This window comes from Musca domestica, unplaced genomic scaffold, assembly GCF_030504385.1.
Source record: "Musca domestica strain aabys unplaced genomic scaffold, Musca_domestica.polishedcontigs.V.1.1 20, whole genome shotgun sequence".
Classification (NCBI taxonomy): Eukaryota; Metazoa; Arthropoda; class Insecta; order Diptera; family Muscidae; genus Musca; species Musca domestica.
This window is the reverse complement of record NW_026712250.1, coordinates 13218116-13506473: the sequence shown is the minus strand read 5'-3', so window position 1 is coordinate 13506473 and position 288358 is coordinate 13218116. Positions and strand designations below refer to the sequence as shown.

The window sequence follows — 288358 nt, the reverse complement described above, 5'->3', positions numbered from 1 at the left end:
GGATTTGTGGGAAAGGATACTGTATTTTTTAAGAACAAATTCTGAATAATTTTTTTTTTTAATTTTTTCAAGGACCAAAAATGATTTTTGAGTTTTTTTTTTTTAAATTTTTGTTTCAATTTTTTAGGAATTATTTAGGCCGGGATTTTTTGAAGATGTTTTTTAGAATTTTTTTAAAGGACCAAACAAGGATTTGTGAGAAAGGATCCTGTATTTTTTAAGAACAAATTCTGAAGATTTTTTTTTTTTTTTTTGAATTTTTTTTCAAGGACCAATTTGTTTTCATTGCAAGGAGTTTTTAAGAAATTTTCCAAGGACCAGAAGTTAATTTTGAGAATTATTTTAAGAACCAAACAAGGACTTTGAGGATTTTTTTGTAGAATTTTTATTCTATTTTTTTTAGGATTTTTTTGTAGAATTTTTATTCTATTTTTTTTTCTAGAATTTTTTTGTAGAATTTTTCTTTTTTTCTTGGACTTATTAGGCCGGGATTTTCTGAAGATTTTTGTTAGAATTTTTTTTTTTTTAGAAATTAAACTTCAAAACCCCCTCTTCTCTATTTTGAATAAATTCAAAATTGTGCTCACATTCACACCTTTCTAAATAATTAATTTGTAAGAAAGTATCCTGCATTTTTGAAGAACAAATTTTGAAGATATTTTTAGAATTTCTCCAAGGACCAACCAAGGATTTTTAAGAAAAGATCCTGCATTTTTTCAGAACAAATATTCTCCATATTTATTTTTCTTTTGTTAACTCTTTTCCATTCATCCTTTTGGCATAGAATTAATTTTCCTGTCCGCAGCAGATTGTGTGGAAAACAGAACTTCATATTTTTCAGGAAATGCAGAGCAGTTTCTGTACATGAAGAGTTTGGATTTTTTATTTTCAGGCTTCTGTGTGGAGGACAGGCTTCCTATTGTTAGTTCTAACAAAATTGCTGCAAAACTTTGTCATCCTCAGTGGCTCATGCAGGTTTGCCTCTTCCTTGAAACAATTAAAAAAACTTCCAGAAAAAAAAAAAAAATAGAAATGTAGAAGGACAACAAATCCTGCTGCAAGTGTAAAGAAAAATAAGCCGAGTTGAAAGTAGGACATTGCCTTTGCAACTCCTTGACAAGGACATCAAATGCTATCTTTGGGAAAATTTAATTTTTTACCCAAAAAAAAAATCTGGAAAATTTGTATTCAAAATTATTTAAATTAAATTTCCAATACCCCTCTTCTCTATTTTGAATAAATTTAAAATTGTGCTCACATTCACACCTTTCTAAATAATTAATTTACGATTTCTTAAAATACCATAAATCGAAATTAAAAACAATTTTCTTTGGAAAATCTTCATTCCCATTTCGTTTTTTTGTTTTTTCTTTGGTTCTGGTGGAAATATATGTGTGTGAATGAACTTCTGCGGGAAAAAAACACACAGCCTGCGAGAATTTTTTAAAAGACGTCATATGACAAATACGAAAAAATCACATTTTTTGGTGGAAATGTTTTTCTCCTGTCTCATAGCCAAGTTTTTTTTTTTTTCAAGAAAATAATGTGACAAGCATTTGTTTTCAATTTGTTGGAATGTTTTCTAAAAATAAATAAGCAACAAGAACAATAAAATATGTTGAAAAGTGAAGAACAACTGGGTGGGAATATTGAAAAATTTCGAGGAAGAAAGGATAGGTGGTTAAAGTCATCACAGGGGCTGGATTTTTATTTTTGGCTCGAAAACTGCAGAAAATTTTTCACAATCGGGGTTCTACAGGACCTTTGCCCTGTTTTCCTCTTTATACTCACCAAGAAATATGAATTATTTCAGAAGTTATGGCCTTAGGAAATGTTTACGGAAAAATTAGAAAAAAAATTAAAAAGTTGTGTAACTTATAATTTTTACGATATCTCGTGTGTTTGGTCAGTTATATGCAACTAATGGGTATATATTTGAAAGATCTGATGTTCCTCTTTCCATATCACGTAATATCAGCAAAATACTTCAATTATTTCCAAAGATATGCCCCCTAGAATCCTATGACGGAAAAAATAACAATTAATGGAAATTTGTAATACGTGCATATTCTGGCCCATATCTCGGGAATTTGACAAGATACATTCTCCGGACTAACTACAATTTTTAATGACAGGCAACGCTCTTTCCGAATTCTTTTATTTCATAAAAATCTAATAACTCTGACAAAAGTTATGACTTCCCGAATACGCTAACAAAATAAATGGCAATATCGATAAAATTTCCGTAAGTGCGGTAACTTTCCGATATCTCCCGTGTTTGCTCATCTATAGGAATATAAATAAATACGACATAATGGACCATTTCCTTTCAAAATCATTTTATTTCATTAAAATTCAATTGCAAACAAAAAAGTTATGGACTCTAGAAGATGGCTGCAAAATAAATTGCAAAACTTTTAATGCTACAGTATATGTGCGAATTTCCCGATATCTCTGGAAGTTGCTAAGCTATATGGGCATTATAAAACACGATTTTTATTATCAGATGATAGTCTTTCAAAATCTTTTTACTTGATTGAAATTTAATAATTATTATAAAAGTTATGGCCCATGAACTGAGAACACAAAATAAACGTAAATATATGTGAACGATAAGTAACTGCGTAAAATTTCCCGATATCTCCAAAAGTTGGGAAGTTACATGAACATAACTAGATACGAATTTGAGCAGTATATACCTCTCATTCAAAATCTTTTTATTTGGATGAAATCTGATAGTTAATTCCAAGGATATGTCCTCCGAAACACGAACAAAAAATAAATCTCAAAAAATATATAAATTCAGTTACTACGTAAATGTTCCGATATCTCTGAAAGTTGGACAGTTACCTGGTCATCACTAACTATGGTTTTTAATATCAGTTGATGCTCTTTCAAAATCATTTTATTTGACGAAAATCCAATAACATAAACGGAAGTTATGACCCCCGTACTACAAATGCAAAATAAATTAGAAAATACATAAAAAATAAGTAACAGGGTAAATATTCCCATATCTCTTGAATTTGATAAGTTACAGGCATATGATCAATTACGAATTTCCAAACTAGATGAAGCTCTTTCAGAATCATTTAATTTGATAAAAATCAAATGATTAGTACAAAAGTTATGATCTCCAAAATATGAATACAAAATTAATAAGAAAATACATGAAAATTGAGTAACTTCATAAATATTCCCATATCTCTTGAATTTCGCCAGTTACACGCATATGAAAAACTAAAATTTTGAATAACAGATGATACTCTTTGAAATTATTTTTACTTGACGAAAATCCAATAACACATACGAAAGTAATGACCCCCGTACTACAAATGCAAAATAAATGTCAAAATATAAGAAAGTTAAGTAACTTCACTAAAATTCCCATATCTCTTGAATTTGGTCAGTGGCACGCATATGACCAAATACGATTTTCTCTTTCAGTTATTCTCTTTCAGAATCATTTTATTTGATTTAAATCAAATAATTAATACATAAGTTATGATCTCCGAAATACGAATACCAAATATATATAAAAATATATATAGAAAAAGTAACTTCATAAATATTCCCATATCTCGGATATTTGAGTAGCTACATTCCCATTTTTTCGTAGTTTTCAAGAGGAGCCTACAATCTTTGAAATACAGTATACGTAACTTCAATAAAGCTATCGAGACAAAATTTATGGCCCGGAGAAAATGAATGCGGAAAATTTCGAAGAAAACTAAAAAAGTGGGGATATGCACTACATTTCCCATAACTTAAGTATTTTATTACATATTTTCAAATATTTCATGTCGTGATAAAGAGGAGGCTGTCCTCTTTTAAAATTTATTTGTATAAAAGTGATACTGCTAACAGTTCAGAAGTTATGGCCTTGGGAATGTCAATGCCGAAAATTTCTCACATAACACATACTGTTGGGATCTATGACAATTTTCCGATATCTCTGTCATTTGATTAGTTATTTTTAAATATTTTATACCATTTGAAAGAGGAGATCATTATTTTCAAAATACAGTTTCAAAATAGCCTTATATAGTTATTAGTGTAAAAGTTATGGCCTCGGAAACATCATGGAGAAAAAATTTTTACAAAACTAATAAAGTTAGGGTCTGCACTACATTTCCGATAACTCTAGGATTCTATTAGATATTTTCAAATATTCCATGTCGTGATAAAGAGATTTCATCCTCTCTCAACATCAGTTCAAATGGAAGTAATATTGCTGACAGTTTAGAAGCTATGGCCTTGGGAATGAGAACGCCAAAAAAAAAATCTCACATAACACATAAAGTTGGGAGTTATAGCAATTTTCCGATATCTCTGGTATTTGATAAGTTATATTTAAATGTCTTATGTCATTTTAAAAAGGAGGTAATATTCTTTCACATTTCCATTAAAACAATTTTGATATGACTAACATTTCAGAAGTTATGACCCTGGGAATGTGAATGCAGAAAAATTCTCACAAAACTAGTGAAGTTGGGCGCCATGGCAATTTTCCTATATCTCTGGTGTTTGATTAGCTGTTTTCAAATATTTTACACCGTCTTGAAGAGGATAAGATTTCCTTTAAAATTCAAGTAATAAAACAGTGTTGACACTATTTGGGCAAAAGTTATGGCCTCGGGAACATCAATGCGGAAAAATTCACACAAAACTTTTAAAGTTGGGAACCATGGTGATTTCCTATATCTCTGGTATTTGATTAGATGCTTTCAAATATTTTATACCGCATTGAAGAGGATAAGATTTCCTTTAAAATACAAGTAATAAAACTGTATTGACACTTTCTGGCCAAAAGTTATGGCCTCGGGAACCTCAATGCGGAAAAATTCACACAAAACTAATAAATTTGAGAACCATGGCAATTTGCCTATATCTCTGGTATTTGATTAGCTGCCTTCAAGTATTTTACACCGTCTTGAAGAGGATAATGTTTCCTTTAAAATTCATGTAATAAAACTGTATTGACACTATCTGGGCAAAAGTTATGGCCTCGGAAACATCAATGCGGATAAATTCTCACAAAACTAAAAATCTAAGGTGCTGTAATAAATTCCGCATAACTTTGGTATTTGATTAGCTATTTTCAAATATTTTACGTCATTTTAAAGAGGATACAATCTTCTTTCACCTTCACTTTATTTAGTTAAGATATGACAGTAAACCTCGAAGTTATGGCCTTGGGAATATGAATTCAAAAATAATTTTAGAAAACTTAAATTTAGGGATCTGCGTTAAGTTTCCGATATCTCTGGTGTTTGATTAGCTATAGCAAAATAATTTATACCAACTTGGAGAATATTTTATCCTCTTCCAATGTATAGTTATTTGCATAAAATTTGGATCATTAATTCCGAAGATAGGGCCTTCGGTAAGGATAACGCAAAAATAACTTTGAAAACTTCCGAAATAAGTATCCGTCTTAACTTCTCCATATTTTTGACATTTGATTGGCTATATCGCTCCACCACCTACCAAATTAAAGATGATGCAATTTCCTTACAAAATCCCATCATTTCACCAAGCCACTTCAACTAGGTCAAAAAATATGCCAACTAGAAAATCATTGCAGAACCCCAAAACGAAACGAAATTTAATTTTCAAAATTTCAATTAACATAAAATCTATTTCCGTACATTTTCAAAATAAAAATTGTAAACAATACAAAATTCAATTACTGTAGATTGAAAGGTTACTGACGTCAATATATATTTTTTTGGTTTGGTTCGAACAAGACAAATGGCAATCGGGCCGGTGGTTGTCATAATTTTCACAATGAAATCCCAAAAGTAAACCAAAACTGATAAGACTTTTTTTATGGCCAGTCAAGAATACAAAGTCGGGAGATTCGAAAACGACAATAACAACAACAACGACAAATATACGTGTGGAAATAAAGAATTGAAGACATAAGACTTGATGCCTTAATGGTGTGGATTATGATGATGAGGGCGATGTCTTATCAGAAATATAGAAGACCTCCAGAATCAGCGTCATCAAACAACAACGTTTCGGAGATAACCCTACCACCTTCCTCCTATTTGCCATTATCGTAAGCATGGTTTGTAAATAATTTCCTCTACAAAAAAAAATTATGTTTAAATATTTGCCTCCAAGGGAATTGCAGTGATTTGCAGAAACAGAAAAACATCGCAACAAGAAATCAAGAAAATCAAAAAAAAAAAAAAGATTTCTCATAAAAATAAGCCCAAAAAATCCCCCCAAAATCACACCACAATTTTGTGGTCATTATGTTCGAAGTCCATATTTTTATTTGTCATAAATTTATGACAGCCAGGTGTTTTATGGACACTCAACGGTCATTAGATTTATTAAGATAATGGATGATTTCCAATCATTCTTATTTTAATGCGGCAATGAGAAGCAGACGTCGATTTCACTAAAAATGTGATATCATAGAAAATATTATCGAACAGAAAGTAGCACTAGGCTACAATTATATTCAAAAGTTTCGAAATTATGCGGATTTTACTTTATGGACTCTTGAGTTAGGGGGTAAAAGATACAAGACTCAAAAGTTTATTTTTCTACTTGGCATTGTTTTCGTAATAAATTCCCAGGGGTCATAACTTCTAAAATACTTGGAATATTTTCACAAAATAATTTGATTTGGAAAGCAGAAGATCGATAGCAAAATCAAAAAATAAAATTTGTGTATATTTATAACAAAATCCCAAAGATATCGCCAAAAATATGCATGCGCAAAAAACGACCAATTTTTCATGCATTTTGCGTAACAGCAATCAAGAGACCATAACTTCTAAATTAATAGAGCAATTTCAGTAAAATCACTTGATTTCGAAAGAAGAAGGAGTTACAATGATACTCTAGAGTCGAAACTATGCTGATTTTACTTTATGGACTTTTGAGTTAAAGGGTAAAAGATCCAAGACTCGAAAGTTTATTTTTTCTCTTGGCATTGTTTTCGTAATAAATTCCCAGGGGTCATAACTTCTAAAATACTTGGAATATTTTCACAAAATAACTTGATTTGGAAAGCAGAAGACTGAGGGCGAAATCAAAAAATAAATTTTGAGTATATTTATAACAAAATCCCAAAGATATCGCCAAAAATATGCATGTGCAAAAAACGAGCAATTTTTCATGCTTTTTGCGTAACCGCATTCAAGAGACCATAACTTCTAAATTAATAGGGCAATTTCAGTAAAATTACTTAATTTAGAAAGAAAAAGGAGTAACAATGATACTCTAGAGTCGAAACTATGCTGATTTTACTTTATGGACTTTTGAGTTAAGGGGTAAAAGATACAAGACTCGAAAGTTTATTTTTTCTCTTGGCATTGTTTCCGTCAAAAACTTCCAGGGGCCATAACTTCTAAAATACTCGGAATATTTTTACAAGATAACTTGATTTGGATAGCGGAAGACCAAGAGCAAAATTAAAAATAAATTTTGAGCATACTTATAACAAAATCCCAAAGATATCGCCAAAAATATGCATGCACAAAAAACGACCAATTTTCTATGATTTTTGCGTAACGGCATTCAAAGGACCATAACTTCTAAATTAATAGGGCAATTTCAGTAAAATAACTTGATTTCGGAAGAAGAAGCTATAATGACATTCAAAAAGTCTCAAAATTATGCTGATTTAACTTTATGGACTTTTGAGATATGGGTTAGAGGAAACAAGACTCAAAAGTTTATTTTTCTACTTGGCATTTTTTCCGTAATAAATTCCCAGGAACCATAACTTGAAAAGTATTTGGAATATTTTCACAAAATAACTTGATTTGGAAAGCAGAAGACCGAGGGCGAAATTAAAAAATTAATTTTGTGAATATGTATAACAAAATCCCAAAGATATCGTCAAAAATATACATGCGCAAAAAACGAGCAATTTTTCATGCTTTTTGCGCAACCTCATTCTAGGGACCATAACTTCTAAATTAATAGGGCAATTTCAGTAAAATAACTTGTTTTCGAAAGAAGAAGCTAAAAAGACACTCAAAAGTTTCAAAATTATGCCGATTTAATTTTATGGGCTTTTGAGATTTGGGGTAGAGGAACGAAAACTCGAAAATTTATTTTTCCACTTGGCATTGCTTCCGTCACAAACTCCCAGGGGCCACAACTTCTAAACTACTTGGAATATTTTCACAAAATAACTTTATTTGGAAAGCAGAAGATCGAGGGCGAAATCAAAAAAAAATTAGGAATATTTATAACAAAATCCCAAAGATATTGCCAAAAATAGGTGTGCGCAAAAAACGACCAATTTTTCATGCTTTTTGCGCAACCTCATTAAAAGGACCATAACTTCTAAATTAATGGGGCAATTTCAGTAAAATAAATTGATTTCAAAAGGAGAAGCTAACAGGGACACTAAAAAGTTTCAGAATTATGTTGATTTAACTTTAAGGGCTCTTGAGATATGGGGTAGAGAAAAGGAGATTCAAAAGTTTATTTTTCTTTTTAACATTGCTTTTGTAATAAATTCCCAGCAGCCATAACTTCAAAAGTACTTGGAATATTTTCACAAAATAACTTGATTGGTATTGCGGAAGACCGAGAGTAAAATCAAAAAATAATTTTTGAGTATATTTATAACAAAATCCCAAAGATATCGCCAAAACTATGCATGCGCAAAAAACGAGCAATTTTTCATGCTTTTTGCGTAGCCGCAGTCAAGAGACCATAACTTCAAAATTAATAGCGCAATTTCAGTAAAATAATTTGATTACGAAAGAAGAAGTTATAATGACATTCAAAAGTTTCGAAATTATGGTGATTTAAGTCAGCGGAATTTTGGGATATGAGGTAGAGGAAACAAGACTCAACAGTTTATTTTTCTTCTTGGAATTGATTCCGTAATAAAGTCCCAGGAGCCATAACTTCAAAAGTACTTGGAATATTTTCACAATTTTTTTTGGATAGCAGAATGCCCAGAGCGAAAACAAAAAATAAATTTTGAGTATATATTCAACCAAATCTCAAAGATATCGCCAAAAATATGCATGCGCAAAAAACGACCAATTTTTCATGCTTTTTGCGCAATCGCATTCAAGAGGCCATAACTTCTAAATTAACAGGGCAATTTCAGTAATATAAATTGATTCTGAAAGAAAAATATCTCGTCTTTAAGGCCGTCATAAATAATTTTGAGGTCGCTTCACAAATGCCAAAGATATTGGAAAAATTACCCAAATACTCAAAATTGAAAATTTGTTAATTTTTTTTCAACGTTGTTTTCAACACACTCTAACTTACATACTTATGGTGGTATATTATTGATCCTTTACGATTATGCAATTGGGCTTTGCTAACTCCTAGTCCATGTACATTATGTAGAGCTAGCACAATAAATTTTGAAGATATCTACAAATTTGACCAACCACCCAATAATTTTCAAATTTCTCGAATTTTTGCGAAATCCTGTTTTTGATACCATAACTTCTAAACTCGTCATGCTTTATTAATCAAACTTCAAACTTCGAAAGTAGATTATCTTATCTCACTTATGTGAAATTTTTATTGAGCTATCTCCATAAATAACTGAGATATCGCCAAAATTACACACGTGAGCTAAATTTTCTACATTTAAGATTTTTATACGCAATCAAATTCCAGCCCCCATAACTACTGATGATATCGCTTTACGTCAATAAAACACCATAATTTAGAAAGAAGATTAGCTGACATCGAAATAAAAAAATGTTTTACGGAGATAGATCAAAAAATACATGAGATATCGGCAAACTACCACCGTTACTCAAAATGACCATATTTCGAGAAATCACGATGTGGACGTCATAACTTCTCAAATCGTCGAGATATTTTATTCAACTTGTCAAATTTTGTAATTAAATAGGTTTCTTTTCAAATCTTATGAATTATATATAGAGACAACTCAACAAATATCTGAGATATCGTGAAATTAGCGCGTGAGTTAAATCATTTCAAATCATTTTTCCGTACGAATTATTTAGCCGGCATAACTTCGAAAAAAAGGACTATGTTAATATAATGAACTGATTTTGAAAAAGGAGTGTCTGCACTTTGGAAGCTATATAGAATATTTTGAGGTCCCCGACCAAATACCAGATATATGGAAAAAATTATGAAAAGACCCAATTTTTTACATTCATGCGAAAATGTGGGTAACAGTTTTCCAGAAGCCATAACTTTTGAAATAATGAAGATATCTTCACAAAGCTTATTTATTCTGAACGAAGAACACAATGGCCTCGAAATTATTATAAATTGTGCATAGGTCGCTTAACAAATTTTAGAAAAATTGTAAAAATTAATTATTTGCCCAAATTAGTAATTTTTTAGGTATATTTGCTGTAATTATTTCTCGAGGCCATAACTTCTGAAAAAAATTATGAATCTCCATGAAATAAATTGATTTTTAAAGAATAGACTCTAGGCTTTAGAAACATTATGATATGTACCAATATTCCAGACAAATACCAGAGATATCGCAAAAATTATCAAAATACCCAAAAAAGGTCCAAATTTGCAAAAATTTTCGGTAATGAATTCCAGAGGCCATAACTTCTGAAATAATTGTATTATTTGGATATAATAAATGTATTAAAAAACTAGAGCCTCTTGTCTTTATAAACAAGATAAATAATGTAAAGGTACCCGACCAAAAACCGAAGATATGGTAAAAATGATCAAAACGCACAAAATGTCCAAAAATTGTGAAAATGTTGGTAATGAAATTCAGAGATCATAACTTTAGCAATAATCAATATGTGTCCAGAATGTTAAATTATCTTGGTAGAAACGCATCTTATCTTCAGATTATGCCTAAAATTTCTCAATATGGTAGAACAAATGCGAGAAATATTTCAAAAATATCCCAAATACTCAAAATTGTAAATTTTTGGGCAATTTTTTGTAATCAACTCAAGAGATCACATCTTCTGTAATAATGAATGTATCTTCATAGAATAAACGGATTATGAAAGAAGGGTACCTAATCTTCAAAACTTATAAGAAGTATGATAAAGTACCTACCAAAATACCAGATTTATCACCAATGCTCTACAAATACCCAAAAATCCCAAATTTTTACTTCTCATCCGCACTCAAATTCCTGGGGCTATAACACTAGTATAATTCAATATATTTTCAGAAAATTAATTTATTTTGAAAGAAGAGCATCTTATCATCAAAATTAGTATAAAATTTACTAATATGGCGGAACAAACGTCATAGATATTGCAAAATATCCCAAATACCCAAAAATGTAAATATTTGGGCAATTTTTTTGTAATAAACTCAAGAGGTCATAACTTCTGAAATAATGAATGTATCTTCATAGAATAAACTGATTATGAAAGAAGAGTACCTAATCTTCAAAACTTATGAGAAATATGATAAAGTACCTACCAAAATATCAGAGATATCATCAATGCTCTATAAATACCCAAAAATCGCAAATTTTTACTTCTCTTCCGCAATCAAATTCCTGGGGTCATAACACTAGTATTATTCAGTATATCTCCAGAACATTAACTGATTTTCAAATAGGAGCAACTTTGCTTCAAAATAAGTATAAATTTGTACATATTGTAGATCAAATGTCATGGATATTGCAAAAATACCCCAAATACCCGAAAATGTAAATATTTGGGCAATTTTTTTGTAATCACCTCCATGGGTCATAACGTCAGAAATAATGGATATATCTTCATAAAACAAATTGATTATAAAAGAGGAGTATCTAATTTTCGAAACTTATATGAAACATGTTAAAGTAGCTACTAAAATACCAGAGATATGACCAATGATTCACAAATACCAAAAAATACCAAATTTTTACTTCTCTTCCACACTCAAATTCCTGGGGCCATAACTCCAGTATTATTCAATATATTTTCAGAAAGTTGATTTATATTGAAAGAAGAGCATCTCATCTTAAAAAAAGTACAAAACTTACCAATATGGCGGAACAAACGTCAGAGATATTGCCACAATACCCCAAATACCCAACAATGTAAATATTTGGGCAATTTTTTTGTAAACACCTCCAAGGGTCATAACTTCTGTAATAATGAATAAATCTTCATAAAATAAACGGATTATGAAAGAAGAGTAGCTTATCTTCAAAACTTTTAAGAAATATGATAAAGTGCCTACCAAAATACCAGAGATATCGCCAATGCTCAACAAATACCCAAAAATACCAATTGTTTACTTCTCTTTAGTAATAAAATTCTTGACCTCATAAATTTGGTAATAATCAATATATCTACACAACTTTTACTAATTCTGAAAGAAGATCATCTTATCTTTAATATAACTATAAAATTCATCAATATAGCGGAACAAGTGCCAAATATATTGCAAAAATATCCCAAATACTCAAAATTGTAAATTTTTGGGCAATTTTTTGTAATCACCTCCACGGATCATAACTTCAGTAATAATGGACATATCTTCATAGAATAAACTGATTATGAAAGAGGAGTGCCTAGCCTTCAAAACTTATAAGAAATATGATAAAGTGCCTACCAAAATACCAGAGATATCGCCAATGCTCAACAAATACCCAAAAATACCAATTGTTTACTTCTCTTTAGTAATAAAATTCTTGACCTCATAAATTTGGTAATAATCAATATATCTACACAACTTTTACTAATTCTGAAAGAAGATCATCTTATCTTTAATATAACTATAAAATTCATCAATATAGCGGAACAAGTGCCAAATATATTGCAAAAATATCCCAAATACTCAAAATTGTAAATTTTTGGGCAATTTTTTGTAATCACCTCCACGGATCATAACTTCAGTAATAATGGACATATCTTCATAGAATAAACTGATTATGAAAGAGGAGTGCCTAGCCTTCAAAACTCATAAGAAATATCATAAAGTACCTTCCAAAATATCAAAGTTATCACCAATGATCTACAAATACCCAAAAATCCATATTTTTTATTTCTCTTCAGTAATCAAATTTTTGAGCTCATAACTTTGGTACTAATCAATATATCTACACAACTTTTATTAATTCTGAAAGAAGATCATCTTATCTTCAATGTAAGTATAAAATTCAACAATATAGCGGAACGAATGTCATAGATATTGCAAAAATATCCCAAATACCCAAAAATGTAAATATTTGGGCAATTTTTTTGTAATCACCTCCAAGGCTCATAACTTCAGAAATAATAGATGTAACTGCACAAACTAAATTGATCATGAAAGAGGGAGTAACTTTTCTTCAAAATTAGTGCAAAACATAGTACAGTATCTTTACAACTATAAGGGATATCACCAATTTTCTACAAATACCCAAAAAATTCTCATTGTGTACTTCCCTTTCACAATTAAATTTCTGAGGTCACAGCTGCTAAAGAAGTGGCTATATCTCAAAAATAACACGGAGTCACTTTCTATGACTCATTGGCTTCCAATCTGGTAGAATAGTGTGAGCATAGAACTTATCTCCAGCCAGTGAACAGGTGTTCCCTCATAAGAACAATAAACAAAATCATGTCATTAGAATTTTTTTTTGGAGATAGTTTTGCCGACCATAGATTTTGTTGTTGTTTCCAATTACTCATAGGCTTTGCAGACTGTCATAATTCCAAAAAAAGATATCTTAAAATTTTATAACTTTTGGCTGTTACATAAAAAACGAACACCTGCATGGGATTTCTTGCCAGACTTGCGTAGGAAATTTTGAGCAAAAAAAATATCACTTTTTGTGGGAATTTGTCAAGTGTTTGGGCAAAAACAAATTGTCACAGGCCAAGTTGCGACGTAATCTGTCAATGTCAGTTGAACGCCCCCCGTTAATAGATTTTTTGAAAAAAATAACAATAATAAAACAAAATACTACTCAATTGTTAATTTATTGAGATAAAGTTGGGAATTATCAATAAATGGGTGGCATTATAGTTTACTACAACAACAACCACAACTCGACAACGACAACAAACACTGGCCAGATTTCCAAAATAATACTCGTGACTATTGCCGTTCCAAAACAAATAAATACTATATTTCATATCGTCTGGTTTACGTAAATGTTTCGATTTGTCTGGTGGAAAGAAATTACAGTCACCGGCCAAGGTATTGGCACAATAAAAAAATATATATATTATTATTAAAAAAAAATTAAAACAAAATACCTCCCGGTTTTGAAGTTTTAAAATATTAAATTTCAAAAAAAAAAAATAAAAATAATTTTAAATTTTCCTCGAGCTTACCTTGAAAATCTGTGCTTGACATCTTCAGTTAATGGCCGTGGCGAATAGGAAGATAATCTGCAAGAGGAATGAAAGATATTGCATTAGAATCTCAGTGATCCTTAGATTTTAGCTATTGTCTTTTGTCAGCAATATTATTAAGCAGACTATGGCGAAACTTTTTCTAGAACATATTAACACTCTAACATCCCTCTGCGGGGGTCTTTTTGGTCAATTTATTTTACAATTTTCCACTATTTTCGAAAATTCCGTAATGAAAAAAATTAAATTTCCCTGATATCCTTAAACTTTAGGTTCAAGGTATGTTCAGAGGTATTTTTCGCATTCCTGAGGGGAATATTTTCGTAGAATATCTTAACCCTCTAGGTTCAAAAATTGGGGGGTCTTTTCGGTCTTCTTCCAAAATATGTCAAATTTTTTTTCGAATGTAAAAAAATCGATCAGGGATATATGGAGATCCTTAAGTTTTAGGCTATCAGAGGTAAAAGCAAATTTACTAATAACCACGCGATGAATATTTTTGTAGACTATCTTAACCCTCTAGGGTTAACTTGTACTGGTAGAACAACGGTCTCAAATTGAGTATAAAATAAATACATATTTTTGGTCGTAATTTGTTACATTTTTGAAAATGGCCCGATTTTTGGGGGAAATTGTAATTTTAGCAACTTTTTTCTAAATAACGATTTATTTTTCACAATATTTCACTATAAGTTTCCAAACAAAAGATATCGATTGGGTTGATAAATATCGGTGAAATAATGGTCACAAATTGGGTCTATAGTAAGTAAATGTTTTTGGTCGTAATTTGTTACATTTTTGAAAATGACCCAATTTTTGTCAGATATTCTCATTTTAGGGACTTGCTGTCATTCTCCACAAAATTTCATTGTTAGTCTCCTAAAAGAAAAAAACAATACAAATTACCGATATCGGTGTAATAACGGTATTAAATTGGGTATATATATTTTTGGGTTATAATTTAGTACATTTTCTAAATTATTGGTCGAAATATTTATTTTTGGGACATAGTATCAAAGAAATATGTATTCTCCATCGGATTTCACTACGTGTCTCCTGCAAGAAGAATTAGCTAGAGATAACAAAAATCAATATAATAGGGGTCTCAAAATGGGTATAGCAGCACTCAAAAAATATTTGGGTGTATTTTGGTATGTTTTCTAAAATGGGTCATTTTTTTATCGGAAATACTGACTTTAGAGATTAGGTTTCAAAGAAAAAAATGTTTTTCATCAAATTTCACTAAAGACCTCTTTACACAAAAATTCTGTAGAAATAATAAATCCCACTTAAACAGAGAGAGAAAGAGTTTCTCACTTTAGGGAGAATTTTTGTGTTTACAATTTGGTACATTTTCAAAATGAGCAAATTATTGGTCGAAATTTTAGTTCTAGAGACAAACTGTCAAAGAAAACAATATTCTTCACAAAATTTCATGGCACGTTTCCTGCAAGAAAAATAAGGTAGAGATAACAAAAATCAATATAATACTGATCTTAAAATGGGTATATCAACCTACAAATTTTTGGGGGTATTTTGGTATGTTTTCTAAAATGGGTAAATTTTTATCAGAAATATTCACATTAGAGATTATGTATTAAAGAAAAAAACATTCTTCATCAAATTTCACAAGAGGTCTCTTAATACAAGAAGTTAGTAGAAATAATAAGTAGCGGTTAAACTGCCGATTTTTTCAGAGATTCTCATTTTATGAAAAAAGATTTGGGTGTATTTTGATATGTTTTCTAAAATGGGTCAATTTTTATTAGAAATATTCGCTTTAGAGATTTTGTATTGAAGAATAAAATATTCTCCATCAAATTTCACTAGGGGTCTCTTAATACCAGAAACCAGAATAATCTCGGTAGAAACAATAAGTAGCGGATAGGCAGCCGATTTTTTCAGAGATTCTCATTTTATGAAACATTTTTGTGTGTATTTTGGTATTTTTTCTAAAATGAGTCAATTTTCGAAAAAAATATTCTTCATCAAATTTCACTATAAGTATCCTAACACAAGAAGTCAGTACAAATAATAAATAGTGCTTAAGCAGCCGATTTTTTCAGAGATTTTCATTTTAGGGAGAATTTTTGGTTGTTATTATTTGGTACCTTTTGAAAACGACCAAATTACTGGTCGAAATCTTTGTTTTACGGACATACTTTCAAAGAAAAAAATATTCTTCACAAAATTTCACTATAAGTCTCTCTCAAGAAAAAATAGGTGAGGGTAACATAAAGTGGTATAAAGTAGGTCTCAATTCGGGTTTATATGCATTAACATATTTTTGGGCGTAATTTGGTAGGTTCTCCAAAATGACCCAATTTTTGATCAAAATCATCGTTTTAGGAGTTTTTTCTCAAAGAAGATAATATTGTCCGCCAAATTTTACTAGGATTTCCCAAACAAATTAAAATGGTAGCTTTAATACCTATGGAGTTATTGGAACAAAAACAATTTGGTTTTATAAGCATTAACATATTTTTGTGGCGTAATTTGGTATGTTCTCCAAAATGACCCAATTTTTGGACTTTGTGGTACTTTTAGGTACTTTTTCTTAAAGAAAACAATATTCTCCATTAAAATTCACTAGGGGTCCCCAAACAAATTAAAATGGTATCTCTAATACCTTTGGAGTTATTGGAACAAAAACAATTTGGGTTTATAAGCATTTACATATTTTTTGGGCGTGATTTGGTATGTTCTCCAAAATGACCCAATTTTTGATCAAAATCATCGTTTTAGGATTATTTTCTTAAAGAAGATAATATTCTCCATCAAATTTCACTAGGGGTTCCCAAACAAATTAAAATGATATCTCTAATACCTATTGAGTTATTGTAACAAAAACATTTCCCCCCTTTGTTATAATTTGCTTAATAGTGCCCTTATGATAAGTTTTTTTTTTCAGAATCTTCTTAATTATTTTACTTTATTGTTTAATGCGAACGTGTGTCACCTGGGAAACCGACAGATGCACACACACACACACGCTCACAACAACAAACATGAATTGCTGAAAATTTCAAATATGATACTAAATTCCAAGAATAAAATAATTACCCTACAAAGTGTGCTCAACTAACTGGCTGGAAATAAAGTACAACAAAAGCAAACGGTTGGTCATGTGACCTTAACCCTTGAGTCACCGGCCATGGCATGACAGGGTCATCAAGTATTTGAAATGTTATCTATGACATACATTGAACTCTACAGAGATTCTGAATACGTTATTAAAAAAATATCTATTTGAACATTTTTAGAATTTTTTCAAGAGGTTTAAAGTCTCAATTTCTCCCCCTGATTTAATGGGTTAATTGTCATAAACAAATCCTCTATTTTAATCCAATTAAAATTTATTTAACACTTCATATTGTTTCAAAGCAGAAAAGTGAAAGCTTCTTCATGTATAAAATAATTAACTGTTCAAGGACATGCCTTTGAAAGGATGGTCGCGAGGAGATAGGGAGAGAGGGCCAGAGGGAGGGGATGTTTTTTTTTTAATATCTCTAAAAGCAATGAAGCTGAAGCATGAATGCCTGGCTGGCTGGCATTGATATTATAAAGCAACACTTGAGGCCAGTCAAGTGAAGCTGAAAGCCAAAACGTGCCGCAGTTGCTCCTCTTTGTATTATGGATGGGATGGATGCCTTGGTATGGCTTAGCTGTCTGTTTGGATAAGTGAAGCCTAAAAGTATGCAGCATCTGCAGTGTCTATTGGGGCCTCAGGGCAAATGGGTATAATGGCCTATGAATATTTTATTCTCTACATTATGTCAAGGGTCAGAGCTAAAGTTATGGGTGACAAAAGAGAGAAGAAGTAAAGAGAGTCATTTTTGGGGAGAAAGAGAAAATAGGGAAAGAGAGCATTAAAATATTTCCTGACTCAGAGAGTTTTAGCTTTCCAATAGGAAAATAAATCAGTATTACAAAGTGGCTAATGGGTATTCAATTATTGAGAACCGGGTTTGCGGATTTTTCACAAACCGTTTATGTGAACCGGGTTTGAAATGTTTAATATCAGTTTTCATTCAATAGGGAAAGCGTTATAACTTTTTGCTTAATTTTGAGACATTATAAACCGCTTGTCGAATACAACGAACCGGGTTTATAACCGGTTTTGAATTTTTTTTCATTAAAATATTGATCCGTTTTAATAAATGGCAAAAAATGTATTCAAATAATATGAACTAAAGAGCTAAAGTTATGGGTGACATGAGGGAGAAGAGGAAAGAGAGTAATTTTAGAGAGAGAGAGAGAAACAGGAAAGAGTGCATTAAATGTTTGCTGAGAGCTTTAGTTTCTCTATTGGAATACAAATCAATATTACAAAGTAATTACTCAATATTTGACTACCGAGAACCGGGTTTGCGGATATTTCAGGAACCATTTATGTGAACCGGGTTTAAGCAGTTTAATATCCGTTTTCAATCAATAAGAAAGAAAGGGTAACCACGTTTTGCTCAATTTTGAAACATTGTAAACCGCATGTCGAATATATCGAACCGGGTCTCAACCCGGTTTTTATTTTTATTTTTTCATTAAAATATTGATCCGTTTAATAAATGTCGAGAAATGTATTCAAATATTATAAATATATTGAAGGGATGATTTTTTATAACAATCATGTATTCGAATATTTGGAACCGGTTATAAAATCTTCATATTCATATTCCAAAAATTTGAATGATTTCCGAAAATTAAGAAACTGTTATTGTATATTTGAGCCATTGTTATAAATTTATAATTCGAATTTGAATCTTTGTAACCGGTTTTCAGACACTGTGAATCCGGTTTTCTCATTAATTTGGATATTTATGATTCGAATTCTTAAAATTCTCATGCGATTATCGAAAATTTGCATTACTTTTGAATATTATGAAAATTTTTGAATGGATGTTGACCACATATTCGGATATTTTGAACCGGGTATAAAATATTTAAACCCGGTTTTTCTCAATTTGAATGGTTATAGAATATTTAAGCGGATTTTAGAAAGTTTTGAACTGCATTCGACACTTTGTAACCGGATTTCAGGTAATTTTGAACCGGGTTTTAATTTTTTTCAACCGTTTTTAAAATATCTGATCCGGTTTTTAAATATTTTGAAATACTTTCTAATGGTCTAAGTTCCTTTTTTAATATAATAGCTTCGAAATCGAATACTATGAACCGGTTATTCATATATTTATACGGTTTCTGAAGAATTCTAATCCGGTTTTGCACAATTTGAATGATTTTTAAGCGGGTTTTGAAAGTTTTGTGCCGAATTCGACATTTTGTAACCGGGTTTCATAAAATGTTGATCCGGGTTTGAATTTTTTCCAACCAAATTACAAACATCTGATACGGTTTTTGGACATTTTGAATTATTTTCTAATGGACTAAGTTTCTTTTTTGATATAAAAACTTCTTAGTCGAATATTATGAACCGGTTATCCACAATTTTTAACCCATTTTCTGAAGAATTCTAATCCGGTTTTCGAATAATTGCAAAAATTTGAACGATTTTAAGCGGGTTTCGAAAGTTTTGAGCCGCACTTTGTAACCGGGTTTCAGGTAATACTGATCCGGGTTTATATTTTTCCAATGTTTGATGTTTGAAATTCAAACATCTGATATGGATTTTGGACATTTTGAATTATTTTCTAATGGACTAAGGTTTCTTTTAAATATAAAAACTTCTTAGTCAAATATGAACCGGTTATTCACATTTTTTATCCGGTTTCTAAAGAATTCTAAATCGGGTTTCGAATATTTACAAAATGTGAATGATTTTAAGTGGTTTTTGAAAGTTTTGAACCCCATTCGACACCGGGTTTCACAAAATTTTGATCCGCGTTAAAATTTTTTCTAACCAAAATTTCAAACATCTGAAACGGTTTTTGGACATTTTGAGCTATTTTCTAATGGACTAAGCTTCTTTTTAAATATAATAGCTTCGTAATCGAATACTATGAACCGGTTATTCATATTTTTATCCGGTTACTGAAGAATTCTAATCCAAGTTACGAATATTTGCAAAAGGTGAATGATTTTAAGCGGATATTAAAAGTTTTGAGCCGCAGTCGACACTTTGTAACCGGGTTTCAGATAATTTTGATCCGGGTTAAATTTTTTCCAACCAAAATTTCAAACATCTTATCCGGTTTTTGGACATTTTGAGGTATTTTTGAATAGACTAAGTTTCTTTTTTAATATAATAGCTTCTTAATCGAATATTATGAACCGGTTATTCATATTTTTATTCGGTTTCTGAAGAATCTAAATCTAGTTTTCAAATATTTGCAAAATTTAAACGGTTTTTGAAAGTTTTGAGCCGTTAAAATACGGCGGGTTTCACAAAATTTTGATCCGGGTTTTATTTTTTTTTTTTTTTTCAACCGTTTTTCGAACATCTGATACGATTTTTGAATATTTTGAGCTATTTTCTAATGGACTAAGTTTCTTTTTTAATATAATAGCTTCGTAGTCGAATATTATGAACCGGTTATTCATATTTTTATACGGTTTCTGAAGAATTCTAGTCCGGTTTTGCACAATTTGAATGATTTTAAGCGAGGTTTGAAAGTTTTGAGCCACATTCGGCATTTTGTAACCGGGTTTCAGATAATTTCGATTCGGATTTAAATTTCTTCAATGCGAATTCCAAACATCTGATCCGGTTTTTGGACATTCCGAGCTATTTTCTTATGGGCTAAGTTTCCTTTTAATATAATAGCTTCGTAGTCGAATATTATAAACCGGTTACTCATATTCGGTTTTCGAATACTGGCAAAATGTGAATGATTTTAAGCGGGTTTTAAAATTTTAAAGTTTTGAACCCCATTCAACTATTTGTAACCGGATTTCAAAAAAATTTTATCCGGGTTTGATTTTTTCCAACCGAACTTCAAACATTTGATACGGTTTTTGGACATTTTGAGATATTTTCTAATGAACTAAGTTTCTTTTTAAATATAATAGTCGAATATTATGAACCGGTTATTCATATTTTTATCCGGTTTCTGAAGAATTCTAATGCGGTTTTCGAGTATTTGCACAATTTGAATGATTTCAGAAATTAATAAAATAGTTTTTAAACGGATTGTGAAAGTTTTGAACCCAGTTAGATACTTTGCAACCGGGTTTCAGGTCATTTTGATCCGGATTTTAATTTTTTCCAATCGAATGTCAAACATCTGATACGGTTTTTGAACATTTTTTGCTATTTTCTAATGAACAAAGTTTCTTTTTTAATAAAATAACTTCGTAATCGAATACTATGAACCGGTTATTCATATCCTTAATCCGATTTCTGAAGAATTCTAATCCGGTTTTTTAATTATTTGCACAATTCGAATGATTTTAGAGAATAATAAAACAGTTTATAATCGGGTTTTGAAAGATTTGAACTCCATTCGACGCATTAAAACCGGGTTTCAGGTAATATTGATCCGGGTTTAATTTTTTTCCAACCGAATTTGAAACGTCTGATCCGGTTTCTAGGCATTTTGAATTGTTTTCGAATATACTGAGATATTTTTAGGTATAACAGCCTTGTATTCGAATATTATGAACCGGTTATAAACTTTTTTGATCCGGCTTTTTTTTTGTTTCTTGGAATTTTTTATTACTGAAAATATATCACATGTACTACGTTTATTATGACCGCATATTCGAAAATTTCGAACCGGTTATCATGATTTTTAACCCGGGTTTTCAATATTGGGAAATGTTATTGTAATTATTCAATAAAAATTTAAAGACTTTAAGGAAAATTTGTGCTCTTGTAAAATTTTTTTTATTCGTATTCGAAACTTTGTAACCGATTTTGAGAAAATATTTAACCGGTTTTTTGATCTTTATGATTCAAATTTTTGTTAACAGCCGGGTTTTTTGAACATTTTTAATTATTATTAATTTAATTAAATATTTTAAATTTTTTGTTTAAATATTATGACTCGTATTCGAATATTATGAACCGGTTATAAATTTTTTTGATCCGGTTATTCGATATATTGACCAATTTTCGAATATTGTGAATAAATTAAAAAAACTTTTTGAATATTATGCCACGGTAATCGAATATTTTGAACCGGTTATTATCATTTTGGATCCGGTTTTTCAGTATTATGATATATTTTTGAATGACTTTTGAATCTTATTAAATATTAATGAATATCTAAGCAGATTTTTCCCCCATTCCAATCACTGTGACCGGGTTTCGGAAAATTTTGATTCGGGGTTTCAAACCGGGTTTGATTTTTCAAATTCAAATTTTAAACTCTTCGATTCAAATTTTGAAGATTTTAATTTTTTCTCAAATATGGATAAACTGATAGTTCCTATTTTGTTAACCATGGCTCCGTATTCGAATATTATGAACCGGTAAACTGCAGTTTTTAACCGGGTTTTCAAAATTTTTAAATAGTTTCTTATGCTGTAAATAAATTGAAAGACTTTTTGAATATCATGACGTGGTATTCGAATATTTTGAACCGGTTATTAAGATTTTTAATGCGGGTTTTGAATACCAAGAAAAAGTTTTTGAATATTTTGTGCAAGTTCAGGATAATTTGATTGATTTTATAACAGATTTAACCGGTTTTTGGTTAATATGAACCGGATTTCTTAAATTACTAACCGGGTTTGAAATATTTTACTACGGATTTGTATAAAACAAAGCCTATGTCATGTATTCCAAACGATTTGAAGAAAATTTAAACCGAATATCATCCTTTCCAAACCGGTTACCGACCATCAGTAACCGGGTTTCCACCTTTTTTTTTGCCAAAATTGAGATATAAATGTATATTTGAAATAAATCATTACAAAACTTTTTTGACGTCAAACATTTAATGCCTCCTTTTTACAGACAATGTAATTGTATCATAACTTTTTTTAACTTTTCTATAATTTTTTGTTCCATTTTTCCCATCATTTTCCCCATTTCAAAACCCCAACAAGTCATAAATATTTTTTGCAAAATTTCCATAATAGAGAACCATTTTGTGGCATGTAAAACGCAAAACATTTTCGAACACACAAACTTTTCTTTGTCCAGGCAGTACCAAGACCCGGTCGATGATGAAGAGAAGAGTCCCCGTGTGGTGTCAGGGTGATGATGAAATGTAAATACTATACTATGACGGTGATGATGATGTGTACAGTTAAACAGACCAGTTTGTGGTTTTTTTTTAGATAATGACAACAGAAACTTAATTTTAGAACAGATGGTGGGTGACGCTTTGGTGTTATTGGAAAGGGTGGCCAAGGTTGATGTCAGCGAAAATAACAAACACTTTTTAGGAAAATATATGAAACATGAAAAATTAAAAAAAACAAAAACCGACCAATTTTTTTTTTGGTCGAAATATACCAATTCGTTTTTCCTGTGATTATGGAAATAAATGATAAATTTAATCATAAAACAACAAAAAAAAATAAATGTTACATCTTTTGTGTTATTCAATACTCAAATCGACCCACTTTTGGTCAGAAGCCCCAAAAAAGGAGACTTCCATTTCATCTATAAAAAATGAAATGGATGCTTAAAACATTAGAAGCGGCTTCACGTTGAACGACTAAGAAGGATTTTTGGTATTTTTATTTATTTTTTTTTTTTTTTGGTCGAAGAGTACCAAAAAGTCCAACCTGATTTAGCTAATCCGATAACACGAAAAACAAGAAATCAAGAATAATATACCCAAATTAAACCCGAAAAAGAAAATTTTCACTAAAAAAATTGCACAAAATTTTTTGGTCGGAATATACCAAAATGTTATCTTTGTTTAATGAACGAAATTTCACACATAATCATAAGACTACAATCATAAAACCACCAGTAAATCAATTGAAACCTAAATTAAGACTACAAAATTGCCCAATTTTTTAGTCATTTTAATTTTTGGTCGAAAATTTTCAAAGCGAGTTTTGGTATTAAAATTTCAATTTCCAATATTATATGCAATAAGAAATTGACTTAGACCAAATTTACCATATTTTGCATTATTTATTTCAATTTTTTTTTTGGTCGGAAAATACCAAAATTTTAACTTTGATTGCAATATAAAAATGCAGAAAATTCCCAACAATACAACCACGGGAAAAACACCAGTAACTCAATTGAGATCATAACTAATAATAATAATCCCAAATTTAATTTTTTTATTTTTGGTCGGAAAATACCAAAAATTTGTTTCTTCATAAGTAATTAAATGGCAAGCCAAACTACTATTATGCAACATTAAAATCAATATAAAATCTAATAAAATCTTTTCTATGGCCAGATTGCTTAATTTTGTTTTTTGGTCGAAAAATACCAAGATGGTATCCTCGCTTAAGAAGTCGAATTAACTTAGAAAACGAGGAAATATTATCAACCGAACCAACATTAAATATAATGGCACCTTAAATTTGGTCAAATGGACCATTTTTTGTTTTTTGGTCGAAAAATACCAAAGTGATAACCTCGCTTAAGAAATCAAATGAATGAAAAAACGAGGAAACTTCAACAAGAAAATCAACATTAAATGTAATAATAGCTAAAATTAGTCCATGTTGACCATTTTTTAGCATTTACTTTTTTTGGTCGAAAAATCCCAAACGAAAAACTTGGGCTTAAAAATTAAATATCAAACAAAACCATATAACACCAATAACAAAATCAAGATAAAAACGACTTGGATCCCAAATTGGGAAAAAATTACCACATTTTAGTAATAACTTTTTTTTGGTCGAAAAATCCCAAAAGAAAACCTGGGGCGTGGAAATTAATTTGCAGACAAAACCATGTTTCACAGGCAATAAAACAAATATTAGGCATAAAGAGATCTTAAATTTGACCAAAATTGTGCACTTTCGTATCAATATTTTTTTTTGGTCGGAAATTCGATTTTTTTCCTCGAAAAGAATTATAGGATTAGCTGAGGTACAAAAATTTAATCAAAATTCAATGAGACTTCGTCCTTTACTAAATTTATCTTCTATTAATTTATACATTTTTATAACTTTTTTTTTTTTTTTTGGTCGGAATATCCCAATTTGACATTTCCTAATTTGGCAATAAAACAATAAAAATCATTCACAATTTAATCTAGTAAGGACTTTAGTAAGAAAAAATTTACTACTTTTTGGGATTTAATTTTTTTTTTTGGTCGAATAATACCAAAATGGTAACTCTGCTCAGAAGATAAAAGTGCATACAAAAATCACAATAAAACTACAATAAATCCAACATAAAATCAAAATAGAAGCCAAACCGACCAATTTATTTTTTTGGTCGGAAAATACCAATTCGCACAACTCTGCCTAGGGAATTAAATGACAAATGCAACTAAAAACCCACAACAAATGAGAGCTTCTTCCCATATTACGGCCCACTAATTGCTGCTGGCGAATTGGATACCCCTTCCGGGAAACCACAGAGTGACAAACATGTTTTTTTTTGCCAGAGGGGGCGTATTTTGGCGCTATGGATGATTCACCTTTTATTCCGTTATCTAAGTGGGTGTACAAAACGGAAAAAGGAGTGTGTAGGTGTGTTTACGTACAGTTATCACCAACATTGATGTCACCCATGGGAGACACACAGACGCCGGCCAGTCCAAGCATCCACCCACCCAACCATTGTTCGGTGTTGAAATCCATGAATGAATATTTAATGTGTGTTAAATGATTCTTTCCGTTTCCGGTTTTTGAGCAGCATTGCTTGGCTGATTGCTTGCTCATTAATGAGCTGAGTTTGTGGTACAAGGTCGATGGATTAAAATCTTCGGAAGACAAAACAAATATGGAGATCTTGTAACGAATATAATCCTCAATAAGGGCCATTGAACGGATGGCAATCATGTGTGGAAGAGATGTGGAGGCTTTACAGATTCCAAGAAATCTTAATGAGTCAAGAGTTGGAAAAATGCAGTTTTCTGTATGCAAGATGGCAACTCTGTTCCAGCCCCAGTCCCAAACAGTTATTTTGGGATCCATGGAAATAAAATGGGATCGTATAACCAAGTTTTAGACAATTTAGAATGGAATTTCGAAAATTCAAAATTTTTCTTTAAACCGAATAACCGGGTTTGACATTTTTTTTATTCAAAAAATGTTTTGCGCAATTTCAATTAAATTTTCAATTTTTTAACTGTTTTTCTTCTTTTTTGATTTTTCTAAACCGGTTTTTCGGTTTTTCTAAACCGGTTATTCGATTCTAAAATCGGTTTTTGGGGACTTTTCAATGCGAGTTTTTATAAAACGTTGCAGAAAGCCTGCAATACAAGTTTAAATTTAATTTCCCTTCCCATGATGAACCGGTTTTCAAGGTCTTGAACCGGTTTTTGGGGAGTTCGGAATCAATTTTTTTAAATTTGGAAGACATTTCTAATTTTGAATTTTTTAACCGTTTTTCTTATTATTTTATTTTTTTTTTTTTTTTGATTTTCTAAATTGGTTATTCGGTTCTAACAACCTGTTTTTGGGGATTTTTCAATGTTAATTTTTTATAAAATGTTGCAGATTTTGTGTAAAAGCCTGTAATACAATTTTAAATTTAATTTTCCCTCCCATGATGAACCGGTTTTCAAGGTCTTGAACCAGTTTTTGGGGAGTTCGGAATCAATTTTTTTAAATTTGGAAGACATTTTTAATTTTGAATTTTTTAACCGTTTTTCTTTTTTTTTATTTTCCTCAACCGGTTTTTCGGTTTTTCTAAACCGATTATTCGGTTCTAACAATCGTTTTTTGGGGGCTTTTCAATGTAAATTTTTTATAAAACGTTGCGGAAAGCCTGCAATACAAGTTTAAATTTAATTTTCCCTCCCATGATGAACCGGTTTTCAAGGTTATGAACCGGTTTTTGGGGAGTTCGGAATCATTTTTTTTTTAAATTGGAAGAAATTTTTAATTTTTAACCGTTTTTGTTTATTTATTTATTTTTTTTTTTTTTTTTTTGATTTTCCTAAACCGGTTTTGTTAAACCGAATCGGTTCTAACAATCGGTTTTTGGGGACTTTTCAATGTGAATTTTTATAAAACGTTGCAAAAAAGCCTGCAATACATGTTTAAATTTAATTTTCCCTCCCCGATGAACCGGTTTTCAAGGTCTTGAACCGGTTTTTGGGGAGTTCGGAATCAATTTTTTAAATTGCGAAGAAATTTTTAATTTTAAATTTTTTAAGCGTTTTTCTTAATTTTTTTTTTGATATTCCTAAACCGGTTTTTCGGTTTTTCTAAACCGGTTATTCGATTCTAACAATCGGTTTTTGGGGACTTTTCAATGTGAATTTTTATAAAACGTTGCGGAAAGCCTGCAATACAAGTTTAAATTTGATTTTCCCTCCCATGATGAACCGGTTTTCAGGTTCTTGAACCGGTTTTTGGGGAGTTCGGAATCAAATTTTTTAATTTAGAAGAAATTTTTAATTGATGCCCAATAAATATAGATTCTACATAATATTTTCCGCCTGTGACGAACCGGTTTTTGGGGGTTTTGAAAGAGGTTTTTAGAATTTGGAAACAATTTTTAAAATTATACCCAATAAATTGCGATTTTACATAATAATTTACACATTTTAGGGCTTCCAGGAATCGGTTTTGCGGTTGCCTTTTGTTTGGTATTTCAATATTTGAACCGGTTTTAAAAATTTTGAATGCGATTTTAAATAAATATATGTAAGTGTGTGCATATAAAACCTCAACAAGACATGATTTCTTATTTAATTCAGATATTTTGGCTAATCTATGAACCGGTTTTGAGGTTATCTAAAACCGGTTACTTGGTTATGTGAAACAACTTTGGATTTTTTACTTGAATTTAATAAGTATGTGTAAAATTTAGAATATATAAGAGTTTTCCCCAAAAAACCGTTGAAAAACTTGAAACCGGTTTATATAACCCAAAAACCGGTTCCGAGAAACCCAGAAACGAGTTTATTAAATCCTTAAAATAAATTATTTTATCACATAAAAAGCAACTGACATTATATCATGAGAAAAAAATTAATTTAGCTTCATAGAATCCTAAAACCGGTTCCTATTTTCAAAAAAACTCGGTTTCTTATAACCACAAAATTCAATCGAACATTATTGCTATTGTGTTTTTTGAACCCAAATGGGATAAGTTACCGTAGTTTTTCCCAAAAACACCGTTGGAAAACTAAAAACCGTTGCACAAAACCGAATAACCGGTTCTGAGAAAACTAAAAATGGCTTTATAAAAATGCAAAAACCAATTTTACTTCATTAAAAGTGATTCGATGCAATATCACCAGAAAATAGTTTTAATTTAGCTTCATAAAATCCAAAAACCGGTTCATATTTCCAAAAATTCGGTTTCTTGTAACCGCAAAAATGTATTGAACATTGTTGCTATTGTGTTTTTGAACAAAAATGATTAAATCATCGTAGTTTTTCCTAAAAACCGCTATTAGAAATCACGGAACCCGTGCACGTAACCGAATAACCGGTTTCCAGAAATCTGAAAATGGGTTTTAAAATATGTAAAACATAGTTTTTACTTCATTAAAGGTCATTGGGTGCAACATCATCAGAAAATAATTTTAAGTTAGCTTCATAAAATTCAAAAACCGGTTCAAAATCCCAAAAACACGGTTTGTTATATCCAAAAATTCAATCGGACATTGTTGTTATTATGGATTTGATCGAAAAATGTAGAATATATATTGGTTTCTGTCAAAAACTCTATTGGAAAACTCAAAACCGATGCACAAAACCGTATAACCGGTTCTGAGAATACTAAAAATGGCTTTATAAAAATACAAAAAAAATTTTACTTCATCAAAAGTCATTGGGTGCAATATTATAAAAAATTAATATCAATTTAGCTTCATAAAATCCAAAAACCGGTTCATATTTCAAAAAACTCGGTTCCTTGCAATTGCAAAAATGAATCGAACATTGTTGTTATTGCGTTTTTGTACCAAAAATGTAAAATTGATCTTAGATTTGACGAATAACCGCTATAGAAAACACGAAACCGGTGCACATAACCGAATAACCGGTTCTCAGAAATATAAAAATTATATAAAAATCAATTTTAATCGTTAATCTTTCATTTGGCTTCACATATAAACAAAAGAAATAAGATTTGCTTTGCAATACTAAAAAACCGGTTTAGAAACCCGATTAAAACCCTAGTTCGGCTTTTAGCCAAAATTCATTGAAATATGTCAAGTTGAGTGTTTATAGACAACATACACCATATTGAAAAGTTGACAACATCAGTTTACATAACCGAAAAACCGGTTCAAGAAAAGCGCAAATCTGGTTCCGAATCGTCAAAATTTCAAAATTTTTTCAATAGCACATCTAGTACATTTTTGATGCGTCCTTTACAAAAAAAAATAGATCTTTTTCACAGTTTTTCCCAAAAACCCCATTGAGAACGGTAAAACCGGATCTTCTAAGCTAATAACCAGTTCTAAAAAAACTAAATACGAGATAGTAAAAAATGTAAAAAAAAATATTTTATTACAAGAAATATCGCTAGTCATTATATCAAGAAAATAATTTGGATTTTGCTCCATTGAATTCTAAAACCGGTTCATATTTTCAAAAAAATCGGTTTCAAAATCCCTAGCGAACATGTTCAGTTGAATTTTTATTGACAAGAGATATATTTTTTTAAATGAATGTTAAAAAAAATCACAAAATTAGTTTACATAACCGAGTAACCGGTTCAAAAAAAACCGAAAACCCGGTTCCCTAGAATATACATTTAAATTTCGTAAGTATAAATATCTAACACTTAGTTTCAAAAATAGTTACCAAATACACCAAAACCCGTTTGACAACCTGAAAACCGGTTCGTCATTGGCAAATAACCGGTTTTGAAACACCTTAATACCAGATTATAAAAAATGTAAAATAAATATTTTATTACATAAAATGTCACTAGGCATTATATCGAGAAAATAATTTTAATCTAGCTTCATAGAATCCTAAAACCGGTTCATATTTCCAGAAAATCGGTTTCAAAATCCATTGCAAAAATGTTTTCTTGAATTTTGATTGACAAGAGAAAAATTGTCTCTTGAATGTTAAATGAATGTCAAAAAATGTTCCTAAAATTAGTTCTCATAACCGAGTAACCGGTTCAAAAAACCCACAAAACCCGTTCCGTAGAATTTAAATTACGTTAGTATAAATATCTAACACTTAGTTCAAAAGCAGTTTCCAAATACACCAAACACCGTTTGGCAACCGGAAACCCGGTTCGTCATTGGCAAATAACCGGTTCTGAAACACCTAAATACACGACTGTAAAAAATGTAAAAACATTATTTTATTACACGAAATGTCAATAGGCGTTATATCATGAGAAAATAATTTTAATTTAGCTCTATAGAATCCTAAAACCGGTTCATATTTCCAGAAAATCGGTTTCAAAATCCCATGCAAAAATGTTTACTTGAATTTTTATTGACAACATATATAAAATTGTTAAAAATAATATTAAAAAGTTCCAGAATCCGTTCACATAACCGAGTAACCGGTTCAAAAAAAAATCGCAAAACCGGTTCGGTAGAATTTAAATTTCGTTAGTATAAATATCTAACACTTAGTTTCAAAAACAGTAACCAAATACACCAAACCCCGTTTGACAACCTGAAAACCGGTTCTTCATTGGCAAATAACCGGTTCTGAAACACCAACAAATACGAGATTATAAAAAATGTAAAACATTTTATTACACGAAATGTCACTAGGCATCGTGAGAAAATTATTTTAATCTAGCTTCATAGAATCTTAAAACCGGTTCATATTTTCAAGAAAATCGGTTTCAAAATTTATCGCAAATATGTTTAGTTGAATTTTTATTGACAAGAGAAAATTTATCTCTTGAATGTTAAATGAATGTTAAAAAATGTTCCCAAAATTAGTTCACATAACCGAGTAACCGGTTCAAAAAAACCGCAAACCCGGTTCCGTAGAATTAAAATTTATTGTGTATAAGAAGCATAAGCACTAAGTTTCAAAAACAGGTTTCCTATACACCAAAACCCGTTTGACAACCTGAAAACCGGTTCGTCATTGGCAAATAACCGGTTCTGAAACACCTAAATACGAGATTAAAAAAAATTAAAAAAAAATATTTTTTTATATAAAATACCGCTAGGCGTTATATAATGAGAAAATAATTTTAATTTAGCTTCATAGAATCCTAAAACCGGTTCATATTTTCAAGAAAATCGGTTTCAAAATTGATCGCAAATATGTTTAGTTGAATTTTTATTGACAAGAGATATATTTTTTTAAATGAATGTTAAATTATTTTCACAAAAGTGGTTCACATAACCGAGTAACCGGTTCAAAAAAAACCGCAAAACCGGTTCCATGAAATATAAAATTTTTGCGTATAGTAAACATAAACGCGTAGTTTCAAAAATAGTTAACAAATACACCAAAACCCGTTTGACAACCTGAAAACCGGTTCCTCATTGGCAAATAACTGGTTCTGGAAAACCTAAATACGAGATTATAAAAAGTTTAAAAAAATAGTTTATTATACGAAATGTCACTAGGTGTTATATCATGAGAAAATAATTTTAATTTAGCTCCATAGAATCCCAAAACCGGTTCATATTTTCAAAAATAAATCGGTTTCAAAATCCATTGCAAAAATGGTTAGTTGAATTTTTATTGACAAGATATTTATACTTTTTAAAAATAATATTAAAAAGTTCCAGATCCCGTTCACATAACCGTGTAACCGGTTCAAAAAAAAAAACGCAAAACCGGTTCCATGAAATATAAAATTTTGCGTATAGTAAACATAAACGCGTAGTTTCAAAAACAGTTCCCAAATACACCAAAACACGGTTGACAACCTGAAAACCGGTTTGTCATTGGCAACTAACCGGTTCTAGAAAAACCTATACGTGAGATTATAAAAAATATAAAATAAATATTTTATTACACGAAATGTCACTAGGCATTATATCAAGAAAATAATTTTGATTTAGCTCCATAGAATCCTAAAACCGGTTCATATTTTCAAAAATCAGTTTCAAAATCCATTGCAAACCTGTTTACTTGAATTTTTATTGACAGCATATATATAATTGTTAAAAAATAATATTAAAAAGTTCCAGAATACGTTCACATAACCGAGTAACCGGTTCAAAAAACCGCAAAACCGGTTCCGTAGAATTTAAATTAAAATAAAAATTTAAATAACTTTCGTTAGTATAAATATCTAACACTTAGCTTCAAAAACAGTTCCCAAATACACAAAAACCCCGTTTGACAACCTGAAAACCGGTTCGTCATTGGCAAATAACCGGTTTTGGAAAACCTAAATACGAGTTTATAATTTTTTTATAAATTATTTTATTATATAAAATGTCATTTTATATCATGAGAAAATAATTTTAATCTAGCTTCATAGAATCCTAAAACCGGTTCATATTTTCAAAAAGTCGGTTTCAAAATCCCTTGCAAAAATGTTTACTTGAATTTTTATTGACAGGAGATACATTGTTTTAAATGAATGTTAAAACGTTCACAAAATTAGTTCACATAACCGAGTAACCGGTTCAACAATTTGCAAAACCGGTTCCGTAGAATTAAGATTTAAATAAAAAATTCTTTAGTATAAATTTCTGACACCTAGTTTTAAAAATAGTTACCGAATACACCAAAACCCGTTTGACAACCTGAAAACCGGTTCGCAGGGTGTCGAACGGTTTTTGGAAAAATTATAAATGTTAATGGGATTTATCAATTTTTTCTAAAAAACGAATGTTAAAAAAAAATTCACAAAATTAGTTCACATAATCGGGTAACCGGTTCAAAAAAACCGCAAAACCGGTTCCGTAGAATTTAAATTTAAATGAAAATTTAAATAAATTTCGTTAGCATAAATATCTGACAGTTAGCTTCAAAAACAGTTCCCAAATACACCAAAACCCGTTTGACAACCTGAAACCCGGTTCGCAAGAAGTCGAACGGGTTTTGGAAAAATATTAAATGTCAATGAATTTTATCAATTTTTTCCAAAAAATTAAAAAAAAAACTTCAGCATTTCCCAAAAATTTGACTATTAATGCTACCTTTCTCTCTTTTTATGTTTAAGAGAGTGTTCTCTTTTATATCCATTTTTTTTCAGATTGTTGTTTTCAATTTAACGGTAATCACCATTCCCCAAATATAACATAAATTAAGAGAGACAAATCCCCTTCCAGAAAATCAAAACAAAAACCAAGAAAAAGAGAGTGAGAGAGAATAAAATGGTTTCATTCAAATGCCGAGTTGAGGATAACGGATAGCTTACCTTTAAAAAAGAGCTGCAAATGTCGTAGAAGAAATGCAAATAGCAGTGGGTCGTGGAAGTTAATTAGGTGAGTATGAGATAAAATATGAGAGAGTACGTGGTTGTAATCAAACGCAGATAAATACACGAGAAACTAGAAATTTTCTCCTCGAAGTATGCAACGGTAAATTGTTGTGAGTAAAGGTGAGTACAAATACAAGCATGGGTGTGTGTGTGAGTGTGAGTGTTGCCACTATGCAGACAATTATGTGTATTTATTTTAGAGTAGAAGGATGTATCCTGTATTTTGCACAAAAACAATTGTTATTGTTATTGTTGTATTTTTCTCGACTTTATAAAAATCGTCAGATTACTATGATGCCACTGAGAAGAAGAGGAGGAATGTTAATTTCTTTCTTGTTTTTCTTCTTCGAGTTTTGTTTTGCTATTTCTGAGTGAGGTTACATAATTTGCGTTTTAAAAATTAATTGAAGTTAGAACTCTTTTTCCAATCGATTCAAAAATTTTCATTCAACAATTTCTTGAGCACTTCTGAAGAAAACCAATTTCGGAGAAAATTTCAAAACTCAATTTTTTTCTTTTGATTTTTACAACTTCTAGGTAGGAAGGAAGACCTTTGGGGGGAATCTTTTTTTTTGAATAAAAAAAAAAATTATTTCCACTTTTTTCGAATTATTTTTTGTGATGTTTTTTTTTTTTGTTTATTTTGGAATTTCGTTTGTTGTTGTTTTGTGATATTTTGAATAGTTTGTTTGTTTTGTCGTGCCACTTATTTTTTCTATGATGTGTTCTACACTGAAAATGTACCGAAACTGACAACCGATTATGACACTGGCATATTGCTGGTGCAAAAATATTTCCCAGAAGCAGCAGCAACAGCAGCAAAACAGTTGGAACTGTCAGCCATTGCAAATACATACAGACAGACAGACAGACATCTGTATAACAAAAACAACAAGGTTGGTTCTCTTCTTGCATGGACATTCTCCGATGGTTGAATTGCGAATATATCCGAACATTTGTACGCCCCCCCATTTTGGAAAGCCTAATGGCACAACAGTTCATGATGACTTAGGGTTGTTTACAATTACAACAACAATAACATGTGAACTTGTTAAGCCATGATACCGGGAGTTGAGTGCCAGCTGTAATACAGTGGGTTGGAGAAGATAGTTCAACACGGACATTTTTAAAAGAAGAACTGGTCGTTTTTGACAATTGAAAAAATTAAACTTTTTTTAGAATTTTAGAGGAGAAAATATTTTTTTCCAAAATGTTCAACATGGACCACTTTTGGGGAAAACCTACTAATTTTTTTTTAAAAATAATAAAAAAGTAAAAAGAAATATTGAATTCTAAAGAATTTTTTTTTATGAAAATTAAATATTTTTTTTTTCATAAAATTCGACCAAACATAATTTTTAAAAAATTGACCAAAAAATTATTTTTTGATTATTATTTTAAATATTTTTAAATATTTAAATATTTTTTCATAAAATTCAAACAAACATGATTTTTAAAAAAATCGACCAAAAAATATTTTTTTTTAATCTACCAAAATTTTAAGAAATGTAAATATTTTTTATAAACAATTTTCTTACCAAAATTGGACCACTTATGATGTTCTTCTCAAAATTGAAACAAAAAAAAAAAAAAAAAAACAAAAAATTAAACTTTTTTTTAGATTTTTACAGGGGAAAAACCGACCAATTTTTTTTTAAAAATAAAAAAGTAATAAATAGTACAGAATTCTAAAGGAAAAAAATGTTTTTTTTTCAAAGTGAAAATTAAAAAAAAAATTTTTATAATATTCGACCAAACATGATTTTTAAAAAAATCGACCAAAAAATATTTTTTTAAATCTACCAAAATTTTAAGAAATGCAAGAAAAGAAATTTAAATATTTTTTATAAACAATTTTTTTTATCGAAATTCGACCACTTAAAAATACGACCAATAATTCTGGAAAAAAATCAAAAAATGCGACAGAAGAATTCTAATAAAAAATATATTGTTTTCCACAATAAAAATTAAATAATACTTAAACTGTTTCGATTAGAAATTTACGAAATGCAAAAAAATATAGAAACTCAAAAATATAATTTTTTTAAATATTCGACCAATGTAAGATGCGACCAAACATTCTTGGGAAAAACCAACCAAATAAATTACGAAATGCCAAAAAGCAATATAATTTTGCAAACAAAAAATACGGCCAAAATCTATTATTTTTTTATAAAATTCGGTCAAACATCGTTCTTAAAAAAAGAACCAAAAAAATTAGTTTTGGACAAAAATCTACCAAAATTTTAAGAAATGCAAAAAGAAGTTAGTAGTCTATATCAAGTATATAATCTGAGAAATAAAAACAATTATCTTTCAAAAATTTAAGCCACCAATTTAAAATACAAACAAAAATTCTTGAAAAAAATCGACCAAAATTTTTCGAAATATCTAAAAGAAATATAATTTCGGAAATTTTAATAGTTTTTTTTTTCCTCTAAAAATTTTAACAACAAAAAAACATGAACAAAAATGTTTTTTCTTAAAAAAGCGACCAAAAAAATTACGAAATCCCAAAAAATGTTATAGAAAAAAATATTTTTCCCAAATAAAAATTACTAATTCGACCAAAAATTTAATAAACACGATTCTTAAAAAACTCGACCAAATTTTTTTCTTCAAAAACTTGACGAAAAATTAACGAAATGGTAATACAATATATATAAACTCAAAACAATAAATATTTTTCCTCTCAAAATTCGACCAATGTAAAATGTGACCAAAAATTCTTGAGAAAAAATCGACCAAATTTATTACGAAATGCCAAAAAGAAATATAATTTTGCAAAATTTTAATGGACTTCTTCTCGAAATTCCATCAACAAAAAAATACGACCAAAATCTAATATTTTTTTAAAAAAATTCGACCAAACATGATTCTTAAAAAAGGACCAACAAAAACAAGTTATCAAGTATATAATCTCAGAAAAATGAACAAATTCCTTCCCAAAATTGGACCAATTTAAAATACGACCAAAAATTATTAAAAAAATCAAATCGACAAATAATTACAAAATGCTAAAAATTATATAATTTCATAAATTTTAATATGTTTTTTTCTCACGAAATTCGACCAACAAAAAAGCAACCAAAAATGTTTATCTAAGAATTATCGACCAAAAATGTACGAAATCAAAAAAAAAACAGAAAAAAAGTATTTTTTATTCCAAAATAAAAATTGAATATTTAGAAATTCGACCAAACGTGATTATTAAAAAACCAACCAAACATGATTCTTAAAAAATTCGACCAAATTTTTTTTTTGAAAAAAAAAACTTGACCGGAAATTTAGGAAAAACTAAAAAAGAATATGATCTCAGAAATTTAATTTTTTTCCTTCATAAAAATAGACCAATTAAAAATCTTCTTCTCCAAAAAAATAGACAAAAAATTAAAACAAAAACGACCAAAAAATATTTTTTTCAAAAAGAAAAATTATAATTTTTTATAAAATTTGACAAAAAACATATTTTTTTAAAAAGTTCCAACATTTTTTCTTGAAAAAAATCCAGCAGCTAAAATAGAATATGATCTCAGAAAAAAATCTAACTTCAGATATTTTTCCCACTCAAAATTCGACCAATAAAATATACGACCAAAAAAGTTTTTCTTGAAAAAATTTGACCAAAAAGGTTATCATAGTCCTCAAAATGATGATCTCCAATTCAACTCTTAAAAAAGGCCAACATTTTTTTCAATAATCGACCAAAAAATGTATATAATACCAAAAATATTATGGTTTCCTTAAATCAATACTTTCCATCCTAAAGTGAAACCAAAGATATACGTTACACAAAAATATAATCTTCGAAATTTACTTATTTATTTTCGTAAAATTGACCAAATTTTATAAAAACAAAAATGCGACCAAAAATAATTTTCTTAAAAAAAATTGACCAAAAGATTTACATAATGCTAATATAATCACAAAAATTACAATACATTTCTTCATTACATTCGTCTAAAAGAGACTTCTAAAAAAGGGCCAAAAATAGGAGCAATTTTTTTCTTTTGAAAAATCGACTAAAAATTATAGTCCCAACCATTTTCTCCTAAAACAATCGACCAGAATTGCAAAAAATTACTGTCTTTAAAATGTAAATATTTTTTTATAAAATTCGACCCTTCGTGACTCTTAAAAAAGAAGAGGAAAACGACCAATTTTAAATCGCCCAAAATTTATTTTTAATTCCAAAAATATATAATTTCCGAAATTTAAATATTTATTTTTTGTTAATATCGTTGAGAAAAATTCAAAATTAGAATATTTTTCTTTATAAAATTCGACAAAAACATGACCCTTAAAAGGAAAAAATTTCAAAGAATTTTTTCCTGTAAATATCAATTTTTTTTAAAAATGTATGAAATCCAAAAAATTTTATTTTACAAAATTCTACAGAAATTCGACTAAAAATGATCCTCAAAACTAATCACGTTGAGTCGAATTAATAAATGTTCAATTTTAATTTTGAAAAAATATCTTTTTCCTGTAGATTTTTTTGATTCCGTAATTTTTTTGGTCGATTTTTTTAAGAAAAAAAATTTTTGGTCGATTTTTTGTGTTGGTCGAAATTCGTGAAAAAACATTAAAATTTTATAATATTTAGCATTTCGTAAATATTTGTCGATTTATTTTTTTTAACAATTTTTGGTCGTATCATCATAATTTTCCCTATTTAATTTTTTAATTATTATTTTATATATTTGTTTCTGTTTTTATAGCCTTTTTCCACAAAAATTAAACTAAAAGTGTCCCTCAAAAATGGGAGCAATTTGTTCTCCAAAAAATTATAGCCTTTAAAATTAAAATAATTTTCATTATTTTTCCTATTTCATTTTTTATTTATTTTTTTTAGAATTGTTTCTGTTTTTATAGCCTTTGAAAAAAAATTCTCTCCTAAAATAATTTTATTTCATTGCTTAAATATCACCTTCCCCTGGACACCACTGTGTTTACCTTTATTTTTGCAAATCATACAGTGAAAATATATATTTACATGCGAACAATCTGCACAAAATCACCCCATTTCATCCAGAGCAACAAATAAACATCTGGGGGGGAAAAGAAGACCAACAACAAAAACAACAACATCGAACTCACTGCATTTGGCCAAACACATGGCTAAATTCACAAGAAATGGTTCTCATCTTTATTCTGATGGCTGAGGCAATTGCTCTGACCTCTTTAATAAAAAGCTCTGTCTCTCCGTCATTTATAAACAAAACAAACATTTCATTTACTCTCCCATTACAGGCCTTTCTGTCAGTGACATAATTCTCCGAGCCAAACACACCGGTCTCATTTTTAAACAAATAAAACAAATGGCCCCTTGTTTGTTGAATGAGAACATAATCACATGACTCTCTCTCTCCCTCTCGTTCACATGCATTTGGTGGAAGGGAGCATTCAATAGGGGGCCATGCGGTTTTGTTTTGTTTTCCATTTGTTTTGAGAACTGTTAGAAAGGGGTGTTTTTTTCTCAGAGCGCAAGTCATTTGAATGAGAAGTAATGTTGGGTGGTATGGGTGAATGCAGGCAGGCAGGCAGGCAGGCAAGCAAATACCTTTTGACTGCAGGCACGACAATGCTGAAAGGCAACAATGAAATGATTTTGTTTATACTCGCCTGTGTTGGTGTGAGATGTTTGTCAAGGAATAACACTGCCATTTTTCTTTGAGTGTAAAGGTGGTGTTTTTTGGGTGATAAAGGTTTAAATGCAGAGTTGCCACATTAATTTCCTATCAAAAATCACAAATCAAAAAAAAATCGCTAAAAGGAAATATTTTAAATGAAATTAAAAAAAGGATTTTGTGAAATTTTAAAATGATTTAACCCTCGAAGCACCGATTATTTTTATTTTTTCAAATTTTATTCTAAGAAGAAAAAAACTTAAAAATAAAATCCGACCAAAATAAAAGCTGCCAAAATATTACCAAAACCGACCAAACTATTCAAATAGTGGCCGGTTTATGAATTCTTTTATGAGGGGGTCTCATCTTTCTTTGTTTTTTTTTTTCTTCTTCCCGACTCCCACCCTTTAATACAAAGTTTTGGTTGTGCAACCTTTTCATGACTTGACAAGATTTTTGTGCGTGTTTTTGTAATTTCCATTCTTTGGAATTTTTGCCAGTCGTATTTTCTTTACATAAGCCTTCCGGCCTGCATTCTTTGCCAAGCTGACCTGGCTAAATTTGCGTGTTGTGCCTTTGACATAATTTATTTGGCATTTAATTCAATTTGGAAAATTTGATTAATTGTTAAGTAATTAATTGGACATCACTTGGATGTTGTTGTTGTAGCTTTTTCTACTTTTAAGAACCTCGAATAATGACACTTTGAATGAGACTTGAAGGGAGAGGGTTTTTTTTTTTTTTTTTTTTTTTTGACACAAAACTAATGGGATTTCTTAGGCGGCTTTAAGGCTATCAAAAGCCTTGAAATCGATATGTAAGTAGTTAATAAGATAAAGAAGACCAAGAGAAGGGAAAAAAAAGGTTAGGAGGAGACATGACATATCATTCACAGTAAAATGAGAAACACTATTGCATTGATACCTCTTCGAGAAAAGGCAAAAATGAGCCATAAAACGGCAAAATAGAGGGATGAGGTAAAGGAAAAAAATATTCTACATCGGATTTTGATTATGAGTCACCAAACACAATAAATCCGTAGCTCAAAGCTATATCCGAGAAATATTAGTCCCAAATTTGATATAAAATTTTTTTCAGACAAATTTTAATGTTTTCAAATTGCTTGAAATCTTCAAAAAATCTTCATTTTAGAATGTTGGTCTTAATGAAAAAAATATTCCGTACTAAATTTCACTATAAGTTACGGAACACAACAAATCTTTAGCTCATATATTAATCTGAGAACAATAAGCCCAAACTTTGGTAAAAAAAATATTTTGAGTCTTGTTTTAATGTTTTCAAAATTGGTCGAAATCTACCAAAAATCGTCATTTTAGAAGGTTGGTGTTAATGAAAAAAATATTCTACATCGAATTTCACTATAAGTTTCCACACATGAGAAATCTGTAACTCAAACACACAACCGCGATACATAAGCATTAACTTTGGTATAAAAAATATATTTAGGGCTAATTTTAGTGTTTTCAAAATTGATCGAAATCTACCATAAATCGTCATTTTAGGAGGTTAGTGTCAATGAGAAAAATAATCAATATCAAATTTCACTATAAGTCACCGAACACAACAAATCTGTAGCTCATATATAAATCTGCGAAATAAAAGCCCAAACTTTGGTAAAAAAAAATATTTTGTGTCTTGTTTTAATGTTGTGAAAAATGGTCGAAATCAACCAAAAATCGTAATTTTAGAAGGTTAGTGTTAATGAAAAAAATAATCTATATCATATTTCACTATAAGTCGCCGAACACAACAAATCTGTAGCTTATACATAAATCTGAAAAATATAAGCCCAAAATTTGGTAAAAAAAATATTTTGAGTCATGTTGTAATGTTTTCAAAATTGATCGAAATCTACCAAAAATCGTAATTTTATAAGGTTGATGTTAATGAAAAAATATTCTACATCAAATTTCACTATAAGTCACCGAACACAACAAATTTTTAGCTTATACATAAATCTGAAAAATATAAGCCCAAACTTTGGTAAAAAAATACTTTGAGTCTTGTTTTCAAAATTGGTCGAAATCTAGCAAAAATCGTAATTTTAGAAGGTTGGTGTTAATGAAAAAAATATTCTACATCGAATTTCACTATCAATTTCGGAAGCATGAAATCTGTAGCTCAAAGATACAACCGTGAAATATAAGCCCAAACTTTGGTGGTCCAAATTTCCCACAAATCTTCATTTTAGAAGGTTGGTGTTAATGAAAAAAATATTGTGCATCGAATTTAACTATAAGTTCCCACACACGAGAAATCTGTAACTCAAACACACAACCGCGATACATAAGCATTAACTTTGGTATAAAAAATATTTTTGAGTCTAATTTTAATGTTTTCAAAATTGGTCAAAATCCACCAAAAATCGTAATTTTAAAAGGTTAGTGTTAATGAAAAAAATATTTTGTATCAAATTTCACTATCAATTTCGGAAGCATGAAATCTGTAGCTCAAAGATAAATCCATGAAATATAAGCCCTAACTTCGGTCTCTCAAATATTTTTGCGTCTAATTTGAATGTTTTCAAAATTGGTCGAAATTTCCCAAAAATCTTCATTTTAGAAGGTTAGTGTCAATGAGAAAAATAATCTATATCAGATTTCACTATAAGTCACCGAACACAACAAATCTGTAGCTCATATGTAAATCTGAGAAATATAAGCCCAAACTTTGGTATCAAAAATATTTTTAGGACTAATTTTAGTGTTTTCAAAATTGGTCAAAATCTACCAAAAATCATAGTTTTAGAAGGTTACTGTCGATGAAAAAAATAATCTATATCAAATTTTACTATAAGTCACCGAATACATGAAATTTGTAAGTATGATAATTAACTCAAGAATATCGTTTACATTGTGCATACATTAAAACGAGATGATTAAGTGGAGTCTTTAGGGGTTAATATCAAAAAAGGGTTAAATCTCCCCTAAAATAACATTTTATGGGCAGACTGTCAAAGGAAAATATATTTTACATCGAATTTCACCAACAGTCTCTGAAGGAGAGAAATTCCTAGCTTTAAGATATCTCCATGAAATGTGAGCTTTAATTTTGTCATAAAAATATTTTTTTTTTTGGAATTAATTTTCAACATTTCAAAGTTGGCCAAAATATCCCAAAATTCCTCACCTAGAGTATTAATGTTAATGAAAATAATATTCATCCTCAAATTTTATTATGGGTCTCCAAACACGAAAAGTCCCCAAACATTATACTTTGTTAGAAAAAATCGTTTACATTGTGAATATATAAAATAATTTTTTTTTTAATGGAGTTTTTGGAATTTATGTCCCAAAAAGGCAAAAATCTTCCACAAAATGAAATTTTTGGGACAGAGTGTCAATGAAAGAAATACACTTTATCGAATTTCACTATTAGTTTCTGAAGAAAAGAAAATCCTAGCTCAAACATATCTCCATAAAAAATGAGTTTTAATTTTTTGTCATAAAAATATATTTTTGGGAGTAATTTTTAGCATTTCAAAATTGGTCAAAATTTCCCAAAATTCCTCATTTTAGAGGATTAGTGTCAATGAATACTATATTCATCCTCGAATTTTATTATAGGTCTCCAAACACAGAAAGTCTCTAAATATTATATTTAGTTAAGAAATATCGTTTACATTGTGAATATATGAATTTAAATGGAGTTTTTGGAATTTATGTCCAAATGGGGGAAAAAATCTTCCACAAAATGAAGTTTTTGGGACAGAGTGTCAATGAACAAAATATTTTTCATCGAATAACAATATTAGTTTCTGAAGAAAAGATATTCCTAGCTCAAAGATATCTCCATAAAAATGGGCTTTAATGTTGACATAAAAAGATATTTTTGGGATTAATTTTGAACATTTCATTATTGGTCGAATTCTCCCAAAATTCCTCATTTTAGAGGATTGGTGTCAATGAAAATTATATTCATCCTCGAATTTGATTATAGGTCTCCAAACACAAAAAGTCTCCAAATATTATACGTAGTTAAAAAATATCGTTTACATTGTGAATATATAAAATACAATTTTTTAAATGGAGTTTTTGGGATTTATGTCCAAAAAAGGCAAAAATCTTCCACAAAATGACATTTTTGAGACAAAGTGCCAATGAAAGAAATATTCTTTATCGAATTTCACTAAAAGTCTCTGAAAAAGAGAAATTCCTAGCTTTAAGATATCTCCATAAAATGTGAGCTTTAATTTTTTTCATAAAAAATATTTTTGGGAGTAATTTTAAGCATTTCAAAATGTTTGAAATCTCCCAAAATTCATCATTTTAGAGGATTTATGTCAATGAAAATAATATTCATTCTCGAATTTTATTATAGGTCTCCAAACATAAAAAGTCTCCAAATATTATACATTGTTAGAAAATATCGTTTATATTGTGGAGACATCAAAATGAGATAATAAAATGCCTTTTTGGGTTTTATATCCCCGATGGGTCAAAATCTCCAACAAAACAAGATTTTATGGGCAGACTGTCAATGGAGAAAATATTCGTTATAAAATTTCACTATGGTTCGTCAAAGATACGAAGTCTTTAAATATAATATTTACACTGAATATATATTATTTATATTGTGGATACATCAAAACGAAATTCCCATGAATGAGTTTTTGGTGTTACTTCCACAATGGGTCAAAATCTCCCACAAAACAAGATTTTATGGGCAGACTGTCAATGGAAGATATATTTTGTATCAAATTTTAGCATAAGTCTCCAAACAAAATAAATTCCGAGTCCCAAGGCATCTCCGTAAAAACAACCATTAATTTTGGACATAAAAATATATCATTGTTTTTTTTTTGAGATTTTTCAAAATTGGCCAAAATCTCTCAAAATTTTTCATTTTAGGTACTTGGTGTCAATGGAAAGGACACTCCTTATAAAATTTTACTATGGGTTGTCAAAGACAAGAAGTCCCCAAATATAATATTTACTTAGAAAATATCGTTTACATTGTTGATATGTCAGAATAAAATAATAAAATGGCTTTTTGCGATTAATATCAACAAAGGGTCAAATTCTCCCACAAAACAAGATTTTATGGGCAGACTGTCAATGGGACATATATTCTGCATCAAATTTTAGCATAAGTCTCCAAACAAAATAAATTCCTAGTCCAAAGTAATCTCCGTAAAAAATAACAATTAATTTTGGACATAAAAAGATATCTATGTTTTTTCGGTAATTTTCAAAATTGGCCAAAATCTCTTAAAAATTTTCAGTTTAGGTACTTGGTGTCAATGGAAAAAATATTTTATTTTATTCTATCATGGGTCTTCAAGCACAAAACATATGTAGGTGTGGTATATAACTAGAAAATATCAGACACATTTGAGGTATTAAAAATAGAATTTTAAAAGTGCGTTTTTGGTGGTCTATTTCCCAAAAAATGTTAAAATCTTGCACAAAGCCACATTTTGGGAAGATTCTACATAGAGATTAAATATTCCTTATAAAATTTCAATACAGGTCTCCGAACAAGAGAAATCGGTAAATCGAACATATATCAATGAACACATATATTTTATTAAGAAAATATTTTTGTAAAATTTATAGAGGTCTTAAAATCAGCCAAAATTTTGCTGAAAACCAAATTTTATGGGGTCGACTCCAATGGAAAAAACAATCCTTATCAAATTCCATTATGGGTCTCCGAATACAAGAAATCTGTAGATGCCATATATAACCAGATAATATCATATTAAGTAAGGTAATGGAAACTTACATTTTAAAAAGTTTTTTTTTTTTGGAGTTATATTCAAAAAGGCTGAAAATCTCCCAAAAAGCCACATTTTAGAAAAATTCTATAAATGCATAAAGTATTTCTTATAAAATTTCACTATAGGTCTCCGAACAAGAGGTATACGCAACTTGAACAAATATCAATAAAATGTCCACTTAAATTTTACAAATAAAATATTTTTGTAAAATTGATAGAGGTCTTAAAATCAACCAAAATTAGCTGAAAACGAAATTTTATAGGGTTTACTCCAATAGATGATATATTCCTTATCAAATTCTACAATGGGTCTCCAAACACAAGAAACCTGTAAATGCTATATAAAACTAGATAATATCATATTAAGAAGGGCAATAAAAACTTACATTTAAAAAAGAGCTTTGTTTTGGAGTAATATTCAAAAAGGCTTAAAATCTCCCATAAAATCTCATTTTAGAGGGATAAAATATTCCTTATAAAATTTGACTATAGGTCTCCGAACAAGAGGTATCCGTAACTCGAACATATATCAATAAAATTACCACACGAATTTTATCAAAAAGAAGAAATTTTTGTAAAACTTGCAGAGGTTTTAAAATAAGCGGAAATCGAGCTGAAAATGTAATTTTAGAGAATTAGTGCCAATGGGAAAAACATTTCTTATCAAATTCCACTGTGGATCACTGAACACAAGAAATCGGTAAATGCAGTATCTAACTAAAAAATTTCAGATTAAATACGCTTATGAAAATTAACATTTTAAAAGTGCGTTTTTTGTGCATTAATGTCCAAAACGACTTAAAAAGTCCAAGGAAATCACATTTTATGTGGATTTTATAAAAGGATAAAATAATCCTTATAAAATTTCACTGAAGGTCTCCGAACAAGAAAAATCCGTAACTCGAACATATATCAATAAAAATGCCACACGAATTTTAGTAAAAAGAAGATATTTTTGTAAAATTTACAGAGGTTTTAAAATAAGCGGAAATCGAACTGAATATGTAATTTTAGAGAGTTAGTGTCAATGGAAAAAACAATTCTTATCAAATTCCACTATGGGTCTCCGAACACAAGAAATCTGTAGGTGCAATATATAACGAAAAATTGTCAGATTAAATACGCTTATGAAAACTAATATTTTAAAAGCGCCAATTTCGGGAGTAATATCCAAAATGGCTTGAAATGTCCAACAAAATGGCATTTTAGGGGGATTCTGTAAAAGGATAAAATAATCCTTACTAAATTTCACTATAGGTCTCCGAACAGAAGATATCCGTAATCTGAACATATATCAATAAAATTGTCAGTTAAATTTTAGAAAAGAATATTTTTATAAAATTTATAAAGGTCTTAAAATCACCCAAATTCTTGCTGAAAACGAAATGTTATGATGTTGACTCCAATGAAAGAAATATTCCTTATCAAAATCCATTATGGGTCATCGAACACAAGAAATCGGTAAATGCAGTATCTAACTAAAAATTTTCAGATTAAATACGCTTATGAAAACTAATATTTTAAAAGTGCGATTTTTGGGAGTAATATCCAAAACGGCATAAAATGTCCAACAAAATGGCATTTTAGGGGGATTCTGTGAAAGTATAAAATAATCCTGACTAAATTTCACTATAGGTCTCCGAACAAGCGAAAACTTTATGTCGAAAATATATCAATAAAAAAGAATCATGATTTTTAGCAATTTTTTTCGAAAATTTGGAGAGTTTTTAAAATATGGCGAAATTTAGCTGAAAACGTAATTTTGGAGGGTTGACGCCAATGGAAAAAATATTCCCTATCAAATTTCACTAGGGGTCATTGAACATAAGAAATCTATAGGGTTATTAATTATCCATAAAAATATTGGTTAAAAATTGAATTTTTGATTTTCTACCTCACTAAGGGTATTATATAATAAGGGTATTAATTAATAATAATATTTTTTAAATTATTTATTTATTTTATTCAATTATTATTAATAACTCTACATTTCGAAAAAAATAAAAATAATTGATTTTAAAAGTATTGCATACCTTAAGGCACATTTAAAATATTGCCTGGCATTTTTTCTTTTTCGAGTTTTATGGTGCGTATGATTAATTTAATTATTTTTTCTATTAATATTAATCACACGCCCTAGTATTTTTGAGGGTAAATTTTAAAATATTGAACTTTTTTCAACAAAAAAATATTTTTTTATTTAAAAAATATTTAATTTTTACCAATTATCGCCCCATTGCGAAACTTAATTTTCATTTATCGCCCCCACATAATTTGCTAATATTATCGGAATTATTGTTTTTGTTCTTTTCTTGACAATTGAAAATATTTCCGTAATTCTTCTTCGGTGTTTCCAATGAGCACAAGTTCAAACAACCGCCAGATAAACAACTAAACCGACAAGCGATTAGGGACGCCCCCAAAAACCCTTTGAAATAGAAAACAAGAAAAAAACAAACAACAAAAAAATGACAAAGAAAAAATGTGCCCTAAGAGGATTTGTTTTTTAGACGTCATAAAATATTTGCTTTTTTTGTTAGATAAATATTTTGATTATGCCATAAACGCGCCGCAGACATGCAATAGCTAACCTTGAAATGTAGTTTTCTTCCCCATACATTTAACCCCCTCTTTACGCACCAACCCCCCTTCTAGACTTACCTTTCCACGCTGAGAGTACGAAAACCCATCGATGCTGATGTAACTTTTAACGTTTGCTTTAACAGCGAACCAATACCCCGGCGTCCACTTCCGCCACCACCACTACTGGGTACATCACTATTGGCCTCATAATCATCTCTGCCTTCGTAATCGTCGTTGTTCCCATTATTTGCACCCTCATCATCGGTGGGAAACTTCAGAATTGGTACCTGATATTTTATCGGTTTTTTGTTATTCTTCAAATCCGAGTCGGTGTAACAACGTCCGCGTTGTATTTCATTCACTTTGATTTTACGATGTAATTTCTTGCGATTACGCATGCCAAAGCAGAGATTTTCTATGGAACGTGGTCGTTTCTTAGACAGCGAGGGGCTGGAATCGGTGGAACTGCTTTGATCGGCTTGATCGAGGGCTGAAACGGGACGAAAAAAGGTGATTTTAATTGAATTTGTAAATTGTCGATTTTTTGCTCATGGTGTTGGCATCACTCTTTGTAAGGAAATGAACGTCATTTGGAGTAAGGTTTTTCTATGCAATGGGAAAAATTATGTCATTGATAAAATATATTGTGGCTTTAATCGAATTAAAATTTTGGCGATTTTTTCTTTAGTGACATTTGCAACACTGTTCATGAAATCAATTACCTTTAAGTATTCAGATTTCATGAATTGGAGAGTAAAAATACGATTTTGATAAAATAATAAATTGGCGATTTTTTCTTAAAGGTATTGCCAACACTATTTGTAAGGAAATCAACTTTATATTGGACTAAGGATTTTTAATGTAATGGGAAAAATTATGCCATTGATGAAATAAATTATGGTTTTAATCGACTTAAAATTTTGGCGATTTTTTTCTCTAGTGACGTTTGCAACACTGTTCATGAAATCAATAACCTTTGAGTATTCAGATTTCATGAGGGTATTTCATGGAGGGTAAAATTACGATTTTGATAAAATAATAAATTGGCGATATTTTATTTAAAATATTGTCAACACTGTTTGTAAGGAAATTAACTTCATTTGGATTAAGGATTTTTAATGTAATTGGGGAAAATAATGTACTTGGTGAAGTATATTATGTTGTTTATTGAATTACAATTTTGGCGTTTTTTCTTTAGAGACGTTAGCAACACTGTTCGTGAAATCAGTCATATTTTGAGTTAAGAAATTTCATGAAATTTAGCAAAAGATTGCGTTTTTAATAAAATAATAAATTGGCGATTTTTTCTTAAAGGTGTTGGCAACACTCTATGTAGAAAATCAACATATAAATCAGTAAGAGATTCAATTCAATGTGAAAATAATACTAAGGAAGACATATATTTCGGTTTTAATTGAAAATAGAAACTGGCGTTTTTTCCAAAAAGTAATGGCAACACTGTTTTTCGCAAGAAAATATTTTAGAGTAAATATTTTCAATACAATAGGAGAAATAATGTCATTGGTGAAATATATTATGATTTTAATCAAATTAAAATTGTGGCGATTTTTTCCCTAGTGACGTTAGCAACACTGATCATGAAATCAATAATATTTTGGTTACGAGATCTCATGAAATTTAGCGAAAGAATGCGTTTTTAATAAAAAAAAAATTGACGATTTTTTCTAAAAGTGTTAGCAACACTGTTTTGCCATGGAAGATATAAAATTTTAAATGAAAAAAACAAACTCGATTTTTCTATTAAATTTAGCGTTTTTTCTGAATGATGTGTTAGCATCACTGAAATCAATGTTTTTCGGGGTTATTGCATAGGTTGTGTTTTTTAAAGTCAATTAGCGAAAAAAAAATTAATTTTTTGTGAAATTTTCCAAATACGCGATTTTTTTGTTAAAAATTATAGCAGCACTGTTCTGCTCTACTTTTGCTATGGAAATGGAAAATAAGGAGATTTTTAATCATTCCAAGGTAAAAATTCAGTTTTTAGAAAATTTGACAAATTAGCGATTTTATTGTTGGCAACACTGTTTCAATTTTTTTGGAAAAACAGATTTTACTAAACATACTTTTGTTATAAAAATTAAAGAGAGTTAGTTTTCCATTGAAAGAAAAATATAATAATTAATTATAGTTGACATAACGAATTGGCGATTTTTTCTTGAGCTGTTGGCAACTCTCTGAAACATGAAATTTTAATTATTTTTATTTCTTTAAGTTATTGATTGGTATAACACATAATCTGAAGGTATTAAATAATTTAGCGATTTTTTTCGCCTCAAGTGTTGGCAACACTGTTTTTGTGAAATCAATACAATTTTAGGTAAATCAATTACACGATATGACCTTTCGTTGTGAGCATTTATGTAAAAGATCTCAATAAAGGGCATATTGAATTGGGTATATTTTGGCGTTTTTTTCATGCCTGGAGGGTGGGCTGCACTGTTTATAAAAACGATCCTCATTTTTGAGTTATATATTGAAAGAAAAATGTAATTTTTCATTATTTCTGTGATTTAGCGATTTTTTATTTTAAGCGTTGACAACAAAAATTTTGGCTAAATAAATTCCAAAACATCAACTTGTATTATGAAAATACAATATGAGTATTAAAAAAAGAAAAGCGTTAAATTTGGCGTTTTTTCTCCAAGAAGTGTTAACCACACTGTTCACATAATTATTAACCTTTTGAGTAGCATGTCCCAAAGATGTCTTCTTTTGTTATGAAACCTAACTTTATCTATTCAAATTCTTATTTTCGCATTGCTCAGAGAGAAAGAGAAGAGAGAATCCCATCTCATTTGAAAAAAAATCTTTTAAAACTCCTAATTTCCCCTTTTCGATAGGGAGTTTAAGCAATATGCCAAAAATATCCGTGACTCTCTTTCATAAATCTATTTCTCCAATGATGATGATAATGAAAGAGAGCCAATTATCCAGTTTCTTCTTCTACTTCATACTTACACATTTCACTAACGGAACTCAGGTCGGGTGTTGATGCCATCGAAGCCATCGACGATGATTCGTATGACATGGCCATGGGAGAGGCTGAACGTTCTTTGTGTTTGTGACGATTCGGTGAGAGCTTGGACGATGATGCCTTGTAATAGAAATCCTCATCGTTTACCGTTAAGTAATGCATGTTTTGGGCACTCATCGTGGAAATGAACACAGCAGTAATTGGATTCAGAGAGAGAGATGAGAGTTTTTTTAGACACGTTAAGTTTTGTTGTTTTTTCTTTATTATTTTTTTGTTTTGATTGTTACACTGAATTCAAATGTAGTTTGATTTCAATTTTTTTTATTTTTTCTAGCACTTGGGTGACTTTTTTGGAATAAGTTTTCACTTTTATTGTTTTTCACACCATTATTTTCACTTAGTTTTTTTTTCGATGGTGCTTGCTTTTTCCTATATTTTTCTTATATTTCTTGAGAGACAGTTACTAAATTATAATATATTTATATTTTTTTAAAAAAAATTACGAAAAAGATAATTATTTTCAAAATAAAAAATTTAATATATTTAAAATATTTCACAAAATCTAAAATAACCGATTTTTTTCAAATTTTCATAAATTAACAAAAATATACAAAATGTTGTAAAAAAAAATATAAAAAAAATCCGAAATATTCAATGCATATATTTCGCATTTTTTATATTTAAATATAGATATTAAAAATATTAGTAAAAAAAGTAAATAAAAAATAAATTTATGCAATAAAAAATAATTTTGTATTTAAATTAATCGAAAATAAGACTAAAATAGGATTTTTCTGTGTACTTTAAAAGGGTTTCCGAAATTGGTCGAAATCTCCCAAAAATCTTCATTTTAGCGATTCGGTGTCAATGAGAAAAATATTCTGTATTAAATTTCACTATGAGTCACCGAAGACACAATATCTGTAAAAATTATATAAATCTAGAAAATATCGGATATAAAATGGAAATCTCAAAAGGGGTGTTTAAAAAATTATTATTTTTTTGAGGTTATTTCAAGAAAGAATAAAAATCTGCCTCAACGTCTCATTTTAGAGCTGGACTATCAAAGAAGGAAATATTCTACATCGAATTTCATTACAAGTCTCCGAACAACAGAAATCTGTAACTCTAATATATACTTCGAAAATGTCGGTAGCAATGAGGGTGTATCGAAAAGAAGTTGCAAAATGTATTTTTTAGAGTTAGGATGCATAATAAGTTAAAATCACCCACAAAATCTCATTTTAGAGACGGGTCATAAAGGAAACAAATGTTCTACATTGAATTTCACTATAAGTCTCAGAATAAAAGAAATCTGTAGAGATTATATATATCGGGATAATAATGGCATAAAAATGGTCATATTAAAAAGATATTGTAAAATTATTTTTGTTTGGGTTAATATCCGAAATAGGTCAAAATCTCGTTTTAGAGACGAGTCATAAAGGAAACAAATATTCTACACCGAATTTCACTATGGGTCTCAAAACAACAGAAATCTGTAGATGTGATATATATCAGGAAAATAACGGTATAAAATGGTTATATTAAAAAGAAATTGTAAAATTACTTTTGTTAAGGTTGGTATTCAAAATAGGTTAAAATCTCCCACAAAATCTCGTTTTCGACGCGAGTTATAAAGGAAGCAAATATTCTGCACCAAATTTCATTATAAGTCTCTGAACAACAGAAATCTGTAACTCTAACATATACCTCCAAAATGTCGGTAACAATGACGGTGTACCGAAAAGGAGTTGCAAAATGTATTTTTTAGAGATAGGATTCATAATGGGTTTAAATCACCCACAAAATCTCGTTTTAGAGACGGGTCATAAAGGAGATAAATATTCTACATTAAATTTTACTATAGGTCTCAGAATAAGGTAAATCTGTATACAGTACATATATCAGGAAAATAAAGGTATAAAAATAGTTATATTAGAAAGAAATTGTAAAATTACTTTTGTTAAGGTTGGTATTCAAAATAGGTTCGAATCTCCCACAAAATTTCATTGTAAAGACGAGTTATAAAGGAAACAAATATTCTAGACCGAATTTCATTATAAGTCTCTGAACAATAGAAATCTGTAACTCCAATATATATACTAAAAATATCAATGAGGTTGTATTGGAAAGAAGCTGCGAAATGACATTATTTATTGTTTAGACAAATAATGAGTTTAAATCACCCACAAAATCTCATTTTAGAGACAGCTCATAAAGGTGATAAATATTCTACATTAAATTTCACTATAGGTCTTAGAATAAAGAAAATCTGTATATTATATATATATCAGGAAAATAACGGTATAAAAATGGTTACATTAGAAAGAAATTGTAAAATTATTTTTGTTTGGGTTAATATCCGAAATAGGTTAAAATCTGTCATAAAACCTCGTTTTAGAGACAGTTCATAAAAGAAACAAATATTCTACACCGAATTTCACTATAAGTCTCTGAACAATAAAAATCTGTAACTCTAATAAATACCCTAAAATTATCGGTAACTATGAGGGTATAATGGAAAGAAGCTGCAAAATTACATTATTTATTGTTTAGACAAATAATGAGTTTAAATCACCCACAAAATCTCGTTTTAGAGGCAGGTCATAAAGGCAACAAATATTCTACATTGAATTTCACTATGGGTCTCAGAATAAAAGAAACCTGTAGATGTACTATATCTCAGGGAAATAACGGTATAAAAATGGTTATATTAAAAAGAAATTGTAAAATTATTTTTGTTGGGGTTAATATGCAAAATATGTTAAAATCTCCCACAAAATCTCATTTTAGAGACGGGTCATAAGGGAAACAAATATTCTACTCCGAATTTCACAATAAGTCCCCAAACAACAAAAATCGGTATTTGTTACGTATCTTCAGAAATTATGGGTAACAATGTGGGTGTGTTGAAAAGAAACTGCAAAATAACTTTATTAAGGATTTAGATGCATAATGGCGCAAAATCACCGACAAATCCGCACTTTAGAGACAGATCATCAAGAGAACAAATATTCTTTATCGAATTTCACTATGGTCCTCAGAACAAAAAAAAATTATAACTCAAACATAAACTAAGAAAAAATAACATCAATTTTGGTAAAAAATATAGTTTTTTTCAGTTGGCTGGATTTAAGAATTGGTCGAAAACTCCCAAAAATATTTATTTTAGGGAGTTAATACTAAAGAATATTATCTTCTATATAAAATTTCATAGGTCTCAGAACAAGAGAAACCTGCAGATGTCGTATATAGCAGGAAAATAACGGTATCAAAATTGTAGTTTCAAAAATAAATAATAAAATTACGTTTTTTAGGGTTAATATCCGAAATGGGTTAAAATCTTCCACAAAATCTCATTTTTGAGGATGGTCGACAAAGGAATAAACATTCTATAGCGAATTTCGTTATAAGTCTCAGAACAAAAAAAAAATCGGTAGCTCAAAAAGAAACCATAAAAATGAGCAATAATTTTGGTAAAAAAATATTTCCGTTTCTTTTGTTTATGTTTAAGAATTGGTCGAAAACTCCTAAAAATATTTATTTTAGTGAGTTAATACCAAAGAAAACTATGTTCTATGTCAAATTTCATTATAGGTCTCAGAACAATAGAAACCTGTAGATGTAGTTTATATCAAGTAAATAACGGTATCAAAATGGGTGGCTTTAAAAAGAATTGGTTAAATTACTTCTGTTAGAGGTAGTACTCAAAATGGCTGAAAATCGCCCTCAAATTCCCATTTTTAAGTCTAATCGACAAAGAAACAAATGTTCTATAGCGAATTTCGTTATAAGTCTCAGAACAAAAAAAAAATCAGTAGCTCAAAAAGAAACCATAAAAAATGAGCATTAATTTTGGTAAAAAAAATATTTTTGAAAATTTGCCATGATTTACGAATTGTTAAATATGGATTTAAATCTCTTAGAAAATCTCATTTTAGAGGCAGATGATAAAGGAAACAAACATTCTACACCGAATTTCACTATGGGTCTTAAAACAATAGAAGTGAGTAGATGTAATATAAGTCCTGAAAATATCAGTTGCAAATTGGGTATATCGAAAAGAAAGAATTTTATTGGTGTTTATAACCACAAAGGGCTGAAATCCCCCACAAGATCTAATTTTAACGGCATACTAGTAAAGAAAGAAATATTCTGAGTCGAATTTCATTAAAGGTCTTCATCTACGAAAAATCTATAAGTCTTATATATATCATTAAAATATCGGTTGCAAATTAGCTATGCCCAAAATAAATGCAGAAATTACTTTTTATTGGTTATTTTCCACAGAGGGTTAATATTTCCTATAAATCCGCATTTTAGAGGCATACCTATAAAGAAACAAATATTCTGAATTGAATTCCACTATAAGTCTTCTCACAAAATAAATGGGAATTTTAAATATTTATTATTAAAATAAGGACCTTAAAATTAGAAAAAAATAATAAATGAAAAATTCGTATTTGATTTTTATGTGTTCACAAAGGGCTGAAATTTCCTATAAAATCTCATTTAAGTGGCAGACTATCAAAGAAACAAATATTCTACATTGAATTTCAATAGGGGTCTTCAACAAGGAAAATTCTGTTAGTGTCATATATATCGTTAAACTACAAGTTGCTAATTGGCTATGCCGAAAAATGACGAAATTACTTTTTATTGGTTAGTTTTCACAAAGGTCTAAAATTTCATATAAAAACTTATTTTAGAGGCATACTTATAAGGGAACAAATATTCTGCATCGAATTTCACTATATGTCTTCTCACATAAGAAATGGGAGTTTTAAATATTTATTATTAAAAAATGGCTTTAAATTAAAAAAAATGAATAAAAAAATTTTATTTATTTTTATTTTAAGTTTTCACAAAGGGCAAAAATTTCTTATAAAAAAGCATTTTAGTGGCAGACTACCAAAGAAAGAAATATTCTACACCTAATTTCATTATGAGTCTTCAACAACGAAAATTCTGTAAATCTCACATATATCATTAAAATATCAGTTTGCCCAAAAATTTACGAAATTACTTTTTCTTGGTTAATCTCCACAAAGGATTAAAATTTCCTATAAACCTGCATTTTAGACGCATGCTTATAAAGAAGCAAATATTCTGCATCGAATTTCACTGTAAGTCTTCTCACAAAAGAATTCGATATTTTCAATATTTATTAATAAAATGCGGTCATTAAAGTAAGAGAACAAAAATAATGAAATAAAATTTTTTTGTATTTTTTTATAATTATTTTTATTGTTATTTCTATTTATTTATTTTTTGTTGTGATTAATTTAATATTTTATTTAAATTTATTTTTCTATTTTTTTCTTTGTTTTCATTTACCACTTTCACCGTTTTTTTTTTTTCTCAATTACTTCACTATCTTCAATGTTAGCGCCTTGGAGTATGCCACAATTTTCATGGAGAGCTCTTATGTTTGGTTTTTAATTTTTTTATTGTTTATTTGTTACTTTTTCTTATAAATTTCTTGGGTTTTTTTGATTTTTCTATCAAATTCACTTTAAATATTTTTTGTTTATATTTTTTTCTTTAAGTTTTTAAATTCGCTTCGGTTTTTTTCTGGTTATATGGCCGGAAAACACGAAAATCAGCCGCTTTAAACAATTTCTTGCCACCCGTACGTTTCAGACCACATAAAAAGACCACCTTAACGAATGGCAGAAAAAAAACACAACCTCAGTAGAGAGCCATTTAACGTTGACACAGTAGCCTCTATTCTTGGTCCGATCTCTTGTTGGATTGCTTGGTCTACAGCGGGTGCGAATGAGTGTTTTCGAACTTATTTTGCAACATTATACGCCAGCTAGCTATGCCGAGGCAGCATTGAATGAATTGGATAACCGCAAAACATTGTAAAAATTTAAAGAAAAAAAAATAAAAACAAAACGGCGGTCATGGGTTTTTGTTGATTTTTTTTTTTTTTTTTTGCTTGGCTTTTGTTTTGTTTTTGTTCATGTCAGAATCTCTTTTGGTAAACACTCCCACTTGTAAAATGAAAATGTTACAAAATAGTAGTAAAATGAAAAAAGAAAAAAAAAATCGAAAAAATAACAACAAAACAGAACCAAAAAAATACTGCAGTGGCAAAAAACAACCAACCTTTTAAATTCTTTTTAATGCCAATATAGACCAAGCCCTCCAAAAGTCTTCCAAACAACTGAACCCTCAGCCAAAGGAGCTTGGTTTCCTGCAAACTTTCCAAACACCAAAGAAACATTAACATTTTCTTTTTGGAGTTGCGGACACCCATTCAAATAACCAATCATTAAATTAATGTGAAAGGTTAATGTTAAACAAATAAACAAATAATAATAATTGATGGATGATTGACAAAAATAACAAAAGTCGTTGGTTTATTTTGGCCGGGAACAATAAAAATAACAACAATTACAATCAACTCTACTTTATTCTAATCAATCAATCAAGGAATCAATTGCAGCAACAAATTACCACCTTTTGGCCACACAAAGTATTTTCTCTTTTTACTTTTTTATTTATTTCAATTTAAGTATTTCCCCATCCTTTATAAAAAAAAGCAACAACAACAATACTATTTTCGATTTTATTGCCAAATTTTGTTATTTACTTTCTTAGAATTGGCCCATTTTGCCCTCCTTTTCCATTGTCCCCCATCAATAAAATTGTAAATTGAAGGCATTTTACTATGGGCGCCTAAAAGCATGCTTCACTTTTTCGATCTATAAATACATCATTACTATCGAGTAGTAGGGATTGCCAAACATAAGGAATGACATGTGGGTTGGCAGTGAATAACAAGGAGAGAGTGGAAAAAGGCGAGACATAAGTAAACATTGTAGCCACATTGGCGCTTTTTTAACAAATTGACGATTTTGAACAAAATAACGGATTTTAAAGAAAAGTGGATATAGAGGACAGAAAGAGAGGAAAAAAAGACACATAAGTAAGTAGTGTTGTCATAATGGCGTTTTTTCCAACAAATTGACGATTTCTACTTAGTGGTAGGGATTGCCAAAGAAGAAAGGGCAATCTGCGTGTTGGCAGTACAAATGGTTGAAACGAGACCTAAGTAATCAGTGTTGCCATAATGGCGATTTTTTAACAAATTTACGATGTTCAACAAAATGACGGATTGTAAAACCAAACGTGATTATAGACGGCACATAAGTAAGTAGTGTTGTCATAATGGCGTTTTTTAACAAATTGACGATTTTTACATAGTGGTAGGGATTGCGAAACAAGAAAGCGCGATGTGTGGGTTGGCTGTGAAAATGGAAGAAACGAGACCTAAGTAATCAGTGTTGCCATAAGGGCGCTTTTTTAAAAAAATTAGCGATTTTCTACAAAATCAATGGTTTTAAAACAGTGGATATAGACAGCAGAAAGAGTGGAAAAAGAGATAAGAAAGTGATCAGTGTTGTCATAATGGCGTTTTTTCAACAAATTGACGATTTCTACTTAGTGGTAGGGATTGCCAAAGAAGAAAGGGCAATCTGCGTGTTGGCAGTAAAAATTGATGAAACGAGACCTAAGTAATCAGTGTTGCCATAATGGCGATTTTTTAACAAATTTACGATTTTCAACAAAATGACGGATTGTAAAACAAAACGTGATTATAGACGGCACATAAGTAAGTAGTGTTGTCATAATGGCGTTTTTTTAACAAATTGACGATTTTTACATAGTGGTAGGGATTGCGAAACAAGAAAGCGCAATGTGTGGGTGGGCAGTGAAGATAGATGAGAAAGTGAAAAAACAGAGATCTTAGTAATCAGTGTTGCCATAATGGCGTTTTTTTAAATTAGCGATTTTCAACAAAATGACGGAATGTAAAACAAAACGTGAATATAAACAACAGAAAGAGTGGAAAGGAGACTCATTAGAAGGTAGTGTTGCCATAATGGCGTTTTTTTTAATAAATTGACGATAACAAGTGAGTGGTAAAAAATGCTGAACAAGAAGGCTCGATGTGTGGGTTGGCAGTGAAAATGGAAGAAACGAGACCTAAGTAATCAGTGTTGCCATAATGGCGTTTTTTTTTAAATTAGCGATTTTCAACATAATGACGGAATGTAAAACAAAACGTGAATATAAACGACAGAAGGAGAGGAAAAAAGACACACATAAGGAAGTATTGTTGCCATAATGGCGATTTTTTTTAACAAATTGACGATTTCTATATTGTGGTAGGGATTGCCTAACAAGAAAGCGCAATGTGTGGGTAGGCAGTGAAAATGGAAGAAACGAGACCTAAGTAATCAGTGTTGCCATAATGGCGTTTTTTTTAACAAGAGTGGAAAGGAGACTAATAAGTAAATAGTGTTACCATAATTACATTTTTTTTAATAAATTTTTAAATTTAATAAATCTGGCATTCAAAATCACGTTTATGTTGTTAACAATTTTAATGTAATTTTGAAAACAATTTATTTAAAAAAAAGAGAATTTAACCGACTTTTTGGAATTGGCGTTATTTATTTTTTATTTTGAAACTAAAATTTGAAACCACGTATACGGGGTTAAAATGTGATTTTACAAACTAATTCATTTAAAAAACAATGTATTTTAATAATTTTTCCAAACTTTTCAATTTGACGATTTTTTTATTTTATGGTTTATTTTAAATCTAGCATTTGAAATCACGTTTATGCGATTATAATACGCTTTTCGAGCCATTTTTATTAAAAAAAAATAATGTAAAAGATATTAGCGACTTTTTCGATTTGGCGCTTTTTTCCTAATTTGACGATTTATTTTGAAACTAGCATTCGAAATCAGATCTATGGCGTTATAATGTGAATTTCAAGTCAAATTGTGTTCAATAAAACATGATTTTAATTTAAATACTCGCGACTTTTTGGATTTAGCGATTTTTTAATTTTACGATTTATTTTGAAACTAGTATTTGAAATCACTTTTATGGGTCATAATACGATTTTCAAGCTGATTAACGTTCAATAAGAAATCAATTAAAAATGTGTTGCCATCTTGCGTTTTTTTTTTTTTTTTTGAAAGTTGGCGATTTTGAAAACCAAACATTGAAAATCGCATTTTTCTACTGATATAGTAAACGTGTTATTAAAACAGTTGTATTCAAGTAGTATTGAGATCTTGACGACTTTTTCAATTTGGCGATTTTTTATAAATGACGATTTAGTTTAAAATTAGCATTTGGAATTACGTCTACAAGGATTTCATTCGACGTTCAAGCTGATTTATGTTCAAAAAAGAATGAATTTGAAAAAGTGTTGCCATCTTGTGATTTTTTTTAGATTTGGCGATTTTTTAATTGGTCATTTTAAATCCGTTTTCTTCTCAAATCGTTGTAAAATAATAATGAAATGGCGGTAAAAAAGAAAAAACAATAATGTCACTACAGGCTGTAAACAGTAATGCCACTACAGTGATTTGTAATGTTTTGACGATTTTTAAAACCTTTAACGGTGCACCAAACTGAGCTGTTATATTGGCGATTTTTTAAGTTTTTTTAATTTAAAATTACATTTCCTTGCTGGCACAATCAAGTCTACTCGCTTGATTATGATTTTATTTCGATTCGTAATTTTAGCGATTTTTAATTTTAGCGATCTTTGTAAAACAATGCTGTATCGCAATGGTCTTTTTTATTTTGACGATTTTTGAAAAACAATGATTTTCTCCGTTTAACAAAGAAAAGAGTACCCCAAAGAGGGTTTTGTAAAATAATGGCTTAAATCTCTTAACAAAGAAAATAATACCGCAACGGTTAGTTTTTTTAAAGAATAGTGCTTACAACAGTGTTATCATTATGGCGATTTTTTATTTTGACGATTTTTGAAAAATGTTTTTTGTCTCCGTTTAACAAAGAAAATAATATCCCAAAGAGGATTTTGTAAAAGAATGGTATTTCAAAAAGTGTTATCATTACGGCGATTTTTTTATTTTGGCGATTTTTTTAATCTAATATTTTTGATGTAGGAGGAAAAGTTTGACCTTAAAAGAATGGTTTAAAATCTCTTAACAAAAAAAATAATACCGCAACGGTCATTTTTTAAAGAATACTGCTTCAAATAGTGTTGTCATTATGCCGTTTTTTTATTTTGACGATTTAAAAAATAAAAACAAATTTTTTCCCTTCGTTTAAAAGAGAAAATAATACCTCAAATAGCATTTTATGAAAGAATGGTGTTTCAAAAAGTGTTATCATTACGGCGATTTTTTTATTTTGGCGATTTTTCTTAATCTAATATTTTTGATGTAGGAGGAAAAATTTGACGTTAAAAGAATGGTTAAAAATCTCTTAACAAAAAAAATAATACCGCAACGGTCATTTTTTTAAAGAATACGGCTTCAAATAGTGTTGTCATTATGGCGGTTTTTTATTTTGAGGATTTTTGAAAAACAAATTTTTTCCCTTCGTTTAACAGAGAAAATAATACCTCAAATAGGATTTTATGAAAGAATGGTGTTTCAAAAAGTGTTATCATTGCAGCGTTTTTTTTTATTTTGGCGTTTTTTTTAATCTAATATTTTTGATGTAGGAGAAAAAGTTTGACCTTAAAAGAATGGTTTAAAAACTCTTAACAAAGAAAATAATACCGCAACTGTAATTTTTTTAAAGAATAGTGCTTCAAATAGTGTTGTCATTATGGCGTTTTTTTTATTTTGACGATTTAAAAAAAAAAAAATTTCCCTTCGTTTAACAGAGGAAATAATACCTCAAATAGCATTTTATGAAAGAATGGTGTTTCAAAAAGTGTTATCATTGCAGTGATTTTTTATTTTGGCGTTTTTTTTTAATCTAATATTTTTGATGTGGGAGAAAAAGTTTGACCTTAAAAGAATGGTTTAAAATCTTTTAACAAAAAAAAATAATACCGCAACGGTCATTTTTTAAAGAATACTGCTTCAAATAGTGTTGTCATTATGCCGTTTTTTTATTTTGACGATTTAAAAAAAAAAAACAAATTTTTTCCCTTCGTTTAAAAGAGAAAATAATACCTCAAATAGCATTTTATGAAAGAATGGTATTTCAAAAAGTGTTATCATTACGGCGATTTTTTTTATTTTTGGCGATTTTTTTTAATCTAATATTTTTTGATGTAGGAGGAAAAGTTTGACCTTAAAAGAATGGTTTAAAATCTCTTAACAAAAAAATAATACCGCAACGGTCATTTTTTTAAAGAATACGGCTTCAAATAGTGTTGTCATTATGGCGGTTTTTTATTTTGAGGATTTTTGAAAAACAAATTTTTTCCCTTCGTTTAACAGAGAAAATAATACCTCAAATAGGATTTTATGAAAGAATGGTGTTTCAAAAAGTGTTATCATTGCAGCGTTTTTTTTATTTTGGCGTTTTTTTTTTTAATCTAATATTTTTGATGTAGGAGAAAAAGTTTGATCTTAAAAGAATGGTTTAAAATCTCTTAACAAAGAAAATAATACCGCAACGGTCATTTTTTAAAGAATAATGCCTCAAATAGTGTTGTCATTATAGCGATTTTTTATTTTGACGATTTTAGAAAAACATTTTTTCTCTGTTTAACACAGACAATAATGGGAAAATAATAAGAATGATGTTTCAAAAAGTGTTATCATTGCAGCGTTTTTTTTATTTTGGCGTTTTTTTAATCTAATATTTTTGATGTAGGAGGAAAAATTTGACGTTAAAAGAATGGTTAAAAATCTCTTAACAAAAAAAATAATACCGCAACGGTCATTTTTTTAAAGAATACGGCTTCAAATAGTGTTGTCATTATGGCGATTTTTTATTTTGATGATTTTTGAAAAACGATTTTTTCCTTCGTTTAGCATAGAAAATAATACCTCAAATACCATTTTATGAAAGAATGGTGTTTCAAAAAGTGTTATCATTGCAGTGATTTTTTATTTTGGCGATTTTTTTTAATCTAATATTTTTGATGTAGGCGGGAAAGTTTGACCTTAAAAGAATGGTTTAAAATCTCGAAACAAAGAAAATAATGCCGCAACGGTCATTTCTTTGAAAGAATAGTGCTTCAAACAATGTTGTCATTATGGCGATTTTTTATTTTAACGATTTTTGAAAAACAAATTTTTTCCCTTCGTTTAACAGAGGAAATAATACCTCAAATAGGATTTTATGAAAGAATGGAGTTTCAAAAAGTGTTATCATCGTAGTGATTTTTTATTTTGGCGATTTTTTTTAATTTAATATTATTGATGTAGGAGAAAAAGTTTGACCTTAAAAAAGGGATTCTAAAAAGTCTTATCCTTAATTGGACTCCTTAATGAGTTATTAAAATCTTTCCAGCCAAAATCCATTAAATTTGTCTTTTAACCTTTTTTTGTTTTTTTATTCTTTTTTTTTGAGGCGAAAACTTCCTTGCGTTGTCATAACCAAATATGTACTTAATTTAATTATCTATTGACAATGAAGCCATTTGACCTTGAACTAGTGAAATGTATCGGCCATAAAATGTTCGAGTCTTACCACAAGGCGGCAATGACATTGACATCGAAAACAGTGGTGCACAACAATTTGTGTCACTGACCCCCGCCACAGCTATTATTGTTGTTGGTCAGATGGCTCCATGTAAATATATGATTTATTTTATGGCAATTATTTAGACAAAATTTTGTTAAGTACATAAAAATACAGAGGTTAGAGAAATGAATTCAAAAAATCGAATTTTTATAAAAAAAAATATCAAAAATTAAAAAAAAATAATATTTTTTGAAAAATATTTTTTTTTTAATTTTAAGAAATGTTAATAAAGGAAACATATAAATATCTAAATTTCACTAGATAAAAGTTTCTAAAAATTCAATTTTTTTTTCCTTTTCATTTCATAAATAATTTTTACAAATTTGAATAATTTTATTTTTAACATTTTATTTATTTTTTTTTTCTTAACATTTATAATTCCAAATAGAATACATTTAGAGATACAGAAACAAGATTCATGACGAATGAAAACATATCTTAACATTTAGATTCTTGTATAACAAAAACAAGCTTCAGAGAAATGGAAAAATTTAAGCGAAACGAAATAAAATTACGCTAAATTTTATAAAGACAAAATTATAAGAAAAGTTACAAAGCAAAAATCTCTTTTGAATATGGAAGCAGGATTGTCGTTTTAGATTTCATGGAAAAAGACAAGGAGTTATTTTAAAAAGGTACCAGAAAGGGCTAGAGTAAGGAGGATTTGTGGAGAATCTTTGAATTTTTTACAAATTGCATTGTTTACAAAACGTTTTTAATTTTAATTCCCTTTTCAAAAAAATATATATATTTCAATATAAAAAAAATAAATTTTTAAAAATTTGTAGATTCAGGAAAAAGTATGAAAACGACAATCACTGCTGAGGAGTATATGTTTTTTACCTAGAAAGTGGGAGTATGACAGACAATATAGTTGAACACTGGTATTTGTTTTAGTTTTGTTTGATTTCATTGTGCTAGGAAGACATTCAATATTCTTTGAAGGCAAAAGTCAAACGATTCTTATAAGGCAAATCCGTTTTGAGAAATTTGGCTTAGTTTATTTCATTCCATCTTTCATGTATAATTTGTTATTCGAAAAATAAGACACTGGAAATCTCATAAAAAATATGGGGAATTTTAATAAAAAGAACCGAAAAATTGTCTGGGGGAAACAATCCAATCAAGAATATTCTTTAGAGTGTTGTGAACAATATTGGCGAACTTATACTGGAGCAAAGATCGTAGAATTCCCAAGATATTCTAGAGCGAATTATTGTAAAATTGTTCAAAATGTCTTAAATTTAAATTTAAAACGGGCTCAGATGAACCCTTTAGAAAGGCGCTGGAGGATTAACATGTTCAGCAAAAATGATCCTCAAAATGTTCCTAACAATGTCGCCTAACACCATCTCGACCTCAAATAAAAGTATCATAAGATACCAGAAGGATCAAAAGTCATCCTACAAAAATATGTGTAATATTGTTTAAATATGCACTTTTTGCAAATGGCCTAAAATGACCCCTTTAGGTAGGCGCTGGAGAGTTAACATGTTCTACAAAAATGTTCCTCAGAGTGTTCCCAGCAATGTTGCTATACACTATCTGGACCTCAAATAAACGTATTATAAGATACCATAAGGATCAAAAGTTACCCTGACAAAATTTTTTTTTAATATTCTTCAAAAACTGCAAATATTACAAATGGCCTAAAATGACCCCTTTAGAAATGCGCTGGAGGGTTAACATGTTCTACAAAAATGTTCCTCAGATTGTTCCTTACAATGTTGCTATACACCATGTGGACCTCAAATAAAATTATCATAAGATACCAGAAGGATCAAAAGTCATCCTGGCAAAATAAGTGTAATATTGTTTAAAGATACACCTTCTACAAATGGCCTAAAATGACCCCTTTAGAAAGGCGCTGAAGGGTCAACATGTTCCACCAAAACGTACCCCAGAGTGTTCCTAACAATGTTGCTATACACCATGTGGACCTCAAATAAAAGTATCATAAGAAACCATACGGATCAAAAGTTAACCTCGAAAAATAATTGTAACATTGTTTAAAAACTATAAATATTACAAATGACCCCTTTGGAAAGGCGCCAGAGGGTTAACATGTTCTACAAAAATGTTCCTTAGAGCGTTCTTAGCAATGTTTCCAAACACCATCTTTAACCAAAATCAGAGAATCGCAAGGTGTCCTATGGTTAACCATTGTAAAAAAATTCAAAAAAAAAAAAAAAAAAAAAAAGATAATTGAAATTGTCTAAAGTGACCCCTTCAGAAAAGAGCTAGAGGTTCAAGATGTTCTACCAAAAGGTTCGTAAGAGGGCTGTTATAAATAAAGTCGAACACGGTCTGGATCTAAACACAAGAGATCCCAATATATCATGGCAAAATTGGTGTAAATAAGTTCAAAAAATGTAAACAATTTAAAAGGACTAAAAAGACCCATTTAGAACGGAGCCAGAGGGTTAACATGTTCTACAAAATTGTACCTTAGAGTATTGTTAGCATTGTTGCCAAACACTATCTGGACCTTAAATTGAAGGATCGTAAGATACCCCATGCCAACTCATTGTAAAATTTTCTAAAATGTGTTAATATTACAAAGGCTCTCAAATTAATCGAATGGAGCTGGAGGGTTAACATATTGAACAAGAATGTTCGTAAGAGGGCTGTTATCGATAATGTCGAACACTGTCTGGACCTAAACTCAACAGATTCCAAGATATCATGGCTAAATTGGTGTAAATTAGTACAAAAAATGTAAACAATTTAAAAGGACTAAAAAGACCCATTTAGAACGGAGCTAGAGGGTTAACTTGTTCTACAAAAATTTTCCTTAGAGTATTCTTAGCAATGTTGCTAAACACTATCTGGACCTAAAATCGAAGGCTCGTGAGATACCCCATGCTAACTTATTGTAACATTTTTTGAAATGTGTTAATATTACAATGACTTTCAAATGACCCCTTCAGAAAAGAGCTAGAAGGTGAATATGTTCTACAAAAATGTTAGTTAGAGGGCAGATTGCAATATTTTCGAATATTATCTCGACCTAAAATCCAAGGATCATAAGATATAAAGGCTGATTCATTGTAAAATAGTTCAAAAGTTTGCATAAAATTCAAAAGGACTAAAAAGACCCATTTAGAACGGAGCTAGAGGGTTAACATGTTCAGCAAAAATGTTCCTTAGGGTGTTCCTAGCAATGTTGCTAAACACTATTTGAACCTTAAAACGAAGGATCAAGAGATACCCTATGCCAACTGATTCTACAATTTTTTGAAATGTGTAAATATTACAAAGAATATCAAATGACTCCTTTCGTGTGGAGCTAGAGGGTTAACATATTCAACAAAAATGGTCGCAAGAGGGCTGATAGCAATAATTCTAAATATTATCAGAATTTAAAATTCAAGGATCATAAGATATAAAGGCTGATTCATTGCAAAATAGTTCAAAAGTTGCATAAAATTCAAATGGTCTAAAAAGACCCATTTAGAACGGAGCTAGAGGGTTAACATGTTTAGCAAAAATGTTCCTTAGGGTGTTCCTAGCAATGTTGCTAAACACTATTTGCACCTCAAATTTAAGGATCACCGGCAATCCCATACTAACAAATTTTAAATTCGTCAAAAAGTGCAAAAAATATAAAGGGTCTCAAGAGATCCCTTTCGAATGGAGCTTGAGGGTTAACATGATCTACAAAAATGTTGGTTAGAGGGCAGATTGCAATAATTTTGAAAATTATGAGAACCTATAATACAAGGATCATAAGATATAAAGGCTGATTCATTATTAAATAGTTCAAAAGTCCGCATAAAATTCAAAAGGACTAAAAATACCCCTTTAGAAAAAAGCTAGAGGGTTAACATATTCAGCAAAAATGTTCCTTAGAATGTTCCTAGCAATGTTGCTAAACACTATTTGGATCTTAAATCAAAGGATCACCAGTTATCCCATACTAACAAAATTTAATTTATTTCAAAAAGTGCAAAAAAAACGTAAAGGGTCTCAAGTGACCCCTTTCGAATGGAGCTAGAGGGTTAACATGTTCTACAAAAATGTTGGTTAGAGGTCAGATTGCAATAATTTTGAAAATTATGAGAACCTAAAATCCAAGTATCATAAGATATAAAGGCTGATTCATTATAAAATAGTTCAAAAGTCTGCATAAAATTCAAAAGGACTAAAAAGACCCATTTAGAAAGGAGCTAGAGGGTTAACATGTTCAGCAAAAATGTTCCTTAAAGTGTTCTTAGACATTTTGCTAAAACCTATATGGACCTCAAATCAAAGGATCACCGGTAATCTCATACTAACAAATTTTAACTTCGTCAAAAAGTGCAAAAAAACATAAAGGGTCTCAAATGACCCCTTTCGAATGGAGCTATAGGGTTAACATGTTCTACAAAAATGCTCCTTAGGGAGTTCTTGGAAATGTTGCCTTACACAGTCTAGAGCTCAAATCAAGCGATTACAAATTATCATAGGTCAACTAATTTCAATTTTTTTCAAACCCTATACATATTTGAAAAAAAAAATCTAAAAAGGCGCTCCGTTCAGATCATTTTTTTACAAAAATATTTCCTATTCTGATCTTTGCAATATTGTCCAACACAATTTGATCCCAAACTCAAAGGATTTCTAGGATGATCGTGAGATTTGTTTTTCGAAAACTTATTTTTTACATTTAAGAAATTTCCTGTGTCTTAGCTTTTTTGTTGAGGATATTGATTTAAATCCTCAAATGCTTTAATGCCAAGTTTCCCAAAACGAAATAGCAAATATTCTATTGTGAACAAATTCTTGAGATTTCCATTCCAGCACTTCAACAGTATCATCTCTGCTTTTAACTTTCTGTTTCTTAAAGAAAAATAGTTAGGTTTTTAACATTTATCTAAGCAGCTCCCGACTCAAAGTCAAAGCCCAAAAACAACGAACACCATTTGCGATGTTTCGAACCCAGCAGACTTTCCGACTTCTTCAAGGCCCTGAGGAACTCATATGAATTATAATCGAATTTTCGTAAATGCGTATTGAATTGTTGTTGCTGCACCGGAGTGGCGGGCGGTGAATAGATACCCATTAGATCTCCGCTCAGTAAACGGACACATTGTTCAACAATAAATTTCAGTGATGCCCGCCGATGCAATTCAAATGATTCTCTTTCGCCATACATATTCTTCTGGTCATCACACAAACGCATATCGTGGGCAGCCAAATTGCAACAATACAAAAACGATTTGAGACGGGCCTCTCCAATGGCCGCCTGATCTACACCGGGCAACATTATGTTCAATATCTGGGCCGGACACTGTACCTCGGCAATTAGATAGTAATTGATAAGTTGCTTCAGATCATGCAACTGATGCAGTTGATCCGTTTCATAGAATGACATTTGATAGGCAAAGGTTATCAGAATCTGGCGATAATGATAGCTGCTATAATCGCTAATGTGTTTGCGCATGAATTTTTCGGAACGCATTATTTCGGCCCGTATCAACATGGGGGCATTATGCAACACCCATTGGCGATGGGACCAGGCATGATAGTTGCTCGAACTGCGATCGGCACAGCGTTCACAAATGCCAATTTCATGATGCCAATCGATGGCGTCATTACCTGGAGAAGAGAAACAAAGGAAATTAATAACGAATTTAAAATAAAAAAAAATAGCCACTCACTCTGAAAGGAGTACAACCATCGGCGATAGGCAAAGGCCTCATTCGATTTGGGTTTCTTGCTGAGCACCAATGTGGAGAATTTCAATTCCCTATTCATTTTTAGGCGATTCTTTTGCACCAACTGCCGTCGTATGTGCCAAAAGGCCGTCACATCGGGATTTATGAGCAGTGCCACATTCAGGTACTTTAACAACTGTTCACTTTGTTGAACATAACGTTGTACTGTTTGTTTCTTATAGCCCATTAGCATGCGATGAGCATGATCATAGACATGTTTGGCACACCATGATTCCAAGCCGAGATTATGTTCCACATGAATGACGGGCGATTTGTTGCGATTCAAAACGGTTGGTATTATTTCAAATGAGGATCTGCCAGGAAAGAGAGAAGATAAAATAAGAAGAGATTAGGAATCATTATAAAGAAGGTAGCTACGGAGCCTTTAAGGAAAATGGCAGAATCATATTTTAAAATGGGTTGAACTTAGAATAGGGTACCCAAAAGTCCCCTAAAACGAGTAGCTAGAGATTTAATGCTGTCTACAAAAATGTTCGTTAGAGTGTTTTTAGCAATTCTGCAACAAACATCCTAAGGCTAAAATATAAGGGAAAGGGCCGAGCGGTTAAATTAATAAAAAAAATAAAAAAGAAGAAATGTCATGAAAAGGTACCAAAAAGACTCCTCTCCTTCAGGAGCTAGGAGGTTAAGTCTGTCCACAAAAATATTTCTACAGAAGGCTAAAAGGAAAACTACAGGTTCTTCTTAAAAAAAAAAAAAAAAAAAAAAAAAAAAACAAGGAAATATCCCAAAAATTTAACAATAGGCACCTTTCCTGAGGAGTTAGAGGGTTAACATATTGCACAAAAATGTACAAAATAGTGTTCCTAACAAAATTTCCGAACACCTCTAGGACATAAAATCAAAGAATAACAAGGAATTTTCCATTGACCATTGACCCACAATAAAATTCCCAAAATGAGGAAATATAAAAACAAAGCCCCCAAAAGACCCGTAAATTGAAAAGCTAGAGTTATAGGCCTGTCTACAAAAATGTTCCTTATAATGTCCCTAACAAAACCTCAGAGCAGATCTAGGACATAAAATCCAAAGATAAAAGGGAATTTGCCATTGACCCACAATAAAATTCCCAAAATCAGGAAATATAAAAACAAAGCCCAAAAAAGACCCATAAATTGAGCAGCTAGAGGTATAAGCCTGTCTACAAAAATGTTCCTTATAATGTCCCTAACAAAACCTCAGAGCACCTCTAGGACATAAAATCAAAGGATAACAAGGAATTTGCCATTGACCCACAATAAAATTCCTGAAATAAGGAAATACGAAAAAGAAGCCCCCAAAAGACGCATAAATTGAGCAGCTAGAGGTATAAGCCTGTCTACAAAAATGTTCCTCATAATGTCCCTAAAAAAACCTCAAAGCCCTTCTAGGACATAAAACACAGGGATAACAGGGAATTTGCCATTGACCCACAATAAAATTCCCAAAATCAGGAAATATAAAAACAAAGCCCCAAAAAGACCCATAAATGGAACAGCTAGGGGTATAGGCCTGTCTACAAAAATTCTCCTTATAATGTCCCTAACAAAATTTCGGAGCACCTCTAGGACACAAAACCAAAGAATAACAAGGAATTTGCCATTGACCCACAATGAAATCTCCAAAATTTGAAAATATAAAAACAAAGTCCCCCAAAGACCCATAAATTGAACAGTTAGGGGTATAGGTCTGTCTACAAAAATGTTCCTTAGGGTGTTGTTAACAACTCCACCAAACACTTCTTCAACCAAAAATTCAAGGAGGACAAGAAAACTGCCCCTGACTCATAGAAAGACCTGAAAAATATTGATATATGATTAATAGGTACCAGAAAGACCCCTAAATTGAAAAGCTAGAGGGTTGACATGGTCCACAAAAATTTACCCAATAGTGTGCTTAACAAAGTTGCAGAACACATTTTGGACATAAACTGAGAGTAGGGCACAAAATCCGCCCTCCAATGATAAAATATTCAAACCAAAGGGAAATATGAGAATAAGTCCCCCAAAAGACCCCGAATTTGAGGAGCTAGATGATTAACACTTTCTATAAAATTGTTCCCTGTAGTTTTGTTATTAAGATTTCTTAAGAAAAACTAATCCTAAAATGTACAGAAAGCAAAGAATCTGGCATTGAGTCCGGAAAAAAACATGCAAAAAACACGAAAACTCATAAAAAGGTACCCAAAGGACCCCTAAATTGCGGATCTATACGGTTAACATAATCCGCAAAAATGTTTCCAGTAGTATTTCTAACAAAAGTGCAGAATATACTCGGGATCTAAAATCAAAGGACGACAAGGAATCTGCTCTTGAATCAGAAAATATTAACAAAACGATCAATTTTGAGAACTGAGACCAAAAGGACCCCTAATTTGAGGAGGTAGAAGTTTAAGGCCGTCTACAAAAATGTTCCTTATAGTGTTTTTAACAATATTGCCAAACATATCCTGTGTCCCAAATTTTAAGCTTCGTCGAGAATTGGAGGTCGATCCACATTGAAAATGTGTAAATTGAGAGAATATCAGAAAAAAGTACCCAAATGTCCCATTTTTCGCGTAGCTAGAGGGTTATAATGTTCTACAAACTTGGTCCTAGAAATGTTGTTAACAATATTGCCAAATATATCCTGTGTCCAAATTGTAAGCTTCATCGAGAATTCGAGGTCGATCCACATTGAAAATGTGCAAAAAGAGAGAATATCAGAAAATCGTACCCAAAAGTCCCCTTCATCGAGGAGCTAGAGGGTTAAGACTGTCTACAAAAATGCTCATTATACTGTTCTGAACAACATTCCCACACATGCTTTAGGTCCCAAAATGTAGCTTCACCGAGAATCCCAGGTAAATCCATATCAAAAATGTGCAAAAAGGTAGAATATCAGAAAAGATTACCCAAACAGACCCCTTCATCGAGGACCTAGAAGGTTAAGACTGTCTACAAAAATGTTCCTTACACTATTGTTAACAACATTCCCACACATGCTGTAGGTCCCAAAATGTAGCTTCACCGAGAATCCCTGGTTAATCCATACTGAAAATGGGCAAAATAAGAGAATATCAGAATAGAATACACAATACTATAGGTTTAAGGCTGCCTACGAAAATGTTCCTTATAGTGTTTTTAACAATGTTGCCAAACATATCCTTCGTCCGAAAAGTAAGGTTCACCGAGAATCCTAGGTAAATCCATATCAAAAATGTGCAAAATGAGATAATTTCAGAAAAGAATACACAAAAAGACCCCTTCATCAAGGATCTAGAAGGTTAAGACCGTCTACAAAAATGTTGCTTATACTATTCCGAACAACATTCCCTCACATGTTTTGGGTCCCAAAATGTATCTTCACCACGAATCCCAGATGAATTTATATTGAAAATGTTCAAAAAGGGAGAATATCAGAGAAGATTACTCAAAATGACCCTTTATCGAGGAGCTAGAAAGTTAGGGATTTCTACGAAAATATTCCTTATACTATTCTGAACAACATTCCCACACATGCTTTGTGTCCCAAAATTTAGCTTCACTGAGAATACCAGGTCAATCCATACTGAAATGTGCAAAGAGATCAGATATCAGAGAAGAATACCCAAAAATACCCCTTCATCGCAGAGCTAGAGGGTTATAATATTCTACAAAAATGTTCCTCGTAGTGTTGTTAACTATGTTGCCACACATGCCCTGTGTCCAACACTTAAGCTTCACCGAAAATCCCGGGTCAATCCAACTTGAAATGTGCAAAATGTGAGCATATTAGAAAAAGAGTACCCAAAAAGACCCCTTCATAATATGTTCTACAAAACGGTTGCTGATAGTGTTGTTAAAAATATTGCCGAAGACAGCGTGAGTCTAAAGTCAGAGGATCATGACGAATCTTAGCCGATATATTTGAATAGGGATCTAAAAGAATGATTTTTTTTAAAAGGCTTCAAAGAGCCCCCCTCATAAAAGAGACATAGGGTTAAGATATTTTATAAAAATATTCTGCGCTGTGTTCTTAACGAAATTCTCAAATATATCCTTTACCTCAAACATTCATTTCATAAAGAAATCTTCCAAATTGGCAAAATGTAAAAACATAAAAATACCAGCTCGAGTATCAAAATGGTCTGAAAAAATGATTTCTCTACAGCATATTTGTGTTCTCCTGTGTAATAAAGCTCAGTACTTAAGCTCGAACATGTAAAGTGACATTGAAACGCCAGTAGACGCAGCTGGAGCAGAATAACAAAACAGAACACAAGGCAACAGCAGAAGCAGCAGCAGATAAAAATATCATACATAAATATTTAACTATGTGTGTATATTGGCGCGTGTGTGCCGTGGAAAACTTGGCGGGAAGGTCTGTCCGCAACAGTAATGTTGAATAATGGAAAATGTCATGGGGAAATGTAAAACAAAGGTAGGAGCAGCCATACAGGTTTTTTTTTGTAATTAAACGATATTCCGCAAAGCTACAGATGATAGATGGATAATGAGATTGTGCTGCGGTCTCTGGAGAATTTTTTTAAGGGGAATGTGACAATTTTTTAATGTGTATAATCTGGGTTGAATTTAATTAATATGTATTACTGAGAGACATAATAGCTTTGCAATATTTGCCGGTAGCTACTAATATCATGATTTCATCCCGCCAAAGGAAAATGGTCACTTGTCTCTTTCAGCTTTTTGCTATGACTTTTTTGATGGAAATCTAGCTCTTTAATTACGGAGTATTCTGAAATAAATAAATTTCTTAACTAAAAAACATCCAAAATATATATGTGCACCACACAAATCTCCAATAAAATGTGTCGAATGCCGTATTGTTTTTTTTTTCGTCTTCTGTTTAAATGTGCTAATAATTTATGGTGTCACAGAAACGGCGCAGTAACAATTGTGTTTTGATGCGATGCTGTCCGGTGGGGTGGCGTCAGTCTCCATCTGCTCCAACAATGTTATGTTCAAATATGAAACCTATTAAATGTTTCGTTTTGTTGTTGTCATTGTAGCTGTGATCTTGATTTGTATAAATTGTAACAAGAAATCCTAATAACTTGTGCATGCATACAAAAAAAAACTTAAGTGAGCTTAATAAATTAAATCGTAAAGTAACGGCTGTGAATTTGATTGTTAGGGTGTACCCAAGTCCACTTGAGAAAATTCTTCCGGAAAACCAAAGCTACAGATACACTATATAGGCCAAGGAAAGCTCAAGCAATTTCATTTGAAAACAAAAAGCAGATATGGGTTCTTTTTCAAGAAAAATCTGCTTGAATATACCTCTTCAAAAACGTCACGTTATGGAATTCATTTTCCTCCCGCAAATATCCAAAAATCCTGTTGTATACTATAAAGAAAAATAATTTTTAATAACCCTAGAAATTAGTTATTAGAATATTCACGTTTCCTTCCTCTTGAAACACTATTTGAACATACACTCTATTGCCTAGAGGTTCCCTTTGGAAAAATTCTTCATAAGTAATATTTCCAAATAATTCACAGGGGTTCCCCTTGAGAAAGCTCTAAAATGCTTTTTATCTTAAATTTGTTTAAGGTCCAAACTCAGTTTTGGCAACTACTAAAAAAAATTCATTTTAAAAGATTTATCTGGGATTTTTTTTTTCAGTTGTTGTAGGCAAATAAATACCCTTTAATGCCCCGTCTTGGCTCTTACAGCCTCCAGTCTAAAACTCTTCATTTACACATCTAAGGATTCTAATTTTCTACAAAAAACAATCAAATTTGAATACCAAATACTTTCTTAATTCATTACATACCAATGTAAATTGCTTGCTTTTGTTTGCAACACAACTAGCCATGGATTGCAACTGTCGCAGCAGCAATCAGCGGTATCGTGGCGCGCGTTAATTGAAATTTATTTACGCTTCTCATGTCCAATTTACGTTCAATGAGGATATAACCCGTTTTAACCTTGACCTCTGTCCATCAATTTAAGGTAAATTTATATGATTTTTTATATATATTTCGTTTTTTCTCCCTTTCAAAAACCAGAATAAAATAATTTATTGACATTTCAAAGTGAAAGGCGGGAAAAAAGGTTATGAGACAGAGAGAGAGAGAGAAGAGAAGAGAACTCTTCCGTTTGAAAGGTAAAGGAAATAAATAACGGTTGCAATCAAAATGTCTGGCAAATAAATGCAATGAGAGACGGAGAGAGAGAGAACAAGCAAGGGAAGAGAGCACCCCAATAAAGGTTATCGATAATAGGTAATGAAACAAAAGGTGTGTCTGGTTACCCTAAAGCAGGGGTGCTCAAAACCGTGTTCTAGAACATGAAGAGAAAAAAGAGATAATTTAAGAGAAAATTAAAATTCTGTTTTTCTTTATATTTTACTGTTCTATTTAATTGTTTTTAAACACGAATGTTTGCCAAAATAGTTTATAAAGCAAATGGATAAAAAATATTTGTATAAATAATGACTTAACACTGTTTTGTTCTTGATTTAAATAAGCAAAGAGAAATTTGACTGAAAACAGATATTTCTTCTTGAGCACCCCTGCCCTAAAGTTTGTAACAATTGTTACAAATTGTTACTGGAAGTCGTCTGTTAACCCAAAAGTTCTGCAAAAGAGAGCGGTTGGAGAGAGAAATTTTGACAGTTCTTTCAGTGAGAGTTTGCAAATTCTTGCTGGAAAAATTTCTTCTTGCAATCACTTGCAACTCTTCTTCTTCTCATTTATCGACATTCAATCAGATGTTTTCTATTGTTTGTTTATTTATTTTTGTGCTTTTAATTTGAAAATATTTTTTTTGAAACTTGAAAGACTAATTGTTTTTGGAGAAAAACTTTAAAAAATGTGGAAAACGTAAATATTAATATGTAATAAGGAAATAAAAGACTATTTCCAACATTTTTATTTAAAAAAATTGTAAAATTAGTATTGCTTCCTTTGTTTTAATTCTCCTTATGGGGGACAAATTGGTTTGTTTTGACAAATCAGCTGATTAGTTGCAATCTTCTGCAGGAATACCGTCTGTTTACTTTTCGAATTTTCCTTGCAAAAGAGAATAAAACTACCTTACTCTCTCAGAAAGAAGTTACTGGACAATTTCTGCAGGAAAAGTAACCAGACACACCTAAAAATTATGCCATTAACAAGCCGCTAACGTCGCAATGTTTTGAAAAAAGAAACAAATAACGTACTCTCAACATGAGGGTGAGCAGGGGAAATGGTTGGAAAGGAAGAAAACAGGTTGCTTACTATTGATTTACTTACAATTCTGTGTCCTTGAGGAAAACCGTATGCATGTCATTGATGATTTTTTCGCACAAGACCGTATGCTCGTTGTCCGAATCTGAATCCATGTTTGGGCTGGTTTATTACTTTCTGTTACTTTTTTTGTGAATTATCAAAACTTTATTTTATGACTGCATAAACTGCTATATTATTTCTTCTTATCTTTTCGTTATTTTTTTCTGCAAAATTAACATAATATTTAATACACGTTTTTGAAGCAGCGAAAAAATCACACTTGTTTTTGTTGTTCTTTCTTTTTCCCGAAAAAAAAAATGAAAAAAGAAAATTCTGCCATAAGCCAAAAAATGGCCACTTCAGCTAAAAAACGTATGGTTTATGCTTTATTTGTTGTTGTTGTTTTTATTTTATTTTTTATATATTCGAAAAAATGTATTTTTAACAAACAATAAACGTATCCCCCACGAAAACAACCCAAATAAAAAAAAAACAAAACTTATCACATCTCACCAACCAACACTTGCTGCTCGCTCGCATTCACAACACACAAATAACAACAGACGACAGTGCGAGCAAGTCATTCGGCATAGTCAAGATGACAACAAATATTAATTCAATAAAATTTTAATTTAAATAAATTGTTATTCTTGATACGCCCCAACAACAGCAATAAACATAACAACACTTCAAGTGACTCTTCTCCATACACAAACACATGCTGGAGAGTAACAAATCCAAAATACACGAAGAGAGAGAGACATAGAGTGCCCCTTCAATGAGCCAGCCAGCATGGATTTATTCTCAACATATTGTGGTTATTTAATGTAACATTATAATTTATAACTATTATACTTTTTTTAAGTTTTAATGTTTCTAAAATTGCAAAATATTGTTTTTATTTTAACTATCCTAGCTGCTTCTATTAGAAAAATACTTTTTTGACAACAATTATCGTTCTTCTTCTTGCCAAACGTAATCTACTTTGAAATGATAGCCTTGTGGAAAACATATGTTAAGGTTGCCATGTAGGAAATTCAAATTCCAATACGAAGAATAAGCTAGAAAATATAATTTTGTTTGAAAAAATAATATTTAATGATTATAAAACTGTTTTTAGGAGAAAAAAGCATAGAAAAACGTAAAATTCTCAAACACAAACCTTCTACTGCTCATCCACTCATTATAACCCAGCCAAAAAAGGTGTATTAGGTGGACCCATCAATACAGCTGACGGTAGCATATGTTACAGCAAATTTTTGTAATTTAAAGCAAAAATAAAAATTATGAATGAAAAATTGCATATACATATCTTATTTTGTAAAAATGACTTTTAAAAAATTTTTATGGACCGAATTATATTGGAAAAGTGGTTTAAAACTTATATTTTAAGAAGTTATGTGGAATAATTCCAACGTGTAATTGATCCGGTTTTATAATGGGGCTGCCTATGATACAATCATTACAAGATAGGTCAGATTTATTACAATAAAAACTCAACTCTGAATCTAGGGTCTTGTAACTTAAGATTTTCTAATAACATATATTTTTTGTTTATTTTGCACTTTTCTCACGATATTTCAAGTTGGTATAAAATCTCGAAAATGAATGCGAAGCCACGTAATTTTCACAATATCCAGTAAAGGCCTGCACAAGACGAATTGTATGAATTATGCTTTTTTTGACACACTGACTTTGTCTATTCAATCATGTGCTATGTATTTGATAGGCAATGACAACCAACAACATCCCCAATTTTGATTCATGTGTGCCATTGTCTAAGGTTCGATCGTGGCATGGCTGACTCGAATATTTGCATGGTGTTCTCCATAAATGCAGGGTGTCAACGATGACATCGAACCGTGTCATCGTCAAATTGTGTGCCATTTGTGTACGTGTGCTTAAATTGAGAGAGTGTGTGTGTGTTACTTTCGACGGTGAGGATGTATTTTTGTGTGCGCTGTAATTTTGAAGTAACAAACACCGCGTAAATATAAAATTGAGTTCAATAACAAAATGTGCATAGACATCAACAAATGAATAGAAAAAATGAAATATTTACTGAACAATCCCAATTTATTGGTGATTATCATAAAATGTTGGTCATAAAAAAGAGGTAAATATTGTTTGCCTATTTTCTATCTACATAAAGTGTTCTTTTAAAATTAAAGTTTGTGGGCAGAGATTTGACTCTCATTCAATAACAGAATATGCACAGAATTGAAAAATGGAGGTATATAGTGTTGTTACGTGAATTACAGTAGCACTCATTCTCATTTACACATCACTACCGGAGGCAAACATTTACGAAATTATTATCAAAATAAGAAATTTTTTCAGGAGATTATTGTTTTTTATAAGGATTAACATTTTAGATTGTTTCGTCGATAACCACGAAATGTGAAAATTTTGTGTGGACCAATTAGAAGTGCCTTTAATATTTTAGTATTCGCCAAGAAATTATTACAAAAAAATTATTCTTTCACATATCGGAAAAGCAGGTAGCGATTGCGCTTTGCCTTCATCACGCGTGTGTCTTTTTCGTTGGCAGTTGTTTCATAATTGTTGTTGTTTTTTTGATAGAACATTTTTGTATGACACACTATTCAACATTCCCTTTTATTGGTCATTACATGTTATGACGATGGGTTTGAGTGTGACCGACATGACGAAACATCGAGCATTTGGTTGGATGTCACGTACTGTTATGCGTTTGATCAAACAGGGCACAACATGACGAGCGTTTTCTCTCCATGACATAAATAGAGAAAATTGTCGCATTTGCAGCCCTTTAATATCCAGTCCCAAATATGATTTCATTTTTTCACTCCAACTACTCTGGAAATTATTGTACCATTGATTTGCCTTGATAACCCCAACATATGTTCCTCTCTCATGTAATCATCCCTAGATGACTTATGTACACTGAAAAAGAAGAAGAATGTTGTCAAGAAATCGATTCTTCGATCTCTATCCTAGACAGACAGAAAAACAACAACAATAACAGAAAACAGAGTGAAAAATAACGAAAAATAGAATCTCCTTCAAAAGAAAGGAAAACAAAACTAAATTTTTAAGTAGATATATTTTGGAAAAATGGCCACAAAAGTAGTTGCAACAGCCACAGTAAGAGCACTGAAGGGCCGCAAACTTTTGCCCACTCGAGCCGCTTTGACTCTGGTAAGAAGAAATTGTAAACATTCTCGTTTCATAACAGTCGACGAGGAGAGAAAGAAGAACGTAAATAATAAGAATTGTTGCTTTTCTTTGGTAGACTCCATCAGCGGTACAGCGTATCAAGGATTTGCTTAAAGGACAACCGGAATATGTAAGATTTTGCCTTATTTTTCTTATGTGGAGATTATGAAATTGATTGTTTTACTTGTTTTCAGACTGGCCTCAAAGTTGGTGTACGACAGCGTGGTTGCAATGGTCTTTCCTATACTCTAAATTATGCCAAAGAAAAGGGTGGGTATTTCTATGAAATATTAGGTATTCGGATGTCAATTGTCAATTTCTTTCTAGATAAGCTGGATGAGGAAGTGGTCCAAGACGGCGTGCGAGTTTACATAGACAAAAAAGCCCAACTGTCATTATTAGGTGAGTGAATATTGAACCATTCCCTTGTCATCTACGTCTCGATTGTCCGAAAACATTGCTGAATTTTGTGAAATGTTTTGGTAAACAAATGACGTATAAATCTATTCTAGTCTTTATTTTTGTGTTACGTTGCATTTATCACGTGTTACAAACAAGGGATGGGAGATCTACTAGATGATAAGCAGCATAATTGAAATTGCTACAGCATACTTCCCACTGACCTCAATTAGTCTGGAAATATTTGTTGATATAAAATAATAAAAATAACTTATCTCTTCCAGGCACTGAAATGGACTATGTTGAATCAAAACTTGCCAGTGAGTTTGTCTTTAACAATCCCAATATTAAAGGTACATGCGGCTGCGGCGAATCGTTTAGCATATAAATTAGTAAATTTTTAAAGCTTATCATGTGTGATGATCCTATAGTTTGTTATTTTGAAAAGAAATATCAAAAAGAAAAAAAAAAACAAAGTAAAATAAAAATCTAAATGTAAGGACACTAGAGATTTCCATCTCTCCCAATTACTCACAATTGTTGCCTAGATAATAGAGCTTTTGCATAAGTTTTTTTGTTTTGTTTTGTTGTCTAATTAACTAAATAGCCTATGTAGTTCAATATTGCTTAAAATTTCGTAAATCATTTAAATGAAAATACGAAAATTATAAACAATGCAAAATAAAAGAATAATTGCACCAAAAATTGCTTTCCTTTTAAATTCATTTTTATTATCTTCCATTGCTTGCGGTGTAACCATTTTCTTCATACTCATCTCGGGTGAAGAGGGTTTCTCGAAAACCATCACTGCTGGCCATCTCCTTGCCACCGTACCAACCATAGGTTATGGGATCATCGGGAAAGATCAATGATACCTCTAAATCGTCAGGGGCCAGGGAGCGTATTTCACTTTTCAGTCTGGGCACAAATCCCGGAAACAACGAAGAGCCACCAATTACCAAGATGTTACGCAGCAGTTCGTGATGGGCATATGGTGGGCAATCCTTTAAAGCATCTATCACAGCTTCGGGTATGCCCACCTGTTGAATACCCACATCAGAGGGATTGAACAGCAGTTCGGGTACCGTAAAACGTTCATTACACAAACGCATAGATTGTTGATCACAATCTTCCTCCTCCTCTCCCCCACCAGTTTTAGATGGACTTTTTCGTATATATCCTCTTTTAACTGTGGTAAAATCTGGCAACATATATTCCACCGCAATTTCGGAACGTTTCTTAGCATCTGTATGCACTCGCATATCATCGGCGAAATTTTGTGACACAAAGCAAACATCTTCCTTGATTTGATTTACCACATACGATTCGTCCATCAGATTGATATGGCGATAGGAAATTATTTCCTTCATATGGTTGGTCAAAGCCTTGCCACCAACCTCAATGCGCCGTATGCCCTTCAAAACTCGTTTACCCCGTACAAAGGGCACTACATGCGTGAAGCTGTAACCCACATCTACCACGATACAATTCAGCGCCTGCATAGAAGTTTCCTCGCCACTGTCAGCACAATAGTTATAGGCAGCCAATTCAGCCGTGGTAGTTTTGTGGATGCCACTACAGTGATATTCTTCGAATAGAATCTCCACCATTGTCTCTTGGATGCTGGTGAAATTTAACTGGGGTTCTGTCACCAAAATATTACGATCTTCCAAGGATATACCGGATCCCTCATTGCTGAAGAAATAATCCCAGACAGTCTTTTGTATGTCCCAGTTTAGTAGATATCCCTTTTGGAAACATAAAATGTAAAATAAACCTGCAATGGAAGGAAACATAATTAATACACAATCCACTACAAACCATGTTGGGGACAAACCTGAAGCATCCCTACATTCATCGATTTGATTGCCAATAAATGCCCGGCGTCTCTCAGCTTTGGCTTTCATAATGCAATTCAACGATACTTGGGGATCATCCTGGGAAGCCAAACCCAATTTGGCCGTGTATGCTCCATTGTCCAGGACCACAGTCACGCCATTGTCGTCCATGTTACTGGCTTGGTATTAATATGGAATGGAAACAAGGTAGATCTACCTTGGAAATGGAAATAAATGCGGCTTGGCTCTCTCTCTCACAGGCTCTCCCATGAAAACAACATTCTCTTCTTCTTTATTATACTAAATCACTGTGGAATGGTGACACATTTGCTAGATTGTCTAGATTGTTATAAAGGGAAATGTCCAGATAACTCACCTGATTTTTTTAAACCATAATTTCACCAAATTCTCCTGTTTGGATTATATTATGGTGTCGCATGGTAAACAGTTCATCTACTAATGTTGGTATTTAGCTCTTTCGCAGCATCTCAAATATAAACTGTTGTTTTCTTCTTCTTGGTATTTGTAATCCACTATGAAATGTTTACATATGCCATATTTTATCCACATTTAAAATTTATTGGTGTAAATAAAGTATATGTGTCCATTAGAACCCCGTAATAATATATCCCAGTAGTATTTATCTCCCAACATCAGAAAAAACACAAACTTTGCTTTCTACGATTTGAACAGACATATATTCTTCCTCTTTCTATACACAAACATTCACTGCGGCTTGTCAACTCAGAAGGTGTCAAAACAGACTTTGCTAAATTGACAGTAGACCATTTTTTTATGTAATAAGTTTTATTTCGCTGTTGTTCCAAGTTGATTGCACATAGAAAATGTCCTTGCTGAGGCAAATTGTCCAGGCCACCAAGCACACTCAACAATGGTAGGTTTTCGCACGTATTAGCTAATGCAATATTGATTACTGAGTTTTCATTTTGACATCAAAGGTCTCCTGTGTTGAGCCGCGGCATGGCCTCAATGCGCGACACTCCAGTCATCGATGTGGACACCGCTTTGGCCAAACCTGAAGATATTGAGCAAAAAAATAAATTGCAAGGTACCATTACTGTACCGGTCAAAGTGGACATCAGCCCCATTACTGGTGTGCCCGAGGAACATGTTAAGACACGTCGTGTACGCATCTATATGCCACCCAAAAATGCCATGCAAAGTGGTACCAACAACTTGAGCACCTGGCAAATTGATTTCGATAATCGCGAACGTTGGGAAAATCCCCTGATGGGTTGGACCTCTACGTAAGTGGGAAAATGTATTGTTTTGGCTATAAATTATTGTTTCTTTTCTCTTTTAGTGGCGATCCATTGTCCAACATGCATGTTAATTTCTCTTCACAAGAAGAGGCCATTACATTCTGCGAAAGAAACGGCTGGCGTTGGTTCGTTGAACGTCCCGACAAACCCAAAACTGAACGTGTCAAGAATTATGGCATTAACTTTGCCTGGAACAAGCGTACTCGTGTCTCAACTAAGTGAATATTGTTAACGTTGAATTAGATTAATGCAAAAGGGGGCGAAAATCCTGTCATAAAAATGTGAAATAGTGAATTTTGAGATGAATGGAATGGAATAAAACTGAAAATTTTCAATTTCCATGAATACCCGTCTAGCCCATGATGTATGTTAACAAAAGAAGTATGGTGTTGAGAGGACTTGATCTTTTTGATTTTGTATTTTATTATCTTCTTTCTTTGTATCTCATATCTTTGGAATAATGTTTCGCCGTATCCGGACTCTTACTTCTACGATGACAGTAGTCATTCGCCTCTCTACGATGATGTGGACTTCTACTTCTATTTCGTGAATGTTGCTCCTTACGGTGTCCATATGATCTAGCATTGTCACGGCTTCTACTACGTCTGTGACGTTCAGCTCTGCTAGAACTCCTGTGCTCCTCATTATGGGAATATCGTCCACGTCTTTGGTCAGGATCCTTAGGAACTTTTTCATTTGTGTCAATGTCTTTGTTGTTGTGTGGACTTCTTTGCCTATAAAAATCATTTTCTCTTAGCCGATGACTATCTTTGGCATTACTTCCAAAATTATCTTTCTTTGGTTCATATCTATGGCAACTTCGGTTTTCCTCTCCATGGCTGTACTTGCTATCATTTCTTTTTTCATAATCCCTACTGAAATGATTATCTTCCACCCTTTTTATGACGTCCCTTTCGTCCCTTCTACCATGACCAGTGCCACCATCTCTGGATTTATTATAGGAAGATTTGTGTTCATTTTTTCGCGTTCGGTCTTTGGATTCTTCAGAACAGAGAGTTTGCTTCGACTGTCGTGATAAGCCCTGATTACGTTCCCTCCTTTCAAATTGCGTGCGTTTTGCTTGCCCTTCAATTTCAAATGATTCTTTCGCTTTATCTCCTTCAAGGCTTTGCTTGTTTCCGCAATACTGTTCCAAAGCCTGCATCTGCAGGAGGACCAAGGCCCTCATTTCCTCTATGAGCGTGGGTTTGGTTTTGCGAAATTTGCGTTTTTTACGTTTGGCCTCTCTTTTCTTCTCGGCCACAATATCCGCCAAGGATGATGCTCCCTCAGGCCTAAAAGAAGAAGACTCCCAAATTAATTGATATTCTGAAATTCCATAATCGAAATACTTACCCATCCTCAATAACATTATTGTTGATTTTTCTCGTATTTTCTATGGTGAACTCATATATGGCCAATTTTTCATCTCTACTGAAATCCCTCTGTAGTTCAATGAAATTTTGTGGCGCTTCAACATTGGGATTTTTCAAAAGATTTTGTAATTTTGGTGTTGCTGGAAAGATAACGTCTTTGAGTCATGGAACGACAATTGTAGAAAGGAATATGTACTTAGTATTATGGAGTTGGCTGTAATAAGGCTATCCGGATAGGTGGCTTTCTTGGGAGAAACAAAAGGATTAGAACTTTGATCTTTGGTCACTTTTGGCTTGGCTGCTGGAGAATTTGTGTTGAAACTCTGTAAGTAAAAAGGGAATGCTTAATGTAGCACAAATGAGTTCAAAGTGTTCACAGGCCAGCCTGGGATGTGTAAAAACCTCACCACATTCATGATTTAACAATTAAATGAGCTCCGATCTAGGAAGAATTCACATCCTCTTTCCTGTAAATCCAACCTATTTCCTTTTGGCGCCAGTTTATTTCGTTGCATACCTTTAACACACCTTCCTCGGTCCAATTTAAACGTGCAAACAGTTTTGCAAGCCTAGCTTTGCAGTCGGCAGTAAATCTCGAAATATTTTCATTGTTTTCGCCATGTATTTCCATTTTTCCTTACGATATTCACGATTTTCCCTTAATAAAGTAAAGTAAAGTAAAGTAAAGTAAACTTTATTAGAGTCTTCTTCTTTTTCTTTGGTAAATGTACGTACAAATCGAATGGTTAACATGTTTAACTTAGAACTATAGTCGTCTTGTTCTATTATACAGTGAAGTCGTAAAGATATGCTACTTAGCGTAATATGAGAATGTATTATTTTTCGTGCAAGGTGAAAAGAGAAAATGAGGCTTGCTCCCGGCCTCCGCTGATACGAGCAGCGCTTTGACGTCTGCAGTAATAATAAATAAGGAATCAAAACAAACTAAAAAACTAAATAACAAAGTGGTCTGTTAAAACAGTGTCGAACAGAGGGTATAAAAGTGATAGTTTTTAAATATAATTGTATGCTTAATGTATAGTTTATCACAGTTAATCGAGTGCTCAAAGAGCTTTTTTTTATGTGTAGTAAAATAACATTATCACAGATAAATGTATCATATAATAATAATCGAGTGCTCAGTGAGCTTATATGTAAAAACAATTATATGGAACCTTATGTGGTATATTAAGTTGCTATATAGTATACAATGTAAATAAGAATAAACTTATTTATCTATCCTCTGTGACAGCCAGACGCGATTTTTTGGTAGAATTGTGGCAAGTTGTGGTCAAGAAGGCTTTCAGGCGTTTCGTTCAAAATTCCTACAGATGATAGGTAGGAGGATTGTGACCAGGAAATTTCTTTTTCAATTTCATAAATTTCATTCATCAGATAGTTTTCATGCGTGGCAAGTTTTTCGACGAATGTTAATTGTTGGCGTTGGGCATATTCACAAAGAGGAACAACATTTGACGCAGTATAAATGTGGGTGTTTGAGTATCGTTTATGTTCATTGATGAAGTTTTTGTTGATACATTTCCTTATAATTTTTCTTTCCAGGACTTCTAATTCTTTGGCCACTGTTGGGGAAATAGAGAACCAGATCGGAAATCCATAGAGCAAAATCGGACGGATTGCTACCTTGTAGAGGAGGAGTTTTGTTTTTTGAGGTAGGTGTTTATTGTTTAACACATATGCAAATCTTGCTAAAACACCTTTTCCTTTTTTCATGATTGAGCGGGCATGGAAATTAAATTTCATTAAGTTGTTGAATTGGATGCCGAGATATTTGAAAGAGGTTCTGAATGGTATGTTTACGCCATCCAAGGACAGTTGTAGTGATTTGCTCTCTGGGACAACGTACCATGGACATTTTCCGGAGGCGTTACGTATGCAGATTGCAACAGACTTCGCGGCGTTTATTTGTATACCCCACTTTTTGTAGTAGCTGTTGATGTTCTGAAGGTGATTTTTTGCGTTATTTAATGCAATTGATGGTGATGTGTGATGCGCATAAATGAGGCAATCATCGGCGTATAAAATTGCTTTTGAGTTTTGACTAATGTGAGGGAAGTCGTGAAGGAATAGATTGAAGAGAAATGGTGCCAAAATACTGCCTTGTGGAACTCCGCTATTTACTTCTCCTGGAGGTGATGACCTTAATAAACAGAAACTCTTTAAATTTTACACACAGCAAACATCAAGCATCACCTTTCTCTCTGTGCTGTCTTTCTTTTCAGTGTTGCCATATTGTAGGGTAAACAATTATTTATCGCATTTAAATAATATAAATAAAATATATAAATATCTAGGAACAAATAACAAATTGAACAAGTGTGTATATGTGTGATTTGAGATTGTGCGTGAAACAATAAAAAACTTAAAAAACAATAAAACAAATCCGACCGCCAACGCACGTGAAAAGCAATTCTATTTATTTATTTATTTAGTTGTTGCTGGAATAGCTATTATTAAATCCTGCCAAACAATTTAACGAAATAAATTAACTTTTATTAATTGTATTAATTGTATAAATATTATTAAATATTCAAAGAAAAACCCCAAGACAAGATATGTCAGCACAATAAAAACAATGCCGGTAATATATATATTTTCCGCATATTTCGAATTGAGGCCCAAATTCTCCAGTAAAACTTCACTTTAGGGCTTTGGAGTCAATGAAAAAATGATTCTACATCTCATTCCACTTTAGGTTACCGAACAAAAAAACTGTAGGTATAATATATATTGAGAAAATATCACAAACAAATTAGGTTATGACAAAAAGAAAAAAATATTTTTGATTGTTTTTGAGGTTAGTTTCGCATTTTGAAAGATTTTTCCTCAGTGCTTCATTTTAGGTTGATGATGTCAAGGAAAAAGTTGTTCTCCGTCACATTTCACTATAAGTCGCCGAACAAATGAAATTTGTAGGTATGATATATATCGAGAAAACATCACAAACGAATTTGCTTGAAACAAAAAGAAAATATTTTTTGCTTGTTTTTGAGGTTAGTATCACTTTTTGATTTTTTTCCTCAATGCTTTATTTTAGGTTGATGATGTCAAGAGAAAATTATTCTCCGTCAAATTTTGCTATAAGTCACCGAACAAATGAAATTTGTAGGAATTATACACATCCAAAAAATATTACAAACAAATTGAAGTAAATATTTTTTTTTTGTAAGTTTTTGAGGTTAGTTTCGCATTTTAATTTTTTTCCTCAGTGTTTAATTTTAGGATGATGATGTCAAGGAAAAAGTTGTTCTCCGTCAAAATTCACTATAAGTCACCGAACAAATTAAATTTGTAGGTATGATACATATCGAAAAAATATTACAAACAAATTGAAGTAAATATTTTATTTGTAAGTTTTTGAGGTTAGTTTCGCATTTTGAAAGATTTTTTCTGAGTGCTTTATTTTAGGTTAATGATGTCAAGGAAAAGTTGTTCTCCGTCACATTTCACTTTAAGTCGCCGAACAAATGAAATCTGTAGGTATGATATATATCGAGAAAACATCACAAACGAATTTGCTTGAAACAAAAAGAAAATATTTTTTGCTTGTTTTTGAGGTTAGTTTCGCATTTTAATTTTTTTTCCTCAGTGCTTTATTTTAGGATGATGATGTCAAGGAAAAAGTTGTTCTCCGTCAAATTTTGCTATAAGTCACGGAACAAAAGAAATTTGTAGGTATGATACATATCGAAAAAATATTACAAACAAATTGAAGTAAATATTTTTTGTAAGTTTTTTAAGGTTAGTTTCGCATTTCGAAAGATTTTTCCTCAGTGCTTTATTTTAGATTGATGATGTCAGGGAAAAAATTATTCTCCGTCAAATTTCACTATAAGTCACCGGACAAATGAAATTGGTAGGTATGATACATATCGCAAAAAATATTACAAACAAATTGAAGGAAATAATTTTTTGTAAGTTTTTGAGGTTAGTTTCGCATTTTGAAAGATTTTTCCATTTTAGCGTTGTGATGTCAAGGGGAAAATTATTCCCCGTCAAATTCCATTATAGGTACCACAATATGGTTTGGTTGTGACAAGTTTGACATTTAGAAACAACTCAGCTCTCTATGTCAAACAAACAGCTGATTACTCTTAATATATTTCCTTCATAATAAACAAAAAACACAAAAAAAACTAAAAAATATAATTATAAATAAGTTTTAAATAACAATAAATCTAACGGCCACTTCGAATATGTTAAGAAATTAATTGAAAACAAGTGCAAATATCAATGCTAGTGGGTGTGTGTGCTGCCTTTTGGGTTTCTCTGCTGAAATTCTTTGTGAACCTTATCTCGAGCTACTCTTAAATCCTCCCCTGAAAACGAAAAGAAAAACGATAAGATTTCTGCGCTTCTTTTGTTGGCATAGCTTCTTATGTTTACCATCATGGATAACCACCGGAAACGGGCACGCCTTGAATTGGTGCAAGCCTCATCCTCACAAAATGATTGTTTACAGGGAGTGGCCACAGCAACGGGTACAACATTGTCCATTGGTGGACAAAGGTAAAATTGAAATATTAGCTTTTAACTATGCCATTTACATTCCTTTTGTTTTCCATTGCAGTTTCATATTAAGCAATTCGGCCGCAACACTTCCCGCCAACATTTTACTTTCGATATGTGATGATAATTCAGATGAATCGGAAGAATACATTATAGATAGCTCAGTATTGCAACAAATCAAACAGGAGAGCAATGTGGCCGCCACGCCAGCAATAGCAACAACACAGCCAGCCACAACCACTCAGTTGTTGACCACAGTGCCACAGTATCGTATTATAAATCAATCAGGGAAACCCATAATTAATCACAACAACAGCAACAACAATAGCAGCAATTTTACCACAACACCCACCACCAACAACAACAACAACAATACACCGGCACTGGTGAATACAAATTTGGCCGCTGCTAACACAACTCTAATCCCAACTAGCATGCAACTATCCAGTGGCTGTGAGATTTATGTTATCAAAGAAATCCAACAACAACCTCCTAAACAACTACTCTCCGAGAATATAACAACAGCAGCAACAACAAGAAATAAGTTACCCAACAATACGACAATTAAATTGGAACCTATGTCACCAACTTCCACTTCATCCACATCATCCGGAGGTGGTGGGGGTACAATGCAAATTTTGCGTACCACCAACGTGGGCGCATCAACAGCCAACAATCAAAAACAGCAACAGCAACCACCACAAACTATTATCTCGAATCTTGGCCAACAATCTATTGTGGTAAATAATGCCAACACCAACACCATTGCTGTCGGTGGTCAGCGCGAGCAAGAGGATTCCAGCAAACAGCGTAGCCTCATTTTGGAAGCCTACAAGAAACGTGATGATAAACGTCGAGCAACCCACAATGAGGTGGAACGTCGTCGTCGTGATAAAATAAATAGTTGGATATTTAAATTGAAAGAAATGCTACCATCGGATATGAATAGTGTTGTCACCAACGGTTCGGCTGGGGTGACCCTTATCAAGGAGTCTGTTAATAGCACCCCGCCAAGACTTCTGTTGCAACCGCAGCAAGGCTCAACTCGTGCACCGCCAAGTGATTCAAAATCTCAAATATTGATAAAAGCATGCGAATATATTAAATCGATGCAGGACGAAATACAAAGGTAAGGTGGGGTGGGTGAAGATGAACGAATTTCGTGGTGGTGGTGGTGGTGGTTAGTGGGGATCAGCTACGCACTTGTAGCCAATGTTGGGGTATCTACTGATTTGTAGAGGCCGATTTTGGCCATCTACAGATTTGTAGATGCGTGTTTTGGTCATATACGGATTTACAGATGTCACTTTCGGTCATCTACGGCTTCGTCGATGACTGTATTCTGTCTTGTGGATGTCTCCACTAGTCATTTACTCCTTTTTTAGGCATCCATTGGTCATCTACTGACTTAGAAATGTCCCTGATGGTCATCTAATGATTTTTAGATATCTGTTATAGACATCTACTGACCTGTAGATGTCGCTGTTGGAAATCGACTGACTTGTAGATGTCTCTGTTAGACATCGACCGACTTGTAGATGTCCCTGTTGAACATCTATTGACTTGTATATGTCTTTGTTTTCCATCTACTGAGTTGTAGATGTATCCGTTTTACATCTACTGACTTGTAGATGTCACTGGTTTTCATCTACTCAGTTGTAGATGCCTTCGTTTTACATCTACTGACTTGTAGATGTCCCTGTTGGATATCTACGGACTTGTAGATGCCATTGTTTTATACCTACTGAGTTGTAGATGTCGCTTTTGGACATCTACTGACTTGTAGATATCTTTGTCTTACATCTACTGACATGTAGATGTCTTTTTCTTCCATCTACTGATTTGTATATGTCCCTGTTGGACATCTACTGACTTGTAGATGTCCCTGTTGGATATCTACTGAGTTGAAGATGTCCCTTTTGGACATCTACTGACATGTAGATGTCTTTGTTTTGCATCTACTGATTTGAAGATGCCTTTGTTGGACATCTACTGACTTGTAGATGTCCCTTTTGGATATCTACTGAGTTGTAGATGTCCCTTTTGGACATCTACTGACTTGTAGATGTATTTGACTTTCATCTACTACCCTGCAGATATTTTTGGCTTACATCTACTGACTTGTAGATGTCTCTTTTGGATATCTACTGACTTGTAGATGTCATTGTGTTAGATCTACTGAGTTGAAGATGTCCCTGTTGGACATCTACTTACTTGTAGATGTCTTTGTCTTCAATCTACTGACTTGTAGATGTCTTTGTTGGACATCTACTGACCTGTAGATGTCTCCGTTGGACATCTATTGACTTGTAGATGTAAATGCTTTACATCTACTGACCCTTAGATTTTCTCGATGGACATCTACAGACTTGTAGCTATAGTTTTTGGTCATCTACTGACTTTTTTCTTTTTTTTTAATTTTTGTCTTTTTTCCGTTCTTTGATTTTCATTTACCGGAGTTTTTCTTTTTTATCTCCCATTTCAGCCTCCGCGAGTGCCTTACGGAAAATGAAAATTTACGTTTGAGCAATCAACGCCTGCAGAATGAAATCAATGAGCTGCGCAACAAACAACACCAAGCAGAAGAAGGAGAAGAAGATGCCGAACAACAACAAGATGCTGAACAAATCCTCATAAATCATCACAACAACAACAACAACAATCACTCGAACAATAATCACTCGGATAGCAGTGCCCTTTTACTTAGTCCCAGCGATGATGATGAATGTGAATTAACTTTAAATTCTCTGAATACAACCTATGCCAATGTGCAACTGTTCTCACCAAATGCCAGGACGATTATTGGTCCGGCGGTCACAACAACAGCCACCACGTCGGGCGGTACGTTGGTTAACACAAATACGGGTATAATCTATGCTAAACGTGAGCTAATCATAAGGGATTATGTGGATTAAAGGGGGTGGTTAGGGGGTGGAGGTGAAGAAGAAAAGGAGTTACTTAAACGCAAAGCTGAGAAATTTAAAAGAAAAATTTTTAAACGATTTTATTTTTAGTAATTTAAATGTGTTATTGTGATATGTATGAAATTATCACAGAATTTATATTTTTTTAAATATTTATTCAATTTTTTTGATTTGTAAAACTTTGAAATTTTATTTAATTTTTATGTGTGTGATTTTTTTTTAAAATTAATATTTTTTAAATTTATTTTATATTTTAAATTATTTTTAGCCATAGTAACCAACAAGATTTTATTGTATACCTCATTGTTTGTAGTGTGTTTTTGTAGGTGTTTTTTATTATTATTTTATATTTTTTATAATTATTTAAAATTTATATTTATATTATATTTATATTTATTATTAAGGGCCATGTTTGAAATATGACCTCTTAAGATGGGAATACATAAAGCGCTTATCTGACTGCCTTAAGTCATTGGAAATGAACAAAAGGAGCCTAGGGCAAAAATCGATCTATGTCAACCTAAAACTCCTTTTTTCATCTACGAAGAAGCCAGCCAAATATGCGCTTTACGTATTTCCACCCTTAGTTGTAGAAAGCTTTAATTGATTTTTTAAATGTGTGTTATTTTTTAAATATTTATGGTCTTATGGTTTCTGTTATTTATTTATTTTAGTTTCCTGGAAACACAGAAAGATATAGTGCAATAAAAAAATAAAGAAAACATGTTAACATTGTTATGCCTAAGAAATTAAAACATAATACAAATATAATAAAATATACTACACAAAACTGTTACATTTTTTTGTAAAAAAAGAATATCTTTTTTTCTCATAGATAAATATATTAAAAATCATTATAAACTTAAAGAATACCAAACACTGTTACAATTTCAAAAATAATAAAAATAAACATCTAATGTAGTGCTTCCTAATTCAAATTTCTTTCTAGAAAAACTAAAACCACAAATCCCATATTTAAGCTCCTAGCGTTTCCTGTTCCTATTATCATTTTTTTTTCAAAATCTAAACGGTTTCTTTGTTGGAAAATATTGTTCCCATGTTTCTACCAAAACCCAAACTTCATACCTAGCTTTTTTCCAAATATCCTCTTAAAAATAATAATACAAAAAAATACTAATTTTTTATTATTTAGAAATGAAAAAACAAAAATAAATGAAATTGAAAACAATAAACAATGCAATATTACACAAAATATTTAAAAAATATAGTATATATTATTAAATTATAAAACAAAAAAAAAAAGAAAATAAAAACAACACATGTTAACAATTGACACATAGGAAAAACCAACATACACACAAATATTTAAAGCCAAAAAGTAATGAAAAAAAGAAGTTGTAAGAATTTTTTTCACATTGTTATAAAACTATATATATATATACAAACAATATATACATAAATGTATTAAAAAACAAATCTAGTTATTATATATATATCATTGTTATAAAGATTTACATAAACATTTTTATCAAAAAAAAAGGAAATTAAAAACAGTTATCATAACAGAAATTTCTTTTATAGTAAACAATAAAAATCTTAAAGAAATTAATTTTTTAAAAATTTAATTACAACATGATATCAAGAATATATAATATAAACCCAAATTAAAGTTAAATAGTTGAGGTTAATAAAAAGAGAAACAAAAAATAAAAACAAAACAATAATAAAATTTTAAATAAAAATTAAAAAAAAGAGAAACAAAACAATAATAATTTAAAAATTTAAATAAAAATTAAAAAACAACAACAATGCAATAATGAAATTCAATTTTAAATTAAATCTATATAAAAAATTAGATGTGTATATTACATAGCAATTCGGCAAGTCAATAATTTTACAAAATTTATTTAACTTCTGTTAAAATTTGTTTTACAAGGAAAATGTGAGGTGTGCTTGGTTACCCTAAGATTTGTAACAGTTGTTGACAATTGTTATTGAATGTCACACAAAGGAGAGCGCTTGGAGAGAGAGCAATTTTAACAGTTCTTTCACTGAGTGTGGTGTTTGTGGATTTCTCTTCTACATCTTCTTTTTGGCAATTTGTATTTAAGCCAGCTTTTTTAAAGGATTATCGCAAAAAAATAACATTTAAAAATAATAGAAAATTGAAATAACTTTTTTTATATAAAATACATATATTTTTTTGTAAAACTACCTACTTGCCAATTGCTTATTTACATACATACTCCGTATGGTTTTTTAACCAAAACTTTGTTAGTTTTGTTTACCATGATGTTTCCTTTAATCGAATATAAACAAATCTATATATATACCTAAAAATATATAACTTTACATCATTTAAATATATACAAAAAATAAACGAAAAAATTCCTAAACATTTAAATCTTACCAACAACATCCAGTTATACATACATAACAATTTTTAAACAGAAATCTTAAAAAAAACAACAAATAATAAACAAAAGTTATAAAACAAATAATAAAAATTAAAAATAAAAAACAAAAAACAAAATATATAATGAAAAGTAATTAAAAGTTCAATTAAATAAAAATAAATAAATCTAATAATAAAAAAATAAAAACGAAGAATTTTTCTTATTTCAGTTTTTGGGGGGAAAATGTGATTTTCGCCAAAGAAAAAAAATTCAAAAGAAAAAATCGACAACCACTTTTATGAGTCTCCAGAGCCTTTTTTTTTTTTTTGAAGAATTACCTTTTCAAAAAGCTTTTATTTTAAGAAACGTTTATGTGTATCTAGATTTTTTTTTTAATTTTCCTTTATCATTTTTATTATAAAATACGTTTTTTTTCAAAAACATACCTCTCTTTTTATGAGAGATATGTCTAAATTCTTTTTTCTGTTCACGTTTGTTGGCTAATAAAACAAAATATTACAAAAACATTTCTAAAAATTTGATTCCTTTGCTTTTAAAAAATGTACCTATTTAAGAAAGTCGGCATTTAATTGTTTTCAACCAATGCCGCTCTCTTCAAATAAAATGAAAAGAGAGTTGATATTATGCTTTTCTCATCTCACCTTATATGACTTGAATGCAAAATTGTTTAAGTACCGGATTAAAAACAATTACCTCCCAACTAATTGTAATCTAATTTACCAAGTCAATCAATTTATAAAACCAACAACAACAAGAAGAAAATTGCAACAAATGAATTGATTGCAAAATCATTGTATGCCCATGGCGCCACATTGCACTTTTGAAATGAGCATAACGTTGTCTTGCTCTCCTGGTTGTCATTCTCTCCTGTGAATAACCGCCTTTTATCAGTTTACTTTGTGGAGACAAGAATACGAAATGAAAGCAAAAGTGATATAAATAATACGGAATTAATTATTCAACGAGCCCCCCGCAAAATTTTATCAAAACATTTGTTTAAAAAACAAATAACAATAATAAATTTATTCCTAATGATAATGATCATTAAGAAGAGAGACTATGTGCTTGGTATGTTGCCTCTTGGTGGCTGTGCGTGTGTGTTTGCATTTTACTGTGTATTTTACTCCATTCAGACAAGACTAGTTGATCCAGTGATCAGTTGTTATCAGTAAAATAAAAAATAAATAAATAAATTTATATGTTAATTAATCTATACTCACTGCAAGACAAGACAAGACAAGCAAACAAGTCAAGTATGTGTGTATACCTTCCGAAGTCAAATTAAAGATAGAGCCTCAATAAAGTTGTTTATTCCATTGTTTTCAGTCAGCTGAGAGCCACTGAGCCAAGAAGATGGCAAAGTTACAAGATCCCACCTCCATGGAAGACATCAGGAGACGTGATAGAGATTCCCGAATATCAAATAAAACTCGAAAAAGTGAAATACTCAAAGAACTTCGTGGCAATATTCTAGTTTTAAAAATCAATCGATTGGCAAGTAGAAATGCCCTGAATCGCAATGCAGTTTATGACCTGATTGCTGCCATTGGTGAAGCTACGCACAACAAAGATGTTAAAATGATCTTGCTAACCGGCTGTGGTGACTATTTCTGTTCCGGCACAGATCTCAAACAGCTGCAGGAATATCGTGATCCCGAGGATTATTTCTATGGGGCCAATTATATTTTACGTTCCCTAATCAAGACCCTAATTGCTTGTCCCAAAATTATTGTCTGCCTAATCAATGGACCCTGTATTGGCATTGGCTTTACCCTGGCGGCCCTGTGTGACATCTGTGTCTGTACAAAGGGGGCATTTTTCCAGACACCATTCTCGCAATTGGGGTTGTGTGCCGAGGCCTGTTCTTCGTATACTTTTAGCCAACATTTCGGCCAGTCATGGGCCTCCAAGCTGTTGTTGTTTGGTGAAAAGTTATCAGCAGAAAAGGCAGAGCAATTGGGATTTGTAACCAGAATCTATGAGGATTTGAATGATGTAGAGGCAAGATTATGGCCTAAATTGCAGGAGTATTCCCAGTTGCCATGGGAATCGGTAAAAATTAGCAAGAATTTAATGCGGTTAAATCAACGGGAACAGCTTTTCAAAGCACTGGAAGCCGAATTGAAGGAAATTGATAGATTGCGTCGAGGACCCGTTTATCAAAAGGCCGTTGCGGATTTTTTGCAAAAATCAAAAAGTAAACTTTAAATGAAATTACTCACGCATGTATGTATTTATGTATATATAACTCAATATTTTTTTAATAAATAAAGACAAAATAAAATTTAAATAAGTAAAGAAAATCCACGTTTCTGGTTTCTTTAAAGAAATATTTTTTTAAAAAATCCACGTTTCTGGTTTCTTTAAAGAAATATTTTTTTAAAAAATCCACGTTTCTGGTTTCTTTAAAGAAATATTTTTTTTTAAAAATCCACGTTTCTGGTTTCTTTGAAGAAATATTTTTTTAAAAAATCCACGTTTCTGGTTTCTTTAAAGAAATATTTTTTTTAAAAAATCCACGTTTCTGGTTTCTTTGAAGAAATATTTTTTTAAAAAATCCACGTTTCTGGTTTCTTTAAAGAAATATTTTTTTAAAAAATCCACGTTTCTGGTTTCTTTAAAGAAATATTTTTTAAAAAAAATCCACGTTTCTAGTTTCTTTAAAGAAATATTTTTTTAAAAAATCCACGTTTCTGGTTTCTTTAAAGAAATATTTTTTTAAAAAATCCACGTTTCTGGTTTCTTTAATGAAATTTTTTTTTTAAAAAATCCACGTTTCTGGTTTCTTTAAAGAAATATTTTTTAAAAAATCCACGTTTCTGGTTTCTTTGAAGAAATATTTTTTAAAAAATCCACGTTTCTGTTTTTTAAAAAATCCACGTTTCTGGTTTCTTTGAAGAAATATTTTTTAAAAAATCCACGTTTCTGGTTTCTTTGAAGAAATATTTTTTAAAAAATCCACGTTTCTGGTTTCTTTGAAGAAATATTTTTTAAAAAATCCACGTTTCTGGTTTCTTTGAAGAAATGTTTTTTAAAAAATCCACGTTTCTGGTTTCTTTGAAGAAATATTTTTTAAAAAATCCACGTTTCTGGTTTCTTTGAAGAAATATTTTTTAAAAAATCCACGTTTCTGGTTTCTTTGAAGAAATATTTTTTAAAAAATCCACGTTTCTGGTTTCTTTGAAGAAATATTTTTTAAAAAATCCACGTTTCTGGTTTCTTTGAAGAAATATTTTTTAAAAAATCCACGTTTCTGGTTTCTTTGAAGAAATATTTTTTAAAAAATCCACGTTTCTGGTTTCTTTGAACAAATATTTTTTAAAAAATCCACGTTTCTGGTTTCTTTGAAGAAATATTTTTTAAAAATCCAGGGTTGTGGTCCCTTTGAAGAAATGTTTTTTTAAAAAATCCACGTTTTTTGGTTCCTTTAAAAAATATTTTTTAAAAAATCCACGTTTCTGGTTCCTTTGAAGAAATATTTTTTAAAAAATCCACGTTTCTGGTTCCTTTGAAGAAATATTTTTTTTAAAAATCCACGTTTGTGGTTCCTTTAAAGAAATATTTTTTAAAAAATCCACGTTTCTAGTTCGTTTGAAGAAATATTTTTTAAAAAATCCACGTTTCTGGTTCCTTTGAAGAAATATTTTTTAAAAAATCCACGTTTTTTGATCCTTTAAAACAATTTATGTACAAATCTCATGAGATTTGCAAAATCCCGTTAAAGTTGTAAAATTACCAAACGATGGCAACCCTCTTCTCACTAAAGTAAACATAAACAATAAATCATCAGGAAGTCAAAAGTCATTACAGGCGGTGTGTGTGTAAATAAAAAAAACTATTTTTGTAAATATTTTAAATAAAACTGCTGCAAAATTAAACACTTTTGTATGGAACCTAGTGCTGGAGAGATCAGTGACATTGGATTGTTAAAATTCAAGAGATAGCCAACCGAAGAAGACAATTAATTCGCATTTGGCAAATTGTAACCCTTGTCCCCCAATTCTTATCAGTTGTTGGGCATTGTAGTAGAGACAACAACCATTTATGTTAAGTGAGGTGTAGCCCACAACCCAAATGGCTTCCAAATTCTATTACTTTGGTTTCGGCAGCAATCTTTTGGCCCGACGTTTACATTTACAAAATCCCACAGCCGTCAGGGTGGGTCCTGGGAAATTGGAGGTATGTTTTGAAAACTTGAATAGCAACTATTCAATATTTATTGAAATTGTTTTCTTTTTTGTTGTGTGTCACAGAATTATAGTTTAGATTTTTATTTTCCCTCCAAAAGATGGATGGGTGCAGCGGCCACAATTGTGCCCACCCCAGATGATCATGTTTGGGGTGCCATATGGGAAATTGATGGCTGTGATTTGGAGCATCTGGATAAGTGGGTTGACAATTTTGTAAAACAAACCAAGGGCAAAAGAAAAACACCATTCCAACATTTAAATTATTTCAAAATATTTTAAATAAAATTAAAAAAAAAAATTTGAATGATGTTTTTTTCTTTTGCCTTAATATCATCATTAAAAAAAAAACTAATAAAAATTTAATCTCCATTCCAGTCAAGAAGGAGTCCACGAAGGCATTTACACACCCATCACCGTTGAGGTCTACTGTCCCACCCTGGATCATGCCCTTTCATGTAGGGCATATCATTTGTGTAAACAACCGGAGGGCCATCTGAAATTGTTTCCCCACGAAAAAGTACCCCTGGAAAGACAACCGTCGTTGACTTATCTCAAAACACTGATAAAGGGTGCCGAAGAAACGGGCATTCCTGCCGATTATGTCCGATGGCTGAGGAGCATTCGCCATAATTCTAAAATTGCGGAATATTTTGAAAAGGAATTGCAATTGGAAAATGTTGTTTTGTCATAAGGAAATTGTTGTTGTTGGAAAAATGTATTAAACAAAATGTAAAAATCTAGTATTATTTTTCGTTTTAAACACAATTCAATGATTATTTGTTATAACCTCCAAAATATACTGGAGGACAAGGACAAAATTATAACACATCGAAAAATTCCCGATCAGCTTAAAATTCGATCAAGATAAACTTAAAATTCGATCAGCTTAAAATTCGATAACGAAACAAATTCGATCGAAATTAATTCCTGTAGGCTCACATTTCTCAATTTTTATACCCTACACCACAAGGTATTATGTCTTTGTGCATTTGTTTATAACAGGCAAAAGGAAACGAGATAGACCCATATTTCCTTTTGATGACCTGCATAGAATCACATTCTAAGTCAAAGTAAAGGTCGCATTTATTGCCCGATTCAGATGAAATTTGGCACAAACCATTTGTTTGATCCAAGGACGAACCCTATTCAATTTGGAGATAATCGGACAAAATTTAGATATAGCTCCCATATAAATCTTCGTCCGATTTGACTTTTATGGTGCACCAAACGTGTAATATTAGGCCAAATAATATGAAATTTGGCACTTACGACCAAATTGAGTCTAGAAACAAGTATATCAAATTTGGTGGAGATCGGTTCAGATATAGCTATAGCTCCCATGTATATTATTCCGCCGATTTGTTGAATTTGTCCTGCATAGCCGCAATATGCAATCTGTAACAACGATATTTGGGGGAATGTATCAAATACAGCTCAGAAATGCCCTTGCCAAATTTAATCGCGATCGATAGAGATTTGGATATAGCTCCCATATAAATCTTCGTCCGATTTGCCTTTTATTGTGCACCAAAAGGATAATATTAGCCCAAATAAGATGGAATTTAGCACTTACTACCAAATTGTATCTAGAAACAAGTATGTCAAATTTGGTGAAAATCGGTTCAGATATAGCTATAGCTCCCATAATTATTGTTCATCCGATTTGCTATTTTCGTCCTCCGTAGCTGTAATATGCAATCTGTAACAACGATATTTGGGGAATATATCAAATACAGTCTATTTTATCGCGTTCGGTTGCCAAATTTTATCGCGTTCGGTTCAGATTTGGATATAGCTCCCATATAAATCTTCGTCCGATTTGCATTTTACTGTGCACCAAATGGAATTTGCCACATACGACCAAATTAGGCCTGAAAATAAGTATGCTAAATTTGATCGAAATCGGTTCAGATATAGCTATAGCTCCCATGTATATTGTTCCACCGATTTGTTGAATTTGTCCTGCACAGCCACAATACGCACTCCGTAGTAACGATATTCGGGGAGATATATCATATGCAGCTCAGAAATGCCCTTGCCAATTTTTATAGAGATCGGTTCAGATTTGGATATAGCTCCCATATAAATCTTCGTCCGATTTGCCTTTTATTGTCAACAAAATGGGTAATATTAGCTCAAATGGGATGAAAATTGGCACTTACGACCAGATTGAGTGTAGAAGCAAGTATTTCAAATTTGGTGGAAATCGGTTCAGATATAGCTACAGCTCCCTTGTATATTGTTCATCCGATTTGTTGAATTTGTCCTGCACAGCCGCGATATGCACTCCGTAGTAACGATATTCGTGGAAATATATCCAACACAGTTCAGAAATACCTTAGCCATAAATAAAACACAATTTCCATTTTTTGAAGTCAGATGAAATATGGGATTTTTAATATAATTCGTTATTTATTTCATCCAAATATTTTTTTGTTGTTGTGGTTTTTATAGTATTTTTCTTGGTTATTTTCCTTTTGCATTTTGGGTAAATACATTATTCATAATTTTATTTTCAATATTTTCGTTTTTTTTTTTCCAAAAAAAAAAAATAATTTTTATAAAAAAATTGCCAAAATTTAAAATAAAAAAAACTCAAAAAGTTAAAATATAACAGAAATAAAAATAAAATTTAAAAGAAAAAAAAAATAAAAAGATTTTGAAAATAAAACAAATTTAGAATTTATACCAAAATAGCATCTATTGCGTTCTGGGCTTGCTTAGGTTGTTTGCAATACTTTTTTTCATGACTTGACAACAATTTTTTGCTAGCTTGATTGTTTTCTATTTGATTTAGAGGTGGAGGAAAAAGAGGCAAAATTTGGGCTAAATATTTTCCAATGTCCGTGTTTAGATTTGGGGACAAAGAATAGAGGGAGGTTTAATAAATGTGTAAATGTTGTTTTTTTTTTTCAGTTGTTTAATATAACTTATTATTGTGAAAGGTTTTTTTAACATATAAAATCACATTGAAATTTGTGTAGATTTGTTGAAGAACGTCATTCATTTCTTTATATAGGTATTTTTGTTTTATAAATCTCTAGATTTGATATAGCTTTTATGTATGTAAATGTGTAGTACATTCGGTTATCGTTTTCCTTTAAGTGTTATAATTTGTCTATTTTTTGTTTTGTTTTTATTTTAAGAAACATCTTTATAGTTCTAACTATGTTGCTGTTGTTGTTATATTCTCAAAGATTCACAATGGAAACAAAAAATATTTAAAAAAAGATTGGTTCAAAATCATAAAATAGTGTTCTTGGGGAGGGGGTAAAAAATTCGATCACTTCAAGAATAGAGCAAGTTCCTAGTATAAGTATATATTGTTGTTGTTGTTGTTTTCTGAAACCAAAACATAAATCTACACTATTTGAAAAAAATACATAGTTCTACCGTAGTGTTTGTTTCAGTTTCATGTGGTTGTGTGTTGGTGTGTGTGTGTTTGCTAATTCTATTTCTTTTTGCTGCCTCCCTTGTTTTCGTTTTCATTGACAATCTTCTTTTTCAAAGCATCTTTGTAGTCCAAAATGTTTCCATTCCATTTGGTAACCGTTTCGTTTTCACAAATCCAAATCTCTTCAGCCACCTAAAAAATACAAAAAAAAACATTTTTGTTATTCAAAACTCCAAATCATACACAATTCCATCCTTTTCCAACCCACCTGATTAATCAATCTGAAATCGTGAGAAACCAACACCATGCCACCATCGAAATCATTGATGGCATCAGCCAAAGCATCAATGGTTTCCATATCCAAGTGATTGGTAGGTTCATCAAGCAGCAGCAAATGTGGCACCTGCCATGCCAGCCAGGCAAACACCACACGACAACGCTGGCCATCGGACAGCTGACGTATGGGACACACCTGTTGTCGCCCGGTCAAGCCATAACGGCCAATAATTTTACGCATTTCTTCTTTTTCCTTGACTTCGGGGAAGGCACGCATCATGTATTCCAGGGGGCTGGCATCCAAATCTAACAATTCATGCAAATGCTGATGATAGCGGGCAATACGTAAATGGGAATTTTTGCGAATCATGCCGGATGTGGGCACCAAATCACCATATAACAATTTCAGCAGGGTTGATTTGCCAGCACCTAAAAGACGACATTAATTATTTGCCATTTAATACCTTATATCTTAAGCTCCACTTACCATTGGGTCCCACCAAGGCCAGACGAGTATCCAAATCAATACCAAACTCCAGATTCTTATAAATCCAGGGGGTATTCTCATTGTAGCGGAAACTGACATTTTGCACCATGATAACGGGTGGTGGAATTGTGCCGCACGAGGGGAAATAGAAATTCAACACTTTGTCATCCGAGACCTTTTCCGTCAACCCCTGGGCTACCATTTTGGCCAATGTCTTCTCCTTGGATTGGGCTTGGCGGGCCAGTTTTGCAGAACCGTGACCGAAACGTGCAATATAGTTTTTCATATGGGCAATTTGATCCTGTTCCCAGGCATATTGTTTGGCCTGATTTTCCAGCTGTTCCATGCGGGTACGCACAAATGCCTCATAGTTGCCACCATAGTATTTCAAACGTTTCTGGGTCATGTGTATGATGTTGGTACACACACCGTTAAGGAAATCCTGGGAATGCGATATAATGACTAGAATACGTTTGTATTCCTTCAGCTCTTCCTCCAGCCACACACAAGCATCCAAATCCAAGTGATTGGTCGGTTCATCGAGCAGCAGCAAATGGGGTTTAACGAAAAGGGCACGGGCCAAAGCAATACGCATACGCCAACCACCTGTAATCAGAAAGATCATGACCTTAGTGTCCAATTCCCAAGTTAAAAATATGGCAACTTACCAGAGAAATCCTTGGCCTGTTTCTGTTGCATTTGCTTGTCGAAACCCAAACCGTGAAGAATGCGCGCAGCCTTTACCTCGGCCAAATCGGCAGCCATATCATCAAGACGTTCATAAATATCAATCAACTGTTCCTGATCGTTGTCATCTTCGCTCATGGCCAATTCTTCGGCCAGTTTTTCCAGCTTAACTCTTTCCTCGTCGACTTCCATGACACACTGCAAGGCCGTCTTGGAACTGGCAGGAATTTCCCTTGACAAATAGAAAATATCCATATGTTCTGGTATGGGCACCTCGCGATTACCCAATACAGCCAACAATGATGATTTACCACAACCATTTAAGCCAATAACACCATAACGTCGGCCACAATTCAATTCCAACATGGTGTCCTGCAGCAGTTCACTGCCAAAGAATGTAATGGAGAAATTTTCTATTTTAATATCACGTGAACGAGGATGTGAGGCCAGGGAACCGGTACAGGCTCTAGCTTCGGCAGAGATGCGTGCCTCCTCTTCCAGTTTGGCACACAATTTCTCCTCTTCGGTCATTTCACGTGGTGGCTCATTATTGCCATTGGTGACACCATTTGTTTTCTTGGCCGATGAAATGGTGGTGATTTTCTTGTTGCGTGCGTCCTTTTTGCGTTGGGCATCGCGTTTTTTGGCGTCCGAAGGCATTGTGGCTCAGTTGTTGGGCGTGACACTAACGAAGAAATGTGGAAAAAGGATACCTGGATGGAATAAAAATAAATTAATCACAAAAAAATTAGCATGATTTAAATCACTACAGTACTAAATTAATTTTGCTTGGACAAAAGATAACAGGCATTCACAGGCATGATTGGAATTAGAGAAATGGCTAATATAAACACTTAATATGGCTCTGGAATGTACTTTTGGTCATTGTGGAAGTATGTAGTTTTCTATTTCCACAAAATAACGACATTTTTCTTCCATGGAACAATATTAAACATGTTTTTCCTTGGGCCAGCAATACTAAGTGACAACTATTCATTGGCACACATTGAACATACCCCCCGCATTGTTGACAATAAAAAACGTTAATCTCTCCGAGAACGCACCTCAAGAGAGCGATGTAAGGGAAAAAAAAGAGGCAAATCGATGAATCGCACATGTCTGCGAAATGATGGAACAAAGAAATTATGAAAAAGAATCATTACAGATCTTTAGATTTCAATTTTCACAAATGAAATCATTTGAAAGGCAGACAAAAACAATTATTCTGCCTCGGATTTTGCATTTGGAGCACAACCCCATCTTGTGGCCCTGAAAAAAAAATTCAATAAATGATACACCACCGACCACAGACCGACCGAAACCGTACGTCATACCAAACCCCAATCATCATCATCTATTGTTACAAACGTTTTGCCATAAAAAGCATGAATACCTGATACCTTTCCAATACAAGAAAAAAATTATATACGAAAAAAATTCACAAAAATTTTCCGCATGCAGGCACACGCACACTTGCACAACAACTCTTCTTTTTTTCTGCTTTTATACTACTCACAAAGCAATTAATTACAAAAGATGATTCAACTTTTTTCTTGTGGCAATTTCGTTTTTTCCCGTTCGTTTCGCTTTTTCTTAATTTCTTCGTAAAATAAAGCGAAGAAAATTTCAGAATTTTAATTCTTATTTTCTTCACGTGTTTGCGTCGTTACAGACCGAGCCAACCTCCACACACAACGATTGGCTTTAAAGTGAGAGAGTTCTCGTTTTGTATCATCCCATTAGCACCTCTTACCTTTTGGAATATAAATGGGCTGTGAGATTTTTGGTATCAATACAATAAATAACAGGGTTATTTAATAAAAAAATTGAATAAATACTTTGTTGAATAAACTAAAACTTAAGTAAAACTCATTATTTTCCACAAAACGGAATTTTTTTGCACAATTTAATGTGACTGGCGCGAGAAATGTCAAAAGGGGTATATTCAGTTGCAATTAAGATTTGCTTAAGGTTGCTACCAATCATCTAACCGATCATCGAATAGCGGTGTAAATTAGAAAAAAATAGATTTTTTATCAAAAATTTCAATAAAAAATTATTTTTAAATTGAATTGCTAGTTAAATTTAAAAAGATCTTTGCACAATTTAATGTAAATACCCAGAAATATATTCAAGGGGTATGTTTAGTTTCCATTGCGGTCTGTTTAAGTGCCGTACATATCAACTAACATTTTTAACAAGTGTTAAATTATTAAAGTTGTTTTTTAAGAAAAATTACAATTTTTATATTTACTTAAACGAAAAAAGTTAAAAAAAAAAAAAAACAATATTTTCACAATTTAATACAACTGGCACGAGAATTGTGAAAATGGTACATTCAGTGACCATTAATGTATTTTTAAGGCTATCATCAAACCTATCATCCTATCATCTAACAAATATAGATTTCATTATTTTACCAGTATGAATTTAACCTGATTTTTAAATAAATCTCATTATTTTTCGAGAAACATTTTGTATAACAATTGTTATTAACAAATTTGAAGTTTCAAAGTTGTATTTTTTAAATTTAATTTTTGTCATCATTTTACCATGGATACATCAAAGTATGGGAAATTTGATATGTCAATATTTTTAAAAAGTTTGTTAAAAATAATTAGATTTTTATATATTTTCTTACACGATATTATTCGGAATTGCATATGAAATGTATTGTTCAACAATTTTAATAAATTTGCATAATTAGTCATTCAAAAATGGATTTTACAGTAGCTGTGTCAATGCGGCTATGGTATTGCATTTAAGACAACTTTTTATAGATTCATGAACATCAAAATGTTATTTTTAATGATGAGTAATTCCAAACAAAAATTTTAATTACTTTTTAAGGTATTTTGCTTCCCCCTTACCTTGTTAACAATGTTTTTAACACCCAACTTTTAATTGTCATTTAGGCATACAATGCAATTAATTGTCTCTTCACTTCCTTTTATAAAAATGGGAAAAAATATACTAACCTCCTTCCTTTGTTATGGCAAAAGTAATAAATATGTTCCTTATACGGCATTCGAACACATTCTTCACAATTTAGGTATTTTTTAATTGACTAATTTCAATGTCGTTGACCCAAAGCTACTTTAAATGTAATGCAAATAAAAACCATAACTCCATAATTGGCCAAAAGAAAGCCTTATATGTTATTCAAATCGATTCCGCTATCTGTCTTTATTTCTCTTGAATTCCGCCTTACATGCTTATTCGTTGTATTTTATCGGTTTTTTTTTTCATTCTCTCCCATAGTCCAATAAGAATTTCTAACACTAAACATACTACACAATGTATTGCAGTAAAAGGAAAGAAATCAGCTGTCTGCATTAGACGATAAATTATTATTAATAAAAAAGAAAAAACAAATAATAATTATTTAAATATAAACAAATATTTATTCTTTTTTATAATTTTATTTTAAATTAGTCCATTTAAATATTTCATCCGAGTCTAATAGTTATTTCTAACACTGAACATGCTCTACAATCCCTTACAGTAAGAAAGAGAGTCACTTAGCCGTCCTTAATAGATAATAAATAATTATTAATGTATATAAATACTAATTAGTTAAATATAAACCAACAATTTATTATAATTTTATTTTAATTTAGCCCATTTAAACATTTCATCAAAGTCTAATAGGTATTTATAACACTGAACACACACACACTCGATCCCTTACAGTAAGAGAGAAAGAGAGTACCTTAGCCGCATACAATAGATAAGAAATATTTATTAATGTATATAAATACAAATTAATTAAACATAAATCAATATTTTATAATATATTTTTGTTATAGTTTTTATTTAATTAAACCCCTATTAAACATTTCATCCTGGTTTTTCTTTTGATTGTAACCGGGAGAAGAGAAGTTCGCGGCAGCCCATGACAATTGTTACGCCGTTGACTTGCAACGACTCCGCGTTGTATGGTCTTACTCAGAGTCAGTTTAATTTATTGTGTGGGGGCGGAAAGTCATTTGCTTCGTCTTAAATAGCGGAAACTACTCGATAAAAGTAATAAAAAAAGGAAATTTTTTTTAAAAGAAAGAAGAATATTAACAAATTATAACTGAAATAAAGCAAAGTTAAATGAAATATTTGTGGCAATTGAAACAGGAAATTGCAAGGATTGTCAAAAGGCAAGTCAAGTTCTTGTCGTTGATTGTCCTCCCGGTAGACGTGTTGTTGTTTTTGTTGTAATGTGTGTAGAGTAGTGAAACAAGAAGAAGAAGAAGAAGACGAAAAAAAAAAAATTAAACTCCAGTAAGATTTTTTTTGTTTGTTTGTGCGTGCGTACGTGTGTTGTGTATGTGTTAAACAAAAAAGGGGGAAATGCAGTTTGATTAAGCGCACCAGGCAACCAAGAGAAACCAAAGTCTGTTCAGTGACAGTGAATGTTGAGCCGCCGCAGCCTTTTACCGCCCAAAGCAGGATAATATTCATGGGAATTGTGGAAATAAATGGAAAATTTATTTTGTTAAGATGTGTTTGATAGATATTGGAATTTCAATTAAATATTAAAAATGTGTGTTTGTTCAATGCATGATTTGCTGAAGTTGCAATTTAACGCCGTTAACTCCACTAACCCCAATTGAGTTGGTTCTTTTTCTCCCCTGTTGGCTGGCTGACTGGCTGCTGTTTGTGGCTACACCCAAAACGAAGTATATGAAATTTTTGATATTAAATTTTGTATTGTGATTTTTGAAAAAAACTTTTCTTTATCTTTTGTAGCCACAAGAAACTGAAATAAACAACAAAACCCTTGTGTGTGTTTGTGTGTTTTTTTATCACTCGTCTGTAATGTCTTTGTTGCTGTTAAGGAAATAATCTTAAATTTTCATACAAGTTTTGGGTTTATGTGGGTGTAAGGAACCAATTGGTTTCGAAAAAAAAAAACAAAAAAACGTGAAGCCGCTCTGGCCATCTACAGCAACAAATTAAAGCAAATGTGAAAATTTTTTGCCTCTAAGAAAAAAGAAGTTGTGGGTTTTTTTTGTTGAATCCATTTAGGATTTCAAAACGCCCACTCTAACCATTATTGGGCAAGAGAAAAAGGAATGTGACAAGAAAACATACCCGTGTTAAATGGTGTAAAACAAGTAATAATAAATACATAAAATTATCCAGTTGCTGTCCTGCTGGGTCCCCACCAACGAAGTTATTGATATGTGAATTTTATGGCCTTTCATTCTTTTTCCAGAAGAAGGAGTTCTTTCTTTTAACAAACCATTAACGAAAAGCAATAATCAAACAACGGAAAAAAAAATAAAACAAACTTGTGCAAGAAATATCTTGTTCTGTGTGTGAGTGTGTGTGCCTGTGTTTTACAATCAATTGTGGTGGGTCTCCAAGTCTTCATTCCCCCCACCCATATTTATCTTTGGTTTTTGGAGCCACAACCAATGTGCCATCGCCATCAACGCCGTTCCCAGCTTATTTGCATACATTTGAGGTAAGAGTGTGTGCGTAAGTGTGACTTTACAAGAAGTACCACCATCACTGTCATCGTTGCACCATCATCGTCATTTTACAACTCACTCACGTTTGGGGGCAACGTTGGTTCCAAAGCTTTACTTGTGTGCCATATAATACCACAGATCTGCTGCTGCCAAACAAACTTCTTTTGTGTTGTTTCTTCGTCTTCGTTCAAGTAGTTTGCTTTGTTTTTGTCTTGTAAAGTAGTTGGTGTTGTTGTTGTCGCCCACAACTGGCCCACAAAACAACAACCAGGCCATAAAAAAAAACAACATCATTTACACGACTTTTGATGTCCAGCATCTGAGTGTTGTAGTATTTGTGTCTCTGCTGTGTGGCCTAAAGCAAAAATCAAATGTAATATGGATTGCAGTCTTGCAGATCGGCAGCCAACAACATCGTCGTCGCCGTCACAATCATCAAACATCAACAATCATTATCAGCAGCAGCAGCAACAATCCGTTCATTATCTGGACGAAACGGTAAGTCTTATTCTTCTCCATCTTCATTTTTTTTGTTTATTTAAATAATTTCCATTAATTACCAAAAGAGGGTCCATAAAATAATGGCCAACCTCATTTAGAGTTCTATTTGTGTAAACACACAACAAATGCATTGCGTTTTGTTTACATTTACCTCTAACAAAACAACAACAGCAACAACAAAATAAACTTTACCCTCCAGGAAAAAATAAACAAAACTTTCTTCTCATTTCCACGAACTTGCCATCGGGTACCTTTCAATAAATCGATCTCTAAGCACACTTTCTTTTAAGTACACTCTCGCACAAACCGAACACCAGCCGATGCAATCCCATTTATTTACATCAGTTGCCGAAAGTTTGATGTTCGTTCAATGTTTTTCTTATTTCGTTTTGTTTACATTAATGGCGGTAGGCGCTAAGGTCTCCTTTTTTTCACTAGCTCTCTCTCTCCCTTTTCTGTCTCGCATCACACAATAACGGTACATGTTCATTATCATGAATTCCTTTCAAAATGCCCAGGGTTGCCAATGTAAGAACGTGACTTATGAGAACATGTCACAAGATCATGTAAAGTTAACGTAAGGGAACGTAACGCAACGTATGGTGTTTGTAAATGCTATTTTAATGGGAATTTCTTAAATATGACAATATAAACAATTAAATTTAACGAAAAAATGCTACTATGTAAATATTGGCCGAATAATGAGCATAATTAGGCTTATTTTTATTTATTTCGTTTGTTTACATTAATGGCGGTCGGAGCTAATGTCTTCTTTTTTCACTCGCTGACTCTCTTTCTCGCCTTACAAGAACGGTACACGTTTATTACCATGAATTCCTTTCTAAAATACACAGGGTTGTCATCATGTGAAGTTAACGTAAGGGAACGTAACGCAACGTATGATGTTTGTAACCGCAATTCTAATGGGAATTTCTTATACAATTAATAGAATTGATTAAATGTGACAATATAAATAATTTTTTTAACGAAAAAATGCTAATATGTAAATATTGGCCGAATAATAAGGATAAATTATCCTTATGCTTTTTTCTAGATAAGAAAACATTGCCCATAAAGTTGTCATAACGTGAAATGTTATTCTAATAAGATTACAGCTAGCAACAATACGATGATCATGAGAATTTCTTTCAAAAAAACAAGGGTTGCCAAATTAAAAACATGTCAACTTGACTGTAACGATACGTATGGTGATTGTAAAGAGTATTACAATTTGAATTTCCTTTTAAATATGATATATCTAAAGATTTGTTTGAAGATATTATTATTAATAGAAAAATGTTTCAGATAAGGATATGAGGATACTGTTATCCTGGTAAAGTTTGCGATATAAAAATGTTAGCCGATTTTTTTATGGAAAAATTTTTAACCGTGGATTAATTTTTTATCCAAATAAAATTTTCCGTAGTATTTTCTATATAAAAATCTGCTGCAGCTAAAATTTTCTGCAAGAAAAATTCAAACAAATGTAGTTTTGTATAAATTTTTTTATTCTATTTTATCCAAAAGGGAATTTAACTGAGGAAAAGCTATTCGAACAAAGTTTTTAATGGTAAAATCTAATTTAAGTGAAATTTTCTGTGAAAAAATTTTATACGAACAAAATATTCTATTGGAAATTTTTATCCGAATAAAAATTTCTATTAGATCCATATGATTTTTTACGGAAAATTTTTTACTTCGTAATTTTTCATAAAATTGCTATCGGAACAAGACTTCGTAGGATTTTCTATATGAAAATCTGATGAAAAAAAATTTATACGACGTCAATTATGTATACAAATATGTTATCCAATTTTATTCAAATGAGAATTTAACTAAGAAAAGGCTATCCGAACAAAGTTTTCTATAGGAAAATCTAGTCTACGTGAAATTTTTTGTGGAAAAAAAATTTATCCGAACAAAATATTCTATGGGAAATTTTTATCCGAATAAAAATTTCTATGAGATCCAGGTGATTTTTTACGGAAAATTTTTTACTTCGTAATTTTCCATAAAATTTTTATCGGAATAAGACTTTTCGTAGGAATTTCTTTATGAAAATCTGATGAAATAATTTGTACGACCTCAAGTTTGTATAAAAATAATTTATCCAATTTTATCCAAATGAGATAAAAGTATCCGAACAAAGTTTTCTATAGGAAAATCTATTCTACGTGAAATTTTATGTGGATAAAATTTTATCCGTGGAAGATTTTCTTTAAATATTCGTATCTGTTTTTATCAGAATAAGATATTTTGTAGGATTTTCTCTAGAAAAATTTGACCTAAGTGAAATTTTCTATGGGAAAATTTTATCCGAAAAGGAATTTTTTATAGAAAAGTTTGTATCCAATTTTATCCGAAAGAGATTTAACATAAGATTTTTCACGGAAAAAATTATCCGAAAAAGAATTTAATTAAAATTTTTTATGTAAAGAGAATTTTACACCGATACAAATTTTATTGAAAAAATTGTCTAAAGAAATTTCTAAATGACTGCTATTTTTCCCAAAGACACTCATATCCGAATAGAACTCTTAGCATATTTATCCTTATCTTCTTCCTTTGGTCTCCTATTTATTTTTACCCTTGCCTGTTAACATTATCCCCATTTTTTACCTTGATTGACAGTTGCATCTTGATATAAATTAAGAAAGAGAAAAAAAAAAAAACAATTGGATTAAATATTATCTCTCGAACCCATCAGTAAATTGACATATTATTTTATTTAGGATTATCCTTTTCAAATAGTCTTTCTCTATTATACCTGTTTGTATCGCATTCTTATCGATGGGATATTGTTTTCTCGATCCCTCCCTCTCTGTCACATTGGATATTTACTCATTTGTTGAATCGTTGTCACTTTATATCGGTTTTCTTTTATATTTACTCCAAATAGTTTGTTTTCTTTTGATTGCTTCTCCGAGAACTCAAACAGTCCTTTTTTCACTTTTGGTCTCATATTTATTTATCTTTTCCAAATAGTGCCTCGGCATTATTTTCATTAGGCAATGGGTTATTATATTCGTTAAACGGAGATATTACCGGGTAATATTTGTGTCAATTCTCCCAGGTTTGAACTGACATTTTCTCTCTTTCACACACTCTCAAATTTTTTTTACTTTCCAAGTAGTTCCTTATTCATAGATGTGCAAGTAGGCACGCTAGCGTTGCCGTCTCTTAGTCTCTGACATAAACAAATATTTTTTTTACAATTATTTTTATAAAATAATTTTTGAGTTAATTTTGATCATATTTTCGCTTAAAAATTATTAAATGTGTTAAAATTCAACTCAGGAAAATTATTTCAAAATTCCCTTAAGAAAATCTCATTATTTTGCCCATCAATGCCCTTATTGGCACTGTTTTGTTGAGCAAATGGTTTTTATATTCAGTTTTTATTAACTCGGTCTTTTTCTCTCTCCCTCTCTTTTTCAAATATTTTTTTTATTTCCAAGTAGTCCCTTATTAGATCACCATTATTTTTATTGGGCAACTTTTTTTTTATTAACCCACTCCCTTTCTCTCTCTTTCTCAAATATTTTTGTTTATTTTCCAAATAGTTCTTTATTAGTTCGCCATTATTTTTATTTGGCAATGGTTTTTTACTTTCATTTAACGAAGACATTGCCCACACACACTCTCTCCCTCTCACTCCATCATTTTTTACTGATATTCCTTCATATGCCGAGTAGCAACACTGTGACTCGTCTCTCACGTATTTTTTCATTTTTTAATTATTTTTATATCCATTTAACGGAGACATCACCCACACACACACTTGCTCCCTCTCACTCTCTCATTATTTTTCTTTACTGATATTCCTTCATTTGCCGATTAGCATTATTTTGGGTCGTCTTCCTTTTTGTTTACTTACGGGTTTTCACATTACTCAGAGAGTATATCTCTATCTCTCACATTTTCTTTTTTATGATGTTTACTTATTTACCGCCAAGTGTCATTTAATACAGAGTTACCATAAATCCTAAATTAAAGCATGATTTATGGTGTTTACATTAAAACCCTTTGAGTAGATGCAAGTTTTAAAATAAATTAAATGAAAATATTATTTTTTTACGATTTGTTTATTTTTCTAAGAGAAGCTATGATCCTCCATTGTGGCAAGTGTAAAAATGGACTTTTTGGGAAATATGTTGTTGTTGTTGTTTTTCTCTCTCTATTGTTAGCAACCCTTAACTATCCTTTTTTGCCGGCAGGTGTTTCTATGACTCAAAACCCAAGAAAGCATGGCGAGAAAGCAAAAAGACTGTTGATATCGAATAAATAACAAAGAATAACATTTTATCATTCTTGGAAAATGGGGGGTGTTTTTGTCTTGCTTTGCCATGGCAGGACTGCACTGCCCTTGACAGTTCCTTGGGATATCCATCCTTGGTAGTGCAGAAAATTATTGTGATTGTCATAAGGCAGAAAAATGCGCATTTTCTCTCTGGGTGTGCGTGTGTGTTTGTGCTTGTGTGCGGGATTATCTGGGGGATTTTGTTTACTTTTTGTGATGAGTCATAGTTTTCGTTTTGTTATTTAGCAAATGAATTTCGTTTTGTTTGATGAATTGCTGGCACACGTTTCCAAACACACACACAGGGGCTAGAATTTTGGAAATTTCACAATGAGCTTTCCCGCTTGTTTTTCTTTTTTGTTTCCCTTCAATTTGTTTGGAACTCTGTGTGTGTATGTATCTGGAGAAAAACGAAAATTGCTGCCTGAATTCATTTAGGAAAATGACAATTTCATTTTGTCTAATGAGGGTGGTTTTACACACCAACCCACCCACCACCGCCCACTCAAGAAATCCCAATAATCATCCATGGTATTCGATGACTTCCATTAACCCGGTAATAAGGGATATTCTATTGATTTTGTTTTTGTTGTTTGTAATTAAGTCATTCCAGAGAATAGAAATGAGATTGTAGCCATTCAAAAGAGTAACAAAGGAAATAGAAAAAAGAGTTAATTAGTCATGGTTAATTGGAAACGTTGTTAGATGAGTCATTTGAAACGGGAGAAGAGAGAGATCAAAAGAGAGAAATGCAAGTCACTAGAAATAGAACAAAAAAAATGCCAAATTAACGGGAATATATTTCTAGGCCTAGGAGCCTAAAATAATACCATGTTCATACATGCGACATTTTCTCTTCAGATTTCATATTTGTAAATAAAATACCATAACCGAATGTAGATTTAAATCTCCACATCCGTTTTCGCAAGAATTCCTCCAGACGGCGTCTCAATGCCGTTTACACACATACGTGCAATATTTGCTTTACGCCGAACATGAATGTGATTACAGGCGCTTTGTGTAAGAAAAACATCATTTTGTCGTTTATCACTAATCCTCAGCTCGAAGATGTTGGCTTTAAGGTTCTCTAAAAAAACACACACACACACGACGACTTGCGTGCGTTTCCCCTCAACACACAGCTTCTTATCTTCGCCAGCAAAACAGAAATTGGATGTTGTTATGTTCTTGACATATTTTTTTACAGATGTAATCGCAACTTCTTGTATTTGTTTAAAAAGTATTTTATCTCTAAAGTGGCGATGACGGATGTTCAATTGTGGCTCGGCAAGGTCACCGAGAGATTTTGACATGTTTGGAAAGAAAATGAATCACAGGGTAATTCAAAGGTTTTAATGGAATTTAAACAATTTTATAAGGAAATGGAAAAATATGTTGCATCTAATAATTATATTGAAAAAATCAATTTTCGGATCTCATAACCGGTTATTCGGTTAATTAAATTTTTTTAGGGAAGTGGAAAAAACTTGTTGCATCAACACGAATAATCATTTTTTTCATTTAATTTTTTCGGATTTCATAACCGGTTACTCGGTTTTTTGGAACCGGTTAACCGGTTATTTGCTCAACACTAATAATTGTATTTATTTATTTTTTCATTTTTTGGGTTTCATAACCGGTTATTCGGTTTTTTGAAACCGGGTAACCGGTTTTTTTGAAACCGGGTAACCGGTTTTTTTTTGAAACCGGGTAACCGGTTTTTTTTGCTAATTTTTGACATGTTTAGAAAAAGTAAAAAAGGCAGAGGGTAGTTTAAAGGTTTTAGTGGAATTTAAACAATTTTAAAGAGAAAAAAATTAAGCATCAACACGAATAATTATTTTTTTCATTTAATTTTTTTTTTATTTCATAACCGGTTATTCGGTTTTTTTGGAACCGGTTAATCGGTTATTTTCTCAACACTAATGATTATATTGATTTTTTTCATTTGCATTTTTTTGGGATTTCATAACCGGTTATTCGTTTTTTTTTTGGAAACGGGTAACCGCTTTTTTTTCTAATTTTGGACATGTTTAGAAAGAAAAATAGCCACAGGGTAGTTTGAAGGTTTCAATGAAATTCAAACAACTTTATAGGGAAAAGGAAACAATTTGGCATCAACACTAATGTTTAGATTGAAATTTTTTTCATTTAAATTTTATCGGATTTCATAACCGGTTTATCGGTTGTTTGGAATCGGGTAATCGGTTATTTGCTCAACACTAATAATTACTATGATTTTTTTATTTAAATTTTTTCATGTTTCATAACCAGTTATTCGGTTTTTTTGGAACCGGGTAAGCGATTTTTCATAACCGGTTATTCGGTTTTTGGAAACCGGGTAACCTATTTTTTTGCTAATTTTTTATAGCAAATTGTAGTCACATTTACTCATATTATGTTCCTTTTCCCTTATATACTCCATATTCACATATTTTGAGTAGGGTTTTCGCGTTTTTGAACCGGTTACTCAAATTATCGCTTTATTTTGTTGCTATTTTTATTAATTTTCTAACCACCATTTTTACTTATACTACATGTTTTTTGAATTCTTAACTCTATATTTACAGTCTTCGAACCTGTTATTCGGGTTTTGGAACTGGTTACTCGAATATTCGTTGGGTTTTAAGGCAGCATTATTGCTATTTTTGTGAATTTTCTAATCCGTTTGACCTTAAAATTCCAATTTGTCACTTTTTTGAACCGATTATACGATTTTTTTGGAGCCGGGTAAACGGTTATTCGCCTCAAATTGAAGCTAATTGTTAATTATTTTAAACTATGCCTTTTGAATTTTCAACTCCATATTACCATTTTCAGACTTCCCAACCGGTTTATCGGTTTTTTGGAACCCGGCGACATGTCACATTTCTTGCTGATTACAAATATATTAATAATTATTTTTAAATTTCATACTCACATTTTTGAACCGGTTACTCGTGGAATTTAAACCGGTTACTCTAATATTTGTTGGATATGAATGGAGAATAGTTGCTATTTTTTTATTAAATATCTGATCCATTTGACCTTAAAATTCCATTTTCTCATTTTTTGAACCGGTTATACGGTTTTTTTGGAGCCGTGTAACCGGTTATTCGCTTTAATTTTCCGTTTTAATAGAAATTGTTTTAATGTTTTAATTAACATGCTACTCCTTTGGACATTCATGTAATGTATGGGGTGTTATGGAACCGATTACTCGAGATTTTGAAACCGGTTACTCGTTTATTTTTCAACTATTATAAGATTTATTTCGTCTTTTTATTTTAACTATACTATCCCCTTGCTTTATAATTCTATACGTGTGGTTTTGAAACCGGTTACTCAAGCTTATGAAACGGTTACTCACTAAATTTTCCGTTTTAAGGGTGAATTCTTTGATGTTTTAATTAATATGCTATTTTTTTTGAAATTTAAGTAGTGTATAGGTTGTTTTGGAACCGATTACTTGAGTTTCGAAACCGGTTACTCGTTTATTTTTCAACTTTTATAAGTTTTTCTTTCTTATTTTTATTTTTTACTATACTATCCCTTCCTTTATAATTCTATACGTATGGTTTTGAAACCGGTTACTCATGTTTTGAAACCGGTTACTCACTAAATTTTTCGTTTTAAGGGGGAATTCTTTGATGTTTTAATTAATATTCCATTCATACGGGAAAAGTCTAGCGTAATTTGGAACCGAATACTTAAGTTTTGAAACCGGTTACTCGCCTATTTTTTCACTTTTTATAAGATTATTTTCTTTATTTTATTTTGTAACATATTACGATTTGTTTTATAATTCCAAATGTATGGTTTTGAAACCGATTATTCGAGTTTTTGAAACCGGTTACTCGCTTAATTTTCCGTTTTAATGGGAAATTCTTTGTTGTTTTAATTAATATGCTATTCCTTTTAGAATTTAAATAATGTATAGTTTATTTTTGGAACCGATTACTTGAGTTTTGCAACCGGTTACTCGCTTATTTTTCCACTTTTATAAGTTTTTCTTTATTATTTTTCTTCTTTCTATATTATCCCTTGCTTTATAATTCTATACGTATGGTTTTGAAACCGGTTACTCAAGTTTTGGAACCGGTTACTCACTAAATTTTCCGTTTTAAGGGGGAATTCTTTGATGTTTTAATTAATATGCTATTTTTTTGAAATTTAAGTTGTGTATAGGTTGTTTTGGAACCGATTACTTGAGTTTTGAAACCGGTTACTCACATTATTTTCAACATTTATAAGATTTTTTTCTTCTTTTTCTTTTTGCTGTATTATCCCTTGCTATATAATTCTGTACGTATGGTTTTAAAACCGGTTACTCAAGTCTTTGAACCGGTTACTCGCTTAATTTTCCCTGATAATGGAAAATTATTTGAGATTTTTATTAATATGCCATTTCGTTTGCAATTTATATAACATGTAGTAAGTTATGGAAACGACTACTTGAGTTTTAAAACCGGTTACTCGCTTAATTTTCCATTTTAATGAGAAATTATTTGAAATTTTAATTAATATGTTATTCCGTTTGCAATTTATGTAACATGTAGTATGTTAAGGAACCGATTACTTGAGTATGGAAACCGGTTACTCGCTCAATTTTCCGTTTTAATGGGAAATTCTTTGATGTTGTAATTAATATACCATTCCTTTGAGAATTTATGTAACGTGCAGAGTTTTTTTCGGACCGATTACTCGAGTTTTGAAACCGGTTACTCGCTTAGTTTTCCGTTTTAATGGGAAATTCTTTGATTTTTTAATTATTATACAATTTATACGGGAGTATTTGTAACTTATAGAGTTTTAGAACCGATTACTTGAGTTTCGAAACCGGTTACTCGCTTAATTATCCCTTTTAATGGGGAGTTATTTCCTGTTTTAATTAATATGCCATTCATTTGGGAATTTATGTAATGTGTAGGGATTTTTGGAACCGATTACTGGATTTTTAAAACCGGTTACTCGCTTAATTTTCCATTTTAATGAAAAATTATTTGAAATTTTAATTAATATGTCATTCCGTTTGCAATTTATATAACATGTACTATGTTATGGAACCGATTACTTGAGTATTAAAACCGGTTACTCGCGCAATTTTACCCTTTAATGGGGAATTAATTCCTGTTTTAATTAATATGCCATTCCTTTCAGAATTTATGTTATGTATGGGATGTTTTGGAACCGATTACTTGAGTTTTGCAACCGGTTACTCGCTTATTTTTCAACTTTTATAAGTCTTTTCTTCTTATTTTTCTTTTTACTATACTATCCCTTGCTTTATAATTCTATACGTATGGTTTTGAAACCGGTTACTCAAGTTTCGGAACCGGTTACTCGCTTAATTTTCCGTTTTAATGAGATATTCTTTGATGTTTAAATGAATATACCATCCATACGTGAATTTATGTAATTTTTGGGGTATTTTGAAACCGATTACTTAAGTTTTAAAACCGGTTACTCGTTTATTTTTCAACTTTTATGAGTTTTTCTTTCTTATTTTTCATTATACTATATTTTAACGTGCTTTATAATTCTATACGTATGATTTTGAAACCAGTTACTCAAGTTTAGGAACCGGTTACTCGGTTTTTTTAAGTTTTATAGAAAAATTCTTGTCAATTGTAGTAAAATTATTTTCGCTTTGGCTTCTATATTTCATATTCTCTTCTTTGGAAATGATTACGCATTGATTGGATCGCTTTTTGGGACATTAAAGTCTTGTTCTTTCTCTATTTAATTATTTGTTCTTATTAATACTTTCTTAATATTTTTTATTGTTTTGATTCCTTTCTTAAAATACTTCTCAAATCTGTTATCATTTTATAAGGTCAAGGACAGCAGCTCTTCAAAAAAAATAACCAAAATCTTAAGCTCCAACACCAACTGAAATCTTAAGAGGATTTAAACCACAAAAAACAATGTTTCAAAACTTGTATCAGATAACGCGTTGACATGTTCGTAAAATGTAGAGTTCACGATCAACTCACCAAAAAAGGGTGAGTCATCGAAACCAGTTTGCGATCAGGTTTCCGCTGGCGACTTGAAGTGCATACAGTAAAAAAAAAACGTTATAATGACATGTTGGTGGAGGCCAATGAACAACGTCACCAGCAAAGGGCTGCAAGCTTTGAATTGATGGGAAATTCTTTGTTTTAACATTTTTTCCTTGGAAAATGTTTTTCATGATTTATTTATAGATATTATTGTGGACATTTCTAGATTGCATCTCCCTTCTCCCGCATCTCCCTTCCTCTGTGAGATTTCCAGTGTCTGCATTTTGTCTCGTTGTGAGGAACAACAGGCCCATCCAATCCATCTTTTTCAAATGCTTGACATATGTAATCATTCCCCGCCACCATGCGCTAATCCATGTGTGGAGGTAACTCTGTTAGAGAGCGAGAGCGAGAGGGAAAATCATTTTTGTGGGGAAAAACGATTAATGTTGTGACCCAATGATTTGGATCAACCTAATTTTGTTTTGTGTGTCTATTTTGTTGTTGTTTTTTTTTTCATTTTTTTTGTTGCTGTTGTCTCTTCTCTCTAGTTTTCTGATCGTAACCATAAAACGGTTTTTAATGTAATCAATCAACGATAAGAAAATTGCCCAATAAACTTTTAATTTATGACTACCACTTTTCCGCGTCACAGAAGAATTTTGATGCAACTCCCATGGTGCTGATCATGATCTGTTGTGTTTTTTTTTGTCTTCTCGGAAGTGAAAAGAATAATTTTTTATAGATTTCCCAAATTATTTCATGTTTCTTTTTTTTTTGGAGTTGCCTCTTATCTTTTTATCGCAAGCGCATACAAATTGTTTGAACAGCAAAAACAACAGCCCAATTTTTTCTTAGGAAATTATTCAATCAATAATCCGGGTTAACATGCTTTACATGTTTATATGGATTACACTAGGCGACAAAGATTTTCGATTCAGAAAAGAAAAATATTTAAAATCTATTAAAAATCCAATTTTATTGATTTTTAGGTCTTTGGAAATATTTCTTAAAAAATTCAGGTTTATTTGTCTTTGAATTTTCGGAAAAAAAAATCTTAAAAAAAAAACCCTTTGTATCCTTAGGTCCAATTTTATTGATTTTTAGGTCTTTGGAAATATTTCTTAAAAAATTCAGGTTTATTTGTCTTTGAATTTTCGGAAAAAAAATTCTTAAAAAAACACGTTTGGGTCCACGTTTAGGTCCTTGGAAAAATTTCTTAAAAAATCCAGGTTTATTTGTCTTTGAATTTTCGGAAAAAAAAAATCTTAAAAAAAACCCTTTGTATCCTTAGGTCCAATTTTATTGATATTTAGATCCTTGGAAAAATTTCTTGAAAAATCCAAGTTTATTGGTCTTTGGATTTTTGGAAAAAAAAAAAAATTCTTAAAAAAACACGTTTGGGTCCACGTTTAGGTCCTTGGAAAAATTTCTTAAAAAATCCAGGTTTATTGGTCTTTGTATTTTTGGAAAAAAATTCTTTAAATAAACACGTTTGGGTCCTTGAATTTTTTTTTAAATCGACGTTATATGGCCTTAGGATCCGTGGAAAATTTTTAAAAATACAACAAATTTTTGGTTTTAGGGTCCTTGGAATGCAATGTTTCCTTATTTTTGATGATTTTTTGAACTTTTTTTTTCTTAAAAAAACCAGGTTTATTAGTCTCTGAATTTTCGAAAAAAAAAAAATCTTTAAAAAAACACGATTAGATACTTTTAATTTTTTAAATCGACATTAAAAAATTCTTAGATTCGTGGAAAATTCTTAAAAAAAAACTATTTATTGGCCTTAGGCCCCTTGGAATGGACATTTTCGTTATTTTAATGTTCTTTCAACTTTTTTTCGCTTTATAATTTCATATTTAAAATTTTTTGGAACCGGTTACTCGAATTTTTGAAACGGTTACTCGGCTTTTTCCAGATTAATAGGGAATATTTCCATTTTTTATGAAAATGGTGTGATTTGTTGCACTTTATAAACTCATATTAAGGTGTTTGGAACCGATTACTCAAAATTTTGAACCGGTTACTCGATTATTTTGTCGTTTCAATGGGAATTTTTCGATTTTTTTTATTAATATAAATTTTTTTAGGAAATTTATGTAATGCACAGGATATTATGGAACCGGTTACTCGAATTATAAAACCGGTTACTCGTTCATTTTTCAATTTTTACAAGATTTGTTTCCTATTTTTATTTATGATATATACCACTTTGCTAAATAATTCCATATATGTGGCTTTGCAACCGATTACCGGAGTTTACGAACCGGTTACTCGATTATTTTCCCATTTTAATGGGAATTTTTCGATGTTTTTACTAATAAAGCATTTCTTAGGGAATTTATGCAATGTTCAAATTGTGTTGGAACCGATTACTTGCATTTTAAAACCGGTTACTCGTTCATTTTTTAATTTTTATAAAGATTTTTTTTCCTATTTTTATTTATGATATATACCTCTTTGCCTAATAGTTCCATGTGTATGGTTTTGCAGCCGGTTACTCAAGTTTTTGAAGCGGTTACTCAAATATTTTACCGTTTTAATAGGAAATTATTTGGTATTTTTGGTAATATGTCGTCGCTTCTGGTGTTTTTGTAACCTACAGGGTGTTTTGAAACCGATTACTCGTGTACTTGAACCGGTTACTCGTTTTTATTTCTTTAAAATATACAAGATTTGTTCCCATTTTTATTTGTACTCTATTCTTCATTGCTTGATATTTCCATATGCATGCTTTTGGAACCGGTTACTGGACATTTTGAAACGGTTACTCGGTGTTTTCCAGATTAATGGGGAGTGTTTATATTATTAATGTAAATAGTGTGATCTACTGTAGTTTATAAAACCAAATTAAGGTGTTTGGAACCGGTTACTCGAGTATTTTAACCGGTTACTCGAGTATTTTAACCGGTTACTCGATTATTTTGCCGTTTTAATGGGAAATTTTCGGTGTTATTATTAATATAACATTTCTTAGGGAATTTATGTAAAGTGCGAGGTGTTTTGGAACCGATTACTTGCGTTTTAAAACCGGTTACTCGTTCATTTTTCAAATTTTACAGGATTTTTTTTTCCAATTTTTTATGATAATATACCCCTTTGTCTATTAGTTCTATGTGTGTGGTTTTGCAACCGATTTCCCGAGTTTTTGAAACGGTTACTCAAATATTTTACCGTTTAATGGAAAATTATTTGGTATTTTTAGTAATATTCCATTACTTCTATTGTTTTTGTAACCTACAGGGTATTTCGGAACCGATTACTTGAGTTTTTCAAACCGGTTACTCGTTCATTTTTAAAATTGAATAACGTTATTTTTCTTGTTTTTATATAAACTACATTCCCCTTTGCTTTATAATTTCATATGTGTGGTTTTGCAACCGATTACTCGAGCTTTTGAAGCGGTTACTCAAACATTTTGCCGTTTTAATGGGAAATTATTTGAAATTTTTGTTAATATGTCATTTCTATTGGTATTTATGTAGCCCATAGGGTGTTTTGGAACCGATTACTCGAGTTCTTGAACCGGTTACTCGTTTTTATTTCTTAAATTTTACAAGATTTGTTCCCATTTTTATTTGTACTCTATTCTTCATTGCTTGATATTTCCATATGAATGCTTTTGGAACCGGTTACTTGACTTTTTGAAACGGTTACTCGATGTTTTTTCAGCTTAATGGGGAATTTTTGCATTATATATATAAATGGTGTGATCCACTGTGCTTTTTAAAATCATATAAATTTTTTGGAACCGATTACTCAAAATTTTGAACCAGTTACTCGATTACTTTTTTTTAATTTTATAGCATTTTGTTCTTATTTGTTTATAGTATATCCATCGTTGCTCAAACGTTCCATAGGGATGCTCTTAGAACCGATTACTTGAGTTTACGAATCGGTTACTCGATTATTTTGCCGTTTTAATGGAAAATTATTGCGGGTTTTAATAAACATACCATTTCCTTTGGGAATTTATGTAATGTTCAGGTTGTTTTGGTACCGATTACTTACCTTGTAATACCGGTTACTTGTTAATTTTTCTAAATTGCACAGGATTTTTTTCTTATATTTATTTTTACTATATTCTCCCTTGCTCTATAACCGCGTATGTATGCTTTTGTAACCGGTTACTCGAGTTTTTGAACCGGTTACTTAATTATTTTGCCATTTTAATTGAAATTTTTTTCGGGTTTTAATTAATATGCCATTTCTTTAAGAATTTATGTAACGTACAGGTGGTTGTAAAAGCGATTACTTGCTATTTAAAACCGGTTACTCGTTAATATTCTCAAATTTTACAATATTTTTTTTTCTTTTTTTTATTTCTTCTATATTTTCCCTTGCTCTATAACCCCATATATATGCTTTTGTAAACGTTTACTCGAGTTTTTGAACCGGTTACTTAATTATTTTGCCATTTTAATGGCAATTATTTCGGGTTTTAATTAATATGCCATTCCTTTGAGAATTTTAGTAACATAAAGCGTGTTTTTAACACGATTACTTGAGATTTCAAAACCGGTTACTCGTTAATATTTTTAAATTTTACAAAATTTTTATTCTTATTTTTAGTTTTACTATATTTTTCTTTGTTTATAGTTCCTTAGGCATGGTTTTTGGAGCGATTACTTGCTTTTTAAAACCGGTTACTCGTTAATTTTTTTAAATTTCACAGGATTTTTTTTTCATATATTTATTTATACTATATTCTCCATTGCCTTATAATTCCATATGTAAGCTTTTGGAACCGGTTGCTCGAGTTTTTGAAGCGGTTATTTAAAAAATACCTAGTTTCGGACATAGGGTCCTAGGAAAAGTACTTTAAAAATTTTTATTTTTGATAAAAATATTGTCATATGAGCCACGTTTAATGGCCTTAAGGTGCTTTGGACAATTTCTTTACGAATCCAATTTTATTGACCCTTTGGCAGGTTCCTCCCATTTTTTTTTTTTTTGTAAAAAGTTCTTGATGAAATATTAATTATCTGATTTTTTATTGAAAATCAAATTCAGCATTGCTTAATTGTTGTTTTGGTATTAAATATCCGTTTCCAATCACATACGCACTTACAAAACGAAATTAATCCGCATTTAAATACCCAGCAGAGTTTTTTTCCACCAATTTTCTCTTTTTTTCTTCGCCTTTTTTTTCGGTTGCGTTTTCTTTGTTGTTGTTTATTATTGTTATCCATTGTTAAAAAGTACAATAACCGAACATGCATGCCATGAAATCAATGAAGTTAGCTCTGGCTGGTTGGTTGGCTGGTACGTGCTGTAAGCCAATATAACTCCAAAATAGTCATTTAAGCAACACGCGCAGGCGATTCGATGACCGACTGCAACAACAAAGACAGACGACGTCCCAAAAAAAAAAAAAAAAAAAAAAAAAAAAAAAACAAAGAAAAGAAGACACGGATTTAATGAAAACTACTAGCAACAACAACAAAAGTTGGTGACATTATTTATTCGATCCGTCATTTCAGTTATAGAACGAACGAAAGAAATAAATTAAAATACCAACAACAATGGCGTAATTTAAATACGTGACTTTGTCGTAGTTTTTATGCCCACCTCTCTCTCTCTCTCTCTGCTTTTCTTTCATTTCGTGAAGTTGTTTTGTTTTTTTTTCAAAAATATGCCAGTTTTCCATTCTTCTTCTGTTTTAAAATTCAACACCCAGCCATGATTTGCTTGAGGATCAAAGTCCACCGAACCCCGTACATTGGCAGGCGGTAATTTTGTTATATCCTTTTGTGTGTGTGTTTTCCGCTCATTTACATTTTTTTCTTTGTCCTTCCACCCGTATTACGACTTTACATTAACTACGTGTAACACCTTTATGGTTTAATGTTATTGTCATGTAAACGTCTTAGTTTTAAATACGAATCTCTTCCCTTTATCTGCTCTCTCTTTCTCTCTCTCCCTCTTTTTCGGCCCACCACATCTGTTTTGGTGGTTTTATTACTCAAACAACAAAAAACGGGGGTTTCAAGGTTGTTAAAATTCCCTTTTCGCCCACTCACTGGCATTTTAATGGGCTCTCACTCTCAGTTAGGGATCTCAAAACAGCAGTTCCTCTTCATCACCCACCATTCATAACAAGGCGTGAAATTGTAAAATCTTCTCTCTATTTATGATGGCCATCTCCCTGGGTGATCTTTGTAGAGAGAGAGAGCAAATACAACGGAACCTAAATAAATGTAAACAAATGATACCCACTGAGAGGGAAATAGCAGTAAATGCAGGCAGGCACTCACATCTCAATGAGAGAGAGGTAATGGCAAACAGAGAGTGAAAATACTATTCACAGCATGAAACTAATTTTAAAAGGCCTTTTTGTAAAAGCCTTTGGGTCCTTGGAAAAAAATGAAAAAATCTAAAGTTTTTTTGGACTCTAAGTCCTTGGAAAAAAATCTCTCCACATTTATTGGCCTTTTTTGTCCTTGGAAAAAAATCTTTAAAAATCCACCACCAGGGACCTAACATGAATTTTTAAAGAATTTTTTTCCTGGGATCTGAAGTGGATTTTTAATGTTTTTTCCAGGGACCTGAAGTGGGTTTTTAAAGATTTTTTTTCCAGGAACCTGAAGTGGATTTTAACGAATTTTTCCAAGGACCTGACGTGGATTTTTAAGGAATTTTCTCAAGGATCTGACGTTGATTTTTAAAGAATTTTTCCAAAGGCCAAGAAACGTGGATTTTTTAAAAATGTTTTTTCGAGGATCTGATGTGAATTTTTTAAGAATTTTAGGTCCTTGGAAAAAATTCTGTAAAAGATCCACATTTATTGGCCTTATATGTCCTTGGAAAAAATCTTTAAAAATCCAACATAAGGTCCTTGGAAAATTTCTTAAAAAAATCTAAATTTATTTAAAGTGTTTTTTTTTTTGGAAAAAATCCTAAAAAGTTTTCCAACATCAGCTCCTTGGAAAAAAGTTCTTAAAAAATCTAAATATTTTAAAGTGCTTCCTCAAAAGAAAAATTATATTCTTTACCACAAGGATATGACCTTGACTGCATCATGCTGTCCAGACCTTTATCGGCGGCAGCTGCTTTTTGGGAAATACAAAAATCTTTAATAATCCAACATCAGATCCTAGAAAAAAAATCTTAAAAAAATCTAAATTTTCTAAAAAGAGTTTTCTTGGAAAAAATCTTTAAAAATCCACCATCAGGTCCTTGAAAAAAATCTGAAAAATCTAATTTTTTAAAGTGTTTTCCTCCAAGAAAAAAAAAACATATCCTTTACCACAAGGATATGACCTTGACTGCATCATACTGGCGGCACCTTTATCGGCTGCAGCTGCTTTTCGGAAATTCAAGAAAATCTCAATTGCGCTCACCACTTTGTTTGCTAATAGTCTATGTCTTTGCGTGGCATTCGTTTGCTCGTCAAGGATTTTCCCACATGTGCTTGAATGCAGGATTAAGATGCACATTAGCATCTCAAGAGCAAAACATGTGTGTGTGTGTGTGTGTGTGTCATGCCACCTTAGAGTTTTCGTGGAAAATTTCCCATCATGCACCAGCATTGCAAGAATGGCATGTTTGGGAAAACTTCTTTTCGTGACTGAAGAAAGGACTTTGTTTTTAATTTTTGTGATTTTTTTCCAAGGATCTAAACGTGCATTTTTAGAGGTTATTTTCAAGCAACTAAAGGCCAAGAAATGGGGATTTTTTAAATAAATGTTTTTAAAGGCCAAGAAACGTGGATTTTTTAAAGAATTTTTTTTCAAAGGCCAAGAAACGTGAATTTTTTAAAGAATTTTTTTAAAAACCAAAAAATGTGAATTTTTTAAAGAAATGGATTTTTGGATGAATGGATTTTTTAAAGAATTTTTTTCAAAGGCCAGGAAACGGGAATTTTTTTCGAAGGACAAAAAACGTGGATTTTTTAAAGAATTTTTTTTTTTCAAAGGTCAAGAAACGTGGATTTTTTAAAGAATTTTTTTTCAAAGGCCAAGAAACGTTGATTTTTTTAAGAAATTTTTTCAAAGGCCATGAAACGTGAATTTTTTTAAAGAATTTTTTTCAAAGGCCAAGAAACGTGGGTTTTTTTGAACAAAATTTCAAAGACTAAGAAGTTTTGGATTTTTTTGAACAAAATTTTAAAGGCTAAGAAGTCTTGGATATTTTAAAGATTTTCTTTTTCAAAGGCCAAGAAACGTGCATTTGTTTTAAAGATTTTTTTCAAAGGCCAAGAAACTTGGATTTTTTAAATTTTTTTTTCAAAGGCCGAGTCGAGGATTTTTTTAAAGAATTTTTTCAAAGGCCAAGAAATGTAGATTTTTTAAAGATTTTTTTCAAAGGCCAACAAACGTGGATTTTTTAAAGAATTTTTTAAAGGCCAAAAAACGTTAAAGAATTTTTTTAAAGGCCAAGAAACGTGGATTTTTAAAGAATTTTTTTCAAAGGCCAAGAAACGTAAATTTTTAAAGAAATTTGTTCAAAGGCCAAGAAACGTGGATTTTTTAAAGAAATTTTTTCAAAGGCCAAGAAACGTGGATTTTTTAAAGATTTTTTTCAAAGACCAAGAAACGTGGATTTTTTAAAGAATTTTTTTTCAAAGGCCAAGAAACGTAAATTTTTAAAGAAATTTGTTCAAAGGCCAAGAAACGTGGATTTTTTAAAGAAATTTTTTCAAAGGCCAAGAAGCGCGGATTTTTTAAAGGTAATGTTTTAAAGGCCACGAAACGTGGATTTTTTAAAGAAAATTTTTCAAAGGACCCGACGTGGATTTTTTAAAGAATTTTTTTCAAAGGCCAAGAAACGGGAATTTTTTTAAAGAATTTTTTTAAAGGCCAAGAAACATGGATTTTTTAAAGAATTTTTTTTTAAAGGCAAAGAAACATCGATTTTTAAAAGAATTTTTTTTTTCAAATTTAAAAGAATTTTTTTTTTCAATCAAAGGCCAAAAAACGTGTTTTTTTAAAGAATTTTTTTCAAAGGCCAAGAAACGTGGATTTTTTAAAGAAATTTTTTTCAAAGGCCAAGAAACGGGAATTTCTTTAAAGAATTTTTTTCGAATGGATTTTTAAAGAAATTTTAAAGGGCAAGAAACGAGGCCAATAAACGTGTATTTTTTAAAGATTTTTTCCAAGGACCTGACATAGATTTTTAAAGAATTTTTCCAAGGCTTCTGAGGCCAATAAACGTGGATTTTTAATTAATTTTTCAACGATGACATGGATTTTTAAAGATTTTTTTTTAAAGGTCTCTGAGGCTAATAAACCTGGATTTTTCTCCAAGGATCGACATGGATTTTTAACGAACTTTTCCAATGTCTCTGAGGCCATGTCAGGTCTTTGGAAAAAATTCTTTAAAAAAATCCCCGTTTTTTGGTCTCAGAGACATTCGAATAAATTCAATTAAAATCCATCTGAGGTCCCTGCAAAAAAATTCTATAAAAATCCATAACAGGTCCATGGAAAATTTTACTTTTAAAAAATCAACGTTTATTAGCCTCAGAGACCTTGGAAAGAATCAATAAACGTTATTGACCTCAGTGATCTTGGAAACAATTCTTTTAACATTCATGTCAGGTCCTTGAAGACTTTTTTTAAATCCGCGGATATTGGCCTGGGAGATATTGGAGAAAATTCATTAAAATACCCGTCAGGTCCTTGGAAAAAGTCCTTGATATTTTTTTTCAATTCCAGGTTTATTGGCCTCAAGGACCTTGGAAAAATTCTTTAAAAAATCTTCGTTTATTGGCTTTGGAGACATTGGAAAATTGTTTTTAGATATTTCTTAAAAAAATCCAAGTTTATTGGCTTCAGAGGCCTTGGAAAAAAATGCATTAAAAATCCCTGTGAGGTTCTTAGAAAAAGTCCTTGGATTTTTTTAAAGTCCAAGTTTATTGGCCTCAGATGCTTTGGAAAAATTCTTTAAAGTCCACGTTTATTGGTCTCAGATGCCTTGGAAAAATTCTTTAAAAATCCACGTTTATTGGCCTCATAGCCCTTGAAAAAAATTCTTTGGGACATTTTTTCAAGGTCCCAGGACCTTGGAAATTTTTTTTAAAAATTCCAGAGACCTCAGAGGCGTTTTAAAAAATTATTTAAAAATCCATGTCAGTTCCTTAGAGAAAATGTTCAAAAATCCACGTTTATTGGCCCCAGAGACCTTTTAAAAATGTTTTAAAAATCCATGTCGGGTCCTTGGAAAAATTCTGTAAAAATCGACGTTTATTGACCTCAGAGTTTTTGGAAAAATGCATAAAAAATTCATTTTAGGTCCTTAGAAAAAATCTATAAAAAAAATCCAGGTTTACTAGCCTCTTGCACCTTAAAAAAAATCTTTAAAAATCCTTGTTTAGGTCTTTGTAATTTTTTTTTTTTTGAAAAAATCCTCGTTTATTGCCTTCAGAGACCTTGAAAAAATTATTTTAAAAAATCCTCGTTTACTGGTCTCAGAGACCTTGAAACAATTCTTTTAAAAAATCCACGTTTAGTAGCCTCTTGGGCCTTAGAAAAAATTCTTTAAAAAACATTGTTTAGGTCCTTGGAAAATTTGTTTGAAAAAATCATCCGTTATTGCCCTCAGAGACCTTGAAAAAATACTTTAATAAATCCTCGATTACTGGCCTCAGAGACCTTGAAAAAATTCTTTCAAAAATCCACGTTTATAGGCCTCAGAGACCTGGAAAAAATCTTTAAAAAATCCACGTTTATAGGCCTCAGAGACCTTGGAAAAAAATCTTAAAAAACCTTGTTTTGGTCTTTGGAAAATTTGTTTGAAAAAATCCTAGTTTATTGGCCTCAGAGACCTTGAAAAAAATCTTCAAAACATCCACGTTTATAGGCCTCAGATGCCTCTTTAAATATCCATGTCAGGTCCTTGGAAAATTTCTTTAAAAATCAGTGTCAGGACTTTGGAAAAATTCTTTAAAAATCTAAGTTTATTGGCCTCAGAGACCTTGGAAAAAAAATCTTTAAAAATCCATGTCAGGTCCTTGGAAAAAATCTTTAAAAAAATCCCAGTTTATTGGCCTCAGATACCTTGGAAAAAAATTCTTTAAAAATCCATGTCAGGTCCTTTGAAAAACCTTTATAAAAAATCCACGTTTATTACCCTCAGAGACCTTCGAAAAAAATCTTTTAAAATCCATGTCAGGTCCTTCGAAAAATTCTTTATAAACTCCACGTTTATTAGCCTCAGAGACCTTGGAAAAAATTCTTTAAAAATCCATGTCAGGTCTTTGCAAAAATTCTTAAAAAAAAAGTCCACGTTTATTGGCCTCAGAGACCTTGGAAAAATTCTTAAGAAATCCGTGTCAGGTCCGTGGAAAATTTCTTTAAAAAATCCAAGTTTATAGCCCTTGGGTCCTTGAAAAAAATCCTTTGAAAATCCAGATTTACTTCCTTCGAAAATAAGAAAATAAAGACCTCTATAAAATAGAATTTCCTTCAATGATCATTTAAGGGTTCTTTATTCTATTTTCCATATAATACATTAATCGATCTTCAATGGCTTTGAAGACCCCCTATAGGTGCCGCCACCCATCACAACTTCCGTTTTACAAACTAATTACCAATTGTGCATATCATCATTAATAAGCCAAGCGGCATGTTTATGCATACAAGTGTGTGCGTGTTCGGAGAGGTACCACTATCAATGACAATTTTATTATTTGTATTTCATTATTGCCGCGTCATAAGCTGGCTGGCTGGCTGGCTGGCGCGCCAATAAAGGTGGTAAGCATTAGAAATGGCCATTAACTATCAACGTCATTGTCATCATCATCATTATCATCATCGCCATGATGATGATGATGATTATCATCATTTTCGTGACTATGATTCTCCGGTGACCATATGTCACATACATGTCCATGTGTAAGCGTTTGTGTGTCTCATCATTTTGACACTAATTTATTTAGACGCCGCCATTGTCATCCTCTGTCCCCACCTCCACTCTCTCTCTCCCCCAGCGCAAATGTTGACGGTTTTAAAAATCTAACAACCAAATTGACGGTTCTACAACGCTGCTGACATCGGCAGCGACAGCGCTCCAGCAGAGAGGGAATATTTCCCGTGTAAGTGTTGCTAAACTTGGGTCTGGCATTTAGCCGGGCAGCCAAGTTAGCCCCAAGCTTGGCAAATGCACACACATTTGGCAAAGGAAATATCATCAACAGCCAGCCAGCCAACCAGCCGGCTTCTGCTGCAGTTGTTCTCCATGGCTGCACAAGTTTTATTTTCCTTTCTGTTACTACAAAACGATTGTACGAAGTCGTATGGCCAGCCGAACCAATCATAAAGTGTACAATGACACTTTAGCGGAAGATACTACGACGACAATAACAATGCCCTCGGCCAGGGGAAGGGGTAGGGGGGAAATCCAGTCCAGCCATCCAACCATCCATCCATCCATATTCAAAAAACAATGTAGAGAAGGAACTGCAAGAATTTCTGCAAATCAGTAAAGTACACATACACGTGAATGGAAGAACGGACGGACGGACGGAAGGGAGGACAGACGCACCACCAACCAAATGCACTTTGAAACATTCCTTTGTTGCATTTTTGTGTTGTTGTTGGTGGCTCTTTGCATAGCTAACACAATGACTCGGTTGTGAGGCAGGCAGGCATTTGGTTGGCTCTGACTGTTGCTATTTCTCGTCTCTGTTGTTGTTGTTGTTCTCATTGTTGATCTTGATACGAGACACTCTTTATTTTCAAGTATCATGTTATTTGCTTTACTCCAGCAATTTTTCATGGGATTTTCTTTTACTCGGTGTTTTTGTCCAAATACAACAACAACAACAACTACTACACCATTAGCTGCTGACCCATGCATTGCCATGCAATGCATCATGATTTGTTGTTGTTAGTGTGGTATGTGTGTAGTTTTTTTTGGGGGGTTAGTTTTCTCTCTCTCTCACACTCTCACTCACATACAAACGGCATTTCTCTTTCCACAACACATGTTGTTTCTCTTTGTTAGAACCACAGTTAGGGGGAATGCATTATCTCTTCGGGTGATGAGAGAGAGAGAGAGAGAGAGATGAGATAGAATAACAGGGTTGCCAACACATTTTTCAATGGAGAATTGTGTGATTTACAATCGAAAAGACTAAAATGGCTATAACTTTTGAACAAATGGAGATTTTTTCAAAATTCTTTTTGTGTTCGACTGATAGCGAAAGCACGTATAATTCTAAATAGTAATTTTCAATTGTTTTTTAATATGAACGATGTCCAAGATTAGTTTATAAAAAGTATCGATACAAAAAAAATATAAATAATGTGTTAACATTTTTTTGTTGATAATTTAAAAGAATTAAGAGAAATTTGACTGGCGGGAAAGCTCTTTTTTCTTGAACAGCACTGATATAGACAACGTAAAGTTAGTTTTTTTTCTTCTGCATGTGGCTCTTAGCACGATTTTGCATGGCGAACATACTGATATACGCGGTAGACCCACTCGACTTCCAAAACACATATTTCTTCGTTTTTAAACAATTTCACTTGATTATTTCCCGTATTTTTCGTAATTTACACTTATATTTTATTCAGGAATAGGTGTTAACTGTCGAATATCATTCAGTTGTTGATATTTTTAAGATTTTAAAATTGAGCGACTTCAATATTTTCACTCATACCCCTGAAACGGCACAGACTACACCTACTGCTCCCAATTTTTTCGATGCTAGGCGGTAAAAAATATTTCTTCGTCTATATTTTCATTGGTCCATGTCAGGTCCTTGGAAAATTTCTTTAAAAAATCCATGTTTATTGGTCTTAGAGATCTTGGAAAAATTCTTTAAAAATCCATATCAGGTCTAAGAAAAAATTCTTAGAAAAATCAGTGACCTTCAAAAAAATAAATAAAAAATCCATGTCAGGTCCTTGGAAAAATCCATGTCATTTTTTTGGTTAAAGATCCATGTTAGGTTTTTTTGTTTAAAAAATCCATGTCAGGTTTTTTCTTTAAAAATCCACGTTTATTGGCCTCAGAGACCTTAAAAAAAAATTCTGTAAAAAATCCACGTTTATTAGCCTCAGAGACCTTGGAAAAAATTCTGTAAAAAATCCACGTTTATTGGCTTCAGAGACCTTGGAAAAAATTCTTTAAAAAATCCACGTTTATTGGCCTCAGAGACCTTGGAAAAAATTCTGTAAAATATCCATGTTTATTGGCTTCAGAGACCTTGGAAAAAATTCTTTAAAAAATCCACGTTTATTGGCCTCAAAAACCTTGGAAAAAATTCTGTAAAAAATCCACGTTTATTGGCCTCAGAGACCTTGGAAAAAATTCTGTAAAAAATCCATGTTAATTGGCCTCAGAGGATTTGAAAAAAATCTTTAAAAAATCAAAGATAATTGGCCTTAGAGGATTTGAAAAAATTCTTTAAAAAATCCACGTTAATTGGCCTCAGAGGATTTAAAAAAATTCTTTAAAAGAAAAATTCTTTTAAAAACCCACGTCTTTATTCCTCAGAGGCCTTCTTTAAAAATCCATGTTTGGTCCTTAATTTTTTTTTAAATACATGCCAGGCCCTTGGAAAAATTCTTTAAAAAACCCACGTTTATTTTCCTCTGAGACCTTCGAAAAAAATCGTTAAAAATGTTTGTCAGGTCCTAGAAATTTTTTTTTTAACAAATCCACGTTTATTGGCCTCAGCGACCTTGGAAAAAATCTTTAAAAATCTGTGTTTTGAGAAAAAAAAAAAAAAAAAAACTAAAAAAAGCAATGAAGACCTCTATGAAATAGAATATCCTTAAGTGGTCCTCTTTAGTGGGATTTTTATTTTGCCAAGTCCTATCATGCTATTTCAAACATCATCATGAAATTATATGTTTCAATTCTTTTGTGTTATTTTGTATTAATCCCCTTGTTTTTCATCACATGTATTTGCTATCATTTCTAACAATTTTCTATTTTAACCATCTCATAAATACCTGTCTACTTTCCAAAAACCAGAAATTACCCAATTATAACGAAGAGGCAACACTGTTTTGTTTATGAATATATGTGTTCTCTTTGAATTATTATGTCCTCTCTCTCCCCCGTTTCTCTCTGACACATTTTGAAAATTACGGCAAGTTACTCTTCAAATCTGTCAAACATCACTGCAGTGTGGCTTCGAAAGTGGCAATTTTCAAATAATGGCAAATATATGAATGAAAGAGAGTATCACACTCATTGAATGACTACCTGAAAACATGGATTCTCTCTTTGAATTCTGCATTCCACACAAGTCAGAAAGTCGTTGTGATAATAGCCCAGTTTCTTTTCCAAAAGAAAAATAAATGCATGTGTCAATTTTACCTTAAGGGGATCATACACATGCTTTTGCACAAATTAACATCTTCCCAACGGCTTCAGTTTGTGGTGTTAAACAACAGAGTATGTTAAATCTCAAATGAGTGGTATGTTCAGTGTATATGCTTTTTACCTCTAAACAACGGTGTATGTTCACACTCATCAGAGTGTGTTTAACCTTAACAGAGTGTGTTTAACCGTAACATAGTGTGTTTAACCGTAACAGGGTATGTTCAGTGTAGTTGCATTTTCCATGTTACCTTTATACGGCAGAGTGTGTTATTACCAAATAGGTGGGATGTTCAGTAAATGAATTTTTCATTTTACATCTACATAATAGAGTGTATTCAGTGTAGGGAAATTATGGCTCTCAACATAAGTATGTTTAAAATATATAAAATATATTGCTCCCAAATTCAGTGTGTTTAACATACATAGTGTTTGTTCAGTGTTGATACATTTTACCTTGATGTGAGCCATGCACAGACACACACACTAATTGACATGTTCATAACACGACCTGCTGATGTTCAACAACAGAGTCGGCTGTTCAACTTCATTTGGCCGCTGCCTTGAACAGAGAGTATCTCTGCCACAGAGCATTTGTTTTGTAAAACTGAATGAAAAGAGCATGAGAGCGTTTCTCTCCCTCTCTTACTCTCTCTGTGTGTGTGTGTGCGAGTTCGTGTACTAAAAACAAAATAACACACATAATTTTTTGGGGTATTATGCTTGGACCTTGCGCACAAGAACGTCATACATCAATTCGACTCCGTGATACGCGTGACGACGTTAACTTTGCCTTCGCCGAAAAAAAAAATCGCCTTTTATCTGCACGCCATACGGTGGCGTTCTAACTTTGTTTATTTTTTTTTGATACAAACGCGTTAAAATTACAACTTTTTGCTACGGTGTTTTGTGTGTGAAGTTTTTTTTTTACAAATTGTTTACAAACCAAAAATTTTAACCATTTCCGCTGGTTTTGTGACGAAAGAAAAAGAAGAAATAAAACCAAAACGTTGTAAAAATTCCATTGTGTCCGGTCTCGTGTGTTATTGTTTTTGTTGTTGCCAATGTAAGTGTCAAAAAGCAATTCATAAAAAAGTAAATAATAATAAGAAGCTAGTTTTATAATGGAATACGAATAAAGAAATATAAATTATTCTAATGATAATGCGTAAATGTGTGAGTGCAGTGTGTGTGTGAATGAGCCCCATGCGTGTGTGTGTGTGCGAACCAGAGTGATTGTTGTTTTTTGGCTGCTGTACATTTGAATACAGATTTTTATTTGTTATAACAAAAATCCAAACTACAAAAGGAAATACCGACATAAAAAAAAATCATGTGTCCAACAGCAACAAAAATATGTATAAACAAATAAGCGGAAAACAAGAAAAAAAAACGCTTTTTTATTGCCAAATGAAGTCGGATTATAAATATTAAAAAAAATGAGAAAAAAAGAAGAATTGTTAAATGTGAAGTAATATTCTGGGGCAAATAAAACAAACAGCCAAAAACATGCACAGTACAGTGTTAAACATGAAATAACAACAGAGAACAGAATAGCAGCCGAAACCAAGGGAATACAAATGACAATAAAAAAATTATTAATTTTTTTTATGATTTTTTGTTCTTTGCTCTTCGAAAAAAGCAACATAAAACCATTTTAGAATTATTCTTCTTAAGGGGATAACATGACTTACTTGTCTTGCCTACTCCCTCCCCCTCCCTCTCCACCATCATCATAATTTTAATTTATTAAATGTTCTTGCCATTCATTCACCCATTTTGCTGTTATGTTTGATATGACGTGACGGCCGGTCATTTGATGTTTTGTTTGTTTTCTTTTTTGCTTCTTCTTCTTTGCTTGCCTGCCATTACTACTTGTCTGTCAGTCAATCGGTCAGAGAAGCCAGTTATGTTGGTGAGAGAATTACAACATTGGCTACTGTACATGTGCAGTGTTGTCAATGTGGCGTTTTTGAAAAAAAAAAAAACGCCAAATTAAAAAAAAATCACAGAAATGAAAAAATCACAAAAATTTAAAAAAAATCACAAAAAACATAAACAAAAAAGAAAAAAAACGGAAAAATAAGGAAAATAAAAAAGCAAAAAATTAAGGACAATAAAAAAATGCGAAAAATTAGGAAAATGAAGGAAAATTTTAAAATACACAAAATTAATTGTGACTGCATAAGTCTTAAAACAAAGCAGGAAATGATAAAAAATAAAGGCGGTTATCGACAATATTTTTCTATATTAAATGAAAAAATGACTTATGAAAAAATTAATGAAAAAAGAAAATAGAATGAAAAAAAAAACTTAAAAATTAGGGGAACACAGAAAAATTAAAAATCACGAGTGGATGCTATCGAATCTTAGAAAAATAATTCAATGCAGAAAAAATTGCAAATTAAAAAATCATCATAGAAAAAAGAGATATTTAAAATATTTAAAAGAATATAAACAATTTAAAATATATATTTAATTTTTTTTTAAAAAATTAAAAAATCGTAAAGCTTAAAATTTCAGCAAAATAATTTAAAAAAATTAAAGAAGAAACTTTTCAAGGAATAAAAAATAAATGAAAAAATTAGGAAAAATTGCAGAAAAAAATCAACCGAAAAATACGATAAATTTAAATAAAATAAAATTTCTTAAAAATTATTAAATTGCAAAGTATAAAATTTCACAAAAAAAAAAAAAAAATTAAAAAACTTTCCCAAGAATTAAAAAAAAAAAATTAAAAAATCAAATAATTGAATAATTCAAGATTTTGAAAATTTTAAATTTTGTAAAAATTCAAAGACATTCATTTTTTAAACATCTCATATTTGCGAGAAAAAAAAATTGTGTATTAAATATCAATGCAGTTAAAAAAATATATTTTTTGGCTATACAAATCACAAAGGCCAACGACGAAGCCAGATATTAATTTCGAAACAATTTTGGATGGGGGTCAACTTAAAAAAAATCTTCAACAATTTATATTTCGGGTGGGCCACACCTGGACAATGGATTTGGTCCAAATCCATATTGTTGTTCAAATCTACTTTCAGTAGTTTTTTTGGCAAATAATTTTCCAAGGAACAACATAGAATTACAAGAATTGCATCTTAAAAACAATCCAAACATTTGTGGATTTGGACAAAATATTTCATTTTTATGTGATCTCTTCGATTTCCTGTTCTTCGTACCAAATCTCCTTTTTTCTAGTTTATTTAAAAAAAGGCCACATTAATGCCACTCTTTTGAGTCTGTCTGGGGTAAAAAACTCGACATTGATAACACTGTTTAATTTTTTTTTTACCAAAATTCCTATATTATTTCCTCTAATTGATAAATTATGTTAATTGTCAAAGTTGTTAAAAAAACGCCACATTGATAACACTATTTATTGTTTTTTTTTTTCACACAAATTCCTCCTTTCATACTCATTAATAAATAAATTATGTTAATCATTAAAATTGCAAAAAACGCCACATTTATAACACTATTTATTTGTTTTTTTTTCACCCATTAATTAATAAATTAATTAATAAATTCATTTATTAATAAATAATGATAATCGTCAAAGCTATTTAAAATCGCCACATTGATAACACTGTTTTTGTGTCAATCTCCTTCTTATGTTTATTTCACAAGTCTAACCTGTGTTTTTGGTGTTACTTTCTCTCTCTCTCACTCCCCTTTTTCATTGCTTTTAAAAGCGGGTTTTCTGTAAATTGTTGTTAAAAAATCTTTTTAATCTCCTCCCTAAAAAAAATTTAATCATTTATTTCCAATTGAAAAATAAGTTATCAAATAAATTTGGTAGTCATTTTGGATTTTTTGACAATAATATTGATTAATGCATTCGATTTCCTTATCTATTTACCTAAATTCCTCTATTTATTCTCAATTATTAAAAAATTATGTGAATCGCCAAAGTCGTTAAAAAACGCCACATTGATACCACTGTTTTCATGTCAATCTCCTTTTTATGTTTACTTCACAATTCTAACCTGTGTTTTTGGTGGGGCTTTCTCTCTCTCTCCCACTCACTCCCCCTTTTTCATTGATCTCTGTTATTATAACAGTGTTATTATTTGGTGGGACTCCAATTGGATGCTTGCTCCCACATGCATAAATCCAAAGCACTCTCTCTCTTTCACACTCTCATACTCCCGTGTTGTTACTGTTATTCTCATTGCCATTAAATTAAGACAAATTTGCTTGGAATAAATTTAAATTTTAAAAGCGGAAATGTTTAAAACAAATTAATGAACATCTTTAATTTGGAAAAAAAAGAAATAAAATGTCGTTCACCTCATCACACACCACCACTTTTTCGCACTCCCCCAAGCTCCCCGCCTTTCAAATAAATGAAAATAACTTGGGGGCCACACATTACAAGACAACCTTAGTTACCCACTAGCCCCAATAAGGCCGGGGCATAAATTAACAAATTGGTAACTTGTTTTTTTGGTGTTGTTAAGTCTTCTTGTTGTTGTTTTCTTGTTGAAATAAATTCTAAAAAGGCAAAAAAAAAGCGGAAATCAATTCTGAAAAAAAAGAGCGCGGTAATAAATATTTTTATTACTCCAAAAATAATTTCAAAAGTGGAAAAAATCACGAAGGGCATTAGCCCCAAAGCGAACACATTTTTTAAGGAGGAGTTTATTTCAAACTCAGTATTTGAAAGTAAATATTGGAAAAATGGTGTTGGCCACCTTTATCCTGTGTGTGTGGGAGAGGGGGCTGGCTAGACATTCTATTAACGCCAAATAATCGCATGGCCTGATTTTAATGGCCAAGTATTTGCAATTTAATTTCCTTGGTGTGGCAAAACAATTTTGGCCCCATTTTCTGCTAACCGTGGTCAATATTTATTCCAAGCAAACATTTCAAATTTAATGCCATATTTGCGTGTCAATATTTTTTCGGTAGACTCCTCTTCGTATTTTTTTTGGGTTATTAGTTTTATTTGCCCGTAAAATTGAATTTTTCAAAACAGAATTTTTAGTTCACATTCGAAAGTAAATAACAAAAATTGCGGAAGGGGGGATTTTGGGTGGGAATTGGGGTTTGTTTTGTTGGGGTCAAATTGGGGGGTTGGGTTTCTGGGAATTTCTTTGTGGATGTCATGTTAGCGGAGAAGGTGTGGTGCTTAGCCAAAAATTATTTCCTTCCCACACCCTGGCCACTTCCTTTTTTGTTATTTTTTTTGCAGCAAGGACAACTTTTTTCGTGGTAGACCAAAAAAAAAAAAAAAAAAAAAAAAACTGAAAATGGTCAGTAGGGAAAAGGGAGTGTTTTGGCATGGAATTTTGCTTGGGGGGAACTTAAAATTGTATTTTTTTTTCAATTTTTATTTTTTTAAATTTATTTTATGCTGCTAAAAATGCCTCTTCGACATAAAAGTATTGGACTCTAGGTCTCTTTGGACCAAATCCGTTTCAGGACATTTGGAGACGATTTAGGGGTGTCCATTCGATAACCCTCAAAGGGATTGTCCGAATTGTTACAAATTTGGTATATCGTAATATTATTGTCAAACTTAGATCCTCTTCGGAGATGGGCAATATCGGTCCACTCCTTCTGGTACCTCCCCCACAAAAGGTCAGCATTTTCACAGAAAATAATTTGCCTTAAAATTCAAGAAAAGATCATTCGATTTTGTGCAAACTTTGTAAATCCTAATATTTATGTCTGGGCTAGGACAGGTGCGAAAATAAGCAACATGGACCCACTCCTTCTAGTACTCCCCTCACAAAAGGGTCAAAATTTTGAATAATCTCAACGTTTATAAAATGTGAAAGAATGGTCAGATTCTTTTCAAATTTGGTATATAACAATATTCCTACCAACACAAGATCTGATATGAAGTAGGGGTAGAATGGATCAATCCTTCAGGTACCTCTCTCACAAAGGGGTCAAAATTTTGAATACCCAAAGTGCTCATAAAATGTGAAATAACATACGATTCTTTCTAAACTTTGTGCATTCCTATATTTTTACTGATCCTAGATCTGGCGTGGAAATGGAATATATGGACACACTCCTTCTGGTACCTCCCCCACAAAGGGGTAAAAATTTTGAATAATCAAAATGCTCATAAAATGGGAAATAAGCAGCCGATTCTTTCTAAACTTCGTGCATTCCCATATTTTTACTGATCCTAGATCTGGTGTGAAAATGGTTGATATCGGTCCACTCCTTCTGGTACCTCTCCCACAAATGGGTCAAAATTTTGAATAATCAAAATGCTCATAAAATGCTATGTAATCATCCGATTACTTTTATACTCGGCACATCTTAATAAATCCATAAACACAAGACCTGTTGTGAATATGGAGTATACCGCCCAACTCCTTCTGGTACCTCCCCCACAAAGGGGTCAAAATTTTGAATAATCAAAATGCTCATAAAATGTGGAATAAGCATTCGATTACTTTCAAACTCGGCAGATTTAATTATTTCTATCAACATAGGTCTGGATGTGAATATGGAATATATCAGTCCACTCCTTCTGGTACCTCCCCCACAAAGGGGTCAAAATTTCGAATAATTATATCTCTCATAAAATGCGAAATAAGCATCCGATTCCTTTCAAATTTCACACATTCCATTATTTTTACTAATACAATATCTGGTGTGAATATAATAGACATCGGTTCAATCCTTCTGGTACCTCCCCCACAATAGGGTCAAAATTTCGAATAACTAAAATGCTCATAAAATGTGAAATAAGCAGCCGATTCTTTTCAAACTCTGTAAATCTCACTTAATCAATTAATACAAGATCTGGTGCGAAGATGGTAGATATCGGTCCACTCCTTCTGGTACCTCTCCCACAAATGGGTCAAAATTTTGAATAATCAAAATACTCATAAAATAAGAAATAAGCATCCGATTCTTTTTAAACTTCACACATCCTAACATTTCTAGCAACAGAAGATCTGGTGCGAAGATGGTAGATATCGGTCCACTCTTTCTGGTACCTCCCCCACAACCGGTCAAAATTTTTGAATATTTGTAACTCTCATAAAATTGAAAATAAGCATCAGATTCTTTTTAAACTTCACACATCCCAATATTTCTACCAACACAATATCTGATGTGAAGATGGTAGGTACCGGCCCACTCCTTCTGGTACCTCCCCCACAACGGTTAAAAATTTTCGAATAATTATAACTCTCATAAAATAAGAAATAAGCATCAGATTCTTTTTAAACTTCACACATCCTAACATTTCTAGCAACAGAAGATCTGGTGTGAAGATGGTAGATATCGGTTCACTCCTTCTGGTACCTCTCCCACAAAAAATGGCTCCAATTTTTCGAATAATTGTAACCCTCACTTAAATTTAATTTTTTTTTAATATTTTTTTTCTGTTTTTTTTTTGCCATTTATCTTCCCCAAATCACGTTATGTCAATTCAATTCAGGTCTTTCTCGTTGTGATGTGTTGACAAAACGGCGAAGAAGAAGATGAAGACGACGAAAAAATTCGAATAAAAATCACCTCAACTCCAATGAAAACTAGTCGAAACCAAATTGATTTTCTATGTCATAATAATAGTAATTATAACCGTTTTCTTTCATAGTTTTCTATTTATTTTCGCTTGTCAATTTAATGATGTGTTTATGTGTGACAATAAAACCTCATGGACAATAAATAATAAAAAAAAAGACAAAAAATAAATACAAAAAATAATAATGAAAGGTAATTATTGATTTTTTTTTACAATATTATGTCACCCCCACAAGCAGAAAAGGGGAGGGGGAAGAAATATGTGTGTGGAAAAGGAGGTCATTTTGCGGATTCTTTTTTTTTTTTTTTTTTGAAAAGAAAATATTTTTTAGATAGCAAAGTTGGGTTAATTTATAAAAAATGTTTTTTTAGGGATCAGAGATTGGTTGGTGTTTTGAAAAAAAAAAAAATATTTTTTTTTAAATCTACTTGAGGAAAAAAATATATTTTTTTTCAATCCATATATATCTGGAATTTTAAAATCCACTTTTGTGATTTTGCGGATTTTTTTTTTTTGAAAAAAAATATTTTTTTTGGATATAAATGTTGGGTTAATAAAAAAAAATTATATTTTTTTAGTGATAAGCGATTGGTTGGTATTAAAAAAACATTTTTTTCCTCAAGTAGATTTAAAAAAAAATATTTTTCTTAAATACCAACCAATCGCCTATCACTAAAAAAATATATATTTTTTTTATGGAATTTTGAAAAAAAAAAAAAATCTAAAAATCCCCTTTTGTTTGAAATTTAAAAAAATAAATATTTAATTATGGGTATTTCAAATAAAATATATTTATTTGTTAATTTTATAGCCAAACCCCCTTCAACATTTAATTAAGGTTGTCGGGTCTTTTTTGCCAAAAAAAAAAAAAAAAAAAAAACAAGTAAAAAAGCTGTAAATTCGGCCGGGTGGAAATTAGTATACCCTCTAACATTTGGTAAAAATTTGGCAATTTTCAATCTTCAAATCTTAAAAATACTTAATGTAGCCGTTATATTGGGGTCTAGATTGAAAAAATCTCTTTATAATGTAGCTAAAATCATCAAAATACCGAATAAAGGGAGGTACCATTGAGGTTATAAAACTTGGACCTGCACAGACAATTTTCTGGCAAAGGCTGTAGTATCCATTACGACCTCCAAATACTAAATTTGAAACAATTCCGGTAAATAATGTCGCTAAAATCATCAAAATATCGAATATCGGGGGCTACCGTTATATGGGGGCTATACGAAGACGTGGACCTGCACAGACAATTTTCTGCCTTAGGCTGTATCATCCAATACGAACTTCAAATACAAAATTTGTATACGAAGACGCGGATCTACACAGACAATTTTCTGGCATAGGCTGTAGTATCCATAACGAACTTCAAATGCGGAATTTGAAATAGTTTCGATAAATAATGTCGCTAAAATCATCAAAATACCGAATATCGGAAGGTATCGTTATATGGTGGCTATAGGAAGACGTAGACCTACATGGCCCATTTTCAATACCAAAAGTCCTGCAGACATAATACACATTTGAGTAAATTTTTATCAACTTACTTCATTTCGTTCGGAAGCTAGAGTGATTTCCACAGACGGACGGAAATTGCTAAATCGACATAGAATTCAATGGTGATCAAGAATATATATACTTTGTGAAGAAAAAAAATATTTTTTACAATCCACATCTGTCTGGGATTTTGAAAAAAAAAATTTCTAAAAATCCTTTTTTTGTTCGGAACTAAAAAATATATATTTAATTATGGGGGTTTTAAATAAAATATTTTTATTTTATAATTTTATGGCCAAAAGCCCTTCAAAATTTAATTAAGGTAATTTGTCGGGTCTTTTTTTGCAAAAAAAAAAATGTTTTAAAAATCAATATTGGGTCCATATTAAAAAAATAATATTTTTTTCGGACTCTGAGATTGCTTTTTATTTCGCAAAAAAGGTATTTATTAAATCCACTTGAAGAAAAAAATATATTTTTTAAAATCCATATCTATCTGGGATTTTGAATTTTTTTTTTAAATCCACTTTTCTTGGGAATTTAAAAAAATTAAATATTTAATTTGGAGGATTTCAAATAAAATATTTTTATTTTTTAATTTTATGGCCAATAGCCTTTCAATATTTAATTAAAGTAATTTGTCGGGTCTTTTTTTGCAAAAAAAAAAATGTTTTAAAAATCAATATTTGGGTCCATATTAAAAAAAAAATTTAGGACTCAGAGATAAATATTTATTCGAAAAATAAATATTTAAATCCACTTGAAGAAAAAAATATTTATTAAAACCCTTACCTATCTGGGATTAAAAAAAATTCTAAGAATCCACTTTTGTTGGGAATTTAAAAAAAAAATAAATATTTAATTATGGGTATTTTAAATAAAATATTTTTATTTTTTAATTTTATGGCCAAAAGCCCTTCAATATTTAATTAAGGTAATTTATCGGGTCTTTTTGCCAAAAAAAGAAAAAAAAATGTTTCAAAAATCAATATTGGCTCCATATTAAAAAAATAATATTTTTTAGGACTCAGAGATTGCTTGGTATTTCGAAAAAAAGTATTTAAATCCACTTGAAGAAAAAAATATTTTTTAAAATCCATATCTCTCTCTGGGACTTTTTTTTTTTCTAAAAATCCACTTTTGTTTGGAGTTAAAAAAAATATATTTTTAATTATTTCAAATAAAATATTTGTTTTCGTTATTTTATGGTCAAAATATCCCCAAAATTCTTTCGAAATTAAATTAATTAATTAAAGCCCTTCAATATTTAATTAAGGTAAATCTTTTTTACCAAAAAAAGAAAAAAAAAATGTTTCAAAAATCAATATTGGGTCCATATTAAAAAAAATTATATTTTTTAGGACCCAGAGATTGCTTGGTATTTCGAAAAAAAGTATTTAAATCCGCTTGAAGAAAAAACTTGAACTTGAAGAAAAAAATTGTTTTTAAAATCCATATATAACTGGGATTTTGAAAAAAAAAATTCTAAAAATCCATTTTTGTTTGGAATTTCAAAAAAAAAAAATAATAATAATAATATTTAATTATTTCAAATAAAATATTTTTTTTCGTTATTTTATGGCCAAAATACCCCCAAAATTCCTTCGAAATTAAATTAATTAATTTTTTGTCTCCATGTTTTTTTTTTTCTATTAATTAGTTGAAAATTTTCAAAAAAAAAAAAAAAAACTTCTCATTTTACCTTCAACCAAATTTCCATTTTCATGCTAAATTAGATTTGTTCTCCAAATCAGATGTCGTCACCTTAAAAATAAAATTCCACAATTGATTAATGGCCAAATCTCAAAACTTTTATGGGAAAATTTGTTCTTTATTGGATGAGGAGAGGAGAAGGAGCGACCTCCTCTCCTCCCACAACACTCAAATCAAAACATCTAGAAGAAAATAGGTATTTTCTTTTACAAAAACAACAACAAAAAAGGAAAAGATTACAAAATATCGCATTATAATAATGTAATATTACAACAACAACAACAACAAAACCATAGATACACTTTGCAGATAAACATGTCTCTCTAATAAAGACCCCAACGAGAGAGAGAGAGGGAGAGAGAGAGAGTTCCAAATAATTTTGGCCCCAGTGAAAAAAAAAACTTACTGCCGAGAAAAACACACACACATTGAAATATAAAATGGCCAACATTAAATGACAGTCCGACCGGCAGACTGCCTGCCAACCACAGAGACAGAAAGACAGACCCAGCCATACCAGACCCAAATAATGACCGAGGAACACATACACACACACACACACCATCTCATGTGAGAAACACACAAGAAAAGCAACATTACATGGCGGACAGACGTAATGACAGAACGACGAAACGACCGAAAAAAAATATGCGAACAAATAAATTCCTCAACGACGAGAAACGACAACAAAAAAAAAACGGAAATGAGTGACAATAAAAATATTTACGAAAAAGACCAGGAACAACAGCAACAACAACAAAATATGCCCAAGAAACAACACAGAAACAGGGGGAGGGAGGGAAACCCCTCTCTCCCTCCTCCCCTCCCTTTTTTATTGTTGTAACCAGAACAAACTCTAAGCAGAGCAACAATCTTCTTTCCCGCTCCCCCTCCCGCCCTCTCTATCGTCTTCTACATCACTGGCCCTCTTTATTGTACTTTGTTTTCTTTTTGAGAGGGGGAAACCAGCTCTTGTAAGGTTGAGTGAAGCAGAAGTTATGGAGTGTTAGAGGGAGAGCTTGGGAGGGAGATGGGAGGTAGGGAAAAACCACCAAAATTAAAAACAATTTCAAATGATGGCAGTTTGATAAGTTTATGAGTGTGGCTTGTTCATTATTTGATTGCCAAAGAGGGGAAGGGGAGGAGGAGGGTAGAGAGAGGGGGAGACAAGACAAAAAGTGAAGATACAGTGTGTAGTAGAGTTCATGGCAATACAAATTGCCCAAGCAAAAATGCCGAATCCAAAGAGGGAGAACGATAAGGGGGGGGGACATAAATTTTCCCCTACGGGGCCTTCTATCCAGGCAAGACCTCTTCTTAAGGGCCAGTGTTTTCCTATGGGAAGTCTCAATGTTTTCATATGACTAGCACCTGTTGGGGCCTTCTATCCGGAGAAGACCTTAGTCTTAGTTGGCATTTTTCCCCTATGGAGACTCTCAAAGTTTCCCCATACCCATGACACCTATCAGGGACCTCTTAAGGGACAGTCTTTCTCTATGGGAAGTCTCAATGTTTTCATATGACTGACACCTGTTAGGGCCTTCTTTCCGGAGAAGAGCTCTAAGTCTTAGTTGGCATTTTTCCCCTATGGAGACTCTCAATGTTTCCCCATACCCATGACACCTATCAGGGACCTCTTAAGGGACAGTCTTTCTCTATGGGGAGTCTTAATGTTTTCATACGACTGACACCTGTTTGGGCCTTCTATCCAGAGAAGAGCTCTTAGTTGGTTTTTTCCCTATGGAGGCTCTCAATCACACCTATCAGGGCCTTATATCCCGGAAAAACCTCTTAATTGGCATTCTTTCCCTATGGAGAGTCTCAAAAGTTCTTCTGACGATCAAATATCCTACAAATCATTTGAAATTTTGAGAAGAGCCTTCATTGGGTTCATAATCTACACAAGATTTGGTTAAGGTCTTTCACTCCATATCCATTACATAGCTCTCGAAAAGTAATTTGGTCTCTCAACAGGTCTTCCAAAAAAATTCAATGGAGACTCTCATGACAACTTTTAGGGCCTTTTATTCTGGGAAGGCCTCTTAAGGGACATTCTTTCCCTATGGAGAGTCTCAAAAATTCTTATGACGATCTAAAGATTCCACAAACCATCTTAAATCTGTAGAAGAGCCTTCAAGGGGTTCACAATCTGCACAAGATTTGTTTATGGCCTTTCACTCCATATCCATTGCATAGTTCTCGAAGAGTATTTTGTTCTCTAAACAGGTCTTGAATCCTAAAAAAAATCTCTCCAAAAGAAAAGTATTATATGTGCCAAAAAGACCTCCAGAGGCTGGCACATATATTAGAAACCCATCAATAGGTCTAAGGTCCATGGAAACCACTCAAAGGTCATCTGATCTTGAACTACTTCTCAAAATTTTCTTCTATGGATTTTTGCGCAACCCATTTTAAAGACCATAACTTTGTGATAATGCTCTATTTCTTTAAACCCCAAATGGATTTGTAAAGAGAATAGTCCGACCTAAAAAAACTCTAAAGGTCGCACTGATGGTGGCTAATTAAATTTTGGAGATATTGGCAAAAATAGACTGATACGAAATTTTTCCTCAAAGTGGATTTTTTTGGGTAATCATGTTCTAGAGGCCTAAACTTTACAAAAACTAACTTTTTAATGGAAGAATCTGTTGGATTTGCAAAACCAAAAGTCTGAGCTACAAAATTGCTAAAGGTCGCACTGATGTAGCTAATCAAATTTTGGAGATATTGACAAATATATACGGATACGCAATTTTTCCCCAAAGTGGATTTTTTTGGGTAATTATGTTCTAGAGGCCACAACTTTTTTAAAATTGACTTTTTATTGGAAGCATTTGTTAGATTTGCAAAGAAAAATGTCTGAGCTACAAATTCGCTAAAGGTTATGCTGATGTAGCTGATGAAATAGCCGAGGTATTGGCAAAAATAGACTGATCGGCAATTTTTCCCCAAATTGGAATAAATTGGGTAATCACGTTCTAGAGGCCATAATTTTTGCATAAATCGCTTTTTCTTCACGGAATCAATTGGATTTGCAATGGAGATCATCCAATCTAAAGAAATGCTAAAAAGCACGCGGATGTAGCTCATCAAATTTTAGAGATATCTCCAAAAATATACTAGTGCGCAAGTTTTGCACTTTGTGGCATTTCTTTGGTAATCATTTTTGAGAGACCATAACTTTTAAAGTATTTGGGGTATCTTGGAAAATTAAATTTATTTTGGAAGAACAGGTCCTTGGGAAATGCTGGATATAAATTTGTGAGAGATAACTAAACAAGTAACAAAGTTATCGCCTAAAATATATATGTGCTTAATTATTTCACATTGTGCGTTTTTTTTTTGGGTAACATGGTTTAATAGCCCATAACTTTAAAAGTTGTTGGAATATTTTGTTAAAATAAAATAATTTTAAAGGAATAAGATCTTGTTAGGGGCTAGAAAAAATTTTGTAGGTGTAGCTAACCAAATACCAGAGATATGGCCAAAAATTCACATGTGCTCAATTTTTTTGCTTGGTTGGATTTTTTGTGTAGTCACGTTTGAAAGGCCAATACTTTGAAAATATTTTGGTTATCTTACTGAATTAAAATTATTTGGGAAGTATAAGACCCTGTTAAGGACTGATATAAATTGTGTGGATGTAACTAAACAAATACAAGAGATATCGCCAAAAATATACATGTGCTTAAGTTTTTCACTTTGTATAATTTTTTGGGTAGTCACATTTGAGAGGCCATAACTTTAAAAGTATTTAGGCTATCTCGCTGATTTAAAATTATTTGGGAAGAATATAGCAGGGGTAAAGGCTAGTGTAAATTATGGAGATGTAACTAGTTGATTACCAGAGATATCGCCAAAAATATATATGTGCTCAATATTTTCACTTGGTTGAATTTTTTGGGTAGTCATGTTTGAGAGGTTATAACTTTTAAAGTATTTGCGGATTCTTGTTGAATTAAAATTATTTGGGCAGTATAAGACCTTGTTAAAGACAGGTATTAATAATGGGGATGTAGCTAATTAATTAGAAGAGATATCGCCAAAAATATACATGTGCTCAGTTTTTTCACTTGGTTAGATTTTTTAGGCAGTCATGTTTGAGAGGTCATAACTTTTAAAGTACTTGAGATATTTTTCTTAATTTATATTATTTTGGAATATTAAGACCTTATTAAAGACTGATATAAATTATGTGGATGTAGCTAATTAATTACCAGAGATATCGGTCAAAATGTACATGTGCTCAAAATTTTCACTTGGTTGAATTTTTGGGTGGTCATGTTTGAGAGGTCATAACTTTAAAAGTATTTGGGGTATTTTGCTGGATTAAAATTATTTGGGAAGTATAAGACCTTGTTAAAGACGGGCATAAATTATGGGGATGTAGCTAATTAATTACCAGGGATATCGGCCAAAATGTACAGTTGCTCAAAATGTTCACTTGATTGAATTTTTTGTGTGCTCTTGTTTGAGAGGCCATAACTTTTAAAGTATTTGGGCTATTTTACTGAATTAAAATTATTTGGATAGTATAAGACCTTGTTAAAGACGGGTATTAATAATGGGGATATAGCTAATTAATTACCAGAGATATCGCCAAAAATACACATGTGCTCAAAATTTTCACTTGATTGAATTTTTTGGGTGGTTATGTTTGAGGTGCCATAACTTTTAAAGTACTTGCGGTATCTTGCTGAATTAAAATTATTTGAGAAGTATAAGACCTTGTTAAAGGCGGGTGTAAATTATGGGGATGTAACCAGTTAATTACCAGAGATATCGGCCAAAATGTACATGTGCTCAAATTTTTCACTTGGCTGCATTTTTTTGGGTGGTCATGTTTGAGAGACCATAACTTTTAAAGTATTTGAGATATCTCGCTAAAATAAAATGATTTATGGAGATCAGGTCCCCAGTGAAACTTGCTATAAATTAAGTGGATGTAGCTATGAAATTACCAGAGATATCGCCAAATATATACTTGTACTAACTTTTTCCAATTTTTGAATTTTTTTATTTGGATTAATATTTTTTCATTTTTTCTTTAAATAATTTAAAGTAAATTTCAATATTTTTTATTTGATATTAGAAATTGATTTTCCTCCGCCCACCGTGCCATGTAAATAGTGAAGATTCTTGTTTTTGTTTTTTGTAACAATACTTTCACAGTTGAAATAGCAAAAAGAAAAGGAACCCCGAATAGGAAAAACAAAGAACTGGAACATCAAATATCAATTTTCCAATGCGAAACAACCCGAACAGAAGTGGCACACACAATAATGAAAGGGAATTGAAAAGGAAAATATTTGAATAACACGAAAAAAACTGAAATACGCCAGAGTGTGTGCAGCGGAGGAACAAAAAAAGGTCAGGCGAAATGAATAATAACCCTATTCGGGAAAAAACCTATTGAAATGTAAATAATAAAGCACTGACAAATTAAACCTACAAATGGGAACAATGATCAACAAAGAAGAGGCGATGGGGTTGGGGGGAGGAAATTGGAAAAATATGCTTTGGCAGATAAGAAAACAAAAACGAATAATGGATGATTGCAGTTTGGGAAAAGTCATGTTTGCCTGACCCCATTAAAGGGAAAATTGAAAATCGGAAAGTTGCAGATGACATTTGTGCGGGGACATGTGGACATAATGGGTTATGGGAAGATGTATTTCAGGGGAAAGAGGGCTCCAAAGCAGCTTTTGCTTCGGCTTCCCAGACAAACTTTACTGAAGTCCTCCTCCCCTTTTTAAATATTTATTTATTCCGACTTTAATTTGGATCACTTTTTTCAAGATTCCATTTAAATTTCCTATGCCATTCACATCCTGTTTTTGGCAACCGAAACTCAAAGCTTGTTTCTTTTGCCTCCCCTCTGGGAAGTAAAGTGGCTTAAATAGCCCAGACATGCCAGAGGGGCCCCCCAAATGTGTGTGTCTCTCCGGTGGCTCCATTCGAAAGGGAAGTCCATGTGTGTGTGTTTAACATAGTTAGAAGGATAGAGAGCAGGAGGCATATGCTTGAATGTGTCTGGCTGCCATGTCCCCCTACCCTCCTGCCCTCCCCTCCCAAATGACATAATATTTCACACATCTAAACAGGTTTATGACTTTGTCGCAACTTAATAACTTGTCAAGCCATGTGACTGCGCTACTGTGACGATTTTTATGAGGGGAGAGGGGGGGGGGCTACTTTGTGTCTCACCAAAAAAAAAACAGCAAGACTTTGCCTATGTTTGCTCTTTTTTCTGGACGGGGAGAGCGTGTGTTGCCTTTGCACCAACACAATTTCTTTGTAATTAAAACTAATTAAAAAAATTATGATACTTGAGAGACAAAGAAACAACAACATAAAATACTCACTCACATATACCAGTTACAACATCCATACACACACACAGACATGGCTGCAAAAAGAAAAAGAAATGAGGGCTGGTGTGATGAGGTGGGAAGATCAAGAAAGCCTGTTGGGGAATGACCTTCTAAAAGTACCCTAAAAATGGCAAGGCTTCATCTTTCTTTACAGATTTGTAAGTCGAGATGTTGCTCATTACAAATCCAGTTATTTCATGTAGATATATCCATTACTTCCAGAGTTATGTTCTCCGGAAAATGGCAGATCAAAAAATTCAAGAATGTGGAAAAATTGATCCACGTATATTTTTGCCGATAACTCTGGTATTTGAGGAGATATATTCATGGAATCTATATCAATTATTGCTAATAGCGACCCTCTCCAATGCAGTTTATTTCAAGGAGATAACCCAAATACTTTAAAAGTTATGGCCTTTCCAAATTAGTTTCCCAAAAAATGTCTTCAAATGGAAAATGTAGGTATATTTATATGTTTGGCGATATCTCTTGTAAAACATGAGTTATATCTATGTTACTTTTTCCAGAGGTTACTTATGGTCTGCCCTTTAAAAATCTCTTTACTCCAATAAAATACACCAAATACTTTAAAAGTTATGGCCTCTCAAATAGCGTTACCCAAAAAATTCCATTTTGTGAAAAAATTGAGCTCTTTTATATGTTTGCCCATATCTCTTGCAATGTATGAGTTATATCTATATAAATTATTTCAGAGGTCTCCGAGGATCTACCCTTTAAGAATTTCTTTACTCCAACAAAATACTTCAAATACCTTAAAAGTTATCAATTCCGAAAAATGACTGCGCAAAAAAGTTCACTTTGAGAAAGTATTTAGCACATGTATATTTTTGCCGATAACTCTGAAATTTGATGAGGTATATTTATGAGATTAATTCAAATTGTTACTAAGGGTAATCCCTTTTCAAATTAGTTTATTTCAAGGAGATAACCCAAATACCTTAAAAGTTAAGGCCTTTCCAAATTGGTTGCCCAAAAAATGCCTTCAAGTGGGAAAATTAGGTACATTACATGTTTGGCGATATCTCTTGTAATATATGAGTTATATCTATGTTACTTTTTTCAGAGGTTACTTATGGTCTGCCCTTTTAAAATCTCTTAACTTCAATAAGGTACTCCAAATACTTAAAAAGTTATCACCTTTGGAAAATGGCTGCGCAAAAAAATGCACTTTGAGAAAAAATTGAGCACATGTATATTTTTGCCCATATCTTTGGTATTTGATTAGTTATATCAATGAAATTCAGTCCAACTACTAAAAATGGTTCAACCTTTTAAAATCGCTTTATTTGAAGAAGATATTCCGCTTAATTTAAGAGTTATGGCCTCTAAAATTTGACTACTCAAAAATTTCCGCCAAATGGAAAAATTGAGTAGGTGTATATTTTTGGTGATATCTGTGGTAATAGATGAGTTATATCTATACAATTTATTTAAGTTGTAACCGAAGGTCAACCCTTTAAAATCTGTATGTTTCAGGAAGATACACCAACAACTGTAAAAGTTATGACCGCCCAAAAATAATTGCGCAAAAAATTCCACTAATTGAAAAAATTAAGCACAGGTGTATTTTTGACGATATCTCGGGTAATTGGTTGGACACGTCTTCAAAATGCATCCCAATCTTCCCTTAGCATCTATTCTTCTGAAATCATTTTATTTTATTCAGTTACGCCAGGTACTTTGAAAATTATGGGCTCTCAAATATGATTACTCAAAAAATTTCACAAAGTGAAAAAATTGAGTATAAGTGAATTTTTGGCAATATCTCTGGAATTTGATGAGCTACATCAACATAATTGAGAACAATTTTGTAGCTCGGACATTTATCTTTAATTATCCAATAAACTTTTGGAACTTAAATTGATTTTTTCAAAAGTTATGACCCATAAAAAGTGATTACCAAAAAAGTTCCACCAAGTGGAAAAATTGCGCACTTGTATATTTTTGGCCATATCTCTGGAATTTTATGAGCTACATCAACACAATTGAGAACAATTTTGTAGCTTGGGCATTTACCTTTAGTAATCTAATAAGGATTTTTAAAAAAAATAGATTTTTTCAAAAGTTATGGCCCATTAAAAGTGATTACCCAAAAAATTCCAACAAGTGGCAAAATTGTGCACATGTATATTTTTGGCCATATCTCTCGAATTTGATGAGCTACATTAATACAATTAAGAGCAATTATGTAGCCTGGACTCTTATCTTTAGTAATCCAAAAATTTTTTTGAAATAAAATTAATTTTTACAAAAGTTATAGCCTCTAAAAAGTGATTACCCAAAAAGTCCCACCATGTGGAAAAATTGCGCATATGTATTTCTTAGGCCATAACTCTGGAATTTGATGAGCTTTATTAAAACAATTAGGAACAATTTTATAGCTTGGACTTTAATATTTAATAATCCAATAAGGTTTTTGAACTAAAATTGATTTTTTCAAAAGTTATAGCCTCTAAAAAGTGATTACCCAAAAAATCAGCCATTTGAAAAAAATTCACCACATGTATATCTTGGGTCATATCTCTGAAATTTGATGACCTACGTCAACATGACTGTTGGAAATATTGTAGAGCAGACGTTTTTCTTTTATATTCCAATTGATTTTTTCCAAAAAAAAAAAATTAAAGTTATGGCCCTTAAAAAAGTAGATGACCAAAAAATCCGACCAAGTAAAAATCGATTGCATGCACATTTTTGGTGAGATCTCGGCCGTTTGAGCCAATACCTTTTACATCGCGTACATCATTTTTAGAATAGCTTGTCTTCTTTTGAAATTCAAATCCTGACCTTTAGGGTCTAGGTGTGAGTAGGCTTCCAGAAGGTCTCTTCCCATCATCTGTCGTTTTTTTTCTTCTTCCAAATCTTTCCATTATCAGATTAACCTCTTTTCCAAAGTTGCCCGCATAAAATACATTGTATAAATACACATATGTATGCCGAATGAAATGAAGAGGAACGAAGAGGCAACAACAACAACAACAACAACAACAAAAATGGCTTATTGGGCAAATATTTAAAGTACGTGATCCAGCAATTTAATGGGAAAATTGTTTTTTCTTTCTTTCTTCAGACTTATATGGAAGCGGAGACAGACGACTCAGCTAGCCAAGAATACTCGAGCTGGTTGTTGTTGCTGTTGACGTAAACTGTTTAAAGGGAAATTTATGCAATCACCAGCACACACATTTTCATATACATAGATATATACCTACACGTAAAAATAACTTTACACATCGGGGAACTTGAGGAGGAGAAAGAAAGCCAAATGATGGAATGACGTTGCCTTTGTCTTTGCGTTTCGGTCGGGCCATGGTGGTGATGACGGAAAGGAAATGCATAAAATTGTGGCCATTACTTGAAAGAAGGTTTTTTATATTTTTGCGCCATAAACCTCCACCCACCTCCATTCATTCTAGAGAAACGTAAACAAATCAGGGCCATGTGTGTTGGATTTTTCTGGCTGGCTGATATATTCAAGTCTAACTCTCTTGACTTGCATTCGATGACAGGAAATCAAAACATTTGCAAAAAGAAAAAAAGTTTTACTCAACTCAAACTGTATTTGTTGTAAAAACTACAACAACAAAATTCCAAAAAAAAAAAAAAAACAAAAAAACGTAAAAGTTCATTACATTTCCAAGTTGGAAAATTTGAGATTGATTTCTGATTTTTGAAATGATGCATTGTTTTTTTCGGAATTTGTTTTTGCAAAAACGAATCGCCGAAAAGGTAAATAAACAGATTTCACAAAAATCAAAATTCTTGGAATTTCATTCCGTGGTGGAATTTCGAAAAAATAAACATGTCGAAGCAAAACGAAATTTTGTTTACTTTCCAAGTGAAAATGGAAAATTGCGTGCAGATTTTGGGTCATTATTTAAATCGCTTGGTAAAAACTCACATAGAAATTGAGAGAAGAACATCTCCTCATTATTTTGTTTCAAAGAGTATGGATGTGGCTCACAAAATGCCTGAGATACATGAAAAATACCAAGGTTCCCTCGATTTGATATTTTTTGGGCACTCACTTTCAAGAGGCCATAACTTTTGAGAAATTCACTTAAATTCACTCAAATTAAGAGTATTCAGAAAGAAGAATGTGGGAGCTACAAAATTGCAGAAGGGCATGAATGTGGCACACAAAATACCCGAGATACAGGGAAAATACCAAGGCTCCCTAGATTTGATATTTTTTTGGGCACTCACTTTCAAGAGGCCATAACTTTTGAGAAATTCACTCAGATTCACCCAGATTTAGAGTATTCAGAAAGAAGAATATGAGAGCCATAAAATTGCTGAAGGTCACTCTGATGTAGCTCATAAAATTTCCAAGATATCGCCAAAAATATGCATATGCCCAATTTTTTGACGTTGGGCATTTTTTTGGGTAATCGCTTTTTGGGGGCTATAACTTTTTAAAAAGTTACAATATCTTGGTAAAATCGATTGAATTTAGAAAGAAGAATATGGGAGCTACAAAATTGCAGAAAGTCAAAATTATGTAGCTCTTCATACATCCGAGATATCGCCAAAAATATGCCTCTGCTCAATTTTTCGATGTTGGGCATTTTTTTGGGTAATCGCTTCTTGAGGGCCATAACTTGTCAAAAAGTTGCAATATCTTAGCGAAATTAATTAAATTTAGAAAGAGGAATATATATTCTACAAAAGCATCTAAGGTCACATTGATGTATCTCCCCAAATAACAGAGATATCGCCAAAAATATGCCTCTGTTCAATTGTTCGATGTTGGAGAATTTTTTTGGGTAATCGCTTTTGAGGGGCCATAACTTTTCAAAAATGTTGAATATCTTCCCGAAATCAATTGAATTTGGAGAGAGGAATATATATTCTACAAAATTGTCAAACGTTAGAATGATGGAGCTCTTCAAATAACAGAGATGTAGACAAAAATGCCTCTGCTCAATTTTTCGATGTGTGGAAATTTTTTGAGTAAACGCTTTTGAGAGCCCCTAACTTTTCCATCAATCACTTTTCACTCAGAAAATCTTTGGATTGCGAAAGAAGAAAGCCTTAGCTACAAATTGCGTAAAGGCAGCGTCATTGTAGCTATAAAAATTACAGAGTTATGGACAAAAATTTACATGTGCTCAATTTTTTACCTTAGGTAAACACTTGTTTGGACCCATAACTTCTGAAATACTTGATGTATCTTTTCGAAATAAAATAATTTCGGATGAATGGAGCCTTGGCAAGAAATAGTGTAAATTATGTGGAGGTATCTTGCTAACTACCAGAGATATCGCCGAAAATATATGCATGCTCAAAATTTTCATCATGAGAAATTTTTTGTGTAATCGTTTTCTATGGACCATAAATTTTCCATTATTCATTTTATATTCAAGTACTCTTTGAATTCGGAAAGAAGAAAGTTTGATCTACAAAATTCACAAAAATAGTTCCCATTTAGCTAGGAAAATTACTGAGATATAGGCAAAAATATACATGTGCTGAATTTCTTCACATAGTAAGCATTTTTGGGCAAACACTTATTTCAACCCATAACTTTGAAAATATTTGTTCTATCTTCTTTAAACAAAATAATTTCGAAAGAAGAGAGCCTTGATTAAATCTTGTGTCAATTATGTGAACGTATCTTGCTAACTACCAGAGATATCACCGAAAAGATACGTGTGCTCAAAATTTTCACAATGCCAATTTTTTGGGTAACCCCTTTCTATGGACCGTAACTTTTCCAACAATCACTTTTGTATTCAAGAAATCTTGGAATATGGAAAGAAGAGTGTTGGACCTGCAAAATACAAACAGGTTGCATCATTGTAGCTCCGAAAATAACAGAGTTATGGACAAAAATGTACGAGTGTTCAATTTTTCCACCAGAGGGAATTTTTGGGCAACCACTTAAAGGAGTCCATAACTTCTGAAATACTTGATGTATCGTGCTCAAATAAAATATTTTCTGAAGAGTATAGCCTTGGTAATAATTAGTGTAAATATGTAGACGTATCTTGTTAACTACTAGAGTTATAGGCAAAATTATACGTGTGCTCAAAATTTTCACAATGCCAATTTTTTGGGTAACCCCTTTCTATGGACCGTAACTTTTCCAACAATCACTTTATATTCAAGAAGTCTTTGGATTTGGAAAGAAGAATGTCTGACCTACAAAATACAAAAAGGTTGCATCATTGTAGCTCCGAAAATAACAGAGTTATGGACAAAAATGTACATGTGCTCAATTTTTCCACTTGCGGGAATTTTTCGGGCAATCACATTTAGGAGTCCATAACTTCTGAAGTACTTGATGTATCGCTCTCAAATAAAATATTTTCTGAAGAGTATAGTCTTGGCAAAAAATATTGTCAATTATGAGACTATAACTAATCAAATTCTCGAGATATCACCAAAAATATGCGAGTACTCAAAATTGCATATTTTATGGGTGTTTTGCGTAATCACATTCTATGGGCCGTAGTTTCCAATCTATTTAGTATAGCTTTCTAAAATCAATTGATTTGGATTAAGGAATCCCTAAACTACTATATAACGAAATTTTAATTATATTACTTGCCAAATTCCGGAGTTATGATCAAAAATTTGGAAGTGCTCACATTTTTCAGCCTTTGAAATTTTTTGCGTAATCATATTCTAAAGGCCATAACTTTGAAACTAATTGAGTTATCTTGCTAAAATGACTTGATTTATAGTGATTCACATCTCGTCTTCATAATTTGATTGAAAAAATTGGGACCTTGGTGAAACATTTTCGAGATATTGCCAAAATTTAACGAGTTAACAATTTTTTTCACTTTGTGGTATTTTTTTCGCGCAATCAATTTCTAGAGGCCATAACTCTGGCAATTATTGAGGTATTGTAATGAACTGTTTTAAATTTTATTAAAAAGGATCTAAACTTCAAATATAGGCATACTTTATTAAAATAACTAATCAAATGCCAGAGATATGGCCAAAAATGTGTGAGTTGCCAATTATTTCAGATTTTGAATTTTTTAGTGCAACCATGTTTAGATGAACACAGCATTGGAACTATTCCGTATAACGAAGTGAACTAAATTGATTTAAGATGAAGACTACCTTGGCCTTTTACCTTTAAAATTTAGTTGGCATATCTACCTAAATACCAGAGATATAGGCAAAAACTCACTGGCATCTCAATTGGGGGTTTAACTTCCTTGGTAGTTCGAATGCCTTTTTGCATTCCTCAGTACTCCTTCCGATTTTTTTCAATGGCCCACAATGAAGTCTTTTATAATCACATGTGCCCTCCGCCTTCTCCTCCTCTCTCATAGCCTAGCAAATAAAATTCCAACAAAAGAACTCATCGCTATTGTATCATTTATGAACTAAATTTAATTTGTAAATGACTTGGTTCTGTTTTTTTTTCTGGTTGACTGTGGCAGCAACATTGCATTTTTTTGTTGTATTTCCTTTAAGCGACGCCGCAATGCTGCAGCCAACATAATGCAGCATTTGGCGCGTCGGACGGTGGGCGGTAGGCACTAAAGTTTTCCCATAGTTTTCCATTTTTTTTTTTCCAATTCTCTTTGCCTTTTGGCATCATTCAACTTTTGCCCGTACTTCGCCTGGCTCCTATCTTTCCCCCTTTCATTCTATTGGAGTTCTCTTTTGGTTTTTTGCATCGCACAAAACTTGGCATTAAAATGTGTGTGACTTTCCGTTTCTCTCTTTTTGCTCGCTCATATGCAACTTTTCGAATCGCTGGGCTGCCCTTTTTAATTTTTCTCTTTTGTGTGTGAGCTCTTTTTTTTATTATTAATGTATATATGTTGCCTGGTTTCTTTTGATATTAATTTATTTTTATAGCTTCGATGGCCTATAGGATGAGAAAATGCGGCGATTTCGGGGACTTTCAAACAGCAAGACCCGAAAATATGAGAAAGTCCAGAGGAATTGAAATTAGCAGCCCCAGAGCTAATCACTGTTTATATCCCTAGGATCTGTTATAGAAAGATCCAAAAATTTAATATATTTCCCTGATATTTGACTCACTGAGTATCCATAGATTCCATTTCTAAAAGTTTTTTCAATATATCTAACGAAATACCCAAGTTATGGTCAAAAATATGCAAGTATTAAATTTTTCATATTTCGGGAATTTTTTGCGCAACCATTTTCTATCGACCATAACTCCGGGAGTAGTTGGTGTATTTATATGAACATACAGGATTTGGAAAGAGCAGAGTCTACCCTTCAAAGTAACCCTTAATCGCGTGGATGTATCTAGCAAATTATCAGAGATATCAACAAAAATACCAAGTACCTTAACATTTATAATTTTCAAAAATTTTTCAGTAGTGAGTTTCCAGGGACCATAACTTTGGAAGTTATCGTTGGATCTCGAAAAAATTACTTGATTTGGAAAGAGCAAAACCTAATCTTTAATGTTGATATGAATTATGTCATTGTAACTGGTCAAATTCCCGAGATATGGACAAAAATAACCCTTAACGCAAAAATTATAATTTACTTAATTTTTTCGGTAAGCTGTTTCCAGAGGCCATAACACGGAAATTAATCGGTGTTCAACCATGATATGACTTAATTTGAATAGAGCAATATAATCTTCAAAATGTATGTGCAATATGTCGCTGTAACTTGCCAAATTTCCGAGATATCGCCAAAAATGTGCCTTTACACAATAATTATTATTTTCTGAATTTTTTCGGTAAGCGGTTTCCGGAGTTCATAACTATGGAAGTAACTTAAACAGAGCCACGAAACAAGGCGCATTGAAAAGAACAATGCCTGATCTCAAATATTGATATGAATAATGTCGCTGTAACTGTCCAAATTCACGAGATATCGCCAAAAATGTACCATTACGCAGTAACTATTATTTTCTCAATTTCTTTTGTAAGCGGTTTCCAGAGGCCATAACTTTGGAAGTAACTGACACAGACCAACGAAACAACCTGATTTGGAAAGATCTGTGTCTGATCTTAAATATGGATGTGAAAAATTTTGCTGTAACTGTCAAAATTTTCGAGATATCGCCAAAAATTCCACTTTACGCAAAAATGATTATTTCTTCCATTTCTTCGGTAAACGGGTTTCAGAGGCTATAGCTTTAAAAAAATTAGAATAATAAAAGTGCCAGAATTGGAAAGTGGCACCTTGGCTTTAAAATTAATATTGTAACATTTCGACCAAATTCAACAAATTTCGACCAAAATACAAAAAAGTGCCTAAAAATTTAAAAATTTTCATTTCTACGGTAATCGGTTCGTAGAGGTCATAACTTTAAAAGTAATCGTCGTACATGAATAAATTTACGTTTTTTGGAAAGAGCAACACCTCGCCTTTACTATCCTGCTCCATGATTTTATTGTAGCTGACCAAATAACCAATATTTTTGGATACATTACAAGAATACCCAAAAAATAAAAAATTTCCCAAATTTTTGGTAATCGTTTTCCAAGGATCATAATTTTGGAGGTAATTGGCGTAGAATAAAAAAATTAACCGATTTGAAAAGAGCAACACCTTGTCTTTACTTTTGACTGCAATCATTTTTTGGTAGCTCATCAATTACTCGAGTTATGGGAAATAATATAAAAGTGACAAAAATTCTTTTGTTTTTAATTTTTTGGTATTCGGTTTTGTAGGGGCCATAACTTTTGAAGTAGTCGGGTTTTTGGGCAAAAAATTATGTGATTTGGAAAGAGAATGATGTTGTCTTTAAATGGGGGTAGCAGTTATTTGGGGTCATTTTCACAAATTTCAGAGTTATTGGCAAAAATATCGAAATTTCTCAAAATTGGAAATATTTAGAATTTTTCCCGGTTTTGATTTCTCGACCCCATATCTCCTAAACTAATCGGTGTTTTTTTGAGAACTAACTTGTTTGTGTTGGATTAACGTGTGAGTCTCCAATTTTTTGTGGAATTGCCCATACATGCCCCAGCAAGTTGTGGCATGCTTTGCTCTATTTTTACTGCACCGTTTTCTTAGCATCTATGCTCTGTTTATGTTTCAGTTTTTGCCCGCCGCTGGCTTATTTTTGTAATCTTGTTGATTTTGAACTTTGCACATCTTATTTGCCGTTCATCCATCCATCCTGTCCGGCTGTCTGTCTGTCTTTTCAACGGCAAGATGATGGTATGCCGTTTACATGTGTTTGTTGGTTGTCGGATCGGCATGGCATATAAATCCAATGCGTTTATCTTCTGGTGGAGTTTATTTGCGCAATTTTTATGTGTTTTTGTTTTCATTCTTTGCTTTTTGTTGTCATCCCGCCGCTTTCTTTCCCCGCTCAATGACAGCTATTGTAAATGTCAATTATATATGTGTTTTGCGTGGATAATAAGAGTATAAATGTTCGCAGAGTGCCATTGTGGGACTAAATAAAAATAAACATATTGGCAGAACTCTGTGTGGCTCCCTTCCCTTGCACCTCCCCTGCCCTGCTTTCCATCGGGGGCCAGAAGATCGCTTTTATGTGCCTGCCTGCCTGCCTGCCTGCCTGCCTGCCTTATGGTGACAGTTGAAAATGTCAATGAATTTTTAAGTACTCACTTCCCTACTTCGTTTCTTGGCAGCTCTTTGGGAGTTTGACGTATAAATTTACGCAGTTTATTATTTTTCCTGTTTTGCTCTCGGCTTTCTTTCTTTCATTCCACCCATCAACAATTGAATAAAAATGCCCGTTATTATCCATGTCAGTGGATTTCAAACAATTGATTAAATCAATGAGATTGGAGAAGAAAGAAAAAAACCAGAGAGAAATTCTCGTCTTTTGACATGATTTGCGGTTGCGTAGGTGGGTTAATGTCTCTGTAATTAAACTATATTTTAGCGAAAGCTTAAAACGGTATCAAATGATTTCATTTGATCATCATTTCTACCACAATTATTTCTAAAAACAAAAAAACTAATAAAGAAACCGCAAATCTTTTCCATGTCACACTAACCAAGATTTCATGTCAATGTCATGCCAGCTTTCACATGGCATTTAATTAAAAAAAATTCCACAAAAATACCATTAATTGTATCATTTAATAATCGTTTGATCATTCCTCAAACGTAATCTCTTTAATTCATGCAAAAATACCGATTACTTCAAAAGTTATGGCCTCCAGAAGGTAATTAGCAAAAAATCACAAATTTTTGTTAGTTTTGGGTATTTTTCTATTTTGGTCGAATTTTCTACTTTTTTGGTCGGAAATAACAAAATAATTAATTTTTATTTTTAGCTAATACGTTTCCCAATCCGAATCAATAATCAATTACCAAGATATAGCAAATACTTCAAATGATATGGCCTTCTTAAAAGAGGTACAAAAAAAATTCTTAGCATTAGAAATTTTAGTTACTTGTATATTTTTGGCAATAACTTGGAAGTTTGATGAGATATTTCAAATTAATAATTTCTATTTTTAGTAGACACATTCTTCATTCCAAAACGGAATTTTTTATAAATATATACCAGTTACTTAAAAAGTTATGGGCTCCAGAATGGAGTTACCCAAAAAATTTGTAACACTAGAAATTTAAAGCACTTACATATTTTTGGCTATAACTCAGGCGTTTGATGAGATACTTCAAAGAAAACATGTTTGTTTTTAGCAGACACCTTCCTTATTACATTTTGGTGTATTTTATAAAAATATACCAGTTATTTAAAAAGTTATGGCTTTCAGAACGGAGCTACCCAAAAAATTCGTAATGTAAGAAATTTTGAGCACTTGTATATTTTTGGCGATAACTCAGGCGTTTGATGAGATACTTCAAAAACTGAATTATTGTTTTTAGTAGACGTGTTCCTTATTCCAAATTGGTGTATTTTATAAAAATATACCACTTACTTTAAAAGTTATGGCTTCCAGAACGGAGTTACCCAAAAAATTTGGAACACTAGAAATTTTAAGCACTTGTATATTTTTGGCGATTACCCAGGCGTTTAATGAGATACTTCAAAAAATGAATTGTTGTTTTTAGCAGGCACGTTCCTTATTCCATTTTGGTGTATTTTATAAAAATATACCACTTACTTAAAATGTTATGGCATCCAGAACGGAGTTACCCAAAAAATTCGTAACGTAAGAAATTCTGTGCACTTGTATATTTTTGGCTATAACTCAAGCGTTTGATAAGATACTTCCACAAATTAATTTTTATTTTAAGCAGACACGTTCCTTATTTCATTTCGGCGTATTTTATGAAAATACACCAGTTACTTAAAAAGTTTTGGCTTCCAGAACGGAGTTACCCAAAAAATTCGTAATGTAAGAAATTTTGAGCACTTGCATATTTTTGGCGATAACTCAAGCGTTTGATAAGATACTTCCACAAATGAATTTTTGTTTTTAGCAGGCACGTTCGTTATTCCATTTCGGTGCAATTTATGTAAATATGCCAGTTACTTAAAAAGTTATGGCCTCCAGAACAGGGTTACAAAAAAGTTCTTGACATTGGTAAATTTTTTGTACTTGTATATTTTTGGCTATAACTCCGGTCTTTGATGAGATCTATCAAAATTATTATCAGTTATTGCAGCTAAGGAGTTTTTCTTTCAAAATCGATGTGGTTTAAAGAAATATTCAGATTATTTCAGAAGTTATGGTCTCAGGAAGATGACTGCACAAACATTTTCAAAAATGGAAAATTTTGGTCACCTTTTTATTTTTACTTATAACTCATGTATTTTATGAGATATATCAAAATTATTTTCAGTTATTGCAACTAAGGAGTTTTTCTTTCAAAATCGATGTGGTTTAAAGGAATATTCCTATTATTTTAGAATTTATGGGCTCTGGAAGATGACTGCACAAAAATTTCCAAAAATGGAAAATTTTTGTCACATTTCAATTTTTGGTCATAACTCAAGTATTTGATGAGATATATCAAAAATTTTATCAGTTATTGCAGATGAGGAGGTTTTCTTTTAAAATCGATGTGGTTTAAAGGAATATTCCGATTATTTTAGAATTTATGGGCTCTGGAAGATGACTGCGCAAAATTTTCCGAAAAGGGACAATTTTGCTCACCTTTAAATTTTGGGTCATATCTCTAGTATTTGGTAAGATATATCAAAATAATTTATAGTTCTTGTTTATGAGTTGCCTTTCTTCCAAAATCAAAACGAATTATGAGAATACTGCATTTATTTTGAAAGTTATAGACTCTGAATCGTGATTACCCAAAATTTTTCAAAATACGAAAATTACTATTGGCTTTGGATTTTGGTCCATATCTTTGGTATTTGATGAGATATTTTGACATAATTTGCAGGTATTATAGATAAAATCGCCGAAAATTAAGAAAAAATAATAATTATTAAAAAATAATGAACTCGCGAACATGATGACCTAAAACTCTAAAAATTTAAAAAAAATTACCATCTTTAATTTTTTGGCCATATCTCTGGTAATTGCTGAGATACATCAATACAACTTGCAGATAATGTGGATAAGGCCTTTTTCTTTCTATTTTGTGAATTTATTTTTTTCTTTCCCATATTTAAGTGACTTGACGGACAACCTATAGATGTAACACTCCTCGTTATTTTGATTGCCCTAAAAAATCCAATTTTAACGGAAATCTTGTGTTTCCGTTTCCTCTTGAGCATGTGAAGTGCAGTTTTTATGCTGCTTGTCAAAAAAAAGGGAAAGAAAAATTGAAAATGAAAAACGAAAATGTCAATGCAGTTTGCCACATGCCCGGGCCTTTGCCTTATGTTGGCCTGCCTGCTGTTCATGTCGTTTGACTTAGTTTCCACTTATGTTTGCCCTGCAAGAGTCTGTCACTCAGAGGTTTGGGTACAAAAAAGTGACACAAATTTAATTGTCAAAATATTGAAATGGCTGCACATTTCTAGGCACATGTGTCCAACAGTTGTCAAACCATCTACAAACTCCTTGTGCCCTTTTGACACAAAAATCCACCCCCCCCCCCCATTTTTTTCTGTCCAATATTTCAATTGAAAAGACAAATGTTAGAGTTTTAATGGATTTCAATTATTCGTTTGACTTGTAAAAGGAGGAGGAGAAAAAAACAGGCACTCCTGAGCAAGATTTTCATGTTCCAAGAAATTTCTTCCTAAGCAAATTTTGAATATTTAATTTTTTTTGATTTCGTAAATCAATCAGCACTTTTCTTACGTAAACAATGGAAACAATTTAAGCAAATGAAAAAGTATTCATAAAAGAAAATCTCTTTTCAATCAAATAAATCGAAAAAGTCAAATCCACCCACCCACAGATCGAAATAACTGCTTCATAAATAGTTAGCACCTGAAATGAAAACAATTTCAAAATTTATGTAAAAAAAATTCTCAAACAATGACTAATTGTAATTGCTAACAGCAAACATAGAAAAAATCTTTTTTTCAAAAATAGATATTTCCGGAATAAATCATTCATCGACGCAATAACACGTACACGAAACCCTAGAAGTGTGAGACTTGTAATGGAAAAATATATGACAGATATGATGATATGTTGTTTGGATAAAACGTGATAAATAGGCAACTATGTCATCATTTTTCTCTTTAATTATTGCCCCAAAAAGATAACAAATCATTAGCATTTTTAAAGAGAAAAATTGATAAATGTTGGGTAATAATATAAAACATTTATATAAATTATCTCCATTGTTCAATATATTACATAATTCATTAATCGCATAAATCTCCACTATTTCATAATTTCGATTTATTCATGGGCCTTTTATCTTTAAAATGCAATTTATTTCATGAAAATATCTCAATCACTTTTCGAGTTATGGCCTCTGGAAAGTGATTACCAAAAAAATTAAAAAGACTTATAATTTTGAGCACCTTTGTATTTATGACAATATCTCTGTAATTTGAGGAGATATCTAGACAATAAAATTTTGATTTTTAGCTTTTAGCATAAAAATATACCCATTACTTTTTGAGTTATGGCTGTCAGAATAAGGTTACCGAGAAAATATGAAACTTGTGGAAATTTAAGCACTGGAATATTTTCGGCCATATCTCGGGTATTTGCTGAGATCTCTCAATTATATTATTTTGGTTTATAGCTTAGGCGATCCTCATAACAATACAATTAATTTTTCGAAAATACGCCGATTACATAAAAAGTTATGGATTCTAGAATACGGTTACCAAAAAAAGTTTGAAGCATAAAAATTTTGTGCACTTGAGATTTTTTGCCGATAACTTTGGATTTTGAAGAGATATCTTCGTAATTTAATTGCAATTTTTATTTTGGATGTCCTTCCTTAAAATGCAAGTTATTTCACAAAATTATACCGATTACTTTCCAAGTGGTGGCCCTCAGAATATGGTTACCGAGAAAATATGAAACTTGTGGAAATTTAAGCACATGAATATTTTCGACCATATCTTGGGTATTTGCTGAGATATCTCAATTATATTATTTTGGTTCATAGCTGAGGTGCTCCTCTTTCCACAACCATAGATTTTTGATAAATATACCGATTACTTAAAAAGTTATGGACCCTGGGGTATGGTTACCAAAAAAAGTTTGAAGCATAAAAATGTTGAGCACTTAAATATTTTTACCGATATCTTTGGTTTTTGAAAAAATATCTTTATAATTTAATTGTAATTCACATTTTAGATGTCTCTCATTAAATTGCAAGTTATTTCACAAAATTACACCGATTACTCTCCAAGTTATGGCTCCCAGAATATGGTTACCGAGAAAATATGAAACATGCCATAATTGAAGCACATGTATATTTTCGCCCATATCTCTAGTATTTAATGAGATACATTTGTGGTATTATTTTGGTGAATAGCTTAGGTGTTCTTTATTACTAGGCAATTATTTTTTCAAAAATATATCGGTTACTTAAAAAGTTATGGACCCTGGGGTATGGTTACCAAGAAATTCTCAAATTTATTAAAATTTAAGCATTTACATATTTTTGCCGATATCTTTGGTATTTACTGAGATATCTCGCTGATATTACCTTAGATTATAATTGAGATGTTCCTCATTCATATGCAAGTTATTTCAGAAAACTATTACGGTTACTTAAAAAGTTATGGACTCTGGAATATGGTTACCTAAAAAAATTTAAATTAATTACAATTTTAGCGCTTGTGTATTTTTCCTGATAACTTTGTTATCTAATTAGCTATATCCACAAAATAATTTCCGTTTATTGTGGAGATGTTTCTCATCTAAAATCAAAAGATTTGATAAAAATATACCGATTACTTTAAGAGTTATGATCCTTGAAAAGTGGTTACCAAGAATATATAAATGTATTGAAATTTTGTTTGCTTGTGAGTTTTGGCACATATCTTTGTTATTTCAATAGTTATCTCCCAAAAATATAATTTCGGTTTATAGTTGAGATGTTTCTTATCCATAATTAAAAGATATTATTTAAATATATCGATTACTTTAAGAGTTATGTTGCTTGAAAGGTGGTTACCAAGAAAATATTTAAATATGAACACTTTGGTCTCCTGTGAATTTTGGTACATATCTTTGTCATTTCACTAGTTATCTCCAAAAATATAATTTTGGTTTATGGCTGAGTTGTTTCTCATCTAAAATCAAAAGTTTTTATTTATTTATACCGATTACTTTCAGAGTTATGATGCTTGGAAAGTGGCTACCAAGAAAATGATTATATATGGCAATTTTGTTTTCTTGTGAATTTTGGTACATATCTTTGTTATATAAGCAGTTATCTCCCAAAAAATATAATTTCGGTTTATGGCTGAGATGTTTCTTATCAAAAATTAAAAAAAATTATAAAAATATACCGATTACTTTGAGAGTTATGATGCTTGAAAAGTAGTTACCAAGAAAATATTTATGTATTGCAATTTCGCTTTCTTGTGAATTTTGGTACATATCTTTGTTATTTCAATAGTTATCTCCAAAAAATATAATTTCGGTTTATAGTTGAGATGTTTCTTATCCATAATTAAAAAATTATAAAAATATATCGACTACTTTCAGAGTTATGATCATTGGAAAGAGGTTACCAAGAAAATGTTAATGTAGTGAAATTTTGGTTTGTTTTAAATTTTGGCACATATCTTTGTTATTTCAATAGTTATCGTCAAAAAATAATTTCGGTTTATATTTTAGATGTTTCTTAGCTACAATCAAAAGATTTTATAATAATATACCGATTACTTTGGGAGTTATGATGCGTGGAAAGTGGTTACCAAGAAAATGTTAATATATTGAAATTGTGATTTCTTGTGAATTTTGGTACATATCTTTGTTATTTCAATAGTTATCTCCCAAAAATAAAATTTCGGTTTATGGCTGAGATGTTTCTAATCTAAATTTAAAAGATTTTATAAAAATATACCGATTACTTTGAGAGTTATGTTGCTTGGAATGTGGTTACCAAGAAAATTTTTATGTATTGAAATTTTGTTTGCTTGTGAGTTTTGGCACATATCTTTGTTATTTGACTAGTTATCACCAAAAAATAATTTCGGTTTATTTATCTAATGTTTTTTATTCCAAATCAATTTATTTTATAAAATTATACCAATTACTTTTTAAGATATGGTCTTTGGAAAATGGTTACCAAGAAAATATAGGTATATTTAAATTTTGCTTTCTTGTGAATTTTGTTATATATCTTTGTTATTTCGTTAGTTATAGCCAAAAAATAATTTCTATTTATGGTCGAGATGTTTCTTGTCTTATATCAAAAGTTTTTATTTAAACATATCGATTACTTTCAGAGTTATGATCTTTGGAATGTGGTTACTCAAAAATGCCTTCAATTTGACAAAGTTGATAATTTGTTAAAATTTGGCCATATCTTTGGTGGTTTCTGAGATATATTTATATAAATTCATTTGCTGAAGGTTATGAGGTTAGGAATTCGTGCCCCAAACTTGTGTGTCTCCAACATGTGAACCCCCCTTAATGAAAGCAATTGTTTACGGTATTTCTTTCTCTCATTCTGTCTCCCTTTCTCTCTCCATTGCAAATGATAATGTTTTGATGGTTACTGTTTTGCATACTCATTTCTCTTGCTGTGATGTCATCTCCTAGAGTGTGTATCCTTATGTGTGAACCCCCCTAATGCCCAAATCAGCTGTTTACATTGCCGCTTTGGAAAATTCTTTTTAAAGTAATTGAAACGCTGGAATTTTTGCATGACGACGTCTCTCTTTGGCAATTATTTCGATTTTAATTGTTAAGCATTTTTTTTATTAATCTATATAGCCGCCGCATATCAATTTGTTATTGACACAATTATTTCAAGACACAAAAACAACAATGGAGTGGAGTGTAGAGAACCTCAATTAAAACTGTTTTTTTTTTTCTTTTTTTATTTTTTCTTTGTAAATTATGAAAACAAAAACAAACAAATAACAACAATTTTTGCCAGATAAATAAATATTCATGCAATAATAATTGTTGAGCCATTTCGATGTCATATAAATGTGAGTGAGTGACAGGTCTCTAACAATAAAAAATTTCTAGAGAAGTTTTGAGCGGCAAGGGAGGGGAGTGAGGTGAAGAGGCGGCACTCTAGCAACCTTCACCGAAATGACTCAAACAAAAAATTATTATTGACCATATTTCTAACTTGTCTTCCAATGAAATAGTAGCACTTGAGAAGATCAATGGATTTTCAAAAAAATTTTTTTTTTCAAAATTCAATGGAGTTTCTCTTTGGGCTATTATTTTTCCATTTTTTTTTTTTTTTTGAGATTGACAAGATTTCAGTTCTTTTTGAGCAAATGCTGAATTCAAAAAATAAAGGCGATGATAAAAATCATCAGCTTGACACGCAAGCTCTAATTATTCTTTTTTTATTGTCATTAAATTGTTGTTGGTTTTTGGAGCGGAAAAACAGTCACGTTCCATGACAGTGACGCTGACTAGGCAGACGGGTTGCCAGGCAGACATTCGAAACGCCAGAGACCATAGCCTCTAAAAATGTTTTCTAAAACACGTTGAAGTGTGACCGACCATCCGATGGCACTTCAAGTGCCCTACCTACCCCCTTCCCCTCCATAGCACACCCTTGCTCTCACACAACATTACTTCCTCCGTATGTAAATATAAATTTGCGTTTTAATGGCAATGTAATGACACATATGTACACAGGCAGGCACACATGTAAATAGCCTAACTTTGGCCTGAGATGAATACTCGATGGCGGTGTGTTCGAAACCTGTATTGGAAACAAAAAAAAGTGTTATACTTTAATTTTAAGTGGCGCTTTTGCCTGTCTAATTTTTGTGGGTATTTGCCAACAACAACAACAGCAGAAAGAAAAAATTATGGGTTTTATTTCAAACCGGCTTTGTTTGAAATTGCCAGTAATCTTAACCATCAATCAAAGGGGGAATTTGAAAAAAATACAACTTTAGACTTTGGAATGATGTGCAATGCAAGATAGGCAAACAAGCTCAGACAGGCATGCCAAGTGTAATAAAATGTCGTATTTTTATGTCAACAGGTGTAAACTGAAGACAAAATAATGATTATGTTGTAAACTATGTATACGAATACGATATGTTTACCATACGTTACGTATCCGCTAATTGGCAAATATTGTCAAAGATGAACCCCCTTTAAGCAGGTGTAAAATAGAGTCAAAAGGATGATTACATTTTAAATTATGCCAATACATTACGTTTACCATACGTTACGTAGCCAGTAATTGGCAAAAATTTGTCAAAGGTGAACCCCCCTTAACCACATGATTTCTTGGTAGGCATTTTCCAAAGTCTACAAATTCAAAAGTAATGGGTATATTTTTGTAAAATAAAATGTTTTGGAATAAGGAACATCTAAACTATAAATAGAAATTGCATTTTTTATATATCTCATCAAATGCCAGAGATATGTCGATTTTTTCAAAATTACTGAAATTTGAAAATTTGCACATAACTCAAGATCATAACTTTTTAAGTAAATGGTGTATCCTTATAAAATGATATGGACAATAACAAGAGACATCTGAATGATAAATCAAAAAAAATTAATTTCAGATATCTCAGCAAATTCCCGAGATATTAAGCAATATTTTCAAATAAACGTATTTTTTAAAAACTAACATTTTCTCGGTTACCTTATTCTCGAGACCATAACTTTTTAAGCAATTGATATATTTTTATGAAATAAAGTAAATTTGAATAAGTGACATCCGAACAATAAATGAAAATAATTATGTTTAGATATCTCAGCAAATACCCGAGATATTGGTCAATATTTTGAAATAAAATTGTTTTCAATAAGTTTCGATTTTTTTGGTAACCCTACTCTTAACGACATAACTTTTTAAGTACTCGGCATAATTTTATCAAATTAATAAATTTCGAATAAGTGACATTCGAGCAATAAATGAAAATAATTATGTTTAGATATCTCAGCAAATACCCGAGTTATTGGCAAATATTTCGAAATAAACTTATTTTTTAAAAACTAACATTTTCTTGGCAACTCAACTCTTAATGACATAATTTTTTAAGTAGTCGGCATAATTCTATCAAATGAATGAATTTCGAATAAGTGGCATCCCCACAATAAATGAAAATAATTATGTTTAGATAACTCAGCAAATACCCGAGATATTGGCCACTGTTTACAAATAAACCTGTTTTTAAAAACTAACATTTTCTCGGTTATCCCACTCTCGAGACCATAACTTTTTAAGTAATTCATATATTTTTATGAAATAAAGTAAATTTGAATAAATGACATCCGAACAATAAATGAAAATAATTATGTTTAAATATCTCAAAAAATACCCGAGGTATTGGCCAATATTTTAAAATAAAATTGTTTTCAATAAGTTTCGATTTTTTTGGTAACCCTACTCTTAACGACATAACTTTTTAAGTAATCGGCATAATTCTATCAAGTCGATGAGTTTCGAATAAGTAACATCCGAACAATAAATGAAAATAATTATTTTTTAATATCTCAAAAATACCCGAGATATTGGCCAATATTTTGAAATAAAATTGTTTTCAATAAGTTTCAATTTTTTTTGTAGCCCTACTCTTAACGACATAACTTTTTAAGTAATCGTCATAATTCTATCAAGTCAATGAATTTCGAATAAGTGACATTCGAGCAGTAAATGAAAATAATTATGTTTAGATATCTCAACAAATAACCGAGATACTGGCCAATATTTCCAAATAAACTTATTTTTAAAAGCTATGAACTTTTCGGTAACCCCACTCTTAACGACATAACTTTTTAAGTAGTCGGTATAATTCTATCAAATTAATTAATTTCGAATAAGTGACATCCGAACAATAAATAAAAATTACTATGTTAAGATATCTCAACAAATAACCGAGATATTGGCCAATATTTTGAAATAAACTTGTTTTTAAAAAGCTATGCATTTTTCGGTAACCCCACTCTAAACGACATAACTTTTTAAGTAATCGGCATAATTCTATCAAATGAATGAAATTCGGATAAGCGAAATCCGAACAATTAATGAAAAAATTTGTGTTTAGATATCTCAGCAAATACCCGAGATATTGGCCAATATATTACATATATTTTCAAATAAACTTTTTTTCAAAAGTTACCATTTTCTCGGTAACCCCACTCTTAACGACATAAATTTTTAAGTAATCGTCATAATTCTATCAAATGAATGAATTTCGAATAAGTGACATCCGAACAATAAATGAAAATAATTATTTTTAAATATCTCAAAAAATACCCGAGATATTAGCAATAATTCACAACTACATGAACTTTACAAGTCCTCACATGTTTTCGGTAACCATGTTCACAAGGCCATAACTTTTCAAGTAGATGAGATAGAACTAGGGAATGAAAATATTTACAATAAGATACACTTGATCTATTAACCAGAAAAATTGTGTGGATATATCTCAACAAATACCCGAGATATTGGCTAAAACGCATGAGTACGAAAAAATTCAAATTCCATACATCTTTTCGGTAACCTCATTCCCGAGGCCATGATTTTTAATGTTTTGGGTATATTATTATAAACTAAATTGAATTGCAACGGGAGACGTTTGAGCCATAAACCGAAAAAATTACTTGAGGATATCTCAGAAAATACCCGAGATACTGCCAATTTTTTTATAAGTACTCAAATTTTCGAATTTCTTTCATTTTCTCAATAGCCGCATTTACGAACTCATAACATTTTAAGTAATGAATATATTCTTATAAATCAAAATGATTTACAATAGAAGATGCCTCAGCCATAAACCGAAAATATTGTTTCAGGATATCTCAACAAAAGCCAGAGATATTGACCATCTTTCACAAGTACTTAAATTTTTGAACTTCTTACATTTTCTCAGTAACCACATTTCGGAGGTCATAACTTTTTAACTAATGGGTATATTTTCATAAACTCAAATAATTAACAACAGGACATGCTTTAGCCAGAAACCACAAAAATATCTGAGGTTATCTCAACAAATACCAGAGTTATTGACAATCTTTCAAAAGTACGCAAATTTTCGAATTTCTTATATTTTCTCAGTAACTCCATTTCGGAGCTCATAACTCTTTATGTAATTGGTATATTTTAATAAACTGAGCTATAAACCGAAAAAAATAGCTGGGGATATCGCAACAAATACCAGAGTTATTGACCATCTGTCCCAAGTACGCAAATGTTCGAATTTCTTACATTTTCTCGGTAAATACGGTCCAGAGGCGATAACTTTTTAAGTAAACTACATATTTTTATGAACCTATATTTATTTTAAAGAGGAACGTCTTAGCTTAAAACAAAAATATTTTTTGTAATATCTCCCTAAACTCCCAAGATATGGAGAAAAAAAAATACATAAGTGCCAGAATTTTAAAATTGATGGCATTTGTTTGGTAACCATTTTCCATGAGCCATAACTATGAAAGTAATTGGTGTATCTTTGTGAAATAAATTGGTTTTGAATGAGGAATATTGCGAATAAAAAACCGAAATTATTATTTTAGGTTATAACTTCCCAAGTACCCAAGATATCGCCAAAAATAATAGGTACTTACATTTTCAGTGTATGACTATTTTTTAATTAACCATTTTCCAGAGGCCATAATTCGGAAACTTATTGGTGTATTGTTGTGAAATAAATTGATTGCGCAATAAGAAAGATCTGAACAAAAAACCGAAATTATTTTTTTCCTATAAACTCACAAAATACTCAAGATATCTCTTAAAATAAACGAGTACTTGCATTTTCAATGTATTTCTAATTTTTGGAGTATCCATTTTCCAGAGGCCATAACTTTGAAAGTAATTGGCGTATTGTAATTAAATAAATTGATTTTGCAATAAGAAAGATCTGAACAAAAAACCGAAATTATATTTTTTCCTATAAACTCGGGAAATACCCAAGATATCGCTAAAATAATTGAGTACTTGCATTTTCAATGTATTGCTAATTTTTGAGTAACCTTTTTCCCGAGGCCATAACTTTTGAAATAATTGGTGTATTGTTGTATAATAAATTGGTTATGTAATAAAAAAGATCTGAACAAAAAACCGAAATTATAAATTTTCCTATGAACTCACGAAATATCAAAGATATTGCTAAAAATAAACGAGTACTTGCATTTTCAATGAATTGCCATTTTTTGAGTAACTATCTTCTAGGGGCCATAACTTTGAAAATAATTGGTGTATTGTTGTAAAATAAATTGATTTTGCAATAAGAAGGATCTGAACAAAAAACCGAAATTATAATTTTTTCTAAAATCTCACGAAATACCCAAGATATCTCTAAAAAGAAATGAGTACTTGCATTTGCTATTTTTTGTGTAACCCTTTTCCAGAGGCCATAACTCTGAAAGTAATTGGTGTATTGTAATAAAATAAATTGGTTTTGCAATTAGAAAGGTCTGAACAAAAAACCGAAATTATAATTTTACCTATAACCTCAAGAGATACCCAAGATATCTCTAAAAATAAATGTGTACTTGCATTTTAAATATATTGGTAATTTTTGAGTAACCAACTTACAGGGGCCATAACGTTGCAAGTAATTGGTGTATTGTTGTAAAATAAATTGGTTTCGAATAGGGAATAATGCGAACAAAAAACCGAAATTATAATTTCGTATCATAACTTAGCAATTTATCAAGATATTGCCAAAAATAAATACTAACCTTTTATACGAAAAAAGGAAAAATGTAATAATGTAATTTTTTCTTTTCATCATAAATCAAAAAAATGAAGTCCTTGTCAATGTTGTGACAATGTAAGGATCGTAAATTGCTTTTCATTTCTTAAACAAGATTTATTTCCAACCAAAAAAAAAAAGATCCACCTGTCCTGCCAGATGTCTGTTGGCCCTTAATGTGTGCCCCTCCATTATGATAACGGCTTAAATCAGATAACATGGATTTAATAATCACAACTCCACATGGCCCTAAAAACCTGTATCCTTTTTTGGCAATTATGAAGCAAAAAAAATTGATGAGTCTGTGTATCCTTTTTTTAAGGATTAAGGGAATACAGCTGCATTTTTGATCCTTTGGCAGAGGGCAAAAACAAAATAACCTGAATATAAATTAAGACTGAGTAGATGATGACAATTCCTTGTTAGTTTCTTGTTGTTGTTGTTGTTGTTTTTATTTTTCAAAGATCCTTTAAGACCCCTCTTCAAGTCATCCATCATTTGAAACTCAATATTTGTACAATACGAAGAACACTCGTCCGAGGATTTGGGCGTTTTTATGCCGAAGAATGTAATTTAAAGGAAGCCAGCTGGGTTTTTTAAATTATCTGCCCTCCTCCTCGCTCTCGTCCTCTTTCTTTTTCTCTGAACAATAAAAAGGAATTAAAAATCTCAACATGATGCTCTTTATTCTTTGGTTAGGTTCTTTGGTTTGTTTCAAAGAAGAAACAGATGCATTTTCAACAATAACAACATCTTTTAGGGGTTGTTTCTTTTTCGTGTTTGGAAATCCATCCATAGGAAGAACTGCAACAAGTCTTAAAAGATCAATTTGGGCCACCAAGAACAACAACCACACGTGGAGTGGTAGTTTGGAGTGCCGCTGTCGCCATTATTTCATGCTGCGGCCTGGTTTGTATTGAAGTGAAGTGGTCTCTAGAAGCAGGGGAAGGAGGAGGAACACCATTAACCACCACCAGCAGCACCAGATGGCCTCATTCGATGACGACGATGATGATGAGGAGTTCAAGTTGCTTTCGTTTTTTATTTTTTATTTTTTTGCTTTTCTTGTTGTTGTTCCTTCCTGCTGATGATGATTATATGCTGGTGGTGATTACAATAGCGCGTGTACAAACAAGTAAAGCGAGGGCAATATTCCACGACCACACCACCACTTGGTCATCCTCTGAAAAGAATATTTCAAAAGAAGAAAAAAAAATCAAGGGGAAGAAGATAAATGCACCTGCTCGAAAAAAGAGAAAGAAAAAAACATAGGAGGGTCACTAAAAAAACAGATGGACATAAAAATACAGTTGCAACCTGACATGGATTTATGGATGAAGAACAGGTAGAGGGGGAGCTGCAAACAAGGTGTAAAAAATCCCTTCACACATTTTGAATAGCCACGACCAAGAGGTCATTAAAACTAGAACAGAAATAAGTCCCGAGGCATTCCAAGCAAAAAGACCAATAAAATCGGCCACAAAAATAAGTCAAACGAAATTTTAAAATTTTTATATTTCTTGTTATTAATGTAAGGCGGGATCACAGTGTGTGTTTAACATATGAATAAGAAAACTTTATTTCATAATTTTATATCGAGTATTTCCAAAGTTATGGCCCCCAAAAAATCGATGACAAAAATTTACAAATTTCCACCTCTGTAAATTCGTGCCCATAACTCTGGCACTTTGTGAGCTATATCCAAGTAACTTGGGTCATTTGAAGCCACCACCTTTCTCATTAAATAAAAGTTTATTTTATTAATGTAACCCAGGAATTTCCAAAGTTAGAAAAAAGTATAGCAAAAAACACCGAAACTAAAAAATTATAAAAATTATAATATCCCTATATATTTGCCAATAACTCCGACATATCGTGAGCTATATCTAACTAAATTTGGCCATTTAAAGCTGATACCTTGCCCTTTAAATAGAAATTTATTTATTCGATGTAACCCAGAAATATGCAAAGTTATGACCCCTAGGAAAAAATATAGCAAAAAAATTCAGTCACTTAAAAAAATGCAATACCCCTATTTGTTTAGTGATAACTGAAACATTTCGTGAGCTATATCCAATTAACTTTGGCCATTTGAAGCCAATATCTTCCTTATTAAATAGAAATTTATTTAATTTATGTAACCCAGAAATTTCCAAAGTTATGGCCAATGGAAAATGTTAAACCACAACAATAATGAACATTGAAAATTTGAGTTACTCTCATATTTTGACCTATAACTCGCTTATTTTAAGAGCTAAGTTTTAAAATTATTGCATAAATTTAAAGCTTAAGTGCTCTTTAGACATAGTATTATAAGAATTTTAAAATTATACCAATTTTCTTTGAAGTGATGGCCTGTAGAACATATTTGCGCAAAAAAACCTTAAAACTGCAATTTTTGGGTAATTGTTTATTTTCGCTGATATCTCTGGTATTTTGTTAGTTATGGTATTATAACTTTTAGGATATAAAGCAAAGGAATTAAGCTTTCAAAATTTTGTCGATTTATGTATTTATTCAAAGTAGTTTGCAAGTCATGGCATTTTGAATATGACGGACGAAAATTTTTTGAAAATGGAATTTTTTGAGACTTGTAAATTTTTGGCAATATCTTGGCGATTTTGTGAGCTACATCGATAAAATGTGTATCAATGTAAAACTAAGGAGCTGTGGGTTTGAAATAATATCACTTCTATATAAGTGTAGAAGTTTTTAGGGAAGTTATGGCCTCTTGAACATGTTTGCGCAAAAAAGTCTTACCTACCACAATTTGTGGTAATTGTTAATTTTTGTGCATATCTCGGGTATTTGATTAGCTACATTGAAATAACTTTTAGAATATAAAGCAGAGATATTGAGCTTTCAAAATTATGCCGATTTATGTATTTATTCAAAGTAGTTTGAAAGTTATGGCATTTTGAAGAAGGCAGAGGAAAATTTTTTGAATATGAAAATTTGTGCGGCTTGTCAGTTTTTGGTAATATCTTGGGAATATTGTGAGATATATTGATAAAATGTGTATCAATGTAAAGCTAAGGAGTTCTGGACTTGAGATGAAAGCAGTTTTCTGAAAATCTAGCGATTGTTATCGAAGTTATGGCCTATTGAACATGTTTGCGCAAAAAAGTCTTAAAACTGCAATTTTTGGGTAATTGTTTATTTTTGCTGATATCTCTGGTATTTTGTTAGTTATAGTGTTATAAATTTTAGGATATAAAGCAAAGGAATTAAGCTTTCAAAATCATGCCGATTTATGTATTTATTCAAAGTAGTTTGAAAGTTATGGCATTATGAATATGACGGACGAAAATTTTTTAAAAATGGGAATTTTTGAGACTTGTAAATTTTTGGTTATATCTTGGTGATTTTGTGAGCTATATAAATAAAATGTGTATCAATGTAAGGCTAAAGAGTTCTGGGCATGAAATAAAAGCAATTTTATCAAAAATTAGCGATTTTTATTGAAGTTATGACCTGTTGAACATGTTTGCGCAAAAAAGTTATACCAACCACAATTTTGGGTAATTGTTTATTTTTGCTGATATCTATGGTACTTTGTTAGTTATAGTGTTATAACTTTTAGGATATAAAGCAAAGGAATGAAGCTTTCAAAATCATGCCGATTTATGTATTTATTCAAAGTAGTTTGAAAGTTATGGCATTTTGAATATGACGGACGAAAATTTTTTAAAAATGAAAATTTGCGAGATTTGTCAATTTTTGTTCATATCTTGGGAATTTTCTGAGCTATATTAATAGAATGTGTATCATCGTAAAGCTAAGGAGTTATGGGTCTAAAATAATAACACTCTTATAAAAATGTAGCGATTTTTATAGAAGTTATGGCCCCTAGAAAATGTTACGCAAAAAAAGTGAAAATTTTTTATTTAAGATACTTGTGATTTTTTGGCGATAATTTTGTTATTTTGTGAGTTATATCAAAAAAATTTACATTAATGGAAAGATGCTGATGCTTTGTATATGAAATTAAGCTATTTTTATAAGAATCTGCCTATTATTTTAAAAGTTATGGGCCAAAGAACATGATTAGAGAAAAGTCTTGGCTAAATTAGGACACCTATATATTTTTGTGATATCTCGGCTGTTTAATGAGTTACATCTAATTTTTTCTTTCATTTGGAAGATTACGATCTCGGGTTTCCAAATGATGGTAACACCTAGGGAGACATTTGGTAAACATGGAACAGCTGATGGAGTTGCCAACTATTTTGTATTGGACACTAAATTAAAGGCGTGGTTCTGTCATTAGCTAAATTCACATTTGAGGTCAGGGCAACCTAAAATAAAGGCGTAATATGAATGTTTCAGGTTTTTGCAACTCAAAATTATCCGGAAAAAATAAAAAAAAAAATTTCAAAGAAAACAAATGGGATATTTTTTCCAATAAGTCTTTTTTGTCCTGACGTTTTGGAATGTCGCCAACATGGAAACCATTTTGAAATCCATACTGAAACATTATACCCATTACCATAATCTTTAGCATCATTCGTTGTCCACCACAAAATTTAAGATAAGACCAGAACAACAGCAGCAATTCAGGAAGCAAGCCATCCAGCTTCTTGTTCCACCCAGAGAACATTGTTCGGAATGTTTTATGTGTGTGGATGTGGATATACACATCTATGCATGTTGACATAATTAAGAATAATGTGTGAAATACTTTTTAACGATTATGGGTGTGTTATATGATGCCTATCATCATGCTGTTGATGCTGTTTGATTATCATGTCCATGGCTCGGTGTCGGTTGGTTGGTGTTGACAATGGACAAATTGTAATAAAAGGCAATGGATGATGAAGATGAAGAAGATCGGCTGTGCTTGACAGATGGGCATTTGTTGCAAGCGGCTATAAAAGATTTTAATTTTCTTTTTCTTCTCTCCATCTTTTCCCTCCTTCTTTCTAGTCGTCTTGCCTTCCTTTTATAAATCAAAAGAATTTCTTCTTTTTTGGGATTTATTGTTGTCTTAAGGGGGGTGGGTATAGATGATGGGGGGTTTTGAAAAGGTCAATAGACTTTTGGAATTAAAAAGTGGCATGGCTTCCCTTTGTAGGTCTTTGTTTTTAAATAAATTACATTTGTCTGGCTAATTGCTTTCCATGTTTCCTCCTCTTTCACACAAAACTTGTGGACATTTTTGAGGTCAAAATGTATTCCAAAATGTTAAAATATCCGAAAATTTTATCATCTTCATTCTTTGTTCTTTATCAACATTTTGAAATGGCCACAACTTTTCATATTCTCTATGCATTTTCCCAAAACTCTCCCGAATTTGAAAGAGAAACTTTCCATCTTTAAAATTATATATGTTGCTTTGATGTAGCTACTAAAATACCAAAGTTATAGTCAAAAATATCCCAGTTCCAAATTCTCTAATTTGTCGCAACTTTTTGGTAACCACTTTAAGTGGCCCAAATTTTCGAAATAATTGCAGAATTTTTACAAATCTTGATTTTATTTAACAAGAGGAAATTCCCACCTTTAAATTGATGTAAGTTATGTGAATATAGCTTATAAAATACCGGAGATATCCTCAAAAATATATGAGTACCAAAAATGTTAATTTGTCACAATTTTTTGGGTAACCAAATTCAGGAGGGCATAACTTTTGATGAAATCTCTTTAGTTTCATTAAATTGATATTATTCTAAAAGCGGAACGTCTAGCCTTTAAATATATGCCAATTATTTCAATGTAGCTCTCAAAATACCCAAGTTATTGCCAAAAATACCCAGTTACCGAAGAATTCCATTTTGAGGCATTTTTTGGGTAACCATGTTCGGGTGGCCATAACTTGGGAAGTAGTGGGTATATTTGAATAAAGTTGCCATTGTCTTGCAAGAGACATATAGAGACATATATGGCCTTAAAATTCATGCAAGTTATGTGAACATAGCTAATCAAATACCAGAGATATCAACAAAAATATGTGAGTACCGAAAATTTTCATTTCCCACCATTTTTTGGTTAACCAAATTCAGGAGGGTATTACTGTAGAATTAATCGTTTTATATTAATTAAATGTTCATTGTTCTGAAAGCGGAATATCTAGCCTTCAAATAAATACCAATTATTGCAATATAACTCACAAAATACCCAAGTTATTGCCAAAAATACCCAATTACCAAGAAATTCCATTTTTAAGCATTTTTTGGGTAACTATGTTCGTGTGGCCATCACTTGGGAAGTAAAGGATATATTTTAATTAAATAAGTTAAATTGAGAAGAGGGACATCCGATCTCTGTTATTTATTTGAAATATTTAATTGTAACTTTTGAAATACCAAAGTTATCGGCAAAAATAAGCAAGTGACAAAAATTTTCTTTTCATGTATTTTTTTTTTTTTTTTTGGTAATTACTTTCAAGTGGTCATAATTTTGAAAATAGTCAGAGTACCTAAATAGAATTGACTGTATTTGGTAAGTGAAAGATCTTATCTAACATATTATATGATTTATTTGCATATATCTGCACAATTATCAAAGTTATGGCCAAAATTGTAAATATGCTTGAAGATTTGAAAATTATCATTTTTTTTTGGTAATCATATCTTAATGGCCATAACTATCAAAATAATTGATACATCTTAGCATTATCATCATTATTTAATAAGGGGAAGATTTGCTTTTAAATTTGATGTCAAATATTTGGATGTAGCTTATTGAATTCCAAAGTTATGGTCAAAAATTTACACTTACCAAAAATTTCTAATTTGTCAAATTTTTTTGTAACCATGTCCCAATGTGGATAACTCTAGCAATTTTCATTGCATTTTCAAAAAATGGATTTTATTTTGTAGGAGTGATATCTGACCTTTAGTTTGATGCCAAATATTTAGATGTAGCTGAACAAATACCAAAGTTATGGTCAAAAATTCACACTTACCAAAAATTTTTAATTCATCGAATTTTTTGGTAACCATAGTCTAATGAGGATAACTCTTGCGATTTTTAATGCAGGTTCATGAAATGGATTTAATTATGTAAGAGTGGTATCTGCTCTTTAATCTGATTCCAAATATTTGAATGTAGGTGATCAACTTCTAAAGTTATGGTCAAATATTCACGCGTACCGATAATTTTAAAAGTTATCGAATTTTTTAGTAACCTTATTCTAATAACGATAACTCTCTCAATTTTTATTGCAGCTTCATTAAAAGGATTTTATTTTGTAATATTGGTATCTGAACTTTAATCTGATGCCAAATTTTTGGATGTAGGTTATTAACTTCCAAAGTTATGGCCAAAAATTCACGCGTACCGAAAATTTTAAAAGTTATCGAATTTTTCGGTAGCCATAATCTAGTGACACTAACTCTCTCAATTTTTATTGCAGATTCATTAAATGGATTTTATTTTGTAAGAGTGATATCTTACCTTTAGTTTGATGCCAAATTTTTGGATATAGCTGATCAAATACCAAAGTTATGGCCAAAAATTCACACTTACCAAAAATTTTTGATGTATCACATTTTTTCGGTAACCATATTCTAATGATGATAACTCTTGCGATTTTTATTGCAGATTCATGAAATTGATTTAATTATGTAAGATCGGTATCTGCTCTTTAACCTGATGCCAAATTTTTGGATATAGCTTATTAAATTCGGAAGTTATGGTCAAAAATTTACGCGTACCGAAAATTTTAAAAGTCATATAATTTTTTTGGTAACCATATTCTTATGAGGATAACTCTAGCAATTTTCATTGAAGCTTCATAAAATGTGTTTCAGTTCACAAGAGTGGTATCTGCTCTTTAATCTGATGCCAAGTTTTTGGATATAACTGATCAAATACCAAAGTTATGGCCAAAAATTCACGCGTACCGAAAAATTTTTAATTTATAGAATTTTTTGATAACCATATTCCAATGAGGATAACTCTTGGAATTTTCATTAAATATTTATAAAATGGATTTTATTTTGTAAGAGTAGCATCAGCTCTTTAATCTGAAGATATAATATAGCTGATAAAATACCAAAGTTATGGATATAGCTGATAAAATACCAAAGTTATGGCCAAAATTTCATACTTGCGGAAAAATGTGAAGTTTTCGGTGTATTTTTGTAACCTTGTCCTAATGTCCATAACTTTTAATATTTTTGGAGTATATTCATTAAATTGACTTTTATTGAAAGAGGAATCCCTGTTCTTTTATTAACTGCCAATATCTTTGGGTGTCGCCAATAACATTCCCAAGTTATCGCCCCAAATGTATGCACACCGTAAATTCAATGTCTTTGGTTACTTCTCTTGCTTTCCAATTTAACAAAGTTGGCAACACTGCAGTGTTGAGCATTTAACTGTCAATTATATTAAGGGTGGTTCACACTGCCTGCTACAAGAATAAAGGGTGATGGTTATGACTTTTTTGATATATAGATTTTAATTAACGCCAAGATTCCGTTATTTTATTAATACGCCTAAACATGGAACTCTCACGTTTGTCCCATAAAAAGGGGTTCTTTTTTTTAAATTAAACTGCCACGTTTTCATTGGAAGCGGTTTAATTAAATTATTAAACAAGCATTGAAGCTAAAATTAAATTTTAACTCCCTTGCCATCACCCCTCCCACACACACACACGTTATTGAGATGTGGTTAAGGAGGGAAACCTTCAATCTTCATTACTGTAGGAAGATAATCCCTAAGTAGGCATGATGACGTTGCTCGTTTTTTTTTTTTTTTTTTTTTTTTTTTTTGTAATTTGTTGCTGCTGACCATTAAAATTAATGCAGGCAGTCAAACTTTAAAGCATTTGTGGTGGCATTAATGCGTTGCCATGACTCCGTCTGGGAAGATGGGAGGGGGAAAACTTTAAACCACAAACATCAGTATTATTATAGGCCATGAAATTGACTTTACATCTGCTCGGTTAATTTCCTCGAATATTTGGTTTTATTTGGCATAATTTGTTGCGCTTCCCTGTCGAAGAAGCCAAAAAACGAAAAAAATATGAAAACTCATCTCCTCACGCCATACAAAGTTTTTTTTTTCTGAAATAAAACCAACCGTTTTATGTCTTTAAATTAAAATTGCTACTTGTTAACCCCGCCGCATACCTCCAGCTGCAATTTTATTTAAATTCATTTTCAACATTTCACCAAGTTTCTTCTGTTTCTGTTTTCCTTTGCCTTTCAAAAAAACGCAACAAGATTGCATTTCAATTGCGGTTATCTCTCACTCTCGGTCACAATGTTTCTTTGGCAAATAAAAGTAAGAAAGGGGTCTTTAAAAATACATCTGTTCCGATTTCATGCATGCTCCTCCTCATCCACGCTTGGCTTAGGTAGCAAATATATAAATGTTTGTCAATGACAAAGAAACTCTCAACCATGATGGCCGATAACTCACCAACAACAAGATGTAGAAGAAGATGGTCAGGCAAACAAAAGAAATCATTGAAGATTGCTCGTGTGGGCAAAACGAAAAGAAAAAAAATCCCAGCTGCCTGCTGCCTTCTTTGTTCGCAATCACCACTGCTAATCATTTTTCAAAATCTCATATTACTATTTACCTACTATGAGATACAGTACCTATTTCTTTTATTTATTTAAGACCTTAAGGATTTGTTTGGATTTAAAGACACCCACAAGAAAATTTTCCGCACACATATTTCATGGGTGATAAATTAAAAACTAATCGGAAAATCGACATAAATTGACATAATTTTAAAAAGGAAAATCATCTCAGCTTTACATAGCAACAATAATTATCAATGTAGCCAAGTAACTATCCAAGATATCGGAAAATATAGCAAATGTCCATAAAATTAAATTTTTAAAAAAATGTCCACCTAGATTTTGCTGAGCTCATAACTTTGGAAATAGTCGATATAAATCCGAAAAATGAAATATTTATGGGAGAAGGATATATCGGCTTTACTTTGGCGAAGATTTCATCAACGTAACTAAAAAAGTGACAAAGATATGACCAAAAATGTACAATTACCCAAAAAATGATTATGTAAATATTTTTTGCGTAACCACTTTCTCAAGCTCATAACTTTGGAAATAGTCGTTGTAACTCCGAAAAATAAAATATTTATGGGAGAAGGATGTATCGGCTTTACTTTGGCGAATATTTCATCAACGTAACTAAGAAAATGCCAAAGTTATCGCCAAAAATGTACAATTACCCAAAAAATGATTCTCTAAATATTTTTTGCGTAATCATTTTCCTGGGCTCATAACTTTGGAACTAGTCTATATTTCTACGAAAAATAAAAAATTTTTTGAGAGAAGGGTGTCTTGGCTTTACTCTGGCGAATATTTCATCGACGTAACTAAAAAAATGCCAAAGTTATCGCCAAAAATGTACAATTACCCAAAAAATGATTCTCTAAATATTTTTTGCGTAATCATTTTCCTGGGCTCATAACTTTGGAACTAGTCTATATTTCTACGAAAAATAAAATATTTATGAGAGAAGGATGTCTTGGCTTTACTCTGGCGAATATTTCATCGACGTAACTAAAAAAATGCCAAAGTTATCGCCAAATATGTACAATTAACCAAAAAGTGCTTTTCTTTGTATATTTTGCGTAACCGCTTTCTGGGGCTCATAACTTGGGAAATAGTCGATATTTCTCCGAAAAGTAAAATATTTCTAAGAGTTAAAGATCTCTAATTTACGTCGATGTAGATTTCCTCAACCTAGGTAAACAAATACCGAAGATATCGCCAAAAATGTACAATTACTCAAAAATTTATTGTGTAAATATTTTTTGCGTAATCACTTTCCTGGGCTCATAACTTGGAAACTTGTCGATATTTCTCCGAAAAGTAAAATATTTCTAAGAGTTAAAGATCTCTAATTTACGTTGATGTAGATTTCCTCAACCTAGATAGACAAATACCGAAGATATCGCCAAAAATGTACAATTACCCAAAAATGGCTGATGTTAATATTTTTTGCGTAACCACTTTCCTGGACTCATAGCTTTGGAACTAGTCGACATTTCTCCAAAAAATAAGATATTTATGGGAGAAGAATATCCTGCCTTTACTTTGGCGAATATTTCATCGACGTAACTAAAAAAATGCCAAAGTTATCGCCAAAAATGTACAATTACCCAAAAAGTACTTTTTTTTGCATATTTTGCGTAACCGCTTTCTTGAGCTCATAACTTTGAAACTAGTTCGGATACCTTCAAAAAGCAGAGTAATTCTAAGAGTTGGAAATCTCTGCTTTACACCGAAGTAAGTTCCAACCATATAGCTAAACAAATACCAAAGATATCGCCAAAAATATACAATAACCCAAAAATAGCATTTGCTTACATTTTTTGCGCAACCGATTTCATGAACTCGTAACTTTGGAACTAGTCGGGATATCTTCAAAAGTAAAATATTTCTAAGAGTTGGACATATCTGCTTAACATCGATGTAGATTCCACTAACCTAGATAACCAATTACCAAAGATATCGCAAAAAATGTGTAATAACTCAAAAATTGGGTTTGTTTGTATATTTTTGGGCAACTAGTTTCTTGGGCTCATAACTTTACAACTATTCGGGATATCTTCAAAAAGTAAAATAATTCTCAGATTGGAACATTTAGATCTATGTAGAATAGGTGAAAGTAACTTTTGAACCTTAAGGAATTGCTGAGATATAGGCAAAAATACATGTTTACTCAAAATTGACAATTTTTTGTAATTTTTCCGTCATCATTTTCCGAGGCCCATAACTTTTGAACTAATTGGTCTATCTTCCTCAATTAACTTGATATTGGAAGAGGAATATGTACGAATTATAATTATGAAATATTTTGGATTCGTATCTAAGAAAATTCTTGAGATATAGCTAAAAATTGACATATGCCCAAAAATTATTTTTTGAGTATCTTTTTCGCAAACGTTTTTAAGAGGTCATAACTTTCGAATTTATCGAAATATCTTCACAATACTAAATTTATTATAGCAGATATAGATCTTGGCTTTAAATTAAGACAAATTTGATGGCAGTATCTGAACAAATGTAGGAGATATAGCAAAAAATGTGACATTACTTAAAATTTCTAATTTTTGCTGGTTTTTTCGTATTTGGTTTTTGGAGGCCATAACTTTGGAATTGATTGGCCGATTTTACTCAAATAACTTGTTATTGGAAAAGAAATATGTACGAATTATAATTATGAAATATTTTGGATTCGTATCTAAGAAAATTCAAGAGATATAGCTAAAATTGGGCATATGCCTAAAAATAATTTTTTGAGTACTTTTTTCGCCAACAATTTTTAAGAGGCAATTAACTTGCGAATTAATCGAAATATCTTCACAATATAAATTTTTTTCGACAGATGAAGTTCTTGGCTTTGAAGAAGGACAAATTAGATGGCTGTATCTGAACAAATTTAGGAGATATTGCCAAAAATGAAGAGTTACTTAAAATTGACAAATTTTCCTGGTTTTTTCGTATCTTGTTTTTAGAGGCCATAACTTTGGAATTAATTGGTCTATCTCCCTCAATTAACTTGATATTGGAAGAGGAAGATCCTACCTTTAAATGTGACTGCTTAAAATGTTGTAACTCAAGAATTTTCAGAGATATGTATAAAACTGAAAAATTACCATAAAATATCATTTGTTAGTACATTTTGCTGGAACCTCCTCCTGGAGCTTTAATTTTCGAACTACTGGGAATTTCTTTTTCAAACAACATGATTCTGAAAGAAGAATGTCTCAGCTTTACTGCACTACAGTTTTTTAGCTGGTAGCTGATAAAATGACAGAGATATCGCCAAAAATTTGCAGTTACCTTAAATTTCCAAATTTAGCCTAGTTTTCCGCATCTTTTTTCTAAAGGCCATAACTTTTGAACTAAGCGGCTTATCGTCATGAAATGCATTTTTGTTGGAAGAAGAATCTCCCAGCTTTACACTGCATTTCAGATTTTCAATATATTTCCCTTTTTGACTCACATCTTGTTGCCAACTGTATGCGTAATGCAATTTAAATTAAATTGTTTTGTATAATTTAAAATTAGCTTGGCCGCCTTCTCCACCACATCCATCCATCCAGCCACATTCTTCCGCTTACTTATTTGTTTTTATTTTCATATTTTTTTTTCTCATTGTTGTAATTTTAAATTTTCTTGAGAATTTATAATGAATCACTGAAATAATCAGGCAGGCCGGCACACAATGGAGGCATTTCACTCACACAACCTTGAACTATAATTGATGGGAAGCAAGCCAAGCCAACCAACCGGCGAAAATGTAATCTTGCCATTACATTATTGATGTAATATTCCAATGGGAGAGTGGTGTCCCCTCTTTAAAAAAAAAAACAAATGGCGATAATTTGCTATAATTTGTTTGTTATTATAACACCACAGCTCCTTCGTAGCAACTGGAAATAATTGAAACATTTTTCTAATTTAAAACGGAAGTTCAGGCGGGGTAGCGTTTTAATTCGGACAACATAAAACAATGACTTCCGTAGAAGACTTTTGGGTGAATTTGCAAACCCCCATCCGCAACCCTTGGTATTTTATGGCCTTACAACCCCTCTCCCCCCTCTCTGACAAGGAATCACTGGACTCATATTTTGTATATCGTTGCTTCATCGGCATGCCATGGTCTCGTCTGGCATAGCCTAGAACCCAAAGCAACAATCAACTATCAAAACAAAAACACTCCTTTCATTTCCATTTCCAAAAGAATGGGAAAATATGAAAATTTAATTTTTGTTCGTTTTATGAATAGAGGGCCGCTCGTCATTTTCCCATTTTGCCTTTTTTCATCTCTTGAACCTCTATTTTTCCCATTGTTATTATTACTATTACTAAACGTTTACTGGCTGGCACAGAGTTGGCGGCATATCACGATAAGAACCTGGTGTGGAAGGCTTTTTTCGTGCTTAATCTGCCGTTTAATAAAAATACTTACAGTGGTTGGGAAGGGTCGAAAAACTGGAATCCTGTTCGTAGGAAATTGCAACGTAACATTTAAAGACCTTTGATTCGAAAGATCAATATCTTTACCTAATACGGTAATATTTTTCTTAAATCTCCTTGAATAGGAAAGAGGGACATCTCAGCTTTCATAAAACACAAATTTTGCCTGTATATCTCACCAAATACCAAAGATATAGGGAAATTTCCACAAGCGCAAAATTTTCAAATTTTTGGCAATTTTTTGCGTAATCTGTCTAAAGACCATATCTCATATGTTTTTACATATATCTTCATAATTTTAATTTGTTTCATAGATATGCACCTCCAACTCAAACTAGACGTAGAAAACGGTATCTTCTTCCTAAAAATATAACCCAAAAATTGGGCAAAATTAACAAAAATGGATTAAGGTTGGCAAAAGGTTGTCAAGTTCGATATCTTTGCACCCGATCGGAGATTTTTGGTAAAATCTCTTTTTTTGGAAAGAAACATAACCCCTGCAACTTTGCTACGACTTTTAGAGCCACATCTCTCCAAATTCCCAAGATATCGAGAAAATTGAGCTTGCGCAAAATTTGAATTTTTGCGTAATTGCTCAAAAGGCCATAACTTTTGAAGTATTTTCGATATCATCGTGAAATAAATTATTTTTAATATTGTAGACAACCTTCTTTAATAATACGAGCAATAGGAAGAGGTTATTTTTGAAAAAAATCGCCAAAAATTTAAGAAAATGACTCTCCTATGTTCCGAATTGTATCTCGCCTTACATAGATACTACTAGTGGTATATCTTTTCTCTCGTTTGGTAAATCAGGGAGAAATCACATTATTTTGACAGAGAGACACCTGATTACTACATCGTACGAGTTATGTACATGTATCTGGAAAAATTTAAGAGATATCGGAAAAATGGGGCTTGCTCAACATTAAGGATTTTTGAAAATTTTGCACAAACGCTCCTTGGACCATAACTTTTGAAATAGTTGGTGTATCACTGAAACTTATATCAATTCTGGTTAAGATGAATTCCTTTTTTAAGATGACATGTAGAAAAAGTGGTAATAGCTCTGAAAAATCGGCAAAAAATGAAGAAAATGGTCTTTACTTTATTATATGGTAACTTTGCTTTATAATGTGCCTTCCACTTGCACATTTTCCATCCTCTTTGGGATTTATGGGATAAATTGCATTATTTTGTCAAGAGGGACACCTGATTCCCATACTGTGTGAGTTATATACATATATTCCTACAAATACCAGAGATATCGGGAAAAAAAGGCATGCGCAAATATTGTGAATTTTTTTACGTGTTTTGCGTAATTGCTTCTGGTATCATAACTTTTGAATTAATTGCCTCAACTTTATAAAATTAAATTATTTTCATAGTTGAGGCTTCCTTCTTGAATACAATGTATCGAAAAAGTAATGCTAACTGTAAAAAATCGCCAAAAAATTGAAGAAAAACGCAAAAAACCCTAGTTAGTTACATTGTTTTTCAATCATTTTTGCGTAATCCTTCCAGGGGCCATAACTTTTGATGTAGTTAGTTTATCTATGTAAATTAAATTGATATAAATAGCAGACTCCTCCTTCTTCAAGATCATGTGTAGAAAAAGTGATGCTAACTGTGAAAAAATCGCCTAAAATTTAAGAAAAATGTTCTTGCTATCTAAAATAATTCTACTACTTGCCAATCGGAATAAAAGTTGCATTCCCTCTCTGTTGATTGGAGTTTCTTGACAAAAATCAGTGAATTTCCTCGGGAGGAGGTCGGATTAAAATAATCTGAGGGTAATTTCAATGTAACTCCTCAAATACTGGAGATATCCGGAAATTATGGCTTGCGCAAAATTTTTGATTTTCGTTAATTTTTCGCAGGCCATAATTTTTGGGGTACTTGATGTATCTTCATAAAACAGATTGTTTCGGCTAATAAGTGCCACATTTTAAGAAATTTCGTATAAGAATGGAGATAGCCCAACAAATACCAGAGTTATGCGGAAAATTTGCCTTGCGCAAAATTTTGAAAATTTTGGTTTGTGATCCGGGGGCTACAACTTTTACATTCGTTGATGTATCTTCATAAAATAAATTGTTTTGGCAAGAACGGGACTAACTCTAAGAAATTTTGAGAGATCTTGGAGATAGCTCAACAAATTCCAGAGTTATGTGAACAATTTTACTTGCGCAAAATTTCCGAATTTTTGTTAAACTTTCTAGAGATCATAACTTTTAAAATTGTTGACGTATCTTCACAAAATAAATTGTTTTGAAGATTATGGACCATGGACTTTCAAATCCTGTAATATTATAAATATAGCTCAGCAAATGTCGGAGATATCCGGAAAATTCGATGTGCGAAAAATGCTTGAATTTTTGGTAATAATTTTAGAGGTCATAACTCTTAAAGTAGTTGAAGTATCTTCACAAAATAAATTGTTTTGGAGATTATGGATCATATTCTTTAAAATTCTGCAGTATTATGAATATAGCTCAGAAAATATCGGAGATATCTAGAAAATTAGAGATGCGCAAAATTTCTGAATTTCCAGTAATTGTCCTACAGGTCATAACTTTTGAAGTAGCTGATAAATCTCCACAAAATAAATAGTTTTGAAGATTATGGACCATGGACTTTCAAATCCTGTAATATTATAACTATAGCTCAAAAAATACCGGAGATATCCGCAAAATTAAATATGCGCAAAATGTTTGCATTTTTGGTAATAATTTTAGAGGTCATAACTCCTAAAGTAGTTGATGTATCTTCACAAAAAAAAATTGTTTTGAAGATTATGGATCATATTCTTTAAAATCCTAAGGTATTATGAATATAGCTCAACAAATACCGGAGATTTCCCGAAAATTTGACTTGCGCAAAATTTCTAAATTTTCAGTAATTGTTCTACAGGTCATAACTTCCGAAGTAGTTAATTTATCTTCACAAAATAAATTGTTTGGAAAATTGGGGATAGCATTTCTTGAAATTTTGGTAAAAAATTGGAATAAAAATCTGTAAAAAAAGTCAAAAATTAAAAAAAAAAATAGTTTCCTGGGGAGAAGAGAATTTTGGTCTTCTTGAATTTTTCAGAGAATTTCCTTAGCCTATAAAAATTGTGTAGAAAAATATCCAGTCCTACGTGTGTGTATTGCCTTTTATTATTGATACAAAAAGTCTTTAATTTTCTGTTCTAAGCCCCTTAAAATCTGTAAAAATTTCAAAAATCCAAAAAAAAAAAAAAAAAAAAAAAAACATTCTTTCCTGGGTAGAAGAGAATTTTGGGCTTCTTGAATTTTTCAGATAATTTCCTTAGCCTATAAAATATTGTGCTTAAGAATATCCAGTCCTATTGCCACAAAAATTCTATAATTTTCTGTTCTAAGTCCTCTGAATTTTTATCCTTGGCCTTTGTCAATAATTCAAAGTCAGGCGCGAAATTTAGGTCACTGGTTTTCTGTTTCAAGGTTTCCTCTTGGGTTCATCTTGAATTTCATTCCTCCCCCACTATACGTTTGTAATCCGAAACCACTGTTTCATATTTAATGGTGGCAGTACTGTTGTCCTCACTCCCCCACATATTTTCCCATTGGATACCACAAAACTGTTAACCAAACTTTAACCGCAGAGGGGAAATTAAGTGTGAGAGAGAGTTTTAAAATAATAAAAAACAAAAAAAAAAAACAACTGAATAGAAAGTTGAAAGTTCTAAGCTAGAGGGGGAGGGGAAGGGGGGGGAAGAGAGGGCACTAGCTGGCAAATAAACAAACCCAAACGACCAACTGTTCCAGAACTATTATAACCTATCCCAGACTACAGGAAACATTTGTTATCGACGAGGGGAGGGGGGTGGGGGATGAGGGAGAGAGAGGTAAAAAATCGCCATAAACATAAAAAGTGTTGGGGTCGTAGGTCATTGACTTTGGCCTGTTCGACTGCAAGTCAGGGGAGACTAGTTAATAACTATCAAGAGGGGGAGGAGCCGAAGTAATGCTCCAATGCATTTTGCCTTGCCTTGGCCATGGTCTTGGTTTTGTTTTTCATTTCTTAAATTCTTGTTCTTCATTTTCCACTTGGGGTTGACCTTTCCAAACGATGCAGATACCCTTGAAGGTTGTGGTTTTTTTTTCTGAAATGCTCTTGAATTGGGTGATTAATGGTTTTGTTGTTGTTTTTGTTTTTTATATTTCATTTATTTCCGAAACCTCTTAAATCAGGCATGAATTTTTGATTAATGATTTTTTTTCTCTCTCGTTACAGATTAAAAATCTCACCAATCTAGCCGATACTTGTCCAAGTATTGGCAAAAGTGCCATTGCAACTGCCGGCGGCAACAGCACCAGCAACAGTTGCTATACCAGTCCCTCCAAGCAAAGTTTGGGCGGCGGCTGCATTGGAGATTATCCATATAATTTCCATAGCTCCACAGGCCTATTATCCTCCTCGCCCAGCGCTGCCATAGCAGGTGGTGCGGCGGCTGGTGTTAAGCTACGTAAATTCTCGGATCGCTGTTTGACGTCTTCCCCGGGTCTAGCAGCAGCAGCAGGTGGTGAAACTGGTGGTGGTGGTGGCGGAGCTTCTCACTCGTATCGCATTTCAATGGCAAATCTAGAAGAAACACAAGAGTCCGAACTTGATGTCATCTTGGGAGAGCTAAGCCTTTTGGAGGCCCAAATTGCGGCGGGCGATGCCAATTTTCTGCCAGCAGCCGGTGGGCCGGGGGCCATGTGTACCCCCTCCTCGACCCGAACTCATTCACGCACAAATTCCACCATTTCGGGGGCCACCTCAATATCGGGCTCCTCGGAGGCCGGTAGCAGCAGTACTTCACATTCATTATGTTCCTCATCGGGTGTATCGGAAAACGGTAGCCATGTCAGCAACAGTGCCCATCATCATCCTTCGATGCAGACGATGACAACAGCAGCAACAACAACAACAACAAATAATGGCAACACTGCAACCCAGCTGAGAGAGCCACGCACCGAATCGCCCGACAATGATTCGGCCTTCAGTGACACGGTCTCACTGTTGTCCAGCGAATCTTCAGCCTCGTCGGGCATGAGCTCAGCTCTGCATCACAAACGTATGATGCATCAACATCAACCTGTTTTGCCGCTCTCCGGCAACACCAAGGCGGCCAAGATCCAGTTGGCCCTACACAAACTGGAAACGGCACCCATACGCCGTCTATTCGTCAAGGCCTTTACCTCGGACGGGGCATCCAAGTCGCTGCTGGTCGATGAGCGTATGACATGCGGGCATGTGACACGTTTGTTGGCCGACAAAAATCATGTACAAATGCAACCGAATTGGGCCTTGGTTGAGAATTTAGGCGATTTACAAATGGGTAAGTACCCAAGCACCAGGTGGGAGGAGAAGGCAGTAAGAAGCAAGCCGGGAGGGGTGAGAGAATTGAATATTTGTTTAAGAAATTTTTTTAATGATCCATTGTCTTTTTTAGATTTCATCAATGAATTCCTTTTGGGGTTTTTAAGGACCTTCGCTTATTTAGAATATTCAAGCTCCAATGACTCTGGAATTGAGGATTTTTCAAGAAAATTAATTAATAATCAATGGCCTATCTGATTTTGATTTTTTCAAACATCAAGAACCCTTGAACCTAGGATTTTTAAGAACATTTTCGGAATTTCTTGAGGCTCTTACAACTTAAGAATTGTTCAAGTGCAGCCTAAAGCCTTTAAAATTTGATATTTTTTGTTGGAGTTCTTAGTTCAAATTGAAAATTTTCTGTTTGAAAATAATTTCCGAACAGCTCAATTTTCCATCGGATTTATCTGACAAGCAAAACTGTTGCCCATTTTAGTTGGATGGAAATTTTCTTCGAGCAAATGCCACAACCACCATCAATTTAGTTCTACAAATTTCCGTTCCAAGTGGTGGCGTTGCTATCTTAAATAGTGGAGATTTTCCTTAGGCACAGTACTTTAAAAACTGTTTGTACAGTACCATCTTAGCAGGGCTCAGAACCTTTATTCTCTCCAACAAACAATTAAACTCTCCTCTAGCACTGGGAGAGTCAAAGGAATAATGACAAGATTTCAGTGGACCATTTCCCGTGGAAACCATTAAACTTACGGACATCATGTCGTTGGTGACCCATAGTGAAATTTGCTGAAGAATATTTCTTCCTTTGAGATTATTTACCTAAAATTAATTTTTAGGGGAGAATCGGACCCAAAACGAAAATAGGTTCTTAAAAATATATATTTCTTGTTTTTACAACATATTTTCGTTATATGAACCGTTTTAAAGTTCCATGTATTATATCTACAGCGTTCTTTTGTTCGGTAGCACATAGTAAAATTTGATGGAGAACCTTTTTTTCTTTGAGACAATTTTCATAAAATTAATTTTTAGGGAAGAATTCGGCCAAAAACGACAGTAGGTTCAAAAATATTAACATACTTTATTTTCAAACTCTTGGAAACCGTGTTATCATTATATTTGCCATATTTACAGCATTATATTTTGTATTTACGGTGTTCTTTTGTTCGGTGACCTATAGTGAAATACTATGGAGAATATTTCCCCCCTTGACTTCACTCCCCTCAAATGAATTTTAGGTACAGAATTTGGCTTAAATTCAAATTGCTAATGAAAATCATACAAAATTTATGTATCTTAATTTGATACCGATTTTTTAACGATATGTATTATATTTAGGGATTTGTGTTCTTCAGTGACCCATAGTGAAATTTAATGGAGAATATTTTTTCTCTTTAGGTCACCCCTCTCAAATTAATTTCTGAGGGAGAATTTGGCTTAAATTCAATGGCATACCAAAAATATTATAATTTATCCAGATCTCAAATTGATGTCCGTTTTTTGTGATATATAGTGTGCATACAAAAAACTTTTATTCGGTGGCCCATAGTGAAATTTGATGGGGAACATTTTCCCCTTTGACTTCACTTCCCTCAAATGAATTTTTAGGAATGTATTTAGTTAATTTTTGAAGAGATATAAAAAATAATACAATTTTTATTAATTAGAATTTGATATCGCAATTTTTGCGATATGAATTACAACTACAGAGTTCCTTTCTTCGGTGACCTGTAGTGAAATTTGATAAAGAACAATTTTCCCTTTGACATCAATGGCCTAAAATAAAGATTTGAGGAAAAATCTTTTAAAATTGGGAGCTAACCTCGAAAACATTCATAAAATATTTTCTTGTTTTTATAAGCAAATTTGTATGCAATATTTCCATGATATATATATAATACCTACAGATTTCCTTTCTTCGGTGACCTGTAGTGAAATTTGATAAAGAACAATTTTCCCTTTGACATCAATGGCCTAAAATGACGATTTGAGGAAAAATCTTTCAAAATTCAGAACTAACCTCAAAAACATGTACAAATTAATTTCTTGCTTTTATAATCAAATTCGTACGCTATTTTTTCACGATAGGTATTATACTTATCGATTTCTTTTGTTCGGTGACCTATAGTAAAATTCGATGGAGATTAATTTTCCCCTTGACATCAAAGTCCAAAACTCAAGCCCAGAGGAAAAATCTTTCGAAATTCGGAATTAACCTTAAAAACATGCACAAAATATTTTCTTGTTTTTATAATGAAAATTTTATGCAATATTTTCACGATATATATGATACCTACGGATTTCGTTTGTTCTGTGACCTATGGTGAAATTTGATGGAGAACAATTTTCCCCTTGACATCAATGCCCTGAAATGAAAATGTGAGGAACAATCTTTCAAAATTCGGAATTAACCTCAAAAACATGTACAAAATATTTTCTTGTTTTTTAAATCAAATTTGTAGGCAATATTTTCACGATATATATGATACCTACAGATTTCCTTTGTTCTGTGACCTATAGTGAAATTTGATGGAGAACAATTTTCCCCTTTACATCAATGCCCTAAAATGATGATCTGATTAAATTTTTTTCAAAATTCGTAACTAACCTCAAAAATATGCACAAAATATTTTCCTGTTTTTTAATCAAATTTGTAGGCAATATTTTTAGGATATATATGATACCTACAGATTTCCTTTGTTCTGTGACCTATAGTGAAATTTGATGGAGAACAATTTTCCCTTTGACATCAATGGCCTAAAATGAAGATTTGAGGAAAAATCTTTCCAAATTCGTAACTAACCTCAAAAACATATAAAAAATATTTTCTTGTTTTTATAATCAAATTCGTATGCAATATTTTCACGATATATATGATACCTACAGACTTCCTTTGTTTGGTGACCTATAGTGAAATTGGATGGAGAATAATTTTCCCCTTGACATCAAAGTCCAAAAATCAAGCCCTGAGGGAAAATCTTTCAAAATTAGGAACTAACTTTAAAAACATGCACAAAATATTTTCTTGTTTTTATAATCAAATTTGTATGCAATATTTTCGCGATCTCTGTTATACTTATCGATATCTTTTAATCGACGACCTATAGTGAAATTTGATGGAGAACAATTTTCCCTTTGACATCAATGTCCTAAAATGAAGACCTAAGGAAAAATCTTTCGAAATTCGCAACTAACCTCAAAAACATGTACAAAATATTTTCTTGTTTTTTTTTTTTAAATCAAATTTGTAGGCAATATTTTCAGGATATATATGATACCTACAGATTTCCTTTGTTCTGTGACCTATGGTGAAATTTGATGGAGAACAATTTTTCCCTTGACATCAAAGTCCAAAAATCAAGCCCTGAGGAAAAATCTTTCAAAATTCGTAACTAACCTCAAAAATATGTACAAAATATTTTCTGGTTTTTATAATCAAATTCGTGTGGAATATTTTCGCGATCTCTGTTATACTTATCGATTTCTTTTGTTCGGTGACCTATAGTAAAATTCGATGGTGAACCATTTTCCCCTTGACATCAATGTCCTAAAATAAAGTTCTGAGGAAAAATCTTTCAAAATTCGTAACTAACCCCAAAAACATGAAACAAAATATTTATTTTTCATTAAAGTATACTAGCCAAATTTGTTTACGACATTTCCACGATATATATAATACCTATATATTTCCCTTGTTCGCTGACCTATAGTGAAATTTGATGGAGAATAATTTTCCCCTTGACATCAATGCCCTAAAATGAAGATCTAAAGGAAAAATCTTTGAAATTTGTAACTAACCTCAAAAACATACAAAAAATGTGATTTTTTTATAACCAAATTTGTTTGGCTCGCAAGAAATCCTGGATGAACTTTTTTGCTTTGCTAGGAAAAGTTTGGAAGTTTTTGTCTTGGAAACTTCCTTCAATTTTGTATGGAAACTTATTTGTTGCCCTCCGCCCCTCAGCTTGCTTTGAATCCCCTTTTTTTTTTCTTAAAAATGATGAAAATCTTTATTAACACTCTCCTTTTTTCAGAACGTCTTTTCGAGGACCATGAGCTGTTGGTGGACAATTTGATGACCTGGAATTCTGATGCTGGCAATCGTGTACTGTTTCAACAACGTTCCGATAAGGTGTCCCTCTTCATACGCCCCGAATTGTATTTACCCGGCCCCCAAATGGCACCGGGCAGTCAACATGATGAACACACCCGTTCCATGTTGCTGGAGGAATTTTTCGAAACCAATACGGAGATACAAGTCGATGGACCACTCTACATGAAAGCTGATCCGAAAAAGGGTTGGAAACGTTATCATTTTGTGCTGCGCAGTTCAGGCCTTTACTATTTTCCCAAAGAGAAAACCAAAAATGTAAGGGATCTAATGTGCCTGACCCTCTTCAATGGCTACAATGTGTATCGCGGTCTGGGCTGGCGCAAGAAATGGAAGGCCCCGACAGATTACACCTTTGGTTTTAAATCAGCTGTGGACTCTAGTTTGGGTAAATCATGTCGGACATTGAAAATGCTTTGCGCCGAGGATTTGGAGACAATGGAAAAATGGTTGACCGCCATTCGGGTGGCAAAGTATGGCAAGCAGTTGTGGGATAATCACAAGGGCCTGATGGAAGAGTTGACCATGGGCGGAGATGGTATATCGCAGAGCAGCTTTGCCGTATCCATGCGCAGCGAGTCGATTAGCAGCATTTCTTCGGCGGTACCTTCGCAGTGTGGCAGTGTCTCTTCGGCCATATCCAGTATGTCGGCCTCAAGTGGTGGTCGGGTGTCAAGGGCCTCCTCATCTTCCTCTAGTGGTTGTTTGTCAGATGATAATAATGGCTTTGATTCGGAATTTACCACGGGCACAATCAAACGCAAACCTTCGATGAAACCCAATTTACCGCTGACCACAATGACGAGGCAACTGAAGGAGGTGGGGGAGAACACACAGGCAGATAATGAGGATTTGAATAATACTTCGCCAGAACACAGTGGAACTCTGACAAGGCGCCATAGTCGCCGTAAATCCCAAGAATCCAATGGTAGTGGCACCCTGAAAAGACGTCCCGCTGGGGCCGCCACTGCTGCCATAATGACAGGCCTTACAAAGAGGGGTTCGGCGGAGAGCATGAATGCCAATAATTCATCGGGTTCCTCGAATTCAACCCCGACTCCCACGCCCAGCATTTGCGCCAAACCTTTGGTGGTAAGTTCCAGCTATGGCCAGGATAGCCAATTGCCACCACCACCGCCTTCGGTTTTGAATAATGTTGTGACCGGGGCGGCGGATGCCATGAGTTGTTCCACCTTGTCGTTGGACTCATTGCCACCACCACCGCCACCAGCAGCCTTAAATGAAGTTGAGCAGGATGTATATGGTTCCCAGTTGTCCTTGGTATCACTGCCGCCACCACCACCGCCCGAGGAGGTGGCCATGACGCCAACAACACCTACCGGCAACAATCCAAATGGTATTTATTCAATTGTCGGCGGCCAGCCTGGAAATCACAAGGTACCACCACCAGCGGTGCCAGCCAAGCCCATAAAGCCGGCCGTTAAGGCAGCACCACCCTATAAAAATCCCCCAGACTACAAGGGCACGGTAGTGGCGCCCAGCGGCCAACAAATGAACCACTCCCTACCACCTCCACCACCACCCACACAGAAAAAGGTCAGCTTTGCCGATTCCCCGGTACTGCTGAGACGGAAAATGCACTCCCCAGAACCGCAGGAACCCTTCTATTCCCCCGGCCCACTACCGCCACCAAGAAATGATCTCACACGGCTTTCAAATTGTTCTTCAACCATTTCATCGGTGTCCCAACAGGATTATGGTTCCCCCAAACGTCTGCAGGAATCGAATTCCAATCCTCCCAGAGATTTCCTCAAAGATCTGCAGAGGGTAATGCGTAAAAAATGGCAGGTGGCCCAGAAATGTAAACTGGAACCGGCCACCACACCCCATGAAGTTTTGGGTTTCCGTGATTTCTCCTCAGAGGAGTTGCTGGCCCACAATCTCAATTCGAATTCTCATTTTTATCGGGAGACGGCCAATGTAAGCAATTGGGTGCAGGAACACTATGGAGCTGGTGTGGCCTGTGAACCGCCGCCATTGAATGAGTATGCCCTCTATGAGAATATACACGCGAACAATGCAAATGCTGCGGCGGCGGGCGGTGTAGTGAATCCAATGGATTCGCAACAATATGGCCAGCTGCCAGCACCTCCACCACCATTAGTAGCCACAGCCGCCGGCGTTCATAATCCAGCGGCAGCAGCAGCGGCGGCCCAGGATATGGCCAAACGCAACAAACGACCACCGCCTCCACCACCCAAACGAAGCGATTCAACACATTTGACACACCGTGTTTAGTCTTTTCTGGGCCAGTGCTTTAGGGCACGGGGTTTTTGGCAGAAATAATCAAAGGCAAACCATGAAAAGGAGGGCCAGGAGTAACAGCTTCCAATAACAAGAAAAATAGCAAAGCGGCGGTCCTAGAGAAAAAATCGAATTTTTTGGCGCATCTTTTTTTTTTGATTTACAAAACCCAAAAATTATAGATTCATAGATTTTTAAGTATTTAAAAAAAGTGCTTTGAAAGATTGTATTTTAAAAAGTAAATTTAAAAAAATTAAGAAAAATCGAATCGATAAATTTGCAAAACAAACCTTTGCTGGCATTCAAACTAAATTTTAATAATTTTTTAGAATAGAACAAAAAAAAATTTAATCAAAATATAAATCGAATCGTTAAATTGCAAAACAAACTCGTGGGTGCGGCGGGGGGCATTCAAACCTCCCCTGCCCACCCAACCACCTATCTATATACCTGTCGTCTCTTTATGTTCTAAGTTAAGTTCCTTTTCGAATTGTAAACTAACCATATAAATATATGAAAGAAAGTTTTTATTTTAATGATTTTTTTGTAAAATTATACACCCCCGCATATACCTAAATTTATACAAATTATACACATTTCTATAATTATATACACAGTTGTAATAATAATAATGATAAATAATTTAGAATTATTTTTAAATGGATTTTAATTATATATACTTTTTTTGGCTAATTAAAATGGCCTAACCACATGTTTTTCTTCAAAATTAAATTAGTTTTGATTTTTGGAAAAATAAAACAAAATATGCAATAAAATTTTTATTTTAAATTAAAAACAAAAAAACGAATTATGAATTGGCCTCATTGTTTAAAATAAACCTGAAAATTAATTTATATTTTTAATTCTCATCATAATGTCAAATACTATTCAAATTGGGAATTTCAATTTGTTTTGAATTCAAGATCATATACAAATATGGAGCCTAATTGGCAATAAAGAATTCATAAATTAATTTCAAATCCGCTAATCTTGCGTTATATTTTGCATATACAGACATCTTTTGTGCGGTGACCCATAGTGAAATTTGATAGGGAATATTTTCTACTTTGACTTCTTCCCTCTCAGATGCAGTTTTGGGTTAGAATTCGGCTTAAATTAAAAAGGATATACAAAATGCTGCAATTTTTATATTTTTCAATTTAATACCAATTTTTTACTGATATGCAGTATATCTAGACATTTCATTTGTATGGTGACCTGCAGTGAAATTCGATGGAGAACAATTCTTCCCTTGACTTCACCCCTCTAAAAAGAAGCATTCAAAGAAAAAATTTCGAAATTAGAAACTAACCTCAAAATCATATTTTTTAATTTTTTGTGACGAAATTTGTTTTATGATATTTTCAAGATTCCTATTGGCCCTACATCTTTCATTTGTTCGGTGACCTATAGTAGAATTTGATGAGGAGTATTTCTTCTCTTAACTGCATCGCACTAAAATAAAGTTTGAAGGGAGAATTTGTAATAAATTCAAAGAAATACCGAAAATTATACAATTTTTAAAGGGAACTTAAATTGATACCCATATTTTTTCTGAAATGTATTATATCTACAGATTTTATTTGTATGGTGACCAGTATTGAAATTTGATGGAGAACAATTCTTCCCTTGACTTCACCCCTCTAAAATGAAGCATTTAGGAAAAAACCTCAAAATCATATTTTTTGATTTTTTGTGACGAAATTTGTTTTATGATATTTTCAAGATACCTATTAGCCCTACATCTTTCATTTGGCCGGTGACCTATAGTAGAATTTTATGAGGAATATTTCCCCTCTTGAATGCAAGACTCTAAAAAAAGGATTGAAGGGAGAATTTGGGATAAATTCGAAGAAAACCCGAAAATAATAAACTTTTTGAGGGAACCCAAATTTGTTTTGTGATATTTTCAAGATTTCTATTAGTCCAACATCTTTCATTTGATCGGTGACCTATAGTAGAATTTGATGAGGAATATTTCCCCTTATGACTGCATTGCTCTAAAATAAAGTTTGAGGGGAGAATTTGTAATAAATTCAAAGAAATACCGAAAATTGTTCAATTTTTGAGAGAACTCAAATATATACCCATATTTTTTTCGTATGTATTATATTTACGGATTTCATTTGTATGGTGACCTATGGTGAAATTCGATGGAGAATAATTCTTCCATTGACTTCACCGCTCTAAAATGAAGCATTCAGACAAAAAATTTGGAAATTCGAAACTAACCTCAAAATCATGTACAAGTAATTTTTGATTTTTTACGACCAAATTTGTTTTGTGATATTTTAAAGATTCTTATTATACCTACAAATTTCTCTTCTGCGGTGACCTATAGTAGAATTTAATGAGGAATATTTCCTCCCTTGACTGCCTCGCCCTAAAATAAAGTTTGAAGGGAGAATTTGGCATAAATTCAAAGAAAATCCGAAAATAATACAATTTTTGAGGGAACCCAAATTTGTTTTGTGATATTTTAAAGATTTCTATAAGTCCTACATATTTCATTTGGTCGGTGACCCATAATGGAATTTGATGAGGAATATTTCCCCTTTTGAATGCATCGCTTTAAAATAAAGTTTGAGGGGAGAATTTGTAATAAATTCAAAGATATACCGAAAATAATACAATTTTTGATGGCAACTAAAATTGATACCCATATTTTTTTCGATATGTATTATATCTACGGATTTCATTTGTATGGTGACCTATGGTGAAATTCAGCATTCAGAAATAAATTTTCGAAATTCGAAAGTAACCCCAAAATCAGTAATTTTGGTTTGTTTAGTAACCCAATTTGTTTTGTGATATTTTCAAGATTCTTATTATATCTACAAATTTCTCTTCTTCGGTGACCTATAGTAGAATTTAATGAGGAATATTTCCGCTCTTGACTGCATTGCTCTAAAATAAAGTTTGAAGGGAGAATTTGGCAAATTTATAGGAATACAGAAAATAATACAATTTTTGAGGGAACTCAAATTTATACCCATTTTTTTTTGGATATACATTACATCTACAGGTTTCATATGTATGGTGGCCAAAACTGAAATTTAATTGTGAATAATTCTTCCCTTGACTTCACCCCTCTAAAATGAAGCTCTCAGAAAAAAACTCGAGAAATTCAGAACTAACCTCAAAAAATGTAAAACTCATTTTTGATTTTTGAAATCAAATTTGTTTTGTGATATTTTCACGATTCCTATTAATTTTACAGGTTTCTTTTGTTCAGTGACCTATAGTAAAATTTGATGAGTAATATTTTTCTCCTTGACCTCACCACCCTCAGATGCCATTTTGTGGGAGAATTTGGCTAAAATTTAAAGATATACCCGAAAATAATACAATTTTTATAAAACTAAATTCAATACCGATATTTTTACAATATCTGTTACAACTATAGATTTTATTTGTTTGGTGACCCTTAGTGAAATTTGATAGAGAATATTTTTCCTTTTGGCATTACCCTCCTAAAATGAGGCACTGGGGGAAAATCGTTCGTATTATAAAAGTTCACCTCAAAAATACAAACAAATATTTTTTGTTTCTTTTGCCAATATGATTTACAATATTTTCAGACTTTCTATTCATTTCTCAGCTATCATTTGTTGGGTGACCCATAGTGAAATTTGATGGAGAATAATTATTCCCTTGACACCAGCACTCTAAAATGAAGCACTCTTCAAAAATTCCTCGAAATTCAGAACTAACCTCAAAAACCTTTTAAAAATGATTTTTGTTTTTATACCCAAAAATTGTTTGTGTGTTTTTCACAATAAATATTAGAGCTACAGATTTCTTTTGTTCGGAGGCTTAGATTGAAATTTGATTGGGAAGATTTTCTCCATTGGAGACTAATCTGTAAACTGGGGTTTTATCGAAAAATTTGGCCTGCAATTTAAAATGGTCTAAATTTTATTGCTTATCTCTTTATTTTCCACGTCAGAGTTATGGTATCTTCGGGGAGCTATAGTAAAATTTCATGAGGAATACATTTTTGGATAACATTGGCCCGCTATAGAGCCAAGTATAAACGATGTGTTCAACAAATTTTAATTACGTGGGTCAAGGGATCCAATGTTCAAAGTAGATCCTCGATTTGGCATAGCTTCCCTTTTCAAATATTTTGTAGCGTTAAAACCGATTTTAGGGGGCTCAAACCCACTCTTTGATATTTTTTATAATCTACATAGAACACATTCTCAACCGAAAATTCTTTAATCTTAATCTAGGGGTTTTTGAAGGCCTCTATAAGGGGACCAGACCAACCCAGGGTTTTTATAAAAAGGTTATTCAAGCGACCTCTAAATAATGGATTTTTAAAATTTTTAAAAATTTAATATTATTAATTTGAATAAAATTTGATAGAACAAGATTTCTGGAAGAAAATTGTTGCCTATTTTAAGGCGCAGTGGTAAATAACATTTGTTTTATTTTGATTTTTTTAAATAAATATTTTTGATTTTTTTTTAATAAAAAAACTTTGAATGTCTGTTAAGGGAACAACTGAAATTTTGAAAAAGGCACTTTTTTTTTAAATATTTTGAAATTTGAAAAAAATGTGAATTTGCTTAATTTTGAAAATGTAAATTATACTAAATAAATATTGGGTGTATTCAAAGTGTTAATGTATATGAAATACATTTTTTATTTATAAAAAATATTAAAATATTAAAAAAATTAATATAAAATATTGAAATATTTTATTAAAAAAATATTTTCGAAATTCTGATTTAAAAAAAAAAAAACCTGCCAATTTAAGAACAACTATATATGGAGATTTCTCTCCGTGAAAAAAAACAAACAAAAATTAAAAATATTTAATATATAAGTATGGTATTTTTCAATATTTAATATGGTATGGTTACTATATATAAAAAATTAAAATAATTATAAAAAAAAAATAAATAAAATAATAATGAATGAAATACAAATAAGGTATTGTTCCAAATAGTTATATACACAAGAAAAAGAAGCCATAAAATTTTATATAATTTTTTTGTTTTAATTTTTAATTTTTTTATTACAAAACTCATAAAACTAAGGACTAAGAAAACAATATGAAAAAAATAAATAAATAATAAAAATAAAAAATAAACTAACTAAAACTTTAGTGGGCATGCAATGCTTTTTATATATATAAAACATAAAAATAATTGATTAAAAAATAATTAATAAAAAAACAACAAAAAATAATAAAATTATAAACAATGACTACTACTGAATAAATATATATACAAATAAATATTAATAGCATAAACTAATCTTGACTAATATTAAATATTTTATATGAAAAAAATAAATAAATAAATAAGCGCAAAAATTTAACTAAATTTTACAAATCCCTCCCCTCCCTTTAAATATATATACAAATAAAATTTATACAAAAATTATGGAAATTTTACAAAATTAAAAATTTTAATATTCATTTTTAAATTGAAATATTTTCTTAATCTAGAAATCTGGCATTTTCCAAGTCCCTTTACTTTCAATGCTCGGTAGGATTCAAAGTTGGCCTAACAAAAGAATATTTGCTTAATCCAAATCACAAATACCCAAAACCATTCTCTATATATTTTTATTTAAATTTCCATTTATTTCAAACTGATAACAAAATTTCTGAAAAAAGTGTACGATAACAGGAAACGAAATAGAAAAGTTATCGATCGCAATCTTCCCCAATAGAAAAATAATATAGAATAATTTCTACGCATAGAAATGTTATCGATAACAATATTTCCGCAGGTGATATGTGTTGATACAAACTTATTCTCGTATATAGAAAAGTTGTCGATAACAACTTTTCCGCGAAGGAAAGTTGTCGATAACAAATTTTCCGCGAAGGAAAGTTATCGATAACAAATTTTCCGCGAAGAAAAGTTGTCTATAACAACTTTTCCGCATAGGAAATTTGTCGATAACAACTTTTCTGTATAGAAATGTTGTCGATAACAACTTTTCTGTATAGAAATGTTGTCGATAACAACTTTTCTGTATAGAAATGTTGTCGATAACAACTTTTCTGTATAGAAATGTTGTCGATAACAACTTTTCTGTATAGAAATGTTGTCGATAACAACTTTTCTGTATAGAAAAGTTGTCGATAACTACTTTTCTGTATAGAAAAGTTGTCGATAACTACTTTTCCGTATAGAAAAGTTGTCGATAACAATTTTCCCGTATAGAAAAGTTGTCGATAACAATTTTCCCGTATAGAAAAGTTGTCGATAACAACTTTTCCGTATGCAAAAGTTGTCGATAACCACTTTTCTGTCTAAAAAAATTTGTCGATAAGAACTTTTCTGCATAGAAAAGTTATCGATAACAACTTTTCTGTATAGAAAAGTTGTCGATAATAATTTTCAGTACAGGAAAGTTGTCGATAACAATATAACAAGTTGTCGATAACAACTTTTCTGTATAGAGAAGTTGTCGATAACAAATTTTCTGTATAGAGAAGTTGTCGATAACAACTTTTCCGCATAGGAAAGTTGTCGATAACAACTCTTCCCCATAGGAAAGTTGTCGATAACAATATAAAAAGTTGTCGATAACAACTTTTCTGTATAGAAAAGTTGTCGATAACAACTTTTCTGTATAGAAATGTTGTCGATAACAACTTTTCTGTATAGAAATGTTGTCGATAACAACTTTTCTGTATAGAAAAGTTGTCGATAACTACTTTTCTGTATAGAAAAGTTGTCGATAACTACTTTTCTGTATAGAAAAGTTGTCGATAACTACTTTTCTGTATAGAAAAGTTGTCGATAACTACTTTTCTGTATAGAAAAGTTGTCGATAACTACTTTTCTGTATAGAAAAGTTGTCGATAACTACTTTTCTGTATAGAAAAGTTGTCGATAACAATTTTCCCGTATAGAAAAGTTGTCGATAACAATTTTTCCGTATAGAAAAGTTGTCGATAACAATTTTTCCGTATAGAAAAATTGTCGATAACAATTTTCCGTATAGAAAAGTTGTCGATAAAAATTTTTCCGTATAGAAAAGTTGTCGATAACAATTTTTCCGTATAGAAAAGTTTTCGATAACAACTTTTCCCGAGTAGGAAAGTTGTCGATAACAACATTTTCGCATAGAAAAGTTGTCGATAACAACATTTTCGCATAAAAAAGTTGTCGATAACAAATTTTCCGCATAGAAAAGTTGTCGATAACAAATTTTCCGCATAGAAAAGTTGTCGATAACAAATTTTCCGCAAAGCAAAGTTGTCGCTATTAACTTTTCTGCGAAGGAAGTTGTCGATAACAGCTTTTCTGTATAGAAAAGTTGTCGATAACAACTTGTCTCTATAGAAAAGTTGTCGATAACAACTTGTCTGTATAGAAAAGTTGTCGATAACAACTTTTTCGCATGGGAAAGTTGTCGATAACAACTTTTTCGCATAGGAAAGTTGTCGATAACAACTTTTCCGTGTAGAAGAGTTGTCGATAACAGCTTTTCCGCACAAAAAAGTTGTCGATAACAATGTGATGTATTTTATGTTATCGATTTGTGAAATAATTGGAAATTTGTAAAATTTTATTTTTTTTTGTTCTTTACAACAACAATAACAGTGGTGTTCCTAGAAATCAAAATAGTTTGAGTTTGCTTTTAAGTTAGAAAGAGAAAGAAAATAAACAATAGCATTACTTAACAGCTCCTAAAGATATGCTATACATTTTTTACTACAAAAAAAAACAATGTAACCTTAGGATTTAATTTCAAATAATTTCCTAATTTCTATTCTTAAAATAAGTCTATCTAGATTTAGTTTTTTTCTCTTTTAAGAAAAAAAATTGAATAATTTTCCACATCTCCCTTTCTCTGTCTCTCCTTTTTTAGGTTATGTAAATTAATTGTAAAAAATACATATTATTAGTAATGATTATTAAAATTAAAAAGAAACCACAAGGTAATTGATTGTAATTAATTATTAAGTGCCATAGGCCCCCTCCCCTCTACAAAGGAAACCACAAAAAGGAGATATTCACAAAACTCAACTAAATAAATTTGAAAAAAAAAATAAAAATTAAATATTTTCAACTGTAAGCTTACCTAAAAAATAAATTCAAGTCTCAAGCCTATAAAACATTAAAAATTAATAATTATATTAAAAAAAAACTTATTAAAAATGCAATAACGTTTACTATATTTCCCTCCAGCTTTATCTCAAACTTTTTTTGTTAAAAAAACTTCAATTTTGAGTTGCATTTCATTTGTATACAAAAACAAACAAACAAAACCCTACAAATAAATTAACTAATTTATATAAAAATTACAACAACAAAATGAATATAATTATGCTTAATATTTATACATACATTACTACATAATTACATAAATAATAACAACAAAGAAAATTGAAAAAAAAATAACAACATCCATCATTAAACATTAAAACTCATTTATATACTAATTTTTTCATATGGAAATTGAAAAAAAAGAATGAAATATTTTTATTTTAAATAAAAATACCCCATTTAAAGAAAAAAGAAAACAAAACAATTGGTCTATTTATTTATTTTATTCCATGATTGGCCTGTTCATTTAACTTGAGTTCGAACGATCACCACCAGGTTGCAGGCACACACAATCGCCAGAGCACTTCACTTCATATTTCGCTTCATTTCACAAAAGCTGTTATTTGAAATGAATTTTATAGAGGATATGATACTTTAAATACATTGTTAAAGCAGTTTGGATAATGTGGATAATATTAAAATTCAATTTCCGTGTAGAAAAGTTGTCGATAACAACTTTTTCGCATAGGAAAGTTGTCGATAACAACTTTTTCGCATAGGAAAGTTGTCGATAACAACTTTTCCGCATAGAAAAGTTGTCGATAACAACTTTTCCGCATAGAAAAGTTGTCGATAACAACTTTTTCGTATAAGAAATTTGTCGATAACAACTTTTCCACATTGGAAAGTTGTCGATAACAACTCTTCCGTATAGGAAAGTTGTCGATAACAACTCTTCCGTATAGGAAAGTTGTCGATAACAACTCTTCCGTATAGGAAAGTTGTCGATAACAACATATCCGTGCAGGAAAGCTGTCGATAAAAGACTTTCCGCATAGGAAAGTTGTCGATAACAACTTTTCCGCATAGGAAAGTTGTCGATAACAACTTTTTCGCATAGGAAAGTTGTCGATAACAACCTTTACGTACAGGAAAGTTGCCGATAATAACTTTTCCGCGTAGGAAAGTTGTCGATAATAACTTTTCCGCGTAGGAAAGTTGTCGATAATAACTTTTCCGCGTAGGAAAGTTGTCGATAATAACTTTTCCGCATAGAAAAGTTGTCGATAACAACTTTTTCGTATAGGAAAGTTGTCGATAACAACTTTTCCGTATAGGAAAGTTGTCGATAACGACTTTTCCATTTAGAAAAGTTGTCGATAACAACTTTTCTGTATAGAACAGTTGTCGATAACAACTTTTCTGTATAGAACAGTTGTCGATAACAACTTTTCTGTATAGAACAGTTGTCGATAACAACTTTTCTGTATAGAAAAGTTATCGATAACAACTTTTCTGTACAGAAAAGCTGTCGATAACAGCTTTTCTGTATAGAAAAGTTGTCGATAACAACATAACAAGTTGTCGATAACAACTTTTCTGTATAGAGAAGTTGTCGATAACAAATTTTCTGTATAGAGAAGTTGTCGATAACAAATTTTCCGCATAGGAAAGTTGTCGATAACAATTTTTCCACATAGAAAAGTTGTCGATAACAACTTTTCCGCATAGGAAAGTTGTCGATAACAACTTTTCCGCATAGGAAAGTTGTCGATAACAACTTTTCCGCATAGGAAAGTTGTCGATAACAACTTTTTCGCATAGGAAAGTTGTCGATAACAACTTTTCCGCATAGGAAAGTTGTCGATAACAACTTTTCCGCATAGAAAAGTTGTCGATAACAACGTTTTTGCATAGGAAAGTTGTCGATAACAACTTTTTCGCATAGGAAAGTTGTCGATAACAACCTTTCCGTATAGGAAAGTTGTAGATAACAACCTTTCCGTATAGGAAAGTTGTAGATAACAATTTTCCGCATAGAAAAGTAGTCGGTAACCACTTTTCCGCATAGGAAAGTTGTCGATAACAACGTTTTCGCATAGGAAAGTTGTCGATAACAACTTTTTCGCATAGGAAAGTTGTCGATAACAACCTTTCCGTATAGGAAGGTTGTCGATAACAACCTTTCCGTATAGGAAGGTTGTCGATAACAAATTTTTCGCATGGAAAAGTAGTCAGTAACCACTTTTCGGTATGGAAAAGTTGTCGATAACCACTTTTCTGTCTAAAATAATTTGTCGATAAGAACTTTTCTGTATAGAAAAGTTATCGATAACAACTTTTCTGTATAGAAAAGTTGTCGATAATAATTTTCAGTATAGGAAAGTTGTCGATAACAACATAACAAGTTGTCGATAACAACTTTTCTGTATAGAGAAGTTGTCGATAACAAATTTTCTGTATAGAGAAGTTGTCGATAACAACTTTTCTGCATAGAAAAGTAGTCGGTTTTTGATAATTTTGCCATGCGGAAAACCTTTTTTAGGCAAGTTTTTTATGCGAAAAATTTTATCGATAACTTTTCTTACGATCCTTGCATAAGATGTTTTATAGATAATTTTTTATAAGATACAACTATTATCTACGAATAGATTGTTGTTGATGTTTTTTTCTATTAAGAAAACTGGTTATCGATAACTTTTCAATACGAAAAAATGTTATCGATAAATTGTCTATATAGAATAGTTTTTTGTGCGGTACAACATGTTTTTATGGACATATTTTTTGTTAGAAAAACTAATTAACGATAACTTTTCAATACAAATGATTGTTATCGATAACATTGCTATATGAAATAGCTTTGCTTATAACTCTTCTATACAGAAAAGTTTGTTATAGATAACTTTTTTTCCAAGGGGTAGTTATATGGTCTGTTGCAGAACCTGCAAAAATCTATTAGTCTATCAATTGTTTTGGATAACATAAAGGGAAAATCGGTTATCGTAGTAACATCCTGCACATTCTTGCAGTTCTGGAACAGAGCAATAATCGATAACTTTTCTTCACGGAAATTATCGAAAACTTTGCCGTTGGTAAAAGTATGGTTATCGATAATACAAAAAAAAAACCTTTCGAATACTTAACTATGCAGAAAATTGTTATCGATAGTTATCCCATAAAGAAAAATATTATTGAGAAAAGTTTTTTATCGATAACTTTTCCATACGGAATAATTTTTGTCTTATAAAATTTATTATCTGTAACTTATTTATAAGGAAAAGTAGTTATCGATAACTTTTCTTCACGAAAAATTATTTATCGGTAACTTTCCTAAGCGGCAAAGTATCTACAATTGTTATCGGCGCATTGTATCTACAGAAAAGTGGTTAATTATTGGATACAGAAAAGTTGTTATCGAAACATTGTACTGCACAGAATAATTGTTATCGACAACAAAACAGTTTTGTATTCAAAAGTTATAAAAATTAAAAATTATCGATAGTAAAAACTTTCGTTGACATCGTAAAAGTTGTAATCTATAACTAAATATGTGGAAAAGTTGTTATCAAAAAGTTTCCTATCCGAAAATTCTAAAAACTAAAAATTATCGATTATATCGATTCGTTGTTATCGATAATTTTTCTGTAGGCAATAATTTTTATCGATTAATTTTCTACGCCATATATTCTCATTTGAATGAGTGAAATTCGTTATCGATAGCTAAATGATGTATTCGATAACTTTTTACCAGAGAAAAGTTTTTATTGAAAACTTATCTGTACAGAAAAATATGTTATGGACAACTTTCTTATAGGAAATATTTGTTATCGATAACGGCTATCGACAGCAATTCTATGCAGAAAAGTTTTTCTCGATAAATTTTCTCCCTGGAAAAGTTGTTATCGACAACTTCGGAATGGTGTCTATCAATACATTTTCTATACGGAAAGGTCATTATCGAAATCTTGTTTGCACTGAAAAGTTGTTATCGAAAATTTATTTGCACAGAACTTAATTTTTTGATAAGGAAATTTTTTATGGACAACTTTTCTATAGGGATTAATCAAACATAAATTTCTGTTCTGTTCTGTGCTGTGCTGTTATCGACCACTTTTCGTATGGGAAAGTTATGTTTGAGCAACGAAGTACTTGTTATCGACAACTTTTCTGTGTGGAAAAGTTGTTATCGAAGGCTTTGGTATATTGATAAGTTTTTCTCTATCAAAAAGTAGTTTTCGATTACTTTTGCTTAGAAAAAAATTGTCGATGATTTTTCTATACGGCCAGCTATTATCGAAAACTTTCTCTATGAAAAATTTTGTTATCGACAGCCTTTCTCTACGAAAATGCTGTTATCGGCAGTGTTGCTAAACGAAATAATTGGTTTCGACCACAGAAAAATTGTTATCGTTAATTTTTCTGTAGTAAAAAGTTTTTATCGATAACTTGTTGATATGGAATTGTTGTTATCGACAATGTTTTCTAAAGGAAATGGTGTTACCGAACATGGAACAGTTTTTAGGGAACCCTTTTTAACAACGATTCCCATTCGGAAAAATTGTTCTCGCCAAGATTTCTTTTCATACACTTGTTATCGATAATTTTTTTCCCGATTATTTGGCAAAAATGATAATACGAATTGATTTTGTTAAAATATTTTAAGGATTTTGAGTTTTTTATTGTCGTTTTCATTTCCCTGGAATTTTTTCCTGTGTTATCGACAGCAAAATTATTACTTTATCGTAATGCCTTAAAGTATGCTATGAAAATGATAGGAAAAAAAAATACAGCCACAAAATATATTAAGTGTACAAAACAAGAGATGTGAGTATAAATGTATTTGCTTAAAAAATTGTATAAAATGTTTTATTAAAAAAAAAAAATAAATAAATATTTTTAAGAAAAAAAGAGATGGCTTAGAGTGCGGAGGAAAGAGAAAAAATCGTTGAAAAAAAATATTCGAAAAGAACTCTTTATTGTATCAATAAAAGAGTTTAGAGTGAGAGGGAGAAACAGAAGGGGAAAGAAATCAGAGAGATAAAATAGCAATGCGTAAGAGCGAACCCCTAAAAGTAGACCTTGAAAAAAATGTAAAGACTTGCCAATTGTTGATGAATGCAAAATCTGAAAAAAGGTAGAAAAATTTAGAAATGGAATTAAAATTTGTGGAAATATTTAAACTTTTTACAAAAAAAAAAAAATAAATGTTTGAAAAGCCAAAAAAAAAAGATACGAAAATATAAAATAATGTTTCAACAAAGGAATTTAGACCCCTAAAACTATGCAATAATAATCTCTTAAAAATTCTATAGTCAAATAAATACACAAACACACACAGCCAACAGACTTACAGAACTGAAAACCCTAAAAGACTTTAAAGAAATGGGAAGAATCTAAAATATTTAAACAATAGAGACAAAGAAAAACCGACAAAATGCCACTAAAATAAATTTAAAGACAGAAAAAAATTAAAAAAAAAAAAAATAATAAATAAATAAATAAATAAATAAAAAAAAGGGAAGAAACTACTTTAAAGAGCAACTGAACTAAAAATAAAAACAACAACTTTTTGACATCTGACATTTACAGGCCAATATTTTTTTTAAAACAACAAAAACAATAAAAAAAAACAAAAACAAAAATAAAAAAATAGATGAGCGATGCTGAGAAAAAATACCTAACTAATAATGACATATAAAATACCCAAAATAAATAGATTAACGCCTAAAGCTATGCTACAAAGAAAAACATCATTTTTGTATCGATAAAAAGTGAAAACCAAGCCATAAACATAGACATCAAACAACAATCCCGAAAATGCCACAAAATGTATGTTAGAAACCAGAACCGCAACAACAACAAAGAACTGACATTGAATTAATGTTGTAGCATATTTTTATGGAGTGTCAAAATGATGGAATGGATAATAGTATACTTTTGGGGTGGATAGAAGCCATGGTATTTGCAAAAGGAGTAGATGATATTTCTATCATAAGAGGATATAATCTCCACAATTTGGGGATTATATCTCCGCAGTAGGCGAGGTAATATCTCCGAAATTTGGGAATGCTATCTCCAAAGACTTGCGAAAAATGTCTCCATTAGTTGGGGAAAATATATACCCCAATTTTCCCTGAAATTAGCGAAAAAATACAACCAAAGTTTGAAGTTGAGGTATCCACGACTTGGGAAAAATGTCTCCACCGAATAGGCATATCTCTCCAAAAGATCCACAATCTCTCCAAAAAATTGGCGAATCTCTCCTAAATTTAGAAACAATGTTTAAAAAATGTTTAGTAAATATCTCCAAAATTTGGAAAAAATGTCTCCTCAATCTCTCCACAAGTTAACGAAAATCTCTCCTTAATTTGGAGGCAATAACTACTCAATGTTTTAGAAATATCTCCAAAATATGATGTTAATATAACCACGATTTTGAGAAAATGTCTCTACAATCTCTCCAAAAATTGGCGAAAATATCGAAAAAAAATTTAGAGGCAATATATATCTCCCCACATTTGGGGTTGATATAACCTCAACTTGGAAACAATGTCTCCACCAGATAGGGATAATGTCTCCACAATCTCTCCAAAAAGATTGACGAAAATCTCTTCCAAATTTAGAAACAATATCTACACAATGTTGAGAAAATGTCTCTAAAATTTGGAGTTAATATATCCACGACTTGGGAAAAATGTCTCCACCAGATAGGGATAAAGTCTCCACAACCTCTCCATAAATTGGCGAAAATCTCTCCCAAAATTTAGAAGCAATATCTACACTTTTAAAAAAAAAAACATGTCAAAAAATTGGAGTTTAGGTAACTACAACTTGGAAAAAATCTCTCCACAAATTGTCAAAAATCTTTCCCAAGTTTGGAGACAATATCTACACAATGTTTAGGAAATATATCTCTAAATTTTGGAGTTAATATATCCACGACTTGGAAAGAAATGTCTCCACCAGATAGTGATAATGTCTCCACAATCTCTCCACAAATTGGCGGATATCTTTCCCAAACTTGGAGGCAATATTTCCACAATGTTTAGGAAATATCTCCACGACTTGGAAAAAATGTCTCCACCAGATAGGGATAATGTCTCCACAATCTCTCCACAAATTAGCGAAATAGTCTCCAAATTTAAGAGACAATATCTACACAATGTTTAGGAAATATGTCCAAAATTTGGAGTTTAGGTATCCAAGACTTGAGAAAAATGTCTCCACAATCTCTCCACAAATTCACGAAATTGTCTCCCAAATTTAGAAACACAATGTTTAGGAAATATCTAAAAAAATTTGAGTTAATATATCCACGACTTGGGAAAAATGTCTCCACCAGATAGGGATAAAGTCTCCACAATCTCTCCACAAGTTAGCTAAATTGTCTCCCAAATTTGGAGACAATATCTACACAATGTTGAGAAAATATCATCAAAAATTCGAGTTGAGATATCCCCGACTTGGAAAAAATGTCTCCACCAGATAGGGATAATGTCTCCACAATCTCTCCACAAATTGGGGAAATTTTCTCCCAAATTTAGAGAAGATGTCTACACAATGTTGGGAAATATCTCCTAGATTTGCGGACGATGTATCCACGACTTGGGAAAAATGTCTCCCACAGATAGGGATAATGTCTCCACAATCTTACCACAAATTGGTGAAAATCTCTCCCAATATTTAGAGGCAATATCTACACAATGTTGAGAAAATATTATCAAAATTTAGAGGTGATATAACCTCCACAAGGAAAAAATGTCTCCACCAGATAGGGATAATGTCTCCACAATCTCTCCACAAATTAGCGAAATTTTTTCCCAAATTTGAAGGCAATATTTACACAATGTTGAGAAAATATGTCCAAAATTTCGAGTTGACTTGGAAAAAATTTCTCCACAAGATAGGGATAATGTCTCCACAATCTCTCAAAAAAAAAAAAAAAAAAAAAAAAATGCGAAAATCTCTCTAAAAATTTAGAGACAATATTTACACAATGTTGAGAAAATATTACCAAAATTTAGAGGTGATGTAACCACGACTAGGAAAAAATATCTCCACCAGATAGGGAAAATGTCTCCACAATCTCTTAAAAAAATTGGCGAAATTGTCTCCCAAATTTAGAAACAATATCTACACAATGTTTAGGAAATATCTCCAAAATTTGGAGTTAATATATCCACGACTTGGAAAAAATGTCCAAATTTCGAGGCTATATCTTCAAAATGTTCAGAAAATATAATCAAAATTTGGAGTTTAGGTATCCACGAATTGAGAAAAATGTCTCCACAATCTCTCCACAAATTGGTGAAAATCTCTCCCAAATTTAGAGGCCATATTTACACAATGTTCAGAAAATATGTCCAAAATTTCGAGTTGTCTTGGGAAAAAGGTCTCCACAAGATAGGGATAATGTCTCCACAAGATAGGGATAATGTCTCCACAATCTCTCTCTCAAAAAAAAAAAAAAAAAAAAAAAAATGGCGAAAATCTCTCTAAAATTTAGAGGCAATATCTGCACAATGTTGAGAAATTATGTCCAATATTTGGATAAATGTCTCCACCAGATGGGAATAATGTCTCCACAATCTCTCCAAAAATTGGCGAAAATCTCTCGCAAATTTAGAGGCAATATCTACTCAATGTTAAAAAAATATCTCCAAAATTTGGGGGTGGTATCTCCACGATATGGTTGAAATGTCTCCAAACGATAGGGATAATGTCTCTACAAACTCTCCACAAATTAGCAAAATTGAGGAAATATCTACACAAAGTTGAGGAAATATTTCTAAAATTTGCCGATGATATAACCATGACTTGAGAAAAATGTCTTCACAAAATGGGGCGAAATTCTCTCCCAAACTTAAAAACAATGTTCAGAAGATATCTCCAACATTTGAAATTAATAAAAAAAAAATGTCTCCAGAAAATATCGGCAAATTGGCAAAAATCTCTACCATGCTTAGAGACACAGCCTACACCATTTGGAGAAAATATCTAAAAAATTTGTAGTTGATATAACCACGACTTGAAAGAAAAGTCTCCATAAAATAGTGACAATATTTCCGCAAATTAGCAAAAATCTCTCCAATGCTTAGAGACTATGTCTACACAATTTGAAGAAAATATCTCCAAAATGTTGGGCATGATATCTCCATAATTCAGGGATAATGTCTCCACACGGTTTGAATAATGTTTCCAGAATCTCTCCACAAATTGGAGAAATTCTCTCCAAAATATATAGATAATATCTGATATATTTGTAGAAAACATCTCTCACATTTGACGATTAGGGGAACGAAATTTCTGAACAATGTTTCCACCATTTTCACAGAATGTCTTCACATTTTTCGGTCAATGTCTCTACACAACTTCCACCATTGAAAAGAAGAGATCTCCCACGGCAACTTTCCCAACAGCAGTGGCCCCTGAGGCAACCTACCCGGCAGTAGTGTAAATATGGGGATGCTATCTCAATAATTTGGATATTATGTTCACACAACAACAACTATAGCTACGCAACGCTTGAGGTCGCTGAGGCCAGGAACCGCTGGGGACAGCTACTGACGACCACTTTCCTAAAGTCGTTGTCTGTGAGGCCACCTATCCTACAGTAGTGTAAAGATGGGGATTCTACCTCCAACATCTAGAGATAATGTAATTTTAATAACATCTCAAGCTACGCAACGTTAGAAGTCTCTGAGGACAGTTACTTTGAGTAGAGACTTCTGGCGTTATATAATCGACAACAGAGGCCGCTGAGGCCAACTACTTTAAAGGAGAAGTCTCGGAGATCGGCTACCGAAAAGTAGAGGGCTTACAGAGCAGCTTCCGTAACAGTAATGACCCGTAAGGCAATCTACCCTACCCCACAGTAGTGCAAATAAACTATCTTCCGAATTTAGAGATAATGTTCACATAACAATAATTACACCAACGTAGCGCTTGAGGCCACTCGGTTTACAGTGATGATTTCCTAGGGGCAGCTAATGGCGTCTGAGGCCCGCTACTGTAAAATAAAGTGTGTAAAATGGGGATAATATCTCAACAATTTGAAGATAGTGACTTTATGGGTAAGAGACTCCACAACAGAGGTCGCAACAGCAAGCTACTTTAGAGTAGAGGCCTCTGAGGCCCATTATCTTAAAGTAAGAGCCCTTCTAGGGCAGCAGTCGTATTGTAGCGGCTTCTAAAGTCAGTCTAGCTAAAATAGTGGTCTCTGAAACAAACAACCCTACAGTAGTGTGCAAATGGGGATAATATCTCAACAATTTGAAGATAATATATCCAGCTACGCAACAGTAGAGGCCTGTTACTATACAGCAGCAGCTGTCGTAAAGTAGAGGCTTCTTAATTCAGTTTACCTAAAGTAGAGGTCTGTGTGACTACCAAACCTACAGTAGCATAAAAATGGGAGAAATTTTATATCAATTTGAAGATAATATCTCCAGATACGCAACGGTAGAGGCCAGTTTATTTAGAGACTGTGGAGGCTTCTTGGGTTAGAAACTCCACAACAGAGGCCACTGGAACAAGCTACTTTAGAAAAGAAGCCTCTAAGACCCGCTACCGTAAAGTAGATCCCTCCTGGGGCAGCTGTCGTAAAGTACTGCACTCTGAGATCAGTTTCCCCAAAGGTAGTGGTGTCGGTAACACATAGCCATCAGTAGTGTAAAAATGGGGATACTATCTTTACACCAAGGGCTCAGAAACTACCTTTTTAACAGTACAGGCCATTAAGTCCAGCCACTCGACTATATAGGACGATTTACATTTAAGGTTTATGAGGTTAGAGGGCGCTGGGGACAGCTTCTTCTTAATTAAGTCCTCTGAGACCAACTCGTCTAAGGTAGCGGCCTCTGAGATTAATTGTCCTAAAGAAGGCTCCTTTGAGGTCAGTTACTTTAGAGTAAAGGCTTCTGAGTCTGGCTACCGCAAAGTAGAGGTCTCTGACACCAGTTTTTCCCAAAGTACTGTAAAAATGGGGATACTATCATTACAATCACATCAATATCTCCAGCACTGAGATCAGATGCTATACAATAAAGGCTTTTGAGATGAGCAACTCGAAAATAGGGGGAGCTGGGAACAGCTGTTTCATAATAAACTCTTCTGAGGCAGCTCATATAATGTAGCTGCCCCTGAGGTCACTTGCCATTAAGAAGTTATCTGTGAGGCCATAGATGTCTCTCAACACAGAGACCGAAACATAGTAGCCTCAGAGTTCAGCTATTGCAATGTCCTCTGAGGTCAACTCATCTAATGTAGCGGCCTCTGAAATTAATTGTCCTAAAGAAGTCTCCTTTGAGGTCAGTTACTTTAGAGTAAAGGCTTCTGAAGGCCGGCTACCGTAATGTAGAGGTCTCTGACACCAGTTTTTTCCAAAGTAGTTTAAAAATGGGGATACTATCATTACAATCACATTGATATCTCCAGCACGGTGATCAGATGCTACACAATAAAGGCTTATGAGATTAGAAACTCGAAAATAGGGGGCGCTGGTGACAGCTGCTTCATAATAAACACTTCTGAGGCCAACTCATCCAATATAGCTGCCCCCTGAAGTCACTTGCCCTTAAGAAATCATCTGTGAGGCCAGTTACCTTATAGTAGAGGCCTCTGAGGGTAATAACTCGACCACAGATGTCTCTCAACACAGCCGAAATGTAGGAGTCTTTGAGTGCAGCTATTGCAATGTTGAGGTCTCTGATACCAGTTTTCCCAAAGTAGTGCGAAAATGGGGATAATATCTCACAATTTGAAGATAGCCTAGCCACAAGTTTTGGAAAAATTTTCGCCATAATTTTTAGCGGAATATTTCCAAAATTTAGGAATAATGGAATCCTGAAAAGAAATTCTTTTTAGGAATTTCCACCAATTTAATAACTCGACCATAGATGTCTCTCAACACAGAGACCGAAACGTAGCAGTCTCTGAGTCCAGCTATTGCAATGTTGAGGGCTCTGATATCAGTTTTCCCAAAGTAGTGTAAAAATGGGGATAATATCTCACAATTTGAAGATAGCCTAGCCACAAGTTTTGGAAAAATTTCTCCGCAATTTTTAGCAGAATATTTCCACAATTTAGGAATAATGGAATCCTGAAAAGGAATTCTTTTTAGGAATTTCCACCAATTTAATAACTCGACCATAGATGTCTTTTAACACAGAGACTTAAACGTAGTAGCCTCTGAGTCCAGCTATTGTAATGTAGAGGTCTCTGATGGCAGTTTTCCCAGAAGTAGTGTAAAAATGGGGATGCTATCTAACAATTTGAAGATAGTCTAGCCACAAGTTTTGGAAAAATTTCTGCGCAATTTTTAGCTGAAAATATTCCACCACTTTTACAAATTTCCATCCATTTCGTCCCCACATAAACTGTTGTTCCGCCTAGCTATCGTAATGTAGAGGTCTCTGATATCAGTTTTCCCAAAGTAGTGTAAAAATGGGGATAATATCGCACAATTTGAAGATAGCCTCGACTAAAGTTTTGGAACAATTTCTCCGCAATTCTAGCAGAATATTTCCACAATTTAGGAATAATGGAATCCTGAAAAGGAATTTTTTTTAGGAATTTCCACCAATTTCATCCCCCAGAAACCTTTGTTCTGCCACCATTTTCTTGACACTCCTGCTTTTAAACAAATTTTTGTATTTTAATTATTTTCTAATACTAACCTCTTCTTCTAGGAATAATTGAATCCTGAAAATTAATTTTTTCAGGTTGTTCCACCTCCATTTTCTTGACAGTCCTTTTTTTTTTTAAAAAAATTGTATCTTTGTATTTTAATTATTTTCTAATACTAACCTCTTCTTCCCATACGAAAATAAACTCTTAGACTTAACCTAAAAACACAACTAGCAATAATAAATAAAATCTCCAAATAAAAACCAACCAACTGCAATAAACCACAGAACTTTTTTGATAATTATTCGTATATTATTATTAATTAATTAATATTTGTACAAGAAATGAAAGTCCTTTCTCCCTGACAAGCCAGAAAATAAAAACAAAAAAAAAACAAACAATTTTTGTAATTTTTTGATACCAAAAAAATATTACGAATTTTTGCATAAATATACAAATATAAAAATATTAAAGAAGCGGAGTTTTTTCTTTAATTTTAAGGTGAGTAGAGGTACGATCAGTGATTATTATAAAGACAATTATTTTTATTAAAATTTTTACTACCATTTTTTTATTTTTATTATTACCCATATTATTTTTGTTAGGCATCTGAGGCACACTACTCAGCGGTAGAGGGCGCAGAGGTTAATATATATTCGAAAAAAGTTTCGGAGGGAGGCCACTTTACAACAGCGGCCACCAAGGCAAAATTCCAAGATAATATCTCAACAATGTGTGGAGATTATTTCCAAAATATTATCTGCAACTCTTCTGCGGCAGAGGCCTCTGAAGTCAGTTACTTTGCAGTGGAGACTTCAAGGCAACTGGTCTACCGTAATATAGAGGTCTCTGACACCCAGGCTTCACTAAAGTGGTGATCTGTGACGCCAGCTACGGTACACTAGATGTCGCTGAGCCGAGCTACTCAAAAGTAGTGTAAATATGGGGGAACTATCTACACAATTCGGAGATAATAGTTTTCCCGATATATTATCGCCAGCTATGTAACGATAGCAATCGCTATGGGCTGCTACTCAACTTTAGATGGCTCTGAGCGCAGATATTTTAGAAAAGAGGTTTCTGAGAGAGATTTCTTGGCAACTTGATAACCAAGTTAACTCACACCAGCTACCCCAAACTAGTGGCCTTTGAGGTCAGTTAACCTAAAGTATTGATCCTCAAGATAAGCTACTCAACGGAAAATGGGCTCTGGGCTCAGTTATTTTTTCATAGAGGACGTTGAGGTTAGTTACTTATCAGTAGGGGCCACTGAAGTTCACCCACCTTGCAGAAGAAGCCGCTGAGGCTACCTACAATAGAGACCTTTCATGTCGCCAACACTAAAGTTCAGGTTTATGTGGCTAGAAACTCGATAACAAAAGTCGCTAAGAAAATCTGTTTTTTTCGAATACGTCTCTAATCCTTATTTCTTCACAGTTTTGTCCTTAGAGGCCAGACACTGTGAAGTCGTGCCCTCTGAGATCCCCTAACCTAAATAATTGACTCGCAAGTGCAGCTACTCAACGATAGAGGCTTCTGAGGCCAACTACTTTTCAGTGGAGGTCGCTGAGGGTAGCTACTCGGCAATAGAGGCCGCTGAACTCAACGACAGAGGCTGCTAAGGCCTTTCACTTTTCAGTAGAGACCGTTAGGGCTAGCACCTCGATAACAAAGACCTCTATGGGCATAAATCCTAAAGTAGAGTTCTCTCACACCATCTACACCTAGGTACAAAAATGTGAGACTAGAAACTCGACACCAGAGGTCGCTAGGAACAGTTACATTTCCGTATATGTGTCTGAGGTCTACTTCTTTGTGGTTGAGGCCTCAGAGGTCACCACTTTAGTGTAGCTGGCTTCTGACATCATCTACTTTACCGTAGAAATTTCTGAGGCCAGCTCCTTCAACATTGCTCGATAACAGAGCCGTAGTGACCTCTGAAGCCGGATTCTCACAGTTAGTCTTAATTAGTTTATCTTAGGGCTCTTTAAAGATAGAAGCAGTTAAGGTGAGCTGATCCACTTTAGAGACCGCTGAGGCTATCTAACCTTAAGTAAATTGTTCTAAGGCCAGCTAGCCTGAAGTAGTGGCATTACTATTCTAAACTAGAGGTCTCTAATGTCAGCACGACATCTGAGGCTGCTAATGACGGTTTTTCTAAAGTCGTTTAATTGGGAAACTCAACAAAAGAGGTCGCTGAGGTCCTCTGCTTTCCAGTAGAGTGACAACAAACGCCATGCAACTTGCAGTGTAGAATTCTGAGGACAACTACTTTACAACAGTAGACTCTGTACTCAGCTATTGTAAAGTAGAGGTCGCTGAGTCTAGAAACTTTACAACAGAAACCGTTGAAGGCAGTTAGAGTGTGCTGGTTGCCCTTCAGTGGAGGCTTCGAGGACAGTCGTTCTCAAAAAATCCACATTTCATCCTTGAAAATAATTCTTTAAAAAATCCACGTTTATTGATGGAAAGGTCCTTGAAAATAATTCTTTAAAAAATCCACGTTTATTGATGGAAAGGTCCTTGAAAATAATTCTTTAAAAAATCCACGTTTATTGGTAGTTGGGTCCTTGAAAATAATTCTTTAAAAAATCCACGTTTATTGCTGGTTGGGTCCTTGAAAATAATTCTTTAAAAAATCTTCGTTTATTGGGCTTTAGGTCGTTGAAAATAATTCTTTAAAAAATCCACGTTTATTGGGCTTTAGGTCCTTGAAAATAATTCTTTAAAAAAATCCAAGTTTATTGGCCTTTTGGTCCTTGAAAATAATTCTTTAAAAATCCACGTTTATTGATGGAAAGGTCCTTGAAAATAATTCTTTAAAAAATCCACGTTTATTGATGGAAAGGTCCTTGAAAATAATTCTTTAAAAAATCCACGTTTATTGCTGGTTGGGTCCTTGAAAATAATTCTTTAAAAAATCCACGTTTATTGGTAGTTGGGTCCTTGAAAATAATTCTTTAAAAAATCCACGTTTATTGCTGGTTGGGTCCTTGAAAATAATTCTTTAAAAAATCCACGTTTATTGGTAGTTGGGTCCTTGAAAATAATCCTTTAAAAAATCCACGTTTATTGGTAGTTGGGTCCTTGATAATAATTCTTTAAAAAATCCACGTTTATTGGTAGTTGGGTCCTTGAAAATAATTCTTTAAAAAATCCACGTTTATTGCTGGTTGGGTCCTTGAAAATAATTCTTTAAAAAATCCACGTTTATTGGTAGTTGGGTCCTTGAAAATAATTCTTTAAAAAATCCACGTTTATTGGTAGTTGGGTCCTTGATAATAATTCTTTAAAAAATCCACGTTTATTGGTAGTTGGGTCCTTGAAAATAATTCTTTAAAAAATCCACGTTTATTGGTAGTTGGGTCCTTGAAAATAATCCTTTAAAAAATCGACGTTTATTGATGGAAAGGTCCTTGAAAATAATTCTTTAAAAAATCCACGTTTATTGGTAGTTGGGTCCTTTAAAATAATTCTTTAAAAAATCCACGTTTATTGCTGGTTGGGTCCTTGAAAATAATTCTTTAAAAAATCTTCGTTTATTGGGCTTTAGGTCGTTGAAAATAATTCTTTAAAAAATCCACGTTTATTGGGCTTTAGGTCCTTGAAAATAATTCTTTAAAAAAATCCAAGTTTATTGGCCTTTTGGTCCTTGAAAATAATTCTTTAAAAAATCCACGTTTATTGATGGAAAGGTCCTTGAAAATAATTCTTTAAAAAATCCACGTTTATTGCTGGTTGGGTCCTTGAAAATAATTCTTTAAAAAATCCACGTTTATTGGTAGTTGGGTCCTTGAAAATAATTCTTTAAAAAATCCACGTTTATTGGTAGTTGGGTCCTTGAAAATAATTCTTTAAAAAATCCACGTTTATTGGTAGTTGGGTCCTTGATAATAATTCTTTAAAAAATCCACGTTTATTGGTAGTTGGGTCCTTGAAAATAATTCTTTAAAAAATCCACGTTTATTGCTGGTTGGGTCCTTGAAAATAATTCTTTAAAAAATCCACGTTTATTGGTAGTTGGGTCCTTGAAAATAATCCTTTAAAAAATCGACGTTTATTGATGGAAAGGTCCTTGAAAATAATTCTTTAAAAAATCCACGTTTATTGGTAGTTGGGTCCTTTAAAATAATTCTTTAAAAAATCCACGTTTATTGCTGGTTGGGTCCTTGAAAATAATTCTTTAAAAAATCTTCGTTTATTGGGCTTTAGGTCGTTGAAAATAATTCTTTAAAAAATCCACGTTTATTGGGCTTTAGGTCCTTGAAAATAATTCTTTAAAAAAATCCAAGTTTATTGGCCTTTTGGTCCTTGAAAATAATTCTTTAAAAAATCCACGTTTATTGATGGAAAGGTCCTTGAAAATAATTCTTTAAAAAATCCACGTTTATTGATGGAAAGGTCCTTGAAAATAATTCTTTAAAAAATCCACGTTTATTGATGGAAAGGTCCTTGAAAATAATTCTTTAAAAAATCCACGTTTATTGCTGGTTGGGTCCTTGAAAATAATTCTTTAAAAAATCCACGTTTATTGGTAGTTGGGTCCTTGAAAATAATTCTTTAAAAAATCCACGTTTATTGCTGGTTGGGTCCTTGAAAATAATTCTTTAAAAAATCCACGTTTATTGGTAGTTGGGTCCTTGAAAATAATTCTTTAAAAAATCCACGTTTATTGGTAGTTGGGTCCTTGAAAATAATTCTTTAAAAAATCCACGTTTATTGGTAGTTGGGTCCTTGATAATAATTCTTTAAAAAATCCACGTTTATTGGTAGTTGGGTCCTTGAAAATAATTCTTTAAAAAATCCACGTTTATTGCTGGTTGGGTCCTTGAAAATAATTCTTTAAAAAATCCACGTTTATTGGTAGTTGGGTCCTTGAAAATAATCCTTTAAAAAATCGACGTTTATTGATGGAAAGGTCCTTGAAAATAATTCTTTAAAAAATCCACGTTTATTGGTAGTTGGGTCCTTTAAAATAATTCTTTAAAAAATCCACGTTTATTGCTGGTTGGGTCCTTGAAAATAATTCTTTAAAAAATCTTCGTTTATTGGGCTTTAGGTCGTTGAAAATAATTCTTTAAAAAATCCACGTTTATTGGGCTTTAGGTCCTTGAAAATAATTCTTTAAAAAAATCCAAGTTTATTGGCCTTTTGGTCCTTGAAAATAATTCTTTAAAAAATCCACGTTTATTGATGGAAAGGTCCTTGAAAATAATTCTTTAAAAAATCCACGTTTATTGCTGGTTGGGTCCTTGAAAATAATTCTTTAAAAAATCTTCGTTTATTGGGCTTTAGGTCGTTGAAAATAATTCTTTAAAAAATCCACGTTTATTGGGCTTTAGGTCCTTGAAAATAATTCTTTAAAAAAATCCAAGTTTATTGGCCTTTTGGTCCTTGAAAATAATTCTTTAAAAATCCACGTTTATTGATGGAAAGGTCCTTGAAAATAATTCTTTAAAAAATCCACGTTTATTGATGGAAAGGTCCTTGAAAATAATTCTTTAAAAAATCCACGTTTATTGCTGGTTGGGTCCTTGAAAATAATTCTTTAAAAAATCCACGTTTATTGGTAGTTGGGTCCTTGAAAATAATTCTTTAAAAAATCCACGTTTATTGCTGGTTGGGTCCTTGAAAATAATTCTTTAAAAAATCCACGTTTATTGGTAGTTGGGTCCTTGAAAATAATTCTTTAAAAAATCCACGTTTATTGCTGGTTGGGTCCTTGAAAATAATTCTTTAAAAAATCCACGTTTATTGGTAGTTGGGTCCTTGAAAATAATCCTTTAAAAAATCCACGTTTATTGGTAGTTGGGTCCTTGATAATAATTCTTTAAAAAATCCACGTTTATTGGTAGTTGGGTCCTTGAAAATAATTCTTTAAAAAATCCACGTTTATTGCTGGTTGGGTCCTTGAAAATAATTCTTTAAAAAATCCACGTTTATTGGTAGTTGGGTCCTTGAAAATAATTCTTTAAAAAATCCACGTTTATTGGTAGTTGGGTCCTTGAAAATAATTCTTTAAAAAATCCACGTTTATTGCTGGTTGGGTCCTTGAAAATAATTCTTTAAAAAATCCACGTTTATTGGTAGTTGGGTCCTTGAAAATAATTCTTTAAAAAATCCACGTTTATTGGTAGTTGGGTCCTTGATAATAATTCTTTAAAAAATCCACGTTTATTGGTAGTTGGGTCCTTGAAAATAATTCTTTAAAAAATCCACGTTTATTGGTAGTTGGGTCCTTGAAAATAATCCTTTAAAAAATCGACGTTTATTGATGGAAAGGTCCTTGAAAATAATTCTTTAAAAAATCCACGTTTATTGGTAGTTGGGTCCTTTAAAATAATTCTTTAAAAAATCCACGTTTATTGCTGGTTGGGTCCTTGAAAATAATTCTTTAAAAAATCTTCGTTTATTGGGCTTTAGGTCGTTGAAAATAATTCTTTAAAAAATCCACGTTTATTGGGCTTTAGGTCCTTGAAAATAATTCTTTAAAAAAATCCAAGTTTATTGGCCTTTTGGTCCTTGAAAATAATTCTTTAAAAAATCCACGTTTATTGATGGAAAGGTCCTTGAAAATAATTCTTTAAAAAATCCACGTTTATTGCTGGTTGGGTCCTTGAAAATAATTCTTTAAAAAATCCACGTTTATTGGTAGTTGGGTCCTTGAAAATAATTCTTTAAAAAATCCACGTTTATTGGTAGTTGGGTCCTTGAAAATAATTCTTTAAAAAATCCACGTTTATTGGTAGTTGGGTCCTTGATAATAATTCTTTAAAAAATCCACGTTTATTGGTAGTTGGGTCCTTGAAAATAATTCTTTAAAAAATCCACGTTTATTGCTGGTTGGGTCCTTGAAAATAATTCTTTAAAAAATCCACGTTTATTGGTAGTTGGGTCCTTGAAAATAATCCTTTAAAAAATCGACGTTTATTGATGGAAAGGTCCTTGAAAATAATTCTTTAAAAAATCCACGTTTATTGGTAGTTGGGTCCTTTAAAATAATTCTTTAAAAAATCCACGTTTATTGCTGGTTGGGTCCTTGAAAATAATTCTTTAAAAAATCTTCGTTTATTGGGCTTTAGGTCGTTGAAAATAATTCTTTAAAAAATCCACGTTTATTGGGCTTTAGGTCCTTGAAAATAATTCTTTAAAAAAATCCAAGTTTATTGGCCTTTTGGTCCTTGAAAATAATTCTTTAAAAAATCCACGTTTATTGATGGAAAGGTCCTTGAAAATAATTCTTTAAAAAATCCACGTTTATTGATGGAAAGGTCCTTGAAAATAATTCTTTAAAAAATCCACGTTTATTGATGGAAAGGTCCTTGAAAATAATTCTTTAAAAAATCCACGTTTATTGCTGGTTGGGTCCTTGAAAATAATTCTTTAAAAAATCCACGTTTATTGGTAGTTGGGTCCTTGAAAATAATTCTTTAAAAAATCCACGTTTATTGGTAGTTGGGTCCTTGAAAATAATTCTTTAAAAAATCCACGTTTATTGGTAGTTGGGTCCTTGATAATAATTCTTTAAAAAATCCACGTTTATTGGTAGTTGGGTCCTTGAAAATAATTCTTTAAAAAATCCACGTTTATTGCTGGTTGGGTCCTTGAAAATAATTCTTTAAAAAATCCACGTTTATTGGTAGTTGGGTCCTTGAAAATAATCCTTTAAAAAATCGACGTTTATTGATGGAAAGGTCCTTGAAAATAATTCTTTAAAAAATCCACGTTTATTGGTAGTTGGGTCCTTTAAAATAATTCTTTAAAAAATCCACGTTTATTGCTGGTTGGGTCCTTGAAAATAATTCTTTAAAAAATCTTCGTTTATTGGGCTTTAGGTCGTTGAAAATAATTCTTTAAAAAATCCACGTTTATTGGGCTTTAGGTCCTTGAAAATAATTCTTTAAAAAAATCCAAGTTTATTGGCCTTTTGGTCCTTGAAAATAATTCTTTAAAAAATCCACGTTTATTGATGGAAAGGTCCTTGAAAATAATTCTTTAAAAAATCCACGTTAATTGCTGGTTGGGTCCTTGAAAATAATTCTTTAAAAAATCCACGTTTATTGGTAGTTGGGTCCTTGAAAATAATTCTTTAAAAAATCCACGTTTATTGGTAGTTGGGTCCTTGAAAATAATTCTTTAAAAAATCCACGTTTATTGGTAGTTGGGTCCTTGATAATAATTCTTTAAAAAATCCACGTTTATTGGTAGTTGGGTCCTTGAAAATAATTCTTTAAAAAATCCACGTTTATTGCTGGTTGGGTCCTTGAAAATAATTCTTTAAAAAATCCACGTTTATTGGTAGTTGGGTCCTTGAAAATAATCCTTTAAAAAATCGACGTTTATTGATGGAAAGGTCCTTGAAAATAATTCTTTAAAAAATCCACGTTTATTGGTAGTTGGGTCCTTTAAAATAATTCTTTAAAAAATCCACGTTTATTGCTGGTTGGGTCCTTGAAAATAATTCTTTAAAAAATCTTCGTTTATTGGGCTTTAGGTCGTTGAAAATAATTCTTTAAAAAATCCACGTTTATTGGGCTTTAGGTCCTTGAAAATAATTCTTTAAAAAAATCCAAGTTTATTGGCCTTTTGGTCCTTGAAAATAATTCTTTAAAAAATCCACGTTTATTGATGGAAAGGTCCTTGAAAATAATTCTTTAAAAAATCCACGTTTATTGCTGGTTGGGTCCTTGAAAATAATTCTTTAAAAAATCCACGTTTATTGGTAGTTGGGTCCTTGAAAATAATTCTTTAAAAAATCCACGTTTATTGGTAGTTGGGTCCTTGAAAATAATTCTTTAAAAAATCCACGTTTATTGGTAGTTGGGTCCTTGATAATAATTCTTTAAAAAATCCACGTTTATTGGTAGTTGGGTCCTTGAAAATAATTCTTTAAAAAATCCACGTTTATTGCTGGTTGGGTCCTTGAAAATAATTCTTTAAAAAATCCACGTTTATTGGTAGTTGGGTCCTTGAAAATAATCCTTTAAAAAATCGACGTTTATTGATGGAAAGGTCCTTGAAAATAATTCTTTAAAAAATCCACGTTTATTGGTAGTTGGGTCCTTTAAAATAATTCTTTAAAAAATCCACGTTTATTGCTGGTTGGGTCCTTGAAAATAATTCTTTAAAAAATCTTCGTTTATTGGGCTTTAGGTCGTTGAAAATAATTCTTTAAAAAATCCACGTTTATTGGGCTTTAGGTCCTTGAAAATAATTCTTTAAAAAAATCCAAGTTTATTGGCCTTTTGGTCCTTGAAAATAATTCTTTAAAAAATCCACGTTTATTGATGGAAAGGTCCTTGAAAATAATTCTTTAAAAAATCCACGTTTATTGCTGGTTGGGTCCTTGAAAATAATTCTTTAAAAAATCCACGTTTATTGGTAGTTGGGTCCTTGAAAATAATTCTTTAAAAAATCCACGTTTATTGGTAGTTGGGTCCTTGAAAATAATTCTTTAAAAAATCCACGTTTATTGGTAGTTGGGTCCTTGAAAATAATTCTTTAAAAAATCCACGTTTATTGGTAGTTGGGTCCTTGAAAATAATTCTTTAAAAAATCCACGTTTATTGGTAGTTGGGTCCTTGAAAATAATTCTTTAAAAAATCCACGTTTATTGGTAGTTGGGTCCTTGAAAATAATTCTTTAAAAAATCCACGTTTATTGGTAGTTGGGTCCTTGAAAATAATTCTTTAAAAAATCCAAGTTTATTGGCCTTTTGGTCCTTGAAAATAATTCTTTAAAAAATCCACGTTTATTGATGGAAAGGTCCTTGAAAATAATTCTTTAAAAAAATCCAAGTTTATTGGCCTTTTGGTCCTTGAAAATAATTCTTTAAAAAATCCACGTTTATTGATGGAAAGGTCCTTGAAAATAATTCTTTAAAAAATCCACGTTTATTGATGGAAAGGTCCTTGAAAATAATTCTTTAAAAAATCCACGTTTATTGATGGAAAGGTCCTTGAAAATAATTCTTTAAAAAATCCACGTTTATTGATGGAAAGGTCCTTGAAAATAATTCTTTAAAAAATCCACGTTTATTGATGGAAAGGTCCTTGAAAATAATTCTTTAAAAAATCCACGTTTATTGCTGGTTGGGTCCTTGAAAATAATTCTTTAAAAAATCCACGTTTATTGGTAGTTGGGTCCTTGAAAATAATTCTTTAAAAAATCCACGTTTATTGGTAGTTGGGTCCTTGAAAATAATTCTTTAAAAAATCCACGTTTATTGGTAGTTGGGTCCTTGAAAATAATTCTTTAAAAAATCCACGTTTATTGGTAGTTGGGTCCTTGAAAATAATTCTTTAAAAAATCCACGTTTATTGGTAGTTGGGTCCTTGAAAATAATTCTTTAAAAAATCCACGTTTATTGCTGATTGAGTCCTTGAAAATAATTCTTTTAAAAAAACCACGTTTACTGATCTGAGGGTCCTTTTGAAAAATTCTTTAAAAAACTCACGTTTACTGATCTGAGGGTCCTTTTGAAAAATTCTTTAAAAAATCAACGTTTACTGATCTGAGGGTCCTTTTGAAAAATTCTTTAAAAAATCCACGTTTATTGATGGAAAGGTCCTTGAAAATAATTCTTAAGAAAATCCATTTATTTTTGAGGACCTTTAGAGGCGGCTTATTTTAATTTTTTTGCGATTTTCCTTTATATTTTTCCTCTTCAATTAATTTCGAATATTTTGTTATCAACTGTACTTTTAATTTTCATGTTTTCTCTTTTGCCTCAAAATTCCAATTTTTTTTGATTTTCTTTTCGAGCATTAATTACCACTCTTTTTTCTTATGGCTGCCATAGGATTTCTGCTTTCTTTTTTAAATTTATTTTTGTTGTTGTTGTTGCTACTTTTTTTTGTTATTAAAGGACAAGTGCGTTTCTGTTGTTCTTAACGCGAAATGAATGGCGGGGCAGAAAAAACCCCTTTTGGTGTAAAACAACAAAATCTAAAAACCATTAAAAATTATGTTCGAACAAAAAAAAAACGAAAATACAATGCCCGCTGATGGCGGCAGCAGCGCCACAAACACCCACAACAATGGAGAGAGACTTTTGCTTCCTTAGCCAAGACGACAGAAAAAGTAACACTAAAAGGATAACCAACCAACCAGCCAACCGGCCTGCCAGTTGTTGTTATTTTCACTTGATTTTAATGAAAAATCCAACATCTTTGGCAGCAAAAAAAAAAAAAAAAAACGATTTGCATCCCCAAAAATCGTCCTTTTTGGCTTTGAGTTCCACTGGCTTTTGAAAGGGTTTTTGGTTTTGCTCTCAACCCATTCCCTCCCCTTCTTCTCTTTTTTTTGGATGGCAACAATTCATACATATTCATTGACCGTTATTAACAGCAAGTGTTGTTGTTGCGTTGGTGTTGTTGTTGTTTTTATTCAAATTTTTTTTGTCGGCAATCTACTCCTTGCCTAGATCCTGTGATTTTTTTTTTGCAGGCGTTTGGCCTTTAATTTTCCTCGAATTGTTTGAGTGATTTCCATTTGTGTCGGTGGTGATGTGGCTTTGTGGGTGTGAAAATCTGAAAAATCTCACTTTCGTTTTGAGTGAATATAGACAGGAGACCATTACTTTGTTTAAAAAAAGGCTTCCTCCTGCCAGTGTGATTGATAAATGTCAAATTTGGTGCTTAAAATTTCCTGTCTTTTCCACCAAAAAAAAGAAAATCTCCCCCAAATATATCGCTGCCGAAAATGACAGCTCTTTTCCTGTATTAATGGAAATTAATTACCCACCGATGAGGATTTCATTTGGGCAACGAAATAAGTTGACAGAATTGTCAACGAAAATTTGCAAGGAAGAAAGATGGGAGTAGAAAAAATGCTCCTAAAAGTATGCAATGTTTTCCGAACAATCTAAATTTTTTTAAAAGTTAATTAAGGGGCCTAAATACCAAAAATTATTTTCAAGGACCTTTCCATCAATAAACGTGGATTTTTTAAAGAATTATTTTCAAGGACCTAAAGCCCAATAAACGTGGATTTTTTAAAGAATTATTTTCAAGGACCTAAAGCCCAATAAACGCGGATTTTTTAAAGAATTATTTTCAAGGACCTTTCCATCAATAAACGTGGATTTTTTAAAGAATTATTTTCAAGGACCTATCCATCAATAAACGTGGATTTTTTACAGAATTATTTTCAAGGACCCAACCAGCAATAAACGTGGATTTTTTAAAGAAATATTTCCAAGGACCTTTCCATCAATAAACGTGGATTTTTTAAAGAAATATTTCCAAGGACCTAAACATCAATAAACGGGGATTTTTTAAAGAATTATTTTCAAGGACCTAAACAGGATTGTCAATGAAAATTTGCAAGCAAAAAAGATAGCAGTAAAAAAATTGCTCCTAAAAGTATGCAATATTTTCTGAACAATCTAAATTTTTTTAAAAAATTAATTCAGGGGCCTCAACACCTAGAATTATTTTCAAGGACCTTTCCATCAATAAACGTGGATTTTTTAAAGAATTATTTTCAAGGACCTAAACAGGATTGTCAATAAAAATTTGCAAGGAAAAAAGATAGCAGTAAAAAAATTGCTCCTAAAAGTATGCAATATTTTCTGAACAATCTAAAATTTTTTAAAAAATTAATTCAGGGGCCTCAACACCTTAAATGTTTTTCAAGGACCTTTCCATCAATAAACGTGGATTTTTTAAAGAATTATTTTCAAGGACCTAAACAGGATTGTCAATGAAAATTTGCAAGGAAAATAGATACAAGTAAGAAAATTGCTCCTTAAAGTATGCAATATTTTCTGAACAATCTAAATTTGTTTAAAAAATTAATTCAGGGGCCTCAACACCAAGAATTATTTTCAAGGACCTTTCCATCAATAAACGCGGATTTTTTAAAGAATTATTTTCAAGGACCTTTTCATCAATAAACGTGGATTTTTTAAAAAATTATTTTCAAGGACCTTTTCATCAATAAACGTGGATTTTTTAAAGAATTTTTCAAAAGGACCCAACCATCAATAAACGTGGATTTTTTAAAGAATTATTTTCAAGGATCTTTCCATCAATTAACGTTGATTTTTTTAAGAATTATTTTCAAGGACCCAACCATCAATAAACGTGGATTTTTTAAAGAATTATTTTCAAGGACCTAAAGCCCAATAAACGTCGAGTTTTTAAAGAATTATTTTCAAGGACCCAACCATCAATAAACGTGGATTTTTTAAAGAATTATTTTCAAGGACCTAAACATCAATAAACGTGGATTTTTAAAAGAATTATTTTCAAGGACCTAAACATCAATAAACGTGGATTTTTTAAAGAATTATTTTCAAGGACCTTTCCACCTACAAACGTGGATTTTTTAAAGAATTATTTTCAAGGACCTTTCCATCAATAAACGTGGATTTTTTAAAGAATTTTTGAAAAGGACCTTTAGTTGAAGAAACGTGGATTTTTTAAAGAATTTTTGAAAAGGACCTTTAGGTGAAGAAACGTGGATTTTTTAAAGAATTTTTGAAAAGGACCTTTAGGTGAAGAAACGTGGATTTTTTAAAGAATTTTTGAAAAGGACCTTTAGTTGAAGAAACGTGGATTTTTTAAAGAATTTTTGAAAAGGACCTTTAGTTGAAGAAACGTGGATTTTTTAAAGAATTTTTGAAAAGGACCTTTAGTTGAAGAAACGTGGATTTTTTAAAGAATTTTTTTTAAGGACCCAACCAGCAATAAACGTGGATTTTTTAAAGAATTTTTTTCAAGGACCCAACCAGCAATAAACGTGGATTTTTTAATGAATTATTTTCAAGGACCTAGAGCCCAATAAACGTGGATTTTTTAAAGAATTATTTTCAAGGACCTAAAGCCCAATAAACGTGGATTTTTTAAAGAATTATTTTCAAGGACCCAACCAGCAATAAACGTGGATTTTTTAAAGAATTATTTTCAAGGACCCAACCACCAATAAACGTGGATTTTTTAAAGAATTATTTTCAAGGACCTTTCCATCAATAAACGTGGATTTTTTAAAGACTTTTTTTTCAAGGACCCAACCAGCAATAAACGTGGATTTTTTAAAGAATTATTTTCAAGGACCTAAAGCCCAATAAACGTGGATTTTTTAAAGAATTATTTTCAAGGACCTAAAGCCCAATAAACGTGGATTTTTTAAAGAATTATTTTCAAGGACCTAAAGCCCAATAAACGTGGATTTTTTAAAGAATTATTTTCAAGGACCTAAAGCCCAATAAACGTGGATTTTTTAAAGAATTATTTTCAAGGACCTAAAGCCCAATAAACGTGGATTTTTTAAAGAATTATTTTCAAGGACCTAAACATCAATAAACGTGGATTTTTTAAAGAATTATTTTCAAGGACCTAAAGCCCAATAAACGTGGATTTTTTAAAGAATTATTTTCAATGACGTAAAGCCCAATAAACGTAGATTTTTTAAAGAATTATTTTCAATGACGTAAAGCCCAATAAACGTGGATTTTTTAAAGAATTATTTTCAAGGACCTAAAGCCCAATAAACGTAGATTTTTTAAAGAATTATTTTCAAGGTCCTAAAGGCCAATAAACGTGGCTTTTTAAAGAATTATTTTCAAGGACCCTTACATCAATAAACGTGGATTTTTTAAAAAATTATTTTCAAGGACCCTTCCATCAATAAACGTGGATTTTTTAAAGAATTATTTTCATGGACCTTTCCATCAATAAACGTGGATTTTTAAAGAATTATTTTCAAGGACCTTTCCATCAATAAACGTGGATTTTTTAAAGGATTATTTCAAGGACCTAAACATCAATAAACGTGGATTTTTTAAAGAATTATTTTCAAGGACCTTTCCATCAATAAACGTGGATTTTTTAAAGGATTATTTCAAGGACCTAAACATCAATAAACGTGGATTTTTTAAAGAATTATTTTCAAGGACCTTTCCATCAATAAACGTGAATTTTTTAAAGGATTATTTCAAGGACCTAAACATCAATAAACGTGGATTTTTTAAAGAATTATTTTCAAGGACCTTTCCATCAATAAACGTGGATTTTTTAAAGAATTTTTGAAAAGGACCTTTCCCTCAATAAACGTGGATTTTTTAAAGAATTTTTGAAAAGGACCTTTCCATCAATAAACGTGGATTTTTTAAAGAATTTTTGAAAAGGACCTTTCCATCAATAAACGTGGAATTTTTAAAAAATTTTTGAAAAGGACCTTTCCATCAATAAACGTGGAATTTTTAAAAAATTTTTGAAAAGGACCTTTCCATCAATAAACGTGGATTTTGTAAAGAATTATTTTCAAGGACCCAACTGCCAATAAACGTGGATTTTTTAAAGAATTATTATTGGGTCCTTGAAAATAATTTTTTAAAAATAATTTTTTAAAAGATCCACGTTTGGTTGGATCCTTGAAAATAATTTTTTAAAAATAATTTTTTAAAAGATCCACGTTTGGTTGGGTCCTTGAAAATAATTTTTTAAAAATAATTTTTTAAAAGATCCAAAAAGGTCCTTGAAAATAATTTTTTAAAAAATCCGCGTTTTGTTGGGTCCTTGAATATAATTTTTTAAAAAATCTATGTTTGGTTGGGTCCTTGAAAATATTTTTTTAAAAAATCCACGTTTGGTTGGGTCCTTGAAAATAATTTTTTAAAAAGTCCACGTTTGGTTGGGTCCTTGAAAATAATTTTTTAAAAAATCAACGTTTGGTTGGGTCCTTGAAAATAATTCTTTAAAAAATCCACGTTTATTAATGGTTGGGTCCTGGAAAATAATTCTTTAAAAAATCCATGTTTATTAATGGAAAGGTCCTTGAAAATATTTTTTTAAAAAATCCACGTTTATTGGTCCTTTAGTCCTTGAAAATAATGCTTTAAAAAATTCACGTTTTTTTTTTGGACTTTTGGTCCTTGAAAATAATTATTTAAAAAATCCACATTTATTAATGTTTAGGTCTTTGAAAATAATTCTTTAAAAAATCCACGTTTATTAATGTTTAGGTCCTTGAAAATAACTATTTAAAAAAACACGTTTATTTATGGAAAGGTCCTTGAAAATATTTCTTTAAAAATTCAACGTTTATTGATGGAAAGGTCCTTGAAAATAATTCTTTAAAAAATTCACGTTTATTGATGGAAGGGTACTTGAAAATAATTCTTTAAAAAATCCACGTTTATTGCTGGTTGGGTCCTTGAAAATAATTCTTTAAAAAATCCACGTTTATTGGGCTTTAGGTCCTTGAAAATAATTCTTTAAAAAATCCACGTTTATTGATGGAAAGGTCCTTGAAAATAATTCTTTAAAAAATCCACGTTTATTGGGCTTTAGGTCCTTGAAAATAATTCTTTAAAAAATCCACGTTTATTGATGGAAGGGTCCTTGAAAATAATTCTTTAAAAAATCCACGTTTATTGATGGAAGGGTCCTTGAAAATAATTCTTTAAAAAATCCACGTTTATTGATGGAAGGGTCCTTGAAAATAATTCTTTAAAAAATCCACGTTTATTGCTGGTTGGGTGCTTGAAAATAATTCTTTAAAAAATCCACGTTTATTGCTGGTTGGGTCCTTGAAAATAATTCTTTAAAAATCCACGTTTATTGATGGAAAAGTCCTTGAAAATAATTCTTTAAAAAATCCACGTTTATTGGGCTTTAGGTCCTTGAAAATAATTCTTTAAAAAATCCACGTTTATTGATGGAAGGGTCCTTGAAAATAATTCTTTAAAAAATCCACGTTTATTGCTGGTTGGGTGCTTGAAAATAATTCTTTAAAAAATCCACGTTTATTGCTGGTTGGGTCCTTGAAAATAATTCTTTAAAAATCCACGTTTATTGATGGAAAAGTCCTTGAAAATAATTCTTTAAAAAATCCACGTTTATTGGGCTCTAGGTCCTTGAAAATAATTCTTTAAAAAATCCACGTTTATTGATGGAAAGGTCCTTGAAAATAATTCTTTAAAAAATCCACGTTTATTGATGGAAAGGTCCTTTTCAAAAATTCTTTAAAAAATCCACGTTTCTTCAACTAAAGGTGCTTTTCAAAAATTCTTTAAAAAATCCACGTTTCTTCAACTAAAAGTCCTTTTCAAAAATTCTTTAAAAAATCCACGTTTCTTCAACTAAAGGTCCTTTTCAAAAATTCTTTAAAAATCCACGTTTCTTGAACTAAAGGTTCTTTTCAAAAATTATTTAAAAAAATCCCCGGTTTTTTTGAACTAAAGGTCCTTTTCCGGAAATTCTTTGAAAAATCCACGTTTCTTGAACTAAAGGTCCTTTTCCGGAAATTCTTTAAAAAATCCCTGGTTTTTTTGAACTAAAGGTCCTTTTCCGGAAATTCTTTAAAAATCCCCGGTTTTTTTGAACTAAAGGTCCTATTCCGGAAATTCTTTAAAAAATCCACGTTTATTGATGGAAGGGTCCTTGAAAATAATTCTTTAAAAAATCCACGTTTATTGATGGAAGGGTCCTTGAAAATAATTCTTTAAAAAATCCACGTTTATTGATGGAAGGGTCCTTGAAAATAATTCTTTAAAAATCCACGTTTATTGATGGAGAGGTCCTTGAAAATAATTCTTTAAGAAATCCACGTGTATTGATGGAAAGGTCCTTGAAAATAATTCCTTAAGAAATCCACGTTTATTGATGGAAAGGTCCTTAAAAATATTCTTTAAAAAATCCACGTTTATGTCCTTTATGTCCTTGAAAATAGTTCTTTAAAAAATCCACGTTTATTGATGGAAAGGTCCTTGAAAATAATTCTTTAAAAAATCCACGTTTATTGCTTGTAGGGTCCTTGAAAATAGTTCTTTAAAAAATCCACGTTTATTGATGGAAAGGTCCTTGAAAATAATTCTTTAAAAAATCCACGTTTATTGCTTGTAGGGTCCTTGAAAATAATTCTTTAAAAAATCCACGTTTATTGCTTGTAGGGTCCTTGAAAATAGTTCTTTAAAAAATCCACGTTTATTGCTGGTTGGGTCCTTGAAAATAATTCTTTAAAAAATCCACGTTTATTGATGCAGAGGTCCTTAAAAATAATTCTTTAAAAAATCCACGTTTATTAATGGAAAGGTCCTTGAAAATAATTCTTTAAAAAATCCACGTTTATTGGCCTTTAGGACCTTGAAAATAATTCTTTAAAAAATCCACGTTTATTGGCCTTTAGGACCTTGAAAATAATTCTTTAAAAAATCCACGTTTATTGGTCCTATAGTCCTTGAAAATAATTCTTTAAAAAATCCACGTTTATTGGTAGTTGGGTCCTTGAAAATAATTCTTTAAAAAATCCACGTTTATTGGTAGTTGGGTCCTTGAAAATAATTCTTGGTCCCTTAGTCCTTGAAAATAATTCTTGACAAAATCCACGTTTATTGGCCTTTAGGTCCTTGAAAATAAATCTTTAAAAATCCACGTTTATTGATGGAAAGGTCCTTGAAAATAAATCTTTAAAAAATCCACGTTTATTGCTGGTTGGGTCCTTGAAAATAATTCTTTAAAAAATCCACGTTTATTGGTAGTTGGGTCCTTGAAAATAATTCTTTAAAAAATCCACGTTTATTGGTAGTTGGGTCCTTGAAAATAATTCTTGGTCCCTTAGTCCTTGAAAATAATTCTTGACAAAATCCACGTTTATTGGCCTTTAGGTCCTTGAAAATAAATCTTTAAAAAATCCACGTTTATTGCTGGTTGGGTCCTTGAAAATAATTCTTTAAAAAATCCACGTTTATTGGTAGTTGGGTCCTTGAAAATAATTCTGAAAAAATCCACGTTTATTGATGCTTGGGTCTTTGAAAATAATTCTTTAAAAAATCCACGTTTATTGCTGGTTGGGTCCTTGAAAATAATTCTTTAAAAAATCCACGTTTATTGAGGGAAAGGTCCTTGAAAATAGATCTTTAAAAAATCCACGTTTATTGATGGAAAGGTCCTTGAAAATAATTCTTTAAAAAAATCCACATTTATTGGGCATTAGGTCCTTGAAAATAATTCTTTAAAACATTTACGTTTATTGGTAGTTGGTCCTTGAAAATAATTCTTTAAAAAATCCACAATTATTGATGGTTGGGTCCTTGAAAATAATTCTTTAAAAAATCCACGTTTCTTGATGGAAAGGTCCTTGAAAATAATTCTTTAAAAAATCCACGTTTATTGCTTGTAGGGTCCTTGAAAATAGTTCTTTAAAAAATCCACGTTTATTGATGGAAAGGTCCTTGAAAATAATTCTTTAAAAAATCCACGTTTATTGCTTGTAGGGTCCTTGAAAATAATTCTTTAAAAAATCCACGTTTATTGCTTGTAGGGTCCTTGAAAATAGTTCTTTAAAAAATCCACGTTTATTGATGGAAAGGTCCTTGAAAATAATTCTTTAAAAAATCCACGTTTATTGCTTGTAGGGTCCTTGAAAATAGTTCTTTAAAAAATCCACGTTTATTGCTTGTAGGGTCCTTGAAAATAATTCTTTAAAAAATCCACGTTTATTGCTTGTAGGGTCCTTGAAAATAATTCTTTAAAAAATCCACGTTTATTGCTTGTAGGGTCCTTGAAAATAGTTCTTTAAAAAATCCACGTTTATTGATGGAAAGGTCCTTGAAAATAATTCTTTAAAAAATCCACGTTTATTGCTTGTAGGGTCCTTGAAAATAATTCTTTAAAAAATCCACGTTTATTGCTTGTAGGGTCCTTGAAAATAGTTCTTTAAAAAATCCACGTTTATTGCTGGTTGGGTCCTTGAAAATAATTCTTTAAAAAATCCACGTTTATTGATGCAGAGGTCCTTAAAAATAATTCTTTAAAAAATCCACGTTTATTGGCCTTTAGGGCCTTGAAAATAATTCTTTAAAAAATCCACGTTTATTGGCCTTTAGGACCTTGAAAATAATTCTTTAAAAAATCCACGTTTATTGGCCTTTAGGACCTTGAAAATAATTCTTTAAAAAATCCACGTTTATTGGCCTTTAGGGCCTTGAAAATAATTCTTTAAAAAATCCACGTTTATTGGCCTTTAGGACCTTGAAAATAATTCTTTAAAAAATCCACGTTTATTGGTCCTATAGTCCTTGAAAATAATTCTTTAAAAAATCCACGTTTATTGGTAGTTGGGTCCTTGAAAATAATTCTTTAAAAAATCCACGTTTATTGGTAGTTGGGTCCTTGAAAATAATTCTTTAAAAAATCCACGTTTATTGGTCCCTTAGTCCTTGAAAATAATTCTTGACAAAATCCACGTTTATTGGCCTTTAGGTCCTTGAAAATAAATCTTTAAAAATCCACGTTTATTGATGGAAAGGTCCTTGAAAATGAATCTTTAAAAAATCCACGTTTATTGCTGGTTGGGTCCTTGAAAATAATTCTTTAAAAAATCCACGTTTATTGCTGGTTGGGTCCTTGAAAATAATTCTTTAAAAAATCCACGTTTATTGATGGAAAGGTCCTTGAAAACAATTCTTTAAAAAATCCACGTTTATTGGGCTTTAGGTCCTTGAAAATAATTCTTAAAAAAATCCACGTTTATTGCTGATTGAGTCCTTGAAAATAATTCTTTAAAATATGCACGTTTATTGATGGAAAGGTCCTTGAAAATAATTCTTTAAAAAATCCACGTTTATTGATGGTAAGGTCCTTGAAAATAATTCTTTAAAAAATCCACGTTTATTGATGGTAAGGTCCTTGAAAATAATTCTTTAAAAAATCCACGTTTATTGATGGTAAGGTCCTTGAAAATAATTCTTTAAAAAATCCACGTTTATTGATGGTAAGGTCCTTGAAAATAATTCCTTTAAAAACTCCACGTTTACTGATGGAAAGGTCCTTGAAATAATTCCTTTAAAAACTCCACGTTTATTGCAGATTGAGTCCTTGAAAATAATTCTTTAAAAAATCCACGTTTATTGATGGAAAGGTCCTTGAAAATAATTCTTTAAAAAATCCACGTTTATTGATGTTTAGGTCCTTGAAAATAATTCTTTAAAAAATCCACGTTTATTGATGTTTAGGTCCTTGAAAATAATTCTTTAAAAAATCCACGTTTATTGGGCTTTAGGTCCTTGAAAATAATTCTTTAAAAAATCCACGTTTATTGGGCTTTAGGTCCTTGAAAATAATTCTTTAAAAAATCCACGTTTATTGACGGAAAGGTCCTTGAAAATAATTCTTGAAAAAATCCACGTTTACTGATCTGAGGGTCCTTTTGAAAAATTCTTTAAAAAATCCACGTTTATTGATGGAAAGGTCCTTGAAAATAATTCTTAAGAAAATCCATTTATTTTTGAGGACCTTTAGAGGCGGCTTATTTAATTTTTTTGTGATTTTCCTTTATATTTTTCCTCTTCAATTAATTTCGAATATTTTGTTATCAACTGTACTTTTAATTTTCATGTTTTCTCTTTTGCCTCAAAATTCCAATTTTTTTTTGATTTTCTTTCCGAGCATTAATTACCACTCTTTTTTCTTATGGCAGCCATAGGATTTCTGCTTTCTTTTTTAAATTTATTTTTGTTGTTGTTGTTGCTACTTTTTTTTGTTATTAAAGGACAAGTGCGTTTCTGTTGTTCTTAACGCGAAATGAATGGCGGGGCAGAAAAAACCCCTTTTGGTGTAAAACAACAAAATCTAAAAACCATTAAAAATTATGTTCGAAAAAAAAAAAAACGAAAATACAATGCCCGCTGATGGCGGCAGCAGCGCCACAAACACCCACAACAATGGAGAGAGACTTTTGCTTCCTTAGCCAAGACGACAGAAAAAGTAACACCAAAAGGATAACCAACCAACCAGCCAACCGGCCTGCCAGTTGTTGTTATTTTCACTTGATTTTAATGAAAAATCCAACATCTTTGGCAGCAAAAAAAAAAAAAAAAAACCATTTGCATCCCCAAAAAGTCGTCCTTTTGGCTTTGAGTTCCACTGGCTTTTGAAAGGGTTTTTGGTTTTGCTCTCAACTCATTCCCTCCCCTTCATCTCTTTTTTTTTGGATGGCAACAATTCATACATATTCATTGACCGTTATTAACAGCAAGTGTTGTTGTTGTTTTTATTCAAAAAAAATTTTTGTCGGCAATCTACTCCTTGCCTAGATCCTGTGATTTTTTTTGCAGGCGTTTGGCCTTTAATTTTCCTCGAATTGTTTGAGTAATTTCCATTTGTGTCGGTGGTGGTGTGGCTTTGCGGGTGTGAAAATCTGAAAAATCTCACTTTCGTTTTGAGTGAATATTGACAGGAGACCATTACTTTTTTTTAAAAAGGCTTCCTCCTGCCAATGTGATTGATAAATGTCAAACTTGATGCTTAAAATTTCCTGTCTTTTCCACCAAAAAAAAAAAAAAAAAAAAACAGAAAATCTCCCAAAATGAATCGCTGCCGAAAATGACAGCTCTTTTCCTGTATTAATGGAAATTAATTACCCACCGACGACAACGAAATAAGTTGACAGAATTGTCAACGAAAATTTGAAGGTAAAAAGATAGGAGTAGAAAAAATGCTCCTAAAAGTATGCAATGTTTTCCGAACAATCTAATTTTTTTTTAAAATTAATTCAGGGGCCTAAATACCAAAAATTATTTTCAAGGACCATTCCATCAATAAACGTGGATTTTTTAAAGAATTATTTTCAAGGACCTCTCCATCAATAAACGTGGATTTTTTAAAGAATTATTTTCAAGGACCTAAAGCCCAATAAACGTGGATTTTTTAAAGAATTATTTTCAAGGACCTAAAGCCCAATAAACGCGGATTTTTTAAAGAATTATTTTCAAGGACCTTTCCATCAATAAACGTGGATTTTTTAAAGAATTATTTTCAAGGACCTATCCATCAATAAACGTGGATTTTTTACAGAATTATTTTCAAGGACCCAACCAGCAATAAACGTGGATTTTTTAAAGAAATATTTCCAAGGACCTTTCCATCAATAAACGTGGATTTTTTAAAGAAATATTTCCAAGGACCTAAACATCAATAAAAGGGGATTTTTTAAAGAATTATTTTCAAGGACCTAAACAGGATTGTCAATGAAAATTTGCAAGGAAAAAAGATAGCAGTAAAAAAATTGATCCTAAAAGTATGCAATATTTTCTGAACAATCTAAATTTTTTTAAAAAATTAATTCAGGGGCCTCAACACCTAGAATTATTTTCAAGGACCTTTCCATCAATAAACGGGGATTTTTTAAAGAATTATTTTCAAGGACCTAAACAGGATTGTCAATGAAAATTTGCAAGGAAAATAGATACAAGTAAGAAAATTGCTCCTTAAAGTATGCAATATTTTCTGAACAATCTAAATTTGTTTAAAAAATTAATTCAGGGGCCTCAACACCAAGCATTATTTTCAAGGACCTTTCCATCAATAAACGCGGATTTTTTAAAGAATTATTTTCAAGGACCTAAACAGGATTGTCAATAAAAATTTGCAAGGAAAAAAGATAGCAGTAAAAAAATTGCTCCTAAAAGTATGCAATATTTTCTGAACAATCTAAAATTTTTTAAAAAATTAATTCAGGGGCCTCAACACCTTAAATGTTTTTCAAGGACCTTTCCATCAATAAACGTGGATTTTTTGAAGAATTATTTTCAAGGACCTAAACAGGATTGTCAATGAAAATTTGCAAGGAAAATAGATAAAAGTAAGAAAATTGCTCCTTAAAGTATGCAATATTTTCTGAACAATCTAAATTTGTTTAAAAAATTAATTCAGGGGCCTCAACACCAAGAATTATTTTCAAGGACCTTTCCATCAATAAACGCGGATTTTTTAAAGAATTATTTTCAAGGACCTTTTCATCAATAAACGTGGATTTTTTAAAGAATTTTTGAAAAGGACCCAACCATCAATAAACGTGGATTTTTTAAAGAATTATTTTCATGGACCTTTCCAACAATAAATGTGGATTTTTTAAAGAATTATTTTCAAGGACCTTTCCAACAATAAACGTGGATTTTTTAAAGAATTATTTTCAAGGACCTTTCCAACAATAAACGTGGATTTTTTAAAGAATTATTTTCAAGGACCTTTCCAACAATAAACGTGGAATTTTTAAAGAATTATTTTCAAGGACCCAATCAGCAATAAAAGTGGATTTTTTACAGAATTATTTTGAAGGACCTTTCCATCAATAAACGTGGATTTTTTAAAGAATTATTTTCGAGGACCCAACCATCAATAAACGGGGATTTTTTAAAGAATTATTTTCAAGGACCTAAACAGGATTGTCAATGAAAATGTGCAAGGAAAAAAGATAGCAGTAAAAAAATTGCTCCTAAAAGTATGCAATATTTTCTGAACAATCTAAATTTTTTTAAAAAATTAATTCAGGGGCCTCAACACCTTAAATGTTTTTCAAGGACCTTTCCATCAATAAACGTGGATTTTTTAAAGAATTATTTTCAAGGACCTAAACAGGATTGTCAATGAAAATTTGCAAGGAAAATGGATACAAGTAAGAAAATTGCTCCTTAAAGTATGCAATATTTTCTGAACAATCTAAATTTGTTTAAAAAATTAATTCAGGGGCCTCAACACCAAGAATTATTTTCAAGGACCTTTCCATCAATAAACGTGGATTTTTTAAAGAATTATTTTCAAGGACCTAAACAGGATTGTCAATGAAAATTTGCAAGGAAAATAGATACAAGTAAGAAAATTGCTCCTTAAAGTATGCAATATTTTCTGAACAATCTAAATTTGTTTAAAAAATTAATTCAGGGGCCTCAACACCAAGAATTATTTTCAAGGACCTTTCCATCAATAAACGCGGATTTTTTAAAGAATTATTTTCAAGGACCTTTTCATCAATAAACGTGGATTTTTTAAAAAATTATTTTCAAGGACCTTTTCATCAATAAACGTGGATTTTTTAAAGAATTTTTGAAAAGGACCCAACCATCAATAAACGTGGATTTTTTAAAGAATTTTTGAAAAGGACCTTTAGTTGAAGAAACGTGGATTTTTTTAATGAATTTTTGAAAAGGACCTTTAGTTGAGGAAATGTGGATTTTTTAAAGAATTTTTGAAAAGGACCTTTAGTTGAAGAAACGTGGATTTTTTAAAGAATTTTTGAAAAGGACCTTTAGTTGAAGAAACGTAGATTTTTTTTTGGAATTTTTGTCCTTGAAAAAATCTTTAAAAAATCGACGTAAATTGATCGAAATGTCTTTGAAAATAAATTTTTAAAAAATCCACGTTTATTGATGGAAACGTCCTTTAGAATAATTCTTTAAAAAATCCGCGTTTATTGGGCTTTAGGTCCTTGAAAATAATTCTTTAAAAAATCCGCGTTTATTGGGCTTTAGGTCCTTGAAAATAATTCTTTGAAAAAACCACGTTTATTGGGCTTTAGGTCCTTGAAAATAATTCTTTAAAAAATCCACTTTTATTGATGGAAAGGTCCTTGAAAATAATTCTTTAAAAAATCCAGGTTTTTTGGTGGTTGGGTCCTTGAAAATAATCATTTAAAAATCCACGTTTATTGATGGAAAGGTCCTTGAAAATAATCATTTAAAAAATCCGCGTTTTTTGATGGGCAGGTCCTTGAAAATAATTCTTTAAAAAATCCACGTTTATTGATGGAAAGGTCCTTGAAATAATTCTTTAAAAAATCCACGTTTATTGGGCTTTAGGTCCTTGAAAATAATTCTTTCAAAAATCCACGTTTATTGGTGTTTGAGTCCTTGAAGATAATTCTTTAAAAAATCCAGGTTTAGTGATGGTTGGGTCCTTGAAAATAATTCTTTAAAAAATTCCACTTTTATTTGGCCTTTAGATCTTGTGTAGAAAAGTAAAGTCTACTTTTAGGCATTATTTGTTTATTTTTCTTTTTCCTCCGCTGTCAGCTGTTCCTAGCGGCCTAACCCGATCTAATTAAAAATAAGTAAACTAAAAAAGTTTGTTTAACGCACTGGCACAGGCAGGCCCTCATTAAAAAGTTAAAACTGGTCGTCATCTGGTGTCCAACCATCCCAAACACCCCATTTCCCTCCTCCTACCACGCTCTAAAGAATTTCTTCGAAACCCTTTGATTTTTTTGGTGGTATTTCATTAGAATTTTTAATGGGTTTTATTTGTAATTTCCTTTTTTTTTGCATTTTCGCTACTTGCGGCAACCCACTCGCTTCTCCTCACCCAACCTTGGGGCCTTTCGCCATCAGTCCTTTGTTAATTTTGGACATTGACGTATATTGAAAAGTACTTTATCGCCAGGATTTCTTTTCTTTAAATATTACAAGTTTTTTTTTTTTTTTTGGCTGTAGTCCTTTTTGGGGAATATTTCCATTAATTAGACAATAGCTGGCTGGCTGTCTTGGCCGCTGGAAAGGGTTGAAAATGATTTTTTTTGGAGGTTTTGAAAAACTTGGCAAAAAAAGGGTAAAAATCCAAATTTTAGAAAATTCCGCGTGCCACGAATTGAAATGACAACTAAGAGGGAGAAGAGAGAAAGGAGGAGGAGGGGGTGGTAGTACAGGAATACATTAAAAAGTCCCCAAGATTTTAGAATTTTCTATGCCAAATGGCAACCAAACGGGGAGGGGGGGGGTGTTTGACAGTTTTCGTCCTTTTTTTTTTGGGTTGGCCGCCTGCCTCCGCTTCGTAGCATAATTATTATCTTTACAATTGAGTAAACAGATTTATCATTAATTGTGACAGTTTATTTCTCTAAAAAGCTTAAGGTTAAATTACTTCGAAGGAAGCCAAGGCGGGGGGTAAAGGGTGAATAATGCCGGACGGCTGCCAAAACTTAACATTTTCCGAGAAATTCAAAAGATTTGAATCCCAAAGACAAGTTTTTGTGAAAACTTTTAAGTGTAATTTTTAGTGGAATCTAACTCCTTAAAGTAGGCTTTAATTAATTAGTCAACTGTAATGCCTGAAAGTGGACTTAAAATTAAGGCAAAAGTTTTGCAAACAAATTTGGGGATAATTGTTTTTCAAAAATTAAAAAAAGGGGGGGGGTTAAGATTGGTGTTAAAATTCTGCAATTACAGGGTTATTACTTTCGGTGGAGGGTAAGGGGGTGAGGTTGAATTATTTGGAGAGAAATTTCATAAGAAGAACATTAATCGGATAATATCCAAGCTTTTCGGCCTAAAAATAAAAAAATCCACGTTTAGTCCTTGCAAGAAATTCTTTAAAAATCCTTTTTTAAGGGTCTTAAGATCTTTGAAAGAAATTCCTAAAAAACCCCCGTAGAGCTCTTGAAAGAAATTCCTAAAATGGGATCCGTAAAAAAATTCTTTAAAAAATCCACGTTTCTTCAACTAAAGGTCCTTTTTAAAAAATTCTTTAAAAAATCCACGTTTCTTCAACTAAAGGTCCTTTTTAAAAAATTCTTTAAAAATCCACGTTTCTTCAACTAAAGGTCCTTTTTAAAAAAATCTTTAAAAAATCCACGTTTCTTCAACTAAAGGTCCTTTTTAAAAAATTCTTTAAAAATCCTCGTTTCTTCATCTAAAGGTCCTTTTTAAAAAATTCTTTAAAAAATCCACGTTTCTTCAACTAAAGGTCCTTTTTAAAAAATTCTTTAAAAATCCACGTTTCTTCAACTAAAGGTCCTTTTTAAAAAATTCTTTAAAAAATCCAAGTTTCTTCAACTAAAGGTCCTTTTTAAAAAATTCTTTAAAAATCCACGTTTCTTCAACTAAAGGTCCTTTTTAAAAAATTCTTTAAAAATCCACGTTTCTTCAACTAAAGGTCCTTTTTAAAAAATTCTTTAAAAAATCCAAGTTTCTTCACCTAAAGGTCCTTTTCCAAAAATTCTTTAAAAAAATCCACGTTTCTTGAACTAAAGGTCCTTTTCCAAAAATTCCTTAAAAAATCCACGTTTCTTGAACTAAAGGTCCTTTTCAAAAATTCTTTAAAAAAAACACGTTTCTTGATGGAAAGGTCCTTTTCAAAAGTTCTTTAAAAAATCCACGTTTCTTGAACTAAAGGTCCTTTTCAAAAATATTTTAAAAAATCCACGTTTCTTGAACTAAAGGTCCTTTTCAAAAATTCTTTAAAAAATCCACGTTTATTGGTGGAAAGGTCCTTTTCAAAAATTCTTTAAAAAATCCACGTTTATTGGTGGAAAGGTCCTTTTCAAAAATTCTTTAAAAAATCCACGTTTCTTGAACTAAAGGTCCTTTTTAAAAAATTCTTTAAAAAATCCATGTTTCTTCAACTAAAGGTCCTTTTCAAAAATTCTTTAAAAAATCCACGTTTTTCAACTAAAGGTCCTTTTTAAAAAATTCTTTAAAAAATCCACGTTTCTTCAACTAAAGGTCCTTTTTAAAAAATTCTTTAAAAAATCCACGTTTCTTCAACTAAAGGTCCTTTTTAAAAAATTCTTAAAAAAATCCACGTTTCTTCAACTAAAGGTCCTTTTTAAAAAATTCTTTAAAAAATCCACGTTTCTTCAACTAAAGGTCCTTTTTAAAAAATTCTTTAAAAAATCCACGCTTCTTCAACTAAAAGTCCTTTTTAAAAAATTCTTTAAAAAATCCACGCTTCTTCAACTAAAGGTCCTTTTTAAAAAATTCTTTAAAAAATCCAAGATTCTTGAACTAAAGGTCCTTTTCAAAAATTCTTTAAAAAATCCACGTTTCTTCAACTAAAGGTCCTTTTTAAAAAATTCTTTAAAAAATCCACGTTTCTTGAACTAAAGGTTCTTTTCAAAAATTCTTTAAAAAATCCACGTTTCTTCAACTAAAGGTCCTTTTTAAAAAATTCTTTAAAAAATCCACGTTTCTTGAACTAAAGGTTCTTTTCAAAAATTCTTTAAAAAATCCACGTTTCTTGAACTTGAGGTCCTTTTCAAAAATTCTTTAAAAAATCCACGTTTCTTGATGGAAAGGTCCTTTTCAAAAATTCTTTAAAAAAATTCACGTTTATTGGTGGAAAGGTCCTTTTCAAAAATTCTTTAAAAGCCACATTTATTGATGGAAAGGTCCTTTTCAAAAATTCTGTAAGAAATCCACGTTTAATGGACTCAAGGTCCTTTTCAAAAATTCTTTAAAAAATCCACGTTTATTGATGGAAAGGTCCTTTTCAAAAATTCTTTAAAAAATCCACGTTTATTGATGGAAAGGTCCTTTTAAAAAATTCTTTAAAAAATCCACGTTTATTGATGGAAAGGTCCTTTTCAAAAATTCTTTAAAAAATCCACGTTTCTTGAACTAAAGGTCCTTTTCAAAAATTCTTTAAAAAATCCACGTTTCTTGAACTAAAGGTCCTTTTTAAAAAATTCTTTAAAAAATCCACGTTTCTTGAACTAAAGGTCCTTTTTAAAAAATTCTTTAAAAAATCCACGCTTCTTCAACAAAAGGTCCTTTTTAAAAAATTCTTTAAAAAATCCACGTTTCTTCAACAAAAGGTCCTTTTTAAAAAATTCTTTAAAAAATCCACGTTTCTTCAACAAAAGGTCCTTTTTAAAAAATTCTTTAAAAAATCCACGTTTCTTCAACAAAAGGTCCTTTTTAAAAAATTCTTTAAAAAAATCCACGCTTCTTCAACAAAAGGTCCTTTTTAAAAAATTCTTTAAAAAATCCACGTTTCTTCAACAAAAGGTCCTTTTTAAAAAATTCTTTAAAAAAATCCACGCTTCTTCAACAAAAGGTCCTTTTTAAAAAATTCTTTAAAAAATCCACGTTTCTTCAACAAAAGGTCCTTTTTAAAAAATTCTTTAAAAAATCCACGTTTCTTCAACAAAAGGTCCTTTTTAAAAAATTCTTTAAAAAAATCCACGCTTCTTCAACAAAAGGTCCTTTTTAAAAAATTCTTTAAAAAATCCACGTTTCTTCAACAAAAGGTCCTTTTTAAAAAATTCTTTAAAAAATCCACGTTTCTTCAACAAAAGGTCCTTTTTAAAAAATTCTTTAAAAAATCCACGTTTCTTGAACTAAATGTCCTTTTCAAAAATTCTTTAAAAAATCCACGTTTCTTGAACTAAATGTCCTTTTCAAAAATTCTTTAAAAAATCCACGTTTCTTGAACTAAATGTCCTTTTCAAAAATTCTTTAAAAAATCCACGTTTCTTGAACTAAATGTCCTTTTCAAAAATTCTTTAAAAAATCCACGTTTCTTGAACTAAATGTCCTTTTCAAAAATTCTTTAAAAAATCCACGTTTCTTGAACTAAATGTCCTTTTCAAAAATTCTTTAAAAAATCCACGTTTCTTGAACTAAATGTCCTTTTCAAAAATTCTTTAAAAAATCCACGTTTCTTGAACTAAATGTCCTTTTCAAAAATTCTTTAAAAAATCCACGTTTCTTGAACTAAATGTCCTTTTCAAAAATTCTTTAAAAAATCCACGTTTCTTGAACTAAATGTCCTTTTCAACAATTCTTTAAAAAATCCACGTTTCTTGAACTAAATGTCCTTTTCAAAAATTCTTTAAAAAATCCACGTTTCTTGAACTAAATGTCCTTTTCAAAAATTCTTTAAAAAATCCACGTTTCTTGAACTAAATGTCCTTTTCAAAAATTCTTTAAAAAATCCACGTTTCTTGAACTAAATGTCCTTTTCAAAAATTCTTTAAAAATCCACGTTTCTTGAACTAAATGTCCTTTTCAAAAATTCTTTAAAAAATCCACGTTTCTTGAACTAAATGTCCTTTTCAAAAATTCTTTAAAAAATCCACGTTTCTTGAACTAAATGTCCTTTTCAAAAATTCTTTAAAAATCCACGTTTCTTGAACTAAATGTCCTTTTCAAAAATTCTTTAAAAAATCCACGTTTCTTGAACTAAATGTCCTTTTCAAAAATTCTTTAAAAAATCCACGTTTCTTGAACTAAATGTCCTTTTCAAAATTCTTTAAAAAATCCACGTTTCTTGAACTAAATGTCCTTTTCAAAAATTCTTTAAAAAATCCACGTTTCTTGAACTAAATGTCCTTTTCAAAAATTCTTTAAAAAATCCACGTTTCTTCAACTAAAGGTCCTTTTTAAAAAATTCTTTAAAAAATCCACGTTTCTTGAACTAAATGTCCTTTTCAAAAATTTTTTAAAAAATCCACGTTTCTTGAACTAAATGTCCTTTTCAAAAATTCTTTAAAAAATCCACGTTTCTTGAACTAAATGTCCTTTTCAAAAATTCTTTAAAAAATCCACGTTTCTTGAACTAAATGTCCATTTCAAAAATTTTTTAAAAAATCCACGTTTCTTGAACTAAAGGTCCTTTTCAAAAATTCTTTAAAAAATCCACGTTTCTTGAACTAAAGGTCCTTTTTAAAAAATTCTTTAAAAAATCCACGTTTCTTGAACTAAAGGTCCTTTTCAAAAATTCTTTAAAAAATCCACGTTTCTTGAACTAAAGGTCCTTTTCAAAAATTCTTTAAAAAATCCACGTTTCTTCAACTAAAGGTCCTTTTCAAAAATTCTTTAAAAAATCCACGTTTCTTGAACTAAAGGTCCTTTTCAAAAATTCTTTAAAAAATCCACGTTTCTTCAACTAAAGGTCCTTTTTAAAAAATTCTTTAAAAAATCCACGTTTCTTCAACTAAAGGTCCTTTTTAAAAAATTCTTTAAAAATCCACGTTTATTGAACTAAAGGTCCTTTTTTAAAAAATTCTTTAAAAAATCCACGTTTCTTCAACTAAAGGTCCTTTTTAAAAAATTCTTTAAAAAATCCACGTTTCTTCAACTAAAGGTCCTTTTTAAAAAATTCTTTAAAAAATCCACGTTTCTTCAACTAAAGGTCCTTTTTAAAAAATTCTTTAAAAAATCCACGTTTCTTCAACTAAAGGTCCTTTTTAAAAATTCTTTAAAAAATCCACGTTTCTTCAACTAAAAGTCCTTTTCAAAAATTCTTTAAAATATCCACGTTTCTTGAACTAAAGGTTCTTTTCAAAAATTCTTTAAAAATCCACGTTTATTGAACTAAAGGTCCTTTTTTAAAAAATTCTTTAAAAATCCACGTTTATTGAACTAAAGGTCCTTTTTAAAAAATTCTTTAAAAAATCCACGTTTCTTGAACTAAAGGTCCTTTTCAAAAATTCTTTAAAAATCCAAGTTTATTGAACTAAAGGTCCTTTTTAAAAAATTCTTTAAAAATCCACGTTTATTGAACTAAAGGTCCTTTTTAAAAAATTCTTTAAAAAATCCACGTTTCTTGAACTAAAGGTCCTTTTCAAAAATTCTTTAAAAAATCCACGTTTCTTTAACTAAAGGTCCTTTTCAAAAATTCTTTAAAAAATCCACGTTTCTTCAACTAAAGGTCCTTTTTAAAAAATTCTTTAAAAAATCCACGTTTCTTCAACTAAAGGTCCTTTTTAAAAAATTCTTTAAAAAATCCACGTTTCTTCAACTAAAGGTCCTTTTTAAAAAATTCTTTAAAAAATCCACGTTTCTTCAACTAAAGGTCCTTTTTAAAAAATTCTTTAAAAAATCCACGTTTCTTGAACTAAAGGACCTTTTCAAAAATTCTTTTAAAAATCCACGTTTCTTGAACTAAAGGTTCTTTTCAAAATTTTTTTTAAAAAATCCACGTTTATTGATGGAAAGGTTCTTTTCAAAAATTTTTTAAAAAATCCACGTTTATTGATGGAAAGGTTATTTTAAAAAAATTTTTAAAAAATCCACGTTTATTGGGCTTTAGGTCCTTGAAAATAATTCTTTAAAAAATCCACGTTTATTGATGTTTAGGTCCTTGAAAATAATTCTTTAAAAAATCCACGTTTATTGATGTTTAGGTCCTTGAAAATAATTCTTTAAAAAATCCACGTTTATTGATGTTTAGGTCCTTGAAAATAATTCTTTAAAAAATCCACGTTTATTGGCCTTTGGGTCCTTGAAAATAATTCTTTAAAAAATCCACGTTTATTGATGGTTGGGTCCTTGAAAATAATTCTTTAAAAAATCCAGGTTTATTGGGCTTTAGGTCCTTAAAAATAATTATTTAAAAAATCTACGTTTGTTGGTGGTTGGGTCCTAGAAAATAATTCTATAAAAATTCATGTTAATTGAACTAAAAGTCCTTGAAAATAATTCTTTAAAAAATCTACATTTGTTTGGCCTTTAGGTCCCTGAAACTAATTCTTTAAAAAATCCACGTTTATTGGGCTTTAGGTCCTTGAAAATAATTCTTTAAAAAATCCGCGTTTATTGTGCTTTAGGTCCTTGAAAATAATTCTTTAAAAAATCCTCGTTTATTGGGCTTTAGGTCCTTGAAAATAATTCTTTAAAAAAAACCAGGTTTATTGGTGGTTGGGTCCTTGAAAATAATTCCTTAAAAAATCCAGGTTTGTTGGGCTTTAGGTCCTTGTAAATAATTCTTTAAAAAATCCACGTTTATTGATGGAAAGGTCCTTGAAAATAATTCCTTAAAAAATCCAGGTTTTTTGGTGGTTGGGTCCTTGAAATAATTCTTTAAAAAATCCACGTTTATTTATGGTAAGGTCCTTGCAAATATATATTATCCAGTTAGTGTTCCCATAACCCACATCCTTTAAAACTATTGCTTCTTAACCTATTTTCCCAATTTAAAAACTTTCCAAGAACAACAACAGATTTTCCCAAATTGATTTCTTTTTCAAGGACGAAAAAGGATGTAATCTCAAAATATCTAAAAAAACTAAAAACCCATGAATTTCAAATGAGTTTGAATTTTTCTGATTATGAAATGTAAGCTAAGCCAAGGCAAGGAGGTTCTCCCCCTCATAACCCTAAAAAAAACTTTGCCAGTGGAACTAATGAAAATATTCAAACTTTGGAGTAATGACCAACATTTGTTGGTAACTGGAGGCCAACTTATCTCGAAATAATTTCAAATAAAAATCCTGAACTTAATTAGTCTATCAGACAGGAAGGATGGCAGGCAAACACACACGTTCACATACAAGGACATTTTTCATAGTCAAAATAAACCGGAATAATAACAAATTTCAAATTTCATCTGTGAGCAGATCAGGGGAGAGGGGGGAAGAGGTGGGGAGGATATTCACAAATACACCTACTCTGCCCTAAAGGTATGCCCGGTATTTTAGGATACAAGAATATATCTACTTACACATATGAAACTCCACCTCTACAATTACACACACGCACACACCTACTCAAATGCCCACTCACACAGTTTCACACTTTGAGTATCCCCTTCCTCCCCCACCCCATCAATGAGAGGCAGTCTCCATTTACATACACCAAACGACAACATTGTTCGTAACATAAAACTAGTTTAGAATTTTCCAAAAAATTTTCATTTCCCCCCCCCCCCCCCACATCCGACATTACTTACCTCCACATGAATGTGTTCTATGCACGTGTGTGTGTGTGGGTAAAATATAAACTCATAATTCATATGTGCAAATTTGAATCTCTGTTCGGGGTATGTATGGGAGTATGTGTGTGTGTAGGTTGGGAAGTTTCTATTTTCATTGTGTGTGTGTGTCTCATGTAATCCTTGTAGTCCTTTCGCCCGTCCTGTCCCATTAGTCCTTTGCCATGACCATTGCCTTTTGCAATGCCATATTTCTTGTATTTGGCATTGTTGCTGCTACTGTTGTTGTTACTGCTGTCGCTGTTTACACGACTACCCCCAGAGGATAATAAAGTAAATTGTAGCATACATTAAGGCGCTTTTAATAACAGATTGAAAGGGAATTGAAAGAGAGAGCACTAAGAACGATATTTATAAAATAACAAGATTTTTTAAAAGAATAACTTGTTCGAATTTTCAAAAAAAAAAAAAAAATAAAAAAAAACGGAAAAGGTCCTTCTTTAAATAATTTTGTCAAGGATTTGGAAATTTTAAAACATTATTTTCAAGGACCCAACAACCAATAAACTTGGATTTTTTAAAGAATTATTTTCAAGGACCTTTATATCATTAATCAAGGTTTTTTCAAAGAATTATTTTCAAGGACCTTTCCATCAACAATCGAGGATTTTTTAAAGAATTACTTTCAAGGCTCTTTAGACAAAGAAGCGTGGATTTTTTAAAGAATTATTTTCAAGGACCCAACCAGCAATAAACGTGGATTTTTTAAAGAATTATTTTCAAGGACCTAAACATCAATAAACGTGGATTTTTTAAAGAATTATTTTCAAGGACCTAAAGCCCAATAAACGAGGATTTTTCAAAGAATTATTTTCAAGGACCTAAAGCCCAATAAACGTGGATTTTTTAAAGAATTATTTTCAAGGGCCTAAACATCAATAAACGTGGATTTTTTAAAGAATTATTTTCAAGGACCTAAAGCCCAATAAACGTGGATTTTTTAAAGAATTATTTTCAAGGACCTAAAGCCCAATAAACGTAAATTTTTTAAAGAATTATTTTCAAGGACCTAAACATCAATAAACGTGGATTTTTAAAGAATTATTTTCAAGGACCTTTCCATCAATAAACGTAAATTTTTTAAAGAATTATTTTCTAGGACCTAAAGCCCAATAAACGTGGATTTTTTAAAGAATTATTTTCAAGGACCTAAAGCCCAATAAACCTGGATTTTTTAAAGAATTATTTTCAAGGACCTAAACATCAATAAACGTGGATTTTTTAAAGAATTATTTTCAAGGACCTAAACATCAATAAACGTGGATTTTTTAAAGAATTATTTTCAAGGACCTAAAGCCCAATAAACGTGGATTTTTTAAAGAATTATTTTCAAGGACCTAAAGCCCAATAAACGTAAATTTTTTAAAGAATTATTTTCAAGGACCTAAACATCAATAAACGTGGATTTTTAAAGAATTATTTTCAAGGACCTTTCCATCAATAAACGTAAATTTTTTAAAGAATTATTTTCTAGGACCTAAAGCCCAATAAACGTGGATTTTTTAAAGAATTATTTTCAAGGACCTAAAGCCCAATAAACGTGGATTTTTTAAAGAATTATTTTCAAGGACCTAAAGCCCAATAAACGAGGATTTTTCAAAGAATTATTTTCAAGGACCTAAAGCCCAATAAACGTGGATTTTTTAAAGAATTATTTTCAAGGACCTAAAGCCCAATAAACCTGGATTTTTTAAAGAATTATTTTCAAGGACCTAAACATCAATAAACGTGGATTTTTTAAAGAATTATTTTCAAGGACCTAAACATCAATAAACGTGGATTTTTTAAAGAATTATTTTCAAGGACCTAAAGCCCAATAAACGTGGATTTTTTAAAGAATTATTTTCAAGGACTTAAAGCCCAATAAACGTGGATTTTTTAAAGAATTATTTTCAAGGACCTAAAGCCCAATAAACCTGGATTTTTTAAAGAATTATTTTCAAGGGCCTAAACATCAATAAACGTGGATTTTTTAAAGAATTATTTTCAAGGACCTAAACATCAATAAACGTGGATTTTTTAAAGAATTATTTTCAAGGACCTAAACATCAATAAACGTGGATTTTTTAAAGAATTATTTTCAAGGACCTAAACATCAATAAACGTGGATTGTTAAAGAATTATTTTCAAGGACCTAAAGCCCAATAAACGTGGATTTTTTAAAGAATTATTTTCAAGGACCTAAACATCAATAAACGTGGATTTTTTAAAGAATTATTTTCAAGGGCCTAAACATCAATAAACGTGGATTTTTTAAAGAATTATTTTCAAGGACCTAAAGCCCAATAAACGAGGATTTTTTAAAGAATTATTTTCAAGGACCTAAACATCAATAAACGAGGATTTTTTAAAGAATTATTTTCAAGGACCTAAACATCAATAAACGTGGATTTTTTAAAGAATTATTTCCAAGGACCTAAAGCCCAATAAACGTGGATTTTTTAAAGAATTATTTCCAAGGACCTAAAGGCCAATAAACGTGGATTTTTTAAAGAATTATTTCCAAGGACCTAAAGCCCAATAAACGTGGATTTTTTAAAGAATTATTTCCAAGGACCTAAAGGCCAATAAACGTGGATTTTTTAAAGAATTATTTCCAAGGACCTAAAGCCCAATAAACGTGGATTTTTTAAAGAATTATTTCCAAGGACCTAAAGCCCAATAAACGTGGATTTTTTAAAGAATTATTTCCAAGGACCTAAAGCCCAATAAACGTGGATTTTTTAAAGAATTATTTCCAAGGACCTAAAGCCCAATAAACGTGGATTTTTTAAAGAATTATTTTCAAGGACCTAAAGCCCAATAAACGTGGATTTTTTAAAGAATTATTTTCAAGGACCTAAAGCCCAATAAACGTGGATTTTTTAAAGAATTATTTTCAAGGACCTAAAGCCCAATAAACGTGGATTTTTTAAAGAATTATTTTCAAGGACCTAAAGCCCAATAAACGTGGATTTTTAAAGAATTATTTTCAAGGACCTAAAGCCCAATAAACGTGGATTTTTTAAAGAATTATTTTCAAGGACCTAAAGCCCAATAAACGTGGATTTTTTAAAGAATTATTTTCAAGGACCTAAAGCCCAATAAACGTGGATTTTTTAAAGAATTATTTTCAAGGACCTAAAGCCCAATAAACGTGGATTTTTTAAAGAATTATTTTCAAGGACCTAAAGCCCAATAAACGTGGATTTTTTAAAGAATTATTTTCAAGGACCTAAAGCCCAATAAACGTGGATTTTTTAAAGAATTATTTTCAAGGACCTAAAGCCCAATAAACGTGGATTTTTTAAAGAATTATTTTCAAGGACCTAAAGCCCAATAAACGTGGATTTTTTAAAGAATTATTTCCAAGGACCTAAAGCCCAATAAACGTGGATTTTTAAAGAATTATTTCCAAGGACCTAAAGCCCAATAAACGTGGATTTTTTAAAGAATTATTTTCAAGGACCTAAAGCCCAATAAACGTGGATTTTTTAAAGAATTATTTTCAAGGACCTAAAGCCCAATAAACGTGGATTTTTTAAAGAATTATTTTCAAGGACCTAAAGCCCAATAAACGTGGATTTTTTAAAGAATTATTTTCAAGGACCTAAAGCCCAATAAACGTGGATTTTTTAAAGAATTATTTTCAAGGACCTAAAGCCCAATAAACGTGGATTTTTTAAAGAATTATTTTCAAGGACCTAAAGCCCAATAAACGTGGATTTTTTAAAGAATTATTTTCAAGGACCTAAAGCCCAATAAACGTGGATTTTTTAAAGAATTATTTTCAAGGACCTAAAGCCCAATAAACGTGGATTTTTTAAAGAATTATTTTCAAGGACCTAAAGCCCAATAAACGTGGATTTTTTAAAGAATTATTTTCAAGGACCTAAAGCCCAATAAACGTGGATTTTTTAAAGAATTATTTTCAAGGACCTAAAGCCCAATAAACGTGGATTTTTTAAAGAATTATTTTCAAGGACCTAAAGCCCAATAAACGTGGATTTTTTAAAGAATTATTTTCAAGGACCTAAAGCCCAATAAACGTGGATTTTTTAAAGAATTATTTTCAAGGACCTAAAGCCCAATAAACGTGGATTTTTTAAAGAATTATTTTCAAGGACCTAAAGCCCAATAAACGTGGATTTTTTAAAGAATTATTTTCAAGGACCTAAAGCCCAATAAACGTGGATTTTTTAAAGAATTATTTTCAAGGACCTAAAGCCCAATAAACGTGGATTTTTTAAAGAATATTTTCAAGGACCTAAAGCCCAATAAACGTGGATTTTTTAAAGAATTATTTTCAAGGACCTAAAGCCCAATAAACGTGGATTTTTTAAAGAATTATTTTCAAGGACCTAAAGCCCAATAAACGTGGATTTTTTAAAGAATTATTTTCAAGGACCTAAAGCCCAATAAACGTGGATTTTTTAAAGAATTATTTTCAAGGACCTAAAGCCCAATAAACGTGGATTTTTTAAAGAATTATTTTCAAGGACCTAAAGCCCAATAAACGTGGATTTTTTAAAGAATTATTTTCAAGGACCTAAAGCCCAATAAACGTGGATTTTTTAAAGAATTATTTTCAAGGACCTAAAGCCCAATAAACGTGGATTTTTTAAAGAATTATTTTCAAGGACCTAAAGCCCAATAAACGTGGATTTTTTAAAGAATTATTTTCAAGGACCTAAAGCCCAATAAACGTGGATTTTTTAAAGAATTATTTTCAAGGACCTAAAGCCCAATAAACGTGGATTTTTTAAAGAATTATTTCCAAAGACCTAAAGCCCAATAAACGTGAATTTTTTAAAGAATTATTTTCAAGGACCTAAAGCCCAATAAACGTGGATTTTTTAAAGAATTATTTTCAAGGACCTTTCCAGCAATATTTTTTAAAGAATTATTTTCAAGAACCCAACCAGCTATAAACGTGGATTTTTTAAAGAATTATTTTCAAGGACCTTTCCAGCAATATTTTTTAAAGAATTATTTTCAAGAACCCAACCAGCTATAAACGTGGATTTTTTAAAGAATTATTTTCAAGGACCTTTCCATCAAAAAACGTGGATTTTTTAAAGAATTATTTTCAAGGACCTAAAGCCCAATAAACGTGGATTTTTTAAAGAATTATTTTCAAGGACCTAAAGCCCAATAAACGTGGATTTTTTAAAGAATTATTTTCAAGGACCTAAAGCCCAATAAACGTGGATTTTTTAAAGAATTATTTTCAAGGACCTCTCTATCAACTATTAGGATATATTATTTTTAGAAAGTTTTCTTATGGGACTCCTATCTAGTTTCTCAACCCCACCATGTATCCTTTATTCAATATCTGCCACTTTCAATTTTTGGTCCCCCAAATCCCCCCTCCCTCTCTCTCTGTCCATTTATTCTCCTCGCCGAAAATGTAGTTGTACATAAACTGCTTATAAGTTTAAAATATTTGTTATGCCGACTCATGTTCTATGCATGCTGGGCACCTTCATGTATTTTCCATCCTACATACACACATACATATGTACATAGGTAATTTTATTCTGAAATATATGCCATAAAGTTCACTTAACTTGGCAAGGCAGAAAAGTGAAAGTAGTCGGCATTCACATGTGACGGCAGAGGTCCTCCTCCCACTACTCCCGCGTGAACATGTTTAAATTGGCCACACAATGTCCTAAGTGAAAAATATTCTGCCCCACCTTCTCCTCTCCTTTAGCTCATCTGGTTACTGCTTCAGTTCGTTGCTGTAAAAGCCAGGACATCCTGGCTAAGTCGTTTAGATATTCCAACAAATACAATTTTGGCGGGCCATCGTTACTCACACACACACTCACATGGTCTCATGCGCGTGTGTGTGTGGGTGTTCACATATCCTTTTGTTGGTTATTATGCATGGACATCATTTGCCTTTCGTTTGAATCCTGGCAGAGGATATGTGTTAACGAACCAACGAATCTTGGCATATCAGCTTCGACGGTCGTGTTATGATGACGTTGCTTGATTTGGTAATTGCCTATACCCAGTGGAGGGGGAATTGTGAAAAGGACGAAATTTTAAAATCAATTGAATACAGCTTTCTAGTAACCTAACACAGTGGTGCTCAAAAATTGCTAAAAATTTGAAAAACCAAACTAAAAAAATCCTTAAATATAAAGCACTAGAAGACATTTGTAAAGGTCCTTCCCGGCAAAAAATTGGATTCTTTAAAGAATGTAAGAAAAGATCCTTCCTAACAATAAACGTGAATTTTTTGCGGAATATTTTTCTAAGGACCTTTAGGCTAACAAACGTGGATTTTTTGCAGAATATTTTTGTAAGAACCTTTGAAAGGGTCCTTCGCAGCAACAAACGTGGATTTCCAAAGGGTCCTATCCATACTCAAACGTGGATTTTTTAAAGAATTGTTGAAAGAGTCCTTCACATCTTCAACAAGACCAATAAAAGGATATTATTTGAAGAATTTTTTCATGGACCTAAATGCTAATAAACTTGGATTGTTTAAAGAAATCTTTTCAAGGACCTGACCACCAATAAACTTGTTTTTTTTTTAAGAGGTATTTTCAAGGACCTAAAGGCCAATAAACGTGGATTTTTTAAAAGAATTTTTGAAAGGGTCCTTCCCGTCTTCAAACTTGGATTTTTAAAGGATTTTTCAAAGAGTCCCTCCAATCTTCAATCGTGGATTGGTTTAAGATTTTTTCAAATAGTCCTTTCCATCTTCAAACGTAAAATGCTTATAGAATTTTTGGAAGGGTCCTGTCCAACAACAAACGTGACATTTTGTAAAGAATTTTTGAAATGGAGGATTTTTAAAGAGTTTTCCTTGCTTCTTTCCAAGACTAGAGTGTATTTTTCAAAGAATTATTCTCAATGACCAAACATGGATTTTTCGATTATTTTTCACAAGGACCAAACGCGGATTTTTCAAATATTTTTTTTCTCAAGGACCAAACGTGGATTTTTCAAATAATTTTTCTCAAGGACCAAACGCGGATTTTTCAAATATTTTTTTTTCTCAAGGACCAAACGCGGATTTTTCAAAAATTTCAATTTTTCATACTTTTTTATTTTTTCAACGTGGACTTTCAAATAAATTTTTTTCAAGAACCAAAAATGTCAAATTTTCAAATAATTTTTTTCAAGGACCAAACGTGGATTTTCAAATAATTTTTCTCAAAGACCAAAAATGTCAAATTTTCAAATAATATTTTCCAAGGACCAAACCTGGATTTCGCAAAAATTGTCAAATTTTCAACCAACGGTTTTGAAGGACCAAACGTGGATTTTCAAATAATTTTTCTCAAGGACCAGGTGTGAATTTTTCAAAAAATTTCAAATAATTTTTTTCAAGGACCAAGCGTGGATTTTCAAATAATTTTTTCAAGGACCAGGTGTGAATTTTTCAAAAAATTTCAAATAATTTTTTTCAAGGACCAAGCGTGGATTTTCAAATAATTTTTCTCAAGGACCAGGTGTGCATTTTTCAAAAAATTTCAAATTTCAAATAATTTTTTTCAAGGACCAAGCGTGGATTTTCAAATAATTTTTCTCAAAGAACAAAAATGTCAAATTTTCAAAAAATATTTTTCAAGGACCAAACCTGGATTTTGCAAAAAATGTCAAATTTTCAAAAAAAAATTTTTCAAGGACCAAACGTAAATTTTTTACGTACCAAACATGGATTTTTAAATTTGCAAACATTTTTTCAAAGAGAACAGATTTTTCAAATATTTTTTTTGTCCTTCCCATCTTCAAACCTAAAATGTTTATAGAATTGTTGAAAGGGTCCTTCCCAACAACAAACGTGACATTTCGTAAAAAAATTTTGAAATGGTGGATTTTCAAAGAATTTTCCTTACTTCTTTCCCAGACTAGAGTGTAGTTTTCAAAGAATTTTTCTCAAGGACCAAACGTGGATTTTTCAAATAATTTTTCTCAAGGACCAAACGTTGATTTTTCAAATAATTTTTCTCAAGGACCAAGCGCGAATTTTTCAAATAATTTTTCTCAAGGACCAAGCGCGAATTTTTCAAATAATTTTTCTCAAGGACCAATGTGGAATTTTTAATTAATTTTTTTCAAGGACCAAACGAGGATTTTTAAAATAATTTTTTCAAGTACCTAACATGGATTTTTCAAATAATTGTTTTCAAGGATTAATCGTGGATTTTTCAAATAATTTTTTTTTGGAAGAACCAAACGTGGATTTTTCAAAATAATTTTCTTCAAGGACCAAACATGGATTTTTTAAATAAGTTTTTTTTTTTTTTGAAGGGACAAACGTGGATTTTTCAAAATAATTGTTTTCAAGGACCAAAAGTTTCAAACATGGATTTTTCAAATAAATTTTTTCAAGGACTAAAAGTTTCAAACAAGTTTTAAAAAAATTGTTTGCAGAACCAATCACATTTTTTGTAGATTTTTTTTAAGGATCAAATGTAGAATTTTCAAATATATTTTTTTAAATTGTTTTTGCCCCACTGTTCTCTTTCCCAAATCACATTTTAAAACGCAGCTAAATGGTTGATTGGAACATCACAGGGCGAAAAGGCGATTTGGCGAGTGATTTTCGTGGATGTGAATAACTCGGAAAGAAGGGAAAGCTGAAGTGGGCGGGGGGAAAGGCAACAACTAATGTATGTGAAAATGACATTGTTAGCACAATATAATACAGTCAAAACACACACACACACATCGAAGCACTTAGGCACACAAACACACATGAGAGTAGTTTTTGAAAAATGTCCATAAAATCTCCCGCTCCCCTCCTTCTCCACGGAAAAACTCCATGAAAAGTACACATGTGTGGACCATGAGGATTTATCAAAACACCATGAAAGGTAAAGGTATGGAGGATGGAGGACAATATTTTTATAAGGTGATTTACATTTTAAAATCACTTTCACTTCACAAAGCTTCAGCCGAAAGGTTCGGTTTGTATTCATCGTTGTTGTTGTTGTTATTCCTCCAAACGCAAAAATCTTCTAAATCTTACAACCGCACTTATAAACATTTACATCTTTCTCCACTTGTTATGTTTTCGTTCAACCTGAACGAAGTAACATAACCATGTAAGTTTGTTTTGTCCAAAAGAATTTTAGTTTTATGTAATTCTTTTGTTCCTCTTCTATTGAGCTTACGATCTCGTCACTTGGGTAAAAAATGTTTTTTGTCATAGAAGTTATTTTTTAAATAACTTCTGGGGAGAATATCCCAGACAAGAAACAAGGGAACTGATGAGGATTGGTGGCTCTTTCCGAAACCTAGGTATTCCCTGCCTTACCCCCTGGTAAACATTACCATCGTTCTCCACTTATAAACAAACGTTGTTTTTAAAAATTTTTATTTAAAAATATATTTTTTCAAAGACCCTCAATAAACAGGAATTTTTTTAAATATTATTTTTCAAGGATGCTCAACAAACAGAGATTTCTAAAAAATATATTTTCAAGGACTTCAGTTAAGCTGGGAGCTAAAAATGGATTTTTTTTAAATATATACAAGGGCCTTCAATTAACATTTACATATATGTATATATAAAGGATGGTTTTAAAAAATAATATTCTCTAGGACTTCTATAAATGGGAGATTTTCTAAAAAATATTTTTTTAAAGTCTCCAAATAAAAGTGAATTTTTTTAAATATATTTTCAAGAACCTGTCTTAGAAAAAATTCCTTAAAAATGCAGCTTTGTTGCTACAAAGGACCTTTTAAAAACGCCTTAAAAAATCCGCGCTTCTTGGTCGAAAGATCCTCTGAAGAATTCTTTTAAAAAATTACCGCTTTTTGGTCTAAAGGTCGTAGGAAAAAATATTTAAAAACAATCCACGCTTATTGGTCTAAAGGTTGTCGGAAAAATTATTTAAAAAAATTACCGCTTTTTGGTCTAAAGGTTGTCAGAAAATTTTTTTAAAAAATCCCCGCTTTTTGTCCAAAGATCCTCGGAAAAACTCTTAAAAAATCCACGCTTTTCGGTCTAAAGGTCCTCTGAAGGATTATTTAAAAAAATTATCGGAAAAATTCTTTAAAAAAATACCGCTTTTTGGTCTAAAGGTCGTCGGAAAAATTCTTTAAAAACAATCCACGCTTTTTGGTCTAAAGGTCCTCGGAAAATTTCTTTGAAAAAAAAAAACACGCTTTTTGATTTAAATGTCCTTGGAAAAATTCTTAAAAAAGGTCATCAGACAAAACTAAATCTAGTCTAAAGGTCACCGGAAAAATTCTTAAAAAAATCCATGCTTTGTGGTCTAAAGGTTCTCGAAAAAATTCCTAGAAAAAATCCACGTTTTGTGGTCTAAAGTTCCTCGAAAAATCCTTGAAAAAATCCACGCTTTTTGGTCTACAGGTCCTTGGAAAAATTCTTAAAAAATCCACGCTTTTTTGTTCTAAAGGTCGTCGGAAAAATTCTTTAAAAACAATCCACGCTTTTTGGTCTAAAGGTCCTCGTAAAATTTCTTTGAAAAAATCCACGCTTTTTGATTTAAATGTCCTTGATAAAATTCTTAAAAAAGGTCATCGGAAAAAACTAAATCTAGTCCAAAAAAATTCTTAAAAAAATTCACGTTTTGTGGTCTAAAGATCTTCGGAGAAATTCCTTGAAAAAACCCACGCTTTTTGATTTTAAGGTCCTTGGACAAATTCCTTGAAAAAACCCACGCTTTTTGATTTTAAGGTCCTTGGACAAATTCTTAAAAAAATCCACGCTTTTCGGTCTAAAGGTCCTCCTTGAAAACATCCACGCTTTTTGGTCTAAAAGTTCCCCGGAAAAATTCTTTGAAGAAACCTTTACAAATCCACGCTTTTCAGTCTAAAGTTCCTCCAAACATTATTTTAAAAATTCAAGCTTGGTGGTCTAGAGGTCCTCGGAAAAATTCTTTAAAAATCCACAATTGTTGCTGGGAAGGTCCCTAAAAATCGTTAAAAAATTAGTTTTTCCTCGAAAGGTCCTTTGAAAAATTCTTAAAAAAAATCAACGGTTTTGGCTCTATATGTCCTTGAAAAAAATTCTTAAAAAACGCGCTTGGTGATCTAAAGATCCTTGAAAAAATTCTCTGAAAAAATCCCCGCTCTTTTGTCTGAAGGTCCTCGAAAAAAAAATCTTTAAAAAAATCAACGATTGTTGCTGGAAAGTTCCTGAAAAATTAGATTAAAAAACTTAAAAAAAGGTCCTTTAAAAAATTCTTTAAACAATCCACGCTTTGGATTTTGAAAAATTATTAAAAAGTCCACTTGATTTGCTCTCAAGGTCCTTGGAAAAAATATTTCAAAAATCCACTATTAAACCTTGAAAATTAAAAAAATAGAAATTTTGGGAAGATCCTTTTTAAAAATTCTTCAAAAAATCCAATTTCTTGCTCCAAAGGACCTTTAAAAAATATTTAAAAAATCCATGAATGGTCCTTGAAAAATTCTCCAAGCCATGTTCACAAGTCCATGGGAACAAATTCTTTAAAAATCAAATCCTGTTGCTCTAAAGTTTTGGGAAGGTCCTTAAAAAAAATCAAAAATTAAATTTCTTGCTCCAAAGGACCTATAAAAAAAAAAATTAAAAAATCCTTGAATGGTCCATGAAAAACTTCTTCAAGTCTTCTTTAAAAATCAAATCCTGTTGCTCTAAAGAATCTTGGAAAAAGGCTCTTCTCCAAAATTCTTTAAAAAATCCACGCTTGTTGCCCTACAGGACCTTAGAAAAATGTGTTTTTCAAAAAAAACAATTCCTATTAAAAATGGTTCAGAGAATCCTCGCCTGTTGCTCTAAACACCTTTGGAAAAATGTCCTTTTCCCGCTTTTGGTTTAAAGACTTTTCAGTCTAAAGTTCCTCCTAAATCTAAAATTCAAGCTTGGTGGTCTAAAGGTCCTTGGAAAAATTCTTAAAAAATCCACGAAAATAATTTTTTCTCCAAAGATCCTTCTTTAAAAATTCAACGGTTTTGGCTCTAAAGGCCCTTGAAAAATGATTAAAAAATCCACTTGTGTTACGCTCAAGGTTCTTGGAAAAAATATTTCAAAAATCCACAATTAAACCTTGAAAATTTAAAAAAATAGAAGTTTTAAAAAAAATCTTCAAAAATAAAATTTCTTGCTCCAAAGGACCTTTAGAAAAATATTTCAAAAATCTATGCTTTGTCCTTGAAAAATTCTCCAAGTCATGTTCACAAGTCCTTGGGGACAAATTCTTTAAAAATCAAATCCTGTTGCTTTAAAGTTTTGGGAAGGTCCTTTTTAAAAACCCAATTTCTTGCTCCAAAGGACCTTTAGAAAAATATTTCAAAAATCTATGCTTTGTCCTTGAAAAATTCTCCAAGTCATGTTCACAAGTCCTTGGGAACAAATTCTTTAAAAATCAAATTATGTTACTCAACAAAACCTTAGTAAAAAGGTCATTTTCAAAAATTCTTGAAAAAGTCAGACTTGATACCTTAATGGTCCTTGGGAAAAAGGATATTTTCAAAAATACTTTGAAAAAAATCCACATTTGTTGCTCTAAAGGATAACATAAACAAATACACCTGGGAATTTTGTGAAAAAATTCCTTGAAAAAATCCACGCTTTTTGGTCTAAAAGTCATCGGAAAAATTCTTTGAAAAAATCCCCGCTCTTGGTTAAAAAAAAAAAAATTCTTTAAAAATCCACGCTTTTCAGTCTAAAGTTCCTCCAAAAATTCTATTAAAAATTCAAGCTTGGTGGTCTAGAGGTCCTCGGAAAAATTCTTTATAAATCCACAATTATTGCTGGGAAGGTCCTTAAAAATAGTTAAAAATAATTTTTCCCCCAAAGGCCCTTTTAAAATTCTTTAAAAAATCAACGGTTTTGGCTCTAAAGGCCCTTGAAAAATGATAAAAAGTCAACTTGTGTTGGTCTCAAGGTCCTTGGAAAAATATTTCAAAAATCCACAATTAAACCTTGGAAATTTAAAAAAAGTAGACGTTTTTGAAGGGTCCTTTTTAAAAATCCAATTTCTTACTCCAAAGGACCTTTAAAAAAATATTTAAAAAATCGATGAATGGTCCATGAAAAATTCTCCAAGACATGTTCACAAGTCTTTGGGAACAAATTCTTTAAAAATCAAATCCTGTTGCTCTAAAGTTTTGGGAAGGTCTTTTTTAAAAAAAATCCAATTTCTTGCTCCAAAGGACCTTTAAAAAAATATTTAAAAAATCCTTGAATGGTCCATGAAAAACTTCTTCAAGTCAAGTTAACAAGTCCTTGGGGACAAATTCTTTAAAAATCAAATCCTGTTGCTCTAAAAAACCTTAGAAAAGGGTCCTTTTCAAAAATTCTTGAAAAAGTCAGGCTTGATGCCTTAATGGTCCGTGGGAAAAAGGATCTTTTCAAAAATGCTTTAAAAAAATACACATTTGTTGCTCTAAAGGTAAAATCCACAAAAACACCTGGGAATTTTGTTTTAAAAAATTGAAATTCTTCGTGGGAAGGTCCTTTTTAAAAAAAAATCTTCAAAAAAACAATTTCTTGCTCCAAGAGACCTTTAAAAAAATATTAAAAAAAAACCAAGAATGGTCCTTGAAAAATTCCTCAAGTCAAGTTTACAAGTCCTTGGAAACAAATTCCTTAAAATTCAAATCCTATTGCCCTAAAGAGCCTTTGAAAAAGGTTCTTCTCCTACAGGACCTTGAAAAAATGTCCTTTTCAAAAATTCTTAAAAAAATCCGCGATTGTTGTTCTAAAAGACCTTAGAAAACAGGTCCTTTTCAAAAATGGTTTAAAGAAGCATCGCCTGTTGCTCTTAAAACCCTTTTGGAAAAAAGTCCTTTTCAGAAATTCTTTAAAAAATACACGCTTGTTGCTCTAAAGGTTTCCAAAAGGACCAGGAGGCCCTTTTCAGAAATTCTTTAAAAAAATCCACCCTGGACCAAAAGGACCTAGAAAAATGGACCTTTTCCAATTTTTTTTTAAATCCACGCCTGTTGCTCAATAGTCCTTGGAAAAAAATGTTTTAAGGACCTTGGAAAAAATGTCATTTTCAAAAACTCTTAAAAAAATCAAATTTGAAAAAAGGTCCTTTTCAGAAATTCTTTTGAAAATCTACGTCTCTTGATCTAAAGGACCTTGGAAAAAAAACCTTTTCAAAAATAGGTTAAAAAATCGAAGTTTGTTGCTACGCAAAAAAAGGTCCTTTTCAAAAATTCTTTAAAAAATCCAAGTTTATTGCCCTAGGAGACCTTGGATAAACTGTAATTTTCAAAAATTCGTCAAAAAAATCCACGGACCTTGGAAAAAATGTCCTTTTCAAAAAATCTTTAAAAAAAATCACGTTTGTTGCTCCAAACGACCTTAGAACAAATTTATTTAAAAAATCCTTGGAATTAAAGTCTTTTAATCTGCGCTTCTTGTTCTAAAAGAAGGTGGAAAAAGGTGAATTTCAATTTAATAAAAATCCTAGCTTATTGCTCTCTAGGTCCTTGGAAAAAAAGGTCCTTTTCAAAAATTTCTAAAAAATCCACAATTGCTGCTCAAAAGGTCCTTGGAAAAAAGTTTTTTTTTTCAAATATTTTTTAAAAAATCCATGCGTGAGGCCCAGAAGGACTTTGGAAAAAATATCATTTTCCAAAATTTAAAAAAAAATCCACGCTTGTTGCTCTAAAAGACCTTAGAACAAATGTGCTTTCAAAAATTATTTAAAAAATCCTTGGAATTAAGGTCCTTTAATCTGCGCTTGCTGTTCTAAAGGAAGTTGGAAAAAAGGTGAATTTCAATTTTTTTAAAAAAAATCCTAGCTTGTTGCCCTATAGGTCCTATGAAAAAAAGGTCCTTTTCGAAAATTTCTAAAAAAAAAACACAATTGTTGCTCAAAAGGATCTTGAAAAAAGGTCCTATTCAAAAATTTAAAAAAAAATCATATTTGTTGCTTAAAGGAGCTGCGGAAAAGGTCCTTCTCAAAAATTCTCCAAAAAAAAAATCACGTTCGTTGCCCTAAAGGACGTTGGAAAAAAGGTCCTTTTAAAAATGCATTAAAAAACCTACGTCTATTGCTCTAAAGGGCCTTGGAAAAAAGGTCCTTTTTCAAAAAATCCTTAAAAAGTCCAGATTGTTGCCCTAAAGGACCTTGAAAAATGGTCCTTTCCAAAAATTCTTTAAAGAATCAGCTCTCTAAAGGAAAAACCTACGTCTATTGCTCTAAAGGACCTTGGAAAAAAGGACCTTTTAAAAATTCTTTAAAAAACCTACGTCTATTGCTCTAAAGGACCTTGGAAAAAAGGTCCTTTTTCAAAAAATCCTTAAAAAGTCCAGCTTGTTGCCCTAAAGAACCTTGAAAAAAGGTGCTTTTCCAAAAATTCTTTAAAGAATCCACGCCTGGTGCTCTAAAGGACCTTGCAAAAAGAGGTCCTTTTCCAAAATTTATAAAGAAATCCTTTAAAAGGTAAGGTATTTTTGGAAATTTCCTTTTTAAAAAATCTTAAAAAAATGTAGTTGGTCTAAGAGTCCTTTTCAGGAAGGATATTTTTGTTTGGGAAGGACCTTAACAAAAAACAAATGTTTAAAGGTCCTTGAAAATGATTGTCCAAATTTGTCTCTTCCCCCCTTTTTTGCATAAAAACTGTCCAAGTCCTTCCACGTTTAACGAACACGTGTGTACACCAATACATTGGCGCATTCGTGTATGTGTGTGTCGAAGTCGGTGTGTGTGGGAGACAAAGTTGCCCCCTCGATTTATCCGGGTGTTTACATTGTGTCGTTGTTGTGTTTTTTATGACATGTCCATTATTATGCGGGGAGTCGCACAAAACGAACTACGAAACACGAAAATAACAATAATTTTGCAGGACATTCGTTCTAAATTCATGGCCAGGACAACAATAAAAAAACTAACGAAGCAAAAAACAACAACAACGAATACCAAACTCTCGGCTGCTGTAAGCCTTCCAAGTGTGGCCAAGATAAAGTATGCTTATCATGCTCTGGACATCCCACTGCAAGGACATGGCCATCCCACCCCCATCATTGTGTTGTGGAAAAGGAAGGAGGTCCAGTTATCAGAGAGTGAAAGTTGTTTCAGCATTTTTTTTCGATACAAATTCCTAACCCTTTTTTTCTGAGGGGGGAAATAACGAAATGGAAATCTTTGTTTTTCTACTTCGTTGCGTCTGGTCCTCTGATGTTACTCTCCATTTTGGTAGGCATTGTTGTGGCCAGAGGGCTGGAGAGATGGATGGCTGGCAGGCTGTTGGTCAGCATGGCTCTCATATTAAACAGTTGTGTCCATTCTCAGTGGGCGCATAAGAAAGGGGTTGGCTAGTGGCGGCTGCTGCACCAAATTAAGGCTGGGAAGGGGATGGGGGGAGATGTACAAAAAAAAAAATGAGGCAGCAGCAAACTTTTAAGACTTCCTGATACTTATGTAATGCCTGCACATGACGTAGAGGCCAACATTTCTGGTCGCTAGTTTGTTTTTCGGAGAAAAGAAAATATTTTTAAGGATATAAATCAGGCGTGGATTTGTTAAAAAATATTTTTAAGGATATCAAACAAGCGTGACTTTTTTAAAAAATATTTTCAAGAATATAAATCAAGCGTGGTTTTTTTAAAAAAATATTTTCAAGGATATAAATTAGGCGTGGATTTTTTAAAAAATATTTTCAAGGATATAAATTAGGTGTGGATTTTTTAAAAAATATTTTCAAGGATATAAATTAGGCGTGGATTTTTTAAAAAATTATTTTAAGGATATAAATCAGGCGTGGATTTTTTAAAAAATTATTTTAAGGATATAAATCAGGCGTGGATTTTTTAAAAAATATTTTTAAACATATAAATCGGGCGTGGATTTTTTAAAAAATATTTATAAGGTTATATATCAGGCGTGGATTTTTTAAAAAATATTTTTAAGGTTATAAATCAGTCGTGGATTTAAAAAAAATATTTTTAAGGATATAAATTAGGCGTGGATTTTTTAAAAAATATTTTTAAGGTTATAAATCAGTCGTGGATTTAAAAAAAATATTTTTAAGGTTATATATCAGGCGTGGATTTTTTTAAAAATATTTTTAAAGATATCAAACAGGCGTGGATTTTTTAAAAAATATTTTTAAGGATATCAAACAGGCGTGGATTTTTTAAAAAATATTTTTAAGGATATCAAACAGGCGCGGATTTTTTAAAAAATATTTTTAAGGATATCAAACAGGCGTGGATTTTTTAAAAAATATTTTTAAGGATATCAAACAGGCGTGGATTTTTTAAAAAATATTTTTAAGGATATCAAACAGGCGTGGATTTTTTTAAAAATATTTTTAAGGATATCAAACAGGCGTGGATTTTTTAAAAAATATTTTTAAGGATATAAATCAGACGTGGATTTAAAAAAAATATTTTTGAGGTAATAAATCAGGCATGGATTTTTTTAAAAAATATATTTTAGGATATAAATCAGACGTGGATTTAAAAAAAAATATTTTTGAGGTAATAAATCAGGCATGGATTTTTTTAAAAAATATATTTTAGGATATAAATCAGACGTGGATTTAAAAAAAAATATTTTTGAGGTAATAAATCAGGCATGGATTTTTTTAAAAAATATTTTTAAGCATATAAATCAGGCGTGGATTTTTTTAAAAAATATTTTTAAGCATATAAATCAGGCGTGGATTTTTTAAAAAATTATTTTAAGGATATAAATCAGGCGTGGATTTTTTAAAAAATATTTTTAAACATATAAATCGGGCGTGGATTTTTTAAAAAATATTTATAAGGTTATATATCAGGCGTGGATTTTTTAAAAAATATTTTTAAGGTTATAAATCAGTCGTGGATTTAAAAAAAATATTTTTAAGGATATAAATTAGGCGTGGATTTTTTAAAAAATATTTTTAAGGTTATAAATCAGTCGTGGATTTAAAAAAAATATTTTTAAGGTTATATATCAGGCGTGGATTTTTTTAAAAATATTTTTAAAGATATCAAACAGGCGTGGATTTTTTAAAAAATATTTTTAAGGATATCAAACAGGCGTGGATTTTTTAAAAAATATTTTTAAGGATATCAAACAGGCGTGGATTTTTTAAAAAATATTTTTAAGGATATCAAACAGGCGTGGATTTTTTAAAAATATTTTTAAGGATATCAAACAGGCGTGGATTTTTTAAAAAATATTTTTAAGGATATCAAACAGGCGTGGATTTTTTAAAAATATTTTTAAGGATATCAAACAGGCGTGGATTTTTTAAAAAATATTTTTAAGGATATCAAACAGGCGTGGATTTTTTAAAAAATATTTTTAAGGATATCAAACAGGCGTGGATTTTTTAAAAAATATTTTTAAGGATATCAAACAGGCGTGGATTTTTTAAAAAATATTTTTAAGGATATCAAACAGGCGTGGATTTTTTAAAAAATATTTTTAAGGATATCAAACAGGCGTGGATTTTTTAAAAAATATTTTTAAGGATATCAAACAGGCGTGGATTTTTTAAAAAATATTTTTAAGGATATCAAACAGGCGTGGATTTTTTAAAAAATATTTTTAAGGATATCAAACAGGCGCGGATTTTTTAAAAAATATTTTTAAGGATATCAAACAGGCGTGGATTTTTTAAAAAATATTTTTAAGGATATCAAACAGGCGTGGATTTTTTAAAAAATATTTTTAAGGATATCAAACAGGCGTGGATTTTTTTAAAAATATTTTTAAGGATATCAAACAGGCGTGGATTTTTTAAAAAATATTTTTAAGGATATAAATCAGACGTGGATTTAAAAAAAATATTTTTGAGGTAATAAATCAGGCATGGATTTTTTTAAAAAATATATTTTAGGATATAAATCAGACGTGGATTTAAAAAAAAATATTTTTGAGGTAATAAATCAGGCATGGATTTTTTTAAAAAATATATTTTAGGATATAAATCAGACGTGGATTTAAAAAAAAATATTTTTGAGGTAATAAATCAGGCATGGATTTTTTTAAAAAATATTTTTAAGCATATAAATCAGGCGTGGATTTTTTTAAAAAATATTTTTAAGCATATAAATCAGGCGTGGATTTTTTTAAAATATATTTTTAAGGATATAAATCAGGCGTGGATTTTTCTAAAATTGATTTTTAAGGATATAAATCAGGCGTGAATTTTTTTAAAATTGATTTTTAAGGATATAAATCAGGCGTGGATTTTTTTTAAAAAATATTTTTAAGGTTATAAATCAGGCGTGGATTTTTTAAAAAATATTTTTAAGGTTATAAATCAGGCGTGGATTTTTTAAAAAAATATTTTTAAGGATATAAATCAGGCGTGGATTTTTTTTAAATATTTTTAAAGGTATAAATCAGGCGTGGATTTTTTAAAAAATATTTTTAAGGATATAAATCAGGCGTGGATTTGTTAAAAAATATTTTTAAGGATATCAAACAAGCGTGACTTTTTTAAAAAATATTTTCAAGAATATAAATCAAGCGTGGTTTTTTTAAAAAAATATTTTCAAGGATATAAATTAGGCGTGGATTTTTTAAAAAATATTTTCAAGGATATAAATTAGGTGTGGATTTTTTAAAAAATATTTTCAAGGATATAAATTAGGCGTGGATTTTTTAAAAAATTATTTTAAGGATATAAATCAGGCGTGGATTTTTTAAAAAATTATTTTAAGGATATAAATCAGGCGTGGATTTTTTAAAAAATATTTTTAAACATATAAATCGGGCGTGGATTTTTTAAAAAATATTTATAAGGTTATATATCAGGCGTGGATTTTTTAAAAAATATTTTTAAGGTTATAAATCAGTCGTGGATTTAAAAAAAATATTTTTAAGGATATAAATTAGGCGTGGATTTTTTAAAAAATATTTTTAAGGTTATAAATCAGTCGTGGATTTAAAAAAAATATTTTTAAGGTTATATATCAGGCGGGGATTTTTTTAAAAATATTTTTAAAGATATCAAACAGGCGTGGATTTTTTAAAAAATATTTTTAAGGATATCAAACAGGCGTGGATTTTTTAAAAAATATTTTTAAGGATATCAAACAGGCGTGGATTTTTTAAAAAATATTTTTAAGGATATCAAACAGGCGTGGATTTTTTAAAAAATATTTTTAAGGATATCAAACAGGCGTGGATTTTTTAAAAATATTTTTAAGGATATCAAACAGGCGTGGATTTTTTAAAAAATATTTTTAAGGATATCAAACAGGCGTGGATTTTTTAAAAAATATTTTTAAGGATATCAAACAGGCGTGGATTTTTTAAAAATATTTTTAAGGATATCAAACAGGCGTGGATTTTTTAAAAAATATTTTTAAGGATATCAAACAGGCGTGGATTTTTTAAAAAATATTTTTAAGGATATCAAACAGGCGTGGATTTTTTAAAAAATATTTTTAAGGATATCAAACAGGCGTGGATTTTTTAAAAAATATTTTTAAGGATATCAAACAGGCGTGGATTTTTTTAAAAATATTTTTAAGGATATCAAACAGGCGTGGATTTTTTAAAAAATATTTTTAAGGATATAAATCAGACGTGGATTTAAAAAAAATATTTTTGAGGTAATAAATCAGGCATGGATTTTTTTAAAAAATATATTTTAGGATATAAATCAGACGTGGATTTAAAAAAAAATATTTTTGAGGTAATAAATCAGGCATGGATTTTTTTAAAAAATATATTTTAGGATATAAATCAGACGTGGATTTAAAAAAAAATATTTTTGAGGTAATAAATCAGGCATGGATTTTTTTAAAAAATATTTTTAAGCATATAAATCAGGCGTGGATTTTTTTAAAAAATATTTTTAAGCATATAAATCAGGCGTGGATTTTTTTAAAATATATTTTTAAGGATATAAATCAGGCGTGGATTTTTCTAAAATTGATTTTTAAGGATATAAATCAGGCGTGAATTTTTTTAAAATTGATTTTTAAGGATATAAATCAGGCGTGGATTTTTTTTAAAAAATATTTTTAAGGTTATAAATCAGGCGTGGATTTTTTAAAAAATATTTTTAAGGTTATAAATCAGGCGTGGATTTTTTAAAAAAATATTTTTAAGGATATAAATCAGGCGTGGATTTTTTTTAAATATTTTTAAAGGTATAAATCAGGCGTGGATTTTTTAAAAAATATTTTTAAGGATATAAATCAGGCGTGGATTTTTTAAAAAATATTTTTAAGGATATAAATCAGGCATGGATTTTTTAAAAAATATTTTTATAGGTGTAAATCATTCGTGGATTTTTTAAAAAATATTTTTAAGGATATAAATCAGGCGTGGATTTTTTTTTAAATATTTTTAAAGGTATAAATCAGGCGTGGATTTTTTAAAAAAATATTTTTAAGGATATAAATCAGGCGTGGATTTTTTTTAAATATTTTTAAAGGTATAAATCAGGCGTGGATTTTTTAAAAAATATTTTTAAGGATATAAATCAGGCGTGGATTTTTTAAAAAATATTTTTAAGGAAATAAATCATTTTTTTGCCTGGCATTGAAAATATTTTGTGTTATCTCTACCAAAATTTCTTCTCCTGTTTTTTTATTTTTTGTTACCCCTTTTTTTGGCACGTGTTTCTCTAAACTCTTCTAAGTCCACTACCAGTGTCCATACACTTCTACAATCCTCCTCCCCACCTCCAGAGGTCTTCTTTGTGTTTTATCCATCCATTCATTCATTGATAACAATGGGGTAGGTTTAGAGTATTCACAAGAATTTCAGTATTTTCTTTCTTCTTTTTTTTTTTTTGCAATTATAATTTTTTTTTTTTTTTGGCTTTTTTCGCTCTCTCTCAAGGATAATAATAAAAAAAACACAAGGCAGGCAGAAGATGTGGCAAAGAATATAAAGTAAATTAAGTAAGAATCTCATTATGGAACATCCCTTTTATGTCTGAGGCCAGCAGAAGAATGAAAGGGGTGGGGTGAGGAAGCTACAAAAAATGAGTAAAGGAAAAAAGATTTTGCTTTTAAGGATTCAGTTTTCAGTTTTCCATTTGAATAGAGTAAATGAAAAGAGACAAGGATTTAAGAAAAAAAAATAGAAAAAATTATTGAATTTGTTTTTAACAAAAGAAGACAAGACATCGATAATCGAGGGCGTAAACCTTTATCCTGTTCCTGAGGGACATTACAAATTTCCCTAAGACTGACGAAAACAGGACTTTCTCATAGGATTCTCCAAAGATTCTAGAAGCAGGACCTTGCATTGTACCCCTCCTCCTATCCTCGCATCCTTCGTGTCATGGCAATTGTAACAGCTGCCATTCCGCCGTTACTGTCATTTCCATCAAACGAACATTAATTCTAAATTATGGCCAATTCTGGCGTATCCCTGATGTCAATCGATTATTTTCTAACTCATCTGTCCGGCGGCAAAAAAATAGCAAAAATTTCCCTTAATTTCTTCCCCAAAAAAAGCATTCAACCCTTTTTTCTCCTGTAATGTGATTTTTACCACCTTCCAATTGTAATCAAAACAATTGAATCACATTTTTCATACTTTTCAGTGTGTGTGTGTGCGCGAGAGTATATGTGTGTGTGTGAAAATGTATTTTTTTCTGGTTTTGTTATCCTGCCATTAGAAAGATAAAAAATATCTTCTAGGTATGGATGTTGTGTCACATGGCATGAAAGTGAAAGGGGTTGCTAAGGGGTAGGCAGAGGGTATGAGATCGAAGAAAAAATCCTGAATGTCCTTAAAAATAGTTTTTGAGAAATCCACGCCGGATTTATATCCTTAAAAATATTTTTAGAAAAATCCACGCCTGATTTATATCCTTAAAAATATTTTTTAAAAAATCCACGCTTTATTTATATCCTTAAAAATATTTTTTAAAAAATCCACGCCTGATTTATTTCCTTAAAAATATTTTTTAAAAAATCCACGCTTTATTTATATCCTTACAAATATTTTTTAAAAAATCCACGCCTGATTTGTATCCTTAAAAATATTTTTTAAAAAATCCACGCCTGATATATAACATTAAAAATATTTTTTAAAAAATCCACGCCTGATATATAACCTTAAAAATATTTTTTAAAAAATCCACGCCTGATATATAACCTTAAAAATATTTTTTTAAAAAATCATTAATATACTTAATTTTTTTTTTTAATCCACGCCTGATATATAACCTTAAAAATATTTTTTAAAAAATCCACGCCTGATATATAACCTTAAAAATATTTTTTTAAAAAATCATTAATATACTTAATTTTTTTTTTTAATCCACGCCTGACATATAACCTTAAAAATATTTTTTAAAAAATCCACGCCTGATATATAACCTTAAAAATATTTTTTTAAAAAATCATTAATATACTTAATTTTTTTTTTAAATCCACGCCTGATATATAACCTTAAAAATATTTTTTTAAAAAATCATTAATATACTTAATTTTTTTTTAAAATCCACGCCTGATATATAACCTTAAAAATATTTTTTTAAAAAATCATTAATATACTTAATTTTTTTTTATAATCCACGCCTGATATATAACCTTAAAAATATTTTTTTAAAAAATCATTAATATACTTAATTTTTTTTTAAAATCCACGCCTGATATATAACCTTAAAAATATTTTTTAAAAAATCCACGCCTGATTTATATCCTTAAAAATATTTTTTAAAAATATGCACGTCAAATTTACATCCTTAAAAATATTTTTTAAAAAATCCACGCCTGATTTATATCCCTAAAAATATTTTTTTAAAAAATCCACGCCTGATTTATATCCCTAAAAATATTTTTTTAAAAAATCCACGCCTGATTTATATCCTTAAAAATATTTTTTTAAAAAATCCACGCCTGATATATAACCTTAAAAATATATTTTAAAAAATCCACGCCTGATTTATATGCTTAAAAATATTTTTTAAAAAATCCACGCCTGATTTATATGCTGAAAAATATTTTTTTTAAACTTCCACGCCTGATTTATATCCTCAAAAATATTTTTTTAAACATCCACGCCTGATTCATATCCTCAAAAATATTTTTTTAAAAAAATCCACGCCTGATTTTTATTGTTAAAAATATTTTTAAAAAATCCATGCCTGATTTATATTCTTAAAAATATTTTTTAAAAATATTCATGCCTGATTTATTTCCTTAAAAATATTTTTTTAAAAAATCCAAGCCTGATTTATATCCTTAAAAATATTTTTTAAAAAATCCACGCCTAATTTATGTCCATAAAAATATTTTTTTAAAATATCCACGCCTGATTTATATGCTTAAAAATATTTTTTAAAAAACCCACTACTGATTTATATCTTTAAAAATATTTATTAAAAATATCCACCTCGGAGGAAAATCCTTAAAAATAATTTTTATTTTGTAAAAGAACACACATATCTCCAATGTTTATTGATTAATCCATCCTTCTTTTCCTCTCCAGGTATTCATTGAAATTTGATATCTCCATTCATTTGTTTTTTTTTTGGATTTTCAATTTTCATTTCTATTTTATCTGGATCCTTACCCGCCATCCTGTCAATCATGTGTGTAAGTGAGTTGGAGTGTGTGTGTGATTCCTTTAAGGAGTTTTTTCTTCATTACAATTTTTGTTGGCACTTTCTTGGCTAATATTCCTGAAGGGGGAGAGAGGGCATTTGAGCCTTTTGCTTTGCTGACCCAGTGGTCCATTTAGTTGAAATGTCTCTGGAGAAAAACTCCGGAAGACAGGAAAAAAACTCTGAGTGCTTTATGTTATTAAAAAACACGAACTTCAAAAAAGGAGATGTTTAGATATGGGATTGCTGAGGATGTGTAAGGGTTGAAATAAGAAAAAAACAAACAAATATATTTGAAAAAAAATCAAATGAAAAAAACGTCTTTATTTTTGGGAGTCGTTGGAAAGATGATAAGAAAGAACTTTAAGGTTTTCAGGAACTAAGTGCAAAAAATTTAAATTTTTAACTGAGTTTCCAAATTTTAGCTATTTGTGCCTTTCTAAAAAAATCTTGTTTAAAAATTCAGTTTCTCCCCCTGAGGTCCACTGTGGTCTTAAGGTATATCTCTTAAAACAAAGGATTTTCACATTTCCAATTGCCTTTCTATAAAACCTTAACTTCTTTGACATCCTCTACTTTTAGATCTAGGGTCTCTTAAGGACTTTTATGAAGAACTCTATAGCGAACATTTTTGTCATTCAACTTAATCCTCCAGCTATTCCCTATGTGCGTCTTTTTTTGGTACTTTTCCCAAAAAGTCTCCAAAACCTAAATTATTTGATAGATTTTCGAATTGGGTGACAAGTATTGCCATATCTCTTCACTTAAGAATAAATTTGTTAAAGAAAGAAATATTCCTCATGAAATTTCACTATAGGTCTCCAAACATAAGATATCGGTATATATAATATATGTACTGCAAACATAAGAAACATTGGAGGTACATATTATCGTATTTTTGGAAATGTTTTTTCTTTATTCAATTCAGATTCAAATTGACCCTGAAAACTATGTTTTAGAGGAAAGTTGTTAATGAGGGAAATATTTGGCATCAAATTTCACTATAAATCTCCAAGCAGAAGAAAAGTGTAGAGATGAAACATACCCCTGAAAATATGCACCACCTTTGGTATACAATATTTTTTGACCATTATGTTTTGAACTAATCCGAAATGTGTAAAATTCTCCCTTTAAACTTTGTTGCAGGGAAAAGCTGTTAATGAAGAAAATGTTCTGCATCAAATTTCACAAATTTCTCCAAGCAGAGAAAAATTGTAGGAATAAAATATACCCCCGAAAAATATGCAACAACTTTGGTATGAATTATTTCTTTGGCCACTACTTTTTGAGTAAAACGGAAATGTGTCAAATTCTACTTCTTAACTATGTTTTAGGGGAAAGTTGCTAATGAAGAAAATATTCTGCATCAAATTTTATTATAAGTCTCCAAATAGGAAAAAAGAGTAGCTACACATACCGCGGAAAAATATGCACCAACTTTGGTATAAGTAATTTTTTTTTTCATTTTTTTGGGCAAATCGGATATGTGTAAATTTCTCCCTTTTAACTTAATTTTAGGATGAAACTGTTAATGAGGAAAATATTCAGCATCGAATTTCACTGCAAGTCTCCAAACAGAAAAAATGTGTAGGTATAAAAAATACCCCGAAAAATATGCAACAAATATGGTATAAAATATTTTTTCACCATTATTTTTTTGGGCAAATCCGAAATGAATCAAATTCTCCCTTTTTACTTAGTTTTAGGGAGAAGTTGTTAATGAGAAACATATTCTGCATCGAATTTCGTTATAAGTCTCCACCAAAAAAAATTTATAGGTATAAAAAATACCCCGAAAAATATGCACCAAATTTGGTATAAATGATTTCTTTGGCCACTATTTTTTTGGGCAAATCGAAAATGAGTCAATTTCTCCCTTTTAACTTAGTTTTAGATGAAATTTGTTAATGAGGAAAATATTCTGCATCAAAATTCACTATAAGTCTCCAAACAGAAAAAATGTGTAGGTATAAAACATACACCTGAAAAATATGCACCAATTTTGGTATGAATTATTTCTTTGGCCACTACTTTTTGGGTAAAACGGAAATGTGTCAAATTTTACTTTTTAACTATGTTTTAGGGGAAAGTTGCCAATGAAGAAAATATTCTGCATCAAATTTTATTATAAGTCTCCAAATAGTAGAATAGTGTAGGGCCAACACATACCCCGGAAAAATATGCACCAACTTTGGTACAAATTAGTTTTTTTGTCATTATTTTTTTGGCAAATCGGAAATGTGCCAGTTTCTCCCCTTTAACTTAATTTTAGGATGAAACTGTTAATGTGGAAAATATTCTGCATCGAATTTCACTATAAGTCTCTAAACAGAAAAAATGAGTAGCTATAAAAAATAATCCGAAAAATATGCACCAAATTTGGTATAAAATATTTTTTGACCATTATGTTTATAACTAATCCGAAATGTGTCAAATTCTACCTTTTAACTTTATATTAGGGGAAAGTTGTTAAAGAGGAAAATATTCTGCATCGAATTTCACTATAAACAGAAGAAAAGTGTAGGGATATAACATACCCCGTAAAAATTTAGGTTAACTTTGGAATACATTTTTTTGGCAATTATTTTTTCGACAATTTACCAATGTGCCAATTTCTCCCTTTAAACTTTATTTTAGAGGAAAGCTGTTAAAGAGAAAAATATTCTACATCAAATTTCACTATAAATCTCCAAACAGAGAAATATTGTAGGAATAAAATATACCCCCGAAAAATATGCACCAACTTTGGTATGAATTATTTCTTTGGCCACTATTTTTGGGTAAAATGGAAATGTGTCAAATTTTACTTTTTAACTATGTTTTAGAGGAAAGTTGCCAATGAAGAAAATATTCTGCATCAAATTTTATTATAAGTCTCCAAATAGAAGAATAGTGTAGGGCCAACACAAACCCCGGAAAAATATGCACCAACTTTGGTACAAATTAGTTTTTTTGTCATTATTTTTTTGGCAAATCGGAAATGTGCTAGTTTCTCCCCTTTAACTTAATTTTAGGATGAAACTGTCAATAAGGAAAATATTCTGCATCGAATTTCACTATAAGTTCCCAAACAGAAAAAATGTGTAGGTATACAAAATACCCCGAAAAATATGCACCAAATTTGGTATAACAAATTTTTTCACCATTATTTTTTTGGGTAAATCGAAAATGAGTCAATTTCTCCATTTTAACTTTGTTTTAGGTGAAAGTAGTTAATGAGAAAAATATTCTTAATCGAATTTCACTATAAGTCTCCAAACAGAGAAAAGGTGTAGGGATAAAACATATCCCGAAAAAATTGCATTAAATTTCGTATTCAATTTTTTGGCAGTTATTTTTTTGCAAATAAGACATGTGCTCATTTTTTCCTTTAAACTTAATGTTAGGAGGAAGTAGTAAATGAGGAAAATATTCTGCATCAAAATTCACTATAAGTTTCCAAACAGAAAAAATGTGTAGATATAAAAAATACCCCGAAAAATATGCACCAAATTTGGTATAACAAATTTTTTCACCAATATTTTTTTGGGCAAATCGAAAATGAGTCGATTTCTCCATTTTAACTTAACTTTAGGATGATACTGTTAATGAGGAAAATATTCTGCATCGAATTTCACTATAAGTCTCCAAACTGAAAAAATGTATAGGTATAAAAAATACCCCGAAAAATATGCACCAAATTTGGTATAAAATATTTTTTTCACCATTATTTTTTTGGGTAAATCGGAAATGAGTCAAATTCTCTCTTTTAACTTTGTTTGAGAGGAAAGTTGTTGCAGAGAAAAATATTCTCCATCAAATTTTGCTATAAGTCTCCAAACAGAAAAAAATATAGGAATTAAAAATACCCCCGAAAAATATGCCTCAACTTTTGAATAAATTATTTTTTTGCCCATTATTTTTTGGACAAATTTCTCCCTTTTAACTTAGTTTTAGGTGAAATTTGTTAATGAGGAAAATATTCTGCATCGAATTTCGCTATAAGTCTCCAAACACAAAAAGCTGTAGGAAGTAAAAATATGCCCCAACTTTTGAATAATTTATTTTTTGGCCATTATTTTTTTGGGCAAATCGAAAATGTGCCAATTTCTCCCTTTAAACTTTCTTTCAGGGGAATGTTGTTGAGGAGAAAAATATTTTGCATCAAATTTCACCATAAGTCTCTAAACATAGAAAAAGTGTAGGAATAAAACATACCCCCGAAAAATATGCACCAACTTTGGTATAAATTATTTCTTTGGCCACAATTTTTTGGACAAATCAGAAACCTGTCAAATTCCCCCTTTTAACTTAACTTTAGGTATAAATTGTTAAAGAGGAAAATATTCTGCGTCGAATTTCACTATAAGTCTCCAAACAGAAAAAAAGTGTAGAAATAAAACATAGACCGAAAAATATGCACCAATTTTTTACTTCTTTTGAATCGATGTCAATTTAACCCTTTAAACCCCAAGTTACATGAAAAGTGTCAATGAGAGAAAAATTTTAAAGGACATTTTATTATAAGTCTCCAAACAAAAGAAATCAGTAGGTGTAACAATAATCCTGGAAATTGTCTTTTCAATTTGGGTATTATAGCATTTTGGTTATTTTTTTTGCTTCTTTTTTATTTTGTGCCAAATTATTGACCTTAACCTCATTTTAGAGAGAGGATGCCAATGAGAGAAAAAATCTAGAGGAGATTTCAGCACAAGTCTCCAAACATAAGTAATCGGTAGGTGTCGTACATAACCCGAAAATATCCATTGCAATTCGGGCATTAAACAAATTGCTTAACATTTTACCTTTTTTGAATTTGTACCAAAAAACCCCTTTTAAGCTCATAATAGAGGAAAGATGCCAATGAGAGAAAAAATCTAGAGAACATTTCATCATATGTCTCCAAACACATGTAATCGGTAGATGTGATATTTATCCCGATCCGATGCGATCCATATAAACTTTTGGTTACATTTTTGCTTTTTTTTTTTTTGATTTTGTACCAAATTACCCCTTTGAGACCCACAAAAGAGGAAATGTGCAAATGAGAGAAAAAATCTAGAGGAGATTTCATTATAAGTCTCCAAACAAAAAAAATTGGTAGGTGTGATATATATCTCTGTAATATATGATCCAATTCGGGTATTATAACATTTTGGTTACATTTTTGCTTCTTTTTTACTTTTTGCCAAATTATTGCCTTAAACCTCATTTTAGAGAGATGATGTCAATGAAAGAAAAATTGTAGAGCGAATTTCATCGTTAGTCTCCAAATACAAGATACCCTTAGGTGTGACATATATCCAGGAAATATTCACTGAAATTTCGGCATTATAATATTTTGTTTAAATTTTTGTTTCTTTTTGAGTTTGTGTTAAATTCTCCTCTTAAACTTCGTTTTAGATAAATAATGCCAATGAGAGAAAAAATCTAGAGGAGATTTCATTATAAGTCTCCAAACACATGAAATCGATAGGTGTGCTATATATCCCGATAATATTCGTTCCATTACGGGTATTATAAAATGTTGGTTACATTTTCGCTTTTTTTTTACTTTGTGCCAAATTATAGCCTTAAACCTCATTTTGAAGGCATGATATCAATGAAAGAAAAATTTTAGAGAGAATTCCATCATAGGTCTCCCAACACATGTAATCGGTAGGCGTGGTATATATCCCGAAAATATCCGCTGCAATTTGGGTATTATAACAAATTGGGTAATATTTTCCTTTTTTGAATTATGTGCCAAATTACCCCTTTGGGACTCATAATACCGGAAAGATGCCAATGAGAGAAAAAATCTAGAGGAGATTTCAGTACATGTCTTCAAACACATGTAGTCGATAGGTGTGATATATATGCGGAAAATATACGTTTCATTTCGGGTATTATAACATTTTGGTTACATTTTTGCTTCTTTTAGTGTTTTTGCCAAATTATAGCCTTAAACCTCATTTTAGAGATAGGATGTCAATGAGAGAAAAATTGTAAAGCGAATTTCGTCGTTAGTCTCCAAATACAAGATACCCGTAGGGGGTCTGGTGCCCCAGAAATATACGCTGAAATTTCGGAATTATATTTTTTTGGTTACATTTTTGTTTCTTTTTGAGTTTGTGTAAAATTTTATTCTTAAATCTAATTTTAGATAAATAATGTCAATGAGAGAAAAAATCTAGAGGAGATTTCAATATAAGTCTCCAAACACATGTAATCGATAGGTGTGATATTTATCCCGATAATATAAGATCCAATTCGGGTATTTTGAAATTTTGGTTAAATTTTTGCTTCTTTTTGACTTTGTGCCAAATTGGCGCCTTAAACTTCATTTTAGAGAGAAATCTTCAATGAGAGAAAAATTCTAGAGAAAATTTCATCATAGGTCTCCAAATACAAGATACCCGTAGATGTTACATATATCCCGAAAATATTCGTTTCATTTCGCGCATTGCAATATTTTGATGACATTTTTGTTTCTTTTGAGTTTGTGCAAAATTTTCCTCTGAAACTTAATTTTAGATACATAATCCCAATGAGAGAAAAAATCTAGAGGAGATATCAGTGTAAGTCTCCAAACACATGAAATCGTTCGGTGTAATATTTATCCCGATAATATACGTTCCAATTGGAGTATTTTGGTTACATTTTTGTTTCTTTTTGTGTTTGTGCCAAATTTGCGCCTTAAACTTCATTTTAGAGAGAAATCTTCAATGAGAGAAAAATTCTAGACAAAATTTCATCATAAGTCTCCAAACACATGAAATCGATAGGTGTGATATTTATGCCGATAACATACGTTCCAATTCTTGTATTATAAAATTTTGGTTACATTTTTGCTTCAATTTGACTTTGTGCCAAATTAGCGCCTTAAACCTCATTTTAAGCGGAGGATGTCAATGAAAGAAAAATTGTAGAGCGAATTTCATTGTTAGTCTCCAAATACAGGATACCCTTAGGTGTGACATATATCCCGAAAATATTCGTTCCATTTCAGGCATTACAATATTTTGGTTGCATTTTTGTTTCTTTTTGAGTTTGTGTAAAATTTTATTCTTAAATCTAATTTTAGATAAATAATGTCAATGAGAGAAAAAATCTAGAGGAGATTTCAATATAAGTCTCCAAACACATGTAATCGATAGGTGTGATATTTATCACGACAATATACGTTCCAATTGGGGTATTTTAAAATTTTGCTTACATTTTTGCTTCTTTTTGACTTTGTATCAAATAAGCGCCTTAAATCTCATTTTGGAGGAAGGATGTCAATGGGTGAAAAATTCTAGAGAAAATTTCATCACAGGTCTCCAAACAAATGAAATCGCTTGGTGAGATATATCTCCCGGAAACATTCATTGCAGTTTGGATATTAAATTTTTTTGTGCATTTCCCCTGCTATTTCGGTTTGTGTTAATTTGTCCTTGTAAACGTCATGTAAGAGAAAAAATGTCAATGAGAGAAATAATCTACAGCGAATTTCACTATAACTCTCTGAACAAACGAAATCCGTAGCTCTAATATTTCCTCCATAAAATGTGGGTGTCTCTTAGGCTTTTTCTTCCAGTGATTCTGTCTTGAGTCACGACCTTTTGAAAGGAATTCCCATTTTTTTTTGTTTTTTTTTTCTTTTATTGTAAGTTGTTGAACTTCTTCAAATTAGCTCCTTTGGAGGTCCCTGGAGCTATAGTGGCCCATAAAAAGTTATTTTTTTATATACGCCCCACAAGGTATGCTTTAATTTTTGGATATCTAAAAAAATTCATTCCCTTTGAAAG

The 288358-nt window shown here is 31.4% G+C and overlaps 11 protein-coding genes and 1 long non-coding RNA gene across 19 annotated transcripts; 7 read left to right on the top strand and 5 right to left on the bottom strand.

The window, feature by feature from the left end:
- Nucleotides 1-47176: 47176 nt before the first annotated feature.
- On the bottom strand, nt 47177-50969 carry LOC109613365 (uncharacterized). The gene is made up of 3 exons (XM_059122493.1): nt 50526-50969; nt 47625-48036; nt 47177-47391 (listed from the first exon to the last, which is right to left on the bottom strand). Exons 1-3 carry the CDS (start codon nt 50716-50718, stop codon nt 47355-47357), a joined length of 642 nt encoding a protein of 213 aa, XP_058978476.1. The 5' UTR covers nt 50719-50969; the 3' UTR covers nt 47177-47354.
- A 12404-nt stretch (nt 50970-63373) lies between these two features.
- LOC101897979 (protein prenyltransferase alpha subunit repeat-containing protein 1) lies at nt 63374-76869 on the bottom strand. Of its 4 annotated transcripts, none has more exons than XM_059122484.1 (4): nt 76794-76869; nt 75963-76162; nt 68686-69056; nt 63374-68623 (listed from the first exon to the last, which is right to left on the bottom strand). In XM_059122484.1, exons 2-4 carry the CDS (start codon nt 76049-76051, stop codon nt 67899-67901), a joined length of 1185 nt encoding a protein of 394 aa, XP_058978467.1. In that variant the 5' UTR covers nt 76052-76162; nt 76794-76869; the 3' UTR covers nt 63374-67898. The 4 variants fall into 4 exon arrangements, with proteins under 4 accessions (XP_058978467.1, XP_058978465.1, XP_058978466.1 ...); XM_059122482.1 differs by lacking the exon at nt 76794-76869 and adding an exon at nt 76452-76747; XM_059122483.1 differs by lacking the exon at nt 76794-76869 and adding an exon at nt 76456-76747.
- Nucleotides 76870-78904: 2035 nt separating this feature from the next.
- On the top strand, nt 78905-80240 carry LOC101897302 (iron-sulfur cluster assembly 1 homolog, mitochondrial). Its single transcript, XM_005187104.4, has 5 exons — nt 78905-79118; nt 79213-79266; nt 79331-79406; nt 79464-79538; nt 79820-80240. Exons 1-5 carry the CDS (start codon nt 79035-79037, stop codon nt 79921-79923), a joined length of 393 nt encoding a protein of 130 aa, XP_005187161.1. The 5' UTR covers nt 78905-79034; the 3' UTR covers nt 79924-80240.
- A 4-nt stretch (nt 80241-80244) lies between these two features.
- LOC101897474 (actin-related protein 6) lies at nt 80245-81657 on the bottom strand. The gene is made up of 2 exons (XM_005187105.4): nt 81373-81657; nt 80245-81312 (listed from the first exon to the last, which is right to left on the bottom strand). Exons 1-2 carry the CDS (start codon nt 81542-81544, stop codon nt 80267-80269), a joined length of 1218 nt encoding a protein of 405 aa, XP_005187162.1. The 5' UTR covers nt 81545-81657; the 3' UTR covers nt 80245-80266.
- A 452-nt stretch (nt 81658-82109) lies between these two features.
- On the top strand, nt 82110-83001 carry LOC101897644 (NADH dehydrogenase [ubiquinone] iron-sulfur protein 4, mitochondrial). The gene is made up of 3 exons (XM_005187106.4): nt 82110-82268; nt 82333-82641; nt 82698-83001. Exons 1-3 carry the CDS (start codon nt 82219-82221, stop codon nt 82876-82878), a joined length of 540 nt encoding a protein of 179 aa, XP_005187163.1. The 5' UTR covers nt 82110-82218; the 3' UTR covers nt 82879-83001.
- A 54-nt stretch (nt 83002-83055) lies between these two features.
- LOC101898155 (serine/threonine-protein kinase fray2) lies at nt 83056-86477 on the bottom strand. The gene is made up of 5 exons (XM_059122479.1): nt 86194-86477; nt 84550-84690; nt 84229-84355; nt 84013-84172; nt 83056-83951 (listed from the first exon to the last, which is right to left on the bottom strand). The coding sequence occupies exons 2-5, from the start codon at nt 84661-84663 to the stop codon at nt 83081-83083; spliced, it is 1272 nt and encodes a 423-aa protein (XP_058978462.1). The 5' UTR covers nt 84664-84690; nt 86194-86477; the 3' UTR covers nt 83056-83080.
- On the top strand, nt 84731-85970 carry LOC131802337 (uncharacterized). Its single transcript, XR_009342163.1, has 4 exons — nt 84731-85215; nt 85285-85370; nt 85428-85520; nt 85596-85970. It is a non-coding gene; the product is annotated as an uncharacterized LOC131802337 (long non-coding RNA).
- Nucleotides 86478-88092: 1615 nt separating the features above from the next.
- LOC101898330 (probable myosin light chain kinase DDB_G0279831) lies at nt 88093-93239 on the top strand. The gene is made up of 3 exons (XM_005187110.4): nt 88093-88562; nt 88624-89691; nt 91048-93239. The coding sequence occupies exons 1-3, from the start codon at nt 88432-88434 to the stop codon at nt 91475-91477; spliced, it is 1629 nt and encodes a 542-aa protein (XP_005187167.2). The 5' UTR covers nt 88093-88431; the 3' UTR covers nt 91478-93239.
- Nucleotides 93240-94829: 1590 nt separating this feature from the next.
- LOC101898507 (enoyl-CoA delta isomerase 2) lies at nt 94830-96167 on the top strand. Of its 2 annotated transcripts, none has more exons than XM_059122236.1 (2): nt 94830-95117; nt 95191-96167. In XM_059122236.1, exon 2 carries the CDS (start codon nt 95218-95220, stop codon nt 96070-96072), a length of 855 nt encoding a protein of 284 aa, XP_058978219.1. In that variant the 5' UTR covers nt 94830-95117; nt 95191-95217; the 3' UTR covers nt 96073-96167. The 2 variants fall into 2 exon arrangements, with proteins under 2 accessions (XP_058978219.1, XP_019893625.2); XM_020038066.2 differs by having other exon boundaries at nt 94830-95121.
- Nucleotides 96168-97642: 1475 nt separating this feature from the next.
- LOC101898676 (gamma-glutamylcyclotransferase) lies at nt 97643-98797 on the top strand. Its single transcript, XM_011295725.3, has 3 exons — nt 97643-98043; nt 98118-98251; nt 98430-98797. Exons 1-3 carry the CDS (start codon nt 97939-97941, stop codon nt 98743-98745), a joined length of 555 nt encoding a protein of 184 aa, XP_011294027.1. The 5' UTR covers nt 97643-97938; the 3' UTR covers nt 98746-98797.
- A 1622-nt stretch (nt 98798-100419) lies between these two features.
- Nucleotides 100420-104818, bottom strand: LOC101897819 (ATP-binding cassette sub-family F member 2). Of its 2 annotated transcripts, none has more exons than XM_011295726.3 (5): nt 104652-104818; nt 102880-103611; nt 102212-102817; nt 101717-102153; nt 100420-101640 (listed from the first exon to the last, which is right to left on the bottom strand). In XM_011295726.3, exons 2-5 carry the CDS (start codon nt 103556-103558, stop codon nt 101506-101508), a joined length of 1857 nt encoding a protein of 618 aa, XP_011294028.1. In that variant the 5' UTR covers nt 103559-103611; nt 104652-104818; the 3' UTR covers nt 100420-101505. The 2 variants fall into 2 exon arrangements, with proteins under 2 accessions (XP_011294028.1, XP_005187164.1); XM_005187107.4 differs by lacking the exon at nt 104652-104818 and adding an exon at nt 104415-104616.
- Nucleotides 104819-106855: 2037 nt separating this feature from the next.
- LOC101901551 (ras-associated and pleckstrin homology domains-containing protein 1) lies at nt 106856-202111 on the top strand. 3 transcript variants are annotated; one of them, XM_059122478.1, is made up of 5 exons: nt 106863-106924; nt 108111-108362; nt 108759-108867; nt 193843-194932; nt 198966-202111. In XM_059122478.1, the coding sequence occupies exons 2-5, from the start codon at nt 108313-108315 to the stop codon at nt 201299-201301; spliced, it is 3585 nt and encodes a 1194-aa protein (XP_058978461.1). In that variant the 5' UTR covers nt 106863-106924; nt 108111-108312; the 3' UTR covers nt 201302-202111. The 3 variants fall into 3 exon arrangements, with proteins under 3 accessions (XP_058978459.1, XP_058978461.1, XP_058978460.1); XM_059122477.1 differs by lacking the exon at nt 106863-106924 and adding an exon at nt 107179-108009; XM_059122476.1 differs by lacking the exon at nt 108111-108362 and having other exon boundaries at nt 106856-107049.
- The last annotated feature ends 86247 nt before the right edge of the window (nt 202112-288358 follow it).

What these genes read in the sequence shown, in the direction of transcription:
- LOC101898507 (XM_059122236.1), top strand. Translation starts at nt 95,218, where the DNA reads ATGGCAAAGTTACAAGATCCCACCTCCATGGAAGACATCAGGAGACGT.
- LOC101898155 (XM_059122479.1), bottom strand. Translation starts at nt 84,663, where the DNA reads ATGGAAATACATGGCGAAAACAATGAAAATATTTCGAGATTTACTGCC. An exon ending in CCGAGGAAGGTGTGTTAAAG is followed by an intron (nt 84,356 to 84,549) that starts GTATGCAACGAA and finishes TTTTACTTACAG; the next exon opens with AGTTTCAACACAAATTCTCC. An exon ending in AATAATGTTATTGAGGATGG is followed by an intron (nt 83,952 to 84,012) that starts GTAAGTATTTCG and finishes TTCTTCTTTTAG; the next exon opens with GCCTGAGGGAGCATCATCCT.
- LOC101897979 (XM_059122484.1), bottom strand. Translation starts at nt 76,051, where the DNA reads ATGGATTCAGATTCGGACAACGAGCATACGGTCTTGTGCGAAAAAATC. An exon ending in TTCCTCAAGGACACAGAATT is followed by an intron (nt 69,057 to 75,962) that starts GTAAGTAAATCA and finishes CTTTCCTGGCAG; the next exon opens with ATCCTCATTTGAAATAATAC. An exon ending in ATGGTTGTACTCCTTTCAGA is followed by an intron (nt 68,624 to 68,685) that starts GTGAGTGGCTAT and finishes TCTCTTCTCCAG; the next exon opens with GTAATGACGCCATCGATTGG.
- LOC101897474 (XM_005187105.4), bottom strand. Translation starts at nt 81,544, where the DNA reads ATGGACGACAATGGCGTGACTGTGGTCCTGGACAATGGAGCATACACG. An exon ending in TGAATGTAGGGATGCTTCAG is followed by an intron (nt 81,313 to 81,372) that starts GTTTGTCCCCAA and finishes CTTCCATTGCAG; the next exon opens with GTTTATTTTACATTTTATGT.
- LOC101897819 (XM_011295726.3), bottom strand. Translation starts at nt 103,558, where the DNA reads ATGCCTTCGGACGCCAAAAAACGCGATGCCCAACGCAAAAAGGACGCA. An exon ending in ACAGGCCAAGGATTTCTCTG is followed by an intron (nt 102,818 to 102,879) that starts GTAAGTTGCCAT and finishes TTCTGATTACAG; the next exon opens with GTGGTTGGCGTATGCGTATT. An exon ending in GGCCTTGGTGGGACCCAATG is followed by an intron (nt 102,154 to 102,211) that starts GTAAGTGGAGCT and finishes GTCGTCTTTTAG; the next exon opens with GTGCTGGCAAATCAACCCTG.
- LOC101901551 (XM_059122476.1), top strand. Translation starts at nt 107,000, where the DNA reads ATGAAATATTTGTGGCAATTGAAACAGGAAATTGCAAGGATTGTCAAA. An exon ending in ATTGCAAGGATTGTCAAAAG is followed by an intron (nt 107,050 to 108,758) that starts GCAAGTCAAGTT and finishes TATGGATTGCAG; the next exon opens with TCTTGCAGATCGGCAGCCAA. An exon ending in TTCATTATCTGGACGAAACG is followed by an intron (nt 108,868 to 193,842) that starts GTAAGTCTTATT and finishes CTCTCGTTACAG; the next exon opens with ATTAAAAATCTCACCAATCT.
- LOC101898330 (XM_005187110.4), top strand. Translation starts at nt 88,432, where the DNA reads ATGTTTACCATCATGGATAACCACCGGAAACGGGCACGCCTTGAATTG. An exon ending in TTGTCCATTGGTGGACAAAG is followed by an intron (nt 88,563 to 88,623) that starts GTAAAATTGAAA and finishes TTTCCATTGCAG; the next exon opens with TTTCATATTAAGCAATTCGG. An exon ending in ATGCAGGACGAAATACAAAG is followed by an intron (nt 89,692 to 91,047) that starts GTAAGGTGGGGT and finishes CTCCCATTTCAG; the next exon opens with CCTCCGCGAGTGCCTTACGG.
- LOC101898676 (XM_011295725.3), top strand. Translation starts at nt 97,939, where the DNA reads ATGGCTTCCAAATTCTATTACTTTGGTTTCGGCAGCAATCTTTTGGCC. An exon ending in TGGGTCCTGGGAAATTGGAG is followed by an intron (nt 98,044 to 98,117) that starts GTATGTTTTGAA and finishes TGTGTGTCACAG; the next exon opens with AATTATAGTTTAGATTTTTA. An exon ending in GATTTGGAGCATCTGGATAA is followed by an intron (nt 98,252 to 98,429) that starts GTGGGTTGACAA and finishes TCTCCATTCCAG; the next exon opens with TCAAGAAGGAGTCCACGAAG.
- LOC101897644 (XM_005187106.4), top strand. Translation starts at nt 82,219, where the DNA reads ATGTCCTTGCTGAGGCAAATTGTCCAGGCCACCAAGCACACTCAACAA. An exon ending in ACCAAGCACACTCAACAATG is followed by an intron (nt 82,269 to 82,332) that starts GTAGGTTTTCGC and finishes TTGACATCAAAG; the next exon opens with GTCTCCTGTGTTGAGCCGCG. An exon ending in CTGATGGGTTGGACCTCTAC is followed by an intron (nt 82,642 to 82,697) that starts GTAAGTGGGAAA and finishes TTTCTCTTTTAG; the next exon opens with TGGCGATCCATTGTCCAACA.
- LOC109613365 (XM_059122493.1), bottom strand. Translation starts at nt 50,718, where the DNA reads ATGAGTGCCCAAAACATGCATTACTTAACGGTAAACGATGAGGATTTC. An exon ending in GAGTTCCGTTAGTGAAATGT is followed by an intron (nt 48,037 to 50,525) that starts GTAAGTATGAAG and finishes GTCCCGTTTCAG; the next exon opens with CCCTCGATCAAGCCGATCAA. An exon ending in CGTACTCTCAGCGTGGAAAG is followed by an intron (nt 47,392 to 47,624) that starts GTAAGTCTAGAA and finishes TCTATTTCAAAG; the next exon opens with GGTTTTTGGGGGCGTCCCTA.
- LOC101897302 (XM_005187104.4), top strand. Translation starts at nt 79,035, where the DNA reads ATGGCCACAAAAGTAGTTGCAACAGCCACAGTAAGAGCACTGAAGGGC. An exon ending in TTAAAGGACAACCGGAATAT is followed by an intron (nt 79,267 to 79,330) that starts GTAAGATTTTGC and finishes ACTTGTTTTCAG; the next exon opens with ACTGGCCTCAAAGTTGGTGT. An exon ending in AGCCCAACTGTCATTATTAG is followed by an intron (nt 79,539 to 79,819) that starts GTGAGTGAATAT and finishes TATCTCTTCCAG; the next exon opens with GCACTGAAATGGACTATGTT.